The 251,639-nt window shown below is 46.1% G+C and overlaps 1 protein-coding gene across 3 annotated transcripts; it reads right to left on the bottom strand.

The window, feature by feature from the left end:
• Positions 1-8,154: 8,154 nt before the first annotated feature.
• MARCH7 (membrane associated ring-CH-type finger 7) lies at positions 8,155-144,346 on the bottom strand. 3 transcript variants are annotated; one of them, XM_029605576.1, is made up of 7 exons: positions 144,078-144,346; positions 114,913-115,087; positions 101,069-101,224; positions 83,571-83,751; positions 66,082-66,249; positions 16,818-17,892; positions 8,155-8,353 (listed from the first exon to the last, which is right to left on the bottom strand). In XM_029605576.1, exons 2-7 carry the CDS (start codon positions 115,075-115,077, stop codon positions 8,170-8,172), a joined length of 1,929 nt encoding a protein of 642 aa, XP_029461436.1. In that variant the 5' UTR covers positions 115,078-115,087; positions 144,078-144,346; the 3' UTR covers positions 8,155-8,169. The 3 variants fall into 3 exon arrangements, with proteins under 3 accessions (XP_029461436.1, XP_029461438.1, XP_029461437.1); XM_029605578.1 differs by having other exon boundaries at positions 83,577-83,751; positions 144,078-144,336; XM_029605577.1 differs by lacking the exon at positions 144,078-144,346 and adding an exon at positions 119,059-119,173.
• Between the last annotated feature and the right edge of the window lie 107,293 nt (positions 144,347-251,639).

The following is a 251,639-nucleotide window of genomic DNA, read 5'->3' as shown; positions in this document are numbered from 1 at the left end:
CGCTTGTACAAGCTGCAAACTGCAATGGAGGACATTAAATCAGCAGTAGAAGGGCATGCTAAGAGGTTGTACACTGCTAAGGATATCATTTCCGATCTGGGGGACCGCTTAGCGACTTCCAAATGCCACGTGGCAGACCTCCTCGCCAAAATGGAGAAGCAAGAGAATAGAGGCTGCCGGAATAACCTAAAAATAGTTGGCCTCCCTGAAGAGGTGAAGGACAGTGAGCTGAAAGACCTGGTAGAGCAATGGCTCCCACAGCAGGTGGGCCTAATCTTAACTGGCAAACAGCTTCAATGTGAGCGGGTGCACCGCTTGGGCCCAGGGTGGCCGAGGCCTGTAATAGCTCGAATTCTCAATTGGGACCACAAGACAATTGTTGCGGGCATACAGTCAAAAAAGGGAGGTGGACTACAAAGGCCACCGGCTTCTACTGTTCAACAATTTCTTGGACAGCACCACAGCGGAAAATAATGGCCCCAGCGTGCACGGCACTCCATAAGAGGGGCATCCGGTTTGCCCTACTATACCCGGCGAAGCTATGGGACCAGCACGAAAATAAGACTTCTTCGCCTTTAGAGGAGGTGGATGGATTCCTGGCAGCTCTTCCTTGGCTGGAAGAGGAGTAAAGAAAAGAAAATTATTCCTTACCTGCTAATTTTCGTTCCTGTAGTACCATGGATCAGTCTAGACAGTGGGTTATATCCCCCGACCAGCAGATGGAGTCAGAGTTTGAGAGCGTCAGCATATAGAGTAGTGCACCCTCTTCTGGAGCTCAGTATTACGCATAGCAAAGCACAAAAGCAAAAAACACAACATTTTGGATCCAGAACCATTCCCAAAGAGGAACAGAGAAAGATATAAGTAAACAAACGGTCAACGGGACCAGCAACAGTCAACTTGTGAGGAGCTGTGAACAGTAACAATAATCAGAGACAAACAGAATGAAAGATACCTGGAAGAATCGGAGCAGGACCTAATGAAACCCCTAGTGGCGGGCGTCTGGACTGATCCATGGTACTACAGGAACGAAAATTAGCAGGTAAGGAATAATTTTCTTTTCCCTGTACGTACCTGGATCAGTCCAGACAGTGGGATGTACCCAAGCTCCCTAAACCGGATGGGGTCCTGAGAGACCTGATCGGAGAACCTGATCGCCAAAAGAACCCGTGCACTGAGGCCAGGTGTAGTCTGTACTTGTCTGGAAAAAGTGTGCAACGACTTCCATGTCGCCGCACAGCAAGATTTCCTGGGAGGAAACAGAGCGAGATTCCGCCCAGGACGCCGCTTGGGATCGCGTGGAATGAGCCGTAACGCTGCGAGGCGGCACCCGCCCCGCCGCAATGTAAGCGGATGAGATGGCGTCCTTTATCCAGCGAGCAACAGTCGTCTTGGATGCCTGAGAACCTCTCCTCGGTCCTGACCAGAGGACAAACAAATGATCGGATACCCAGAAGTCATTGGTAACCTCCAGGTAGCGGAGCAGTACACGCTTGACGTCCAGTAGCCGGAGAGACCGGGGTTCCTCTGGAGCAAACGCTGGAAGCTCCACCGTTTGATTAACTGGAAGGCCGAGACCACCTTTGGTAGGAAGGATGGCACCGTACGAAAGGAAACCCCGGAGTCGGAGAAACGCAGATAAGGGTCCCAGCAGGACAAGGCTTGAAGTTCTGAAATCCGGCGAGCAGAGAGATGGCTACCAGGAAACAGTCTTGAGGGTCAGGTCCTTGAGGGAGGACCCCCTCAGGGGTTCAAAAGGAGGGCCCGACAGCGTTCGCAGCACCAAGATTTGAGGCTCCAAGAAGGAAAAGAATCCCTGACCGGTGGCCGCAGGGTTTTGGCACCCTTTAGAAAACGTTCGATATCCGGCTGAAGGGGTAGAGAGCAGTCCTTCTGTACCAAGACATTCAAGGCCGCCACCTAAACCCGGAGCGAATTATAGACGAGACCCTTATCCAGACCATCCTGTAGGAAATGAAGGATCAGCGGGACAGTCGCCTCCATGGTTTGGACTCCGCGGTTGGAACACCATGCTTCGAAGACCTTCCAACTCGAACGTAAGTGACTGAGGTCGAAGGCTTGCGGGAACGAAGCATCGTTGAGATCACTGTCTCCGGGTAGCCTCTGTGGTGGAGACGGCGCCGTTCAAAAGCCAGGCCGCAAGACAGAAGAGTTCTGCCTGCTCGAAAAATACCGGACCCTGGCGCAGAAGATGAGGAAGATGGGACAGGCGAAGTGGGCCGTCCACAGTCATCTGAAGTAGATCTGCGAACCATGGCCGACGGGGCCATTCCGGGGCGATGAGAATTACAGTCCCTCGATGATGTTCTAACCTGCGGAGAACCTTGCCGACCAGAGGCCAAGGAGGAAACACATAGAGCAGTTGATCCGACGGCCACGGAAGGGCGAGGGCATCCACCCCCTCCGCGCCGCGCTCTCTTCTGCGGCTGAAGCAGCGTGGAGCCTTGGCATTGAGAAAGGTCGTCAGATCGAGGCGTGGAGTCCCCCAACGACGGATGATGAGATGCATTGCCTCGGAGAGAGCCCACTCGCCGGGGTCTAGCTGTTGATGACTCAGGAAGTCTGCCTGAACGTTGTCCACCCCGGCGATGTGAGAGGCCGCTATCCGGACGAGATTGCTCTCCGCCCACTCCATCAGGGGAGTAGACTCGAGGGAGACATGCTTGCTTCTTGTCCCCCCTTGCCGATTGATGTAGGCCACGGTGGTGGCGTTGTCCGAGAGGATCCTCACCTCCCTGTGTCGCACCAGGGGAAGAAAACGCTGGAGAGCGAAACGCACGGCTCTAGTTTCTAGGCGATTGATCGGCCACTTTGCCTCCTCTGGCGTCCAAGTCCCTTGCGTGGCGCTTCTTTCGCAGACGGCGCCCCATCCCGCGAGACTGGCATCGGTGGTCACCACCACCCAATTGGGAACCTCGAGCGAGACTCCCTGAGCCAGATGCAAGGGGACAAGCCACCAATCCAGGCTTTTCCTGGCTAATGGTGGGAGCGGCAGGATCACCTGATACTCCTGGGAGACTGGTTTCCAGCGGGATAGTAGGGACGCCTGCAGGGGACGCAGGTGTGCAAACGCCCAGGGTACCATGTCGATGGTGGAGGCCATTACTCCCAGGAGCTGCAGATAATTCCAGGCGGTTGGTTCTTCCAGAGCCGAAAACCGAGACACGTGCTCTCTCAGGGCTTGCGCCTTGTCCTGGCGCAGGAACACCATCCCCCGCCGGGTATCGAAGCTCGCCCCTAAGAAATCCAGGTGTTGCGAGGGCACAAGGGAACTCTTTGGAAGGTTCACCACCCAGCCCAGAGAGCGTAGGAATTGTACTACTCTGGCCACTGAGGTCTGACCATGTGAGAAGGACTTCGCTCGAATCAGCCAGTCGTCTAGGTACGGATGTACTAGGATACCCTCCTTGCGGAGGGCCGCCGCCACCACTACCATGATCTTTGTGAAGGTCCGAGGTGCGGTCGCCAAACCGAAGGGAAGCGCCTTGAGGCTTCTGGAACTGGCATGGAAGTATGTTTATATTTTCCTGATGCCTTTTTTGTTGAAGTAATTCTTCCTTGTAGAGGTGCTCTAGTTGGAGCTAGAGTGTATTGAGGCATCGATTGGGAAGTAGCTGGAATCGATGAAGTAAGGAATGTAAACATGGAGATGGGAACCATTGATGAAATGGGTCTAGAAGCCATTGTGGTCATAGAGGTTTGTGAGATTATCGATGTCATCGATGGCTCTGGCATCGGGAATGGTACTGTCATCGCAGAGGTAGAGTATGGCATCGAGGAAGTCACTGCGTATATCGGCGATGATGAGGTCGCCGGTATCGGCTGAGTAGCCTGCATCGCTGTTGAAAACCTCGGCAGGTCTGCCGGCATCGACAGGGCTGTTTCCATAGGCACCGTAGCCGGTATCAGCATCGACCCGACGGTCAGCATCGACCCGACGGTCGCATCAGCGATGACGCCGGTATTTTCTCCTTCAGGGCATCGGTGACTATCTGCTTAATCAATGTTGTTAAGTCTGTAACTGATTGTCGATGGCATCGATTCCTGTCCAGATGTTACGGAGGTCGATGAAGTTTGTTTTTTTGGTACCGGTTCCTCCGGCGGAGGTAATGGAGGAATTGAACGGTGTCGTCGGTGCTTATGTTTTGGACGAGTATCTGATACCGACATTGTCGATGACGCGGAGGGTGTTGGAGAGGAGGCATCCTCGGAACCCTCCGGAATCCTTTTCTTTAGTAAGATCTTTTTTGTTATGCCAACCGGGAGGATTTTGTGGAAGTCGGCGATGGCGTTGTCTGAATTTGAAAAATTTGAGCCATCTTCTCGTGACGAAGTTTCCTACCTTTCACCGTCATTTCTTGGCATTGAGTGCAAGCCGCGATGTCATGGTCTCCACCAAGACAGCGAACGCACTCGACATGCGGGTCCGTTATTGACATAGTCCGGTTGCAGGCCGGGCACTTTTTGAAGCCCGAAGTCTTTTCAGTCGACATCCGTCGATGAATACGGTGTTTCTCTTGGCGAAAAACGTATGGTTTTTGTCACCAGCCGGTGACAAATCAAGTGAGACCCGTAAAGGGCAAATATTGTTATAAAACTTTTGTAGTTGTGAGGTAACTCACAGGGCTCCTATGAACCGCGATGCAGTCAGCAGCACGGAAAAAAGAAGACTGAAGTGAGACCCCTGTGGCAGAGAATATCATGGCATGCTCAGTAGCCTCAGGCAGCCAGTTAAAAGCTTCTAGAAACTTGCCAGAAGTTTTTCCCGCTTAAGGGCTCCGTGAATGACGTCACCCATGTGAGGACTAGCATCCTGCTTGTCCTGGGATAAACCCTACTATATAAATTCTTCCAAGTCCACATTTCGAGTAAATACTCATAAACCTGTGTCAAATATTTAAATATAAGATTAAAGCAGTTTTCCGTGAACATCTATCTATAGAATAATCAACTACCTCCAAAGAGTGATGTCAAATTGCTTTCTGCAGATGATAAAAGTATCTGTAGTCAAGAACTATGCTCAAAACTACACTTCACCTAATCTGGAACTCCTGTGCAAACTCCACTCCCAACACAAACATTGTAATGGCAATTATTGAGCACCATATATAATTATATTGTACCAGAGCTTCCTGCACAGGAACTGAAATGCTGAAAGAGGTGCAGTAAAATATTAAATTAATATTCTAGAATTCTACCTAATACATAAGAACATAAGAAATTGCCATGCTGGGTCAGACCAAGAGTCCATCAAGCCCAGCATCCTGTTTCCAACAGAGGCCAACCAGGCCACAAGAAACCTGGCAATTACCCAAACACTAAGAAGATCCAATGCTACTGACATAATTAATAGCAGTGGCTATTCCTAAGTAACTTGATTAATAGCCGTTAATGGACTTCTCCTCCAGGAACTTATCCAAAACTTTTTTGAACCCAGCTACACTGACTGCACTAACCACATCCTCTGGCAACAAATTCCAGAGCTTTATTGTGCGTTGAGTGAAAAAGAATTTTCGCTGATTAGTCTTATATGTGCTACTTGCTAACTTCATGGAATGCCCCCTAGTCCTTCTATTATTCGAAAGTGTAAATAACAGAGTCACATCTACTCGTTCAAGACCTCTCATGATTTTAAAGACCTCTATCATATCTCCCCTCAGCCATCTCTTCTCCAAGCTGAACAGCCCTAACCTCTTCAGCCTTTCCTCATAGGGGAGCTGTTCAATCCCCCTTATAAAGTGTGATAATATGAAATCAGAGCCAGTAAGAATCAATCTAATTCAGAGTATATCACTAATATAAGAAAATGCCATGCTGGGTCAGACCAAGGGTCCATCAAGCCCAGCATCCTGTTTCCAACAGTGGCCAATCCAGGTCATAAGAACCAGGCAAATACCCAAAAACTAAGTCTATTCCATGTTACCATTGCTAATGGCAGTGGCTATTCTCTAAGTGAACTTAATAGCAGGTAATGAATTTCTCCTCCAAGAACTTATCCAATCCTTTTTTAAGCACAGCTATACTAAGTGCACTAACCACATCCTCTGGCAACAAATTCCAGATTTTAATTGTATGTTGAGTAAAAAAGAACTTTCTCCGATTAGTTTTAAATGTGCCCCATGTTAACTTCATTGAGTGCCCCCTAGTCTTTCTACTATCCGAAAGAGTAAATAACCGATTCACATCTACACATTCTAGACCTCTCATGATTTTAAACACCACTATCTTATCCCCCCCCCCCCCCCCCCCCCCCCCGAGCCGTATCTTCTCTAAGCTGAACAGCCCCTAACCTCTTTAGTCTTTCCTCATAGGGGAGCTGTTCCATTCCCTTTATCATTTTGGTAGCCCTTCTCTGTACCTTCTCTATCGCAATTATATCTTTTTTGGAGATGCGGCGACCAGAATTGTACACAGTATTCAAGGTGCGGTCTCACCATGGAGCGATACAGAGGCATTTATGACATTTTCCGTTTTATTCACCATTCTCTTTCTAATAATCCCCAACATTGTTTGCTTTTTTTGACTGCCGCAGCACACTGAACCGATTGATTTTCAATGTGTTATCCACTATGACGCCTAGATCTCTTTCTTGGGTTGTAGCACCTAATATGGAACCCAACATTGTTGTAATTATAGCATGGGTTATTTTTCCCTATATGCACACCTTGCACTTATCCACATTAAATTTCATCTGCCATTTGGATGCCCAATTTTCCAGTCTCACAAGGTCTTCCTGCAATTTATCACAATCTGCTTGTGATTTTAACTACTCTGAACACTTTTTGTGTCATCTGCCAAATTTGATTATCTCACCCGTATTTCTTTCCAGATCATTTATAAATATATTGAAAAGTAAGGGTCCCAATACAGATCCCTGAGGCACTCCACTGTCCACTCCCTTCCAGTGAGAAAATTGTCCATTTAATCCTACTCTCCGTTTCCTGTCCTTTTAGCCAGTTGCAATCCACAAAAGGACATCGCCACCTATCCCATGACTTTTTACTTTTCCTAGAAGCTTCTCATGAGGAACTTTGTCAAACGCCTTCTGAAAATCCAAGTATACTACATCTAACAGTTCACCTTTATCCACATGTTTATTAACGCCTTCAAAAAAGTGAAGCAGATTGTGAGGCAAGACTTGCCCTGGGTAAAGCCATGCTGACTTTGTTCCATTAAACCATGTCTTTCTATATGTTCTGTGATTTTGATGTTTAGAACACTTTCCACTATTTTTCCTGGCACTGAAGTCAGGGCTATCTGGTCTGTAGTTTTCCCGGATCGCCCCTGGAGCCCTTTTTAAATATTGGGGTTACATTGCTATCCTCCAGACTTCAGATACAATGGATGATTTTAATGATAGTTACAAATTTTACTAATAGGTCTGAAATTTCATTTTTTAGTTCCTTCAGAACTCTGGGGTGTATACCATCCAGTCCAGGTGATTTACTACTCTTTAGTTTGTCAATCAGGCCTACCACATCTTCTAGGATCACAGTGATTTGATTCAGTCCATCTGAATCATTACCCATGAAAACCTTCTCCAATTACGGGTACCTCCCCAACATCCTCTTCAGTAAACACCAAAGCAAAGAAATCATTTAATCTTTCCGCGATGGCCTTATCTTCTCTAAGTGCCCCTTTAACCCCTCAGTCATCTAACGGTCCCAACTGACTCCCTCACAGGCTTTCTGCTTCGGATATATTTAAAAACGTTTTTACTGTGAGTTTTTGCCTCTATAGCCAACTTCTTTTCAAATTCTCTCTTAGCCTGTCTTATCAATGTCTTACATTTAACTTGCCAATGTTTATGCTTTATCCTATTTTTCTTCTGTTGGTTCCTTCTTCCAATTTTTTGAATGAAGATCTTTTGGCTAAAATAGCTTCTTTCACCTCCCCTTTTAACCATGCCGGTAATCGTTTTGCCTTCTTTCCACCTTTCTCAATGTGTGGAATACATCTAGACTGTGCTTCTAGTGGTGCTTTTCTGAACATGGCAAGCACAAGGAATACAAGGAAATAATTTAAAGAAAAAAAAAAAAAAGGCAGATAATGCACTGAATGTTATTTGCTATTTTCACAGTACAATAGTAAAGTTCTCTTAAATATATATAAAATTGCCTGACATTCAGATTAAAACATATAAAACTATTAGTAAACCCTACCAGAGTTAATTTTAGCCTGCAGCCATTTCTTCATACACTCCTGGTGAACATACTGCAGACTTCCAGTACACCTGCATGGTTCTATCAAGGGATTAGTTGGTGATGCGACTCCCATCTGGCAAATTCTACATAAGTCACCCTCCTCCTCTTCAGAATCCTCTAAAAGGAGGCTGTAAGAAAGATGAAAGAAGAGCTGACAACTGCACCAATGAAAAATATAACATTGAGTTAATTTAAGCCTTGAAAGCTTTTTTTTTTTTTTTTTTTTTAAAGCTTGAATTTAGCTATAATTTTGATTATGGGATTTATTGGCGAAATTACTTACCTGATAATTTTGTTTTCCTTAGTGGAGACAGATGGACTCAGGACCAATGGATATAGTACTCTTCTGCTAGCAGATGGGAGACTGAGTCAGATTTCAAAGCTGACGTCACTCTAGATATACCCCTGCAGTAACCTTAGTTACTCAGTCTTCTCTTCAAAATCCATTGTGGATATATCTTTGCTTAAATAACTTGATTAACTTGATTAAAACTTGAACTGGTTTAACGATTTTAAAACTGGAGACTGCCAGTGCACTCAACCAATTAACACCAACACAGGACAAACTGTTGGTGTCTTGAACTAGGGGTAGCCGTGGGCGGGATGCTGAGTCCATCTGTCTACATTAAGGAAAATGAAATTACCAGGTAATTTCTCCATTTCCTAGCATGTAGCCAGATGGACTCAGGACCAATAGAATGTACAAAAGCTACTCCCGGACAGGGCGGGAGGCTGCCCATGGCCCACTTAGTACTGCCCTTGCGAAGGCTGCATCTTCTCAGGCTTGAACATCCAGGCGGTAGAACCTGGAGAAGGTGTGTATGGAGGACCATGTTGCCACCCAACAGATCTCAGCAGGCGACAGTAGCTTGATTTCTGCCCAAGAAACTGCCTGAGCCCTCGTAGAATGAGCCTTAACCTTTAGTGGTAAAGGTTTCCCTGCCTCTATGCAGGCTGCCTTGATTACTTCCTTGATCCAGCAGGCTATGGTTGCCCATGAGGCCGCTTCTCCTTGTTTCTTCCCGCTGTGAAAGACTAATAAGCGGTCTGTTTTGCACACCGGTTCCGATCTTTCCAGGTACCGTACTAGGAGTCTGCCAACATTTAGATGGCGAAGGTGGCGAGTCTTCCGAGTCCTTATGTTCATCCGGAGATTGTCGAGTGATGGTTTGGTTCAAGTGAAACTGGGAAACCACTTTCGGTAGAAAGGAGGGGACGGTGCACAGCTGTATGGTTCCAGGAGTGAACCTAAGGAACGGTTCCCGACAGGATAGTACCCTGTAGTTTGGAGATGCGACGAGCTAAACATATTGCCACCAAGAATACAGTCTTCAATGTTACAAGGCGTAGTGACAGACTGCAAGTTGGTCTGAAGGAATCCTCAGGTAGGAAGTCTAATACTAGATTGAGATTCCATAGAGGATCAGACCACTTCAGGGGTGGTCGGAGTTTACATCTTTCAGGAAGCAGGTCAAACCCAGATGGGTTGATAGCCAGATGCCGTCCACTTCGGCCCTGAAGCAGGACAGTGCAGCTACTTGGACCTTGAGGGAGTTGAGTGACAACCCCCTTCTTACCATCCTGTAGGAATTCCAGGATCATGGGAATCTTGGCTGTCCGGAGTATCCTGCGGTCCCCGCACTAGGCTTCGAATACTCTCCAGATCCGTATGTAAGACAGGGATGTGGAGAACTTGGGCGCCCGGAGTAGGGTGTCAATCACGGCCTTTGAGTAACCGCGCTTCTTCAGGTGAGTCTTCAAGGGCCAGACTGCAAGAGAGTCGAGCTGGATCTTCATGGAGAATTGGGTCCTGTCGGAGAAGGCAGGCCACAGAGGGTTCCCTGCAAGGAGTTTTTGCATGTCTGCATACCATGGTCGTCTTGGCCAATCCAGGGCCACTAGCAGAACTAATCCCCTGTGATGTTCTATCTTGTGAATGACCTTGCCTAGTAGTGGCCATGGGGGGGAAGGCATACAATAAGTCTTCCTCTGGCCAAGTCTGGACGAGAGCGTCGATCCCTTGGGAGTGTAGCTCTCGCCTGCGGCTGAAGAACCTAGGAACTTGGGCACTGAGACAGGTGACCAGTAGGTCCATGGCTGGGAGGCCCCAGCGATTTACTATCAGGTGGGAGGCTGTGGTCGACAGAGTCCATTCCCCTGAGTCCAGGCTCTCTCTGCTGAGGAAGTCTGCTGAGATGTTGTCTTTCCCTGTGATATGGGAGGCAGAGATTCCTTGTAGGTTTATCTCCACCCATGCCATGAGGGGATCTATCTCCAGAGACACCTGCTGGCTCCTGGTTCCTCCCTGGCAGTTTATGTAAGCGACAGTTGTTGCGTTGTTCGACATTACTCAAATCGCTTTGCCTTGGAGTCTGTGGCTGAATTGCAGGCACGCTAGTCTGACTGTTCGAGCTTCCAGGCTGTTTGTGTTCCATTTCACCTCTTCCTTGTTCCATTGTCCCTGGGCCGTCAGTTCCCGACAGTGGGCTCCCCCACCCTCTTAGGCTCACGTCCGTGGTGAGCAAGGTCCAGTTGGGTGGGGATAGGCTTACTCCTCTGCTAGGTGGTCTTCCTGTAGCCACCACTGGAGCTGAAAACGTACCTGCTTGTCTGTCATGCACTTTTGGATTACTCTTCTCAACATGGGTATCAGTGGGTCCTGCATCCAGGGAATCAAAAATGTGTCCTGGGCTACATGAAACAAAACCATGGTAGTTTTGTGTTTGTCTTCGCTGCGAAGAGATCTATGTAGGGTGCTCCCCATTCTCTGAACAGACTGTTCACTGCTTCTGGATTTAATGCCCACTCGTAGGGATGGAATATTCTGCTGAGCTTGTCTGCTTCTGTGTTCTTTATTCCTAGAAAATGTTGCTTGCAACTGGATGGAGTGGCTCAGTGCCCATTCCAGTGTTAGTACTGCCTCCTTGCAAAGAGTCCACGAACCGGACCCTCCTTTGTTTATGTAAAACATGGCCACTTGGTTGTCTGTGTAAACCATCACTCTCTTCCCAGTGAAGATATCTACAAAAGTGCAGACTGTATTCCTTTTAGCCCTCAGTTTCTAGCAGGTTTATTGTAAGTGTTTTTTCCTTCGGTGACCAGATTCCTTGAGTTTTGTAATGCAATACATGTGCACCCCAGTCGTGAGTGGATGGTTTCTGTTGTCAGTGATTTGATAATCCAGGGATAGGAACGGCACTCCCATTTGCAAGATTTGGCGGGGGGGTGGGGGGAGCCATCCATAATATATAGGGCTTGGTAGTGTGTCCTTCAGTGCTCGCACATGCTCCCCAGCCCGCTGATAGATGGCACAGGCGGCTCAAACACGCCGTACAGCGGCCATGTCACAACACCAGCTACAAGAGGTACTCCTGAGGGAATTCAGCACTACTGCGGAATGCAGATTTTGCGCAGAATTCCTCCCTCACCTCACCAATTTCCACCCTCGCCGGAAGACTATTCAAAACCAGAAGGACAGCGGGCATCGCGGGACAGGCAGAAAATGGCAGAGGAGACCCTGGCATGCTGTGAATGGCGCGGGTCCCGCGGCATGCCTGTGAAAGAGAATGTGTGTCGGGGAGGAGAGGGTGGGAGAGAGAGCATAGGGAGAGGATGCCGGTGAGAGAATGTGTGTGAGAGTGGGGGTGATAGAGAGCATGGTTGGTAAGAGGGGGTGGGGAGGGTGTGACAGAGCATGGGAGGTAAGAGGGTGGGTGGGGGGATGCTTGAGTGTGGGTTTCAGAGAGAGGGAGCCTATATGAGGGGAGGGGGATGCTGGTGAGAGAATGTGTGTGAGAGGAGAGGGGGGTTTGGGAGAGAGCATATGTGCCAATAAAAAGGCTCGCTGCCTGGGCGTAGAACAGGTACAGTTGCTAGTCAATCTATATCAGAGGCCATAGAGAGTCATAAGAATTTGACGAGACACTGGATGGTTGTGTTGTGACTACTTGGATTTTAGCCCCCCACTGTAGTCGACACATGGAGACGGGTGTATGGTACTACAAATAGGGCTGCTGCCATATGTCCCAGCATTGTGAGAATTTGGTGCGTGATGCATTCAAGTGAGCCTTTAATGCAGAGGCCAGTTCAAGTCTGTATTTGTCCTCTTGGAAGGAAGGCTCTGCAGAGTTTGGTGTTTATGAATGCTCCAATGAACTGGAAAGTTTGGGTGGGAACTTTGTTAGACTTCTTGAAGTTAATTATGAATCCCAACGTGTCTAAGCAGAATATGGTCTGCTGTAGGTGTGAAAGCAATATTTTTGGTTTTGAAGAGACTAGGAGAGTCATCCAAGTAGGGAAAAATCTTGATGCCTTTCCTTCGGCTATGGGCCACAGCCACCACTATGCATTTTGTGAACACTCTGGGAGTTGAGGATAGGCCAAATGGAAGTACCTTGTATTGATAACTTGTTCATTTGAAAGCAGAGGTACCACCACGAGGCCGGATGTATTGGAATGTGGGCATAGGCATCCCTGAGATCCAAAAGAGCACATCCAGTCATCGGGTTGCAGGAATGGCAAAATGGTTTTGGAGACATGTCATCTTGAATTTCTCTTTCTGAATAAACTTGTTTAAAGCCTGAAGATCTAAAACAGGTCTGAGGCCCCCACCTTTTCTGGGAATGAGGAAGAATTAGGAGTAAAGCCACTGATTGTGTTGCCTGGGAGTCAGCATTTGTATTGCATTCTGGTCTAGCAGCATCTGCACTTCCTCAAAGCAGATGTAAGTTTTTGCAATCTCCTTGTGGATCAACCAGTTCGGGTAGGCAGGGAGCTATACCGAAATTCAGTTGATACCCATTGCTTACAATACTGAGAAACCAACGTTCTGATGTTATGGATGACCATTCATGGAAGGATGAGGATATCCTTCCTCCCACTTTCGGTGTTGGCTCTGGCTTTGCTTTGTTCAAAACGTTTGTTGAGGCTTCTGGCTTGGGCCCTGTGCGTGTTTTTGCTGGAGAGACACTGGCGATTTCTTGTTTGCGGTTGCTGAGGCTGCTGCCTCTAGGTCTGGTAAGATAGTGTATGAAGGGGAAAAAAACAGTCTGTATTGTCAACATTGGTAGAACAGTCATTTGTAGGGATACCGTTTAGAGGGGAATTAATTTGGAAAGTGAGCGATGATACTGCTATACTCATGCAACCTGTCCCCCCCTTGCAAGGTAGGTCAGCCAGCTTTTCATGGACATCATCCCTTATTGCACTCGCTCTGAGCCAGGCGATTCTATGGGCTGCTATGGAAGCTGCTGACATTCTTGCAGAAGTCTCAAAGCCTTCATAGACCATTCTAAGTAAGGACATAATCAAATCAAGCATGGAGGAAGGCTTATCAGCCATAGAAGAACTGTCTTGTTTTAGTCCTTGTACACACACATATAAATACTGAGTTATATAAAATTGGTGATGTTTGATTCCAGAATTCAGCATCGCATTTTGAAACATTTTCTTGCCAAAATAGTCCAGGTACTTGCTTATCCCTACCTGGTGGAGTGTTAGAGTATAGCCTTGTTTTCTTCACTTTTTTCATTGCCGATTCGATGACAGAAGCATGTGGCAGTTGCACTGCTCCATAGTGTGCAGACTTGCACTCTAAATTTGAGATCTGCTTCCGTGGAAACGGTGATGTCCAGGATTTGTGTAGGACATCCTCCAGCATCACATGGGGAGGGAACACCATAGGCTCTGATGGAAAATTGAAAAACTTTAATATTCCATATATTTCTGCCCTCAGATTTCGTATCTTCTTTGTTTCTATCTTTAGGAAGGATACTCTTCTCTATGAACTTGACTATTTTAAGTCCTCCGGCAGTGAAGATGGTTCAGGTGGACCCTCCGATGGATCTGACGGGATCCCTGAAGATGATCCAAGAGATGTTAGTGGAGAGGCAGGGATATCTACTTCTCTCTCCGAATCCGGACTAGGTTCATGCCCCGTGGTTTCTTCTGCATCTTCATCTTCCGGGGTGAAGAGGGTAGAGACCTTGGAGAGTTGTCTTCAGACTCTGATAAACCTTGGTGTTGAGAGGGGTCTGGCACTGATGCAAAAAAAAAAAAGTTTACAATGTCCAATACCTGAAACATTGCTTGCAAGGCTGCCTTCTTCCCCTTGGTTCAGGAAGTATGGCACTGTGCTTTCTGTGGCAGGCTAGAGTCAAGACTGAGTCTTCCTTGGAAGCGCTGCCAGGAGGATAGAATCCAAGTCCCTTTGTGAGGTGGTTTGGGAGGGAGGTTCTTGGCAAGATTTGTTTTTCATTAAGTGTTCTTGTAACTGAAGTAGTCTTTCATTTATACACTTGCGAAAGGCCGGAGTATATACTGCTTGATGAGTGTGAAGATTTTTTTTTAGTTTGACTACTTCCACACCAGAACCAGCTTCCAGCTCTTCCGCAGTAAATACTATTTGTGGTCTTGACGCCATCACGATTGAGTACCCCTTTGGGCTGATTTACATCCCTAGATTTGTCATGCTTCGTTGGCATCAAGGATATCCTTTTCTGCTTCTCTGTGGCTGTCTTATGATGACTGTCTTCCAATTCCACCCATTTTAATGCCTCGTGCATCGGGTCGAGGTTTCACGCATCAGCCTAGTCGACACTTTGTGTCGCCCATAGCCCGAGTCAATGCCCCATGCGGACAGGTCTATGTTCTGTGAATCGAGCGAGTCGATGGTTCATGCATCAGGCAAATCAATGCTTCATTCCAGTTGACACTTCATGCATCAGACGACTCAGTGATCCATGCGTATTACTTCAGTCAGCGCAATGTTAACATTTTTTAGACTGATACTGGTACTAATTTCCTCAACTTAGTAGGGTGTACTGGGGGTTTTTCTACTGAGCTCTTTAGGTCTCTGGGAGGATCTTCTACCAATTTTTGTTTGCAGTTCCAGAGAAGGGGGATCTCTTACCTGGAACCATTTTGTCTTCTTAATTGGTAAGGACTGGGTCAAGCAGTGGGTTGGAGTGTAAGAACCGGATGGGTCACCTCAGCTTCTCTATTTTTTCTGCCCTTTGCTCTGGGCCCATGGAGACATCCTGCCACAGTCGCAGCAGGAGGCCTGATCATGATCTGGACCAAGGCATATGTTGCAATAATTATGTCAGTCTGATGACAATTTTGCCACATTGGCAGAATTTGAATTCTGGTGCCTTCGGTGATATTTTAGCACTTAAAAGTGCTTTTTTTGGGGTACTCAAAAGCATTTGAGTAGATAAAGACAAAAGAATAAGGCACAAGAGAAAGTGGAGTGTAACTGTGAGCTGTGCGGGAGAAACAAAAACTGACGCGATGAAAGATTCACAAGCGCACACAGTTCTGTATACTTTGAGACAATTCCATGTCAGGCCACCTAGAGGTCGTCCCAGACAGCATGGCTAATTCAGCCTACTAATCTATGGGAAAACAGACGCTCAATTTTAAAAGAGTCCATTTTCCTAACCTGTACACAGCCACAGGTTAGGAAAATGGACATTAGTTAAGCATCCCTTTTCCTAACCTGACCGCTGGCACAAAATTTATTTTTTTTTAACCTAACTTCATTTTTCAGTTCTATTGATTTAATATCGCCTAACTTCATTTTTCAGTTCCATTGATTTAATATCGTGGCGATATTAAATCAATGGAACTGAAAAATGAAGTTAGGTTAAAAAAAAATTTTGTGCCAGTGGTCAGGTTAGGAAAAGGGATGCTTAACTAATGTCCATTTTCCTAACCTGTGGCTGTGTACAGGTTAGGAAAATGGACTCTTAAAATTGAGCGTATTGAGTATTTTCTGCTTTTCTGTCAACTTTAGGGGCTTCTCAGAACTTAATGCTTGCTCTGGGGCAGGCCTTAATTTCTGAGAGTAAAAATGTGCACATCTGGCGCACAATTTTTTTGGCATTGGGAGGTAATAGCTAATTAGCCTTGTCAACATGAATTTATATTTGATGAGTGCTATTAGCTTCGCGGAGGGTTGACGTGCATTTTGGATGTGCTAATCCCCTTACTGAATTAAGAGTTTGTAGACATGCGTTGAAAATGCCCACCCAACCATGAGTTAACCAGTGTGCTCAGCTGAGCACACTGTTTTGCATCGGCCAGAATGAACTCTGAATTTAACAGAATAGGCATATGCTCAGCTAGTACAGCAATACTTGTCAAGTATATTTGAGAAAAGTTATATGAATGATATTCTGCTGACCCAAGTGTAGAGTAGGGAAAATGGTGGGTCCTATATTTTGATTTAACTTTTATTTGTATTTTATTTCTCTTATTTCTTTGTATTGGTTTATTTTTAAGGTTGTTTTATCATATATATTAATATTTGAAATTGCTTTGGGTGATTTTTTCTAACATACATAAATATTATTGAATAAATAAGGAACTAGTTATGCAATTACAGAATAAGTCTCTTGTCAGTTAACTAAGTAGATATTAGCAATAAAGATAATCCAAAAACGTCATACAAGTTTAGCAATGTGTTCCCAGAAACTGAACTTTAATTTACAATATCATATTGTAACTTTCAGTACCCTTGTTAGTAATGCTGTTGCAGAGAATTTACAAAGCTAGAAAAATCCAAACACTTTTATACTTAACAAAATTTACCTCTCTTGTATCTTCTTGAGCTTTTCAGGATCTCTTGAAGATTTTTTAACCTTGTCAGTCTCTTGTTCATCAGCTAAAGTTCTTAGTGAAGGAACAATATCTACTGTTATCATGACATTGTCTGATACAGAGCTCCCATTTCTGTGGGGCATTGCAAATCGGAAAAGTGAGCTTGGGATAATCCCTGAATTTCTTCTACTGTGAAATGAATCAGATATGGCAGTAGCAGCATTGTTTATAGATGCTGAAGGCATTGGTGATGTACTAGTAGCACTTGTACTGGAACTTCTCTGTTGTGCTTCTTCTGCAGGAGATTCTCTTCTAGATTCACTTCGAAACTGCTGAGGCGATCTAGAAGATGTATCAGAGGTAGAAGACTGTCTTGCAGACTCATCTCTTCCTTCTCGCCTCCTTCTAGAAAACAATGGTGTACACCTGTTTCTAAAAGATGACGACAACCAGGAACTTGTGGTCCTATATCCATCTTGTCTGAATCTTTCAGCATCTGAATCAGTGGTCAAAGTTTGGGAAACACTTGATAGACCTCCCCTTCGCCGTCTAAGAAATCCAAATCCCTGAGAAGGTTCTGAAGATCTATTGTTCATAATATCAGCAGTTGATGTGGATGACTGAACTCTTGGGACAGAGTATGAATCTCCACATTCCAATGGTCTTGCATTTAAAGAATCTTGGCTGGATCTCCGTGAAAAAAAAGTTGAAGACATACTAGAAGCTAAGCGAGATAATATTTGCCGCCTTGTACTCCTTCCTTCCGTGTCAGGAGATGGCTCATTTCCTGATCTTTGTTGAGGAGAAGGTGCCGAGTTTATCGGAAATGCCTCTCCTCTGTGCGCAATATGAGTAAATTCTGATGGCGTGCTTCTTTGGGAAGAATCCATCTCTCTAGTTGTGGACAAAGATCTTGAAGAGCTTCTTTGAGAGTCTCTGGTAAACAATGAGTGATGTTCAGAAGGCAACTGGCGGTTGATAGAAGTGTTTAGCCTCAAACTGCTCAATGAGTTCTCTTTTGGTCTTGCTCCCTGTGCATATGAGGTGGCAACTCTGTCTTGAAGATCTGTCATTGTGAATTTGGAGACAAGAGGGAAAGAAAGAAAGACCAACTGTTAGTTTAGAAAAATTCAAAACATTTAAATAATTTTTCATAATGTACTATGGAACATTAGTAGCCAATATGCCCATGTACTGATAAAGATACTTACTGTGGAATTTCTCCTACATATAAAATTCTGGCTTAGAGAATCTAAGTTAATACAATATTTTCTCTAGAACAATCACACACAAAAGATCAAAAATGTTTTCCACCTTTAAATTCCATTGTATTGTACTTAAGTACAAGAATTTAATCAAAGTAAGGGGTGGGGAGAGAGTAGAACAATGATCAAGTTTTATTTAAAAGCTAATCCTTTGGCTTAGCCGAAACACTGCATGCTATCTTAACAGATTCAGATCTCTGGAAGAGCCTGACTACATTATCAAGGTAATGAGCTTGGGCTTCACATAGGAGAAAATGTAACCACTAGTTGCAAAGGAGTAGTGAATATTATTCAGTCTGAAGGACCTTCTCTGCCAGTCCTCAGAGGGAAAGCAAGTTTCCCTTACCTGTAAACAGGATTCTCTATATCCAGCACAATGAGTCAGTCATAATGTGCGAGTGTTATCAGCAGACGCTATCAGCTCTAATGGCTTACTAAGCAGGCATAGGAGTTTCCACATGCAAAACACTGCCTCATGAGCCTAAGTCTTTTCCAAACCGTAGGCTTTAGCAAGGTAGTGGACTCCTCAGATAATAGGACTAAAGAGGATTAAGGGAACTCCATGAAGATAGCAAGAAGCTCATTTAAAACAAAATCGAAGAAAATTCTTTTTCACTCAGCACATAGTTAAGATCTGGAATTCACTGCCAGAGGATGTGATCACAGCAGTTAGTGTAACTGGGTTCAAAAAAGGTTTAGTAAGTTCCTAGAGGAAAGATCCATAAATTGCTATTAATTAATAAGCTACTATTGCTTAATGTTTGGGTACATGCCAGGTACTTGTGACTTGGACTGGCCACTCTTGGTAGTCCTGAGGGAATTCTGCACTACTGCAGAGTGCAAAATCCCCCAATCCCCACCCCCCGCAGAATTGCTATTTTCTTCACAGAAGTTGGCAATTTTGCGCAGAAAATGGCAGAGGAGATCCTAGCATGCCGTGAACGGAGCTCGCCAAGATGAAGGTCCCTGGTGCGCCACAGGATGCACACCACTTGCGGCGAAAATGAAGGCCCCCAGTGAGAGTGAATGAGTGTGTGTGTGTGCGTGTGAAAAAGGGACTGTGTGAAGGGGTGCATGAGAGAGACATAGGTAGCCTGTGTGAGGATGTATGCATGAGAGAGAAAGGGAATGTGTGGGTGTGTATGCAAGAGGAGAGGGACCCTGTATGAAGTGATATGTGCACGAGAAAGTGAGGGAGTCTGTATGAGGGTGTGTGTATGTGCACTAGAGAAAGGGAGCATGTGTGAGAGAGGGAGGGACAGAGGGAGCCTGTGTGAGGGGCAGTACGGAGAATGAGGAGAAACTGGGACTGGCGATAGAGTGGAAGGGGTTGAGCGTAGAGGTGGAGGGGAGAGAGATACGGAGTTGGGGCCTGAGAGGGCAAAGTGGCCAGGGGAGTAGGGAGAGTGAGTGGAAGACACTAACAGTGAATTTCTAGGGAAATTCTGCTCAAAATATTAAATTCTGCATCTAAGTAATAACTTTTCTGTATTAATTTAAAATGTAATTACTTAAAGACTGTCATGTAAATTGTGTTATTTTGACCAATATAAAGTTTGCAGAATTTTAAGTTTTTGTGCACAGAATTCCCCCAGGAGTATGTTGGCAACAGGATACTGGGCTTGATGGACCTTTGGTCTGACCCCATATGACAATTCGTATGTTCTAAGGTGGGTATTAAATATGGCCTGTACCCTCAGTTTCCTATACCAAGTTTTTCAAGATTCTACATACAATCCTTCAGTTGAATAAAAGAGGAAAACATCACCTGGAGAAAGTTAATTTTGAACCTCTCTCGAACCAATTTGTTCTGCTTCTGCAATCCAGGATAGGCCTCAATCCCAGACTCATTGAGGATTAAAAAATGCAAAGAATAGAATGTCTAGCCATATTACTGTGAAGGTACAAGCTTGATCATCTGCTGAAATACAGATGTTACATCCAGCTGCAGTTAAGCAGACTGTGTAATCCCTTCCATTCACTGATCTGAGGAAGGTAAGAGAAGTATAAGTGGTAGCCATATTCCACAATTTTCAGGACCCACCTGTCCTTTGTAAGGTGGACCCCGTCCAGGAAGAACTACTAAATCCTTCCCTGTCCCAGAGGTGAGCGAGCCTCAAAACTAGCCCCAGGCTTAGGTTGTGACTGCTGATGAGCCTTTTGATAACTCTTGTGGCTGCTGCTGGTAGAGAATGCAAGTTGCTTGATGAAGTTGAAAACAGCAGAAAGAATCCTTTGGGAGAACAGGCACTTGTAGAAGAAATATCTGATTTTTAACCACTAGTAAAAAGTGAGTTTGCTGAGAATTCTCTTTGAACCTTAAGACAATTTTTGTCCTAAGTTTTCCAATTGAGACTATGCTCACCTGTCTTACTATGAATGGTCTGCAAATTCCAATTTCTTTATGGGCACCTAATTTTGTTTTTTTTTTTTAGTGTAGACAAATGGATTCATGACCAATGGGTTAAATGCTCCCCTGCTAGCAGATGGAGACTGAATGAGGCTTCAAAGCTGACATCACCCTAGATATACCCCTGCAGTGACCTCAGCCCTTCAGTATTCTCTTCAAAAGCCACTGTGGACATATTATTGAAAAACTTGGATTACAACTTGGTTAAAAACAGACAACCATAACTATATTCAACCAAACACTGAATCCCAGCAAGATTATATATGCCCTGATCTAGGGATTGGGCAGCGGCTTATCTGTAACCTCTTGGAATAGATATTGATTTCATAGGCGATTCCCTGGCACAGTTCTTGAGCAGCCTTGGGCGGGATGCCGAGTCCATCTGTCTACATCAAGGAAAACGAAATTATCAGGTAAGTAATTTCTCCATTTCCTAGCAGGTAGCCACATAGAATCAAGACCAATGAGATGTACAAAAGCTACTCCCAATCGGGCCAGGAGGCTGCCCGCAGTCCAGTTAGGACTGCCCTTGCAAAGGCTACATCCTTTTTGGGCTTGAACATCCAGGCGGTAGAACCTGGAGAAGGTATCTAAGAAGACTGCCTGAGCCCTAGTGGAAATGAGCTTTAACCTGAAAGGGTACTCGCTTTCCTGCCTCTACATAGGCTCCCATGACCACCACCTTGATCCAGCGAGCTATGGGAACCCACGAAACTGGTTCACCCTGTCTCCTTCCACAACAAGCGGGCTGTCTTGCAGACCGGTTCTGAAACTTCCAGATACCGTATCAAAAGCCTACTGATGTTTAAATGGCGGAGGCGGCAGCGGCATTCTTCTGTGTCTTTGTGCCTATCTAGGGATGGCAATGAGATGGACTGATTCAGATGAAACTTCAAGACAACCTTGGGCAAGGAGGATGGAACGGTATGAAGTTGTAATGCTCCTGGGGTCACTGGAGGAACAGTTCCCGAGAATGCCTGTAGTTCAGAGATGCAACAAGCCAAGCATATTGCTAACAGGAACAGTTTTCAGGGTTAACAAGTGCAAGGAAAGACTGTGCTGCAGCCAAAAGGAGGGCCCTGCCAAAAACTCCTATACTAGATTAAGATTCCACAAGGGAACCGGCCACCGTAGGGGTGGCTGGAGGTGCTTTACTCCTTTCAGAAAATGGGCCATGTCCGCATGTGCCGACAGGTGGGTTCCATTCACCTTGCCCCTGAAACATGAGAGCTGCTACCTGGACCTTCAAAGAGTTAAGGGTCATCCCTATATTCAAGCTATCCTGTAAAAATTCCAGAACCAGTGAGATTTTGACCGTCCGAGGGGCAACATCCCACTGGGCTTTACACCAAACCTCAAATTCTCTCCAGACCCACTTATATGCTAAGGATATAGAGAACTTCCACATACGGAGCAAGGTGGTAATTACTGTCACCGAATATCCATGCTTCATCAGGCGAGCCCTCTCAAGGGTCACACCTTAAGACAGAATAGAGTCGGATCCTCGTGAAGGACTGGTCCATTCTGAAACAGGTCCTTGTGCGGTGGAAGGCACAGGGGGATCTCCACTAGGAGTCTCTGATGTCTGCATACCACGGACGCCTGGGCCAATCTGGAGCTATTAGTAGGACTAATCCCCTGACACACTCGATCCTGTGAATGACCCTGCCCAGCAGGGGCCATAAGAGAAAGCATATAGTAAGTCCTCTTCTGGTCACGTCTGAACGAAGGTGTTTATAGAAACATAGAAATGACGGCAGAAGAAGACCAAACGGCCCATCCAGTCTGCCCAGCAAGCTTCACATTTTTTTCTCATACTTATCTGTTTCTCTTAGCTCTTTGGTTCTATTTCCCTTCCACCCCCACCACTAATGTAGAGAGCAGTGATGGAGCTGCAACCAAGTGAAATATCAAGCTTGATTAGTTATGGGTAGTAGTTTATCCCTATTGATCTCTTCTGCGACAAAAATCAGGGAACCTTTGCATTGAGAAATGCAGCCAGCAGGTCGATGGATGCGAGGCCCAAGCGATCTACCACCAGCTGAAAGGCTTTGGCCAAAAATGCATATTCCCCTGGATCCGGACTCTCCCTGCTTAGAATGTCTGCTCTGATGTTGTCTTTTCCTGAGATGTGGGAGGCCAAGATCATTTGTAGATGTAATTTTGATCATTCCATAGGGAGATCTATCTTCTGTCAAACTTGCTGGCTCTTGGTCCGTCCCCCCCCTGTTGTTGCACTGTCCGACATTACACGGATCACCTGACACTGGAGTATGTGGCTGAACTGTAGATATGCCAATCTGACTGCTCAGGTTCCCAGGCGGTTTAATGTTTCAGAGCACCTCTTCCTTGGTCCAACGTCCTGGGCCATCAGTTCCTGACAGTGGGCTCCCCAGCCCTGGAGGCTCGCGTCTGTCGTGAGAACCAGACAGTTTGGCAGGGTCAGGGTTACATGCACTGTGCGTACTGATGCTCTATGGTGGGCAAAGGAAGATGCACAAAAAATGCACGCAACATGGCACCATCGTGGCCTACCACGTGGTGTGATCCTAAAGTGGAGCCTAGCCCTCCAAGGACTGCTCAAACCTGCTTGGAAGCCCACTTCCCTTAATCCCAATGGGATCGGGACAACATTGGTATGGCATACTGAGCAGGGAGACCAGAGGAAGTCTTACCGAATCCTGTCCAATGTCTCTGATAGGGAGGAAATTTTCTTTTTTTTTTTAAACCTAGCTGGTAAGCCATGAGCCCAGGTAAGTACAGAGACTGTCCCTGGCTGCGGGGGGAGAGGGCTTTAGCCATCACCGCCGCACTTCCTGCACCCACTGCCTTTCAGCTGCTTCAGCAGCAGAGCCATGCCGGGAACAGGCTACCAGACCAAGGCACACCTCTGAGAATCACTGAAATCACCTCAGGAATTCTCAACTGGGGGAGGGACCTTTAGGTATCACCGCAGGAGAGCAGGGATCAATCTTTCTCCTATTTAAAACTACAATTTCTTCTTCTAAAAGGATACAGCAATCCCCATAGTGAAAGCACATCTACATTGCTAGGAGACAGAGATACTGATGGGCTGATGTCTAGGGTGACATCAGCTTTGAAACCTGACACTCCATCTGCTAGCAGGGGAGCATAACACCCATTGGTCCTGAGTCCATCTGTCTACACGCTAGGAAATCTAGATATTTTAGTAGACTGCTTTCTTTTCAGCCACACATCAGAAATGTAGTTAAGGGCTGTTTCTTTAAATTGTGTTTTACATAATATTAAGCCCTCTCTTAGTAATTTTAAAACTGTGGTGCAATCTCAGGTAATTTCTCCAAATTGATTACTGTCATTTGCTATACTTGGGTCGTCTGCAATTATCACTTCGAATTCTCCAACTTCCACAACACTGTTGCCAGACTTAGCACTGGATCCCCTCTATGGGAGAATATTACTCCTATTATATTTAAGCTCCTCTGTTTGCCTATTATATGGAGGGTAAAGTTCAAAATTGTTACACTTGTCTTTAAGGCCTTAAATGGATTAGCACCTGTGTTTTTAAAAAAAAAAAAAAAGTACCAACCATGATGCACTCTTTGAAACCTATTAGATGTTCTAATAGGGCCAAACTCTCTGAAATGGCCTGCCTGATGACTTGACGGGTAAAACTTCACTCAAAAAGAAAAAAAAAAAGCAATTTAAGACTTTTGTATTTTCCCAGGCTTTGCTGATAACAATTCATCTCAAGTACTGCAACAACTGATACTTACAATTGCTTAGAATGGGCCTACTTGCAGGATAGTCTTATTTCTAGCAGATAGTAATATCATGCAGTTTATATTGTCACGTACTGCTGTTTATGAACATTTGTAGAGGAAGTACATCATTTAAATTAAATACTCTAGGCAATGTTTGCAGCATGTCTCAAATGGCTTTATGTTGTGTTTGATGCTTGCAGCACATTTTATTTTGTTTTGAACTGTTTTATGTTGTTACATAAAGTTGTAAGCTAGATTTTCTCTTATTTTATGAATGTAAATTGTGATCTGCTTAGAGATTTTGATATTCATTTAAAAAATGTGTATTCTGCATAAACTGTCATCGGGCTGTAGCAGGTTGACTCCTACTGCTGAAGACTGTAGGATGGATTGATGCTATTTAATCAGAGCAGTCTCCAGCACAGGTTGCATCTGCCATATGGTCATGCACACCTTCAGCTCACAACTAGGCAAGGATCTGTACTCCTATGGAAGCTGCCAGAATTCTGGCCATGTCGTCAAATGCTTCACATTCAGAGTTGATAAAAGGTTTTTCATGCTCCGCATCATCCACCAACAGATGCTCATGGTCTGATTTTGTCAAAGTTCTGACTTTTGCACTCATTTAAGTACTGCACCATGTACAACTGGTGAGCTGCAATCTGAGTGCTAAGCATGGATGCCTGGAAAAACTTTTTGAATGCATCCAACACTTGAATCCTTCCTAGGTGATAAGTTGGTGATAGCAATGGTTACATGGAATAGACTTAGTTTTTGGGTACTTGCCAGGTTCTTATGGCCTGGATTGGCCACTGTTGGAAACAGGATGCTGGGCTTGATGGACCCTTGGTCTGACCCAGTATGGCATTTTCTTATGTTCTTAAGCATACTAACACACTGCTGATCAGTTTAACTCCACCATGGAATGGTGATGGGAGTTAGCAGCTAGACTACCTCAAAACTAGACATAGGCCTGGACCTTATAGGTCAAACTTTAGGTCACCAGAAGACATAATGTAAGTGTGACAGACATGGACATTTGCAGGTCCTTGAGAAGTTTATGCAACAGAATGGCCATGGAGACCGCTGGAGGATGAAGAAAATGAAGCCCAAATACATCTGCTTTCAGGTCTTGATCACATCTGACAATCAGGCCTATACAGTACAGTGCGCTCCGATGGAGCGCAATGTTAGCCTGCTCTTGGACGCGCATTTTCCCTTACCCCTTATTCAGTAAGGGGAGGAAAACGCTCATCCAACCCGCGGCACCTAATAGGGCCCTCAACATGCAAATGCATGTTGAGGGCCCTATTAGGTATGTGCGCGGGATACAGAAAGTAAAATGTGCAGCCAAGCCGCACATTTTACTTTCAGAAATTAGCACCGACCCAAAGTTCCACTCTAATTTCTTCCGGCACCAGGAAAGTGCACAGAAAAGCAGTAAAAACTGCTTTTCTGTGCACCCTCCGACTTAATATCATGGCGATATTAAGTCGGAGGTCCCGAAGAGTAAAAAAAGTTAAATTTTTTTTTTTTTTTTTTTTTAATTCGACCCGTGGCTGTTAGGCCGAAAACCAGACGCTCAATTTTGCCGGCATCCAGTTTCCGAGCCCGTGGCTGTCAGCGGGCTCGAGAACAAACACCGGCAAAATTGAGCGTCGGCTGACAAACCCGCTGACAGCCGCCGCTCCTGTCAAAAAGGAGGCGCTAGGGACGCGCTAGTGCCCCTAGCGCCTCCTTTTGCCCGTTTTTACCGCCAGGCCTAATTTAAATACTGAATCACGCGCACCAGCGAAGCAGGCGTTCATCCGCTCTCCCGTGGACTTTACTGTATCGGCCTGATAGGTAACACTGAGAAGTTACTACTTACCTGATAATTTCCTTTTCAATAAGACAGTCAGATGAATCCAGAAAAAGTGGGATGTACCCAAGCTACTCCCGAATAGGGCAGGAGACTGCCCTTGGTCCAGTCAAAACTGCATGCGCAAAGGTCACTTTCTCCTGGGCCTGTACATCCAGACGATAATACCTGGAAAAGGTGTGTAAGGAGGACCACATTGCAACTCGGCAAATGTCGACGGGAGTCAACAATCTAACTTCTGCCCATGACACTGCCTAAGCCCAAGTGGACTGAGCCCTAACCTGGCTAAGTAACTGCTTCCCAGCATCCACATATGTTGACTACCTCTTTAATCCAGCAAGCTAAAGTAGCCCGCAAAGCTGGCGCTCCCTGTATAGCACTGTTGTGAAAGACAAACAGGCGATCTGACTTCTGCAAAGGTTCAGTAACCTCTAAATACCTGAGAAAAAGTCTCTTGACATCCAAGGGCCGCAACAGACTATACTCCTCTACATCTGTCTGTCCAGAGATTGTAGGGAGATGGACTGATTCAAGTGAAACTCAGTGACCACCTTCAGTAAGAAGGAAGGAGCAGTACACCACTGTACCGCCCCTGGAGTAATGGCTCCCAGGACAGTTCAGAATCCATAAAGGCAGAACAAAATTGCCACAAGAAACAGCAACCGCAAGGACAGAGTATGCATCAGTCTATATTTAGGGCCTGCCAAAAAATGCAAAACTAAATTAAGATTCCATAGGGGCACTGCAAAGGACGAAGATGTTTCACTCCTTTCAAAAAACGGGCCACATGATGAGCCAACAAGGATCCACCATTTACCTGATCCCTGAAACAGGCGAGAGCCGCTACTTGTACTTTTAAGGAACTGAGAGCCAAGACTTTATTCAAGCCATCCTGCAAAAATTCCAAAATGAGCAGAATCTTGATCAAGGAAGGAAGAGTACCTCGATCCTCACACCAGGCCTCAAACACTCTCCAAACCCACACATAGGCCAAGGAAGTGGAGAACTTTCTAGCTCTTAGCAAGGTGGAAATCACTGCAACAGAGAATCCATGTTTCAGCAAGCAAGCCCTTTCAAGTACCATACCATAAGACAAAATAGAGTTGGATCTTCGTGAAAAACAGGTCCCTGTGCACGGGAAGTCAAAGAGGAGATTCCACTAGGAGCCTCTGTGGATCTGCATACTACAGTCTCCTGGGCCAATCTGGAGTGACCAAAAGAACCATCCCTTTGAGGCATTCAATCCTTCGATTCAATCTGCCCAACATGGGCCATGGAGGTAAGGCATACAGCAACTTGTCTTCCGGCCAATCCTGCAGTAGGCATCGATCCCCAATTACTTCTAATCTCTTCTGCAGCTGAAGAATCATGGAACTTTCACATTGCGCAAAGTCACCAACAAGTTAGGAATTAATCCCAAATCAGCTAACACTGCCTACTCTCCTGGGTCCAGACTCTCCCTGCTAAGAAAGTCTGCTCTTACATTATCTTTACCGGCAATGTGCAAGGCTAGGATCATCTGGAGATGCACCTCTGCCCATTCCATAAGTTGATCTATTGCCTGTGACACTTGTTGGCTCTTGGTACCTTCTTGCCAGTTGATGTAAGCCACAGTTATTGCATTGTGCAACATTATTCGGACCAATCAACCCTGCAGCCAGTCGCTGAACTATAAACATGCCAATTGGACCGCCCTGGCTTCCAGCCGATTGAAGTTCCAGAGAGACTTCTGCACTCCAGCACCCTTGTGCTGTCACAGCTCCTGTCAGTGAGCTCCCCAACCCAGGAGACTCGCATCCATCAGTACTAGCCAGTCTGGTGGGGAGAGGGAAATTCCCTTCCATAGATGATCTGTCTGCAGCTACCACTGCAGTTGGGAGGATACCTCCATCGGTAGGTGGAGCCAAATCGAATACTCCTGGACTGCGGATTCCACAGACACAGCAGGGAGCGCTGAAGAGGATGTATATGCGCTCTTACCCATAGTACTACTTCCAGGGTCACCACCATTAAGCCAAGTACCTGCAGGTAAGACCAAACGGTTCGGTGCAGAGTGTTTAACAGAGTTGAACTAGTAACTGACGAATTCAAGCTTCTGGCAGAACACCTTGCCCTACTTCGTGTCGAACCAAACCCCAGGCATTCTAGCAACTGAGTAGGCTGAAGACTGCTCTTGTCAAGGTTCACTACCCAGCTGAGCTCCTGCAACAGAAAAGTTACCTTGAGTCACCAGTTGGCTCTCTTCCAGCGACTTGGCGCGAATCAGCCAGTCATCCAAATACGGGTGTACTAGGATTCCATCCTCTCTCAACTCTGCCACAACCACCATTACCTTGGAAAAGGTTCAGGAAGCTGTGGCCAGACCAAAGAATAGCGCCCGAAACAAACTGGCATCCCAGAACTGCAAACCACAGGAAGTGTTTATATTCCAGTCTGATGAGAATGTGGAGATACGCCTCTGACAGATCCAGAGAGATCAGAAATTCACCCGACTGTACAGCCATTATCACTGAGCGCAAGGTCTATGCAAAAATGCTTCACTTGCAGATGACTGTTGACATCTTTGAGGTCCAGGATGGGACGAGAAGAACCCTCCTTCTTTGGCACAATGAAATAAATTTAATATCATCCTGTATTTTCTTGAGATGTGGGCACTGGGACTTCAGCCTTCAGACTGAGGAGCCTTGTCAATGTACCCTCCACTGCCCACTTTTCTGCGGGGAGTGACAGGGAAACTCCTCGAACATGTCCCGAGGAACACTGCAAAACTATTGCATATCCTTCTCATATCACCTCCAGGACCCACTGATCCGATGTGATTTCGACCCACCTCCAATAAGAGAGAAGCGTCCCCCATCTCCTGTTCCCAGGGGTAGGTCACCAAAACTTCATTGGGAGGCTCGGGAGGTTCCACTACCAGAGCCTGTGCCTCTTCTGTTGTCAGGGATGAAAGGACTGAGACTAACCAATTGGTCGAGGCCTCTGAAAGGACGCTCCTTTGTAAGGCTAAAAACACTTGGATCCTCTAGCACATCCACTAATGTTAAGAGTCACACCCTCTTATCTTCTGGCAAACAAGGAACTAGAGATTTGCCCCACTTGCAGGCCAGCAAAAGAGAACCATGAAAGGGCAACTTGATGACATTATCTTTGGAGGTCGTATCAGCCGACCAATTTCTCAACCATAATTGATGCCTGACTGCTATCAAAGCCATCCATGTGGCTGAAATGCAGAAAAAAAATCACAGCTTGCATCTGCCAAGGCGGCAGCAGCTGGTTCCTTAAGTGCTCTAGAATTTACCCCAGAGTCATTGACCTCCTGGGAGAGAAGCAAACAAGAGTGAACCACCAAGGAACAACAAGAAGCAATTTGCAAGGTCATTGTCACAGCTTCAAATGCTTAAGGATCATCTCAATCTTTCTATCATGAGCATCCTTCAAGGCTACTCCTTTCACGGGAATAGTGGCCCACTTGGAGACTGCGCACACAAGTATCTACATTCGGAAAACATAAGCACTCTCTTACCACTGGATCCAGAGGTTACATGCATTCAAAACCAGACCCCCCCCCTTTGAAATTAGCCTCTGGGGCGCCCCACTCAAGATCAATCAATTCTTGAATGGCCTCTATCACTGGGAAAAAACAAAAGGCTTTAACACAAGGAAACCAAAATGGGATTTCTCTTTAGCTTAGACACTGATTCTGCCCCAGAGACTCCAAGCATTGTCAAGGTCTGGGAAATCAGAGCTGGCAGTTCATCTCTATGAAAGAACCATAACATAGTTCTACACAGTTCTAACCCGGGGCAATTTCTCCATCCCCAAGAAAGGCAGGGTCGGTGTCATCCGTGCCATCCAGATTTCTATCTGGAGGTTCAACTGCTGTTAAAGGAGTGCTCTGGTGCTTAATAGAAGGTCCAGGCAAGGTTCCTACCTGCACCTATGCCCAAGGAGTGTTGGACAGAGCCAAGAACTGCACTTGAAGAAAGGATTGCAACCCCCAGGCTTGGTGAAATTAGCAGAGAAGTCTTCTTGTGCCTCCAAACAGTGCTGGCACAAATCAGGAGGCACTCCTGGCTGAGATGCCTGAATATGACAAAGCAGTGTAAAGAGAAAGACACTTAGGCTTCTTAGGTAAAGGCGCCATTATGGCCAAAAGTGCACTGAGCAGTGGCTGGAAGCCTGCATCTAGCCGTTTTATTTTTGTTTTATGCGCTCAACTAGATGCGCAAAAATTATGTCTCTAACACTTAAGCGCGCACACCTAGGCGCTTAAAAAACGAAGCACACAAATACCACTTGAGCGCAGAGGGAACTGTGCTTAATGTGGACACAGACCACAAAGGCCTTGCTGTGCGCCCAAAAACGGAGTGCACAACTGGATGCACAGCTAGACGCACACACCCGACAACCCTTTAAAGGGCAGCCTTAGTAAATGCATAAAAAGCCATTACAACCTACCACAAGGAACGTGGCCTAGCCTAAGGAGGCTACTCAACCTGCCAGGCTGCCCACGTCCCTTGACCTCCCACAGAGTGGGACGAACAATGGACCGGCATGCCAAGCACAGAGACTGGGGGGACGAGAAAACCCCTGTATAATTAAAAAAAAACAAAACAAAAAAAAATAAGGTGTTTTTTTTTTTTTAACTTACAGGAGCTCAGCCTTGCCTGGCTGAGTACAGAGTCTGTCTCCAGCTGCGGGGGGGGGAGAAGGAGGAAAGAGGGTCTGTGCCGCGTCACCGCCACACTCTGCTTCCTGCACCCACTGCCTTTCAACTGCTCAAGCAGCTAATAGCCAACGGACCAAGGCACTCATCTGAGGAACCATGGAATCACCTCAGGAATTCTCAACTGTGGGAGTGACCATTTGGTATCACAGAGGGGAGCGGGGCAAATTTATCTCCTGAATTCTTTTATTTAAAATAAAGCAATCCCAACTGGGGAGATGTATATCCATCTGCTGGAGACTGAGAATACTGGCAGGCTGATGTCACTGCAGGGGTATATGTACTGTGACGTCAGCTTGCTCGTCTCCATCTGCTGGTAGAAGTGTATAACCCACTTGTTCTAATTCATCTGATTGGATGCTAAGAAACTTAGTTTATTCAAAAAACCCAAGTAGCACAGATCCTCCCAGAGGAGGAGAGTTATGCTGCAAATTCCACCCCCCTCCTCCCCCATATTTAAATATTAAATACAACACAAATATGAAACCACAAGAACAGATGCTAGACTGAAAACATCTGAAAGCATTTACAGATACTAAACAGAAATAACCTATCATATCAGATATAAACCCAAGCCTCTCCCCCTCCCCTTCTATACCATAGACAAAGTTAGTAAAGTTAACTAGTAGGGTCATTAGGATCCTTGTTAAGTGGTGACATCTTTGAAAAGATCAATTTATAATAACCACAGACAGAACCCACCTTATAAAGCAAACAAGCCCTAACCCTCAGGATTCTGGATATTATCCACCCACCAACAAAACTGCTCCCATATCTTTTGGAATCCCTGAAGACGTTTATTTTTTATGGCAGTTACCTTCCCCAAAATGTACATTCTATGTAGTTGCACCTTATTAATGGTAGAAATTTTCAGAACACCAGAATCCCTTCATTTATAGGCCACCTCACATTCTGTGGCCAACACCAGCTAAACAAACATGTCAAATCACAGTCACCCCCACAGGATTTAAACCACAACCCCACCCCTCTTCTTCCCCCCACCCATCCTTAAATTCATCCACCTCCTCATTAAGAAATGACCAACGTCCTGAAACGACAACCTCCCACAATCCCAACCCCCACGTAAACCCTGCAATCATCAAGTTTGTGTGCTCACATTATTCATGCTATATACATAAATTGAACAGCAAAAGCATAATAGAAGATAAGAAAAGATACATCCCCTCAAACTGGTAGAAGTAGCCAAACATTGCCCCATTCAAACCAAAATGCAATGTAGTACATAACAGACTTCCCCAAAAGCTAGAACCCAGAACCCAGTCACATTGATATGTCTGAGGTTCTCACACTGGTATCCTCTCTCAAAAGAGATGGAAAAAAAGTTATTCCCAGATTGCCATTTCAATCTCCTTCCACCTGCTGCTAGATGGGGTCCCCATCAGACGCTCATGCCAGAACTCTCGACCCCTACCAGCCAACTCAGTGGTCTCATCCTGTTGCTTGTAAGATCCAACAACCTCCAATACTGAACTCACTCTTTACGTAACTCCTATGATGAAGCTCAAGCCAAATAGAAGTGACCATCGATATTTGATACTCCGCTGCCCCAAAAGAGAGATTACCTCGAACTCCCTCCGCTTATGGATTGTGATTAGGGAAAGGTCCTGGAAGATCTCCACCTTATGGCCTCTCCACATGATTAAGCCCATCTTCGAGTCACTATCATCACTTTCTCCTTGATTGGAAAATCATGGAAACAGGCAATAATATCCCTGGGTAGATTTCCTCGAGGGGCTCCTAGGGATCTATGGGCTCAATCTAATTTCACCCAAGAGATCAGCATCAGAAGAATCCTGGCCCAAAATGACAGTACATTATACTATTAATCACATGGAAACAGTCACCATATTCCACACCCTCCTGGACCCCTCAAAATCGCAGATTGGCTCTCCTGGAATGGATTCTCTACATCTTCCAGATGAATATTTAGTTCGGAGTGGAAGAAAGCCAACTTGTCATGTCACCTGACATTTAAGCTAGTCAGCTGAGTGATCCATGTCTCAGACTCCTCCACCCGATGACCCAACTCAGTGATATCAGCTTTCAGGTCGGCAACAGTACTCACAATTTATTGTTTCATTGTCAACATGTCCCCTCGGCTCCGTAAACTACTGCTAAACTCAGATCAGGAGGAAGCCCCACCTTCTACCTTCTTATGTGGACTGGCAGTCTTGCTCATCTCAGTGTAGACTGTAGTCGCATTAAGAGGCAGACCATCTGCACCTGCAGCCACTGCTCTCACATATGAGAACCATTTAAAACCCAGCTTTTTCTTCTAGGAAGCCATCCTTCTTATTCCAGAGCAATCACCACCCAATATACACCTTTGATTCACTTGGTAGATCACTTAATGGAGATGTGGACGGATTAGGCCGGGAACCCATTAATCAGGCTGCCATTGCTAGCGGGGACATCACTTCCTCATGCTGCAGCAAATTTGACAGGGAACCTGAAGGAACCCCCATGGAATCTTCTTCCTCTCTCAACCACTGAGGAACATTAAGACAATCCCCAACACAGATGAGTGTGACAAAGGAGGGGGGACCTCAGTTGGTCTAAGGCAGAGACGTCTGGCAGAAACTCCATATAAACTAACTCCTTCCTCCACTTGTGATTCATGAGGAGCTTCTTTGAAGGAGGTGAATCTACCACCTCAGGACGAGGACTTGTTCCCAACATCAGTAGACCTTGGAGAAGCATACACTTCTAGGGCAATGCCACCGTGGAAAAAAAAATTCCTCATCTTGGAAAGGAGAGGTTCCATCCTCCCTCTCCAGTCTAGAAGGCAAAGAAATTCTTCACCAACTCTGACAGCTGGGCCTCCACTGACTGAGGAACATTCTGCAATGGAATTGAAGGAGAGAGAAACATCCTCTTCTGAAACCCAAATTAACTCAGACAATGAACTCTATGGCACAGTTGTCATATCTTTTGCAGAAGCAGCTAGTTCCAAGATGTTGTGCAATGGTTGCATCAATGCTTCCTGAAGAATGGAACTGTTTCCCTCAGTGCCAATAATACTTGTGACACAGCCCAAGCAGCAGGACTCTGCTCTGCTCTGTGTTTACGCACTGAAGTGCTCTGCTCTTTTAAAATTCAAGGTGCTATGGCCTGACACATCAAGAGAGTCAACTACACCTTAGAATGCATGCTCTATGCCACAGACATGAATGGCACCCTAGTTAGCATCTGGCCAAGGTAAAAATCTATGGCTCGGCACCATGTGAGTCTTTTGCATCATTAAGGATGAGGTACCTGCACACTAAAGTTATTTCCCATCAAAGCACTGATGAAGAGCCTGCTCTGGCAAAGCTTTATGAAAAACTTTCTCTTTGCAACTGACAGATGCCCAGTTGGGGGAGGAAGGGAAGGATGGAGAGATACTTCGCATCACAGGCACTTTTCTTGGTGCCTCCACCAGTACCACAGGATTCCATGGCACACATGCCAGATCCAAAAGGGAGTATTCCCAAAGTTTGTGGTAACAATCTCTCCTTGCCTTCTAGCACAGAGTCCAGCACTACTTTGCGCCTGGATATGAAGTGGTTCTGCTGATCAGCTTCGCACTGAGGCTTTGGGCTCTTACTTGCCAACACCTCCCGCAGAGCCTTCATTTTCCAAATGCAGTACTGCTACACCCTCAGGGACACCAAACCACAACTTTAGTAGTTCAAGAAGTCATGATCCAGGCCTCAGTGATCCAAAGCCTCAGTGCGAAGCTGATCAGCAGAACCACTTCATATCCAGGCGCAAAGTAGTGCTGGACTCTGTGCTAGAAGCAAATTGAATCCTGGCCATTTGCAAAAAACAAAAAAAAATGACTGCAGTCTTTACCAAATATTGGAGAAATTATTTACCTGATAATTTCGTTTTCCTTAGTGTAGACAGATGGACTCAGGACCAATGGGTATTGTGCTCTTCTGCTAGCAGATGGGAGACGGAGTCAGATTTCAAAGCTGACGTCACTCTAGATACACCCCTGCAGTAACCTCAGCTCTTCAGTATTCTCTTCGAAAAGCCATTATGGATATATCTTTGCTTAAGTACTGTGCTGTGAGTACTGTTGCCGACCTGAAAGCTGATATCACCGAGTGGAGGAGTCAGACATGGATTAAAACTTGAACTGGTTTAAACTAAATTTCCAAACTGGAGACCGCCAGTGCACTCAACCAATTAACGCCGACACCGGACAAATTGTGGGTGTCTTGAACTAGGGGGTAGGCCGCGGCTTACCCGTATTTGCTTAGTCTCTAGGTTTGTCATCAGAGGTTCTCCTTTGCCGGGGCAGCCATGGGCAGGATGCTGAGTCCATCTGTCTACACTAAGGAAAATGAAATTATCAGGTAAGTAATTTCTCCATTTCCTAGTGTGTAGCCAGATGGACTCAGGACCAAGAGGTTGTACAAAAGCTACTCCCGGACAGGACGGGAGGCTGCCCATGACCCACTTAATACTGCCCTTGCGAAGGCTGCGTCTTCCAGGGCCTGAACATCCAGGCAGTAGAACCTGCAGGTGTGTATGGAGGACAACGTCGCTGCCCAACAGATCTCGGCGGGCGACAGCAGCTTTGTTTCTGCCCAAGAGACTGCCTGGGCCCTCGTAGAATGAGCTTTAACCTGTAGAGGGTAAGGGCTTTCCTGCCTCTATATAGGCTGCCTTGATTACTACTTTGATCCAGCGGGCTATGGTTGCCAGTGAGGCTGCTTCTCCTTGTTTCTTCCCGCTGTGAAGAACGAACAAGTGATCCGTTTTGTGAACCGGTTCCGATCTTTCCAAGCATCACACCAGACATTCAGGTGGCGAAGAAGGCGTGAGTCTACGAGTCCTAATGTTCACCTGGAGCTGGTAGCGAGATAGTTTCGTTCAAGTGAAACTCTGAAACCACTTTCGGAAGGAAGGAGGGGACAGTGCGCAGTTGTATGTTTCCAGGTGTGAACCTAAGGAACAGTTCCCGACAGGATAGAGCCTGTAGTTCAGAGATGCAACGAGCTGAACATATTGCCACCAGGAATGCAGTCTTCAATGTTAAGAGACGTAGTGACAGGCTGCGTGTTGGTCTGAAGGAAGCCCCAGCTAGGAAGTCTAATACAAGATTGAGATTCCATAGAGGCACCGGCCACTTTAGGGGTGGTCAGAGTTGTTTGACCCCTTTCAGGAAGCGGGACACGTCCGGATGGGTTGATAGCCAGATACCGCCCACTTCGGCTATTTGGACCTTGAGGGAGTTGAGTGACAACCCCTTCTTCATACCGTCCTATAGGAACTCCAGAATCATGGGAATCTTGGCTGTCCGCGGGACAATCCTGCGGTCCTAACACCAGGCTTCAAATACTCTCCAGATCCATATGTATGACAGGGATGTGGAGAACTTGCGCGCACTCTGAGCAGGGTGTCAATCACGGCCTTTGAGTAACCACGCTTCAAGCAAGTCCTCTCAAGGTCCAGACCGTAAGAGGGAATCGAGAGATCTTTGTGGAGAATTGGGCCCTGCCAGAGAAGGTCCCTGTGTGGAGGTAGGCACAGAGGGTTCCCCGCAAGAAGTCTTTGCATGTCTGCGTACCATGGTCATCTTGGCCAATCCGGGGCTACCAGTAGAACTAGTCCCCTGTGATGTTCTACTTGCGGATGACCCTGCCCAGTAGTGGCCATTGAGGGGAAGGCGTACAGTAAGTCTTCCTCTGGCCAAGTCTGGACGAGAGAGAGAGTCTATTCCTTGGGATTGTGGCTCTTGTCTGCGGCTGAAGAACCTGGGGACCTGGGCACCGAGCCAGGTGGCCAGTAGGTCCATGGCTGGGAGGCCCCAGCGATTTACTATCAGTTGGAAAGCTGTGGTAGACAGCGTCCATTCCCACAGGTTCAGGCTCTCTCTGCTGAGGAAGAGCAGAGACGTTGTCTCTTCCTATGATGTGGGAGGCAGAGATCCCTTGTAGGTTTATCTCTGCCCATGCCATGAGAGGGTCTATCTCCAGAGACACCTGCTGGCTCTTGGTTCCTCCCTGGCGGTTGATGTAAGCAACCGGTCAGACATTACTCGAATTGCTTTGCCTCAGAGTCTGTGGCTGAATTGAAGGCATGCTAGTCCTACTGCTCAAACTTCTAGGTGGTTCTTTTTCCATTCCGCCTCTTCCTTGTTCCATTGTCCCTGGGCCGTCAGCTCCCGAAAGTGGGCTCCCCACCCTCGCAGGCTCGCATCCGTGGTGAGCAAGATCCAGTTTGGCTTACTCCTCTGCTTAGGTGGTCTTCCTGTAGCCACCACTGGAGCTGAGAACGTACCTCTGCTGGTAGCTGGAGGTGAATTGAGTAGTCCTGGGACAGTGGGTTCCTTCGTGACAGTAAGGAGCGCTGGAGCGGTCGCATATGGGCCCTTGCCCAAGGGAAGACTTCCAGGGTTGATGCCATAAGGCCGAGGACTTTAAGATAGTCCCATACCTTGGCGCGTGCATTGGTCATCAATCGTCGTAATTGTTCCATCAGTTTCTTTCTCCTCGAGGGAGGGAGGAAGACTGTTCTGTTTGATGTCGAAATGGGCCCCCAGGTACTCTAGCGATTGAGAGGGCTGCAGACTGCTCTTGCTCGTGTTTACGACCCAACCGACTCTGCTGGTCACCTGCCTGCTCTCTTCTGAAGACTTTGCTCTGATTAGCCAATCATCCAGGTAAGGGTGTACCAAGATACATTCCTTCCTCAGTGTTGCCCCCAAGACCACCATGATTTTGGTGAAGGCTCTGGGGGTGGTTGCTAGGCCGAAGGGTAGTGCTCGGAACTGGTAATGGTGACCCAGTATCGCACAGCACAGGAAGCGCTGGTGATCCTGATGGACTGAGATGTGAAGGTAGGCTTCGGAAAGGTCCAGGGAGGTTAGAAACTCTCCCAGTTGTACTGCCATTATTACAGAATGAAGAGTTTCCATGTGGAAGTGTAGAACCCGCAGATGACTTGACGTTTTTGGGATCCAAAATGGGCCGGAAAGATCCTTCCTTCTTGGAAACTATAAAATAGATGGAATAGCACCCCGTATTTTGTTGGGGCGTGGGAACTGGAGTTATTGCCTTCAGACTGAATAGTCTTGTTAGAGTGGTTTCTACTGCCAGTCTCTGGGAATGGGAGTGGCAGGGTGACATCATAAATTTGTCTCGAGGGATGCTGTGGAACTCTAGAGTTACCTTCTCGAATGATGTTTAGAACTCATTTCTCCGATGTTATCTCGACCCATCTTTGGTAGAAGAGGGCAAGTTGACCCCTATATCCTCTTCCTGTGGATGGGTTGGCCCATTCTCATTGTGGAGCATGGCTGGAGCCTGCCCCCAGGTCTGTTCCCCTCTTGGTCTGTCTGTTCTGAAAGGGCTGGGACCTTCCGGAGGGACAAGGTGCCTGGAACTGCGAGTTCCTGTAGGGTCTAAAGCACTGCGATCCTCTGCCCTTGGGTCTTATGGGGGAGGGACACAGATTTTACTCCTATCTTCCAGTAGCCGAGGCACTGGGGATTCGCCCCATTATGCTAACTTCTCCAATTCGCTCCCGAGCAAGAGAAAGATCCTTTAAAGGGCATTCTTGTGAGATTTGATTTGGATGTCGTGTCTGCAGACCAATTCCATAGCTTTAGCTGTCTTCTGGCTGCCACTACCAAATCAATGCCCCTGGCTGAGGTGCACACCAGGTCTGAGCTTGCGTCCATGAGGAAGGCTGCTGCAGGTTCCATCGCCTCACCGGTATACATTTCGGAGTTATTTGCCTCTCTCAAGAGAAGCAAGCAAAAAAGTGTGCCACCATTGCGCAGCAGGAAGCAATCTGCAGTGTCATTGCTGTTGCTTCGAAGGCCTGCTTAAGGATGGTTTCCAATTGTCTGTCCTGAGTGATCTTCAATGCAGCCCCTCCCTCAATGGCAATCATTGTTCGCTTTGAGACGGCACAGACCATAGCGTCCACTTTCGGGAAACGCAGGCGTTACTTGGTTGCTGGTTCTAGAAGGTATAGGGCTTCCAAGGCCCAACCTCCTTTAAAGCTGGCCTCCGGGGCATCCCATTCCAGGTCTATGAGTTCCCTCGATGGCTTCCATCATTTGGAAGTAGCATGAGGCTTTATGAAGGGAAAGAAGGGCTGGTAATTAGTCCTTGTGGAAGAAGCGAAGCATGGTTCAGTATGGTTCCATTCCTGGAGGTATTTCTCCTTCTTCCAGGGAGTCACTCATCTGAGGTGTCTGGGTCCCTGTTAGGGAAGTTCTTAGTTAGGCGAGGCATGTCTTGAGGTATCCAAGCCAGGCCGGATCTTGTGCTTCCAGCAGGGGTTGAACCTGGGGCGCAGCTGGGGCTGATTGCGCCTGAACGAAGGCTTGCAGCCCTTGGAAGAATTCCAACCAGGAGAAGGACCCTGGGTCCATGTTAACCCCAGGGGGAGTCGGAGTAAGGGCTCCCAAGGTGCCCTCCTGTTGCATAGGTCTGGGGAGCTATTGTCAGTAGTTCCGGAACCATCACCCGACTAAGGGGCCAGGCTTTGGTTCCCCCTGGACTTCTTCGCAATGTTGACACAGATAGGACTCCAATTCAGGCTGTGCGGCTCTTATGTGGCAGGCTGTGCAAAGAGAGTGCCTTCTGGCCTTCTTGAGCGCCGGTGCCATTGTCTGTGTTTGCACGCACGCAGTTGTAAACGCGGCTGTGCGTGTAGATATGTGTGCGGGGTGCGCTCAGTTGTGTGTGCAGCTATGTGCGCGCCTAACAGACACGCGCAAATTAGGCACATCGGCCGTCCGGCCTGCCCCGCATGTACCACGAGTCGAGAAGGGAAGATGGCGGCGCTCCCGAGACCAAACAAGGCTGCTCAACCCAATCGGTGCTCCCTTCTAACCTCATCAGGGACGGATTTGGGATGGCAATCCGAGCTCTGGAGACCTGAATTTAAAGATTTTTTCTTACCTGTCTCGGTGCTTACCAATCATGTGTCGGACGGTCTCAGACTGCAAGGGGAGAGGGAATTACCTTCACCGCCATGCTCGTTTCTGCACCCGCTGCCTTTCAGCCACACTGGGGGGCTAAGTCCACGCCGGGAACCAGCTACCAGACCAAGGCACACCTCTGAGGGATATCAGAGTTCAACCTCAGGAATTCTCGACAGGGGGAGGAACCCTTAGGTATCACCGCCAAAGAGCAGGGCTTGATCTTCCTTAAGGTAAATTTTGTTTCTTCTTTGCTGTAAATTTTAACCATATTCTAGTGTGTGGGATAGTGTCCACATCTGCTAGGAGACAGAGATACTGAAGAGCTGAGGTTACTGCAGGGGTATATCTAGAGTGATGTCAGCTTTGAAATCTGACTCAGTCTCCCATCTGCTAGCAGAAGAGCACAATACCCATTGGTCCTGAGTCCATCTGGCTATAGGCTAGGAAATTTTTTTTAAACTGTAAAGTTCAGTTGATGGACTATTGAGGCAGTGGCAAAAAAAAAAAAAATAGATGCAATGAGGTCAAAAAAAGGCGGCCAGATTATGATACATCCATGTGGTAGCCCAGCTGAAACTGAGGGGTTCCTGAAGCAGCATGTTCATATGGGAACTCCTGCACATGCTCAATAAGACATTTAATGAGCTCTAAGAGCTGGGTCCAATGTCAGCACCACCCACATGTTCACTCCAGGAGAGAGGGGGTGCCAGCATGGCCATTTGGCTAGGGCCTACAATGTTCAAGGGGCCTACTTTTGTTGGGCAAAATTTTTTTAAAAGCTGTGGATAAAGGAGGAGATGGAGTGGGAGAGATTTAAAAAAAAAAAGCAACTTTGCTTACCGTAAATCGTGTTTCCGTAGATAGCAGGATGAATTAGCCACTCTGTCTGGGAGTGTCTCGCGAGTGGTCAGTAGGCAGAGTTTTCTCAGTTGGTACAGAGTTTTGAACTCTGTATGGCTGCGCGGTGAGCTTCCTGTGCGATTGCCTTGTTACCTCAGTCTCTTGTAGCCAAGCAATATGTATGTGGGAAAATGTTTTTTTGGTAGAATCTGTATACTGTCTAGGGAGGTGGGAAGGGATCGCATGGCTAATTCATCCTGCTATCTACGGAAACACCGTTTACGGTAAGCAAACTTGCTTTTTCCCCGTCGATAGCAGGGCTGAATTAGCCATCTGGGAGTCCCAAGCTCCCGGGTTGTGTCCATATAGTAAGTTTTTATCAGTTGAGGACACTACCCTTTAATAAAAAGGTAGACAGTCTTATTCTGTATTTAGGGTTGACAGAACTGCCGAACCCAAAGCTGCATCGGAAGATGCTTGCTGTTCGATACAGTAGTGAAATGTGAAAGTATGAAGAGAAGACCAAGTTGCCGTTTTGCAGATGTCCAGTAGCGGAACTCTTCTTAAATGCATAACAGATGCTGTTGTTATGCGTATCGGATGCGCTTTTGGTTTGTTGCTCAAAACAATAGAACGTTTATTGTAGCAGAATTCAATGCATTGGGATAGCCAACTAGCAATGATTCTTTTGGAGACAGGCTGGTTTGGATTATTAGGGTTAAAGGAGCGGAACCATTGAGATGTCTTCCTTAAGATTGAGTCCTTTGTTTGTAATAAGCTAACGCTCTTTTACAGTCTAAAGAGTGCAGAAGCTTGTCTCATGATGAGGTTTAGGTTTGAAGACTGGCAATGTAATTGACTGGTTTATGTGGAAAGCTGATACTACTTTAGGAAGGAAAGTAGGATGAGGCTGAAGAGTGACCATATCATGGTAAAATTCTAAATAAGGAGAATAGTGAACCAAGGCTTGTAGTTCACTTACTCTCCGTGCTGATGTGACAGTCACTAGAAATACCTTCTTCCATGTGAGGTATTTAATGTGGCATGAATCTAATGGCTTGAAAGGAGGCAGCATTAGCTGTTCAAGGACTATATAGAGATTTCATTGTATAGGTGGCTTTGACACAGGTGACCGTAGACATAGCATGCCCTGCATGAATCTGGAGATCAATGGATGGTTGGAAATGGGAAGTCCATTAGGAGAGTGGTGGAAAGCTGCAACAGCGCTAACATGCACACGAACAGAAGCCAACACTAGACCAGCAAGGTAGAATGTATGGAGATACTCTAGAAGTTGCGTGGCTGTTGATGAGAACGGATCTAGTTGTCGCGGTTTGCACCATTCCGTGTAATGATGCCACTTTCCTGCATAGTTATGTCTGGTTGAAGGTTTCCTGGATGCAATGAGAATGTCTTCAAGTTGAGATGGCAGACCCAGGTGGCTTAATAAATACCTTTCAACCTCCAAGCTGTCAGGTGGAGGGAACGATGCATTGGATGAAGGAGGGACCCCCCTTCCTGAGTTAACAGACGTGGATGTTAACAGTGGAATTGGTGGGTGAATGGAGAGCCACCTTGGCCATGCTGGAGCTATGAGGATCATATCTGCTGAGTCTCTGATGCATTTCTGAATTGTCCTTAATATTAACGGAATAGGAGGGTAAACATAGAGCAAGCCCTCCGTCCATGGGATGAGAAAGGCATCTGGAGCATGATGAAGTTTGCTCGGGTAAATGGAGCAAAATGCTTGTGTTTGACAGTTGCTCTCTGTGGCAAAGAGATCTATTATCGGGTTGCCCCAGCACTGAAAAATCCTTGTTGCTAGTTCTGGATTCAAAGTCCATTCATGTGGATGAAATATTCTGCTGAGGCGATCTGCCGTGACGTTGTCTAAACCCAGAAGGTAAGTGGCTTGCATTGAAACTTTGTTTGCTATTGCTCACGTCAGTATTCGAAGTGTTTCCCTCCTTCCTTGTTTATGTAGAACATGGCGACTTGGTTGACTGTGTATACCATGAGATGCTTGCCCCGAACTTGAGGGGAGAAGGTTTGAAGCGCTTTCCAGATGGCTCGAAGTTCCAGGAGGTTGATTTGTTGTGTGCTCTCCTGAGGAGACCAGAGACCTTGAGTCTTTAGATTGCTCAGATGAGTTCTCCAGCCCCTCCTGGATGCATCCGTTGTGAGCGTAAGTTGATGGGAAGCTAACCAGAAAGGTGCTCCCGAGGTCAGGTTGTTGGCGTTTTTTCCACCATTGAATGTCAATGCACATGAGTCATGTTGTATCCTGGTTGAGAGGGGTTGAAAATATTGAGACCATTGATTCTTTAGTCCCCATTGTAGGCGGCGCATGTGTAGTCTGGTGTAGGGAACTACGTGGATAGCTGCCATGTGACCCAGTAACTGGAGGACTTGACGTGCCGAAGTATATGATTGGTTGCATAGACATCGAGCTAGTGAGGATAGCGTTTGAATCCTGTCCTGCGGAAGATACACTCTCTGTTGTGTTGTATCGATGAGCGCTCCAATGAACTGTAGTGTTTAGGTCGATTGCAGGTTGGACTTCTCGTAATTTATTATGAAGCCCCAATGTCTGAAGGCAATTGTTTGGAACGTGTGATTCCGTAGAGTAGCCTGATCCGAGGCTACTAAAAGCCAGTCGTCCAGATAGGGAAATATCTGGATCGACAGTTGTCTGAGGTGAGCCACCACCACTGCTAAACATTTTGTGAACACTCTTGGGGCATAAGACAGGCCAAAGGGTAGAACCGTGTATTGATAGTGGCTGTTCTGAGCTTGAAAGCAAAGGTATTGCCAGAAACAAGGGTGCATGGGTATATGGGAGTACACATCCTTCAAGTCTATGGAACATAGCCAGTCGTTGGGCTGTAGGAGGGAAAGAATAGTCTTTAGAGACGTCATCTTGACTTTTTCTCTTTATGAATGTGTTTGTTGAGATTCCATAGGTCTAAGATGGGTTGAAGACCTCCAGACTTTTTTGGGATGAGGAAATAATGGGAGTAGAATCCCTGATTTTCCTGTGATTGGAATTCTTTGAATGGATTTTTGGCTTTGCAGATTTTGTAACTGTTCCTGAAGGTACAGTGAGTGGGTTGATGTATTCTGGGGGAAGGGACTATGAGAGAGGCATGGGAGTGTTACAAAATTTATCTGGTAGCCTTTCCTTATGTTCAGCACCCAAGAATCTGAGGTAATTGCCTCCCAATTGGCATAAAATAGCCGGAGACGACCTCCTATGTATGGTGGTGAAGGTGGCTCGGGATAGCTCAAAAAGATGATCTGTTTTTGAAGGGCTGCTGGCTTTTGTGGTCATTGCTGACGAGGTCGTCCACGGGATTGATGAGTCTGATATTGGTATCTCTGGTGGGAATAATTTTGCGTTTGATAGGTATTGTATGTTTTAAAGGGTGCCCTTGAGTAGGATTTCTTCCTGAATGAAGGGTAAAATTTCCTGGACGAGGTATGGGGGTCTGTAGGAGAAGTGAGCGACAGTACCACGATACTCTGTTCTTTAAGAAGGGTAACTGTTTCCGCAAACTTCTCACCAAAAAGATTGTCTCCTAGACATGGTATGTCTGCTAACTTATCATGGATATCCTCTTATAGCGCTTGCTCTCAAGCATGCCATTCGTCTTGCTGCTATAGCCGAAGATCTTGCGGAAGACTCAAACGACTCATACACAGACCGAAGTAGATGACGAAGTCCTTCTTCCATGTCTGTAAGTGGCTGTGGAAGAGTATTATCAGAGGCTAAACATATGGGACATAATCTCTGAAGACATTCAAATAAATACTGGATTACGTAAAACTGATGGTGTTGAATTTTTGTTGCTAGCATGTACGAATAGTATACTTTACGGCCGAAGTCATCCATGGACTTATGGTCCTTCCCCGGTGGTGAATTGGCATGAAGATTTGACCTTTTTGCCTTTGATAGTGCAGATTCCACTACTATTGAGTTGTGTGCTAATTGTGTGAAATCGAAAATTGTTGAATTATGCATACGGTACTTGAAGTCTGTTTTCCTTGATGTAGCTGTGGTGGTAAAAGGTTTCTCCCACATTTTACGAAGGACTGTATCCAGTACTGTATGTGGTGGTAGAGCTGTTGGCTCTGGAGGCATTTCGAATATTTTCAGTATTCCAAGAACCTCCGTCCTAGGATCAGGAATCTTTCCCATCTCGATATTTAAAAGACGGCCTACTTTCTCGATGAACTTTGCATAGGAGAAGTCTTTGGGAGGGGAATAAGGTTCCGGGAGATCTTCTGGAGGGTCAGATGGAAAACCTGTAGATGAACCAGGGGACGATGGCCATGGCAAGTCTGGACAGTCCAGTCGATCAGCAAATTGGAGATGGTGCTGACTGCTGAGAGGGAAGGAGTGGAACATAAGAACATAAGAAATTGCCATGCTGGGACAGACCAAGGGTCCATCAAGCCCAGCATCCTGTTTCCAACAGAGGCCAAAAACCAGGCCACAAGAACCTGGCAATTACCCAAACACTAAGAACAACCCATGCTACTGATGCAATTAATAGCAGTGGCTATTCCCTAAGTATAATTGATTAATAGCCATTAATGGACTTCTCCTCCAAGAACTTATCCAAACCTTTTTTGAACCCAGCTACACTAACTGCACTAACTACCTTCTCTGGCAACAAATTCCAGAGCTTTATTGTGCATTGAGTGAAAAAGAACTTTCTCCGATTAGTCTTAAATGTGCTACTTGCTAACTTCATGGAATGCCCCCTAGTCCTTCTATTATTCGAAAGTGTAAATAACCGAGTCACATCTACTCATTCAAGACCTCTCACGATCTTAAAGACCTCTATCATATCCCCCCTCAGCCGTCTCTTCTCCAAACTGAACATCCCTAACCTCTTCAGCCTTTCCTCATAGGGGAGCTGTTCCATCCCCTTTATCATTTTGGTTGCCCTTCTCTGTACCTTCTCCATCACAACTATATCTTTGAGATGCGGCGACCAGAATTGTACACAGTATTCAAGGTGCGGTCTCACCATGGAGCGATACAGAGGCATTATGACATTTTCCGTTCTATTAACCATTCCCTTCCTAATAATTCCTAACATTCTATTTGCTTTTTTGACTGCTGCAGCACACTGAGCCGACGATTTTAAAGTATTATCCACTATGATGCCTAGATCTTTTTCCTGGGTGGTAGCTCCTAATATGGAACCTAACATCATGTAACTACAGCAAGGGTTATTTTTCCCTATATGCAACACCTTGCACTTGTCCACATTAAATTTCATCTGCCAATTTGGATGCCCAATCTTCCAGTCTTGCAAGGTCCTCCTGTAATGTATCACAGTCTGCCTGTGATTTAACTACTTTGAATAATTTTGTATCATCCGCAAATTTGATAACCTCACTCGTCGTATTCCTTTCCAGATCATTTATATATATATTGAAAAGCACCGGTCCCAATACAGATCCCTGAGGTACTCCACTGTTTACCCTTTTCCACTGAGAATATTGACCATTTAATCCTACTCTGTTTCCTGTCTTTTTTTTTTTTTTTTATTTTTATTTTTATTGAATTTTAAACAATGATTACATTTATTATAATGTCTCCAGAAAAATACAGAGATTAGAAAAGAAAGAAAAATAAACCATTTACTTCTGGTACTAATACATTCAAGAAAAACAAACACTTTTCTCCTCTGCTTATCATAGGTAAAAAGGGGGAGATCCAAGATGTTAAGAAGCAGATATACAAGTAATAAACAATTTAACAAAAGACTGCATTGCATAAGATAACCCATTACTATCTTTCATATAACCTAAACTCCCCTGGAGACAAACTTAGGAGTGTGTGTCCAGATAATCCCGAAGATGTACAGGATCTGTAAAAACATATTTAACATTTTGAAACAGAAGTATACATTTGCACGGAAACCGTAAACTAAACTTTGCTCCTCTAGTTACCACCTCATTCCTCATGAGAAGAAATTTTTTCCTTTTCTCTTGGGTAGATTTTATAATGTCAGGAAAGACTCGCACTTGCTGTCCATGAAATTGTTGATCTAAGTTTCGAAAGAAAAGTCTCAATATAGAATCTCTTTCTGAGATATAAGTAAACGTCACAAGTAAAGTTGCTCTAGATGTTATAGGAGTCTCAGTAGATTTTTCCAGTAATTCTGTTAGGTTTAATGACGATATTTCCTCATTTGCTTGTATTTCCTTCTCTTTTTGATTCTTAGATAAAGGTATATAAAAAGCTTTTGATATGGTTGGAATATCCTTTTCTTGTAACTTTAAGATCTTCAAGAAATAATTTTTAAGCATTTCTTTAGGTGGAATAATACGAGACTTGGGGAAGTTCAAAAACCTCAGGTTGGATCTCCTCATTGTATTTTCAATCACTTCCATTTTGTTTAACTGCATGTTTTCTGACTTAATTTGATTACCTTGAATTTCCTTAATCTTCTTTATTTCTTGTTCCATTCCTGATATAGAAGTTTCCATGTAACTTGTCTTATCCTCAATACATTGTACTCTATTAGCCTGATCTTTTAACATTATAGAAATGGACTTTATAGATCTATCCATACCCAAAAGTAACTTCCACACCTCCTGCAAAGTTAATTTTTCTGGCGCAATCATTGTCATCTCTGTAATATCTGGCATTAACACTCCTACCTCCAGGAGATTTCCTCTAGCCGCTTCTGTTTTCCTTCCCTTCTGATCCCCGGCTCCTCGGCCCTTGGAGCCCTGCTCTGGGCTCTCCGAGTCGGTCAGTGTATCACTACCAACTCTCAGGGTCGGCGGGACCTCTGGGGAGGCTGGAACAGCTGGACTTCCAAAATTCTCCTCCGTTCTCTTGGGAGGTCCTGTCGGCGGACTAGGGGTCCTAGGTGCTCCGGGGCTGAGGGATATCTCTTCGGCCATCGCGGTCGGCGTCTGCTTCTCGTCGCACTCGCCAGCGGCCCCTCCCTCCGGTCTCTCAGTAACAGGCCTCGCAAATACCTCCTCGATCCGCGGCTGTCGTTCTTTAGATGTCGGTGTTGAGGTAAGCTCTCGAACTCGGGCCTTTCTTTTAGTGTGTGGCATCATATAAAAAGGAAATATATTTTAAGGATATGAAAAAGACAGAAAGGCTCGAAGTAAATTTCTACCGCGGAGCGGAGAGTTTCTGCGTGTGCTTATGCCAGCGCCATCTTGGATCTGTTTCCTGTCTTTTAACCAGTTTGTAATCCACGAAAGGACATCGCCTCCTATCCCATGACTTTTTAGTTTTCGTAGAAGCCTCTCATGAGGGACTTTGTCAAACGCCTTCTGAAAATCCAAATACACTATATCTACCGGTTTCACCTTTATCCACATGTTTATTAACCCCTTCAAAAAAATGAATCAGATTTGTTAGGCAAGACTTCCCTTGGGTAAATCCCTGTTGACTGTGTCCCATTAAATCATGTCTTTCTATGTGCTCTACAATTCTGTTCTTGAGAATAGTTTCCACTATTTTTCCCGGCACTGAAGTCAGGCTCACTGGTCTATAATTACCCGGATCGCCCCTGGAGCCTTTTTTAAATATTGGGGTTACATTGGCCACCCTCCAGTCTTCAGGTACAATGGATGATTTTAATGATAGGTTACAAATTTTAACTAATAGATCAGAAATTTCATTTTTTAGTTCCTTCAGAACCCTAGGATGCATACCATCCGGTCCAGGTGATTTGCTACTCTTCAGTTTGTCAATCTGGCCTACTACAGGTTCACAGTGATTTCGTTCAATTCGTCTGAGTCATCAACCCTGAAAACCATCTCCGGAACTGGAATCTCCCCAACATCCTCAATAGTAAACACGGAGGTAAAGAATTCATTTAGTCTTTCTGCAATGGCCTTATCTTCCCTAAGAGCCCCTTTAACCCCTCTGTCATCTAATGGTCCAACCAACTCCCTCACAGGTTTCTTGCTTTGGATATATTTTAAAAAGTTTTTTATTATGAGGAGTTTTTGCCTCTATGGCCAACTTCATTTCAAATTCTCTCTTCGCCTGTCTTATCAATGTTTTACACTTACCTTGACAATGCTTATGTTTTATCCTATTTTCTTCAGATGGATCCTTCTTCCAATTTTTGAAGGATTGTTTTTGGCTAAAATAGCCTCTTTCACCTCACCTTTTAACCATGACTGTAATCATTTTGCCTTCCTTCCACCTTTCTTAATGCGTGGAATACATATGGACTGCGCCTCTAGGATTGTATTTTTAAACAATGTCCAAGCCTGTTGAACACTTAACCTTTGCAGCTGCACCTTTCAGTTTTTTTCTAACTATTTTCCTCATTTTATCAAAGTTTCTTCCCTTTTTAAAATTTAGTGTTAGAGCTGCAGATTTACTTATTGTCCCCCTTCCAGTTATTAGTTTAAATTTGATCATGTTATGATCACTGTTGCCAAGTGGCCCCACCACCATTACTTCTTTCACCAAATCTTGCGTTCCACTAAGAATTAAATCTAAACTAGCTCCCTCTCTTGTAGGTTCCTGAACCAATTGCTCCATGAAGCAGTCATTTATTACATCCAGGAACTTTGTCTCTAGCAAGTCCTGATGTTACATTTACCCAGTCAATATTGGGGTAATTGAAGAGTTGGCAAAGGCTGAGAAGGCACAAGTGAAGGCCGAGGATGTACAGTGTTGAGATCTTGAAGAAAAGTATTTAATGCCTGCAAAATCTGTAACATCGCTTTAGATGCGAGAGGTTGCGCAGATCCTGGAAAAGGACCTGGTCCTGGAGGCATTGCTGCTATGAGCGAGTCTTGAGGAGGGGATTGTGGTCTACTAAGGGAAGACCCATGAGAATCAGAATCTTCGCTAGAGGTGTCGGAGTCATGGACAGAGACTAGTTCCAGATGCTGGTTAGAATCTGTGTCACTAGGTTTTGAAGATGTTAAATGTTTCGTTTTTTGTGACTTTTTAAGACATTCCTGGCTTAGCAGTATAGGCTGTGTCAAGGCTGGTGTCTTGTGCTTCGGAATTCGAGGTTGACTCGATAGCTTCGCACGTTTTAAGTCATGATGCTCTGCTGCGTCGCATGGCATAGACGCTGTACGCTTAGATGCGCCTTGCCGATGTGATGTGCACGGAGCCGCGCACCGATACATCGTGTGCCGAGTTATGCGCCGGGATAAGCGCTGATGCGCAGTCCAGCTTCAGCAGATTTGATTTTTCATGACCAGATTTCTTCGGTGTCAATGAGCGGGATCGAGCGAGTTCAGTAAACTGAAACCCACGTGGCTCATGAGGGGATTTCTGTGAAAGGAGATTTATTTAAAAAAAAAAATTTTTATATACCTCACAATGGGTAGGGATCTATCCGTCTAGGTGGTTCACAAAATAAAACATACATAAATCAATCACACACAAATAAAACATACAGCAACTTAATACATTACAGAGTAAGCTTATTATTTGTTGATAGCAAAGTAGTGCATTATGCAAAGATCTTAGATTATGCTGTATGCGCGTGTGAAGAGATAGGTTTTTAGAAGTTTTTTTAAAATCAGCACGGGTTGATGTTAATCGGATATGGTCTGAAAGAGTGTTCCACAGAGTCGGTCCAGCTACTGAAAAGGCTCGTTTTCATGTCAAGGATAAACTAACAGATCTTATTGAGGGAATTTCCAGCATACATTTGTCGAGAGAAAGCAAATGTTGCTTACCTGTAACAGGTGTTCTCACAGGACAGCAGGATGTTAGTCCTCACATATGGGTGACATCATCAGGATGGAGCCCAATCATGGAAAACATGTCAAAGTTTCCAGAACTTTGACTGGCCCCTACTGGGCATGCCCAGCATGGCACCAACCCTGCAGCCAGCAGGGGTCCCCCTTCAGTCTTATTTGAAAGCTACAGGAGGTGCCGAAAAAATAAAACAAAACGTTACGAACCCAACACCACGGGGCGGCGAGCGGGTTTCATGAGGACTAACATCCTGCTGTCCTGTGAGACCACCTGTTACAGGTAAGCAACATTTGCTTTCTCACAGGACAAGCAGGATGGTAATCCTCACATATTGGTGAGCACCGAGCTGAGGATGTCTGAACATGCACCAAACGTACCCAACGGCGTGCAACAGGCACAACTGGGGTGGAATTTGGTAGAGGGCATCTTGAACCCCACCGGGCAGGCGGAAGGGTGTTGGTACGTCACGTTGGAAATAGGTTACGCAGGACAGACTGGCTGAAGATGGAATCTTGTCTTCCGGCTTTGTCCAAGCAATAGTGGGCTGCGAAGTTATGGAGAGAACTCCAGGTGGCAGCCCTGCAAATATCAGGAAGCAGCACCGATCGTAGGTGTGCTACTTAAGTCGCCATGGCCCTCACAGAGTGTGCTTTAACACTGTCTTGAAAAGGAATGCCTGCTTGCTGGTAGCAAGAAGATATGCAGTCCACCAACCAGGAGGAGAGAGTCTGCTTACCCACAGGTTGCCCTAGTTTGTTGGGATGGAAAGAGACGAATAATTGAGTGCTCTTCCTGTGGGCAGCTGTACTGTCTAGATAGAAAGCTAGAGCTAGTTTACAGTCAAAGGTATGCAGTGCCTGTTCCCCTGGATTGGAATGGGGCCTGGGAAAAAAGGTAGGTAGTATGATTGATTGATTAATGTGAAAGTCCGAAACTACCTTAGGCAAAAACTTAGGGTGAGTGCGGAGTACCGCCCGGTCCTGCAGGAGTTTAGTGTAAGGCGGATAGGTAACTACAGCCTGTAACTCACTAACCCTGCGAGCTGAAGTGATAGCTAAAAGGAAAATCACTTTCAATTTGAGATATTTTAGGTCACAGGAGTGAAGAGGCTCGAATGGAGGTTTCATGAGCTGACCAAGAACAAGGTTAAGGTCCCAAGAAGGGGCCAGAGGACGTAAAGGTGGCTTGATATGGAGCAAGCCCTTTAAAAATCATGTTACGAGGGGTTGTACTGATATAGGGACATCCCCAACACCTTTATGGAAGGCGGCTACCGCACTGACATGCATTCTGATGGAAGAGGTTTTTAGACCTGACTGACAAATGCCTCATAGTCCAAAAACCTTGGGATTGGACAGGAAAAGATCAAGGGACTGCGAAGTGCACAATGTGTACCTTTTCCATTTATAGGAATAAGATTTTCTTGTGGAAGGCTTCAGGAAGCAATCAGGACACGAGAAACCGAATCTGAAAGGTTAAGTGGTTGAAGGATTAACCTTTCAACATCCATGCCGTCAGGGACAAGGCCTGAAGATTGGGATGGCGTAGGCATCCGTCGTTCTGAGTGATCAGATGCGGGTCCGTTACCAAGGGAATGTGCCTGCAGATGGAGAGATCCTGGAGTATGGGAAACCACACTTGGCATGGCCAGTGAGGTGCTATCAGGATCATGGTTCCCTTGTCCTGACGTAGCTTCACAAGAGTCTTCGAAAGAAGAGAAAGCGGAGGGAATGCATAGAGCAGACCGGTTGCCCACGAGAGGGAGACTGCGTCTCTGGGCTGAGAGCGCACGCTCCAAATGAGGGAGCAGTAATTGTCCACCTTGTAGTTGAGGGGACGCAAAGAGGTCTGTCTGGGGGTATCCCCATTGGCGAAAGATTGAGGTCGCTGTCGAGGGGTTGAGAGACCACTCGTGTGGCTGGAAGATGCGACTCAGTTTGTCTGCCAAGACATTGTCCATTCCCGGCAAATAGGTGGCCCTGAGGTACATTGAGTAGGAGAGCGCGTCCGCCCAAATCTGCACAGCTTCCTGACACAGAAGGAAGGAGCCTGTGCCTCCCTGCTTGTTGATGTACCACATGGCCACCTGGTTGTCCGTCTGAATCAGGATGACGTAATTTGACAGGCATTCCTGAAAAGCCGAGAGCATATCGCATTGCTCGAAGTTCTAGGAAGTTTATTTGATATTTGGCTTCCCCTGGAGACCAAGACCCTTGTGTCTGTAGATTGTCCACATGGGCTCCCCACCCGAAGTTGGAAGCGTCAGTGGTGAGAATGAGTTGAGGATCTGGCACTTGAAAGGGCAGTCCCTGGAGGAGATTGTTGTGATCTTTCCACCAGGCGAGAGACAGACTGAGTAAGTCGGTGATGTGGACAATGGTCAACAGAGGCTGAACAACTTGATTCCATTGTGACCTCAGAGTCCAATGCATGAGTCTCATGGCCAGGCAGGCCATTGGTGTGACATGGACGGAGGACGCCATGTGTCCTAAAAGGATGAGAAATTGGCGAGCTGTTGCTGTATGATGAGACTGCAACTGGTGAGCGAGAGACATGAGGGTTAGTGCTAGTTGTTGAGGTAGAAAGGCTTTTGCCTGCAAGGTGTCCAAGTCTGCCCCAATGAACGACAAGGTTTGAGATGGGACTAAATAGGATTTTTTGTAATTGACGAGAAATCCTAGAGAGATTAGAGTGTGTAGGGTCAAATCGAGGGACGACCGAGCGGCTTGCTGGGTTGGAGCCCTGATTAATCAGTCGTCCAGATAGGGGTAGACATGAACACCTTCTTTCCTGAGAAAGGCTGCGACAACTACGAGACATTTGGTAAAGACTCGTGGTGCCAATGCTAGGCCGAATGGAAGCACTCTGTATTGATATGCTTTGGGCCTTCTAAAAACCTGAGGTACTTGCGATGAGCTGGAGGTATCGCAATGTGGGTGTATGCGTCCTGGAGGTCCAGAGAGCAGAACTAGTCTCCTCTTTGTAGAAGAAGTAGAAGCGAGCCCAAGGTCACCATCTTGAACTTTTCCCGCTGGAGGTACTTGTTGAAGGCACGAAGGTCCAGAATTAGACGAAGGGCCCCGGATTTTTGGGGATCAAGTAGTATTGAGAATAGAACCCTAGGCCTTGCTGCGAGAGAGGGACGGGTTCTATTGCTCTCAACTGGAGAAGAAGGGAAACCTCCTGCTCCAGAAGAACAGAATGGTCGGATACTCTCCATGCTTGCAGAGGTGGTGAGTCCGGTGGAAGAGCAAGAAAGTTTAGGTAGTAACACTGAGCAATGACTGCTAGCACCCACTGGTCGGTTGTGATTGCCACATGCCGTGAAAGTGGCACAATCAATCGACCTCCCACTGGTATGCTTGGCAGAGGGATCAGGCTGCTGCTCTCCAAGTGAAAGTCAAAAACATGAAGCAGGCCCCGGCTGGGGAGCTGCTTGCGGCTTTTGCTTCCGGGCCTGGTGAGGCTGAGGTTTTTGGGAAGGCCTCGTAGTTCGGGACCTTGCTGGTGGAGGATAGTACTTCCTTGGATGGAAGATTGACTTCAGAGAGTCCTTCCTAAAGGGCTGTCTTGAGGGGAAGTCGGAAGGTATCGATGAGAGCTGTTTAAGGGTCTCATGATGGTCCTTTAATTCAGCAACTATTTCCTGGATCTGTTGACCGAACAGATTGTCTCCTACACATGGCAGGTCAGACAGCCTGTCTTGTACTTCTGGCCGAAAGTCAGAAGATTTGAGTCAGGCCCATCATCTTGCTGAAATGGCAGCTGCAGACACTCTAGTAGAGGTGTCGAAAATATCATAAGCTGTTCTTATCTCATGCTTTCCTGCCTCAAACCCCTTGTTGACAAGGATTTAAAGCTGTTCTTGGAACTGATCAGGCAGGGTTTCAGAGAAGTCCTGTATCTGCTTGAAAATGACCCTATTGTATTGGGTCATATACAGCTGGTAAGCAGCAATTCTGGAGATGAGCATGGCCCCTTGGAACACTCGTCGACCAATATTGTCTAGGAACTTGTGTTCCGTAACAGGAGGGGTAGAGGAGTGAGGCTTCGTCCTTTTTGCTTTCTTTTGAGCCGATTCTACCACAACTGAGTGGTGGTCGAGCTGAGATTTTTGAAAGCCGAGGGCTGACTGTACTAAATAGGTAGTGTTTTTCTATGGACTGGGGCAATGGATCCAAGGTTTTCCCAGTTCTTTTTGAGGAGGTCAAGAAGAACTCGATGAATGGGAATAGAAGTGATCACTTTAGGGGCATCCAGGAATTGGAGAAGCTACATCATCTGGTGCCTATCATCCTGCTCTGTCTGAAGCTGAAAAGGGACCAACTCAGACATTTCCTTCACAAAATTGATGAAAGAAAGAAAGGTCCTCTGGAGGAGAACGCTTTCTACTTTCAGTAGGAGAGGGAGGTGAAGGTAAGTCATCGGTGTCTGTGGAAGTATCATCACCCCAGGTGTCATAAGGATCAGCAGACTGACCTGTAGGACGAGAAGAGGGTTGGATACCTGAAGGCCCCGGCTGAGGCTCCGAGGAAAATCGAAGGAATCGCCGGGGGCACCGTGGAAGGCATCGATGGCGCCGATGTGCGTATCGCCCCCGATGAATGAATCGGTGGCGAGGGACGAATTGGCATCGATGGCTGAGGCAATACTCCCGAAGGAGGAATGCGGAACGGTGTTTCTCCTCCCGATGAAGCTGTCAACGGGGTGCACACCGGAGACCCGGGAATCACCGGTGGAAGGGCGGTCATGAGCGCCTCCATCCGGGATAGCAGCAGTGCTGCAATCTGGTCGTGACCGGTTCCACTCTAGGTGCCGGTGTCCATGCCGGAGGAACCTGGAGCTGTTGAGTCGCCTTGTCGATGGCCTCCTGGACCAGCCAGTCCAGTTCTTCCCGGAGACCTGGAGCAAGCAGCCCCAGCTCCGTGACAGAAGAGGGAGGCGGAGGCACAGTCGGAAGGACCACCTTTACAGGCGGAATCGCAACTCCCAAACCCCGATCGGGTGAGGGTGACCTCGATGTCCCGGTTGCAGGAATGGTCGGTGCCCTTCCTGGACGGGGCTTCTTCGATGGTGGCGAGGTCGATTATTTCGTTCCCTCGGTCTGAGACATACGATGCCGATGTTTCTCCCTACGATCCCCTCGATCTTGAGGGGGATTAACGGGAGTCGATGGCCGTGAAGACGTCGATGGCGGACGGTCACCGGACGGAGGTAGATGCTGGTGCAACTTCAACGGTGCCAGTTCAGATGACGTCAACGCGATGGATGGCGTCGGGGTGTGAGCACGGAAGAGGAGTCCCATCTTCTCCATTCTGGCTTTGCGACCTTTTGATGTCATGAGGGCACATTTGGTGCAAGTCAGGACATCATGCTCACGGCCTAAATACATTACACAGACTCCATGAGGGTCTGTGATAGACATGGTACGAGTACAGTCTGGGCACCGATGAAACCCCGTCGCCATGGCCATAGGGAAAAAAAAAAAAATCGAGCCGCAGTACGGTTGACAGCCAGTAGGCCGCGAGGGCCAAACTAGACGGTAATCGACGAAAACTGTCAAAAAACTTACCTGAGTACCGCAGCCTGAGAAAAGTTAGAAGGGGGACCCCTGTGGGGCAAATTAAGTTTAACTCCATGAGGAAAATTCCTGTCAGGAATCTCTTCAGAGCTCCTAAATCACGAGGCTACTGCTGCAAGGAAAAAAAAAAGACTGAAGGGGGACCCCTGCTGGCTGCAGGGTTGTTGCCATGCTGGGCATGCCCAGTAGGAGCCAGTCAAAGTTCTAGAAACTTTGACAGAAGTTTTCCGTGATTGGGCTCCTTCCTGATGATGTCACCCATATGTGAGGACTACCATCCTGCTTGTCCTGTGAGAACAAAGCTGTCCATTTGGTTATGTATTATGGACAGTATTTTGTAAGTTATGCGAGAAGATATAGGTAGCCAATGTAGATATTGTAATGTAGGTGTAATGTGATCTCTACAGGATATATTACATAGCATTCGAGCAGTTGCATTTTGTACCAATTGTAAAGGTTGTATTGTCGTTTGAGGTAATCCAAGATATAGTGAATTGCAATAATCCAAGGCTGATAAGATTAGTGATTGAGTAATTATTCGGAAGTCGTAATGGCTTAAGTTTGTTTTGTTTTTTTTTTTAACATGTATATTTTGAAAAAAGATTTTTTTTTACTAATTCAGATATATTGTCAGTCATTGCAAGCCTGGAATCAATGATTACTCCCAAATTTTTTGCATGAGGTTTCATTGTGATGATTTGATTGTCGAAAGTAAAGGTTGATGGCGGTTGATGAATTGAGTCCGGAACAGTTGAAAGGTAGAGTAAAGGTAGAGTTTTATGTGTGTTTAATTTCAACCTGTTGTGAGATAACCATGTTTTTATTGTAGATAAGGATAGATGTAAGATTAAAAGTTTTAGTCCAAGAGTCAGTGAAGGGAACAGTGAACTGTACATCATCGGCGTATATTTTAAAGTTTAGATTTAGACCAGCGAGAAGATGGCATAATGGTAGTAGGTGCATGTTGAATAAAAGGGCGGATAAAGCAGAGCCTTTAGGTACACCTGTCTTAATGGAATAACAATCTGAGTGAGAATTGCCCATCGTAATTCTTTGCTGTCGATTTGTTATGAAGGAAGAGAACCACTGTAAGACTAAACCTGAAATGCCAATCTGTGATAAGTTGGAGAGTAATGAAGCAATTCGTTAAGACCGAAGAATCGTGAGTTTTCTTTTTGGGAATAGGTAAAATAGATGTTTGTTTTAGCGAGTCAGGAAAAAGTCCTTGGGATAAGGAGGCATTCACTATATTTGAAATGATAGGAGCAACATGGACCTTTGTGTCTCTAAGTAGAAAACCAGTGCAAGGATTGAAAGGACCGTTTGAGGGTTTTGATTTTGATAATATATTAATAATAGTTTTGTCATTGATTGGGAAGAATTCGGAAAAGGAGCAAGCCAATTGAGAAGATGGAAGAGTGGTCGAAGACATGGCAGCTGACATTCAATGCCAAGAAGTGCAAAGTCATGCATATGGGGAATGGAAATCCGAATGAACTGTATTCGATGGGGGGAGAAAGGCTGATGTGCACGGAGCAGGAGAGAGACCTTGGGGTGATGGTGTCTAATGATCTGAAGTCGGCGAAACAATGTGACAAGGCGATAGCTAAAGCCAGAAGAATGCTGGGCTGCATAGAGAGAGGAATATCGAGTAAGAAAAGGGAAGTGATTATCCCCTTGTACAGGTCCTTGGTGAGACCTCACCTGGAGTATTGTGTTCAGTTCTGGAGACCGTATCTCCGAAGAGACAGAGACAAGATGGAGGCGGTCCAGAGAAGGGTGACCAAAAAGGTGGAAGGTCTTCATCAAATGACTTATGAGGAGAGATTGAAGAATCTAAATATGTACACCCTGGAGGAAAGGAGGAGCAGAGGTGATATGATACAGACTTTCAGATACTTGAAAGGTTTTAATGATCCAAAGACAACGACAAACCTTTTCCATAGGAAAAAAATCAGCAGAACCAGGGGTCACGATTTGAAGCTCCAGGGAGGAAGATTCAGAACCAATGTCAGGAAGTATTTCTTCACGGAGAGGGTGGTGGATGCCTGGAATGCCCTTCCAGAGGAAGTGGTGAAGACCAGAACTGTGAAGGACTTCAAAGGGGCGTGGGGATAAACACTGTGGATCCATAAAATCAAGAGGCCGTCAATAAAGAGTGGGTGGCTAGCCAGAATGACGGCTACTGCCTGGAGACAATACCCTTATTCAATAAACATACACATGGTTACTGTGACTCCAACATCGCTCTAAGCTACAACAGCAAGAGGAAATGTGGAAAAAAGGATTTGCACTCACAAAGTGGGGAGTAGCTGGCTTGTTACGGCGGTTACTACCCCAAACCAAATAAGCCTGATACTTCACTTTCAATGCATATCCAGCATAGCTCTCTGCTTCAACGGCAGGGGAGAAGAAAAACTGATACTTCACGCATATCCAGCATAGCTCTCTGCTTCAACGGCAGGGGAGAAGAAAAACTGATACTTCACGCATATCCAGCATAGCTCTCTGCTTCAACGGCAGGGGAGAAGAAAAAAGGATTCACACTCACAAAGCGGGGAGTAGCTGGCTTGTTACGGCGGTTACTACCCCAAACCAAATAAGCCTGAATCTTCACTTTCAATGCATATCCTGCTTCAACGGCAGGGGAGAAGAAAAACTGATACTTCACGCATATCCAGCATAGCTCTCTGCTTCAACGGCAGGGGAGAAGAAAAACTGATACTACAAGCATATCCAGCATAGCTCCCTGCTTCAACAGCAGGGGAGAAGAAAAACAACCAATAAGGGCTGAACAACACAGTCTGGGTAAAACAAATAAGCATGGGTGTAGCTTGCTTATTGCGGCGGTTACTTCCCCTACTACCCATAACTAATCAAGCTTGATATTTCACTTGGTTGCAGCTCCATCACTGCTCTCTACATTAATGGTGGGGGTGGAAGGGAAATAGAACCAAAGAGCTAAGAGAAACAGATAAGTACGAGAAAAAAATGTGAAGCTTGCTGGGCAGACTGGATGGGCCGTTTGGTCTTCTTCTGCCGTCATTTCTATGTTTCTATGTAGGTAAAGAATCAAATTCTTGGAAATATCTTCTGTTTTTTTCCTGAAGAATGTAGCAATTTTATTGCAGAAGTTATCAGATATGGTACAGGAGGGCATATTATGAATTGTAGTAAGTTTTTACAATTGAAAATAATATTCTAGGATTACCATGTGCGCTTTTTATTTTTGTGTTGTAGAAATCTTTTTTGGTCTTTATTATTTCTTTCTTGTATTTTTGTAATTAGGTATAGTATTCCTGTTTACATACTGGAAGTGGAGTTGCGGTGTCAACTCCCTTCACTGGCCTTGATGGATTGACAGACCTGGCCAAGGTACCCTCTAGCGATGCAGACCTTTTAGACGGAGTCTTCTTCGGTCTCTTAGATGGTCCCGGCGAAGACTGTGTTGGCGATACCTTTAGACGCGCAATTTTTTCTGCGCGCTTCCTTTGGGCTCTGGGAGACATACGAGCACAGTCCCGGCATGAGACTTGGTCATGTTCCAGTCCCAGGCAAATATAGCAGTAATTATGTCCATCTGTAATGGACATAATTTTACCCCATTGGCAGTACCTAAACCCGGATGGTTTAGGAGCCATCACTGCCTAAAGGATTGAAGAAAAAACACAAATTTGAGAAAAAATCTCTTGAGAGGCTAGGAGAAAAACCCCATGTGCAGACTGCTCGCAGAAAAAAAAAAAAGACTGAGTAACAAAGCAATCGCGCGGGAAGCTCACCGCGCAGCCGTACAGAGTTCAAAACTCTGTACTAACTGAGAAAACTCAGCCTACTGACCGGTCACAAGACGCTCCCAGACAGCATGGCTAATTCAGGCCTGCTATCGACGGGAAGTTGAAGAGCACCACAATTTTGTCACACAGTTTATACACTACTACAAGAAATAGTTACAAAACCAAACAAAAACATAAAATCTTATTTTGACTATGAAAACAATGTAAAAACAAGTTTAGAATTGGATAAAACACAAGTCAATATTTCTGCCTCCGTTATTAATTCAACTAGAATGTGATAGTTATGGCACCTTAATAAACAGGGTTCCCCCAAACTTGAACACTGATGTCTATAATCAGTCTTTATGGGGTAAACAATTCTTGTGTTGGAAATTTGGAACTTAAGTGTGGAACAGCTGTAACATTTTTAAACTGCTTTATGGCAACATTAAACACATTAATAACTAGGCTAAAATGCTATTCTAAAAAGTCATTATTGGGAGTGTATCTATGCACGCACTTTCAGGTTGACTTCCATATTTTCATTGCCATCTCAATCTGAATGTATAATATCAGCCCAAACATTCAAGGGTATGCAAACTTTTGAACAGCCTCTACAGATGGTACAAAACGCCGCTGCCAGAATCCTAACACCAATAAAAGAGAACATATTTCCCCCATTCTGAGCAACCTCCACTGGCTACCCATCAAACAGAGAATCCTTTTTAAAACCCTCACCATTATTCATAAATCAATACACATCGCCGCACCTATATCACTCCAAACTCAACTTCGTCCACACCTATCCTCCAGATCCATCAGAAGCGCCTACAGAGGCACATTGTTCGCCCCTCCAGCATCATTACTAAGAAAAAGAGCACTCTCAACTGCAGGACCACACCATTGGAACGCTCTCCCCCCAGACCTACGCCTCGAACCCAGTCTACCAGAGTTAAAAAAAAAGTTAAAAACCTGGCTCTTCAGGCAAGCGTTCCAAACTCCAGAATTTAACTAAGCACCTTATCCTGACTGAACTTGGGAATATTCTGTACTACAGTTAATATACAATTTTATCCAAAATTAAATTTCAATTTAATTTTATGTTCAATTTAAGTTTATCATGCTAATTGGCTTAATTTTTAATTTAATTATGAAAATATTTAAGTATTTATCGTTATTGTTCAATGTTCAATGTTCTTTGTGAAAAAAACCCCGGTCTGACCTCCCAGACCAGGGCAATCTTTTCGTTTCATGTAAACCGGACTGATTTGTATTGTATACAGGAATTCCGGTATATAAAAATTAAAAATAAATAAATAAACAGGACCATTTTATTATTATTTACCTTATTGCTATGGTTTAATGATTACACTATTATGCATCACAGAATAGCGCAATCTTTAACACATTAAAAACAAGTGTTTTGTTTGATCACTCATGTTTTCTTAATGTTTCACATCTTTCAAATTCTGCCAGGGGTATGTAAACTTACGCGTACAAATGTATACTATTGTACAGCTTTTTTTTACTGTTTTGTCTCTCAGAAACTTCCCAAGTTTCCTCATCCAAAGCAGCTAACGTTCCTCCCAATCAGTCTCCAAAACAAAGATCTTAATGTTTGAAGTCATTTATTGTAAAGATAATTTCTTATTACTTACAAGTGTTGCTTTCAAACGTCTATGCCTCTGGCAGAGATCCTTGTAGCTGGGGAAGGGAGGTGAAGTTTCTTGGGACGCAGGGTAAGAGAACGAGGGGTTGAAGCTGATTAGTCTTTATAATTAAAGCGGTAGGAGGAACTTAAAAAGCTGTTCGTGTAACAGAGGTTACAGGCACGTGAGTCTTCTACTGGCCTAGCTGAGACTGACCCACGGTCTTGGAAAGTGTTTACAGGAGAAAATCTCCTCAGGCTGAGGTAAGGGGCGAGATCGAATAGCAGCGAGCCCAGGACCCAAGTGACACAGGAGGGAACATGAAGGGCAGTCCCTTCAGCCAATAAGGCACCTGAAAGGACCCAGGTTAGGTTAAGAAGGCATACAGATCCTTTCCCAATGGGAGGAACAGAAGGGAGGGGGCTTCTGTTAAAGGCAAACTCCCTTTAAAGGCAGGGCTCTCAGACTTTTGTACTGGGTTACAGAAAGTGTCACAAGTACTAGGAAGGAGGGGCTGTGGTAAACACAGGTGGGCTGCACTTTATACAGACACAAACATGTACCCTTTACTGGGGACAGAACAACTGTATATATCCTTACTTGGGAAGTAAGCCCAAATAACATGGTCTTGGGGTGGGGTTGGGGTCAGATAGAGGACCCAAGGTGCTATTCCTTCAAAAAGTCAGTATCCAAACAATCAGATGGGACTCTGGTGCAAACATCACACCATAACCTTACAAATGTCCTCAATAGAGGGCGATCTTAGATGGGCCACCAACATTGTCTCATGCCCAGAGCCATAGCAATGAAGTAAACTGTTTCAATACTGCAATCCAAAGCCTTTTGAAAGCAGGTTTAAAAAAAAAAAAAAAAAAAAAAAAAAAAAAGTGTGTTTTGGTCTGCTGCAGACACAAAACAGCTCTTTTGCAATCTAACCATGCAGGGCTTAATCACCTTCATGAACATATGTGGTTTGGGGCAAAGTATTTAAAGAGGTCTAGCCATACCGCCCTAGATCTACCCTCAACCTCTAAATTAGGAAAGCAATAGCCTAAATTATTCCAGTTAGAAAAACTGGGAAGGTTACATCTTTTTTGAAAGAGAAAGGGAGGGGTATGAAATGAGCTGTGGTCTGGGGTGACATTGACCCTGAAGTCATATATTCAATCTTACAAGATTGACTCCTTAAAAATGAGGATTAAGAACTGTTTCCGTCTTAAGCTGTTTAGCTTCAGCTTTGTGCAGATGCAGAGTTTTGATGCAGACATCAATTTTAGCAGTGAACCACTTGATGGCAGGATTGCTTGAGATGTGACAGATGGTTCTGAGGTTCTTGGCACCAACAACTTGCTTGGGGTACTGATACAGCCTCACAAGTTTCTTCTATCCAGTTTCCTCTCTAAGATTAAAAAGAGAACTGTAAAGATATCTCAATAAAAAAAAGAACAGGTCCTCCTGGATGGCTGTTTTTAAACTCGAAGACTACTGCAGCAGTCTGAATTGACAAGGATGGCATCACCTCCAGACAGTCACTTGGGAAGGGGCACAGCAAGTGTCAAAATCTCCCTGCTCTCCTACCTAGAACACAACTGGAGAATAGTAACGAGGCTTCAGCCAACTTGAGAACAAGCTTTATCCTAAGGAATCCTTATGTGCCAAATGAGAATTATGAGGGTTCCCTACTGCTGGTGTGTTTCCATCTTGGTGTGCCATCAATTCTGACAGATTGCTGGTGGTTGATGCAGCTCCCAGGTCTTTTGGAACAAATGCCTTCAGAGCTGGTGAGAGAGTACCAGTGTTTCTGTACAGATAATTTCAAGTCATCAGAGCTTGACAACTTTAGGTGACATCTTTTATATTTAAAATTTTTTTATTAAAGATTAACAAAAGAAAATTACAATCCATGTCTGGTCGCTTTGTCTGAGCTCAAGTAAACCAGTTAAACCCCCCACCCTACCACCCCTGCAATGAGTAGTAGTAGTGTTATCTCTTGCAAGCAACCAGCCCCAGTCTAATAAGCATTCAAAACCAGACTCCTAGTTCATGAAGGCAAAGAGTCAATATAAGGCAGCCAGATGTCCAACATTTTCTTCTTGCCTTTGGGAGAACTTTTTTCTAACCATCAGCTCCATCAGTAGTAACTGATGAATAGCATTCCTCCAGAATAAAATGACTCAATCCGATTCTTCCCTCCAGTGATACAGAATAGTAGTTCTGGCTATTAAAAAGACTTGAGACCCACAAATTTTGTAGAGCAGCATGACCTACTCAAGTTCATAAATCCAAATGTTGCCACTGGGGCTGAAAAAACAGGCACACCAAGAGAACATTTTCAATATAATGACAGACTTGTTTCCAATATTTCTGAATATTCACACAACGCCAGAAAGAGTGACCAAATGTACCAACCTCTACCTTATATTTCAAACATAAATCAGTTAAGCCAGCTAGGTATGCTTATCTTTGCAAAATGAATGCTCTGAATAAAACTATATTGAGTTTCTCTCATCTGCATATTCTGTGTAATTCTGGGAATGTTTCCAAAACTTGAAATAAGAATGAAGGGAGCCACGCACGTGTAATTCCTGACTCCCTTTAGACCACAAGCCCTCTAGCAAGAACACATTGATCTTAGCCCGCAAAGTCTTATGAAAAGAAGATAAAGTATTTATCCTGGGTCCTCCAGATCAATCCAGTCAAGCATTAATTCCCATCCCATGTCCACCAGCAATTTTTTTAATAACCAAACATGATGAATCTGCAGATAAACTATCTATACCCCCGTCTCCCAATTTCTGCTAAGTCAATTAGCAGCAACATTTTCCCTTGATCACCTAAAACCTGAGAAATAGACAATCCTCTCTGCTCCCAGAGTTTCAATTGGGAAGTAATCCGATGCCAAAAGCTACAAGAAAAGGAGATTAAAACATGATTCCTCAAATAAGTCGATAGTTGAGAAAGTAAAAACATGTAATATAAAGCAGAGGTGGAGAGGATGTACAATAGCAATTTAATATTGGTTACCACAATAAAAGATGTACCCATGAACCAGTTCCCCATCTGTTTTAAATTGGCACAACATTGTATAACCTTAAATCCAGTAAGCCCATCTCGCCCTGCTTCCCCAAGCCTGTCAATTGCAATAAAGGCGCTAGTGGTTTACTTCCCCTCCACAAAAAGCAGTGCAGTTTTCTAGGTCTAAAGATGATACCAGCCATTTCTCCAAAATCATCCCAAGGTTCAAATCTTAAATTTCCTCTGGAATGCCCACCAGTCTAAGACTGTTCCTTCAGAAATGATTGTCCAAGTCATCAGTTTTATCAAGCAAAGATTGGTTGCTTTTTCAGAGATCCCTGAGATCTGTTTCCAACTGTGCCACTTTGTCCTCCAAGTCAGAGACTTTTTGCTCAGCTTCCTGAATGTACTAGCCAAAGGTAGTAAGTTTGTCAAACCCCTCAATCTGGAGGGAAAGTATATTAAGACGGCCATATAATGCAGCCGTTAAGAGCGGATGCTATTGCCGAAGGAGAGCTCACTGGCTCCAGGCCTGCAATTTGAGTAGTCATCCTCCCCCACCGGTGACATCATGGAGGATGGCTCCCTGCACAATGGACAAGGAGCGATTATCAGCGTATATGCCGGTGAAATTGCTCATTGCATCTCACACAGTAAGCATGCATGACAGACAAGGATTTTCACAAAATCACCAGGGAAAAAGTGAGCAAAGCATGAATTTAATGCAGAATTGACAGGAGGGCCCCTGGAGAGCACAGCTAACACATCCATCCTCCTTCCCTGCATCACGTGACCTCTAGGTAACATCTTTGAGCAGATGCAACCACCAAGGACATTGTAGTCTAACTTCCATCAGTGTGCACAAAACTCATTGACATCTTGAAATTGCTGAGGGAGACCATAATTTGAAGCCATGGTAACAAAACAAAGGCGATAATTTCTCCTTCAAAAATGTGTCTGCGGCTGCACTATGGAGGAAAATTCAGGGCAAAGTAGACACACACACAAACCTGTTAAAGATTTTACAGGATAAGAATAGGAAAAATGTGACTGATGAGACCTCTTTGCCTCAATATAAAAAAATTAAAAAAAAAAAAAAAAAAGAAGTTGAGGGACAATGCAGTCAATCTACCATAGACAAAAAAGAGACTAAGAGTGCTGCAAGGTAGTATAGCTTTATAAGATTTCCATGCATGTTCAGAACTTTTTTCCCAGGTTACTCAGGAAGATGCTCTGCATTAGTGACATCAGATGTCATTTCCATGTGTCACAAGTCATCCTGTTTTTCCTCATAGAAGGGATCTTACTCATTACATAAGTCACAGGGGCATGAGCAATGAGTACAAAACATACTAGGTTTGGTGCCAACCCATATCACTGTTATATAATTTAGTGGAACTCGCTCCTTCCAATTTTATTTTTTTGATCACCTTTGTGTAAAGGTTTAGCAGCAAACCAACTGGTACACAATTGTGAAGCAGGTATTAGTCCTACTTAACTGTTACAAAAGTTCGTTTACATTATAGCCTGAGCCTGGCATAACCAAATCCACTAGTATCAGAATACTATAGTAATATGATTTTACTTAAAATGCTCATGCCACCATGGTTTTAGAGCCAAGAAGGAGCATGTCAGTATATGGTTTAAATTTTAATTTTTTGCATCATACATCTGAAGGAATACAAAAAAGTGTGCAATTATATACATACATGTTGAAGATGTTAAGTCACCATTTCTTTGACTATAATCCACAAAACTCTTTACAGATGAATCTGCTGTCTTCTCTGGATCTCTCGGGTCCCTCATTAGTTCAGATCCAGATGAAGCAAGTAGCACTGATGAAGACCTGGGACCATGGCCATATCTCCATGGTGAATCTAGGAAGTGGAAATGATGAATTAAAAAATACTTCCAAAAAAGTGCAACTACATAATTAGAATCTAGGGTGAAAATCTCAGGGCACAGGTTTTTGTTTATATAAAATGTTTGAAAATATTAGCTGTAAGATGACTCACATGTGTCATCACAATGCTAACTGTCAAGCCAAGAACATGAAGTGACAAGTACTTTGATTGGTTTGTAAAAGTACCACATGACCTCATCAGCTTAATCATAGTTTAGTAAGCCCTGGAGTCAACACCTGAAAAGATGTTTATTTATTTATTTAATTTATTTAACTTTTAATATACCGACATTCATAGGGCATATCATGCCGGTTTACAAAAAACTGAAGCAGGTAGAAAATACAATGAACAAGAGTGGGGGAGAAGGGGAGCAGGCAAGAAAAAGGTGAGAGGTGGGCAGGGGAAGAGCAGCAAGAAAGAATAGGGCAGAAGGAGAGAGAGGAACAAACAACTTGATAAATATAATAAAAGGAACATAATTGTAACTGTTTTAAAATTATAAATTTGTTATATGTTACAAAATAAATCATTTTGTTTGTTAAGTTGTAGCATATTTTGTTAATTATACAAATTAAATTTTAAGAACGACCACCCAGCACAAGGAAGCAAGTTTGACAGTTGTCAATGTTGTAACCTAGTACTTGAAGAGTAAACATTTATTTATCCAACATAGTTAACATTTGAACTCAGATTCTAGCTTCTGCAATACCTTCTAGTGAGGGGGCTCTATCAGAGGAAAAGATTTTGGGGGGAGAATTGGAAACAAGGCGGTCAAATGCTTACTGGTATCCTCAAGCCAGAATGTAAAAGTCATTCTTAATATTGCTGGAGTGGAAAGAGAAGGCAAAGCTGATATACTCCACATGGGGACAAATGGCCTGGCTACAAACTACTTCAGTGTAGTATAGGAGGAATTCAAGTTGAAGGGGGACCACGGGGGTTGGGGGAGGCAGCAGGCAAGCACAATAGTTTTACTGGAGGCATTACATGTTTATGGTAAAGGGGGAGGAGAGATGTTATACCAAGATCTTCAAAATACTACTGAAAAGCTAATATAAAAAGACAAAAGTTTGGGATATCTTAGAGGCTAGAACTTTACCTAACAAGAGAGAAAAAAAAAAGCTTTATGGTAGAACAGCCTATATCTGTTTGAAAGGGGAAACAAAAAAAAAAAAAAAACAGAATGCCCTAGCTGAACAATTTGATCATAGTTGAGAGGAAATTAAATTTAGATGGAGGGGAGGTAATAGATGAAAGTTGATTGAAGCAGGCTATCATCCCCAAAACAAAGAATGCTTGGAGGAAAAAAAAAAACCAAAAAACAAAAAGGTGTACTTAAAACTGTCTATAAGACAGAGAAGGTAGGCAGGTATGAGGCTATACAGAGAGAAGACATAGTAAGGAAAAATATCTGTAAAGCTACGGAACAAATACTCAGTCTAGAAAAAAAAAATCAGTGCAAGCTCTCATGACGAAAGCTCTAAATACAATTGCTGTCAAAGGTATGGTTCAACATGTTGAATAACCAAGATACAGTCAATTCTAGACAACTGTGTTCATAGAGGGCAGGATTGGGCAGACATACGGGAAGCATTCTATGTAAAAGTAACATTAAACCCAAGAAATAGAGTTGCTTACCTGTAACAGGTGTTCTCACAGGACAGCAGGATGTTAGTCCTCACGTATGGGTGACATCAGGATGGAGCCCAATCACAGAATACTTTTGTCAAAGTTTCTAGAACTTTGACTGGCACCTACTGGGCATGCCTAGCATGGCACTAACCTTGCATCCAGCAGGGGTCTCCCTTCAGTCCCATGTTTAGTAAAAAGAGCGTACGAAAAATAAAATAAATCGCAAGCGTACCCAACTCCGCGGGGTGGCGGGTGAGTTTCGTGACTAACATCCTGTCCTGTGAGAACAACTGTTACAGGAAAGCAACTCTGCTTTCTCACAGGACAAGCAGGATGGTGGTCCTCACATATGGGTGAACAACAAGCTGAGGATGCCCGCACATGTACCAAAAACACCCAAAGATGTGCAACAGGCACAACAACAGGGGTAGTTCTTTGGATAACGGGCAGCCTGAAAATTCCAGCGGGCTGTAGGACGTAAGTTGAGTATTAAGCTGAGAACAGATTGCGCAAAACAGACTGGTCAATGATTGAATCTTGTGTGCCAGCTTTGTCCAGCTTGTTGGTAGCAGAAGGAAATACAGTCCGCCATCCAGGAGAACAGGGTCTGCTTTCCCACCGGGTTTCCCAGCTTAAAGTCTATCAAAGGAGACAAAGAGCTGGGTGAACTTCCTATGGGCTGCAGTGCATTCCAAATAAAAGCCCAGCGCACGTTTACAGTCCAAGGAATGGAGAGCCCGCTCAACAGGAAGTGAGTGGGGTTTTGGAAAGAAAGTAGGCAGAACTATGGATTGATTTAAATGAAACTCAGATACTACTTTCGGTAGACATTTAGGATGAGTTCGGAAGACCACCCGATCATGAAGAAATTTTGTATAAGGGGGGGTTACGTAATCAGCGCCTGCAGCACACTGATCTGGCGAGCAGACGTCAATGCAAGAAGGAAAAGGACCTTCCAAGTGAGATGCCGTAACTCGCAGGAATGCAGAGGCTCAAAGAGATTTCATGAGTTGTGCTAATACCACACTAAGGTCCCAAACTGGGGCCGGAGGACGGAGCTGGAGGTGAAGCAAGCTACTAAGGGTTGTGTTGAATTAGAGACATCTCCTGTACCCTTATGGAAGGCGAAAACCGCACTGACATGTACCCTAATGGAGGAAGATTGTAGACCTGACTCAGAGATGCCAGAGGTAGTCCAAAACTTTCGTTGTGGGGCAGGTAAAAGGATCCAACTCCTTTGAAGTGCATCATAAGGAAATCTTGTCCATTTAGAATAAGATCTTCTAGTAGAGGCTTTCGTGAAGCTGCCAGGACCTGAGATAGAGACTGAGAGATTGAGCAGCCGCAGAATTAACCTTTCAACATCCAGGCTGCAGTGACAAGGCCTGAAGGTTGGTATGGCATAATTGTCCGTTCCTCTGCGATTTCGGGGACGGATCCGTGCCTAGGCGAACCTGTGGATGCACTGAGAGGCCCCGAAAGATGGGAAACCATGCCTGTCGTGACCAGTAGGGGGCGATTAGAATCATTAGGCCCTTGTCTGTGCGTAGCTTCACAAGAGTCTTGCTGATGAGAGGAAGTGGTGGGTATGCAGAGAGGAGGCCCTTCGCCCAGGACAGGGCGAACACATCCAGAGGTGGAACTTGGCGACTGCAATGTAGGGAGCAGAAGTTGTCCACCTTGCGATTGTGAAGAGACGCTAAGAGGTCGATGCTTGGATAGCCCAACTTCCAAAACATCCAGTCCGCCACCACAGGGTTGAGGGACCACTCGTGGAGCTGAAATTAGACTGAGATTGTCCGCTAGAACATCATCCACACCCGCCAGGAAGGTTGCTCTCAGGAGCATGGCCTGAGAGAGCAAAAGCCCAAATTTGTGCTACTTCCTGTTATAGGAGGTAGGACCCGGTTCCTCCCTGCTTGTTGACTTACCACATCACTACCTGGTTGTCCGTTTGGATTAGGATTGTTTTGTTGGACAAGCAATCCCAAAACGCCCAGACAGCATATCTGATTGCTCGGAGCTCCAGAAAATTTATTTGATGCTGTGACTCCTCTGCCGACCAGGTTCCCCGAGTCTGCAATTGGCTGACATGTGCTCCCCACCCTAGAGTGGACGCATCAGTTAAGATCATCTGAGGTTCTGGAGCTTGAAATGGTAGCCCTTGGAGCAGGTGGGATTCTTGGATCCACCACGCTGGTTAGAGGCAAAGCTGCCTGGTGATATGGACAATGTTGGACATTGAATGATGTGCCTGTGACCACTGCGATTTTTAATGTCCACTGCGTTATTCTCATGGCCAGACGAGCCATTGGGGTAACATGGACCGAGGATACCATATGTCCCAGCAAGACGAGTACATGACGAGCTGTCGTGGTTCGGCGAGACTGTATAGCACGCGCCAGTAACACCAGCGTATGAGCTCGGTCTCTGGGAAGAAACGCCTTTGCCTGGATCGAGTCTAGATTCGCTCCAATAAAGGAGAGTATTTGAGCTGAATTAGGTGAGATTTCTGATAACTGATTAGAAATCCCAAGGACAGTAGTAGCTGCACTGTAAGACAGAGGGCGTGAAGAACCCGTTCCAGTGACCAAGCACTCAGTAACCAGTCGTCTAGATAAGAAGACTAGGCCCTCATGTCTATCAAGTATGCGGCTACTACTGCCAGGCATTTCATGAAGACACGAGGGGCTGAAGCAAGGCCGAATGGAAGTACTCTGTACTGGAAATGCTGGTTTCCGACAAGGAATCGGAGGTACTGTCTGTGAGATGGGGTAATTGCAATGTGCATGTACGTGTCTTATGTCCAGAGAGCAAAGCCAATCCCCCTGTTGGAGAAGTATTAAGGAGCCCAAGGTTACCATCCGAAACGTCTCTTTCCGAAGATGTTTGTTTAGAGCCCGAAGGTCTAATATTGGGCGAATGCCTCCCATCTTTTTTGGAATTAAGAAGTATCGGGAGTAGAAGCCGTGTCCTCTCTGGGAAAGAGGAACCGGTTCTATGGCATTTGCTTGCAGGAGGGAAGTTATTTCCTCTTGCAGATTAGAATGGTCGGAGGAGGTCCATCCCGGCCGAGGTGGAGTGTCCGACGGGATGGAGAGGAAGTTTAGGTGGTAACCTTGAGCTATGACCGACTGGACCCACCGGTCTGTGGTGATCTTTAACCACATGGTAGTGAAGTGGCAGAGCCGGCTGCCGACAAGCAGATATGGCAGAGGGGGATGACATTCACTCCCGAGCTGGAAGTCAAAATCCCACAGCAGGACTAGGCTGGGCAGGAGGTTGTGCCTTCTGAGTCTGTGGCTATCTTGGTGGAGGTTTCTGGAACAGACGGGATGGATGAGCCCGTGCTGGTGGGGGAATATCATCTCCGGGCTATGTACACTGGTCGTTTCGTCTCTCATCGGAATGGCCATTTGGAGGAAGTTGAAAACTCAGCATGAGCAGCCGAGAGCTGACAGTGTTTCATTGTGATCCTTCAGCTGGGCCACCATCTCCTGGATCTTTTCTCCAAAGATTATCCCCTGTGCAGGAGAAATCAGCCAAACGATCTTGCACCTCCAGGCAGAGACCCAAGGACTTCAGCCAAGCCCAAAGTCTAGCGCTGATGCCAGCCACTGACAATTGGGATGCCGTATCAAATACATCATACGCCGATCTGACCTCATGTTTCCTGGCGTTGAAGCCTTTCTTAATGATAGAGTTCAGCTGATCTTGAAGCTGCTCCGGGAGGGACTCAAAGTCCTGTAATTGTTTGAAGAGATTCCGATTGTATTGGGTCATATTTATTTATTTAAAGTCTTTTCTATACCGCCGCTAAGTTATTTATTTATTTTGAACTTTTCTATACAGACCTTCATGTGGCAAGATACATATATTGGTTTACAGTGGAACACAATATTGCAACAAGCATTACATAGAACCAGGGTTACATGGAACTGGGAAAACAGTGGATTATACTGTCACAATGGTTTACATGTAGGCACATAAGTCTGGAGTAAGCATACTATAGTACATTCTAACAGGTGCCATTAAGTTTGTTACATTAAATCATAAAAATATGTATAAATGTTTAATGATGTAGGATCTGGCCAGGTGTACCAAGAAGGTACTTTTATAGGTCAAAAAAAAAATCACATTTACTGTGTTATATTACATTCATTGTGTACTCAATGCACATTTGAGAACAGTGCTGTGTGCCGGTGCTCTTCTGTTTATTCCAGTGTATTTTCTATTCTCTGGTCTCTTTATAAAAGGCTTGTTTAAAAAGCCATGTCTTTAGAGATCAGATTACAGAGAGACCCCAAAACATTCAAGAGAAGTCTAAAGGCATTATGTTCCAGAGTGTGGGTCCTGCTAAAGACAATGACCTCTCTCTTACCTGGGTTAGTCTCACTGTCTTGACTGAGGGAATGGTTAAGAGATTTGTTTGCTGAACGAAGGTTCCTGTGTGGTACATGTACCCGTAGGGCAGTGTTTAGCCAGTTCGCTTTTTCATCATGTATTAGTTTATGTATGGTGCATAGTGCTTTGTATTTTATTCTTTGTTCTATGGGTAGCCAATGAAGTTCATCCAGAGTTTATTATATGGTGTCTCCTTTTTCCAGTTAGTATTCTCTATACTGTTTTGTAGAATTTGAAGTGGTCTTATTGTTGTATTTGGGAGTCCTAGAAAAAGTGCATTACAGTAAATTGGTACTGGCGAAAACTAGTGCCTGAAGCACTGTTCTGAAATCTGCAGGAGTTAGTAACTGTATAAGTTTTCTGAGAATCATGAGTTTAGCATAGCCTTCTTTTACTTTTAGCGATATGTGTTTTAGATTAATTTCGGGGTCTATTATTATGCCAAGGTTCCTTACTTTTTCCGCTAGTTCTATTTTCTGGTTGTTTTTGAGTATTACTGGGGTTTGAATGATTTCGATATTTTTTCTAAGTGTAGATATAATTGATATGACGCAATACGTGAAATGAGCATAGCTCCGAACACTCTATGCCCTAAAGCGTCGAGTAACTTCTGCTCCTTCCCAGGAGGTGCTGAAGAATGAGGCTTTGGACGCTTGGCCCTCTTCTGGGCGGACTCCACCACCATTGTGTCTTTTGGAAGCCAGGGGATGGCTGCACCAGATAGATCGCATCAATTTTGCGATTCACAGGAGGAACCGTCCCAGGATGCTCCCAGTTTCGTTACATCAAATCTAGCAGAATTTCATGGACGGGGACAGACATTTCCTTTGGAGGATCCAGGAACTGAAGTACCTCCAGCATTTTATGCCTGGAGTCCTCCTCCGTCTGCAGTGTAAAGGGAATAGTCTCCGCCATCTCCTTAATGAAGCTAATAAAGGAGAGGTCTTCCGGCGGAGACTTGTGCCTTTCCTCCGGAGGTGACGGCTCTGATGGGACATTGGCTGAGTCTTGGGAATCAGATGTATCATATGGCTGATCCCCCACATCCATCGGTGGGTCGTAGTGGAAAAAACGGACCCCCTCTGGCTGGAGAAAGTCTTGGCACCGAAGGTATTGGTGCCGGCATCGATGGTCCCGGCCTTGGCACATAAATCCAGATCCGGCACTAGTGCCGGGCAAAGTGGCATCGATGACTTTGCCGGTCTCCTCGGTGCGGGCACTCCCGAAGGCCCCGGAACGGGCTCCGGCCTCGACAAGTCCTCTTCATCCGACAAGAGTGGAATGGGTGTCGATGGAGCCATGGGGCTCTGATTTCCTCTGTGCTCCCGGCAGGGCACAGATAAGCACATCAAGCTTATCGAGGAGAGGGAGTAGCATCGGTGGCATCCGGCACGGGCACTGGTGGTCTTGGGAGGCTTTAGACAGCCTGGACCACTGCCTCTTGCACCATCCGGTGTAATTCCTCTTGGAACCTGAGGTGGTGAGCCCCAGGTCTGGAGTGGGAGGCATAGCGGGTAATGCCGGAGGGTCCACCGGTCCCGGTGGAGTCTCGGCGGCTGCACCCACTGAAGGCGAGAGACACCTTGGTGCATCCGACTTCAAGGATGGATTTATGCTCCTCAGCTCGGGTTTTCTCTGGTGGCTTGAGACTCTGCGATGACTCCACCGGTGTCCCCGAAGTCAAAGGGACTTGCCTCAGATGCTTGTGCCGGTGCTTTTCACAGTGCTCAGCCTTTGACTCCTGCATCAATGACGGGGACGCTGAAGACAGAGACACTGATCAGGACTCCTTGGTATCGGAGCGATGACGTTGCTTCGCCGGGGACGGAGTCGATGGTGTCTGAAGATGGGTGCTGAAATAAGAGCGCCATTTTTTCCCCAAACGTGCCCAACGGCCCTTTGAAGTCATTTGGGCACAATTGCTACATGTCTCCACATCGTGCGACGGGCCGAGACATAATACACAGACCAAATGAGGGTCTGTGATTGACACTGTCCCTGTTGAAAACCCATTGCCATCGTGGCCGGTGAAAAATTTAGGCCAGCCGCAGTCTGTGCTGATAAGGACTACGCTGGTCCCCCGCCGGGAACAGACCGAAAAACAGGGCACACTTACCGTACAAACGCGGCAATCGAGGGCAGAGAAGGGAGACCCCCAGGGGATATAAACTTTTGCAAGTTTTTAAAAAAATTTCCTGAGAAGAAAATTCCTGTCAGGAACTTGTGAAGAGCTCCAAAAATCCGTGTGGCTAAAGCTTTGTGGAAAGAAAAAAAAAAGAGACTAAGGGAGACCCCTGCTGGATGCTGGGCATGCCCAGTAGGTGCCAAAGTTCTAGAAACTTTGACAAAAGTATTCTGTGATTGGGCTCCATCCTGATGTTGTCACCCATATGTGAGGACTACCATCCTGCTTGTCCTGTGAGAAACATAAGAACTAGGAAAAATCTTTAGTATTGACTTACAAGTAACAAATGTAGTAATAATACGCGAACTTGCAAATAGTAGTAAATATTTAGAGGGCACCAAATCAACCATTAGTCTTCATTACATCCTATGCTTGTATTGTGTGGGGGTTTCTTTTTTTTTTTTAAATAAAATCAGTGCCTACTTATGAACAGCAGTTCTTTATGGCCCAGAATCAAAAATATGAAGGATGGTATACTTAGCTGGCATAAGTAGGAGTAGAAGTATATGTCCAAACATGCCGTGAAACCAAAAGACAATGCTGGACAGAAAGCTCAGACTGTTTCAGCATGAACAATAAACTAACTGAAATGCAGGGGACATGGAAATAGTGGCAGCAGAGCAGCAGCACTCTGGGTAATTTTAGAAAGTGAGGATTATACTTTTCACCAATGTAAACAGATTCACTCTTCTGCCTGAGGCTGGATGTCAGTGCAACAAAGAAGCATCCATAAGAGTGAAATGAAAGAGGAGGTATTGCTAATGAAGAAACTACTTAACTGATAATTTTGTTTTCCTTAGCGTAGACAGATGGATTCAGGACCAATGGGTATAGTGTACTCCTGATAGCAGTTAGAAACGGATCAGATTTCAATCTGACGTCAGTCCCTAGTACATATACCCCTACAGGAAGTACAGCTCTTCAGTATTCTCCTCAAAAAGCATTGTGGGTATATGTATGACTGAATAATTTGAATAACTTGATTAACTTTATAACTTGGATAACTTAATTTGAACTGATTGAATTGGTTATAGCTGGAGACCACCAGTGCCCTCAATCGAGAAACGTCGACACTTGATAGGATGGGTGTCCTAGATGAAGGAAAGCATGGCTTACCCATGAATCACTCGCTCCCGGGGATGTCCCCCGAGAATTCCATGAGTAACGGCAACCGTGGGTGGGATGCTGAGTCCATCTGTCTACACTAAGGAAAACGAAATTATCAGGCAAGTAATTTCTCCATTTCCTAGCGTGTAGCAGATGTACTCAGGACCAATGGGATATATAAAAGCTACTCCCGAACCGGGTGGGAGGCTGCCCGTGACCCACTTAGTACTGCCCTTGCAAATGCTGTGTCCTCCTGAGCCTGAACATCCAGGCGGTAAAACCTGGAGGTGGTGTGGATGGAGGACCATGTCGCCGCCCTACAGATCTTGGCGGGTGACAGCATCTTGGTTTTCGCCCAGGACTCTGCCTGGGCTCTAGTAGAATGGGCCTTGACTTGTAAAGGCGGTGGCTTGTCTGCTTCTACGTAGGCCGCCTTGATGACTTCTTTGATCCAGCGGGCTATGGTTGCTCGCGAGGCTGCTTCCTCTTGCTTCTTCCCGCTGTGAAGGACAAATAGATGATCCGTCTTTCGTATGGATTCTGACCTTTCCAGGTATCGGACTAGGAGCCTGCCGACGTTGAGATGGTGTAGACTTCAAGCCTCTTCCGAATTCTTATGCTCATCTGGTGATGGTAGCAAGATGGTTTGGTTGAGATGGAAGTGAGAAACCACTTTGGGGAAGAAGGACAGAACTGTGCGTAACTGGATGGTTCCCGGGGTGAGTCTGAGGAACAGCTTTCGGCAGGACAGTGCTTGTAGATCGGATATACGACGGGCCGAACAGACTGCCAACAGGTAGGCTGTCTTCAGTGTTAATAGTCGGAGAGACAGGCCGGAGAGGTCTGAAGGAGGTTCCTGCTAGGAAATCTAGGACCAGGTTGAGGTTCCAAAGAGGCACCGGCCACTTCAGGGGTGGTCGAATCTGCTTGAATCCTTTCAGAAAGCAGGAGACATCCGGGTGAGAGGCTATGCTGCCGCTCTCGCTCTAGGTTCCGTAGCATGACAATGCGGCCACCTGTACCTTGATGGAGTTGAGAATCCCTTCTGCAGGAATTCCAAAACCACAGGAATTTTGACAGAGCGTGGTATGATGTTGCGGTCCTCGCACCAGGCTTCGAATATTCTCCAAATCCTTATGTTAGGGATGTGGAGAACTTGCGTGCTCGGAGTAGGGTGTCAATTACTGCCCCCGAGTATTCGCTCTTCCTCAGGCGAGTCCTCTCAATGGCCAGACCGTAAGAGAGAATCTAGCTGGATCCTCGTGGAGGATCAGTCCCTGTTGGAGCAGGTCTCTGTGTGGAGGTAGCGGCAGGGAGCTCCCTGTCAGTCTTTGCATGTCTGCGTACCACAGTCTTCTTGGCCCGTCCGGGGCCACTAGAAGTACTGGTCCCCTGTGGTGTTCTCTCTTGTGGATGATCGTGCCCAATAGGGGCCACGGCGGGAAGGTGTATAACAGTCTCCTGTGGCCAGGTCTGTACCAGGGTATAGATTCCCTGGGACTGGGGTTCCCGTCTGCGGCTGAAGAAACCGAGTACTTGGGCATTGGACCGGTTTGCCAGGAGGTCCATGGTGGTGTTCCCCAACGGTTTACTATCAATTGGAATGCTGTGGTTGACCATCTCCATTCTCCTGGATCTAGACTGTCTCCGCTGAGGTAGTCCGCAGCGACTGTCTTTCCTGGCAATGTGGACGGCTGAGATCTCTTGAAGATTCACTTCTGCCCATGACATTAGGAAGTCTATTTCCAAAGACACCTTTTGGCTTCTGGTTCCTCCCTGACAGTTGATGTAGGCCACTGTTGTGGCATTGTCCGACATTACTCTGACCACTTTGTCTTGGAGTCTGAACGAACTTTAGGCAGGCAAGTCTGACTGCCCCGGCTTCTAGGCTATTGATGTTCCATCACCCTTGGGCGGTTAGCTCCTGGCTGGCATCCGTGGTGAGTAGGATCCAGGTTGGTGAAGACAGTCTTGTTCCCTGGCTCAGATGGGCTTCTTGTAGCCACCATCTTGGTGAACGTCCAGGGTACAGTGGCTAACCCAAAAGGTAGTGCCCAGAACTGGTAGTGACAGTCCAGGATAGAGAAGTGTAGAAAACGCTGATGCTCTTGATGGATTGGAATGTGTAGGTAGGCTTCCGACAGATCCAGGGATGTAAGGAACTCTCCCGGTTGTATCGCCCTTATTACCAAGTGTAGTGTTTCCATGCGGAAGCGAGGAATCTTCAGGTGACTGTTGACCACCTTGAGGTCCAGGATGGGTCTGAACATTCCTTCTTTCTTGGGGACGATAAAATAGATGGATTAATGTCCAGTATTTATTTGTTGTGGAGGCACCCGCGTTATAGCCTCTAAGGCTAGCAATCTGGTCAGTGTAGCTTCCACTGCCATCCTCTTGGAAGGTTTGTGGCAGGGATATTTCACAAACTTGTCCGGCGGGAGGGTGGTGGAAATCCAGGTAATATCCCTCTCGAATGATGGCTAGGACCCACTTGTTCTGTTTATTTAACATTTTTTATATACCGAGGTTCTAGAGACAGAATCACTAAGCACTTCGGTTTACAGAGAACAATTGAAATGACTGAAAGTGAGTCTTACAGAGAACAAGGAAATGAATAACTGGGATGTTACTCAATTTAAAAACTCATTAAGATATAGAAACCTTAAATAACAGAATCATCAATAAAAATGGTAGTCAAACATCTAACAGTTGATTAAAATGATTAGAGTAATATGTGATTAAATCTGAGGTTATTTGGTCGTGAAAAACATAAAACTGAGACAGGGAGGATTGGAAGGATTAAATCCAATTAATCGTAGGCTAGAGTGAAGAGCCAAGTCTTGAGCCTTTTTTTTGAATGTAATTGGGCATTGTTCAAGTCTAAGGTCTGAAGGAAGAGAGTTCCAATGATTCGGGCCAACTGTGGAGAAGGCTCTTTTATTTGAAAATGATTTAATTGGAGGTGTTTTTAGAGAGCCTTGTTGAGCAGCTCTCAAAGGACGGGAAGATGAATGTAGTTGTAAAGGGATCCGGAGGTCAAGAGGGGAGTTTTTGTAGATGGATTTGTGGATGATTGAACAAGTTTTGTAGAAAATTCTATATTTTATAGGGAGCCAGTGAAGATTCTTTAAAACTGGAGTGATGTGGTCCCTTTTTTTTGAATTAGTAAGAATCCTAGCTGTGGCATTCTGTAGCATTTGAAGAGGTCTAAGGGATGTCGCTGGGAGACCAATTAAAAGGGCATTACAATAGTCAATCTTTGAAAAAATGATTGCTTGCAGAACTGATCTAAAATCATGGGGGTGAAGTAGAGGTCTGAGTCGTTTTAATACTTGAAGTTTGAAGAAACAGACCTTCACTGTGTTGCTGATGAAGCTTTTGAAATTGAGTTGGTTATCTATGATAACTCCTAAGTTTCTGACTATGGGAGAAAAAGAAGGTGATGGAATTGGTTGAGAGTTGGAGAGATTGTAGTTGCCATCTTGGGTGATAAGGAGGAATTCAGTTTTGTTGGTGTTGAGAATTAAGCAGAGGTCAGCAAGAAGATTGGAGATGGAAGTAAAACATGAGTTCCAAAAATGAAGAGTTTCTTGCAGTGATTTGGTAATTGGAATGAGTATTTGGACATCGTCCGCATATAGGTAGTGGGTTAGATTCAGATTAGATAATTGACAAAGAGGGAGTAAATAAATGTTAAATAAAGTCAGAGATAAGGAGGATCCTTGAGGGACTCCTAGAGTGGAGCAGATGGGTTGTGATTCATTATTGTTAATTTTGACTTTATAAAACCTGTCTTGGAGGAAGGATTTAAACCAACTGAGAACGGTGTCTTTGATTCCAATCTCAGTTAGTCTGTTAAGGAGGATCTCATGGTTAACAGTGTCAAATGCCGCTGATAAATCAAGGAGGATAAGGAGGCAAGGTTGTTTTTTCTCACGGTTGAAAAGGATGTTATCAGCTAGAGAAATTAGTAAGGATTCTGTGCTACGGTTTTTGCGGAAGCCAAATTGTGAAGTAGCGAGAATGTTGTTCTCATTTAGGAAATCTGAGAGTTGATGGTTTACTATTCTTTCGAGGATTTTGGCAATAAAAGGGAGATTTGCTATTGGACGGAAGTTTGCTAAATTTTCAGGAGATAGATTAGGTGTTTTTTAAAAGAGGTTTCAGAATAGCGCCGGCGTTGCGCACCGAAGGAGCGCGACAAAGGGGCCTGCCCCTTTGTTTCGCCCCTTCGTACAGCCCCAAGTAAAGCCCAAAACTTTTTACTTTTTACTCTCAACCCATCTTTGGTAGAATAGGGTAAGTCTGCCCCCTATGGCTTCTTCCTTTGGATGAGTCGGCTGATTTTCATTTGTGAGGTGCAGCTAGGGCGGGAGCCCGAGCTGGCTCCCCTTTTGTTGTGCTTGTTCCGAAAGGACTGGCTCCGGCCTGCGGGGCGGGCCACTTGATTGAAGCGCTGTGATCCTCTGCCCCTGGAGGTTCGGGAGAAGGATCGCTGTTCTCTTATTCCTGTCCTCCGGTAACCGCAACAGTGGGGACTTGCCCCATTTGTTGGCTAGTTTCTCTAGTTCGCTTCCGAACAGGAGTGTTCCTTTGAAAGGCATCCTTGTGAGTCTCGTTTTGGAGGATGCATCGGCCAACCAGTTTTGGAGCCAGATTTCTCTTCTGGCTGCCACGGCAGATGACACTCCCTCTAGCTGCTGTGCGTACCAGATCAGAAGAGGTGTCCGTGAGGAATGATACAGCTGGTTCCAGGACCTCCCCAGGAGTGTTTTTCCTGGTCTGTGCTAAGCAGGCGCACGTCACCACGGCACAGCAGGCTGCGATCTGTAAAGACGTAGCGGAGACAAAGGACTATTTGAGAATAGATTCCAGGCGTCTGTCTTGAGCATCCTTGAGTGCTGCTCCTCCCTCCACCAGGATAGCAGTGCGCTTCGAGACCGCACAGACCATGGCATCCACTTTCGGACATGCCAGGAGATCTTTGGCGGCTGGGTCCAGAGGGTACATGGCTGCCAGAGCCCAGCACCCTTTGAATGTCATTTCTGGTGCATCCCATGCCAGGTCAATTAGTTGCTGGACGGCGTGTAATAGTGGGAAATGGCGGGAGGTCTGACGGAGTCCCTCTAATAGTGGGTCCGTCTTAGGTTCCCCCGAGGGACTTGTGTCCGGGATAGCAAGCTCTTTTAAGCTGTGTGTGACCAGGTCTGGAAGTTCGTCCTTGGTGAAGAAGCGTCGCATGGTTCGGTGGGGCTCTGTCCCCTGGTGGGGATGAGGATTCAGAACCCCCTCCAGGGGTTCTGAATCCTCATCTGAGTTGTCAGTGTCCTCGAAGGTGGGGCTTCTGGGTGGTGGGATCACTTCCCTGGGCATAGAGGGTCCCGGCATGTTGAGGTCCTCTGGTGGCGCCTGTGGCCGTATTATAGGAGGCCCCGTATGCATGTGGACGAAGGTATGCAGACCTTTGAAGAATTCCACCCAGATGCTGGGTCTAGACTAAGAGGCGCAGTGTCCATAGGGAGCCCAGTTTGAGGGGGAGGTCCCGCTGTGCAATGCTAGGTCCGGCGTACTGCTCGAGAGGCTGGAGCGGGCCATGAGTTGGATCCCCTAGGGCCTCTTCACACTGTATACACAGGGCCGTGGCCTCCTCATGCTGTGCAGCTCTAATGTGGCATGCTGGGCAAAGGCCCTGAGCTTTGAGTTTATTTTCCAGTGGTGCCATGGCTTGTGCATGTAAATACAGTTGTGCGCTCCGGTGTGCGGAGTTGTGCGCACAGGTCGAAGTTATGCCCCCGGCACAGTAAGCGCGTGGCTATGCACATCGCTTATGCGCCCGGTTCTTGTGCACGCAATGTTGTACGCACAAGGTATGTGTGTGCACGGCTCGCCTCTGTGCGCAAGAATCGAAATGGCGGACAGAGCAAAATGGTGACTGTGACCACCTCTGAGAGTCTCCACATGGGAGGATCCTCGGATCTGACCGGGGTCTAGCCCTGCTAGGGCAGATCAACCCGGTGGCACTGGTCACAGCTGGTGACCTGTGCGGCTCCTCGAGCTTCAGAGATGGAGACTTTAAAATAGATTTCTACCTTACCTAGTCTCTGCGCTTCCCGGTATTGTTCCAGGCGGTCTCCAGCTGCGGGGGGGAGAGGGAAAATACCTTCACCACCGCGCTCGAGGTTGCATCTGCTGCCTCTCAGCCTCACCCAATGTCGGGGGTTAGGTCCCCGCCAAGGGTCAGCCGCCGGACCAAGGTTTTACCTCCGAGGGATCGCAGAAATCACATCGGGAAATCTCAACTGGGGGAGGGACCAGATGAGTGTCACCACAGGAGAGTGGGGCTCATCTGGAGAGGTAAGATTTCTTATTTTGGTTTTCTTTGGTAAAATTACTCTAACGCTGTGCGAGCGTGCGTAGAGTCCCTAACTGCTATGGAGACGGAAAATACTGGAGAGCTGCACTTCCTGCAGGGGTATATGTACTAGGGGCTGACGTCAGATTGAAATCTGATCCGTCTCCAACTGCTATCAGGAGTACACTATACCCATTGGTCCTGAGTCCGTCTGCTACACGCTAGGAAATGAGAGATTTTAATCTGCCGGACACTGGTTTGCAGAAAATGTAGATATCTTGAAATCTCTAGAAGAGGCTCTCCTGAGGTAAAATGACAACAGAACTCACAAGGGAGTAGGCATTATCTGACCAGTACTTTCAAATGGGCAATAGTTTAAGGTCAGAGGTGATAGTCACCTGAGCTTCAGTGATCAGACACTGCGGTTTAATATAAGAGCAAAAAGACACAAAGGTCAGGGTCTTGGACTTCAAGAATACCAGTTTTAAGATTGGTTTCCCTTCCCCCTCCAATCTCTTTATGAAGTAGAACAATGGATTATACTAGAAAAAGGGCCATAAAAGTATATGAAGCCAGGCAAAGATCTAAACACATATACCCTGAAAGAAAGGGGAGATATATGAGAGATTTAAATACTTTCAAGGAATAAAGACACACAGGAGGTAGGCTTCTCAATGAAAAGGAGGTTCTAGAACAAAAGGTCATGGGATGAGGGTAAAAGGGGGTTAAATTCAGGACGTATTTCTTTACAGAAATGGTGTCGACACTTGGAACAGACTCCCAGTGGATATAGTGGAAACATATGCTATCAAAATTCAAGATGACATGGGACAAAAGAGAAAGGAACTATAAGTCAGAGTACATGAGTATGGGCTATCTGCTGTTATTATTCTATGGAAAATTGAGGTAATCAGGGAAGGCAGCCAGGACAGTACAAGCACATAAAAATAGCTAAGGGTACAACAGCAAGGCAACAAGACTTTTCCCCAGAAGTCAATGAAAAGAATAAGAAATGAGATGGGATTGTACATCTGAAGTGAAAAGGAAAAATGGTCAGAAGACCAGGAAAAGCAGAAATAGTGAACAAAACTTGTTCAGTTACCATAGAAGGGTTTGGAAAAAAGTACCACTTACACAGGGATCATTCCATTTACATGGTAGTTCAGTACAATTGCACTTTGGAAACTGCAGAGGGCATCTTTCATAACAAAATGTGGAAACTGGAACAAGACTGCGAACTGCAGGTCAGTTTACTTTTTTTTTTTAATCACTATTAAATTTACCCACACTATTGAGATCAGACTATCTTCAGTTCAGTGTATTGCAAACCAGGATTATGTCAAACCAAATTGCAACAATTTCTTAGGTGACTAAAAAATTAGAACTCCCCCCCCCCCGTGTGTGCAATTAGATGTACTTTTTTTTTTTTTTTTTAAAGAAGGTCTAGCTATAATGAAATTTCAGACTGGCTCCCATCTGATCATATTCACGCCACAGTGACATTATGTAATCCTCACTCATCAGGTTCTCCTCGTTATCGCAAACATTCAGATCATTCCATAACATGTACATACATGCTCAAGATGCAGGTATAATCTTCATTTGCAACATTACCTGTACCTGAAACTGCATTCTGGCTGCTGCTTACACCAGATGTAGAGGTGAACCCAGAATATGAGAGTTTTGGTCTCTTAGAATCCCAGTCCTGTTGCTGATTAAGCAGGCTTGAGTATGCTCCCTGAGTTCTCTCAGATCCATCATACCAAGCAGGCTGGATAGGCATAGATGTTGCAGACTAGATGAAAAGAAAATATTGTTCTTCATAAACCAAATACTTATCCTAATTTATATTTGGATAATAAATTACTGCAAACGGGAAAAAAAAAACAAAACTGATAAACCATTTTAATATATTTCCCTAGTTTATAGTATTGCTAGTAAAATGTCCCCTGACAACCTTCCCAAATGTTTGACATCTTGGTTGCAGTGAGAAGTTAACACTTCAAATGTGGAAAATCACACAAACCAGAGATTTTCAGCATTAACACAAAAAGCATTGCAAACTGCTTAGACATTCTTTAACTCTGCTGTTTGCATTCTGACCACACTTCAGAGCTCAGTTATTTCAAGAAGTCACAATATTTAGTGGTAAAGGCTTGCCAATTTACAATGCCAGCAAAAAAGGCCTTCATTTTAATACTATTTGTGTCTGAAGCAATCCATATGTTCAGATTCAACTCAGACTCCTCAATTAAATACTATACTAGCCTGGTGGCTCTGAAGCATAGAGATGTGCGCATTGTTAACACCTATTAGTTTGGGCTTCTTTTTGAGGCCCCTGCAGGAAATTTCGTTTTTCCCTGCAGTTTGGGCGTTTTTTTCCCATGGGTCCCAATTTTTGTGTTAACGCGCGCTAACTCCCATTAACGCGCACTAGCGAACTATGAATTTTTCTGAAATTTTGGAAAAATTCAGTTTGTTTTTTGGTGCCCATGAACCATGATGAATTGTCTAATAAATGAAAAACGAATGCACATCTCTACTGAAGCAGTACTGAGCACTGCCATGTGGAGGACCTTGATTAGAATCCTTGGCTAGGCTGTCCATTACCAACATTAACCAGGGATACTATGAAGGCAGAATTCACATCCCCTGGTGGGAGATTGGGGGGGGGGGGGGGTGTGTGTGTGGAGAAAATTGCCCCAAGAGAGGAAAGGTGTCCCAGTCATCAATTAAATACTATACTACCCTATACTAGAAGAACCTAGACCCAAACGATCTGAACTACCGTCCAATCTCCAACCTACCCTACTTGCAAAACTGACAGAGAAAGCGGCTCTGAAACAGATCAATGATCACCTCGAAACATCCTGCATCCCGCACAACACTGTTTTAGGAAAAACCACTCCACGGAAACCCTGCTACTCAACCTATCAAATAATATAATAAGAGGTTTCGATAATAAAATAAACCATTTACTAATCCTTCTGGACCTCTCGGTCGCATTAGACACAGTAGACCACAAAAGCCTAATATCAAGACTAGCAAACATCGGGCTCTCAGGCAAAACACTAGACTGGTTCACATCCTTCCTCAAAAACAGACATTTCAAAGTCAGCATCAACACAACTCATCTGAAGCCATCCCTCTTGAAACAGGAGTGCCACAAGGATCCGCACTATCAGCCATACTCTTTAATATATACCTACTCCCACTCTTGCCAACTCATCTCTGGTCTAGGCGTAACATTCTATATGTACGCTGATGACATACAACTCCTCACACAGATAACCTCCACCATCGAAGATGCAATGATTTTAGCAGCCTCTCACCTTGAATCAATCAGAAACATGTTAAACCACCTAAAGCTGTGCCTCAACATGAACAAAACAGAATGCATTCTGATAGAAAGAAAAGACGCAAGATCAAAAACCAACCACTCCATACAAATAGACAACATCCGTATCCAATTAAGAGACAACGTAAAAGACCTAGGTATATGGGTGGACAATGAACTCAACTACAAAAAACACATCACAACAAAACCAAAGAAGGCTTTCACAAGCTTCAAATATTTAAATACCTAAAACAGATACTTCACTACCAAGACTTCAGAACCGTACTACAATCACTCATTCTCACTAGCCTCGACTATTGCAACTCTCTTTTGATAGGACTCCCAAAGACGACCTTAAAACCACTACAATTGCTACAGAACGCTGCAGCTAGAGTCCTAACCAGCAAAAAAAGGTCAGACCACATCACCCCGGTTCTCAGTCTACACTGGCTACAGATTGAAAAAAGAATTGAATTAAAAATCCTGACAATCCCATACAATGTAATATACAAGGCAGATAACACCGCCCTCAACAACATCATAAGATACACAGATCACAGTGCACGAAAAGAACCGCAAGTAAAATACAACTAGTAATACCATCACCTTCCATTAGCTAAGCTATCAAACACAAGAAACAGAGCTATTTCAATTGCAGGACCAAAATTATGGAACTCACTCTCTGATTACCTGAGCTCACAAAACATCAAAACATTCAAAAAAGAGCTCAAAACATGGATCTACACTCAAGCTTTCAAAGATGGTATCAGCTAACCAAATATCACATAGATAGCTCATAACCACCTTCGGTTATGATAGAACAATACCAAGACTATGTTTGAAATCAGTCGATAGATCACCAACAAGAATGTTACTATATTTTCTCGTAAGCTTTCTAAAACTAGTTCCCATATTCACATCTTGCTATCATTATACGACTTGAACACAGTTTCCCAAGATTTTATCAGTTAAAACCATAATGTTTTAAATTACAGATATTTAAGTTAAGCTGTTAAAACGTTATCCAATCTGTTCTCTGTTATACCATGTTCCGTTTCCTAGTTACAACAATTTAATACATTATGGTATCTGTAAACCGGAGTGAAGGCAGCTAGCTAAATTTCAGTATAAAAAAAGCAAGTAAATAAAGATTAATGGTGAAACTAGTAGGCAAGTTAAGGTTCCAAGATTGCACAGCTCTGCAAAAAACACAAGTATGTGGCTCCTATCTGATTGTTGCTGCAAATGACTAAGTTAAGGGAGTTAGGAAGGGGGATATAAAATAGGGGGAAAAGGATTATATAGTTGCAAATGAAGGCTTTTTGAACAGAAGCTCAGAGGCTAATGAATTGAACTGAAGTGCAAATAGAGCCGGAGGAAGCTTGCAGTCACACACTAGAGTTAAGGTGTGTATACTGAATTGCATGGTATTCTTTATATGCACCTTGGAGTGATTTACTATAAGAAACACTTTACTATCATTTTACAATGTTTGGACTGAAGTTGCACCAACTTGCTGGTATTTGAAGGTGGAATACTACTTTTGGTAACCAAAGTGATACTTATGGAGTTAGAGCCTCAGAAACAATCAGGGCCAGTGCAGGATATTTTATTTATTTAAAGCTTTTCTATACCGGCATTCATGATACAATCATATCATGCCGGTTTACAGGTACCGGGGTGTAATAACCTTAAGCAAACAACAAGTGGAAAGGAACAAAAAAGTTACAATAAAACAGGGTTGCTGGAACTGGGGGAGGAATGAAACAAGAGTAGGAGTAACTTACAGTAATTTTATAGTAAAAACCTATTTACATAGTGCTGAAAAGTCTCTTAATAGTTTTCTTAATAGTTGTTGTTAGGAGAGTCCAGTTAGAATCGGGAAAGGCTTTGTTTAATTAGCCAAGTCTTAAGCCTTTTTCTAAAAGTTGGTAAACATGGTTCTAGTCTGAGATCAGGGGGTAAGGTACTCCATAGATATGGTCCCGCTGTGGAAAAGGCCCGATCTCTGAAAGCAAGATGGTGAGTGGATTTAGATGGGGGAACCAGCAAGGAACCTCTGTAGGTTTGGATAGGTTTGGATGAAGTGTGGTCTGAGGGGGATTTGGAGGTCAAGAGGGGCTTGGGAGTGGATGGTTTTATGGATGATGGTGATGGACTTGTGTAGAATTCTGAAGTGTATTGGTAGCCAGTGTAAATTTCTGAGAATAGGGGAGATGTGGTCTCTTCTTCTGGAGTTTGTCAGGATTCTGGCTGCTGCATTCTGTAGCATCTGAAGAGGTTTGATGGATGAGGAAGGGAGACCTAGCAAGATAGAATTGCAATAATCTATATCTTGGAGAATATTACGGCTTGGAGGACTGTTCTGAAGTCTTTAAAGTGGAGGAGAGGTTTGATTCTTTTTAGAACCTGCAGCTTATAGAAGCAGTTCTTGGTTGTGTTAATGAATGTTTTTAAATTCAGGCGGTTGTCTTATCACTCCTAGGTCTCTTGCTTGGGTAACAATGGTGTTAGCTGGTGCACTTTGTGGGGTTACTACTGTTTTCCGGGGGAGATGAGAAGGAGTTCAGTCTTAGCGAGTTTAATATCAAGTTTAAGTTTGCGCAGAAGTCGGTTGATCTCTTGGAGGCAGTTTTCCCAGTGTTTAAGTGTTTTAGTGATAGATTCTTTGAGGGGGATCAAGATTTGTAAGTCGTCAGCGTATAGGAAATGTTTTAGTTGAAAGTTAGTTAAGAGCTGGCATAGAGAAGGAGGTAAATGTTGAAGAGAGATTGAGGAGAGGGGAAGAGCCTTGAACTCCTAGTGAGGAACTGAAGCGAGGGGATTCTTTATTGATTTTGACTTTGTAACCTCTGTTTCAGAGGAATGTTTTGAACCAAGAGAGGCCGTGCCTGTTATTCCAATGTCCAATAGAACAGTTGAGGAGGATGGAGTGATTAACAGTGTCAAAGACCGCCAACAGGTTCAGGTGAATTAGTAAAAAAGATTGTCCTTTGTCCAAGCCCATGAGTGAGGTGGTCTGTTAGTGAAAGGAGTAGGGATTCAGTACTTAATGCCTTGCTGAACCGTATTGGGTGGGGTACAGTTATATTGTGATCTTCGAGGTAATCAGAGAGTTGTGAATTGACTAATTTTTCCATAATCTTGGCTACAAATGGAAGGTTGGAAATAGGGCGAAAGTTGTTTGGATTGTTAGGATCCAAATCCTGTTTCTTTAGGAGGGGTTTGAGAGAAGCAAGTTTTAGGGCGTCTGGGAAAATTCTCTGTGTTTAAAGAACAGTTTATGATATCCGCCAGTGGTTTGGCGATGTTTCAGGTATTAGCAGGAGAAGTTTTGATGGGATTTGATCGAAGGGATGGGAGGAAGGTTTCATCTTCTTTAGTAGAGATTGAATCTCTAGGGCAGTGGTAGGTCGAACAATTCCAGAGATTCTTTTATTTAGGAGGTGGTAGGAACTAATAGGAGAGATGGGGGTAGGGGGCAAGAAGGTTAAGAGATTTGGAGATTTTGCTTTGGAAGAACATAGCCAGTTCATCAGCTTTGGATTGTGCTTGGTCGAGAGGAATAGTGTAAGTTTGGATACGTAGGAGAAAAGGGCTTTTGCGTCGTAGACGAGGTCATGAATCTTGTGTGCGTAGAAATCCCTTTTCGACCAGAGTTCCTGTAGTGATGGAGGGTGGATTTGTACACGGATAGTGTGCTGGGGCAAGGTGTTTTGCACCATTTGTTTTCTTTCTGAGGTTTTGTTTGAGTTTTCGAAGGTCATTGGTGAACCAAGGTTGTCTCTTTGGGGCTTTTGGGTTGAGTTTTATTGTTGACAGAGGACAATTTATTTGCTATTTTCTCTGTGATATTGCTCCATGATGATAGGGCTGAGTTGGGATCTGAAAGGTTTGTGTGTGGAAGTTCATTAGCCAAGTGGTTGCTGAGGTCATCAGTGGAGCAAACTTTTCTGTAGAGAAACGAAGATTGCAGGGGGTGTGTGTTATAGGTTTCTGTTATTGAGAAGGTAGCGGAGATTACTGAGTGGTCCAACCAAGAGACCGGTGTGCATACAGGGGGGGGATGAGTGCGTGATGCCTGAGTTTATGAAAATGAGGTCCAGGATGTGGCCAGCTTTATGGCGGGCTTATTGATGATCTGCTGGAAGCCCATGGCTGTAAGTGTGGAGAGCAAGGCCTCACAGTTGGTTGAGAGTGTGGTGTTGTCGACATGGAGGTTGAAGTCTCCTAGGATCAAGGCAGGGGAGTCCAGATTCATGTGTTTTGCAATTATTTCTACGATGGGGGAGGCATCTGCGTCGAGAATTCCTGGTGGAGCGTAAACTAAGAGGATTTGGAGTGGGTCAGTTTTGAAGAGGCCAACTTCTAATTTTGAGTCAGATTTTACTGGGAGTTGGGAGAACTCTTTTTTGGCTGCTAAAAGGATGTCCCCGCCCCTTTTCTTTAGTCGGGAGGAGGGAAAAGAAGTCGTAGAGCTGCGTGGGGAGTTGGTTTATTAGTGCTATATCTGTTGGTTTAAGCCATGTTTCTGTTATGGCGCATATGTCTGGTTTTGCATCTAGGAGATAGTCATTGAGGATCAGAGATTTCTTTGCGATGGATTGTGCATGGAATAGTGTCAGGGAGAATAGTGAGAGACCTAGGAGTTGAATAAGGGGTGAAATCATGATTGGAATGAGGGTTTTAGTGGTGTGTGGTCGATATTGCATTGTTGCTTTTCCTGTGTTGAGGAGACTGTGCTGAAGGATGGGGATTGGGAATCCAGGTAGCATTATAATCTAGTAGTGCAGGAAAGGATGGGTTGATTGCTGGATGAGTGCTTGAGGAAGCTAGGTGAATGGTGGAAGAGGCTGGATGAGTGCTGGGAGAGGCTTGAGGAAGCTGGATGAATGCTGGAAGAGGGTCACGAGTGGCAGTGCTGGGAGAGGCTGCCTTCCAAGGGGGGGCCTCTGACCTGAGTTCTGGGGCTCACAAAGGGGTGCACTAAGGGGCAGACCCCTTAGGTCACGCTCCTTCAGGCGTGCGGCGCCGTTGAAGGGAGCTCAAATTTAAAGGGCTGAATGGGCCAGCCTCCCAGGCGTCCGCAGCTCCTGCCCCTTGATTGAGGGCTAGGGAGCTCAGGGAGGTTCATGGGCGGCCTTGCATGTCGGCGCGTTCTTCTGTTAATTTTCTTTTGTTTTAGTTTCTTACTTTTGGAGGACGACGACCCCTCCCCTCACGGTCTCCCGGCGTCTCTCTCTTTTGTTCAATTCACTTTCTCTGTCCCGGCGTCTCTCTCTCCCAGTCACTTCCAGTGGGAGCCGCTCCCTCCGGTGGGTCCAGGGTGGTACAGGTTCGGGACCGGAGCAGGACGGGAGTCGCAGGAGGTAGGCCTCTGATTCGGGGGGGGGGGGGGGGGAGGCGGTCGGTCAGGTCAGCGCGCTAAAAGGATATTAGGCGTCCTAGGCAAACCTTACAACCATTCATACTACCCTCCCCCTCCTTATTAAAATTTAGGCATTTAACACAGATTTTACATGAAAAAGGACAAAGTACAAATATACCTTACAACAAGTATATTATATTCATAGGCACTGCTATATGCCATCTAGAAAATCCTGCTAAAATGCAAAAGAGATGCTTGGAATCCATATGCAATATATTTACTTGCAATGCTAGTTCCACCCTATTTCCCCGCCCCCCCCAATACCAGCAAAACTTCTGCCGCCGCTACTTTAAATAGTTACATTGTTCTTGTTCTAAGCTCTTATCCCCACCCCAGTTGTACCTCTCCCTGTTCAATGTACTTTTGTTGCAAGTTATATGTAAACATATGTTCCCACGAATATAGTTATATAAAAAAGTTAAATAAAAAATAAATAAATATGGTATTAGACATCGTAACACTTGATGGATATTTTCCTGGTTCTCAGAAAGCCAAGAGTACTCCGAGTTACAATATAGCAAACCTCCCATACCAAAACAGCACTAACTGCCAGCACTTATCAGCAAAAACCCTGATCTACAATGCAAATATACCAGGCCCTAACATACCAATATACCTCCTATTAGGAAGAGAGAACAAGCCAAGCGGCTACAGCTTCTTACACAGGAACTGTCTACCAGCAGAAAACCAAATTCAGTCACATATGCAGAATACGAACATGAAATACAGAATAGAGAGGTCCTAAAATATAAAGTGTGGACAAAATCTGAACTAGAAATCAAAAGCCAGACTCCATATGCATCACAACAATGGAAAAACAAAATACTACCATTCTTCAAAATATCAAATAAAATCAAGAAATAAGAATCAATAATAGTAAAACCATAATAAAAACTATTCAAAACAGCTGGCAAATAGAATATCATCCAATAATTAAAAACTCAAATTTAAAAAATGTTCCAAACTCCAGCAAAACACAAACACCCAATGATTAAAAAAAAATAATTCACCCGATCTCCATACCTGGAAACTGATATCCAGATGCCTTGAGATTGTCAAATCAGCTGGTGGGGAGGGGGGGTTGTTGTGCATAAACTCTCACATACACAGGCTCCCTCCCTCTCACAGGCACCCCACTCCCTCACACATGCAGTCTTCCTCCTCACATACAAACATTCTCACTCTGGGCTTCTTCCCATTTTATTCTGTGGCAGGCAGGATGGGCTCCGTTCACTGCACTCCATGCCCTCTTCTCTTGGACCTCTCTCACCTTCAGTCGTAGGCAAGATAAGCTCCACCCATGGCTCTCCCAGTCCACCCTCCCTTTGTCTTGGTCTATGCTCTTCATCTTTAGCAGCGGGCAGGTTGGGGTTCCACCTGCAGCCTTTCCAGGACCCCTAGTCTTCTTCAGCTGTAGATGGGATAGGCTCCATCCACAGGCCCACTGGAGTTCTCTCCTTTTTGTCTTCAATCACCGACCAGGGGTTCACACTGGGAATTTTGCCACTCTTAAGGTTTGGTGCTCTAGGCCAGGGGTGGGCAACTCCAGTCCTAGAGGCCACAAATCAGTCAGGTTTCCAGATATCCTTAATGAATATACAAGAGAGATTAGCATGCACTCTACCTCAGTTGTATGCAAATCTATTTCATTCATATTTATTAGGGATATCCTGAAAACCCAACTGGTTTGGAGCCCTTGAAGACAGGAATTGTCTACTCCTGCTCTAGGCAACCACCTAGATCACCTAATGGAAGCACCAGCCCTAAATGCAATACTTGGAATATCTAAAACAGAGGATACAACAGTAGTTTCATGAACTTGGAAAATGAACAATGACAACGACCTAGGCCTAATAATTCAATCAAGGTCTCCTCAGGGGGGAAACAATCGACAAATATGACGATCTGGGGAACAAAGCTCTAGATCATCTATTCACAGACCTTGTGAATGAATTAATCTACTCAAGAGAAATCAAAGAATCAACTTAACTATAAAGAGGTTGACTGTGCTTCTCTTCATGACATCAAATTAAACTGAATTTCCCTGTACAGCTGAAAGAAAGAGCTCTGACTATGATGGATTTCCCCATGTAACTGCAAGAAAGCAGAGTTGCTTACCTGTAACAAGTGTTCTCCCAGGACATCGGGATCCTAGTCCTCACATATGGGAGACATCAGATGGAGCACTGTCACGGAACACTTTGTCAAAGTTTCTAGAACTTTGACTGGTACACTGAGCATGCCCAGCATGCCACTAACCCTGCAGCCACCAGGGGTCCCCCTTCAGTCTCGTTTGCAGCAAAAGTACGAGCGAAAAATAAAAAATAATAAAACGTAAGCGAACCCAACGCCGCAAGGTGACACGCAGGTTTCGTGAGAAATAACATCCTGCTGTCCTGGGAGAACCCCTGTTACAGGAAAGCAACTCTGCTTTCTCCCAGGACAAGCAGGATGTTAGTCCTCACATATGGGTGAATAGCAAGCTACAGGCTGAGTCATATGTATGAGGCCAAGCAGCACCGAACATGTGCAACAGGCACAACAACTGGGGTACTGTTGGCAAGGATGAGGCAGCCTGAGTTCACAGCGGGTCAAGTTAGGACGAGTTGGGTTCCTACACTGGCAATACATTTCTTAGGACAGACTGGCCAAAGACTGAATCCTGTCGCCCAGCCTTGTCTAGGCAGTAGTGAGCTGCGAAGGTGTGGAGAGAGCTCCATGTCGCAGCTCTGCAGATGTCAGCAATCAGTACCGAATGGTAGTGTGCTACTGACGTTGCCATTGCTCTAAGTGTGCCTTCACTCGTCCCTGCAGTGCAAGGCCTGCTTGCTGGTAACAGAATGCGTTGCAGTCTGCCAACCTGTTTGACAGTGTTTGCTTGCCCACCACATTCCCAAGTTTGTTCTTATCAAAAGAGACAAAAGGTTGGGTGGACTTCCTGTGGGTCTAAGTAAAGCGCAAGAGCATGCTTACAGTCCAAGTTGTGGAGAGCTCGCTCACTTGGGCAAGCGTGAGGTCTTGGAAAGAAAGTGGGCAAGACTATGGACTGATTTAAATGGAAATCAGTTACCACCTTAGGAAGGAATTTAGGGTGAGTGCGGAGAACCACCCGGTCATGGAGGAACCTTGTTGTAGGGTGAATAGGTCACAAGGGCCTGTAACTGCGAGCAGACGTGATGGCTACTAGGAAAAGAACTTTCCATGTAAGGTATCTGAGTTAGCAGGAATGCAAGGGCTCAAAAGGAGTGTGCATGAGCTGTGCAAGTACCACATTAAGGTCCCATGCCACTTAAGCTGTATTAAGCCTCTCATGAAGTGACTCACCAGGAGTTGAGCCATTATCGGGGCATCTCCTATTCCTTGATGGTAAGCAGAGATGGCACTAAGGTGCACTCGTATAGAGGATGTCTAGAGACCAGATTCCAAGAGGTGCCAGCGATAGTCTGTTAAATTATGTGGGGCAAAAAAGGGATCCAAGCCCTTCTGTGTGCACCACAAGGTAAATCTCTCATTTAGAGCGGTAGGATTTCCACGTGGAAGGCTTGCATGAAGCTACTAGGACTTGAGATACTACAACTACTCAACCTTTCAAGTGACGTATCAGCATTTCAACATCCAGACCGTCAGAGAGAAGGCCTGGAGATTCGGGTAGAGTAACGTGCCGTGATTCTGTGTTATGAGGTTGGGCGACGTGCCCAGGCGAATGGGGTCTTGGACAGAAAGGTCACGAAGTATGGGAAACCAAATTTGGCGCAGCCAATACGGGGCTATGAGAATCATTAAGCCCTGGTCCTGTTGTAGCTTCACAAGAGAGTCTTGCTTATTAGCAAAAATCGGAGGATTCACATAAAGTAGGCCTTTGTTCCAGGGACGGGCAAAGGCATCTCTGGCTGATGCATGCTGGTCCCTGTGCAGGGAGCAGAAGCTTTCCACTTTGTGGTTCGGACTGGATGCAAAGAGGTTGATAGTCTGATGACCCCCACCAGTGGAAGATTCTGCTCGCAACAGAGGGATCCAGAGACCATTCGTGGGACTGGCAACATCGGCTGAGGCGGTCCATCAGTGCATTCTGTGTGCCCGCTAGATAAGTGGCTTGCAGAAGAATGGAATGCGACAGGGCCCAGGCCCAAATCTGCGCCGCCTCCTGGCAAAGCAGATAAGAGCCATGCCCCCCTGTTTGTTCAGGTACATTGCAACTTGGTTGTCTGTTTGAATCAGGACAACTTTGTTGGAGAGGCAATCCTGAAATGCATAAAGGGCGTACCACATCGCTCGAAGCTCCAAAAAGTTGATTTGATGGGTCGCTTTGGCTGTTGTCCAAGTCCCTTGAGTTTGAAGGCCTTGGACGTGGGCTCCCCAACCTAGGTTGGAGGCGTCCGTAGTTAAGGTCACTTAAGGAGCCAGTTGCTGGAAAGTAAGACCCACTTGCCTGGTGGACACACAAAGCCAACTTACAAGGGGCAAACAAAGCTGGCTGGTTATGTGTACCAGGGACAACAGCAGCTGAGTAGCTTGTCGCCACTGGGATTTCAGAGTCCATTGGGTCACTCATGGCCAGGCGTGCCATGGACTGTTGATGCCATGTGGCCGAGCAACCTGAGTAGCTGACCAACTGAGGCTCTTTGACAGCGAATAAAGCTGGCAAGGTTGGACAGCATACTCACATGGTCTTTGGGTAAGAATGCTCTGGACAATGTTGTGTCTAGGTCTGCTCCTATAAAAGGAGAGAGGATGAGACTGTGTCAACTGGGATTTTGGGTAATTTATTAGAAATCCTAATGAGTTTAGAAGCCTTATGATGAGACCGAGAGTCCAGGGTTCCTTGTTTTGTTTGGCTTTTTATGAGTCAGTCGTCCAGGTATGGAAAAAATGTGTCTGCCTCTGCTGTGTAACTGTGCAGCCATGACTGCCAGGCACTTTGTAAAGACTCTGGGCGCAGAGGCTAGGCCGAATGGTAGTACTCTGTATTGATAGTGACTGCAGCCCACCACAAATCGCAGATATTTGCGATGAAGCGGAGATATCACTATATAAGTGTATGTGTCTTGCAGGTCCAGAGAGCAGAGCCAATCCCCTTGAAGTAGAGGAAGCATGGTGCCCAGTGATACCATCCTGAACTGTTCCTTGCGAAGAAATGTATTCAAGGCACGGAGCTCCAGAATAGGCCGGAGGCCGCCGGTCTTTTTTGGAATTAGGAAATATCTGGAGTAGAACCCTTTTCCCTGCTGATTCGGTAGAACCAGTTCCTCGGCTCTGACAGAAGGATTGAGAGCTCTGACTCGAGTTTCCATGTGTGGTTGTCTCAGCTCCAGGATGGAATGGGTGGGAAGGCCTTATGTTCTTATGGGTGTTTTTGAAGAATTTAAACGGTAACTATGGGTTACGATAGACAGTACCCACTGGTCCGTGGTGATTGGATGCAAATGGCACAGGCAGCCCCCCACTGGAATATGGCTGCTGCTCTCTTGTGGGGGGGGGAAAAAAAAAAAGTCAAAATCCAGACATAGGGCCAAGCTTGTGGAGCTAGCTGTAGTCTAGATGTTCTAGTTTGGGGCGCCCGAGCCGGTCGTGCACGGGACGCAGGAGGGTAATATCTGCGTGGCCTGTAGAATTATTTCTTGGGTTCCCTATGTGTGGCCCTACGGGCTACAGAGGGAACATCTGGGAAGACAGTTGACAACTGGCGCAGGGTCTTATGACTGTCCTGGATCTTATCCCCAGTACAGGGTACATCTGCCAGTTTGTCCTGCACTTCCTGGCATAGATCTGAGGCTTCAAGTCAGGACCAGCATCTAGCACTAATGCCTGCTGCCGAGACTCTGGATGCTGTTTCAAAAGAATCGTAGGCAGCTCTGACTTCAGGTTTACTTGCTTCCATTCCTTTTTGTAAGATTAAGGACAAGGCTTCTTGTTGTTGATGTGGTAATGTCCCTGCAATCTCCTGGACCTGTTTCCAGAGATTTCCATTATATTGGGTCATGTATAGTTGATATGCTGCAATTCACGATGTCAACATGGACCCTTGGAAAATTCTTCGTCCCAACGCATCCAATGCTTTCTGTTCCTTACCAGGAGGAGCAGAGGAATGTGGATGTGATCATTTAGCCTTTTTCTGAGCGGATTCCACAACTACAGAGTGGTGGGGCAGTTGGCTTTTCTGAAAACCTGGGGCTTCTTGAACCAGATAGGTAGCATCTGTCTTTTTATTGACTGGGGGTACCGTACCTGGATGTTCCCACAGGCGATGCCATGAGGTCCAAAAGAACTTCATATACCGGTATTGCCATTATTTCTTTAGGAGCATCTACAAATTGTAAGACCTCCAACATTTCATGGCGAGCATCTTCCTCTGTGACCAGTGTAAAAGGTATAGTCTCAGACATCTCTGACAAAACTGGCAAAGGAGAGGTCTTCTGGAGGAGATCTTCGCCTTTCCTCCAGCGGTGAAGGATCTGAGAGCAAGTCCTCGGATGTCCGTGATGAATCATCTGAGGATGCATCGTTCCATGGATTATAAAGGACTTTCTCCTTCTCCCAGTGGAGGAACTATGCCAAAGCCGAGAGGTCGGGAAGGCATCGATGGAATCTGGGCAGATGAGGTGCGCTTGGGTACCGGTAACCCCGATGGCCCAGGTATTTGCTCCGGCATGGACGGTTCCCATGGAGGGACGTGACGGATAACCAATCCTTCCTCCTCAGAGAAACCCGGTACTGGAATCAGGACCTGCGGAGGCATCGATGGATGACGATACCAGCGTGTCCGGTGACAGAGGAGTGGATAAGACACTGATGAGCGTATCGAGGTGCTCGAGGAGCGGTGCCATTAAGGAAGCCAGTTCCAGGGCCAGCACCGACTGGAAGCCTCGTAAGGCTTTCAGCACTGCCTATTGGACCTATTGTCTCCTGGGAAGCCGGCATGGGTGGCATGATGATCGGAGTAGGAGGTAGGCTAGGCGTCACCGGAGCCTCCGTGGGGGCCCGTGGAGGCTTGGTGCCCAGCACCGGTGGGGAACACCTAGGGTTCCCATGTCCAGAGGAGTAAGGGGGCTCCTCTGCCCGGGCCCTCTTCGCAGGCAGCTCAATGGAAGTCGATGCCGCTGCGCTATCTGTGCTGGCACCAGTCGGGGATGCCCTTCCGTACCAGTGTTAATGTTTCCCTCTGTGCTTGGTCCAGTCTTTCCCCGGCACAGAGGACGATGACACCGAAGTCCTCGATGGAGTCTGTAACGGACGGTCACCCTGTCCACGGTGCTCCTGGCGAATAGTCCGAGGTAGACAGCGTTTTAACTGGCTTCGATGGAGCACTATGTTTTGAAGCAAACTGCTGCTCCATTTTGCCCAGGCGAGCGCAACAGCCTTTGGGGGTCATTGGTGCACAACTAGGGCATTGACGAACATCATGCGAGGGGCCTAAGCACAAAACACAGACTTCATGCGGGTCTGTTATGGATATGGTCCTCCGACACTTGAGGCATTTCCTAAACCCGGTCGCCATGTTAAATTTGGCGGGCACGCTGTATGCGAGTCTGGCACCGAAGCGGTAAGCCGCCGGAAACCGACCGCAAGTACCAGAAAAAACACCAAGCGGAGGAGGAACGGAGCACGATGGGGGACCCGATGAGGGATTTTTTAAGAATATAAACTTCAAATAGTTCCTTGAGGAAATTGTGAGAAATTTCTCAGAGCTCCTAAACTGCTGCGCAGGAAAAAAAAAAAAACGAGATTGAAGGGGGACCCCTGGTGGCTGCAGGGTTAGTGGCATGCTGGGCATGCTCAGTGTGCCAGTCAAAGTCCTAGAAACTTTGACAAGAATGATCCGTTACAGGGCTCCATCTGATGTCACCCATATATGAGGACTACCATCCTGCTTGTCCTGGGAGAAAGATATGTGCGCTATTAGATTTATATGTCGCTAGTAGTAAAAGGATAACATTTTGTGATTATGCAGTTGTCAAAATGACTAAAATCTCAGTAAATAAGCAAACCCCTCAACATAAAATGTACCATTTATTTCACATCTGCACCCCAGTAGAATAATTTAACCATTTCCCAACCCTCTCCTGGAGGCACACTTACATAGGCTGACTTTCAGGATACCCATAATAAATATGCATGAGATATTTGTATACAATGGAGATCCAGTGTATGCAAATCTCTCAGGCATATTATTTTGGCTATCCTGAAAGTCAGCCTATGTAAGGGTGCCTCCAGGAGAGGATTGGGAAATGGTTAAATCTCTTCTTTGTGCAATAGACTGTTGGAGATCTCAGTAAACTGAAATCTAAATGTTTGCTACAGCAATACCACCTTAATCTCACCAGGCTGAAGCTTGCCAAGCCATACCAGTATAATGCAGTCCACCAAATCAACTGAAAAGAGTTTACTTTCAAGTCAGTCAAGTTATCTGGAATCAAAATAAAATGCTGGATGGCTCTTACTAAATCCAACTAAGATAAATCACAAGAGTTCTCTTATCTCTCCACTATGGGCACAATGGAAAATGCAGGACAATAAGCTTCAGCAACCACTGAGCTACGCAAAGTCAAAACACTAGAGAGTCCTATACTGGATTCCATCAAGTGTAGCATCCTCAATATAAAGACCTGGCTACTATCAGAATATGAACTTTCTTCCTTGCAAGAGCTATCCTTTAGAAAGTTTTAAACACCCCAACTTTGTTTCTCTTCCCCCTCCCCTTCAAATTGCCAACATAGCCCTTATGAATTTCACACAATCCATCAGACTGCATTACAGCTTGGTATTACTTACTCTAGTGACTATAGCACTTGGCTTGTTGTCTGTACCAATCACGTGGCCCCCAACTGTGATGTCTTAGCAGAAGAACATGCACTTCTAGTCTGCATAGACAAGTCTCTGATTGTAGTATATTTGTAAAGATATTATTTAGATATTTAAAGATTGAACGTAACTAGTATCACTGTGCATCCAAAAGGAAGCATTTATCAGAATATATGCCTTTTTGGGATTCAAAAGCATAAATACACTCTTGATTCAAGGGTGTGGTAATATTCTGAATGCTATCATGAGAAGATTGTAATTCACAGCTCTGAGATGGCTATTAAATCACTCAGCAATTCTGGTACAATTAAGTACTGGAATAAATCTTTGCCTCCACCTGTGGAGAAACAGAAGCCTCTTTTCACTTTCTACCTATTTTTAATTCTTGATTGGCAAAGGCACAAATACACGGAGTTCCCAAAAAAAGAATTCCTTAACCTTCTTAAAACACTGACAAACCAGTCAACGATGCTCATCAGGGATCAATGGTTTTCAAACAGCCTGGGCAACCTCCAAACCTATTCAAACATACAAGGTACATTTTAACTGAATAAGGAGGAGCCTGGAAGCTTCTCTCGCAAGCTTCTTAGAAGGATCAGTATCCTGTCAACACTAGCAAGGATGAGAAAAAAGTATCTTGAGACAGATCCTTTTCTGAGAATTCTTCCCAGCATTAAAGGGGAGAAACAAAGTACACTCCACCATCTACAAAGATTCTCCTTTGTGTATAGCTTGTTACAGAAACTCTAGTCTTCACGCTAAAGACAAACACTAATAACTACATGTAGTGTTTTTGCAAGCATCAATACTAGCTTGTATGTCAAACTTCAGAACCTGCCTGAGCCTTAAATCATCCCATCACAAACACAGAAGGCAAATTACTCTCACTTATCCAGAGAAATAACTTAGCAATGTGATGCCTCAAACTGAATTGATACTTAGCAATACATGTTAAGTATGCAGTGGGATAGCTTAAAATGGCAGATTAATAAGCCTGCCTACTTGCCTGGTTCCGTGTCTTAAGACTAAGAACCAAGTGAAGCTGAAATGGCACTTGAATGCAAACCCAAACTCACATGTAGAAGCAGTGAGTGGTCAAAATTAGCTGCTCTCTGGACAAGGTATTTCCCATCTGCCTTTATGCTAAGTCAAAGGAGAGCAAGCACCACAAGATCTGCTTCGCTGTGTAGTATAGCTTCTGCGCTATACTGATTCTTGGAAAACATCCAGGTTTTGCTGAAAGCTAAAGAACAAACCTAAAAATAAATTAAACTGACAGTCGAATAGTCACTAACAAAATTTTAGCCATATAAAATTCCAATTCATTTATAACTGCCTAATTTTAACTCTCAATCAATACATTCTGGCAAGTGCAAAAGGAAACTGGCTGATGTCTCAGAGTACTGATCTAAATATTTCTGGTAGAGTTTTAAATATTAACATAACTATGTTAACTATTTTTGGCAAAATCTTCCTTGCAAGATATTTCTAGAAAGGAGGATAAACACCACACAGGCAAAACAGAAAATTACAGAAACATATTCCTACCAATCTGCTTCTGTTTCCCAAACTTCCTGACCATGGACGGTCAAAATTCCCTGAGTAGTGAGGTGAAGAGGGAGATATAAGCTTCCAGGAAGACTCATTGGCATCTCTTTCTTCAAATAGGTAGCTTCTACCAGAAGTATTAGAGGCACTAGAATCCTGAAAAAAGGACAAAACATCTGTCAAATAGGGTTAAACTGTCTAACAAAATATGCAGGATAAACTGATATGCATGGCAGATTACTAGGTTTCTTGAATTTGGAATGAATAAAAAAATCGTATGCTAAGAAGATATGGAACATTTTCATTTACATTAGCAAATTAAGAGCCAGATTCATTAAGTGTTTTCTCCCATTGTGTGTCTATGGGGAAAACCCTTAGTGAATCAGATACAAATTTTATAAACTCTGCACTGTCTGCTTATATAAAACAATTGCAGAAATAAGAAATAGGAGTGATGTAGCCACCTAGTGGCTAAAGCAGTGGATTGAGAGCCAGGGTTCAAACCTTGCTTTTCCCATTGCCACTTCTTGAGAACTTAGGCAAATCACATCACCTTCTGCTGCCTTAGGTAATAAATTAGATTGTAAGCACTCTGGGACAAGGAAACATCTGCTTCAAAGGGGCATGGTACAAACACTGTAGATCCCTAAAGGCTTGAGAATAACTTGCTGGTGGGCAGTTATTACCCTTAACCAATAAGCCAATACTATTGATACAATTCCAATACTGCTTTTCTGCTTCAAAAGCAAGGGGAAACGGGGAAAGTGGAATTTGGATTTAGACAGCAACCAACGGCCCCGACTTTTACAGTCTGAGAAACTGATGCACAGATAAGGGGAAAAACACAGGACTGCTTCTATGGCCAAGTCCATAAGCAAAGCACGTCAAGCAGCACTGTCAATTTAAAAAAAAAAAGTGTTGCTATCAGTACATTTTTATGGTTATAAGGCTTTGGTGATAACTACACACAGCAGCAGTTGCTACCCTTAAGAGAAACATGGGGTAACCTGCATGGCACAGTAGATTGACCATTTTGGTTCTATTCTGCTGTCATTTCTATGTTACTATGTTTGCCCTACCAATAAGAACATAAGATATGCCATACTGAGTCAGAGCAAGGGTCCATCAGGCCCAGCATCCTGTTTCCAACAGTGGCCAACCCAAGTCCAAGTCACAAGAACCTGGCAAGTAACCAAACATTAGATCAATCACAAGCTACTATTGCTTATTAATTACCATAATAGCAGTTTATAGATTTTTCCTCTAGAAACTTAGCCAACTGTAACAGGTTAAAAAAAGGCAAATCAAGCCTAAATATAAAAGAGTAGATTTTAATAGCTGTGCACACTTCCCGGCACACTCACATGAATGCGCTGATTTTATAGGATGTGTGCGCCGGCGCACACACTATAAATTCGATGGGTCGTGCGCACATGCGCGCCAGATTTTGTAATCTATGCACGGCGTGCGCAAGGGGAGAAGATTTTGTGCGATGACGATTTTGGCCTTCCCCGGTTCCCTCCCAGTCTGCTCCAAATAAGGAGCAGACTGGGAAGTAACTTCCCTATCCCCGAGCTGAACTTGCGCAAACAATGGCGCTGACCCAGCCCACCCCATGCCCAGAACACGACCTTTATCCCGCCTCTTCCAAAAGGCCTGGCACGTGAGCTCATACCGGCCTTTACGCATGTGGCTGGGCATTTTGGAAGATTCGCCCGGCACATGTAAGACCCGGCCACATGCGTAAAGGCCGGAATTTACGTGCATCGGGCCTTTAAAATCTGCCTGACACTATGCACCTAATCAGTTTGGCCAATTTTGTAAGTATGTTATGAATCTAGGCCAAAACCTCATTTCCAATATTTGGTGGGAGGGATGATTTTTTTTTTTTTTTTACTCACAGCCAGTTTCATACCAAATATTATAAAAAGATAGTGTGAACATCTGATACCTGGTTTCCTTTTTTCCTACAGAAATACTATCCAATGGCAAAGCAGTTTTAAAACTGCTTGGATGTTATCACAATAAGCTCTGACTCTCCTGAGAATAGAACTGAACTATTTCCCCTTAGAAAGCTAAATTTCGAGGGGGGGGGGGGCAAGATGGCAGCGTGAGTCAGGTCCGTTTAGAAGTGCTCTTCCTTTTGTTCTGTTTTTCTTAAAGATGCCTCCTAAAAGAAAAGGGAAGGTTCGTGTCTACCCCCCCCCCCCGGACACTTTTCTCCACAGGGCAGCACTTAATCTTATACACCTAGAACAGCAATGGTTGAGAGGTTACATGGCCCCCCACTGCGATTCTCGACTAGGGAGTATCGGAATTGCTAGGGGATGTTACCTTGAGTCCCCCAGATCTTTGTCCTCTCGTCCACGGCGCAGAATGGCGACATAGTCGTTGCAACCGCGGGAGATGAGGGCCAGAGTGGAGGGCTGCCTCTTGTCTTCGCTCCCTCTTTGCTCACCGGAGGCCTCTGGATTTTGCTGGTTTTGTCCCATGTCTATACAGACAGAGTTTGGGAGACTGTGGGGGAGCCGCAGCAGTGCCGGTGAGAGCAGTTCCAGAAGCAGAGACTCTTCTCCTCTTGGATATGTGGGTAAGCTTTATTATCTTCCACCCAATCCAGCAGTAGTTATGCTAGAGGCGTTGTGGGACCTAGTAGTGGGATTTGGTTGTTCCCTGAGAGTCCATCATATTTAATTGGAAAATCTTACTACCAAGGTAGAATCACTTGAAGCTAAAGTTGATGGTCAAATTAATGTGTTTAAATCTCAACTAGAGACTATGGAGTCTTCTGTTTCTAAGACTCAAGCTTGTAATACGAAAATTAGAGATCTTGGCAATGTCTCTCGCAGGATAGAACACTGAGAACTATACAAGGCATTTAAATCTACACTTCTTGAATTTTCCTAAGGTGGTGAGGGAAGAAAGACCCCCTACCATACCTTGAAAAATTATTTCCTGGATATACTTAAATATGAAGCTGAGAAAACTCCTTGTATTAGTAAAATGTTTTTCTTGCCAGTTTCAGCTAAGGAGAGATCTCTTCAAGAAAACTGTCCTGAGATGATAGAAAATTTTACTCAATTCGTAGAAGATTCTACGGCTGAGATTTATTAACATGCTACTCTTTTAGTCTCATTTGTTTCTTTTTTTTTTAATTTATAGTTTATTAGGTTTTTTTCAACAATTTAACATTGTAAAAAATTCAAGAAAATATTTGTTTGAGAAACTATCAACATTTGACAATTATACAATTGCCTATTTAACCATAATCAAACAATAGTATTTAGTCCACATCATGGGAGGCTTCACCTAAAGAAATATTATAGTTAAACTGTAATCTCACCCTACAGAATATAGGAGAATATACATTTTATGCAGTTACATTTCTCAACCTAATTCTTTATCCGCTAAGAAGGACTCTAAGTGAGATGGATCTTGAAAAATAAACTTATTTTTCTGATGGACAACAGTGCATTTACACGGGAATTTTAAATAGAAGGTCGCCCCTAGTGCCAACACTCTAGGTTTTAAAGTCAGAAATTGTTTTCGCCTTAATTGTGTTGCTCTGGCAACATCAGGGAATATTTGAACCCTTTGTCGACAAAAATTTATATCTTTATTTGCAAAAAATGTTTGTAGTACTTGATTCTTATCTCTCTCTCTACAAAAGGTTATCAACAAAGTTGACCTCTGAGGTATATCAGAGGGAGGCTTCTAAAAAAGAAGTTAAATTAGGGGAATGTTGAACAAGATCCATCTCTTCTTGACCCCCTTGTATCTTTAATCTAGATTTTGGAATATAATATATCTTTGAAATAGATGTCTCATCAACTGATGTAAGATAACACCTCAAATACTTTTTTTTAGTAATTCCATAGCAGAGATCAATCTGGTTTCAGGAAAATTTAATAATCTTAAATATCTAATACGATTCTCATTTTCCAAATTTTCCATGGATTACTAATCCATCCTTTATAAAGGAATTATTTACCTCCTTAATTGTTTCCATCTGAGTAGACAAAGTTTTTCCTTGCTCTTCTAATTGTAACAAACGACTATTATGTCTCTCCATTACATTTTTAAATTCAGATACAGTTAATCTATTTTGCTCAATTGAATTTGACAATTTTCTGAAGATCATCAATAGCCTTCCATACATCTCTTAAGGTTATATTCTGTGGTACTATGAGCTCGGTGACCATTTCTTGTGGTCCCATGCCCAACTGCACCTCAGTATTTCCTATAGAATTAGCAACATGACTCACTTCACTATTTACTTTATCTAGTTCATTTAATCGAAGAGAGTTATTCAGAGATGCAGGATTAGGGTCTTCCATATTAGATTGAGACAGCTGCGGTGGCCCTTGAGCTTCTGGGGATCCAGAGGAAAAAGATACATCATAAGAACATAAGAAAATGCCATACTGGGTCAGACCAAGGGTCCATCAAGCCCAGCATCCTGTTTCCAACAGTGGCCAATCCAGGCCATAAGAACCTGGCAAGTACCCAAAAACTAAGTCTATCCCATGTACCATTGCTAATGTCAGTGGCTATTCTCTAAGTGAACTTAATAGCAGGTAATGGACTTCTCCAATCCTTTTTTAAACACAGCTATACTAACTGCACTGACCACATCCTCTGGTAACAAATTCCAGAGTTTAATTGTGCGTTGAGTAAAAAAAGAACTTTCTCCGATTAGTTTTAAATGTGCCCCATGCTAACTTCATGGAGTGCCCCCTAGTCTTTCTACTATCCGAAAGAGTAAATAACTGATTCACATCTACCCGTTCTAGACCTCTCATGATTTTAAACACCTCTATCATATCCCCCCTCAGTAGTCTCTTCTCCAAGCTGAAAAGTCCTAACCTCTTTAGTCTTTCCTCATAGGGGAGCTGTTCCATTCCCCTTATCATTTTGGTAGCCCTTCTCTGTACCTTCTCCATCTCAATTATATCTTTTTTGAGATGCGGCGACCAGAATTGTACACAGTATTCAAGGTGCGGTCTCACCATGGAGCGATACAGAGGCATGATGACATTTTCAGTTTTATTTACCATTCCCTTTCTAATAATTCCCAACATTCTGTTTGCTTTTTTGACTGCCACAGCACACTGAACCGACGATTTCAATGTGTTGTCCACTATGACACCTAGATCTCTTTCTTGGGTTGTAGCACTAGGTCTTTGTAGAAATAGGTCTTTGAATAGAATAGCTTACCCCTCTGGCAACGTGAGAGTCCATAGGTCCGCTCACAGGCAAACCTGGAGAAGAAGAAGTCCAGACCTTCACTTTCCTCTTTCTACCCATATAGCTACAGGTAAAATTTTTCAGAAGGGGTGCGCCAACGGCTGCGCCCCGTAGCAGGCTTGGATTTAAAGGGAAAAAGTCCATCCCCCCCCTGATGACCTCACAGGGAGCGGAACTAGCAAGAAGGTCTGTTTTGCTGCAGCGACTCTGGCCCCAAAGGAACAGGAGCCCCGAACACAATCCTGGCCGAAACGCCTCTCCAACAAGAGGTCTCTCCTCGAAATGCCTCCGAGTCTCATTTGTTTCTGAACATGAATTAAGTGAGGTTATGAAAAGATACTTTAAGAATATTGCAGCCCTTTTTCATAGTCAGGAAGTCCATATTTATCTGGACTTTGCTTGTGTTACACAGGAAAGGAGTTGTGATTTTCTTGCACTAATGCTGCAGATAGTCTCTCTGGAGTTCTCCTTTGTATTAAGATACCCATGTAAATGTATCATACATTCTCAGTGTGAATGTTTTTCTTTTTTCTTCCTGAACAATTTAAATACCTTATTAATTCCAGGAGTATAACTATTGTGTCTCCTGGTAATACCTAGGTTGGAAGATCCATAAGGAATGTGTTGCTATGTCCACATTAAGCCTGTTTCTCTTACGGTATTTACCTTATAACTCCTTTATATCTGCCCCCCACTGTAAGGTATAACATTTTTCCAAAAAGGTAATATCAGGAATGGATTTCCTTTTTGATTATTTCCTTTTTTCTGGATATGTCATTTTTGTTTTCTGTAAGTAAGGATTGTCCTGCTTGTATTTGTTGAAAATTAATTAAAAAAAAGAAAACTAAATTTCAGTAAGTGTAGGGGGCATCAGAAACATGTGAAAAAGTGCATGCCCAAGAAGGGGGGGGGGGTGTTTGGGTACTACATGTGACAAATTTGAATGAAATTAGGATGTGTGAGTGGGGGACCTAGGAGGATTTTATGAGACCTGTTTTTCTACAGAAAACTAGGCTAAAAACTACTCACCGACATTCTGGGACAGATGCTTTCAGCCTGACAGGCAATCAATTAACACACAGGCCAGCATAACTATTACAGGAGATTGCTTCTCACATTTGCCAATTTCCACACATAGGTTTCTATATGTAATCATAAGTTTATAATATTCATTTTGTTGCTTTATGGGCCAAGAGGACTAGCAAGGCAACATACTTAAAACCGTGGAAAGTCTACTTTACACTACCCCAACAGAAAAACAGTTCCCTGTTGAATAGCAAAACAAGCAGCACAGATCTGATTTGGGAGATACTTTGTTCTAGCCTGCCAAAATGATATCAACAATAGTACATAATATAAGTTGCAGCCCTGCATTCTGATTACAACAGTGGCCAATGCAGCTTATAAGTATCTGGCAAGTAACCAAACATTAAATAGATCCCATGCTACTAATGGCAATAATAAAACTATTTCCTAAGTCAGCTTGATTAACAGTTTATGGCTTTTTCCTCCAGGAACTTATCCAAACCTTTTTTAAACCCAGCTACATTAACTGCCCTAACCATATCCTCCAGCAACAAATTCCAGAGCTTAATTGTGCACAAGTGAAAACATTTTTCTGATTTGTTTTAAATGTGTTATTTGCTAATTTTATGGAGTGCCCCCTAGTCCTATTATCTGAAAGAATAAATGGTTTCACATTTACCCATTCTAGTATTCATGATTTTATTGACCTCTATCATATCCCCCCCCCCCCCCCCCCCCCCCCCCCCCGCCATCTCTTCCCCAAACTGAATAGCTCTAACCTCTTAAGCCTTTCCTGTCCACCCTTTTTAGTACTTTCTCCAATGCAACTATCTCTGAGATATGGCAACCAGAATTACACACAGGTTTCAAGGTGCAGAGTCACCATGGAGAGATAGAAGCATTATGATATTCTCCGTTTTATTCACCATACCCTTCCTAATTCCTGGGGGGGTTTGTTTGTTTTTTTACTGCTGCAGCACATTGAGTCAACAAATCTATTATCCACTATGATGCCTAGATCTTTTTCCTGGGTGGTAACTCCTAATAAATATGAAGCCTATCATCATAACTACAGCATGAGTTACTTTTCCTTATATGCATCTCCTTACACTTGTCCACATCAATCATCTAACATTTGGATACCCTATCTTCCAGTCTCACAAGGTCCTCCTTCAATTTATCACAATCTGCATGTGATTTAACTAGTCTGAATAATTGTGTCATCCGCAAATTTGATCTCACTTTTTGTATCCCTTTCCAGATCATTGATAACTATATTGAAAATCACTGGTCCAAGTACAGATCCCTGAAGCACTCTGTTTACCTTTTTCCTTTGAGAAAACTGACCATTTAATCCTACTCTTTTTCCTGTTTTTTTAAACAGTTTCCAGTCCATGAAAGGACATCACCTCCATTCTCATGACTTTTTAATTTTCGAAGCCACTCATGAGGGCTTTGTCAAATGTCTTTGGAAAAACCAAATGCACTATATCTACCAGTTCACCTTTATCCACATTTAACCTCTTCAAAAAAAGTGTAGCAGATTTGTGAGGCAAGACTTCCCTTGAGTAAATCTATGCTGGCTGTGTCCCATTACACCATGTCCTTCTGTATGTTCTATGATTTTGTTCTTTATAAAAGTTTCCATGATTTTTCCTGGCAATAAAGTCACCTGTCTATAGTTTGCCAGATCACCCTGAAGCCCTTTTTTTTTTTTTTTTTTTTTAAAGACCAGGATTACATTGGCCACCCTCCAGTCTTCAGGTACAATGGACAATTTTAATAGGTTACAAATGTTTACTAATAGACCTGACATTTCATTTTTGAGTTCTTTCAGAACCCTAAGGTGTATACAATCCAGTCCAGGTGATTTCCTTCTCTTCAGTTTGTCAATCTGGCCTACTACATTTTCCAGCTTCACTGTGATTTGGTTCAGTTCATCCAAATCATCACCCTTGTAAACAGTCTCTGGAACTGGTAGCTCCCAAACATCCTCAGTGTAAACAGAAGCAAAAAGTTCATTTATTCTGAGTTGCCCTATCTTCCCCAAGAGCCCCTTTAACCTGTCAATCCAATGGTCCAAAAAAGACTCCCTCACAGGCTTCCTGCTTTGGATATATTTTAAAAAGTTAATGAGTTTTTGCCTATATGGCCAACTTCATTTCAAATTCTCTCTTAGCCTGTCTTATCAATGCTTATGCTTTTTCCTATTTTCTTCAGATGGCTCCTTCTTCCAATTTTTGAAGGAAGATCTTTTAACTAAAATAATCCCTTTCACCTTCTTTTAACCATGCTAGTAAATCATTTGGCCTTCCTTCCCCCTTTGGGGAATAAAAGAAGGGGATAGCCGAAAGTCCTTCAGAAAGTCTTTATTGGTTGCCCGACTCTAGGCCTGAGTTTCGCCCAACAGAGGGCTGCTTCAGGGGCTGAATGAAATCTAAATCTGTGTATTCATACGTGTGCTCAATCCATTGGACTCCACCAAAGACTTAAATCACATAGATGCCATCATTGGGCATACAGGTGTCGCTGTTCGTTGGATTGCGTAGGTATTGTATATTCATCCAACAGTAGGAAAATTCTCAATTGTAATTAAAGCAGCTTCAAAGTATAAAATACGTCTGAAGTCTACAGAAGACTAGCAATCTAGATTGCTAGTTGCAATCTAGATTGCTAGTCTTCTGTAGACTTCAGACGTATTTTATACTTTGAAGCTGCTTTAATTACAATTGAGAATTTTCCTACTGTTGGATGAATATACAATACCTACGCAATCCAATGAACAGCGACACCTGTATGCCCAATGATGGCATCTATGTGATTTAAGTCTTTGGTGGAGTCCAATGGATTGAGCACACCTATGAATACACCGATTTAGATTTCATTTAGCCCCTGAAGCAGCCCTCTGTTGGGCGAAACTCAGGCCTAGAGTCGGGCAACCAATAAAGACTTTCTGTAGGACTTTCGGCTATCCCCTTCTTTTATTCCTCACGGCTTTGTTAGACCGTCTTCCTCTTTGCTTTTTGGGCCCTTCCTTCCCCCTTTAACACATGGAATACATCTGGACTGTGCTTCTAATATCTTTAAACAATGTCCACACCTGTTTACTCAACCTTTTCAACTGCATCTTTCAGTTTTTTCTTCTTTTTTCCTCATTTTATCAAAGTTCCCCTTTTGAAAGTTTAGTATTAGAGCTGAAGATTTACATATTGTCCCCCTACCAGTCAGTTCAGATTTGATGTTATGATCATTTTTGCCAAGCAGCCCCACCACAGTTACCCCTTTCCAAATCTTGCTAGTTCATTCTCTCCCCCATATTAAAGATCGATATTACCAGATTTCCCAGTCTACAAATAGTCAACATCTACTAGAGAAATGAAGCTTGACCGACGTGCCGCAAATGCGCAGTAGGAGAGCAACTCTACCGCACATGCGCGGGCAGCACGTCGGTCAGAGCTTGCCAGTAACCAAAATGGCGCGGCGAGGAGCACAAGCAGTAACGGTGGCTGCGGCGGGAAGCAGTAACGGCGGCGGCAAGCACGAGGGAGGGAGCTCCCCCAGAGATCTTCCGTCTGCGCCATCCGAAAGGGTTGTGAATGAGGGGAGGGAGGAGAGAGAGTGACTGAGTGTGGGGGGGAGGGAGGAGAGAGGAGGGGAGAGGGAGACTAGAGGGTGAGGAAGAATGAGGGATAAGTAAATGGACTGAAAAAGAATGTTAATGTAGCCCGTTGTTACGGGCTTAACTGCTAGTTGTATAATACAAGAACAAAAATGAGGAAGGGAGTGTTCTGTATATTTTCTCTTTAAATATATGTATTTGCTGGGAGAGAAAGGAAACTAGTTTCTGGGTTATCAATACTTGATCTTTCAGCTGGTGTCTTGACATGTTTTAACCTTGTTTTTATAAGTTGGAGATCCCTATATTTGTTCTTTTCCATATTTAAATGTCTTTGCTATCCATAACACCAAGTTAAAATATGCCTTAGAACATGAGGCGCATATATATATAATTTTTTTTTTATTTTTTTTTTAAGTATTTTTTCAACTTGTGAGCAAAAGCACTACACCAGAAATTCAATCAGTCATTCTGTCCAAGAACAGCTTGAACACTCAGAAGAATGGGTGGTCATCTACAATTATGCTACTGAAAATATCAATAACCTGATGAGGTTCAGGCTATTTTCAATATGGTAGTATTAGAAAGTGCTAGAAAATTCGTGCATATACATAATTTACACTTAATCCCGTGCATTTGTTTTTATATTTAGCATATTCAGTCTGAGCCCACCTACACTCCATTTGCTTTTATTTTTAACTCATGTATCTGTATATAAAAGATTTCCATTATTTTCCTATATTAAAACAAATCTGCTCAGCTACAAAAATGTAAATGGTCTCAAGGAAACTACAAATTTGCAATGAAAGGAAAGCCTTATACAGGAAGAGCCTGGTATCTAAAAATGGGATACAGATGCTGAAACTTTAATGAATTTGCCATTCTGACTAGCATCTTTAATAAAATTTCCTTTTCCCTTCAGGATCAACACATTGTGCAGATTTTTACAACAGTGATGTTTTTATTCTAAGACAGGTTCTTTTTGCATGGACTTCAAACACTGAAACATACCTTCATTAAAGAAACCCATTCTCATAGCTAGGTGAAAAGCAAGTTTGCTTACTGTAAACTGTTTTTCCGTAGATAGCAGGATGAATTAGCCATGCAGTCATGGGAAATGTCAATCAGGCCAGGGAGGCGGAGCTTCAAAGTAGGTTTCAGATGTTTGACTGAGGCTGCGCGCGAGTTCCCGCGCAGGAAACCAGAATCTCCCCAGTCTGTAAGAAAGCAAGCTTAAGGATACAGAGTGGTGTCGATTGCCCAGGGGGATGGGTGGGTCAGCATGGCTAATTCATCCTATCTACAGAAACACCATTTACGGTAAGCAAACACCATTTTCGGTAAGCAAACAGCAGGGCTGAATTAGCCATGCTGTAATGGGAGTCTTAAGCTCCCGATCACGCTGTAGTCTGCAGTTGTATTAGTCCTGTGATCCCGCCCAGGTGGAAGTCGACTATGTTTAGTGAACCTAGAATGGCTCATCTCAACTTAGCATCTTCAGCCCCGTGTTGGTCCAGGCAGTAGTGGGCCGTGAATGTATGAAGGGATGACCATATAGCCGCTTTGCAGATGTCCAATGGTTGGACATGTCTGAGGTTTGCTACCAAAGCGGCCACTGCTCTCACTTGGTGAGCCTTGGGCAGAGCAGAGAGGTTTACATTCAGCTTCTGGTGGCAAAACTGGATACATTGAGCAATCCAGCTGGAAATAGTACCTTTTGCCACTGGTAATCCAGGGCATCTGGATTGAAAGACGAACAACTGTGAGGCTCTTGACAGTGAAGCAGTCCATTGCTTGTAATAGGCCAATGCTCTTTTGCAGTCTAACGTGTGCAAGAGCCTCTCTCGGTCATTATGATGTGGTTTTGGACAGAAAGTGAGTAGTTCTATTGTTTGATTCAGGTGAAATTGAGAGACCATCTTCGGTAAGAAGGATGGATGCGTCCTAAGAATTTATTTATTTATTTAAAATTTTTATATACCGGCATTCATGATACAATCACATCATGCCGGTTTACATAGAACAGGGGTGTACAAAGAACAAATGACCTTGTGATGGTAGAATTGAAGGTAAGGGCTATAGTGAACTAAAGCCTGCAACTCTGACTCTGCGAGCTGATGTGACTGCTACCAAGAAGATGACCTTCCACATCAGGTATTTAAGGTGAGCAGAGTTCATGGGCTCGAATGGAAACAGTTGTTTCAAGACCATGTTCAGATCCCACGCCACTGGAGGTTTGGAGACAGGAGGCCTTAATTGTGTGAGACCCCTGATGAAACGAGATATGTCGGATGCACAGATATTGGCTGACCTTGATGTGGTCTGTGGAAAGCCACAATGGCACTGAGATAGACCCTAACCGACAACGTGGCTAGGCCTGCCACGTTTAAGTTGTGAAGGTAGTTTAATAAGAGTTCAGGGGGACAGAGATCTAGGGTAGGAACTCCCCATGTCACAAAAATTCTTTGCGTCACTCGTGGATGAAGCGACCATTTGTGGAGATGAAATATTCAACTCAACTTGACCACTTGCCTGTAGTTGAATTGAATGACGGGCTGCCCATTCTAGAATGATGATCACTTCCCTGCACAGGTTCCAAGAACCGGACCCTCCTTGTTTGTTTATATAGAACATGGCCACCTGATTGTCCGTGTAAACCATGACTAGTCGACCCCGCAGGTGAGAGACAAATGTCTGTAATGTGTACCGTATCACTCTGAGTTCCAGCAGATCGATTTGGAAATGTTGTTTGGTCAAGGACCTCAGGCCTTGTGTCTAGGTGGTCGAGGTGTGCACCCCATCTTTTGTGGGAGGAGTCTGTGGTAAGTACCGCATTGTGTGGGAAGAGGTTGAACGGGGCACCTTTGTTAAGTGTGATCTTGTTCAGCCATCAGTATATGTCCTTCAACATCTCTTGGGTTAAGGATAACTTCCATGTCAATGGCTGAGAATGTTGACACTATTGCCACTTTAGTCCCCACTGTAGACGGCGCATGTGCAGTCTGGTATTTAGTACAGTATGAATAGCTGCAGCCATGTGGCCTGAGCTCAAGTAACTACGAGGCAAAAGCTCTGTGGAAAGAGACTGAAGAGGAACCCCAGCATGGACGCATGGTACAGGGCATGCTCCATGTACCTAGTCAAAGTTCTAGAAACTTTGACATAAGCTTTTCATGCTGGGCTCCATCAGATGTAGTCACCCATATGTGAGGGGTGCCATCCTGCTTGTCCTAGAACAGCGTTTGATTCCCAAACTTGGCTTCTGGCCAAGGTTGCCGCAAAAACAGGATTTACAGCTAACAGTATGTAGGCAGCCCAGCCATTACACAACATCTAATGGACTTATGGTTCAGGCAGATTTTAACAGATGCAAATTCGCCTCCATACTACTTCTCTTAGCTTTCAAAGTTAAGTTCCGAATAAGGACATAATTCAGCCTAGAGCTTATTTATATATATTCAGACAATATTGGCTAATACAGTACTGATCTGATGAAGAAAGCATAACTTAAAAGCTAGCCACAAATATATTAAATCAGTCCAAGTAAAAATAAAATCTTTGTACTCAAAAGTTTTGTTCTTTATAAGTAGGTTAGCATGACAAATACACACTGTTTAAAACTGCAGATTTTTCTGGGCAACCAACTGCCACATATATAAAACCACAGCAATGAATGTTACATACACACAAACCAAAAAGTACCTGGTCTAATTTTTGCCCATTCCTAGAATTAGGAGGCGAGTGAAGTCAAAAGGAAAACGTTTAAGTTTTCTTTACGGGATCTTTTTGGAAAAGGTAGCGTAACTTTAAAAAGAATTCTTATAAATCAGCAAGTAGTACCTTTAACATAGTATAAGGCTGATTGGGGGGGGGGGGGGCGGAATATATGCATCTAAAAGAGAATCATTAAACAAACAAAAAATAAAAGACATACATGTACATGAAAATGTATTACCTGATAATCAGATTCCAGCCTTTCTGAATTCTCTCTCATGCAATATGCATCACTTGAGGTAGGTTCTCTGTCGCTTCCTAAGTGTAGTCTTCTAGTACTTAGAGGTGACGTGTTTGAAGGCTGAACAGATATCCTACGGGGTATCCTTGAAGGCTTTGACTGCATTCTTAATTTTCTGTGTACAAAACCAAAATTAAAAATCAACTGAAATGGGAGGAGCAAGTCTATTAGTGTACAGCCAACATATCCATTCAACTCATGGTTTTAGATTTCATAGCTCACCATGTGATAACCTATTACTACATCATTCATATGAGGAAATATATCTTGTATACAACAGAAGCTAGTCAGGTATTAAACACCATTGTGATTTATGCAGGCACTGAATTACAGTTTAATGAAGTTACCCGGTACTGATAGGGGGATCATCAACAATGACGAGCACGTGAAAAGATTGCAAACATAAAAATTGTTTTAGCTTGATTTTAAGACATCTGAAAATCCAAGAATAACTCCAGCAGGAGACTGCAGCCATTACTGTAGCTGTCCATGAAAATAGATACTGTTCTGATCTACAGCATATCAGAAATCAAATTCAATGATTTTAGAGTCAAAATATACTATTATGACGTTCTGGGGAGTGAACAATGGAGAAATTAGTACTTACCTTATAATTTCCTTTCCTCTAATGAAGGCATGCCAATCCCCACAAGTGGCTTGTGCATCACTACCAGCAGATGGAGACTGAGTAAAAGCTGACGTCAAACATATAGCTCTGCCCCAATGTCAGCCCACCAGTTCTCTCTGGAAAAATCAAACTGGTTATAATTGAACATCACTATTAATAGTCAACCACTCGTGTTTCCAACCAATAGGGAACATTGAGCTCAGTCAAAAGAATTAACATTCACTAGACTGAGAGACCGGTTAAGACACTTACCAATCTTCCAATGAATAGCATGAACAGCACACTGCAACATCTGCACCTAAAGGGCAAACCAAAGGCAAAAAAAAACACCCAGCAACAGACAGTGGGTCAGGGATTGGCCTACCTTCATTAGAGGAAAGAAAATCAAATAAGTAGTACTTTCTCCTTCCTCTGCACCCAAGCAGGCCAATTCCCACAGATGGGATGTACCAAAGCCACGCCCGAACAAGGTGGGAAGCTGCCAGTGGTCCAGTTACCACTGCACACATGAAGGCTGCACCCTTTGGAGGCTGAATGTCCAAGTGGTAATGCTTGGGAAGGTATGCAAAGACGACCACATCACTTGCTCAGGAAATCTCGACCTGAGACAATCAAGGCTCCACCCATATCATCGCCTCAGCTTTAATGGAATGCACTCAGTTGCTTAGGGAAAGGAATCTCAGCAACCACAAATGCAGCTGTGATGATATTTTTCCAAGATGCCTGTGTTGCCAGTTCACCTCCACCATGGATCAGAAACAGCCGATCATACTTCCTGAAAGATTTAGAAAACATCAAGTATTTCATCAGATACTGCTTGACATCCAAGGCAAGAGATGATACTCACGCACAGCACTATCCCTGTCCAGCATATGCAGGGCAAAGAAGTGATCCAATTGAAACTCCCAAAATCACTATCGGCAAAAGAAAGGTCACACACTGAAAGAGTCCACAAGAAGATCATGCAGCTCAGAAATCAGATGCACTGAACAGATTGAAGGCAGTTTTGTTTTCTCGTGGCAAAGTAATTAACTGCAAGGAAAGACCACACAGTAGAAGAAAGGTGGGAACTGTTCAAGAACCGGAACACTTCTGAATGAGAAAACAATGGGCCGCCATTGACTCGCCCCCTATAACAAGTGAGCATTACTACCTGAACCTTCGCGTGGTAAGGGCCAAGCCTTTAAGCAAACCTAGCAGAAATTCCAAAATTAAAGGAATTTCCCCTTGAGATGCTGAGAATTTCTCCTCACACCAGGCCTCTCAACTGACTGTAACAAAGGCCAGAGACATAGAAAAAGAAAAAAAAAAAACCTTTCTGGCCCGGCGCAAAGTTGAAATCACTGCAAAAGGATAACCATACTTCAACACCCAAGCCCTTTCAAGAGCCAAACCAAACAACACAAACAATCTGGATAGTTTAAAAAAAAAAAATGCTCACCAGCAGCCTCTGTAGAACGGCCTATATTGGCCTTCAGAGACCATGGCGGGAAGGCATGTTCCTGTCCCACGGTCACATCTGAACGAGAGCCTCTATATCTTGCGCTCTCAGACTTCTATCATGACACCTCTGCATTGGCGAAGGATGCCCACAAAACTAGAAACAGACTACCCCAGTGCGCTACCACAAGCTGAAATGTTTCTGGTTCCTCCTCGATGATTGTCTAGGCCACTGTCAATGCACTGTCTGATACTACCATGATTGCACGAGCTTCCAGCCACCAACATGTCAGTGAAACTGTACTTGCTTCCAACTCCTGACCGTGAGCCCCACAAACTCAAAAGGCTCACATCTGTCATGAGAACCAACCGGGCCGATGCCTCCAGGGAAATCCCCTTCCTGAAATGATCTGCTTGTAGCCACCAGTATAACCGAACTTGCACTGCAGGGTCAAATTAAATTACACTATGTACTCCTGCAATTGTCATCAGGAAAGCAACAACACTTAGAGAATAGCCACTAACATTAGCAACGGTAACATGGAATAGACTTAGTTTTTGGGTACTTGCCAGGTTCTTATGGCCTGGATTGGCCACTGTTGGAAACAGGATGCTGGGCTTGATGGACCCTTGGTCTGACCCAGTATGGCATTTTCTTATGTTCTTATGTGCCGATGGGGCTGCAGGAGCACTCTTGCAGAGGGGACAATGTCCAAAGAGGCCGCCATCGACCCCTAGACCTGCAGATACAACCACACTGACTAACAGTTCTCCCCAGGGCCTGAACCAGAGCCATTAACTTCTGAATGCAATTGTTCAGCAGAAATACTCTGCCTAGCTCTACGGTGAATAGTATGCTGAAACACTCCAGCATTTGAGACTGCTATTAACTTGTTCAGATAAGATTGTACCAGGTTGCCTTTTTTGCGCAGAGATGCCACTATCATCACCATGACCTTGGAGAAGGTCCCGGGAACAATCGCCAACCCGCAGGGCAAAGCCTGAACATGACAACTGCCCAGAACAGCAAGGCTCAGGAAACGCTGATGTTCCTGGCAAATGTGTAAATATCCTGTCAGATCTAAGATGTGAGAAACTCCCTTTTTGGACTGCCAATATTATGGAACACAGAGTTTCCATCCAGAAAGGTGTCAAACGCCAAAGAATATTAATTTCCGAAAAACCCAGGATGAGTCGAAAAAACCCTCCCTTCTTGGGAATGACAAAAAAAGGAAATGGCGGCCTACAAAACCAACAGCCTCCTGAAGATAGTCTCCACCACCCTCTTCTGCAGAGAGTTGGACAGAGACCACAAAGGGCATCCAGAGGAATCCCAGAGCATAAGCTATTATCACCTCTAGAACCCACTAGTCCATCATAACCTGGACCCACCTCTGTAGGTGAGTCCCCGCACCTTTACTGTGAAGATGAAGGAGCCCTGGTTCTGGAGCCTGCATCCTTATGAGACTTTCTAGGCCAAAAGGACTGAGACTTTCTGAAGGGGCAAAACTGATGAGAGGCTCCCCCATAAGTGTGCAAATAAAAGAGATCCCTGAAAGAATAAACTTATAAAATTGGACTTGCAAACCATATCTGCCAACCAATTTCGTAGCCGCATCTAGTCACAATCACGGAAGCCATCCCTCTAGCAGCCATCCACATCAAGTCACAGCCCACATCTGCTAAGAATGTGGCTCCTGTTTCTATACCAATCTGCCATCAGACCCCCACCCCCTTGCTTCTCTTAAGAGTGATGCAAACCAGTCCGAGCTACCAGGAAGTAACAAGATGCAATTTGCAAATGCATCATTATGGCCTCAAAGGCCTGCGTAAGGCCTTTGAGGCTCAATCCACTTATCTTGAGAATCATTTACAACTGACCCTCCTTACCCCAGAAGGTGGTTTGCTTGGTAAAAGCGCCTACTAAAAAGATAACCACTTTTGAGAAACACCAAGATTCCCTCGACTTCAATCCAAGGGGTACAATCCCACCCAAGCACACCCTTCTTTGAAGTTACCTTCAGGGGGCACTCCATTCAAGGTCAACAGATTTGAATTGTATCCAAGAGGGGAAGAAACATGACATCTTGCGTAGGATGACTAATATGGTGTCCCCTCTGGCACACCTGAAGAGTCACCCCCAGCATCTTCAGAGTCTGAAACAAGACTTGGCAACATCTCTCTGAAAAAAAAAAAAAAAAAAAATCAAAGCAGAGTCCTATGTGGCTCTAAACTGGCGGAATTTCCCCCTCTTCCTAAGGGGAGAAAACCAAATCCCCCAGAGTCATCCAATGTATCCTCATCCACATCCTCCTGAATATCACCAAGGACCGCCTCACCATGGCACTTACACGCAGAGGCTGAAAAGTGGGAACCCCGAGTATACAAACCCAACATAGAAGAGATCCATGGCTCCATTGGGCAACCTTGCAGAAAGGTCTTCAGACCCTAGCAAAAAACTTCACACAGGAAACGAAGAATGGATCCACATCAGGGCCCTCAGGCCCAAACCTAACACTGTCCAATTGACCCACATCTTAAGGATGTCTCTGACACGGGAAATAAAGTAGAAGAGAATACATTCTTTATATAGCCTTCTGCCCTACCCCCCTTTCCATAAGAAAATCTCATCCAAACAGTGCTGATACAGGTTTAGAGAAAGTGATGGCTCTATTGCCCTTATATGGCAAGCTGGACAGATAGCTAGACTCCGGACCTCTATGTCCTTGGCACTATAGCTGTCCAGCACTGTGTGCTAGACAGCCATACTAACCGTGTCCAGAAGTACACATTTTTTTTTAGACCACAAGAAATCCCCAGAAAGGAAATGCATGTCCACTATCTGCTGGAGATGGAGAATACTGGCAGGGTTATATGTCCGTGATGTCATCATTTACATCATCTTCATCTGCTGGTAAGGTGCACAACCCATTTGTGGGGACTGGCCTGCTTGAGTGCAGAGGAAGCTAAATTTCTGTCTTAATCGGAAAAGTTGTGCAATATGACTAACCCAGTCAACTCAGCAACCTCCTGAGGAAGTACCGGAGTTATGGCCTCGAGGTTCAGTAGCCTGGCCAGTGTAACTTCCACTGCCGCCTTTTTGGTGGGGTCGTGGCAGGGGGACTCCACAAACTTGTCCGGGGGGTGCGTATGAACTTCAGGTAGTACCCTTCCCGGATGATGGCTAGGACCCACTTGTCTGAAGATATCTCGACCCATCTTTGGTAGAATAGGACCAGTCTGCCCCCTATGGCTTCCCTTGGATGGATCGGCTGATTCTCATTGTGGAGCACGGCCGGGCCCTGAGCCCGAGCTGTTTCCCCTCTTGTTGTGCTTGTTCCGAAAGGACTGGTTCCTGACCGGAGGGCGGGGCGCCTGGTAGCTGCTCCTGTATGGGTTGAAGCACTGCGAGCTTCTGCCCCTGGAGGCCCTGGAAGGCTGCCGCTGGGCTCTCCTTGACTTGTCTTCCGGAAGGCGTGGTACTGGGGATTCGCCCCATTTGCCTGCCATCTTTTCTAAATCGCTGCCGAACAGAAGGGTTCCTTTGAAGGGCATCCTTGTGAGTCGGGTTTTGGAAGATGGGTCGGCCAACCAGCTTCTGAGCCAGAGCTGTCTCCTTGCCGCCACCACCGATGATACTCCTCTAGCCACTGTGCATACGAGGTCTGAGGATGCGTCCATTAGAAAGGATAGCGCTGGGTCCAGGATATCTCCCGGGGTGCCGTTCCTGGCCTGGGATAAGCAGGCACGTGTCACCACGGTGCAGCAGGTCGCAATCTGAAGAGACATAGCGGCCACGTCGAATGACTGTTTAAGCATGGCTTCTAGCCACCGGCCATGCATGTCCTTGAGTGCTGCTCCTCCCTCTACCGGAATGGTGGTGCGCTTGGAGACTGCGCAGACCATGGCATCCACTCTAGGGCAAGCGAGCATGTCTTTGGTTGCTGGATCCAGGGGTTACAGGCTGGCCAAGACCCGCCCCCCTTTAAAGGCGGACTCTGGGGTGTTCCATTCCATGTCAATTAGCTGTTGAGCAGCTCGCAAGAGCGGGAAATGACGGGAGGTCTGTCGAAGGCCTTCCAGAAATGGGTTCTCCTCGGGATCCCCCTGGGTTTCTGAATCCGGAATCGCCAGTTCCGTCAGGCATTGGGAGACCAGATCCGGGAGCTCCTCCCTTGTGAAGAACCATCTCATGGTTCGGTGGGGTTCTATCCCCAGGGGGAGTTCTTCTTCTAGGGGTTCAACCTCTTCTTCTGAGATGTCCGTAGCCCCGAAGGTGGGACTACTTGGTGGTAACAGCCTATGCCTAGGTCTTGAGGGGCCTGGAGCATAGGGGTCCTCCTGCGACGTATGTGGTTGGTCCGCCCGGGAATCCGTTTGCATTCGGACAAAGGCGTGAATCCCCTTGAAGAGTTCCACCCAAGAAATAGACGGGGTCCACATTGAGTGGCGTTGCTTCCCTGGGAGCCTCCGGTTGAGAGGGAGTCCCGCTGGGGGTTGCTAGCTCCAGGGAGCCCCCTGAAGAGCTAGTCCCCAGCCCTGGGCGAGACTGAGAGCCTGTGGTGGATCTCCCAGGGCCTCCTCGCATTGGGCGCATAAGGCATCGGCTTCCTGGCTCTGGGCGGCCCTGAGGTGGCATGCTGAGCAGAGGCCTAGGGATTTTACTTCCGTTATTGGAGGTGTCGAGGTTGCCTGCGCGTACATGTTTCGCCGCGTATCTGTGCGCTTAGCCGGGGTTTGTGCGCGTATCTGAGCGCTTAACCCAGGATGTGCGCGCGGGTAGTCAAGTGCGCGTAGTCCGTGCGACCGGGACTTGCGCTCGCCACTTATGCGTCCAAGGGTTCTTGTGCGTATAACTTACGTGTAGAAGTAGGTTTGTGCGCACAGGTAAATTTTGTGCGCTCGGCCGGGCAGCGATGTGAACGGCAAGAATGAGGCCAAGATGGCGACGGCGACCATGCGGGCAAGATGGCGACTACCTCGGAGGGTCTCCACGTGGGAAGGCCCTTGGAAATGCCGGGGTCTGGCCCTGCTAGGGCGAATCAACCCGGTGGCGCTGGCTTCGGCAGATGGCCTGCGCTCGTCCTCAATCCTCGGAGACCGGCACAAGTAAAGATTTCTACCTTACCTTCGGTGCTTCCCGGTCTCGACCTGGGCAGTCTCCGGCTGCGGGGGGGGGGGGTGCGGGCAACTACCTTCATCGCCGCTTTTGAGGGTGCATCCGCTGCCTCTAAGCCGCGCCCAAACTCGTCTCGCTCGGGGGCTAAGTCCTCGCCGCAAACGGCTCCGGACCGAGGCTGCCTCTATGCCGTGCCCTTCTCACTCGGGGGCTAGGTCCCTGCCGCGATTCGGCCACTGGACTGAGGCTCTTACCTCCGAGGGACCACGGAAATCACCTCGGGAAACAACTGGGGGAGGGACCCGAGGGTGTCACCGCAGGACTGCGGGGCTAGTCTTCAGGTAGGAATTTTCTTTAAAATTTAGTAGAATGCTCAGCGAGCGTGAGATAGCTCCTAACTGCTTTGGAGACGGAAAATACTGAGGATCTGCACTTCCTGCAGGGGTATATGTACTAGGGGCTGACGTCCGATTGAAATTTGATCCGTCTCCAACTGCTAGCACGAGTACATTATACCCATTGGCTCTGAGTCTATCTGCTACACGCTAGGAAATTAAAAAATTTTTATGGAAGTGCAAAAGTGTTAGTAATTTAAAGAACCTTATATGGGGTTTCCAGATGTTGCTATGTATATCGTAACCTGTTCAGCTATGAATCCAATTTGACAGGCTAACAGAAAAAGTTAAGTTTATTCCACTGGAAGTAGAAAAGCAAGTTTGCTTACCGTAAAAGGTGTTTCCGTAGATAGCAGAATGAATTAGCCATGCTGTCTGGGAGCGTCTCGCGACTGGTCAGTAGGAGGAGTTCTCTTAGTACAGAGTTTTGAACTCTGTACGGCTGCGCGGTGAGCTTCCCGCGCGATTGCCTTGTTACTTCAGTCTCTTGTAGCCAAGCGAGATGTACGTGGAAACATTTTGGTAGACTCTGTAGACTGTATAGGGAGGTGGGAAGGGATCCCATGGCTAATTCATCCTATCTACGGAAACACCGTTTACGGTAAGCAAACTTGCCTTTTCCCGTCGATAGCAGGGCTGAATTAGCCATGTTGTCTGGGAGTCCCAAGCTCCTGGGTTGTCCCCATATAATAAGTTTTTTAAGTTGAGGACACTATCCTTCAATAAAGGTAGACAGTATGTAGGGTTGACAAAACTGCCGAACCCAGAGCTGCATCAGAAGATGCTTGCTGTCAGATACAGTAGTGAGATGTGAAGATATGAAGAGAAGACCAGGTTGCCACTTTGCAGGTGTCAGCAGTGGAACCCTTTTTAAATGTGCAACAGATGCTGCTGTTGCGCGTATTTGCTGTGCTTTCGGTTTGTTGCTCAAAAACAGAGAACGCTTATTGTAGCAAAATTCAATGCATTGGGATAACCAACTAGCAATGATTCTTTTGGAGACAGGTTGGTTTGGATTATTAGGGTTAAAGGATAGAAACAATTAGAGATGGTCTTCCTTGAGACTGAGTTCTGTTTGTAGTAAGCTAACACTCTTACAGTCTAAAGAGTGCAGAAGCTTGTCTTGGTAATTATGATGAGGTTTAGGTTGAAAGATTGGCAATGTAATTGACTGGTTTATGTGGAAAGCCGATACTACCTTAGGAAGAAAGGTAGGATGAGGCCGAAGAGTGACCTTATGATAAAATTCTAAATAAGGAGAATAGTGAACCAAGGCTTGTAGCTCACTTACTCTCCCGTGCTGATGTGACCGCCACTAGAAATACCATTTTCCAGGTTAGGTATTTTATGTGGCATGAATCTAATGGCTCGAAAGGAGGCAGCATTAGTTGTTCAAGGACTATATTGAGATCCCATGGTATAGGTGGTTTTGACACCGGTGGCCTTAGACGTAGCATACCCCTCATGAATCTGGAGATCAACAGATGGTTGGAAATGGGAAGTCTGTTATGAGAGTGGTGGAAAGCTGCAACGGCGCTAACATGCACATGAACTGAAGCCAGCACTAAACTAGCATGGTAGAGTGTATGAAGATACTCCAGGAGTTGCATGGCTGTTGATGAGAAAGGGTCTAGCCTTCGTGTTGTGCACCATTCTGTGTAATGATGCCACTTTCCTGCATAGTTACCGTATTTTCCGGCGTATAAGACGACCCCCCCCCTTTTTTATACATATTTTTAAGAAAAAAAATATTTACATTCAAACAGGAGCAACCCTATCTATGAAAAGGCAACACTACAAATACCGTATATCAGGCCCTAAAAACCAATACACCTCTTATTAGGAAAACAGAACTAGCAAGCAGCTATAGATCCCCACACAGAAATAATTGTAAAACTATACTAATAAGCAGAATAAATGTTTCAAAACAGCTATGAACAGAACATCCAACAATTAAAAACTCATAAAAACTATTAAACATTCTCCAAACACCAATAAAATATTTCAAAAAAGCAGACACATCACATAATATTAAATAATTAAAATGGCAGTCAATCAAGAAAAATAAACTTAAAAAGCCACCTTTACTTACCCCCTTCCAGCAGCTCCGTAGCACACATCAGAAGCAGCAGTAGTGGCTAAGCTCTATACTCATGGTCCTCTTCCTTAGGGCCCATGTCTCTCTCACACACACACACCATACCAGTCATGCCCCCATGACCAGTTTCTGTCTCTTACACACCAATCATCTCCCAAACAGTCTGACACACACACACCAGACACCTTCCTGAACAGTTTGTCTCATGTCATACACACACACAGGCTTCCCACTCCCGTGTTCTGCTTACCGTACATATACGGGCTTCTCACTCTCATAATCACTTTCTCTGTCTCACACACACCAGTCTCTCTCTCATTTCCATGCTCGCTCTCCACGTGCACAGGCTTCTCATTCCCTGAATCACATTCTCTCTCTCACATTCACACACACCAGTCTCTTTCTCTCACACACACCGTCACCTTATCAACCAGTCTCTCTCTCATGCACACACAGGCCTCCCACCCCATGCTCTCTCTCACATAATCAGGCTTCTTACTCCCATGCTTTCTCACATACCCAGATTTCTCACTTCCATGCTTTTTCTCTCTCTCACACTCACATACACATCAGTCATCTCTCTGAGCAGTCACTTTCATTGTCTCTCACATATACACACACACGAGCTCTCTGACCAGTTTCTCTCACTCACACACATGCTCTCAATCAAATGCATTCTCTCACTTACACACAGGCTGGCTGGCTGCTTCTCTCTCTCACTCACTCACTTCCTCTCCCCTCCCCCGCCCCCCAAGAACAAATAGTAGCTGCGGCAGCCGCCTCCTCCAGCCCCCGCAGGCCAAGAAAGAAGAATCCCATCGGCCGCGGGAGGCTCATGCTGCTGTCTCATTTCCCTATTATCAGCTGCTTCGATTGCTCGGGGGCCGATGCTGCTGTCGCCGCTGCGATTTTTTCATGCGGCACGGCTTTCTCCTTCCCGCGCACCGCACTGTGTATCCTTTCCTGTTCCGGGTCGGGGGGCGGGAAGAAGAAAAGGCCAGCCGCGGACGCCACAGCTTTTTTTTTTTTTTTTTTTTATTTTTGCACCGCTGCCGTTCCCGCTGGGCTTGAACTTGCCGATAGCCCGGCGGCAACGGCAGCAGGAAAGGAAGAGCAGCGGGAGAAACCAGGAGCACGCGACAGGGGGCGGGAGGAAGAAAAGGGCAGCCGCGGACGCCACAGCTTCCCTATAAGACGATACCCGGCGTATAAGACGACCCTCGACTTTTAAGAAGATTTTCAGGGGTTAAAAAGTCGTCTTATACGCCGGAAAATACGGTACATCTAATTGAAGGTTTCCTAGAAGCAATAAAAATGTCTTCAAGTGGAGCTGGCAGACCCAGATTGTTTAATAATTGCCTTTCAACCTCCAAGCTGTCAGGTGGAGGGATTGGTATATTGGATGAAGGAGGGACCCCACAGATGTGGGTGGTTCTCCAGTGGAATTGGTGGGCGAATGGATAGTTGCATGAGATATGGATACCAGGGCTGTCTTGGCCATGCCGGAGCTATGAGGATCATATCCGCTATGTCTTGGATGCATTTTTGAATCATTCAATATTAACGGGATAGGAGGGTAAGCGTAGAGCAAGCCCTCCATCCATGGGATGAGAAAGGCATCTGGAGCAAAAAGAAGTGAGCTCGGGTACATGGAGCAAAATACTTGTGTTTGATGGTTGTTCTCTGTGGCAAAGAGATCTATCATCAGGTTGCCCCAGCGTTGAAAGATTCTGGTTGCAACATCCCGATTTAAAGTCCATTCGTGTGGATGAAAAATCCTGCTGAGGCGATCCGCCGTGACCTTGTCTAAGCCTGGAATGTAAGTGGCTTGCATCGAAACTTCGTTTGCTATTGTCCACGACAGTATTCGAAGTGTTTCTCAACAAAGGATCCATGAACCTGACCCTCCTTCCTTGTTTATGTAGAACATGGCAACTTTGTTGTCTGTGTATACCATGAGATGTTTGCCCCGAACCTGAGGGAAGAAGGCCCTTTAGCCACACTTCGCCATATATGCAGCTATGAACCATCTACTAAGTATTAAAAAAAAACCATTTAATTTTACTTTGTTTATTGTCTTCCTCTGTCCTATCTTTCCGGCTACCTTAGCACCCAAGTTTACACCACCCTATTGACTAACTTTGCTTCTTGTTTATTGGTTTGTTAAAGTTATAACCCTATGTTCTCTGTAAACAGATGTGATATGGTAATAATCAAGAATGTCGGTATAGAAAAGAGTTAAATAAAATAAAGGTTTGAAGTGCCTTCCAAATGGCTCGAAGTGCCAGAAAGTTGATCTGGCGTGTGCTCTCCTGCACAGACCAGAGACCTTGAGTCTTCAGTTCGCTCAGATGAACTCCCCAGCCCCTTCTGGATGCATCAGTCGTGAGGGTGAGGTAACCGGAAGGGTGCTCCCATGGTCAAGTTGTTGGTGTTCTTCCACCATCGAATATCAGTGCACATTTGGGTGGTAAGTTGTATCTTGGTTGAGAGGGGCTGAAAGAATTGAGACCATTGATTCTTTAGTCCCCATTGTAGGCGGCGCATATGTAGTCTCGTGTAGGGAACCACATGGATAGCTGCCACCATATGACCCAGTAGCTGGAGGATTTGACGTGCCAAGGTATGTGATCGGTTGCACAGACGTCAAGCTAGTGAGGATAGAGTTTGAATTCAGTCCTGTGGGAGGTATGCTCTGTTGTGTTGTATCGATGAGCACTCCAATGAACTGTAGCGTTTGGGTCGGTTGGACTTTTCGTAATTGATTATGAAGTCCAATGTCTGAGGACAGTTGATTGTTTGGAACATTTGAGTTCGAAGAGTAGGCCGATCCGAGGCTACTAAAAGCCAGTCGTCCAGATAGGGAAAAATCTGGATCGACAGTTGTCTGAGGTGAGCCACCACCACCGCTAAACATTTTGTTAACACTCTTGGGGCTGAGGACAGGCCAAAAGGGTAGAACCTTATATTGATAGTGATTGCTCTGAGCTTGAAAGCAAAGGTATTGCCAGGAAGAAGGGTGCATGGGAATATGGGAGTATGCATTCTTCAAGTCTATGGAACATAGCCAGTCGTTGGGTTGTAAGAGAAAGAATAGTCTTGAGAGATGTCATCTTGAATTTTTCTTTCTGAATGTTTTTTGAGATTCCTTAAGTCTAAGATTGGTCGAAGACCTCCGGACTTTTTTGGAATGAGAAAATAAATAGGAGTAGAACCCCTGATTTTCCTGTGCCTTTGTAATTCTTTGAATGGATTTCTGGCTTTGTAGATTTTGTAACTGTTCTTGAAGGTACAGCGAGTGGGTTGATGGAGATCCAGGAGTGTTACAAAATGTATTTGATAGCCCTCCCTTATGATGTTCAGCATCCAAACATCCGACGTAATCGCTTCCCAATTGGTATAAAAAAGGTGAAGGCGACCTCCTATGTAAGGTGGTAGAGATGGCTCGGGATAGCTCAAAAAGATGAAGTGTTTTTGAGGAGGTGCTGGTGTTTGCTTTTGTGGCCTTTGTTGACGAGGTCGTCCACGGGACTGATGAGCCTGAGGTTGGTATCTTTGGTGGGAATAATTCTGTGATCGATAGTTATTGTATGGTTTGAAGGGTACCCTTGAGTAGGGCTTCTTCCTGACCGAAGGGTAAAACTTCCTGGACAAGGTATGGGGGTCAGTTGGAGATGTGAGTGATAGCACAGCAGTACTCTGTTCTTTAAGAAGAGTAAAGGTTTCCCCAAATTTTTCACAAAAAAAAAGATGGTCACCCAGGCACGGTATGTCCACTAACTTATCATGAACGTCCTCTCTAATTGCACTTGCTCTCAACCACGCCATCCATCTTGCCGCTATAGCCGTAGCCAAGGACCTTGCGGAAGACTCAAAGGACTCAGACAGACCGAAGTAGATGGCGAAGACATTCTTCCATGTCAGTAAAAGGTTGTGGTAGAGTATTTTCAGAGGTTAAACATGAGGGACGTAACCTCTGAAGACATTCAAATAAATACTGGATTACGTAAAACTGATGATGTTGAATTTTTGTTGCTAACATGGAAGAACGGTATACCTTACGGCCAAAGTCGTCCATAGACTTATGGTCTTTCCCTGGTGGTGAATTTTAATGTAGTTTTGACCTTTTTGCCTTTGATAGAGCAGATTCCACTGCTACTGAATTGTGTGGCAGCTGTATGGAATCATAAATTGTGGAATTACGCATACAGTACTTTAAGTCAGTTTTCCTTGATGAGGCTGCGACAGTAAAGGGTTTGTTCCACATTTTACAAAGCACTTATCTAGAACTGTATGTGGTGGTAGAGCTGTTGGTTCTGGAGGCATTTCAAATATTTTCAGTATTCCTAACACCTCTGACCTAGGATCATGGATCTTTCCCGTCTCGATATTTAAAAGAGAGCCCACTTTCTCGATGAACTTTGCATAGGGCAAGTCTTCGGGAGGGGAATAAGGTTCCAAAAGACCTTCTGGAGGATCAGATGGGAACCCTGGAGATGAACCAGGCAACGACGTCCAAGGTGAGTCTGGAGTATCTAATCGATCTGGAAATGGAGATGGTGCCAACAGCTGAGTTGGCGAAGGTTGAGAAGGCGCAAGCGGAGGCAGAGGATGTGCCATGTTTAGATCTTGGAAAAAAGTATTCAATGCCTGCGAAATTTGCAACATCACCTTAGATGCGATAGGTTGTGAAGGTCCTGGAAATTGATCTGTTCCTGAAGGCATTGCTGATATGAGCTCGTCTTGAGGCAGGCCTGAGTTATGGAGAAGCTGAGGGGATTGTGGTCTACTAAAAGAAGATCCATCATAATCCTCGCTAGATTTGGCAGTGTCATGGATGGAGACTAGTTCCACCTGTTGGTCAGAATCTGTTTCACAAGGTTTTGAAGATGTTACATGCTTAGTTTTTTGTGATTTTTTAAGATGTTCCTGACTTAGTAGCGAAGACTGCGTCAAGAGTGGTGTCAAGTGCGGACTTAAGAGGTTGAATCAATAGTTTTGCATGTTTTGAGTCATATTGCGTCGTGTGGTATCGGCACTGTGCGCTTAGATGCACCTTTGTGCGTCGATCCCTGAGCTGATGCTTTGCGCGCGTCATTGCGCGCACCATTGTGCACCGATGTGATGTGCGCGTAACTGTGCACCGAGGCCTCAGGCGCCGATAAGTTATGCGCCGATGCACCGTTCTGCTTCGGCCGATTTGATTTTTTGTTTCCCGACTTTTTTGGTGTCGAGGAGTGAGAGCGAATGGGTTTAGTAAACTGAAACCCGAGCGGCTCGAGGGGATTTTTGTGAAAGAGGAGTTGCAGCCTCATCTCCCTTCACTGGCTCTGATGGTATAACCGACCTGGCCAAGTTACCATCTAGCGAAGCAGGCCTTTTAGACTGCGTCTTCTTCAGTCTCTTCAACGGTCCCAGCGAAGACTGTATGGAGGATATCTTTAACCACGCCATTTTTTTCTGCGCGCTTCCTCTGGGCTCGGGGGGACATGCGACCACAATCCCAGCATGAGACTTTGTCATGTTCCGGTCCCAAGCATATGTAGCAGTAATTATGTCCATCTGTAATGGACAATTTTACCGCATTGGCAGTGCTTAAATCCAGATGGCTTAGGAGCCATCACTGCCTAAAGGATTGAAGAAAAAACAAAATTTGAGAAAAAAATCTCTGAGTCGAGGAGAAAAAAAACCCTGCATGCAGATTGCTTGTGGAAAAAAAAAAAAAGAGACTGAGGTAACCAGGCAATCGCGCGGGAAGCTCACCATTGCAGCCGTACACAGTTCAAAACTCTGTTCTAACTGAGAAAACTCTGCCTACTGACCAGTCGTGAGACGCTCCCAGACAGCATGGCTAATTCAGCCCTTCTATCGATGGGAAAAAACACAGATAATGTTGCCATATTCTCTGAAGGGCATTCTTCATATTACTGCATAAACCAGGGGGGATTAAGTTGAATACTATTAAATATAGCCACAGAATCAGTGGCTAAAAACAACCTAACCCACCTACTAGTCTTGCAGCCTTCCTTCTTTCCTCCAATTCCCATCCCACTTAAGTATAGAGCTCCCTCTCTCCTCCAGCCTTCTTTCCTATCAGGCCCACACCGGAACCCAAAAAAAAAAAAACCACCACTTCTTACTGCTCAGCTACTCTTTGGAAGCTCCATGTAATGCCTCTGGTTTCTCCTCTGAAATAAGAGTTTCCCAGGAACCTAACTCCACCATGGTGTTACTTCCTGTTGGCAGCAGCTATTCCATGCTGCTAAGACTCAGTTTCACTGCCTCCCTATTGTTCTTTAGCTGAGGTAAGATGGGAATACCCATTTTGTAGTCAGACGCCTGCTCCAGCCTCCAGGTTCTCACCAGCAATGTAAAACTCACTTAAGGTAAGTAGGCCAGAGTGTTTTTCAAACCCTAGTTAAGAACAGTCACATTCTTTATGGAGCTTCACTGTTGTTCATCTCCTCCCATCTAATATAGAGCATGTTACATTTCTAGATACCTAATAATAAAGCAGTGTTAGAAAATCCAAGGTGCCAAGATACCTGGTATCTAAATACCATTCCCTGAATTTTAATAGACGATGCATCAGCAAAGCCTTAGCTGTAGTGGCTGCTGACAGCAGAGCTAAGATGAAGTTGCCTGGGGACCTGCTGCTGATAAGGATATATTACTGAGCCACAAAGTAGACTGCCTAGAAGCAAGGGAAGGACAGACGAAACAACCCGAAAGGAGAAGAATAAAAGGAGCCAAAAAAGTAAATTTGCTTACCATAAACTGTTTTCCATAGATAGCAGGATGAATTAGCCATGCTTTCTGGGAGCACCCCCTGGCGGCTCTCGGTGGGAACATCTTCTAGCAGCAAATTTTTAAATTGCTGCATCACACCTGTGCAGTGCCGATTCCAAAGCATAATAGAAAGATAAAGGATTAGCAAGAAGGAAGAAGAAAGGAGTTAGAGTGCCCAGGGAGGTGGGTGGGGGACACATGGCTAATTCATCCTGCTATCTACAGAAAATACCGTTTACGGTAAGCAAATTTACTTTTTTCCGCAGATAAGCAAGGCTGAATTAGCTATGCTTTCTGGGAGTCCCCAACTGAAAGCTTCACAGGCAAGTAGGTATGTGTAGAGGGAGCAGAGTTAATGAAATTAGATCCTGGTGACCATCTGCTTGATTTACTGCATGAATATCACATGAGCTGTTCACCCAATTTTTTTTTTAATTTTTTTGCCGAGAAGCCTGTGTCACCGTGGACATCTCTATGAGTCAGTGCCTTGAGTTAAAACTGCATGGTCCATTAGGGCATCTGATTTAGTTTGTTGCTACAGGCAGTAGTGGGAAGTGAAAGTGTGTAAGGAAGACCATGTTGCTGCTTTGCAAATATCTTTGAGAGGAACTTGTTTCAAGTGGGCAATGGACGTCGCCACCGCCTACAACCAATTGGTTGTTTGTTATAACAAACTTTATGCATTGGGTCAACCAAGTAGACAGTGTACGTTTGGATACTGGTAGTCCGGTGGCATTCAGATTGTAAGAAAAAGATTTGTGACAGTCTGCCAAGGAAGTTGGTTCTCTGCTTGTAGTAAGCTAAAGCCCTCTTACAATCCAGCATATGCAACAGTAACTCAGGCATGTGGTTTTGGGAAGAAAATTGGTCGAGTGATTGTTTGGTTGAGGTGGAAGGCAGAGACTACCTTGGGGACAAAGGAAGGACAAGTTCGCAAGGAGACTCATGATAAAATTGGAGGAAAGGAGGGTAATGTTCTAGTGCCTGAAGTTCTCCAACTCATCTGGCTGTTATGATCACAATGAGGAAAATACCTTCCAGGTTAAAAATTAATTCCATTTTCCCTAATGGTTCGAAAGCTAGAAACAAGTGTTGCTAGGACAATATTGAGGTCCCATGAGACAGCAGGATGTGTTAAGAGGAGGTCTCAGACGTAAGGCACATCTCATAAAACGTGATATCAGAGGATGGTAGAAATGGAGTCATCCTTGCACGGGGAATGGTATGCTGAGATGGCACTCAAGTGTAACCTGATTGAGGAAACTGCAAGGCCAGAGGTAGTCAGTGAAGGTATGTCAGTAGTTGTTCAGGGAAAGAACAGAATGGGTCCAGGAATTCTGTTATGCACCAATGATAGTACCATGCCCATTTGCATAATTTTTCTCAAGGAAGGTTGTCTCGCAGCAATTAAAATCTCCTGTATGAACTGAGTGATGGTGAGGTGACTTAGTGCCTCCCTTTCAAATCTCCACGCTGTCAGGTGGAGGGAGTTCTGCATGGGATGCAATTTTCCTTGTTATGATAGAAGGCCCAGTTTGTTGTGGAGGGGAATGGGCAGTTGTAGGGAAGAGACTGATCAGGTAGGCGTACCATGGTTGACAGGGCCACGCTAGGGCAATGAGAATGAGGTCGGAGTTGTCCAAGATGCATTTCTGTAGCACTCATCCAATCAGTGGGATTGGAGGGAATGCCTAAAGAAGGCCGTTTGACCATTGCAGAAGGAAGGCGTCCTGGGCTAGTCTGTGACTGCTCCATTGTAGGCAACAGAATTGTGGTACTTTTGCATTGTTTTCTGTGGCAAAGAATTCCATTAGAGGCATGCCCCAGCAGTGGAAGATGCTGGCCATCACCTCGTCGTTGAGTTCCTATTCATGCGGATGGAAGAGTCGACAGCATCTGCTTCAGAGTTCTTCACACCTGAAATAAAGTCGCCTGTAGTTGAATTGAGTGCATTAGCGCCCATTTTAGGAGTAGGACCGATTCCTTGCAAAGGGTCCTGGAACCTGACCCTCCTTTATTTACATAGTACATGGCAACTTGGTTGTCTCTGTAAATCATGATTGATTTGTGTTAAAGAATCTTTGAGAAGGTATAGACTGCATATCGAATCGCATGAAGTTCCAGACTGATTTGCTAATTTCGTTCTGTCTTTGTCCATAAGCCCGGTGTCCTTAGGTTTAAGACACGGGCCCCTCAACCTGTCGTGGAGGCATCTGTAGTCAGATGCTTGGAGAAGAGACAGCTGAGGGGGGATATGATAAGAGATCTTTAAGATCATGAGAGGTCTTGAACGAGTAGATGTGACTTATTTACACTTTCGAATAATAGAAGGACTAGGGGGCATTCCATGAAGTTAGCAAGTAGCACATTTAAGACTAATCGGAGAAAGTTCTTTCACTCAACACACAAAGCTCTGGAATTTGTTGCCAGAGGATGTGGTTAGTGCAGTTAGTGTAGCTGGGTTCAAAAAAGGTTTGGATAAGTTCTTGGAGGAGAAGTCCATTAATGGCTATTAATCAATTATACTTAGGGAATAGCCACTGCTATTAATTGCATCAGTAGCATGGGTTCTTCTTAGTGTTTGGGTAATTGCCAGGTTCTTGTGGCCTGGTTTTGGCCTCTGTTGGAAACAGGATGCTGGGCTTGATGGACCCTTGGTCTGACCCAGCATGGCAATTTCTTATGTTCTTATGAGGAGGATGTCGGAATGGTACACCTGAGTGCAGAGTCATTGGCTGTAGCCAGTGTCGATCATGGAATGGGTTAGGACTATCTTTTGGGACATATGGTGATAGAATTGAGACCACTGGGATTTCAAGCCCCACTGGAGGCATCACATGTGCAGCCGAGTGTGAGGTATCACATAAGCGGACGCTGCCATGTGACCCAATAGCGTCAGTATTTGATGCTCTGTTGGGTGTTGCAGATTGCTTATTGATGTGGCTAAGGATTGAAAAATGAGGATCCTTTGCTCTGGAGGAAGGCTTTGGATAGTTGGGTATTGATCAGAGTTCCTATGAACTGAATTGTTTGTGATGGTTCCAGGTGAGACTTCTCGTAACTGATTAAGAAGCCCAGATTCTCTAGGAAGGAGAGGACTTAGTAGTTGTGTGCGATGCGCCATGTAGAGAGAAAGTTCCAGAGCACTGAGCTCCAACCAATGCATGCCCAACATCGACTTGATGCACGACACAAAGTCCTTGTCGAGCCCGGTACTGACGCAACCACAAAGCGACCCATGTACCATGGTGAGTCAGGTAATAAACCAACATACCAGATGCAAACAAATAAATGATGAACTGCTCTTTCTTAAATATCTCCCGGATAGAAGACCTGATGCTGCAGCATTTTGGTGACTATCACCCCTATACCATTCTTATTGATTAATTTCACAGGAGTCACTTGCTATGCAGCAAAAATGGCAGTCACCGCCGTTACAGAATTGAATCTGTAAACTGAAACAGTTTAATGAATCTTGGGGTAATTTTCCATGAGTCCTGGGGGAAATGTGCTATGGCAGTGCCCCTTTCCTTGGGCCTCCATGCAACACAAATAGCCTATATTTTCCTGAAGAGGTTGATTACCTTCACATATCAACACATCTCTCCCATCCAGGAGGTGTAGCTTCTTGTTCCCCTGAGTATCTCCCTTGTCTCAAAAGGCCAGGATGCTCTCTTTAGAGGCTCAAAGGGTGGCCTCACTAGAGTGTTAAGGACCAAATTAAAGGTCCCACTGCAGGATGAATGGCCTGGACAAAGGACAGACTCACTTAACCCCTTTCAGGTAGCATCAAAATCTGGGTGCATAGAAACTTATTTCTCCTTCAACGTCACCCTATAACAGGAAATAGCAGTAACCTGCTGTTATAAATCTGCTCCCCAGAGGGGTGGAGTTAGCAATCTGTTGTAAATCTCTTCCAGGAGAGGGAAGAGTTAGCCATCTGATGTAAATCTGCTCCCCAGAGGGGTGGAGTTAGCAATCTGTTATCGATCTCCTCCAGGAGAGGGAGGCGTTAACAATCTGTTATCAATCTGCTGCTAGGAGGAGTGATCTGTAATAAATCACCCCGCCAAGGGGAGGAGTTGGCAATCTGTTATAAATCCGCTAGAGAGCTGGCAACCAGTTATGGATCACTCCGCCAAAGGAGAGGAGCTTAACAATTGTAATACTCCGTAGGCAGAGTTAATGATCTGTGGTGAGTTGGCCTCCCACAGAGTGGCAGTCTGGATACATATGCTGGATACATAACCAGTAGTAGATGATACACTCACAATTGTAGATATCTGTAATGGCTTCTATGCAACAAAGTCTTCAGTATATTCAGGAACAGGAGCCGTAGGCGTGTGCTGGTTCCTATATGCAGTCTGGAATGAAAACTCACAATATCTGTGTATGAGATGGCTTCTGGAATAGAAGAGAGTCTTTGGAACATAGGCCCTCGTGCAGCGAGTACCGGTTCCTATCTGTAATAGAACTCAGTGTTCACATCTGCGATCGCTTCCAGGTAGTAAGGAGTCTTCTGAGCATTCAGGGACGTAGGCCCTCGAGGAGCGAGTACCGGATCCAGTTTTAGCAATCTGAAATCAAGAAAAGAGAGCGAGGCCCCCAAGGAGCGGGTACCCCTTGGTAAGTTTGTGAAGGCAGAGCAGTGGAGAAAGAATTCCCCTTGCTAACTTGATTCGTAGTTGCAAGCAAAGACCTTTTAAGTTGGAAGCAGATGACGTCACTACGGGGGGACGCCCCCAAAGTTCGCACCCTTACCGGTACAAACTCTGGAGCGTGCACACACGCGCGCCCTTACATCATCAGGAACATGGCGGATCCGCAGCGTCAGGCCAGTCCGGGGATTCCAGGAAGAACGGCGAGGAGAAGCAGCATCTGTCAGTCAGACCCGAAAGGAGTCGCCACTAAGGTAGAAATGGTGGAGCGAGGGTGAGAACAGGCACAAACGCAACATCTGCTCCTTCAGGGATCCAAGGGCTAGAGCCTCTGCAGGAAATGCAAAACAGATGTTCCTCCTCTCCCCATCTTTTGCTCTTTTACCCCTCCCCTCCTTATTCCCTCTGCACTCAATTCTTCCATATTGCATATGAAAGAACTCCCTGTTCTGCTCTTTATTTCCCACAAAACTCTTTTGCTGTTCCCTTCCCATTAATCCACTTGCCAGCAAGTTCTTCTCACTCCTCCTTAGCTAACTGCCCTCCTCTGTAGGCTTGCTGCACTCATTTCCTTCAACGATTCCCATCTCTCATCAGCATATTAGGCTTCCCTTCATTGGCAGGCTCAGCTCACCTTTCAAATTTGTGATTCCCCCTCCTCCAAACTGATCACTTCCCTGCACTGCAGGCCCTGACAGCAGACACTTTTTTCCCTGGAACTGCTCCTACCTCTCCACTCTCAGCAGCACTTTGGCATTCAGATTCCAAGCAGAGCCAGCCCCACTCATGCTGCAAAGTCCACATAAGACAACACACCTGCATATCCTGAGCTCTAGCAGCTTAGCAAGCAGCATATCCCCAGCTTCAGGGCCACCGCTGCATGTGGTGCTTCCTGTTCTCAATTTGAAAACCCCAGAGATAACTGCTGTTTCATTTGGATATAACAGGGGAATTTTTTTTTTCTGAGGAGAATGTTCACCTCAATTCAAGCCCTGACCACAGTCCCTTTCAATAATGGATCTACCCATTTTTAAGAAACATTTTAAGGCTATGATATCACATGCCACCACAATCTGCTCCCTCTTCTACAATCCTTCCTATAAAATGAAAGTTTGCTTACCATACAGTTGTCTCTGTAGCTAGCAGGATGAGTTAGCCATGATTTGTGGTGGCGCCCTCTGATGGCACTGGATGGAGTTCTACCAGGCATGTGCACAAGTTCCTGCGTGAGCATCTCTGCAGCTCCTCAGTCTATTCCAAAAGCATTTGAGTATATCCTGAGCCTGCTATCCAAGGGGGGAGAGTGGGCATCTCCCCCCTTGGGGGGAGATGCCCACTCTCCTGCCCACTCCTGCTATCTATAGAAAACATCATTTATGGTAAAAAAAAATTGCTTTTCTTCATCGATGAGCAGGGTTGAATTAGCCATGATCTGTGAGGAGTCCCAAGCTAAGGGTTGTAGTGCAGCAATACTTTCAAAACAATCTGGACTCCACCGTGGAGAGCAAACTACTTGGAAGCAGTAAGAGCAAGCACAGCTTGACCTTCAAACTGTCAGCAGATGCAAGGCAATCCAGACAGTAGTGCACAGTGAACGTGTGCACCAAGGACCAAATAGCTGCCTTGCAGATATCCTCTATCGACAATTCCTTTAAATAGGCAATGGAGGATGCAGTAGCTTGAACTTGATTGGCCCATACCAGTCTGGTGAGTTACAGTTCAGCTGAAGTGTAACAGTGTTTAATGCAACTTGTAATCCAGTTGGACAGCATATGTTTTGACACAGGAGTACCTGGTCTATTTGGATCTGGGTTTGTAACAGACAAGTGCTCTTTTACAATCCAGTATGTGTTAACAGTTTTTCCCTCATTTGTGTGAGATTTTGGGAAGGAAGTGGGTAGTGTTACCAACTGGTTTAAATGGAAAGCCGAAACCACTGTTGGTAGGAAATTAGGATGTGGTCGAAGTACAACCTTGTGGTAAAACTGCAAATATGGGGAATGGAAAACCAATGCCTAGAACTCACTCACCTAGCACAGCAGAAGAGACTGCTACTAGAGAGAGTACTTTCCAGGACAAGTACTTCATCCAAGCTGATTCTAGCAGCTCAAATGGGGTTCTCGTTAGAGCAGGGGTCGGGAACCTTTTTGGCTGAGAGAGCCATGAACGCCACATATTTTAAAATGTAATTCCGTGAGAGCCATACTAACTACAACCCCCTACTCTCCTGACGCCCCCAAAACCTGCCAAATTAATTTACTACAACCCCCCATCCTCCTAACCCCCCCCCCCCAAGACCTGCCAAAAGTCCCTGGTGATCCAGCGGGGGTCCAGGAATCGCAGACAAATCTTTAATAAAAAAGTAAAAATCTAACAAAACTCCCCACCCTCCTGACGCCCCCCAAGACCTCCAAAATTAATTTACTACAACCCCCCACCCTCCTGACGCCCCCCAAGACCTCCAAAATTAATTTACTACAACCCCCACCCTCCTGACCCCCCAAGACCTGCCAAAAGTCCCTGGTGGTCCAGCGGGGGTCCGGGAGCGATCTCCTGGACTTGGGCTGTCGGCTGCCAGTAGTCAAAATGGCGCCGACGGCCCTTTGCCCTCACTATGTCACTGGGGTCGACCAATGGCGGCGGTAGCCCCTGTGACATTGCCCTTACTATGTATGGTATGCACTAGTGCATGAACTCCGGTATATAAAAGCCTTTAAATAAATAAATAAATAAATTGACTACTGGCAGCCGACAGCCCAAGTCCAGGAGATCGCTCCCGGACTGCTCCTGGACCCCCGCTGGACCACCAGGGACTTTTGGCAGGTCTTGGGGGGCGTCAGGAGGGTGGGGGATTGTTAGATTTTTACTTTTTTATTAAAGATTTGTCTGCGAGCCAGATGCAGCCATCAAAAGAGCCATATCTGGCTCCCGAGCCATAGGTTCCTGACCCCTGCGTTAGAGAGTCAAGAACCACTTTAATATCCCAAGGTACAGGAGGCTTTTTTACCAGTGGCTTAAGGTGTCCAAATGCAACGAGCACGCAATATCCCATTTTATCCCACTTCAGGTCGATTTCTGGACACTCAATATACACATAATAGCGAGGGGCAAAACCAAGTTGGAGCATGTGTATTGTGCATGTACCTTATGTCCCCAGGTTTTTCGTGTTTTTATATCAAGCCCTTACATTATACCTTTATTCTTAAACACCACGTGCAGTAGGTGTTTAAAAATAGAGATAGGAACCATACAGGACTTTTTTTTTTTAATTTCTCCTGAGCCCTTGACTTGCAGACTGATTTAAAAACCAGCTCTGGGGCTAGAGTTAAATATGTCTTGTTAAAAAATGTACATTTGACACCCAGCGATTTTCTGCAGAGGGTAATAACTAATGGCCTCATCTAGATAGATTTTTCATGGATGAATGCTATCAGGTATGCGTTTGTTTGGGCACACTAATCCCCTTATTGCATCGGGTGCTAGTCTAATGCATCCAAAAGCACATAAACCTGTGCACTAGGCCAAGCACACTATTGAATCTCCCCCCCTGTGTCAAAAAGACTTGCCCAAACATTGTAAAAGCTAACCTTTTTTGAGTGGGGAGGGAAGAAAAAAATATTACCATAATAGCATTATAAGAGAAACAAAATACATAAATTAATCAGTTAAATTGCAAAGAAGGGCATTCCAAGAGATTTTGACTTAGAGCCAATGTGAATATTATAATTTAAGTTACACTTTATGACTTATCAGCCGCCTTCGACACAGTGAACCACTCAATTCTCGTGGATTGGCTAGCTGACATAGGCATCAAGGGTACCGCTCTTAGTTGGTTCAAATCATTCCTTAACAACAGGTTCTACAAGGTCAAAATCAAAGAATCCCACCAGGTTAGCTCCACCTTAGGAGTCCCTCAAGGTTCCTCTCTCTCCCCCCAACCCTCTTCAACATTTACCTTCTCCCGCTCTGCCAGCTCCTTACAAATCTCAAGTTAACTCACTACATATACGCTGATGAGGTGCAAATACTCATCCCGATTATGGATTCTCTCCCTAAAACCCTCTGCTTCTGGAATAACTGCCTTCAATCTATCAACCAACTTCTCACAAGCCTCAACTCAGTCCTTAACACCAATAAGACAGAACTCCTCCTCATTTCCCAGGGCGACAACAATCTCACCGTTCAACCAAACTGCTCCCCCCATGTGAGAAACCTTGGAGTCATCATGGATGACCAACTTAACCTAACGAAATTTGTTAACACCACAAAGGATTGTTTTTTCAAATTACAAGTCCTAAAAAGGCTGAGACCCCTCCTACACTTCCAAGATTACTGCACAGTTCTTCAATCCATCATCTTTTCAAAAATAGACTACTGCAACTCGCTTCTTCTCGGTCTCCCAACAAACACCATCAAACCCCTGCAGATGTTGCAGAACGCTACAGCTAGGATTCTGACCAGGACCAACAAAAGAGCACATTACACCTATCCTGCGGAGCCTTCATTGGCTTCCAATCAAATTTAGAATTCAGTACAAAGTCCTAATGACTATACACAAAGCCATGCACAATCTCACTCCGCTTGATCTAAATATCCCTCTCCGTCCCCACAAACCCTCTAGACCGGTTAGATCTGCTTATAGAGACACTCTCTACGCCCCCCCCCCCCCCTGCCAAATCCTCTAAGGAAACGAGCACTTTCCACAGCTGGCCCTCCTCAATGGAATGCTCTCCCGCCAGATCTCCGGCAAGAACGATGCCAGACAACCATCAAAAAAAAAAAAAAAAAGACTCAAAATGTTTTATCAAGCTTTTCCTTAATTCAGATGATCCATCCATCTCTCCCTCTAACAATGGGACTAGTTTTTTAGTTAGCTTTTCGTTCTCTGAACAAGGCATGTAGATGTAGTGTATTTGGATTTTCAGAAGGCGTTTGACAAAGTCCCTCATGAGAGACTTCTACGAAAACTAAGAAGTCATGGGATAGGAGGCGATGGACTTTTGTGGATTACAAACTGGTTAAAAGACAGGAAACAGAGTAGGATTAAATGGTCAATTTTCTCAGTAGAAAAGGGTAAACCGTGGAGTGCCTCAGGGATCTGTACTTGGACCGGTGCTTTTCAATCTATTAGATAAATGAGGCTTGACCGACATGCCGCAAATGCGCAGTAGAGAGCAGCTCTACTGTGCATGTGCGGGCGAACACGTCGATCAGAGCAGAGCGTCAGCTCTTTGAAAACATGGTGGCGGCAAGGAGCGGTGGCGAGCGCAAGAGAGGGAGGGACCTCCCCCGGAGATCTTCCGTTTGTGCCATTCGAAGGGGTTGTGAATGAGCTGAGAGAGAGGGAGTGACCGAGGGGGGGGGGGGGAAGGAAATGGACCGAAAAAAATTTTTTTTTAATGTAGCCCGTTGTTACAGGCTTAACGGCTAGTATATATATAAGTGATCTGGAAAGGAATAAGAGTAAGGTTATCAAATTTGCGAATGATACAAAATTATTCAGAGTAGTTAAATCACAAGCAGACTGTGATACATTACAGAAGGACCTTGTAAGACTGGAAGATTGGGCATCCAAATGGCAGATGAAATTTAATGTGGACAAGTGCAAGGTGTTGCATATAGGGAAAAATAATCCTTGCTGTAGTTACACGATGTTAGGTTCCATATTAGGAGCTACTACCCAGGAAAAAGATCTAGGCATCATAGTGGACAATACTTTAAAATCGTCGGCTCAGTGTGCTGCAGCAGTCAAAAAAGCAAATAGAATGTTAGGAATTATTAGGAAGGGAATGGTGAATAAAACGGAAGATATCATAATGCCTCTATATCGCTCCATGGTGAGACCGCACCTTGAATACTGATTACAATTCTGGTCGTCGCATCTCAAAAAAGATATAGTTGCGATGGAGAAGGTACAGAGAAGGGCAACCAAAATGATAAAGGGGATGGAACAGCTCCCCTATGAGGAAAGGCTGAAGAGGTTAGGGCTGTTCAGCTTGGAGGAAGAGACGGCTGAGGGGGGATATGATAGAGGTCTTTAAGATCATGAGAGGTCTTGAACGAGTAGATGTGACTCGGTTATTTACACTTTCGAATACTAGAAGGACTAGGGGGCATTCCATGAAGTTAGCAAGTAGCATATTTAAGACTAATCTGAGAAAATTCTTTTTCACTCAACGCACAATAAAGCTCTAGAATTTGTTGCCAGAGGATGTGGTTAGTGCAGTTAGTGTAGCTGGGTTCAAAAAAGGTTTGGATAAGTTCTTGGAGGAGAAGTCTATTAATGGCTATTAATCAATTATACCTAGGGAATAGCCACTGCTATTAATTGCATTAGTAGCATGGGTTCTTCTTAGTGTTTGGGTAATTGCCAGGTTCTTGTGGCCTGGTTTTGGCCTCTGTTGGAAACAGGATGCTGGGCTTGATGGACCCTTGGTCTGACCCAGCATGGCAATTTCTTATGTTCTTATAACTTTGCAGGCAGGTTATGCATCTTTCTACCACCCATGTTAGTAAATTTGTCTTCATCCTTTGGCTTGTCGTCTCCACCTTTAATCCATCCCCCGGGTAATTTACCCATTGGTCCATTCTCACCCAGTTTCATAAGTTTTTTCCTTCTAGACATTTTCTAGCAAAGTTAGTTTTGATCCCCTGTTATGTATCCTGGAAATGTGATACTGTGCGTTTTTAGTTTCTTGCTCTCATGAAGAGCTTAGTATTTATTTGTAACTTTGATCCCAGTTACCTGTATCCCTTGTTTGATATAATGCATTCGTTTGCTTTTATCATTTCATTGTAAACCGATGTGATATGTAATTTTGCACATGAATGTCTGTATATAAAAGTTCCAAATAAATAATCACACTCAGTTTACTCAATCATGGACAGATTGAAAACACTGAACTGCAAGTCAGAAGAACATGTGAAAAAAAAAGGCTGAATTTCTTGTCAGCTACCAGCTGTTGAGTAAACCTTGTCCAGAGTGGCAACACTGCCCCTTGTTTTTAAAATTTTCATCTCTTAAACGTTACCTAAAGTTAAAGTATCAAAATTGTGATACCCAACAAGCCACCTATCCCATTCCACTACCACTTACATTCAATAGTTAAGAACCCAAGTTCCAGTGTATTTGTCTTTCTATGTTCATACTACACACAGACTATACAATCCAGAACACTACAACATAGAAGTTAAACCGTACAATGAACAGCAGCAGCACTGGTCCTATTGTAGAAACATAGAATATGATTAAGACCATCTAGTATGCCCTATTCACATTTAATCTAGAGTATATTTACTTATTTTGGCAAGCTTCCTCTTACTAACCAACTTCTTACAAGCTAGCTCACTAAAGTATAAACAAAATATTTCAATCATCTTTGTTTACATATATCCCCTTTTCTTTCACTATAAAAAAAAAAAAGGATAAAACAAAGGACATTTTGAAAATTAATTTATGGGCACGCACAAGATGTTCACTAAAGGCTTGCTATACTAAGTATTTTTCCGAGAGAAAAGCCCCATAGAACGCCTGGACCCAAACGTGAACGTTGGGCATTCTATTATGGCCAAGGACAGCAATTCTTCGGGTCGGTTTCAGGGCAGCTGGGGCAAAACAGTGTCTAGCCCGTCTAGTCAAAGCCCTAAGCACTCAAACTGACGCTGGAAAGGGGACGCGCATGAACTCACATGCTCTAAAATCAACTACCCCTTTTACCCCCGACAGAGCTACCCATCCATACACACAAGTCCAGGAAACTCAGCTCTTTGCGGAAGAAACACACCCAGAATCGAATCTCGCCCGCGGCCTGTCTAGCTTCTCCATACCAGCCAGGAATTCCCTCTTAAAAAGAAGAATACGGTCTAGCAACTGAACCTAGGGAACATGTTACTCGGCGTCATGTATCTACGGACTACTCAGGGGGAGCGGAGTGAGGAAGTAAAAAAAAAAAAAACCCAATAAAACCTCACTACTCACCTCCACAAACACAGCTCCTACAGTCACTACACCGTCAATAATGGCGTCTAAGTTTTATTACGAAGGCGAGCAGAGTGTCCATCACGTGATCTCTCGCGAGCTCCTGACGTTCCATCTCGAGCCAAAGTATCGGCTGTTTAAGCCACATTGCTAAGAAGGCGGAAGTGCAGCTATTGGAGGGTCAGGGCAGGAAACTGCAACTCGTAGTCATGTTTTACTGCCTGTAGTGCTGCGCTCTCTGGCTGGACTCAGGTCTGCGAAAGAGGCGCTGATTTGTGTGAATCTTTTGCGTTTTTTCATTACATATCCAGATCTAGGGGTGCCAGATTTTCCAAAGACCAGGTCTTGTCTGCATTGTCAAATACATTCCTTATTATCACACAAGTGACTCGGGGGTCATTTAGAACTTCCAGGCTGATGCAATGTCGGTTTGCGTAAAACGGGCGCAACACATGCCCAGTCACGTCTCCTGGGTGCATGATGCATTATTTAAATGAGGTGTCACACTAAAAAGGAAGTGGTAGGGAAAATTGTGCATCCCTAGCACCTCCTTGGCATCGTGTGCACAGCAGAGGTGGCTGTCAGTAAGGGCTGGGAAAACAGACATTCAATACGAGTGTCTGTTTTTCACCTGCACGTGGCCTGGACCATCTTGTGCGTCTATGTTGGGCACCCAGAATTTTTTTTTCCAAGATTTTTTTTTTTACTTCAATCTGCTTTCTGTGGTTATTCCTATTTAGTATGGTAACAATACTAAGCAGAGGAATCACAGAAACAGGAATTTTTCTTTTTCCAGAGAGCCCTTGACTGTGGCATATACTTTACACCTGCCCCAGGCTGGTATAAAATTTGTTGCATTGCAATGTGCACATTGGCAGTGAATGAAATTTTTTGAATTGCGAGGACATCTCTCCCATCCTCAGGAACCTACACTGGTTACCAGTTAATTTCAGAATTCTATACAAATCAATCACCGTAATTCATAAAACTATCCATCATCATCTTCAACTCGACCTGGAAATCCCATTCAAACTCCACTCCTCTAACAGACCAACTAGAGATACTCTCAAAGGCACCCTGAAATTTCCCCCTACTAAAGCTTCACGCCTCTCGATGACCAAAGACAGAGCTTTTTCGATAGCTGGCCCATCTATCTGAATAGCATCCCTTCAAGTCTCAGAGTGGAGCCTTGCCTGTTAACTTTTAGAAAAAGACTTAAAACCTGGCTCTTTCACCAAGCCTTCACCGACCCACCAGACAATCACTAGTTGTCCTTCACGCTTACCCGTTATGATGATTATACTCATGAATGGACTCTGACTCTCCCAGGTTAAAGCACCATTAAGCTTTAACCCGTACGCCCTATGGCATCACTTCATATTTATTTCCTGCCTTATCTGCTTTCCAGCTTGTTGCAAGCTTCCAAGTTCTCTTCCCTGTTGATTGTAACTTTGACTCATTCCTACTTACTGTTTATCTTTCGTTTACTTGAATAGTTACCCCAGTTTTTTATTCTTGTTAATTGTAAACCGATCCGATATGGTTATTTACTATGAAGGTCGGTATATAAAACTGTTAAATAAATAAATAAATAAATTAGCTAATAGCTTCATCTACATGGAATTTACATGTGATGAGTTCTATTAGCTACATTCTCAATTGGACATGCATTTTGTACATGTTAATCCCCGTATTGTATTGGAGGTTATAGACGAGCGTCCAAAATGTGCATCCAATTGTGTGTTAAGCTGTGCGCTGGCCACAGAGCACGGTATTGCATTGGCCTGTTCTTTAATTAGAATTAAGTAAAGTGCATTGCAAGTAGACGCACACTGCTACTGTTGCGGTCTCCACCGCTTCCCCCTTGCTAGCTGTGTTCAGGGCTCACCTCCGAGGCCGGGAACGCCGCCTCCGCGGCTCTGCTGAGCATGCTGGGCGTCCGCCATTGCTGGGCCGTCTCGCTGCCGCCCCGTGCGTGCACGGGGACACGCGTTATGGACGTACGCTCACCGGAAACCTGACCCCGCCTGAGCTAGTTCAGCCACGCCCCAAGCCCGATATAACCGGCTTCCCGCAGTCCTCTCATTGCCTTGCAACGAGGGTCGCTACCGTGAGTAGTTCTTAGTTGCACTTCCGTTGTCCTGCCTCAGCTACCGACCTCTGCTCGTTCCTGACTCTGCTTCTGCCTGCCACCAGCCACCGACCTCTGCTCGTTCCTGACTCTGCTTCTGCCTGCCGCCAGCCACCAACCTCTGCTCGTTCCTGACTCTGCTTCTGCCTGCCGCCAGCCACCGACCTCTGCTCGTTCCAGACCTGACCCCTGTCTGCCGCTGCTGCCACACTCGTGGACATTGCCTCCTGCAGGCCTGGGCTGGAATCACTACCAGGCTCTGGCCTACTCGCTGCTGGCTCCCAGCTTGCACCCTGCAAGCCCCAGTCAAGACATTACTGACTGATCCTGCTTCCGCTTGCCCTGTGCTCCCTGGCCTATTGACTCTTGCTACTGGACTCTGTGCTCACCCTTGCCCGGGCCTTCCTAGAGAGACTATCACTGTGCAGAAGTCCCAAGGGACTGGGACCCTACGGGCTCCTCCTGGGGGGTCCTGGTTCCCGGGTGAAGAGCTTAGCTGCACTCCCAAGTCCCGAGCTTCTGGGACCCTACGGGCTCCTCCTGGGGGGTTCCCAGGTGAAGACCCCTGCATGTCTCCTAAGTCCCAAGGCTCCAGGACCCTACGGGCTCCTCCTGGGGGGTTCCTGGTTCCCGGGCAAAGACCTGTGCTCGTGGCTTCACCTCCCGAGCTACTCTACCCAGGGTGGTTCGGCTCAAGGGTCCACTCTCGAACCGCGGCTCCCAGGTCACAACAGCTACCTATCCTTGTGGCCAGATAAGATGAATTATTATTTAAAGTTAGCCATAATATAGATTGCATTCTTGCTGATATTCATTCTTCTGCATTTCTGTGTTGCATGGTTTGAAATCTCTGTATTTTTCTAAGCTATAGATATTTATCTCCTTTATCTCCGACTATCTTAACTCCCAAGTTAAATCCCCCTTGTTATATGTAACTTTCACCTCTTGTTAAATGGTTGTTTAAGTTATACCCCTTGTTACATGTAAACCGATCTGATAAGAATTTTTTTCATGAAGGTCGGTATAGAAAAATGTTAAATAAATAAAAATAAATATTGCTAATCTGTATTAAGTAATTGTCAGGCTGATGCAATACCATGCACTCAGACTAGTGCACAGGTTAACCCGTGTTGGACATACATTTTGGATGCACATCCATAACTCCTGAGGCAATAAGGGGATCAATGCGTCCAAAATGCATATCCAAACCAGGGCGTAGCTAATAGTGCTCAACACATGTAAATGCCATATTGATGAGGCTATTAGCTATTACCCCCAATGTAAAAAATAACTGTGTGCCTGATGTGCACATTTTAACCCTCAAAAATTAATGCCAACCCCAGAGCTGGCATTAAGTTTTGAGGAGCCCAAAAGTTGAACAGAAAAGCAATATTAAGTCGGAGAAACCACAGAAAGCAGCAACATGAAAAAAAATGTTAAATGTCTTGACAGCAGTCAGGTTAGGAAAACAGACGCTCAGTTTTCCGAGCATCCGTTTTCCTAACCCGTGCACAGCCACCTCTCCTGGGCGCCCAATGCCGAGGAGGCACTAGGGACGCACAATTTCTCCTAGGGTCTCCTTTTTAACACAGTGGCTCATTTGCCTACTACATCGCACGCCCAGGAGAGGTGGATGGGTGTGCATTAGGAAAGTGGGCGCTCAATCATGAGCACCCGTTTTTCCTCTATGGTTATTGCATCAGCCTGTGGGTTTGTTAATTTTAAAAAAAGTTCCTCTGGGTCTTGTGACTCATAGTGCATTGCAGGGGGTCATTAAGAATTCTTTAGTCAGAATTAAGTAAAGTGAATTGCAGATAGACACACACTGCTATCTGTCCTTGTGACCAGATAAGTTGAATTTTTATTTATTTATAGATATTACTAGTCTATATTAAGTAACTGTTTGTTAATTTTGAAAAAGACTGTGTATGGAGCAGTGAAAGGTTATATTGTAAGGATGGTCTACATTTGTCCTTGGCCAGGAATGCTAAACAAGAAATTCATAGCATACATTATCAAGCATTTAAACTAAAGGACAGAGGTGGCAGGAGGTAGCCATAGGGATGTGAATCGTTTTTTGACGATTTAAAATACCGTCCGATATATTTTAAATCGTCAAAAATCGTTAGAGGCGATATACACTAGGAATTCCCCCGATTTATTGTCAAAAATCGTAAATCGGGGGAAGGGGGAGGGGAAGGGGGAGGGCAGGAAAACCGGCACACTAAAACAAACCTAAAACGCACCCCGACCCTTTAAAATAAATCCCCCACCCTCCCGAACCCCCCCCCCCAAATGTCTTAAATTACCTTGGGTCCAGTGGGGGGGTCCCGCTGTGATCTTCCACTCTCGGGCCACGGGTGCGTTAATAGAAATGGTGCCGGCGCTACCTTTGCCCTGTCATATGACAGGGCAAAGGTAGCGCCGGCGCCATTTTGGATCCTGTCCCCCGACGTCACGAGCACAGGAGATCGCTCCCGGACCCCCGCTGGACCGCCAGGGACTTTTGGCCAGCTTGGGGGGGCCTCCTGACCCCCACAAGACTTGCCAAAAGTCCAGCGGGGGTCCGGAAGCGACCTCCTGCACTCGAATCGTATTTGCCGTATTGCAAAATGGCGCCGACCATACGGCCATACGGCCAGCGCCAATTTGCAATACGGCAATATGGCCATACGGCCGGCCGTATTGCCATATTGCCATATTGCCGTATTGCAAAATGGTGCTGGCCGTATGGCCTTATGGTCGGCGCCATTTTGCAATACGGCAAATACGATTCGAGTGCAGGAGGTCACTTCTGGACCCCCGCTGGACTTTTGGCAAGTCTTGTGGGGGTCAGGAGGCCCCCCCAAGCTGGCCAAAAGTCCCTGGTGGTCCAGCGGGGGTCCGGGAGCGATCTCCTGCGCTCGTGACGTCGGGGGACAGGAACCAAAATGGCACCGGCGCTACCTTTCTATTAACGCACCCGTGGCCCGAGAGTGGAAGATCACAGCGGGACCCCCCCCCACTGGACCACAGGTAATTTAAGACATTGGGGGGGGGTTCGGGAGGGTGGGGGATTTATTTTAAAGGGTCGGGGTGGGTTTTAGGGTTGTTTTAGTGTGCCGGTTTTCCCGCCCTCCCCCGATTTACGATTTACACGATTTTAAAAAAAACAAAACCGCGACGATCCGATTCCCTCCCCCCCCAGCCAAAATCGATCGTTAAGACGATCGATCACACAATTCACATCTCTAGTAGCCAATGAAATTGCCATATCACCCCTAAGCAATATAGGAATTGGGAGGAGAAAAATACAAAATCAATCAGTTCAAAATATCAGAAAAGGTGACTAGAAAGAGCAGCAAAACAAGGGAGAAAAGTTGGGAAGCTATGACTGCAAATGCTCTTAGTCTGGGCAATAAAAGTCCAGACCTGCAGGCCTTAATTGTGGAAGCAATCTTGGACATTGTTGCTGTTACAGAGTCCTGGTTCACTGAGTCTCATGATTGGGATATAGCCATTCCTGGTTAAAACTTGATAAGGAAGGACAGAGAGGACAGAAAATGGGGAGGAGTAGCCCTTTCTATCAAAAAACAATATCCAGGGAACTGAAATGCAAGGGATGTGGAGTAGAGAAGAAGCATTATGGACTATCCTAAAAAAGAGGCTGGTGCTTCCATTTGCATCAGTGTGGTCTATTAGACTTCCAACTCAAATAGAAGTGGACAGAGACATCCAAAAGGTGGGAAAGATGTTACGCGTGCCACCCGCAGCAACCCGTCTTCAGACGGACTCCAGCTGCTGGTTCCTATTTGCTGGCGGCGGGGGGCCGCCAGCTTCGACCTCGGGTTCCCTCCGGTGCCTCCAGCCCTGCCACGTTGCCCAGTGTTGTCGACCAGGATGTCCCTGCTCAGCGGCGGATTCCCAATGAAGACCGGCCCGGGGATTCGGCGCCCAGGCCGGCCCAGGAGATACCACGTGGTCTGCTGAGCGCGGCTCTGTCATGGCCATGCTCGGCAGACCACGTGACTAGTGCGACCGGCCCACCGGGGGATGCCCGATCCCCCGATAGGCCAATCTGCCCCTGTCCCTGCTTGTCGGGCCTCTCTGCGTGGCCCGCGGAGAGTCGCTGCCACCAGCACCACGCCCCTTCCTAGGCGCGCGCGCATCAGTGATTCTTTTAAAGGGCCCGCGGCGGGAACCTGGCCGCAGACCCAGATGCTGATGTCAGACTCTTCAGCGTATATAAGCTCAGGCCTTGCTCCATAGCGTTGCCTTTGCAACAGGTCTCCGAGTACTCTGAGTACTCGTTGCTATCCTTTGGATTGTCTCATCATGTGTTCCTGTCTTCCTGTGGTTCCCAGTTCCTGTTCTCCTAGTTCCTGTTCGTCTATGTGTTGGATTGACTCTCCGAACTTGACCTTCGCTACGCCTGACTACCCTTCAGCTTCTCTCCAGCCCTGGACCTTCGCTACGCCTGACTACCCTTCAGCTTCTCTCCAGCCCCGGACCTCCGCTACGCCTGACTATTTATTTATTTATTTTATTTAAATTCTTTTTAATATACCGATGCTCAAGACCATGTCTTATCGTACCGGTTTACATAAAACCAGGGGACAACCATAAATAATAAAAGTGAAAGTTACAATGAACGGGGAGAGAGACTACCCTTCATCTTCTCTCCAGCCCTGGACCTCTGCATTGCCTGACCACGCCTGCCTTCTCCGCGCCCTGACCACTACCTTGCCTGACCACGTTTGCCTGCTCCATATCGTGACTATTGCCTGGACTGACTATACCTGCCTTCTTCGCGCCCTGACCCTTGTTTTGTATGACTATGCCACAGACTCTCCTTAGTCCAGAGTTCTTTGTTGTTTGCCACAACTACCATTCACAGCCGGCTCAGAATCCAGCCTGTCAGTGATGTCTCTCCTTGCCTATCCTCTGGACATGGACTTTCAAGGCTCAGGCCATCCTTTGCTCGAGTGCCCTCAGTTCTTGTTACGTCCGTCGGTCTCAGACAGCTTCGACCCTTGTGCCTCACTTTTTCTCTGCTCTCCCTGCTAGTCTTGGGAAGATGGCTACCGCTGCGTCTGCAAGCCGCGTTCTCCGGCATCCCCGCAACGGCTATGGCAAAGCCTCACGCCATGTTTCTCCTAAGGGCCTCCTAGTGTGCACGCGCGCACGCCACCCATGTCTTTAACCATGTCATGGTGGGAACCTCAGGGGTGTCCCCCTCGAGTGACGTCACGCCATCCGAGTATTTAGCCTACGCTTGTTTGCTAGCTCCTTGAGTTAGCAAGAATTGGACTCATCCGGACTAAGTTACTCTGCCGTTTCCGTGCTGCCACTAGAAGCTCTCTCTGCCCTTCAGGGTATTCTCTAACCTGGGTACCCGCTCCTCGGGGGCCCTTTGCTTTCCCAGTCGGGCGTTCCAGCTCACTACTGCCACCTCTGGTGGTTCCATATACTGTCTAATAAAAGAACTAGTGTGTGTCTGTCTCCATACTCTGAGCCTTACTGGTGATCCCTCTCGGGATCTTCCCCCGGGGGCGTGGTCATCTGCCACCGGCCCAAGGATCCACCCACAACTACCTCAAACACCAATAATGACCATCTCTCTCTCTCTGGCACCTCCCGCTCCACGGGTAGTATTCTATCTCTTTAATAAAGACTCTATTCATTCTGTGCCTTCCTTAGCTGAGACCTAGCCTCCCAACAGTGAGGCTCATGGGACTCCTCCCCGTGGGTGGTACCACCTCTCACTTCGGCCCAGGGTTCAAACAACATCTGATACCTCAGAATCCTAACACACGAAACCCATGAATCCTAACAGATTGCCAAGTCCATGGACCCGGCAGAGGTCTCAACTATACAGGCCATTCCTGTCCTAGCGCAAAGAATCAGTGAGCAACAAAAGTTCCTGGAAACACTGGCAGCAGACATTGATAACTTGAGCACTCATTTAGACACCACCATGACTGCCACCACGACGTCTACCAAGCTCAATTCTTCCACCTCTATGCTGGTTCCTCGGCCTACAGTACCCTTGCCGGCACCTCCATGGTTTTCAGGGAACTCTCTTATGTGCAGGGGTTTCCTGAATCAATGTAATATGCACTTCTGCCTGCAACTGGCTTATTTCCCAGATGTGAACACCAAGACAACCTACATCCTTTCCCTTCTGGATGGTAAGGCCTTGACCTGGGCGTCACCTCTCTGGGAGCGTGCTGACCCGGTTCTTCGAGACCTGTCTGGGTTCCTTGCCTTATTTCGCTCCATCTTTGATGACCCTGGCTGAAGAGCCATTTCCGGCTCCTCACTTCTCCATCTCCAAGGCACTCGGCCATTAAGTGACTACATCATTGAATTCAGGACCCTTTCATGGCATCCCTGTATGACCACACAGGTCGCACACCCAAAAGCCCTGATCCATTGATCACAACTTCCTCCCCCAAAGTATCCTAATCCAGCCCCAGCCAACCCAGCAAACGGAAAATCCGACTTGGGGATCAAACGGGGATCTTTCTCTTGGTAGTGCCATGAGCCAGGAGGCTCGCCCTGAGCTTGATACTTTTACACAGTTATCTGTTCCAATTTTAACATCAGTATCAAAAACTGTTCCAAACACAGTTGTATCCTAATTAAACTTCAGACCTACTCTCATAGCATCTAATTTTCTTGCTAACTACACTCCTTTAATTTCCTCATTCTATTTTCAGCCTTACTCCTTCCTGTCTTGCGACTTGCACTTCACCGTCTCAAGTGTCTGCTGCACAGCTTGTTTACTGCATTACACCCAAGAGGCTTCAGCCAATCTCCAGAACGGGTCTGTACAATCATCTAATTAATGCCCTGTTTCAAGTTACTCAGGAATAGAAACATCTCCTAATCACTCAAGTCAGTTATACATTCTTACACATCACAAACACTATAATTTATAATTTAAAGATGAACTCATGCTTCTTCACTAGGATACTACTTTTATTTTTTCAGCTCCTGCTCACCAGGGTGAGGCTTTAAATTTAATCAGCACTGTGTTATCCATGAATTATGTCTGCCAGCCTCATTGTCATAAATAGTTAGAGGAGGGTACATGAGCTTGTAATATTCTTAACCCAAAGCCAATATTCCTGTTGATTTAAAGAAGATCATATGATGAGAAACAGAAAGAACTATTGCTTCTTAGCCTGCCCATGATGGCATTTTTTTGAATTTGTAACCACTGTCTTGCTTGGGAGCTCCTCACCTATATTAATTCCAATAATTATAATAATCTTTTTAGAAACAAAGTAATCAGATTATAAAACTTGTGTCATTTTAAAAATCAAACAACATGTAGCCCCTCTTTGGTCTGGATTATGAATTACCCCTATGCTTGGGGTGGGGTGTACCACATGAGAAATTATATTTACTAATATGATTTATCTTCTAGTTTGTAGCCTGAGTGGGGGATGAGACAGGGTCCCTGTCACCCTGATTCCACAATTCTGTGCCCTTCCCAAACAACCTCTCACTTGCAGCACCACAGACTAGATAAAATCATCACACCAGAATAAAGCAGCAATTAACCTTTTTACTAGTATTATGTAAGTAGACAGCAAATCCAACCAAAACATTAAATAGAAAATCAAGCAATGCAAAAATAACACTGGGTACGGCCAATTAGCCAGGGCAACCAATATACACATATGGATAGTAAAAATAAAAAATAAGGAACGCTAATAGAAAAAGATTTTTGGGGGGGAGCCGTGACGTACACAGCATTCAAAAACTATCTTTACCCCTGAATACTCAAACAGGAGCGGGAAACAGATCCACGCCAATGTCACCAATAACTGGAAGATATCAGATTCGCTTGATGTCCTATTCCCCCCACCCCATTCTCCTTTTTCGCCATTTCCCTATCACAAATGACATGAATCTTTTGTTTGGAACAATAAAAGGCCGCAGTTTATTAACCATACCCGAGCCCCCCAAACAATGCATACAATACATAACCCCATTTTCATATCTCAATAATGCCCCCCACCTCTTCCAGTGGTAGAGCTTAATTGATACAATCCTCTGAGCATCGGCCCCCCTCTTGCTCAGTGTCAATCTCGTGTAGCAGCCCTCCCGCACCACACGAGATTCCCCCCTTTCAACCAACTTTTAACCATTACATAAATTCAAAACCTTATGGGCTCGGGTTTACCGCCACAGGAACAATGATTAACCCTTATCATTGTTCCCCCCCCCCCCCCCCCACTGCGGCCTCCATATTCCTTATCATTTGTTCCAAACCCTCCTGGATGTCATTATTAAAAAGATCCATGCCAATATCAGATAAATGCACACCATCCGCCCGGAAGAAACCTGGAATTACCTCCCATGCCCATTCATGTTTCACCCAAAACCCCCCTTGCTGCACAACCCACTTCCCAATTTGTTTGTTCATCTTCTTCACACTCTTATGCCATAGTGGCATTCCCAGAAATTTGATCCGCAAAATAATATCAGGCCACCCCAATGTCGTTTCCGGCATAACGTTGAACAGCGTACTGAAGTCCTTCTTGATGTTTGTAATCAAGTCCTTGCAAGTCCCATGTCCAAGATCATTGCCTCCCAGATGTATTAACAACACTTTCGGCATCCGCATCTCCATCACACAGGTTTGTAAGAAAGGAAGCAGACCATCCCATCGCATTCCTCGATGACTGAGCCATCTGACCTTCCAATTTCGATTTTCCAATTCCAAATGCGTTCCATAAGTTCTATTTTCAGCTCTATGTTGAGCCCAATGAATAAAGGAATGACCCACAACCCAGGCCCATTCCTGCTCCCCAGAACGCTGTCTCCGCTCTGCAAGAAACACATCAAAGTTACTACATGCCTTCATCTCAAAAAAAATTTTTTTTTTTTCATATTTTTTTTTTTTTTTTTTTGTGGTAAACCCCACTTATTGATCCTTCCGAACATATCGCAAAAACGCAATGTACTTCCAACGCCCTATAGCTTGTATGGCACCACTCGTGAGCCCTCACTCGGCCGCTGAAGTCGCCGCCCCAATCCTAAACGAATGTGAAGTATACCGCTGTTCATCCCCTCCGACCAACCGCAACACTTTTTCCAAAACTTGTACAAACTGGTAAACCGTAACAGGCGAACCATCCTGGTGTAACAACAATAAACCGCCCGTCCTAGGCCGAACTGCCACAAAGCGCTGCAAACACCGGACAGGGCACACCAGATCATCCGCTGCCGGAATTAACGTTATCACGTGCCCTTTTTCTAACTGGTCCACCTTAGACCGGTGGATGCAAATAGTCACAGACTCGTGACAGATCCACACATTCTCAGCTAACAAGCCAGTTACAACATCGCTCCTCTTAGATGTCGCGACCAACTCATTCACCCTCATAGCTCCAAAAAATGCTAACACAAATGCCGACTGGAATAACAGCACTTCATAACCGGAGACACAAACCGCCGGCAAACTACCAACCAACACTCCCAAATCAGCATAACGAATGGGAAGTCTATCAGGCACCCTTCCCGTTTCCCGTCTCCACCCTCTTAGCACCTGTTGCAAAAGAAAACTCCCACCGGGATTCCCCCATCCCCTCAACCTCCGAAAAAAAAAAAAGAAAAACCCGCCAAAAATGAACGCACTAGAGCCACCGAATAACCCCTGGTTTTTGCCCATAAGACGAATTCCACCAGTCCCATATCCTGTACCTGACCTCCCCTCCACCCCCGTCCTTCCAAAAACTGACTTATCACTCCACATCCACGCAGATACGCCTTCCAAGTAGCAGGCGCCAATGACTTCCGGATCAACGACCATGCTGACAACTGCCCATTCTCCATAGGTGCTCTGGGAACTGCTCCCCTTCTGACCTTGCTCCCGGCGCTAGAGCTCTGAAGTCCTGCCACTTAAACGAGATAGTGCATCCGCTATTACATTCTGTTCACCCGGCACATGTCTCGCTCTGATCGTGACATTCAAAGTTAAACATTGGAAAACTAACTCCCGCAATAATTCCGATACTCCGGGACATTTGGCAGACAGTCTGTTAATAACCTGAACGACACCCAAGTTATCACACCAGAACAAAAACTTTCCTGTTAGCTAACCTCTTTCCCCAGATACAAAGCGCCACTACAATAGGGAATAACTCCAGAAAAATTCAATATCCGCTTTCGCTAATAGCGCCCCCTGTCTTGCCGACTGCACTAAGCTCACTGCTTCGTCGAACGAGGCGTATCGCACCGAACAAAATTCCCTTGGTATCTGCTCATTCACCGAGGAGCCTCTAGGGTGAGACAAATTTAAGATAAACCGAAACTTACCCTCCTCCTTCTTCGGTATAACCACTACTGGAGATAAATACATATCAACGTATGTCAGCGACTCAAACGGCCCCGCCACCCTCCCTAACCTTATTTCCGCCCCTATTTTATCCCGCACGATCGCCCATATGTTCTGGCGGATCTAGCGTTCCTACCCCTCCCCCCTTGCATCGAACCCACGAATGGGATCACAAAACCTAACTTAAACCTGTCCCTTAAAAATTGCCCCACTACAGCCTTCGAATACTTGTCCAACCATGCACTCATTGCCGGCAACGAGACCGGCGAAATAGCCAACTCATTTAAACCATCAAACTTTTCCGCCTTTTCCTGTCTGTCCACTACTCTGTCCGCATTTGAGGGCCGAATGAGCTCCTCCGCAGGTAGCACACGCGTGTCTGAACTTGCAATCTGGGAATAAACATGCTGCCTTATTAAATCTCCAGCACACGTCATTCCCTCCCGCCGTAGGCCTGACCCCTTGCAATCCTTTCCCAGCTACCCCCCCCCCCCCCCGTCCGAAAGGGCTGCCCTGCCTCACTACTACCTCGAAACCCCTTAACATCACCAACCCCGCTATTCCCCCCACTGACATCCCTCTGCACCCGCACACCTTTATATGTCATTTGTGTTAACCACAAATTGATATCCTGCGATCCCCACGACATAACCCTATTCCCCGCCATCTTATCCCGGAATTTCTCATCATAGTTGAGCCACGCCCAACCTTCGTAATCCCGGAAAACACCTAGTATGCTATCAGCATACGCCAATAAAGCCCCATACTGTGACGAATCATAGTGGCCCACTACGCTCGCTAACCTCAAGAATCCTCTCACCCAATTAACTATATTCTTCACCACTTTAACTCCGCCTAACTTGTTCTGTTTCTTCTTATCCTTCTTTCTACTCTCCTTCACACCTCTCCTCCCTTCCAATAACCTAAAGATATTCACATACCGTCTCCTGCGAATCCGTCTCCTCAATTTCCTAGGAACTCCCTCCCACAGCTCTGCCAATGTTGTACACGCGGACTGCCCTGCCCCGTGTAAAGGCCCTTCAGCCAAAACAGCAGGATACTTCAGACCAGATTCCGAAGACCCGTCTGATGAGTCTGAATCGCTATCCGACGAACTGCTCGAAACCTTCACTTTTTTCTTCTTTGTTTTCCCTTTGTTCGACTTTTTCCTTTTGCATGTCTCACCTGCACTTTGTGCCGCCTCCCACACTCGCGTAACCTTTGTATCCCGACCTCCTGTTTCCGATCCTGCACTTCGTCCCCCGCCATCGTCCTCAAAGTCCCGCTCCCTCCACGCCTCCTGCCGAGATGTACCAGGCTGTGCATCGTCCTCTGCCTCTGAAAGACAAAAAACCTCCCTACCTCTCTCTGAACTGGCCCTTATCCCACCCCACCCGAGCACTTCCCTATTTCCCCTAGTACCAATGTTGACCTGAAAAGACTGGCCCGCTTTACCCCTGCGCAGCGCTAAGCCCACCGGACCACTGCTAGGGACCTGCGCCCTGAGCCCTTCCCTGTCCTGTTCCCAATCCATCCACCCCCCGAAATCCTGTCCTACCCCCATTCCACTATCGCTCTGCAGCCTTGCCCCCTGCCTCCCATAGAGCACATCTTCTCCCCTGCTATCATCCTGCTGCCCTCCCCATCCACTCCTGCTCCTCCAGCCCGCCTTACCCGTCTTATCAGCCCTACTATAGCCCCCCTTACTAGCCTGGGCCCTAGGCAACCTGTGGAACAAACCCCTTTCTCTATTCCAGCCCTCTCCACCCTGTCACCTGCTCCTCCCTGCCTCCTCTGACTGCTACCGCTAACCCCGAGGACCGGAGATGGCCACCTCCTGCCCGCTGTCCCGCCCCGTCCCCCTCCCACGCCTCCCCGGACTCTCCCCTGACCCCTGCCTGCAGTAGGATAATTAGCTGCGAAGCGCCGCGAGCCGGCAGCAGCACGGGCAGTCAGGAGCCCCGCCCCCCTGGCGCGCGCGGACGGCGACCGAACAGGGAAGGCATCAACGCCCTCCCCCGACTCCTCGAAACGCCGACCCAGGGGAAGGGAAGGCACCTCAGTGTCCCACAGCCCAAAAGAAGAGGCGGAGGCATCGAGAGACACCTCCGCCACGTCATCAACCCCGTCGGCCCCGGGGGGCGGGGCCGAAGGCACGTCAGCAGAGATGTCATCAGGCTCGGGGCCGCTCTCGCCGGAATCGGCGACCGCAGCCTCGAGCCCGCCCGTCGGGATGCGAGCGCGCCGCCCTGAAACCGCAGGGGGAGGAGGGACAAGAGCGGGAAGAGGCTCCCGGGGGGGGAGGGGGCGCGCGCAGCCCGGGAGGACTCAGCCGAGGCAGCAGGCAGGCCGGCAAGGGAGGGGACTCCCGGAGGCCACACGGAGGGCCGACAGCGAACAGAAGCCCGCTTGGGCATGGTCCCCGACAGGAGACGGGGGGGGGGGGGGTGCAAGCCCCGGAACTATCGGTAAATAAAATGGGAAACCAACAATATAACAGTATGACTCAGAATATATTTCTATTGTTGATTTTTTTTTTTTTTTTAATGTAATTTAATTTTTTTTTTTAAATCATACAGGGAAAAATCCCTGAACTAAGAACTAGTCATGCACCCTGGAACACTAGAGAGTATCCCAAGAGGAAGTATGCTATAAGGTACTAACAAGAATAAGTATTTATTAATTTCAACGTATGTACCTACTATAATCTGCCTCAACGTTGCCTCCTGCAAGGAAAGCCTCTGCTCGCTGCCTCAGCCGTTCCTCACAGACTGAGGCGCGAAGCCGTTTACCCCTTATATCCTCCCCCCTCCCCCAATCCCTATCTCTGCATTCAAATCTTCCTCTTCTATTGGCTAACTTCCCCCTCCTCCCTTATGTCCTTTCGTTGACCTTTTCCTTTCCTCATTTAACCCTTACTGCTCACTTTACTTCCATTACTAGCGTGGAGCCAGACAAGCTAACTCCACTTCATTTTCTATAGGGTGCACTCTGTCCCAAACACAAAATTGTGTGGGGAAAAACCCAATCAAGAAGGTGAAGAAGTCCCTCTTGATGGTGGAGCTGGCTAGATGATAAAACAAACAGATGAGCAATGCAGTGCGTGAAAAGTCTCTCTCTCCTGGGGAGCTTCCCCATAAGGTATACTTCATACTAAACAGAAAGCTGGCCTGGTTTCAGTCTCTTACAGAAAGACCACAATCCATCAATTTCTCTTTTCCTGCCCTATCTCGTGTGGTTGTGGCAAGAGCTTATGCGTGACTTCAGCTGAAAAGCTGAAGCAGTTAAGATGAGGTACTGAATATGTGACAAAAAGCAAGAAAATACATCTTCTCCCTCCTGTTGTGTTTGGCGGTCTTACCTCCATCCACAAGCCACTGTTGTAAATTTCCACTGCTGCCAAGGACTTCCTGGGCAGCCGTGCAGCAAGCTGATGCATTCAAACAGGTCTGATGTGCTGTGCGGCAGGACACCGCTGGCTTTCCCCTTGGCCATTCCTAGCTGCGAAAACGGCCAATGTCACCAAACTTAAAGGACCCGCGGGTGGAAATTCTACATGGCACCCATGGATGATCTCATAAGCCCTGGCCTATAAAAGGCCCAACTTCAATCCTCCTTCAGCCTTCTCCTCAGTGTCTCCCCACAGTCCTTATAGTGTTGTGCCGGAGGTGGACCCTTGGGCCAAGGTGGGGTTGACGCAACCCGTAGGTAGGGACCTACAGGTCCCCACCGTCAGCAGGCAGAGTGGGCTGATGAACAGAGGCCAGCTGGAGCTTCACCAATACCAGCCCTTGTTCCCCGCGGGTTGAGCCTTTGAGTGCCGGGGCCGGCTGGACTTAGGTGGGCCTCTGTATGTGGTCGATGAGGAGATCGAGATCAGCCCAGAGACAGCAGGAGGGAGATGGTACAGTCTTACACTGGACAAGGTAGTGTCCTGGAGACTCGGGTGCCAAAGGAACGAAGGCAGAAGGGGGTGCCTGAGCAAGAGCAGGCCAAAGCCTGAATAGACCAAGTCCAGGAAGTAGGCTGAAGAGGAGTCGAGGAACAGGCTTGAGTCAGGGCTGGCGGCAATCTGGAAGCAGTGGCAAGCAAGGCTGAGGTCTGATCACGGAGATAGTCAAGCATAGTGAAACGATGCTGAGGTCTGGGTCTGGAGAGAGGCAACGACATAGTCAAGCAATGCAGAGGTCTGGGCCTGGAGAGAGGCAATGACGTAGTCAAGCAATGCAGAGGTTTGGGTCTGGAGAGAGGCAATGACGTAGTCAGGCAATGCAGAGTTCTGGGTCTGGAGAGAGGCAATGGTGTAGTCAGGCAATGCAGAGGTCTGGAGAGAGGCAACAACGTAGTCAGGCAATGCAGAGGTCTGGATCTGGAGAGAGTCAACGGCATGGTCAGGCAAAGCAGAAATCCGGGCTTGAAGAGAGTCAATGGTGTGGTCAGGTGAAGCAGAGCTCTGGGCTTAGAGAGAGTCAGCGGTGTGGTCAGCCAAAGCAGAGTCAAAGTTCGTGTAGGCAATCCGAGGAAAGGTGAAGAACAGGAACATAGCAACAAGGAGTCAGGAACCAGGATCAGTGAGGAACAGGAACACGGGAGAGAGACGAATCTCTCAGGAGGCAACGAGTACTCGACCAGCGAGGAGACCTGTTGCAAAGGCAAAGCTAGGGAGCGGAGCCTTGGTTTAAGTACTGGTGCTCCACTGACATCATACTTCGGGGCCACGACTCAATTCCCGCTGCCGGACCTACTTAAGCATTGGTGATGTGCACGTGCCTAGGGAGAGGCACAGCATCGAGTAGCAGCGTCTCTCCGCGGACCACGCAGAGAGGCCCGACGTGGAGCAATGGAAGTGCTAGCTGGATTGAGAACGCCAGGGACTGTAGCTGAGCTGGAGGCACCAGGGGAGGCCCGAGGACGGAGCTGGCAGCCTACTGCTGCCAGGGACAAGGAAACAGGTGCTGGAGTTACTGCAAAGAGGTGAGGGGGCCGTGCCATGAGTCTGCCGTGGACAGCACGTGTAACATATAGTGTGAGTTGCCTCAGCATTCCCTTCCTTCATTTTCAAGTCCTTGCATTCTGTCTTCAGTTCTAGTCATCCTTGTCTTTGTCTTCAGTTCCTGTGGTCCTTGTCTTCTTCTTCGGTTCTTCTACTTGTTCTTTACCTTCTTGTGCTGCTCCTCCCCTTCCTGCTCTGTCTATCCATTCCTCCTGCCCTATAGATGGATACCCAGTATTGACCTCGGCCTAACTCCTGAACATTCTTGCTTGCCTCCTGCCACAACCGCTACCTGACTCCTGGACTCTCCTGTTTGCTGCCTGCCTCTGAACACTGCCTACCTTCAGACATGCTTCTCCTGCTCCAACCCAACTTCATCAACAGATGTCTCCAGCAGAAGCCCCCACCTAAGATCTGCCGGCCCCGGCACCCAAAGGCTGTACCTGAGGGGAACATGGGCTGGTAAAAGCAAAGCTCTAGTCTACCTGCCAATGGTAGGGACCTGCAGGGCTCCTCCCTGCAGGTTGCGCCAACCCCGCTTCAGCCTAAGGATCCATGCCTACAATACCTCCTCTGCTAAGATTCTCTCTCTGCAAAGTTTAGATTACTTAATTCAGTCTCTTAGGAGGGTGATTCAGCCATTTGCTCCTGGGCCTGCATATCTCTGGAAAGGAAGTTTCTCAGCTTCTGGCTCCTCTGTCCCTTGAGATTTTACATGTAGCTCAGCTATGAAACAAGAGTAGCTATCTGTCTCTGTATTTCCTCAGAGCACATACTTCTGTCTCTCCCTCTTGGTAATTAGTTCTTCAAGAGAAGAACTGATTGCAGAGCTGCCAGATGCATTTCTCTCTTCCTGGCTTCTGGCTCCAACTCCTTGCTATCCTTGCCCCCACACACAGCCAGAGCCAGCCAATTTGTGCCTTTTCTTCCTTAAATGGTCTCCCAGCATTCCTTTGGCTTCCTCCTCTGTTGGGTATGTAGTGCTGTTCTCTGGGAAGGCTAAATACTACAGCCCTTTTCCCAACTTGTTAACACTGTGAGTGCTGGATGCTGGTTCTTGCAAAACATTTGTTATTCACAGAAGAGCACACAAGAGTTTTGATGTATTTTTATATTTCTTCACCTTGGCTGCAGTGGCTTGCAGTCTCTGCAGGGTTGAAAAATCCTTTCTGACAGGTCCAAAACACATCACTCAGATTCAGTCGTAGCTCGGTCCACATTGTAAGGTTCCAACACATGATAAGCTTGTGGGGACAAGAACTTGGTTTATAGTAGCTTGCTACAAACAGAAACTCAAAAACCCTAATAAATAGTGTATAATCAGAATATATTCCACAACAACACCAAAAATGAAAAGAAACCACAAAACATATGTTTATGAAACCATCATAAGAAAATAAGCCCAATGATATTCACTTAGTAGCAGTTAGCCAGTGTTTTGAATAATACATTACCACTTAAATGACTTGTGACTGTATCTTTTAATCATAGGTCTCAAAAACACTGTAAATTTTTCAAACATTTTTGTAAATGTTTGCATATAAAAATATCTTTGTATTGATTGAAAGAAAAATCACTTATCTTCTCAAGTATTGCATCAAAAGTCCATGAAAAGAGCCATGTACAAACTCCCACGTCCATGCCAACTCATGTTTTGTTTTAACTTCTTCTTCAGGGATGACTTGTTCAGGCAATCATAAGGCTCAAAGAATCAACTGCAATACACCATAGGGCGTTACCAGATAGCAATGTTGAAATACAAACAACTTGACAAAAAACACAGCACTTACAAAGCTCTTTTAATAGCTATTTCCATAGCAGTTAAGCTTCCTAGCTTACTTGTGATTGTTATGCATTAATCTTTGAACCCGCCATCTTTATTTTTAAACCAAATCTTCATTTGTCGAATACTGAATAAACCAATGATAGCATGGCATTTGAGGTACTAGCCAATCAAAAATGAGACAGCCACTGCTTCAAAGTATTTGATAGGTGAGAATGTGCTTGAAGCTTTTCTCTGAAAAAAAATAAAAAAATCAAAAGTCCATTCATTGAAAAAAATCATTCTTTGAAAACAAAAAAGAAAAGAAAAATGAAAACAAGATCATGTTTCTGCAACATCTTAGATTAATGACGCCCATTCCATGTTATCATTCATTCCATTGGATCAACGGAGGCCTCTCTTTAAAATTTAAGATCGAGGCTAGATCACTCCCTCTATATGATGATAAAACCATATCTATGATAGTCTAATGAAGATCTGTAAATACATAACAAGCAAGACAGTATAGGACTTTGTGCATCCATTTTTTGAGCATTTAACCGGCTCCGATGTTCACTTAATCTCACCTTCACTGGTCTGCTAGTTCTGCCCACATAAAGTTTTGGACATGTACATTGAATTGTATATATATATAACATTTTCAGAGCTACAATTTGTCAACATTTTGTGCTTATAGATCTTATGAGTAATAGGATGTTCCCATGAATCACCTTGTAATGTTGCTAGATACATATTACAATTGCTACAACAAAAATGACCTCACTGAGATTGAAAAAAATTGGCTGTTTGTATATCATTCAATCATGCTCTCACTACCTAATTTTTTATGTTCGGTCCTTGTTTGTATGAAATTAAAGGTTCCTCCACAAAAATGGAGTGAAATTTGAGGACATGGTCGCAAGTCCCTGAAAAATGTTAAACATGAGTATATTAGTGTGAAAGAGTGTATAGAAGGCAGGCTCAGAACACTTTAAGGGACTGATCCAGATATCTGGGTATCCAGATAACTTAAGAATACCCCAGCAGGGAATCCTACTTCTGGGGCATTTCCCTTAGAAGGGGGATAACTAGCCAGGAGGCAATAGAGTGCCCTGGAAGAGAGATAGACACTCAGGACTAAGACTACCTACATCATATTTTGCTGTGAGTTTTCTTTGACAGACTGTGAAGGTAAATAGGCCTGTTTTGCTTGTTTTTCCTTTGTGTATATAATAAAAGTTTTGCTGGAGGACTCTGTCCTCCAGCAAATTCCCAAGCCACAGGCTACTCCCCAGACACCACAATTAGGTAGATTGACTGTAAAATAATAATTTTTATACCTGCACATTCTATTAATGTTCAGTACAATGAGATCTATAATCAGTAATCCGGTGAGCAGCAAAGTTATCTGGGTAAAGTTATCTGGATAACTTTAGTCAAATATGTAGTATAACAAGTCTCCCGCTAAATATAATTGGCTAAAGCTATCTGGGTAGGCTTACCTGGATAACTTTAAAACTACAAATGAAGGGGAGTGTAGAGGAAATTTGTGATTGTACACTGAGTGTGGACTTGCTCTCCACTTTCTTTTTTAACTTTAAAACTAACCAACTATATGCTAAATATAGCAGATTAAGTAAAAAAAACCAAAACTAGTATGCAGAGCAGGTGCCAATCTCCTCCTCCTTTCCCCCGAATCCCCCTATCTTGAAAAACAAAAGTGTTGGCCAAATCCCCAACCCCTGAATTGCCAAAAGTGGTCCTCTGGCTGAATACTAAGCTCTATTAAGATGACAGCTCCTGGCACATTAGTATTAATGTATTCACTTTGGGGAGATCACGTGATGCAGTGAAGGGATCAGACATGTCTTCTCTTCTCGGCTTCCCCCTCGCTGCTCATCTGACCCCATCTCATTGAGGACTTGTAACGCTTTTTATTTCTCATCTATTACTCGGGCACATACCAGGGTGGTTATCGACTATAGGAATGACTTCCCACCTGCAAAAAAATAAAGAAAAGGACCAGGAGAGAGGAAATCTAGCTGACCCCCCTGCCAATGATGGCCCCTGAAGCGGCGCCAACGACCGCGTTAGCCGACATAAAATCCACGATGCAGGAAATTTTACGACCGGAGCTTCTTGTTATATCAGCCAAGCTTACAGAATTATCAACATCTTTGGCAGCTTATGATTCGCGATTTGCCACTGTGGAGCAGCACATATCAGACCTGCAAGATGGACACCAGTCCATGTTATTGGATATCTCAGACATCAAGGCTTCTCTGGCTAAGCATTCTGAGCGGCTTGAAAACCTGGAAAATAGGTTTCGTCGCTCAAACTTACCCTTCATGGGTCTCCCTGAGACATTAGAGGAGAGCAAGTTGGCAGGCTTCCTCGAAGAGTGGCTGCCTAAATCATTGGGCCTTACCTTCACCTCTGGCCCGCTCCGTATTGAACGTGCCCATCGGCTGGGGCAGCCACGAAAGTCTGATGATCGACCCTGTGTGGTCATAGCTAAAGTGCTTAATTTCTCTCATAAAGATGCCATTATGGCCGCGGCCCGTGCCGGTAAATCACTCAGCTATGACAACCACAAGGTCTTGATCTTTCAAGACTTCTCTACGGCTGTGGTGCAACAGCACAGGAAAATGGTGCCGCTCTGCTCAAAGCTCTACGCCCTGGGTGAAAAAGCAGTCCTGCTCTACCCGGCTCGCATTCGTATAGCTACTGCTAAGGGCCCGTGCTGGTTCACTGATGCAGAGTCAGCACAGGAATACATCGCTGAAAGAGAGCGCGGTCACGCATCACCTCCGGCGTCGCTCTGAGTGAGTTAGCAGGCCCTGGTACTTTGTGTTATGGACGCCCAGATGCCGCCTAGAGAAGACACCGGGTTGCAGGTTAGCATTTTTTTTTTTTTTTCTCAGCTTCCCTGCTGGCGAGGGTTTTTTTTCTCGCTCTCTAATGTTTTCTTCTCTGAGTGCAGCCTGGTTCGCCTGCGTTTATTGACGGACCTCGACAGCTCTGAGCGTTCAACAGTCCTGTTGGTGTTTTTCTCGGCCTGACTACACTGCGCCCAGTACTTACCAGTTTGTTTCACGGATCGCATTCTCCTTGTTTGCCTTCCTGCATTATCTGAATGGGTGCGCGTGAGAACGTTTTTTTTTCTTCTCTCATTCTTTGTTCAGTGGCATCATCGTTGGAAGTCCTGTGACACTTATTAGTGCGATTCCGTGATCACCTATTTCATTTCCAGCCCTGCCGAGGGTCCCTCAGCCAGTTCCGGTTATGGGAACTCATTATGCTGGGTCGAATCTGGGCTTCAGTGAGCCTCGTGTTCTGTTCCTGCCAACAGTTACCCGGGACTCTAGCGGTTGACAATCACCTGAACTTTCCATGTACTTCTCCGGTTACTGTGGACATTTTAGTAGTAAACCCTTTTCATCTACAAGTCTTATTTTTGTTCCTCTATGCTTGAAGCTACAATTGCAGTTTCCTCTGGACTCCATTATTGTTCATTTACATAGCGGGTTGGGGTGGGGGGACCAGTTTGCTCAGTGGTGATCTCCGAGAGACCTGGTGGACTCTGTTAGGTTTGGTTTCTCGTAATGGTCACTGGGGGGTTTAAGGAGGACTGGGGGCAAATGGTGGGATGGGTGGAGGGAGGTTGTGGAAATATCTCCTATGGCTTATCCTTGGGTTACTGTGATTTGTATTGGTCATTCCATCAGTATACCTTACTCTATGCTATTGCGACTCTGGAGTGGGGGCCTTGGCTGGGAGGGTCCCTGCTTGACACTTGGTTCTCAATTATTATTGTTTTGCTTAAACTTGATTCTCTAGGGCAGAGCTTTCCAAACTTTTCATGTTGGTGACACACTTTTTAGACAAACATAATTTCGTGACACAGTAATTCAGTCTACTAGCAAACCAGAGGTTAAAGGTTAAACGAACAAAATGTATTTCGACAATTTATGTATGTTTCCTTAAATATATACATAAAATGTTTCACGATACAACCTATCTTGTGAAAACCTTTCATTTATATTAAATATATATAATATTCCAAGATTAATGTTATTGTTATAATTTATGAGTAACAATAATAAAACAAAGTTATTGTGTTATTCAATTTACCTCTTTAATGAGATATATGAGCTTGATGGGATGAACACAGCTTTTGAATATTTGGTGTTAATAAAAAAGTCCAAAGGGTCTTCTGCGTAATTTTAAAAAGCTGGCTAGTTTAACACTATAAAATTATTTGATAGCCTCATTCAACTAATTCTATATGGCTATGAGAGTGAAATCTGGAATTTATAGGAAGGGACAGAATGTCAATATAAATCCTGCACCTCCAGTTCTGTAACTCTGGGCATCCACTGAAATTCCCCCAAACAATGGAGCTTGGATGTTTCCCTTACAGCTCATCATACTAAAAGATATTTTCAAATTCTGGTGTCACCTCACAGTAACAGCAGCACAAACACCTTCCACTGACAGGCACATTGTGAACTAACACAAAACCCCGCAAAAAAGACACTCAAAATCTATACTGCAATCCCATTGTAACATAACAGTAATAACACCAAGGACTCAAACAACAATAACCCTACCTGTGAATAAGCAAGGGTAAATATTACACTGGATCCTAGAATACCAATACACCACCTACTGAGGAAACAAAACAAACCCGATTACTATAGATCCCTATGCTAGCAGAATCTCTCATCATGGTCACACACACAGAGCAGAGACAGACCCTCACCAAATACAGAATACAAAATAAAGGAGCACAAATTAGACAAAAACTGAAATGGAAACCCCCAAGAAGCCAGACTCTGTGTATTAACAATGGAAAAACAGAAGCACCATTCTTCATAAAACAAATAAAATCAAGAAACATAAAGCATCAGTTATAATAGTAAAACCATACTAATAAAAGAATATTTTAAAACTACTGATAAATAGAATTTCTATTAATTAAAATCATATACATTTTTTACAATTTCTCAAACACCAATAAAATATTTCAAAACAGCACATATATCAAATAACATCCAATAATTAAAACTAATAAGGATTTTAAAAAGCCCTGCTGTCCATATGTGGGAGCTCTTCATTTCCAGTCACCTTGATATTGTCAAGGATTAGGAGGTTATCCTCTCTCTCTCACACATACTCATATGTCCATTCTCTCTCACACACACACTGTCACATACATACATATTCAAGCTCTTATACCCACCATAACCTCTCGCTCTCACAGACATTGACACACTCTCAGGCTCTAAGACACTCTCTCCCCCCCCCCCCCCCCCCACACACACACACAAACTCTTACTCCCCTGGATTTTCTCATACACACTCATGCTCTCACTCTCTCTGGCTCCCTCACATACACACAAACACACACACCCAGGCAAGCTCCCAGTCATTCTCACACCACTCCCTCCCCATCCCCCAGGCATGCACACATTCATTCTCACACACACAGACCCCAGGCAGGCACCAATTCATTCTCACACACACACATACACCACACACAGGCAGGCACCTATTCACACACATACAAACCCCAGGAAGACACCCATTCATTCTCATACACAGACACACCATCCGGCAGACACCCATGCATTCACACACATACAGCTCCAGGCAGACTCCCATTCATACACATGCACACACTAAAGGCAGACTCCCCTCTCTTTCTTTTGCCAGTAACCTTGGAGCCTCTCTCATTCCTCTGCTGCCACTGTCACTGATGCCACATGGCTATTGGGGAGGCGCTGATTGCTGCTACTGGCACTGAAGCCCATTCTGCTGCCTCCTCTGTGCAGGCCCCGTGGGTTTCCACTTCCTCCATGCTGATCTTGTACATTGTGAGATCTGCATAGAGAAAGTGCTACTCTTGCACATTACCAAAGATTACATGTGCCAATCAGTAAAAAGTAATTTATTTTTTTTTACCTTTGCTGTCTGATCTTAGTTTTCTAATTGGTTGGCCACAGGCTTTTTTGTTCCACCTTCCCTTTCTTATTTTTTTGCCAATTCCTTTCATATTGTCTTTTTTTATATTTCTTTTCTCTCCATCTATCTTCTTCCCTCAAACACACAGTCAGATTCTCATTCTCACATGCTTTCTCTCTCTCTCTCTCACACACACACACACACACACACACACACAGGCTCTCACTCTCACATGCTCTCTCTCATACAATCATTCATACACAGTCTCTCTCTTGCACATGTTGTCTGACTCTCACACACCCAGGCTCTCTCTCACTCCCACATGCTGTCTTGCTCAAGCACAGGCTCTCACTGTCACATGCTCTCTCTCATACAATCATTCATACACACAGGCTCTCACTGTCACATGCTGTCTCTCTCACACACACACAGGCTCTCACAAGCTGTCTCTGCAAACATTCAGGTCCTCACTCCCACACATAGTCTCTCAACTCACTCTCACACACAGACACACAATCTCTCAACTCATCTCATATACACACACACACAAAATCTCTCAACTCATCTCATACACACACTCTTCGGGCCCTCAGCCTCTCTCTTACCTTTGGGACTCCTCTTCATGGATCGCTGCAGGATGGGCTCTGCAGCAGCCCTGATCTTCACGGGCCGATCTGCGGCGGCGGCGGTCCTGATCTTCTAGGGCCAATCCACGGTGGGGGCCCTGCTACCGGGCCTCCTCCTCTTCTCAGCCCGTTGCAACAACACTGCTCCTCTTCTGCATGCGGCTGATGCTCCTCCTCCTTCCTGCTTGTGCGGCTCCGACAACATTTTTCTTCCAGGGCCGCGTGGGCAGGAAGGAGGAGGAGCACCTGCACGTTTAGACGTGACCTTTTTCTTCAGGCCGTGGTGACGTGAGCTCTACCACGGCCCTGCCGATCTTCCTGCTGTGTGTCTCCGGCACAGCACAGCGATGCTTAACTACTCAGCCGCCAGTGGGATGAGGTCCACCGGCGGCCGCATTGGCTCCCTCTGACCTCTCCTCGGTATACCACTTGTTCCGCCCCATCACGTACACCAGGCTTGCGCGACACACTGGCACACTGCAGGCGACACACTAAAGTGTCATGACACACACTTTGGAAAGCTCTGCTCTAGGGGATGGCTAGTTGCAGATTCTATCTTTTCTCCTGGAATGTGTGCGGTATTAATTCACCTATAAAGAGGAAAAAAATTCTGTCAGTCTTAAAAAAAACAATCTGCCACTGTGGCTTATTTACAAGAAACACACCTCAATGATCTTGAACATCAAAAGTTGCGTAGGACCTGGGTGGGTGAGATTTATTACGGCTTTGCTACTACATGATCTGCAGGCGTTCCTATATTGGTCCATAAAAGTCTTCCACTCCAGAGCAAAAAAGAAATTAAAGACCCTTTAGGAAGATATATTATTTTGATTGCGGAACCATTTCAGACCCCGGTTGTGTTCTCCCAACAACCCTTGGCTTGAGTTTTTCCAATCTATAAACAGCAAGCTGGTTCCCTATATGGACTATGCGCTCCTTCTTGGGGGTGACTTTAATAGCCTCCGAGATTCTCAGTTGGATAGGACAAGTGCCTCTGTTTCTATGAAGGAGGGGTCGTCAGGGAGGGGCATTCGTTTTTTAGAGAGCTCCTTACATTTGCTGGACCCCTGGCGCACACTGAATCCTACTGCTAGGGATTTCACTCACATTTCCCACACTCATACCACTCAGTCTCGGATAGATTACTTCTTAATCAGCACCAGCATTTTTCCTAAGGTTAATGTGGCGGGTATTGATGATGTGGTGATATCTGACCATGCCCCAATTTGGCTTGATCTTGACTGGATTTCGCAATTCTCTTCTTGTCGGTCCTGGCGCTATCCCTATTTTTTGACTGATGACCCCCAATTGCAGGACTACTTAAAAGAAAAATGGGATGCATACACATACACTAATCAAGCTCACATTGAGGATCCTATCTTGTTTGGCATACTGCCAAGGCAGTACTTAGAGGGGAGATTATCTCCTATGTAGCCTGCCGACAGTCAATGTTAAATAAGAAAATAATCATCTTGGGTGCCCAGTTGACGCGAGCTAGGGGAGCGCTTTCTCGGGCCAACACGCCCGCGAACCGGACCCATTATTTTGCCACTCAGAGTGCTCGCAACACATTATTACATCTACATGCCAAAAAAAGTATTTTTTATTACAAATTTTGCCTATTTCAATATGGTAACAAACTGGGCAGAATGCTGGCAAATCTTCTTCGCTCCAATCAGGCACCTCGCCAAATTGTGGCCTTATGCTCTTGTGGGGGTGGGGTAGCTCGGGACACCCCCACTATTCTTTCCATATTCCGTGACTATAATGAGAACCTTTATTCGGCAACTAGTACGGCTACATCGAAACGTGATCTTTTTTGTCGCCAGTACCCGCTGCCGACTTTAACCAAAAAACAAATTACTTTTTTGAATGCTCCAATCTCCGAGGACGAGATGTTGGGGAGGTACCCATACTGGAGAAGGTTTTCATGGGTAATGATTCAGATGGACTGAACCAAATCACGGTGAACTTAGAAGATGTGGTAGACGGAGGAGAGTGTGAAGGAGAAGGAGGAGGTGCTCACCCTCCTTTGCTTTTGTTTCCGGACTCCGAGTAAAGAACTGGCAGTGGGCGAGGCTGAGTCGCCGGCGGGTGACGTCAGCTGTGCGCGTCCCGACTGACTATTTAAACTGTGGTTGGGCTCTGCTTCGACGGGGAGAGTGTGAAGGAGAAGGAGGAGGTGCTCACCCTCCTTTGCTTTTGTTTCCGGACTCTGAGTAAAGAACTGGCAGTGTGCGAGGCTGAGTCGCCGGCGGGTGACGTCAGCTGTGCGCGTCCCGACTGACTATTTAAACTGCGGTTGGGCTCTGCTTCGACGAGGAGAGTGTGAAGGAGAAGGAGGAGGTGCTCACCCTCCTTTGCTTTTGTTTCCGGACTCCGAGTAAAGAACTGGCAGTGGGCGAGGCTGAGTCGCCGGCGGGTGACGTCAGCTGTGCGCATCCCGACTGACTATTTAAACTGCGGTTGGGCGGCGCCCCGCCGCTGCCGGCGCAACGCCTAAGCCGGGCGCGCGGCTTTGGCCGGCGAAGGCCGGAGGCCGGTTGGATTTATTTTATTTGTTATCCGGATGGGAAAGAAACGGAAGGCGAAATTTACCACCTCCTCTCCAGTGCAGCAACATCGCACAGGCCCGATGGACCAGCACATTATAAGACGGCTGGAAACGCCACAAGGGGACAGTGTAGGAGGTTTGTCTGTATCCTCCTCTAGCCCCGGTGAAACATCTTTGTCCTTATTGCAGCCATCAGCAGCAGAAACATCTCAAGCACTGGTAGGAAAAGTTCAGGGAAGCACAATAGTGCTTCAAGGAACTGAAAATGTTATTACTTCTACTTTAAATATACAACAATCTATCCTACCAGTTAATTTAGTGCCTGACCATGACCCGATGGTAATTCCTGAAAATGTTACTCTTGTGGATTTGGGTAGGATGATTTGTAACTTAGATAATAATGTTGCTAAAATGAATGAATCTTTGTTGTTAGCTATTAGTTCTAATAGAACCCAATTAGAAGATCAAGGGAAGAAATTAGAAAAACATCAGGAAGAAATATCAGTGATGACTAATAAGATACAATTGATGCAGTCTTCAGAAAATGTTTTTATTCGGGATAGCATCACTATGCATAAGGAAATAGAGCACATAGAGAATTTACAAAGATCGAAAAATTTAAGAATAATAAATTTTCCAATTACTAGACTACTTTCACCTTGGGAAATGTTCAAAAAATTTCTAAAAGAGTTTCTAATGTACTCCGAGGAAGATTTCCCTAGTATCTCGAAGATTTATTACTTAATTAAAAATCCACTTAAAGGAACAGAGGGGCAAAAAGATAATGTTGATGCCCCAGATACTTTGGATGTATCAACTTTTCTTGAAGAGTCATTAGATGTTATAAATAATAGAGCTACTCTATTTATTTCATTTGTAGCTGAACAAGACAAGGAGAAATTGTTTAAAAAATTTTTGGATATAAAGATATCATGTTTTGTGGACAAAAAGTGCAGATATTTCCGGATGTGGCTAGAGCCACTCAGGCAAGAAGAAAATACTTCTTGTCCTTAAAAGAGCGGGTAATTGCTATTGGTGCTACCTTTTTTCTTAAATTTCCGTGTTTATGTTTAATTAATTATAGGGGTAAAAAAATTGGTTTTGTAGACCCAACACACTTGGAAACTTTTCTTTCTGATAAGAGTCAGGCACCGGCTGAGGCTTTAAAGGTCAATGGTGTGTAAAAAATGAATATATTCTCCTTCTCCTTAAGGTATGAAATGTTTTTCTTTATTTTTCCTTGAAGTGTCTCCCCCTATTATGGAATATGTTACAACTGGAAATGGTGTTAATAGTATATATTTTATATGATTTTGCTTTTGTTGTAAAACATATTTTCTTGTTCATGATGTTAATCATTGATTGAAAATTAATAAACATTTAAATTAAAAAAAAAAAAAAAAAAGAAGATGTGGTAGACCTGATTGACAAACTTAAGAGTAGTAAATCACCTGGACCGGATGGTATACATCCCAGAGTTCTGAAGGAACTAAAAAATGAAATTTCAGACCTATTAGTAAAAATGTGTAACCTGTCATTAAAATCATCCTTTGTACCTGAAGACTGGAGGATAGCTAATGTAACCCCCATATTTAAAAAGGGCTCCAGGGGTGATCCGGGAAACTACAGACCTGTTAACCTGACTTCAGTGCCAGGAAAAATAGTGGAAAGTATTCTAAACATCAAAATCACAGAACATATAGAAAGACATGGTTTAATGGAACAAAGTCAGCATGGCTTTACCCAAGGCAAGTCTTGCCTCACAAATCTAATTCAGAGTCATTATGGCAGTAGAGGAACGTCCGAAAACACATCCCACCAAGAATGAGAGGTGTCTTTTATCAATTGTTGTTGTAAATGTAGTAGGCGTTCCTTGGCAAAGTCCGCTCGAAGCAGGGCACCAGTTACAGCAATGTCCACATGTCTCAGGGTCTGTTTCAACGAATCTGAGGTATTCAATACCTTTTGCAGTTTAGTCATATCCAACAATGGTGTCTTAAAGAATGATAAGTCCAACTTTACCCCCAATTGCGCATCAGCGATGTCCATTGGTGGTAAATTCTTTGGGGGCTCAACTATGATCATGTTCCCTATCCCCATCATCAAAAATCTCTACAATAACCTAAAAAAACATTCTGACTCTACACTCCCCCAACTTAAGCGTCTGATACCAATTATGGCATCCCCTTTCACTCAATTCCTTGGGCTCTCCTTATTCTCACTAACACTCTTTAATGCCCAATCAATGTAAAAAAAAACACACTTAATCAATGACTATCTCCTGTCCTTACTGTAATTTGTGTATGCCTCCTGTGCCTAGTGTGTACATGTTCTCTTACCTATCGAGTGCATAAAATAGCACGTCAAAGTAAATATACCACTACAGTGGCTTCATATGCAGTGGTGCCTGCATTGGAGAATGATTGATCAAGGGTGGAATGTAGGATAAACATGTTCTTGTTAAACAGGTTGTGCAACTCAGCTTTCTGGCTCCCTGTCAGGAATATGGCAGTCTGATCAACCGCCTACATGCCAGGGACAAGATGAGTCCGACTGGGTAGTAGCAACTGTTGATACATAACATGGGGGGATAGTGATCAATCATTTCTCTCTCGCATGCACACTTGTTTACGGCATGGTATAAAAGAGCAGGACTTTCCAGTGTCCGGTGGGAGTAGGATATATTGCCTCTATAGACGTATAGAGTGCTGGACACTGAAAACCCCCTTCCCGCCTTTGCTGACCTGACGACTCCTCGATACAAGGCTGATGACACGAAGGGTGCTGGATGGCATATGCAATCATGTGGTATGTAAATAACTTTCTGTAAATAACATATATTACCATGATGTCACATTAATAAATGATGTCATAGATATTGTGTCAGAGTACCTTACTCTCTCATTCCCAACAGTGCCTACCGTCGGAGGGCAAGGCTTGAAGTTTTGCAAGTCGAGTACAAGACTTCGCCCTGGAAGCTCACGCCAGGAGAAGCCTCTCGGAACCCAGCCGCTAGGACTTAGGAGACTCCCTCAGGACTGAAGATTGGTCTGGATGCAGGCGCCTCCTGCAGGTCGTTGATTCCAGACAGCTAGCACCTCCAGCAGGTCGAGTCAGTCCAGGAGTCGAAGCCGAAGAGTAGTCGAAAGCCGTTCCGAGGGTCGAAGCCAGGAGAAGGGTCCGCAGCCAGTCCAGAAGCAAGCCAGGAGAAGGATCCACAGCCAGTCCGGAAGTAAGCCAGGAGAAGGGTCCGCAGCCAGTCCAAGGTCAAGCCAAACGAAGAACGACAGCCGGTCCAGGGGTCAGAAGCCAAGAATCAGTCCAACAAGGAAGGAGAACAGAAGCGGGACGAAGGCCAGGAACGGAGACCAGGAACACCAGCGCAGAATCCGGAACCAGAAGCCACAATACCAAGGCAAGGTCTGAGAAGCAGACCTTGCCTTAAATACTTAAAATGAGGGAGGAGTCTCAGAAGGGAGCCACGACCATTTCCTGTCATGGCCCCTTTAAATCTTATCTTCAGCTGCGCGTGCGGCTCTAAGGCAGCCAGGAAGGGGGAGGAGTCAGCTCAGTCCCACTGGGCTCCGCAGCTGGCCTGGGCAGCGGCCAAGGCCGCGGGAAGAACGCTAGAGGAGGCTTCCTGCTCCTGCAGGAGCCTCCGGGCCCACCTGATGCTGCGGGTGAGTACCTGGTCCCGACCGCGGACTGCCACAGCCGGCGGCCATAACATATAGTCCAATAAAAATACAGGACTAGTGCACATTTAGTGGCACCCATGCCACATATATATAATACAATACACTTGTGCACCTGTTTCATATCCCTCTGTCTCTCAGTGCAGTTTCAACAGGGGCTGCAAGGAGGTGCTGTCCTATTAGCAAATGCTATTTGGTTTACTATACATATATTTTATAAATAGCACATGCTAAAATATTTTAACATGAAGTACATGAATTACAAAACAAATAGGGCATACTCAAACAAATGGGGCTGAAACTGACACTGCTGCAGGAGCTGGCAAGGAAGATGGGCAGCAATATATAAGTAAACACATCCACTTCTGGTTGCATATGTGCAGGACCCGGAATGGAGGAGATAAGAAAGAATGCACCAAGTTGCTTTGAGCCAGATCAGCAACAAGGGACATACCTCATTGGCCTTTGGCATGATGGCAAAGCATAAACGGATTTGGGCACCCGCCTTCCAAAAGAACACAAATGGGGCAGGATGGGTAGAAAAGGAGAATGAAAGGATGCTTTGAAGGGAGGAGAGGGAAGGTGGAAGAATGTGGCTGTTAGTGGCTCAAATATCCACGATATTTGCCGTTGACTTTAATGAGTTGCAGGTAGTCCTTACATAAGATTGGAATGCGTCAGATTTCCAATGCACAATTTTCTGAATTACATCAGGGAAAGTCCCACTTGCACAGCATTTGTTGCAAGTTCTATTTACAAAGTGTGTGTCCTGAACCTTTACAGATCTAACCTAATGCTGCCAATGCACACCAATATTGAAAGTATGCTATTGGAAACAAATTGGAATGCATCAAGAATTGTGTGCTTCCTTGTGGCCTTACCTCTAAGTATGCCCTGGCATTTTCTATGGGCATATGACAATGTATGCCACTTCCCTATTTTTCTGGCCCAACCTGGATCTATGAATATTCAGCCATATTCCATCCTCTTGGACTTGTACATTTTTTAAGAATAATCTGATAAAATTGTTTCTGCTCTTGCATGATGAAACCAATTCACTTATTCATAGTGCTCCAAAGAACGCAAGCACATATGCCAGCCTGAAAAGTATTGCTTCAAATAGCTACTCATTAACATGTACAATGGTTCTTATATATCATGAGTTACTGGGTACCAGTCTTCCATAGATGTCCTGGTTATCCAGTCCCATTAGCTGTTAGACCAGAAATGTCTTTCAAGGATTGCTTCAACTGTGAATTGTTTGCAAAAAAATGATAAACTGACCCAGTGAGAGGCTAACACTCCCCTAGTAACGCTTTCTGCCTTCACTTCATACTGGAACCATAGTTCCCTTTAAGCTGAGCACATGAGCTGTTACGATTCCTCCCGTAGCTGTGCCACGGGAGGCCTCTCACCTTCTCTGGAGGCCGCTCCGAAGCCGGGGCCTCGCCTGAGTAATTGTCCGGATCTTGCTCCACAGCCTGGGAGGCCTTCGGTGTCAGCAGGGCCTACCCGAGGTCTACTCCACTGCAGCCTAGATGCTCTGGTGTGGGCCACGCCCTTCTCCTAAGGGGCGGGCCCACGGCTCCTCTCCACCTCTTGTAGGGCCAGAGAGGTGTGGCCCATCTGGACTCCTCCCAGTCAGTTGCCTGCTCCTGGGGTATAAAAGCTCTTCTCCAGCATTCATGCCTTGCCTTGCATTGGAGTTACTCATCTCTGGAGGTCCCCTCTTCCAGTGCTCCGTCAGGCCTTCGTTCTTTTTTCCTGCTTGGTGTCCAGTGTCTTGCACGTTCCTGATGTTTCTTGATGTTGGTTCCTCTTGTTCCTGTCCCAGTCCTTGTTCCTGACTGCCGGTGTGCAGTACCTCGCTTCTGACTGCCGGTGTACAGTACCTCGTCCCCTTCCTGCGCTGGTTCCGCTCCCGCGGATGTAGGAAAGGGTGGTCCGTGACCAGACCAGTGGTACTGGCTGTGTAGGGCGCCCTGGACCGTGCTAATGTCTGAACCTTCCAAGTTCCTGAGTCTACGTCTACAGTCTATGGTTCCCGATTCTTCGTCTTCTGTTCCTGAATCTCCATCTGCCCACTCCCTGAGTCTGGCTCTGCTGCCTTTTGCCATCCCAACAGCAGGTCTGAAAGGGCTGGGAACGGTCGGAGTTCTGTTCATTACCAACATTCCATAGTTGGCTCCAGAAGCATGCAGGTCCAGCTGGGGGTCGGGCCGTCTTTCGCCACCCACGCTGTCACACGCTACACCTACCCTTGGCATGGTCCTGGTCCACCTGGAATTGTGCCAGGGGCCCAAGGGCACACTCCCTCTAAGGGGGACTGCTCTCCCAGCGCTCCCCATAACAGAATGCAAGGCCTTCTGAAGGCTGTCCGAAACATAACACAAATCCCGTATTTGAAAACAAGTCAAGGTCAGGACTCAAAACTGGAGGGGCCTGCCATTCAAATATGCTATTGTAGTCTCAGAGGAACATTTGCCACATGCTTATTGTTGCGCTCAGGGGTGGACCCTTGTCCTGTGGCAGTGGAGATCCGCCTCCTGGTAGGGACCAGGAGGCAACTGCCCCCAGGGGGCGGAGCACGGAAGTAGACAGAGGCTAGGAAGAGCTTCACCACTGGAAGCCCAAGGTCCCCCCGGGAGAAGCCTGAAGGGACCCGGGCCTCTTGGACTTAGGTGGGCCTCGCAGAGTCTCCTGGGAGAGTGGAAGTCCGGCATGCTCACAGACAGAAGGGGAATCGGTCAGGTTCGAGACTGGAGGTCAGGTGGAACAAGGAGGATCAGAATAGCGAAGGTGATAATAAGGCTAGGAACAGAGCCAGAATCTAGAGACGAGGTTAAGCAGGCAGAGGTCAAAGTCCAGGAGTCAGTCTGAAGAATGGTCAACAAAGCAGAGGTCAGGTACCGGAGGTCAGACGAAGTCACAGGCAAGCTGAGGTCAAGAGGCAGGCAGGCGAGTCAAGTAGCAGGCGGACATCAGAAGGCAGGCAGCAGGCAGGCAAGTCAAGGAACAGACTGGAGTCAGAAGGCAGGTCATGGAACAGACTGGAGTCAGGAGGCAGGTGGCAGGCAGATGGGTTAAGTAGCAAGCCGTGGTCAGTACCAGAGTCAGTCTGGAGGTACTACCTGGGAGACAAACAGACAAACAGGAACAGAAGGACACTGGAACTGGGAAGCAGGAACAAGGCAGGAACAGAACTGGAACAGAAGGATCCTGGAACGAGACCTGGAACAAGATGTTGCGATACCGGGTCGGCCCCGGGATCGGCACCCACCCGGTCGCAGCTCCGATGCCGGGCCGCGTTCCCCGGGCCTCCGGGGACCTCTGCCACCGCAGCCCCAACGTCGGCCTACCTCACCCGGGCCTGCAGGTCCCGCTGCCATCGCGTTTCCGCCTCGCCGGAGCAGCCGGCGTCCCTCAGCGGCTGGCCCCGCCCCCTAAGCGCGCGCGCGCTCGGGAGCTATGAATTTAAAGGGGCCAGCGCGGGAAACTACAGGACTGCCTCCTGATGATGTCAGACGCTCTAGCCCTACTTAAGTCCTGCAGCTAGGCTCCTTCCCTGCCTTGCAACGAGGTTCCCTCAGTTCTCTGAGCATCCAGTTGCTGCGTTCCTGTATCGTCTTGGTCTCTTCTGGCTTCTGACCCCGGACTGGCTTACGGTGATCTTCTGGCTTCTGACCCGGACTGGCTTACGGTGATTCTCTGGCTTCCGACCTCGGACTGGCTTACGGTGATCCCTTGGTTCCTGACTCTGGACTGGCGAACGACGACCCTCCGGTACTCGATCTTGGACTCCGTCTGACTCGGCCCCCGCGGGCTCTCCTAAGTCCCAGCGGCCGGGTCCCTACGGGCTCCTCCTGGGGGGACTCCGGCTTCCAGGGTGAATCTCCTAAGTCCCAGCGGCTGAACTCCTACGAGCTCCTCTCGGGGGAGGGTCGGCTTCCAGGGCGAAGATCCTCTCACCTCTACGCCAGTTCCACAGTCTCCCTCTTCCTCGCCAAAGCCCTTGGTCGCATAGGGCCTTCTTGGTTCTTCCTTCGGCCATCCACGACTCCGTCCTTGCCGCCTCCCGATCGGGACCTCTGCTGCCACCTCGCTCAGCGGTTCATCCTTTGGTTCCGATCGGCCCAAGGGTCCACGAAGCTAACACAAGACAGGAGCAAGTACAAGCGCGGAGGCAATCTAGCATAAGCCGACCCGATTGCCAAGGCAAGGAAGGGCAGGCAGGGATTTCCTTATAACAGAGAATCAATCAGGGCGCACCGTGGAGCTAAGACCCGCCCTTGGCCCTTCAAGAGGCTGGGCGGTCCGCGCACGCACGCGTAGGGGCATGGACAACAGCACCGAAGACGCCGAGCTCCGGCGTGAGGCCTGGTGCGCAGTGGAAGGCCCGGCGACTGCCATTGCGGGACGCCGGGGCCTGGAAGTGCTAGCAGCTGCTGCTAGGGAGGCCGACCCGGGACCTGCTGAGGAACCATGAAGGTGAGCAGGCCCGTGTGCAGGATGGGCGCGGATGGGGCGCATAACACTTATGTTCTCTCATATTGGTTTAGTAATGCATATGTAATAGTGTCACTTGCACACACCAACTCTTGCAAGAGCAAATCTGCATAAAAAATCCCATCTCGTAGGGACTACTTGGCAAGTGAAATTGAGACCACTGATTGGTGACTCAATATTTGTCAATGTTATTTTTTTGATGTGTCAAGGCATTCTGGATAGATTTGTGTAATTTTGTCAGTTTGGCCTCGGGTAAGTGACATGCCATATTCTCTGAATCTAATTCTATGCCTAGAAAAGTTAGAATCATGGATGGGCCTTCAGTCTTATCTTGAGCTAAGAGGTTGCCTTGGCTAGCTGCAACTGGAATCCCTGCAACATCTGAGCACATAAATAAAATGCATTTGGCTAAGTAGAAAGCTTTATTTCTGTGAGCTGAGCGCTCTTTTAATAATTTTCTCCCATTTTGTACCGTTGGGGGAAAGATTTATGGATCAGGGCCATAATATGTAAATAGGGATCAATAAAATCTTGTTTTTATTATTATCAGTCCGACCTTTAATAACATTTACTATTTCATATATGGAAACTTGTTTACTTTCTTTTAGTGTTGAACATTTTAGATAATGAAGCACATGGATACAAACCAGCGCATGCAATCAGATAATCCAGGCATGTAAAAAGCATTTTTATATCCACATACAAATTTTACTTCTCAGAAATTTCCAGTGGGTAATATAAGGATTGATTCACCTCTGATGGGTTTGGCCTCCAGGAGGCAAACAGCGGCCAAATTCCTGAATATTTATTTAGACTTGATTACTGCTTCACAGACCTACTCTTGAAGTGGATACAATATTTATTTAATTGATTTATGTTCTGCCTTTCAGGCACTTCAGATAAACATAAAATGTCCTGTCTCAAAGAGAATAGTTGGTCGTTATTCGGTATGCTATGAAACACTCCAAAATATATTCTCAAGAGCCCGAATAAAGATATTTGGAACAACAGAAAGCACAACCCATCTATACTCTCCATTATTAGGCTATTCTCCTCTCCCATCGCCAAAGGGTTATTCACCCACCTAGATATATGGCTTTTATTTGCCTCCCTAGTACCTTTACTCCAAATCCTGCTCAGAGCAGGAGTTAATCCAGCTGGTCTCCCTTTTATTTGGGTAACTCCTTTATTTTTTCCTATGGGCTGAAAAATGTCATTTTTCTTTCTTTCCCATGGAATATCATGAGAATGGGGTTGTGCCATACTATTTCCTCTAACTTTATCCCAGTAGTGGGGTACCTGGCCCATGGCTGCTTTCTAGCTGGCTGCTCTTATCCCCAGGAATCAACTGATCGTGGTGAGATCTCCCACCCATCATTCGCATCATTGGCAGGCTGCATCACTGGAGAGGGGGCGCCGCTCCAGCCACTCCATCAGAAAGTGGGCCCAGCCCAGCCCCTGCATCTGTTCTGCCTAATGTGATCAAAAAAGGTTCCCCTCCCTTGCTCTAGACCATTCTACTAGAATGGAATCAGAAAAAGTCTTAAGAAAAAGATTTGCAAAAAAAAAAAAGTTCCGTTTGGTCCTGTTTCTAGCTGTTTTTAAAAAGATATTACTGTGATGGCTGCAGCACATTGCAGTATTCTATGCTGAAAAAAATGCTTTGCAGGCAAGTCCAGTGGTGGCACTGTGCACTGCCATGCAGAGGAGCCCTGGCTTGATTCCTGGTTTAGCTGGGGAGTGCTGCAGATGGAATACTCACAACTCGTGGCAGGGAAAGAGTTATGGTCATCAATAAGGGCAACACCTGGTGGTCGTGTTTAATGCCCATGATACAGGGATCTGAAAGGAGCCCTGGTGCATGGCTTCTGGCCTCAGGACTTTGGCTTTAATGACCAGATTAGAAAAAAAGCAGGAGGGCTAGTAAAATAGAGAAACAAATCACAGGTAGCCAGGATTCTAGTACGGTTTCCAATTAAGCTGATAGAAAAAAAAAAAAAGAAAGGAGGACATAGCAGTCCAAACCTCACTCCCAAGCAACAATACTTACAACATTAGGGCTTCCAGCTCAATCAGAATCAGGGCTGGAATCTAGCACCATGAACCCCTCTATCTGCAATCCCTTCTTTTTACATCTTCTCCCAGCTTACTTCAGTCCAATCTTTCAGTGACAGTCCTTAGCCAGGGAATATGCAACAGGGCTTCCTGCCGAGACTTGCAATCAAGGGACCTAAATCCAGCCTAGTCATTGCATGCTGTGAACACAGTTTCTTGCTGTATCCCAGCCCCAGCTAATCCAGGATGCAGAAGGCCCAATCCTGGAAATGAACCACATGGTTGAGTAGGCACCAGAAAGCATAGTTTTACCTGGATTTCAAACCAACTATAGAGTTAGATGGCTTCCACAACTGGGTCATAGTCCCTGTGTTGTTCTAGAACAGAATACGTGTAAGAAGAATTAATCACTTGTGTAAACTGAAGGCAAAAAACCTCATTATCAAATCTCACAGGACCATGCGCTTCTACAGCGTTTAGCAATATTGTACCAAATATCCATGCTATATTTAAGAAAATATGTGCAAGCATTTATTTTTTTTAGTTACCAAACCTCAAAAAATACCCTTAACCTCAAAAAATACCCTGAAAAAAATTATTTGGATTATAAATCCAGAATGTTAGCAAACATTTATTCCTAGAAAAATGTTCCAGCATCTGCTTAATGCCTTTTTAGAAGAGTCTCCTGGAAAATAAGATATTGTTATGATTTGTGGGTATGTGGGCCCTTGGCCCGAGGTGCAAGTTGTTACTACCAGTGGGGAGGAACCCCACAGGCCCGCACCATCAGGAGGCGAGGTCAGAGACAGCGGGGAGCTCTGGGTGAGGCAATGAAGAGGTCCCAAGGAGCCAGGAGGCTACCCCCGCGGAGAGTCAGGCAATACCTGGGCAGGGATCCCGAAGGGAGAGAAGTCAGACAGACTGCAGAGCAGGAGGCGCGAGGCTGGCCAAGCAGGAGGTACTCCAGAGAGGCAACCCTGAGGGGCAGAGCTGCACAGCATAGAGGATGATGATGTAATGCCGTAGGCCAACCCACAGGACAGGGAAGCCTGAGCCGAGCCTCTTGTGATGATGTAGCACAGCCCCAAGGAGCGCGGAAGTGTTGGCAGTCTCAATGTAGTACATAGACGTGACCCCGAGGAGTGGGGAAGCGCAGTCACAGAGAAGCCGGAGAACGCTACCCCGAGGAGCGGGGAAGCTCCGGCAGTTACTTGAGAAATACGTAGGCACAGTCCCGAGGAGTGGGAGGCGCGGACAGTCTTGTTCAGGCTGCGGGCACAACCCTGAGGAGTGGGGGATCCCCACTGTAGAACTCACAGATAGCAGAGGTGTTCCAGAGGTAGTCCCGGTAGTTCAGGTTAGGACCCAAGAGACGCAGAGCCAGCCCGAGGAGCAGAGTAGGCGAAGAGAGCGAGTCCCCAGTGCGTACACTGGCCCCCGAGGAGCGGGTACCAGATAGGGTCCAAGTCCACAGGCACAACAGCGTAGTCACAGGAACACATAAGCAGTAGTCAAAGATAAGAACATAAGAAATTGCCATGCTGGCTCAGACCAAATGTCTATCAAGCCCAGCATCCTGTTTCCAACAGAGGCCAAACCAGGCCACAAGAACCTGGCAATTATCCAAACACTAAGAAGATCCCATGCTACTGATGCAATTAATAGCAGTGGCTATTCCCTAAGTAAACTTGATTAATAGCCGTTAATAGACTTCTCCTCCAAAAACTAATCCAAACCTTTTTTGAACCCAGCTACACTAACTGCACTAACCACATCCTCTGGCAACAAATTCCAGAGCTTTATTGTGCATTGAGTGAAAAAGAATTTTCTCCGATTAGTCTTAAATGTGCTACTTGCTAACTTCATGGAATGCCCCCTAGTCCTTCTATTATTCGAAAGTGTAAATAACCGAGTCACATCTACTCATTCAACACCTCTCATGATCTTAAAGACCTCTATCATATCCCCACTCAGCCATCTCTTCTCCAAGCTGAACAGCCCTAACCTCTTCAGCCTTTCCTCATAGGGGAGCTGTTCCATCCCCTTTATCATTTTGGTTACCCTTCTCTGTACCTTCTCCATCACAATATCTTTTTTGAGATGCGGCAACCAGAATTGTACACAGTATTCAAGGTATGGCCTTACCATGGAGCGATATAGAGGCATTATGACATTTTCCGTTTTATTAACCATTCCCTTCCTAATAATTCCTAACATTCTGTTTGCTTTTTTGACTGCTGCAGCACACTGAGCCGACGATTTTAAAGTATTATTCACTATGATGCCTAGATCTTTTTCCTAGGTGGTAGCTCCTAATATGGAACCTAACATCGTGTAACTACAGCAAGGGTTATTTTTCCCTATATGCAACACCTTGCACTTGTCCATATTAAATTTCATCTGCCATTTGGATGCCCAATCTTCCAGTCTTGCAAGGCCCTCCTGTAATGTATCACAGTCTGCTTGTGATTTAGCTACTCTGAATAATTTTGTATCATCCGCAAATTTGATAAGGTCACTCTTCGTATTCCTTTCCAGATCATTTATATATATATTGAAAAGCACTGGTCCAAGTACAGATCCCTGAGGCACTCCACTGTTTACCCTTTTCCACTGAGAAAATTGACCATTTAGTCCTACTCTCTGTTTCCTGTCTTTTAACCAGTTTGTAATTCACGAAAGGACATTGCCTCCTATCCCATGACTTTTTAGTTTTCGTTGAAGCTCTCATGAGGGACTTTGTCAAATGCTTTCTGAAAATCCAAATACACTACATCTACCGGTTCACCTTTACCAACATGTTTATTAACCCCTTCAAAAAAATGAAGCAGATTTGTGAGGCAAGACTTCCCTTGGGTAAATCCGTGTTGACTGTGTTCCATTAAATCATGTCTTTCTATATGCTCTACGATTTTGATCTTGAGAATAGTTTCCACTATTTTTCCCGGCACTGAAGTTAGGCTCACTGGTCTATAGTTACCCGGATTGCCCCTGGAGCCTTTTTTAAATATTGGGGTTACATTGGCCACCCTCGAGTCTTCAGGTACAATGGATGATTTTAATGATAGGTTACAAATTGTAACTAATAGATCATAAATTTCATTTTTTAGTTTCTTTAGTACCCTAGGATGCATACCATCTGGTCCAGGTGATTTGCTACTCTTAATTTGTCAATCTGGCCTACTACATATTCCAGGTTCACAGTGATTTTGTTCAGTTCGTCTGACTCATCACCCCTGAAAACCATTTCCGGAACTGGTATCTCCCCAACATCCTCATTAGTAAACACGGAAGCAAAGAATTCATTTAGTCTTTCTGCAATGGCCTTATCTTCCCTAAGAGCCCCTTTAACCCCTCGGTCATCTAATGGTCTAACCGACTCCCTCACAGGTTGTACGGAAATTGTTGCCAAGTCGACTAGCTGAGGGTGAAGGTGGAGTTTAAATACATTGGTCTGATGACGTCATTAAACAGGGACACCCCCGAGGTTCCCGCCGAGGAGGCTTCAAAGGAGGGCCCAGTGGTGCGCGCGCCCGCCTAGGAAGGCCCAAAGTTGACAAGGGTGGTGGCGGCGTCAAGGCTGCCATGAGGAGTCCCAGGGAACGCGATGGTGGAGGCTGGCCCGAGCCATGAGCAGCCCAGGGGAAGGCAGGAGAGCGGTACAGGAAGTAGGTACACACGGTCGCAGCCGTCTGCAACCGACGGGCATAACAGATATTTCTATTACTAATTTCTTATGCTAATTCTCAGTAAAGGAGGACCACAATGTCAGCAGTGAAGCTTTTTTGTCAAGAACTGTAGAAAGCATGTTCATTTCCATAAGCTACCAAGACTTCACTAATCAATCATAAAAAAGTAGGTGGCACTCTCCCTTTCAATGGTTTTTCACCTGCTTTAGACGTTTTTCAAAGAGGTTAATAAGGTTACTTCAATTACTAACAAATGGAAGTTGTCCAAGTAGTAATAATCTGAAACTATTTGGGATATATTTATGTAAAATATACATGGCATTGTATCTTCTACTCTTTTAATCCATAAAATAACAGAAAATAGATATATGTTTTCTGGTAATGGGTGATTGGCAATGTGAAATCTACAATTGCTCATATTCTATTATGAATCACAGATTTGCATTAACCTTTTAAATAATAAAAACCTTTTCTTAAAATATTCTACTAAACCTTTACTATCCAGTTTACATTTATGATTATCATTGTCATAGCCCAGTGTTTTCAATGGACAGTGAACAGATTTGTGCAGCTTCCTGATAGGCAAGGTTAAACATTGATATTTCTGTTCACTGGATGTTTTTCATACTTGGTATGATTTTAAAAAACTCTGGTTCTCAATTTTCCATTAATTTCCCATGTGAAAACAGGATTCAGGCTGATAGAAAGTAATTGTTATTTCTGTGACAAACAGTGAAGTCAAGCTGTCATGTAAAAGCCATCATATTCCCCAAGTAGAACATCTCATTCACTTTAACCAATAACACATCTATTTCAAATGTTGTACTGCTGGGAATGCAATGGACCCAGACATTCATGAGCATGTTTATGGACATGCCTGCATCTACACCATGACTCACAGTCTTGTCACAACAGCGCACAAAAAGCTTCTGGCTTTCTCATGGCATGCAGAAATCTTAAGGTTTTTATTGTCAATGGGAATAGTGAATAATTTGTACTGGCAATAAACTTACAGATTATTTGGCAAGCCTGATTTTAGCATTGGTAGAAACAAAAGAGGGGAGTGTCTTAGCCATAGCCTTCCACAGCTCACCTTACCCAAAATTAAATGGCTTGTTTTCTGCCCCTTCCTCCTAAAAAAAAAAATATAAATAAATAATCAAGTATTAACGCTTGAGGGCAATTTTAAGTAGCCTGCCTAGGTGCAAGGTTCATGGTTCCTTTTGTAAGTAGTTTCTCCATGAAAATCAGCTACAAGAAATGTGGATTTAAAAAAAAAAGAGTACCTGTATACTTTCCATTTGCTATTTGTGTGGATGAACTACACACTGGAAAATACATGCTTCGGTTTGAAAATCTATTAGGACGATGCGATATCATCATGAAAAAAACATGTTTCCAAACTGGGCGCACATTTTTTGAACACATGCACATCCACCTCTCCTGGGCGCTTGACGCAATAGGCAAATGAGCTTCCATGCTAAAAGGATGTGCAATGGATAATTTGTGCAGACCTAGCGCTTTGCATTGGGCACCCAGGAGCAGTGGCTGTGCGCCCACAACAGCCTGGCCAGAGCTCCCTCCCCACCCCCGGCAGTGCTGTTTCTGATTGGTCCTTTTCACTGATAGTGAATGGACCAATCGTCAGTAAGTGAAGGAGTGAATAATTAAGTGCCCGACACTTCTTATTAATTTATTCACTCCTTCACTTATTGCTGACAGGGGTGCCAATTGGGCCAGACCTTGGGGATGCTTTCTGTGGTTCCCCCTATGAGGATACTTAGTATGGTGATGATACTGATAGGAGGAATCACAGATAGCAGGATTTTTTTTTTTTTCGGTGAGCCCTTGACTTGCTTAAGCATAAATGACTATTGAAGTGCCAAAAATTGTTGTATTCTTAGAAAAAGTTATGTTAGTTGTTACGGTTTCACCTGCTGCACAGCCTCCCCTCCACCAGGAGTTCTCAGCGAGCACTGCTCCCAGTTCTGCAGCTTACGTCCCCACTGGTCACCTGATGCCTCAGCCCCAACCCTACTTAACCCTGCCTGTACAGTCCCTCAGTGCCTCTTCATTGAGTCACCTTGGCTCTCTGACCTGGCCAGCCTTGCCTTGTTATTCTGCCTTGTCTTGTAGCCTACCCAGGCCTTCTACCTTGTCTGGTTATTCTGCCTTGCTTTGTGGCCTAAACAAGCCTTCTGCCTTGTCTGGTTATTCTGCCTTGCCTAATAGCTTACCCAGGCCTCATGTCTTACCTGGCTCGGTTTACTCTCTTGGCCTCTTACCTTGCTCTGTGGCCTCTCTTAGCTCTTGTCTTGCTTTGGGCCCTTACAGGCCTTCTGTGGACTCCCAGGCCTACCTGCCATGATCAGTGTCCTCTTGGGCTTTCCCACCTTACCTTACGGCCTTCAGGCCTGCTAGGTTCTCCTAGCCAGCCTTGTGCTCTATTGGGTTTTCCTGCTGATTTTTGCCTGTTCTGTCTAGTCCAGACCTTGCTCAGTCCTGTCCCTGTCCAGTCTTTGTTCTGTCTTGCAGGGCCCAGTCCAGTCCCTTGTCTGTTTCCCAGGCCTTGCCCTTGTCCTCCAGCCTCCAGCCTGTACTCAAACCCAGCTTCCAGTCAGTTCCTGGTTCCAGCTTCCAGCCTGTGCCTGCCCTCAGTTTCCAGCTTGTGGCTGACCCTAGCTCCCAGCCTGTACACAGTTCCCATACCACACCGGCACCATGATGTTTTCAAGAAGGCAAGTTCTAATGGCCCCCAGAACTCAAGGGCTCAACCTATAGGGGAGGGGGATGGTTAAGCAGAAGACCAGCTCCAGTCTGGCCTTGCGGTCCTGCCCTGCTTCTGTGGAGGTGCTCCCTGAATCCAGCTCATTGTCCCGTGACATTAGGCTGTTTTGGTTGCTGAATATTACTGTGCTCAGAGAGAAAGTAAAGTGAGGCTGTCTTGTTCAGAAGGGACAGTTCACGAGCAAGCAGTAAAGATGCAAATGTGATAGATAATTGCTTTTAACATATTACTTTGAAACACTAAGGTAGATGTATGTGCCTTCTTACTGGGCCCCTTTGCCTAGTTCCTGCAGACCAGAGATAAGAAAATGCTTTGAACTCTAATAGAACAGAAAGACTGCTTTTACCAGAAAATGAGGAACTACATTTTGCTTTTGTAAAGACTTGAGGCCCTAGGCCCCTCTGTGCTTCCAGATTGGGGGTGTGGGCTGACTGGACTGCACTTGTGCCAGTATACCTTATAAAAGACAAGATGGAAGACAGAACAGATAAACAAGACAATGAACAGATCTGGCTCCAGCGCTGAGCCCTCATCTTCCAGGAGAGACAGTGCCCTACTCTCAGAGGGCCTACTGGAGTTGCCTTACTTGCTTGAAGGGGGCCAAGTGGAAAATCAGAACTTATCTGATTGCTTGCAATCACATGAAGACATATCCTTGAAAATTATCCTTCTCTCTCTCTCTTTCTTTTTGGGCCATTCTAATAAGCAGTCCTATATAATTAATACACATCAGAATATTGCTTTTGCTTATATTGCATTTATTATAATCATTGCTTTTTATTATAATCATTACTTTTACCATAATTTATACATACACACACACACATATATATATAATTGTGTGTGTGCCTTATTTCCACTGAGCAACAAGGGTAAAGATATAAAATATATTATTAAAAACTGTAAATAGCTTTAATTATATATTGTTCTTACTTATGTGTGTGTGTGGTATGCTATTTCTTTTGTGTAGGGTTTGGGGGGCAGGGCAGAGTGAAGTAGGTATTTGTAGTCTCTGTTCCCCCTCTTCGCTACAATTACTAATGATGCTACTGCTACTGCTGCTTCTTCGTTGTAGAGCAGTACCCCTTTGCTCTTGAAATTTAGATGGTCTCAGTGGCTCCCTTTTTTCCTCCTACTAAAGAGGGAGCAAATGGTAACTAGACTCCAGACATCCTTTTGTTACAGTTGGACACTGCTGGCGAGATAGTGGACCCTTGGGCCGGCCTACCTAGGGTGACAGGGTAGGCCGGGGGGCGGAGCCACAAGCAGGAGGTGTTCACCCGGGAACCAGGAACCCCCCGGGAGGAGTCTGTAGGGCACTGGGACCTCGGAATAGAGGCAGAAAGTCCAGGGGCTGAGATAGGCTTAGACCGGGACCAGAGCAAACAGGAAGGATAGGAAGTTCAAGGTACCCGGGAAGCAGGGGACCGGCTGTACAGGGCCGAGGGCCGGCTGAAGGCAGGGCAGCGGGCGGCAGCGGAGTCTGTAGCAAACCGGAGGCTGAAGCAGGCTGTAGGCTGAAGCGGAGTCGGTAGCAAACCGGAGGCTGAAGCAGGCTGTAGGCTGAAGCGGAGTCGGTAGCAAACCAGAGGCTGAAGCAGGCTGTAGGCTGAAGCGGAGTCGGTAGCAAACCGGAGGCTGAAGCAGGCTATAGGCTGAAGCGGAGTCGGTAGCAGGCCGGGGTCAGAGGCTGGCTGCAGCCTGAAGCGGAGTCAGGGCAAACCGGGGTCAGAGGCAGGCGGCAGACAGAAGCGGAGTCAGAGGCAAACCGGGGTCAGAGGCAGGCAGCAGGCTGAAGCGGAAGTCAGGAGCAAACCGGAGTCAGAGGCAGGCAGCAGGCTGAAGCGGAGTCGGAAGCAAACCGGAGTCAGAGGCAGGCAGCAGGCTGAAGCGGAGTCGGAAGCAAACCGGAGTCAGAAGCAGGAAACGTGGAGATCACCAGGAACGCAACTAAGAACAACTATGGAGTTGTGAACCTCGTTGCAAGGCGATGAGAGAGAGTTTGAGCGCCGGTTATATCGGGGCTTGGGCGTGACATCAGCAGCACAGGCGAGGCCAGGCTTCCGGGAGTTGAGCGCTCAAGACAGGTGTCCTCGCGCGAGACTGACGAGAAGCAGGCACGTAATGGCGGCCGCCACGTGGAGTGAGAGAAGCCCCCGGGGTCCAGAGCGGGCGGAATGCGGTGATTCCTGAAGCAGAGGTAGGCGGGTTTGAACCCTAAGTGGAGGGAAGCGGTAGAGACCGCAACACCTTTCATGACTAGTCATGATCCTCTGTTGCCACAGTAATGTTGCGATCCCGGTCGAGGCTCCCGCAACCGGGTCCTTACCTGCTCCACTAGCCCCGACGGTCTGCCATTCCCCCCCTCCCCGCCCCCAACGTGATTCTAGGCCAGCACAGGCCTCTCACTACTGCGGCGTCTCCACAAGGGAGACACCATTGAGTTCCCGGACTTGGCCCCGCCACTGCATACACACGCGCGAAGAGGCAGCTTTTAAAGCTGCAGGCATGGGAAACCTCGGCCAGCCCCCAGAGTGACGTCAGACGCCAGCAGAGTATATATACCCAGGCCCTGTACCAGGAAACTGCCTTGCACCAAGGTTCACTCCTATGTGAGTATCTAGTTGCTGTTCCGTTACTGCTCCAGCCTTGATCCTGCTTCAGTTCCTGCTCCAGCCTTGATCCAGCCTCCGCTCCTGCTCCAGCTTTGGCTCCTGATCCAGCCTCCGCTCCTGACCAGCTTCTGTTCCAGTTCCAGCCTTGCCTTGCCCTCTGACTGTCTTCCTGGTTCCTGACTCTGGTTCGTCTATTGGTTTCCCTTGTCTGCTGCCAGCCCTGAACTTGGACCGTCCTTCACGCTGCTGATACTTCATTCCGGGAGACCTCTCCTGTCCCAGCGGTCCAGGTCCTCACGGGCTCCTCCCAGGGGAACCTCAGGCTTCCAGGGCGAAGCTCCTGTTTGGTCTCCCGGCTCCGTGCCACCTCCCGGCAATTCCATCTCTGCGAAGTCTCCTTCACGTTCCGCCATCACTCTGCACGGCCGGCCCAAGGGTCCACTACCCCAGTCATCGCAATGACAGAGAGGAGCACTCGGGAGGAGGTGTGGCGCTTTATGTCCGGGATGGCATAGAGTCCAACAGGATAAACATCCTGCATGAGACTAAATACAAAATTGAATCTTTATGGGTAGAAATCCCTTGTGTGTCAGGGAAGACTACAGTGATAGGGGTATACTACCGTCCACCTGGTCAAGATGGTGAGATGGACAGTGAAATGCTAAGAGAAATTAGGGAAGCTAACCAAATTGGTAGTGCAGTAATAATGTGAGACTTCAATTACCCCAATATAGACTGGGTAAATGTATCATCGGGTCACGCTAGAGAGATAACATTCCTGGATGGAATAAATGATAGCTTTATGGAGCAATTGGTTCAGGAACCGACGAGAGAGGGAGCAATTTTAGATCTAATTCTCAGTGGAGCACAGGACTTGGTGAGAGAGGTAACGGTGGTGGGGCCGCTTGGCAATAGTGATCATAATATGATCAAATTTGATTTAATGACTGGAAAAGGAACAGTGTGCAAATCCAAGGCTCTCGTGCTAAACTTTCAAAAGGGAAACTTTGATAAAATGAGAAAAATTGTTAGAAAAAAACTGAAAGGAGCAGCTACAAAAGTAAAAAATGTCCAAGAGGCGTGGTCATTGTTAAAAAATACCATTCTAGAAGCACAGTCCAGATGTATTCCACACATTAAGAAAGGTGGAAAGAAGGCAAAACGATTACCGGCATGGTTAAAAGGGGAGGTGAAAGAAGCTATTTTAGCCAAAAGATCTTCATTCAAAAATTGGAAGAAGGATCCAACAGAAGAAAATAAGATAAAGCATATACATTGGCAAGTTAAATGTAAGACATTGATAAGACAGGCTAAGAGAGAATTTGAAAAGAAGTTGACTGTAGAGGCAAAAACTCAGAGTAAAAACTTTTTTAAATATATCCGAAGCAGAAAGCCTGTGAGGGAGTCAGTTGGACCGTTAGATGATCGAGGGGTTAAAGGGGCACGTAGAGAAGATAAGGCCATCGCGGAAAGATTAAATGATTTCTTTGCTTTGGTGTTTACTGAAGAGGATGTTGGGGAGGTACCCGTAATGGAGAAGGTTTTCATGGGTAATGATTCAGATGGACTGAATCAAATCACGGTGAACCTAGAAGATGTGGTAGGCCTGATTGACAAACTGAAGAGTAGTAAATCACCGGAACGGATGGTATACACCCCAGAGTTCTGAAGGAACTAAAAAATGAAATTTCAGACCTATTAGTAGAAATTTGTAACTTATCATTAAACCCCAATATTTAAAAAGGGCTCCAGGGGCGATCCGGGAAACTACAGACCGGTTAGCCTGACTTTAGTGCCAGGAAAAATAGTGGAAATTGTTCTAAATATCAAAATCTCAGAACATATAGAAAGACATGGTTTAATGGAACAAAGTCAGCATGGCTTTACTCAGGGCAAGTCTTGCCTCACAAATCTGCTTCACTTTTTTGAAGGAGTTAATAAACATGTGGATAAAGGTGAACCGGTAGATATAGTATACTTGGATTTTCAGAAGGCGTTTGACAAAGTTCCTCATGAAAGGCTTCTAGGAAAATTAAAAAGTCATGGGATAGGTGGCGATGTCCTTTCGTGGATTGCAAACTGGCTAAAAGACAGGAAACAGAGAGTAGGATTAAATGGGCAATTTTCTCAGTGGAAGGGAGTGGACAGTGGAGTGCCTCAGGGATCTGTATTGGGAACCTTACTGTTCAATATATTTATAAATGATCTGGAAAGAAATACGACGAGTGAGATAATCAAATTTGCAGATGACACAAAATTGTTCAAAGTAGTTAAATCACAAGCAGATTGTGATAAATTGCAGGAAGACCTCGTGAGACTGGAAAATTGGGCATCCAAATTTAATGTGGATAAGTGCAAGGTGATGCATATAGGGAAAAATAACCCATGCTATAATTACACAATGTTGGGTTCCATATTAGGTGCTACAACCCAAGAAAGAGATCTAGGTGTCATAGTGGATAACAGATTGAAATCGTCGGTACAGTGTGCTGCGGCAGTCAAAAAAGCAAACAGAATGTTGGGAATTATTAGAAAAGGAATGGTGAATAAAACGGAAAATATAATGCCTCTGTATCGCTCCATGGTGAGACCACACCTTGAATACTGTGTACAATTCTGGTCGCCGCATCTCAAAAAAGATATAGTTGCAATGGAGAAGGTACAGAGAAGGGCTACCAAAATGATAAGGGGAATGGAACAACTCCCCTATGAGGAAAGACTAAAGAGGTTAGGACTTTTCAGCTTGGAGAAGAGACGACTGAGGGGGGATATGATAGAGGTGTTTAAAATCATGAGAGGTCTAGAACGGGTAGATGTGAATCGGTTATTTACTCTTTCGGATAGTAGAAAGACTAGGGGGCACTCCATGAAGTTAGCATGGGGCACATTTAAAACTAATCGGAGAAAGTTCTTTTTTACTCAACGCACAATTAAACTCTGGAATTTGTTGCCAGAGAATGTGGTTAGTGCAGTTAGTATAGCTGTGTTTAAAAAAGGATTGGATAAGTTCTTGGAGGAGAAGTCCATTACCTGCTATTAAGTTCACTTAGAGAATAGCCACTGCCATTAGCAATGGTTACATGGAATAGACTTAGTTTTTGGGTACTTGCTAGGTTCTTATGGCCTGGATTGGCCATTGTTGGAAACAGGATGCTGGGCTTGATGGACCCTTGGTCTGACCCAGTATGGCATTTTCTATCTCCTTCTTTGTACTAGAGAAGGCCATGCACCCTGTAGTACTAGGGCTACCGTGGCTGCAGCAGTATATGCCTCAATTCAATTGGGCTACTCTGGAGCTTTCACATTGGGGTCCAGATTGCCATGGTAAATGTCTGATGAAAGTCTCTCCAATACCCTGCATGGCAACTACTCCGTTGATGCCTGGGTTACCGCCTCAGTATGCATCTTTTCAAGATATATTTTCCTAAGAAGCCACGGACATATTACCTCCACACAGATCCTACGACTGCGCCATCAATTTGAAGCACAACACTGAACCACCGAAAGGAAGGGTTTACCCTCTCTCCATGTAGAAAATAACGCTATGTCCGAGTACATACAGGAGAACCTTCAGAAAGGCTTCATAAGGCCCTCCAAATCTCCTGCCAGTGCAGGCTTCTTCTTTGTGGGGAAGAAGGATGGAACATTGCGTCCATGCATTGACTAAAGAGGTCTAAACGAGATCACTGTAAAAGACCGCTATCCCTTACCACTCATCTCGGAGCTATTTGATAGACTACAGGGAGCCAAGATATTCTCCAGACTTGATCAAAAGGGAGCCTATAACCTAGTTCGCATCTGCTCTGGTGATGAATGGAAGACAGCCTTCAATACCCGGGATGGGCACTTTGTGTTGCGATCCCCCCTGCTGCTGTGCTACAGGAGGTCTCTTACCTTCCTCCAGAGGCCGCTCTGAAGCCAGGGCCTCGCCTGTGTTCCATCCGGGACTTGCTCCAGGGCCTGAGAGGCCTAGCTGTGCCTGTGGCTTGCATGCCTCAGCGTTTGGACTTCCTGTTTGGCGACGCCCTTCTCCTAGGGGCTGGCCCGCAGCTCTCCACCTGACTTATAGGACCAGCGGCGGGCGGTCCTGGCAAGCTCCTCCCAGGGAGTTGCCTTCTACCTCCAGTACTTAAGGACTGTCTGTTCACTTGCACCGGGCCTTCGATCAGGCCTTACAGTTGGCTGTAACCGTGCTGATCCAGGTCTTCCATGGTTCCTTGTCCAGTGTCTCTGCCTTGATGTCTGCTTCCTGATGTCTGGCCTTCGATCAGGCCTTACAGTTGGCTGTAACCGTGCTGATCCAGGTCTTCCATGGTTCCTTGTCCAGTGTCTCTGCCTTGATGTCTGTTTCCTGATGTCTGGCCTTCGATCAGGCCTTACAGTTGGCTGTAACCGTGCTGATCCAGGTCTTCCATGGTTCCTTGTCCAGTGTCTTTGCCTGTTGTCTGCTCCTGTTCCTGCCAGCCGAAAGGGCTTCGGATGTGAGTATCCCAGCATCGGAGTTCCTTTTCGCCTGGGTCTTCCCCGCGCCCTCCTTCTCAGCGTGGTCCGCGACCAGCCTTCCTAGGCTGTGTAGGGCGCGTCTGGGACAGGGTGGTCCGCGACTCAGTCCCACGGGTGGGCTGAGTAGGGCGCCCTGATGGACAGTGCAATGTTCCCGTCCAGCCCTGTCTACAGTGTCTGCTTCAGCCCTTGCCCGGATGTCTTCCTCTGCCAGCCGAGGGGGCTTCGGATGTGAGTATCCCAGCATCGGAGTTCCCGCTCGCCTGGACCTTTCCTGTGTCTTGCTTCAGCCCTTGTCCTGATGTCTCCGTCTCGCCTCAGCCTGCTTCTGCCCCGTCTGATGTCTTCTGCTAAGGACTCTGTCTGCCCTCGCCTCTGTCCGGCCTGCTGCCCATTGCCGTTCCCTGCGGCAGGTCCGAAAGGGCCGGGAACAGTCGGAGGACCGTTCATTAGTCAACTTCCCCGTGTTGGCTACCATGGGCATGCAGGTCCGGCTGAGGGTCGGACTCCCTGCTTCTGTTCCTGCCTGCCTGGCTCACCATGCCTGCTCGGCTCACCTCCCACGGTGTGGCTTGGGGCTCCTCCTTGAGTCCTGCCGTGGCCCAAGGGCTCACCACCACCCGCTTACGACGACCGCGCCCGCGCGCGCTCGTAACACTTTGAATACCTGGTGATGCCCTTCGGCCTGTGCAGCGCTCCGGCTGTCTTCCAAAACATGATGAACAACATTCTGCATGATCTACTCTACAAATGTGCTGTTGTGTACTTAGATGACATCTTGATATTTTCCCAGGACTTGAACACTCATCTGGAAGATGTCAAAAGAGTGCTGCAAAGACTCCGCGAGAACCGTCTATACGCCAAGTTGTCTAAATGCGAGTTCCACAAGGAATCAGTGCCTTTCTTAGGGTACATTGTTTCAATTTCTGAAGCTGGAGAGCATTCAGAAGCTGGAGAGCATTCAGAAATGGACACAACCCACAGGACTAAAGGCTCTTAGATGATTTCTGGGATTTACCAAATACTACAGAATATTCATCAAGAACTACTCCTCACTAACTGTTCCGCTAACAGCAATGACTAAGAAAGGTGCCAACATCGCCAATTGGTCTATAGAGGCTGTAACAGCATTTCAGAAACTGAAAGACACCTTCTCGAGCAAGCCATGCCTCCGACAGCCGGATCAGACTCGGCCCTTCATCAGAGAGGTCAATGGCTCAGATGTAGGCGTAGGGGCCGTGCTAAGCCAGTCCAGTGACTCTAAAACCTTACATCCATGTTCTTTTTTCTCCCGACACTTCTCGTCAGCAGAGAAGAACTACGGCATAGGGGATAAAGATGGAATTCAAGGAGTGGCACCCTTGGCTTGAAGGTGCACAACATCAGATCACTGTTTTCACGGATCACAAAAATCTGGAGTACCTCCGTCACGCTCAGCGCCTAAACCATAGGCAGGCAAGATGGTCCCTGTTCTTCAACAGATTTGACTTTGTGCTGAAATACCGCCCTGCAGATAGGGCATCTGCTCTGCTGTTCTTATCTCACTCATTTCTCTCTGAGCACGTACCTGATGAACCCCAACATATCATCGACCTGAAAAGAGTTATCTTGTCAGCTACTCACCCAGTACCTGCGGGTAAGACCGTTGACCCAAGAATCTATGGAAAAAGCTGTTAGCATGGGCTCATGATTCGAAATTGGCTGGAGACCCTGGTCAACGCAGAACTCTGGCTAAACTACAGAAGTACTACTGGTGGCCCACCATGAATGAAGACACGTTTTCCTACGTTGCTTCTTGTTCCAATTGTGCCAGACAGAAACTGCCACCCGGACGTCCTTGGGGCCTACTCCAACCCTTGCCAGTGCCAGACGAGCCCTGGACTCACATTGCTACAGACTTTGTGGTAGACTTACCACTCTCGGGAGGTAACAATACCATCTGGGTTACAGTGGACCGTTTCTCGAAGATGACTCACTTCGTGGCTCTCCCTGGCTTGCCCTTAGCCATAGAGCTTGCAAGGCTTTTCATCACTCACATCTTTCGCCTACACGGCATGCCAAAGCACATCATCTCTGACAGAGGAGCTCAATTTACAGCTAAGTTCTGGAAAGCTTTGTGCAAGAAGTTTGATATCTCTCGCGACTTCACCTCTGCATACCATCCTCAGTCAAACAGGCAAACGGAGAGAATGAATAGGACACTCAAGCAGTTCATTCGTGCCTACGTGGGTACACGTCAAAATGACTGGGCTGAACTGTTGCCCTGGGCTGAATTCGCCATCAACTCTCATCCAGCAACATCAACTGGATCAACACCATTTGAAGTGGTCTACGGACGACTACCATTACCACTTCCACTTTCAGTGTCATCCCTGGCAGCTCAATCTACTGCCAAAGATATCCAACAACTATGCACTAAAACTAAAGAGATGCTCCATAGAGCAGGACAAAGAGCAAAAAAAGGCTATGATGCTCACCACTGCAAGGCTCCAGAATTCCAGCCTGGTGACAAAATCTGGCTGTCTACAAAACATCTAAGACTCAAGCTACCATCAGCTCGTTTTGCTCCATGCTTCGTTGGACCCTTTCCCATTCTCCGACAACTAGGTACTCTCACGTACAGTCTGAAACTTCCACCAGCGATGAAAATTCATAATGCGTTCCATGTCTCACTACTGAAACCGCTAGTCCTTAGCGAGTTCTCAACCAAGACACCTGAACCTACACCTATTGATGCAGAAGAAGACATTGAATACAAGGTAGATGTTCCCCTATGAGGAAAGACTAAAGAGGTTAGGACTTTTCAGCTTGGAGAAGAGACGACTGAGGGGGGATATGATAGAGGTGTTTAAAATGATAGAGGTGTTTAAAATCATGAGAGGTCTAGAACGGGTAGATGTGAATCGGTTATTTACTCTTTCGGATAGTAGAAAGACTAGGGGACACTCCATGAAGTTAGCATGGGGCACATTTAAAACTAATCGGAGAAAGTTCTTTTTTACTCAACGCACAATTAAACTCTGGAATTTGTTGCCAGAGAATGTGGTTCGTGCAGTTAGTATAGCTGTGTTTAAAAAAGGATTGGATAAGTTCTTGGAGGAGAAGTCCATTACCTGCTATTAAGTTCACTTAGAGAATAGCCACTGCCATTAGCAATGGTTACATGGAATAGACTTGGTTTTTGGGTACTTGCCAGGTTCTTGTGACCTGGATTGGCCACTGTTGGAAACAGGATGCTGGGCTTGATGGACCCTTGGTCTGACCCAGTATGGCATTTTCTTATGTTCTTATGTTCAGAGTATGGGAATACTTCCTGTCATGGGAGGGTTACGGACCTGAAGAAAACTCTTGGGAACCTTTGGCTAATATCATGGATAAAGAGATGCTTCAGCAATACCACAGAACGCATCCTCAGAAACCAAGACCAGGTAGGAGGTCTGGAGGGGGCCCTTTGAAGGAGGGTACTGTTGCGTCCGTCGGTCTCAGACGGCTTCGACCTTTGGGCCTCACCTTTTTCTCTGCTCTCCCCGCTAGCCTTGGGAAGATGGCTACCGCCACGTCTGCAAGCTGCGTTCTCCGGCGTCCCCGGAAAGGCTATGGCAAAGCCTCACGCCATGTTTCTCCTAAGGGCCTCCTAGGGTGCATGCACGCACGCCACCCACGTCTTTATCCACATCATGGCGGGAACCTCGGGGGAGTCCCCCTCGAGTGACGTCATGCCATCCGGGTATTTAGCCTACATGTTGCGTCCGGTCTTCGACGGCTTCGCCCCGCTTGTTGCACCCCTATCTCGGCTCCTCCCGCTTACCTGGGCAAGATGGCTACCGCAGCATCGTCAAGCCAACTTCTCTGGCGTCCCCGGAATGGCTATGGTGCAGCCGTACGCCATTGCTCCTCCCAGGTATCTGCTAGTGTGCGTGCGCACAACCCACATCTAAGTACGCCCAGTGGCGTGAACCTCGAGGGCATTCCCTCATCTGACGTCACACCAATCCGGGTATATCTACTTCTCAAGATTGCTAGCTCATTGAGTTGGCAAAGGTTTGAATAGACTCGAACTGTTCCTGTCTGCGCTTCCCTGCTGCCTGCAGGAAGCTTTCCTTCTGCCCTTCGGGGTTTACTACTAACTTGGGTACCTGCTCCTCGGGGGCCCTCTGTTCTACTTTTAGGTGCCATTCAGGGACAGGTATTCGCTCTTCGAGGGCCTGCTCTCCCTGCCTCAGTGCCTGTACCTACGACAACTATCTGTTGGAATCGCATCCATAACAGCTAACACTGAGTGAGTACTCTAATATCTCATCTGTCTCATCCACAGTAACTCCTTGCTGCGGAACCTCCTGACGTCACCTAGAAGAAAAGGGTTCCCTCTGCCAAGGTCCCTGAGACTACATCTCACCACTGCCACCTGGTGGCTTATCTTCAAGCTGTATAATAAAAGAGTTCAATTCCAGTGGCTGTGGCTCCTCACGGGGCTCCTCCCCGTGGACGTGGTCATCTCCACAGCACCCAAGGATCCACTAAAACACACGTAATAACATCAGATTGCCAACTCCATGGTTCCGGCTCAGCTCACGGCACTGCAGGCCATTCCAGGCCTGGCCCAGTGGATCGCCGAACAGCAGACTGTGCTGGAAGGACTGACCACTGCATTTAATTTGTTACTCAAACAGATGAACTCCCCTTCCACCTCAGGTGAAGAGGCTAAACCGTCAGAGGTGACGGTCAAGATGACTGTACCTCTAGCAGCTCCTACCCACTTCTCGGGAGAAGTATGGAGATGCAAAGACTTTATTAGCCAGTGCTGCATGCACTTTACGTTACAACCTGGACATTTCCCCACAGCTTATGCGAAGACTACGTATATCCTATCATACCTAGATGGACGAGCTCTGTCCTGGGCATCTTCGCTGTGGGAACGCAAGGACCCGATCCTTCGCAACATTGAAGGATTCCTTGAACTGTTTAAATCAGTTTTTGATGACCCTGCCCGATATTCTCTTGAAGGATCTTCCTTGGTCCACCTAAAGCAAGGGAACAAGACCCTAGCTGACTTCGCTACTGAATTCAAGACACTGGCATCTGAATTATCCTGGGACCCAAGATGCCTGAAGACGATGTTCTTCAAAGGACTGAACACTCACCTGAAGGATGAACTCTCAGCCAGAGAGATGCCTGAAACCTTGGCTGAACTGGTGAAACTGGCAACTAGAATTGATCGCCAGCTTCGAGATAAAGTTCAAGAAACCAAGATTACCAGGAGACCCTTTCTTAGTGAAGTCCGAGTCAAGACTGCATCCAGGGATGCCCCTATGATTCCAACAGCCGGCGAAGAGGAACCGATGCAACTAGGCCGCAGCTACCTGACGTCAAAAGAGAGAAGAACGCAGAAGAAATTAGGGCTGCGTATGTACTGTGGACAAGCTGGCCATTCTGTCCAAAATTGCCCTATATGTCTGGGAAACGAACAGACCTAAGTCCTGCGGGAGGACTCTTCTTAGGTCTCACCACTTCTTCTCCTCCGCTCTCTCTTCCTGTATCTCTCATCTGCGGTCCTCTACAGTACCAGACTCTTGCCTTAGTGGACTCAGGGGCAGGAGGCAACTTCATTCTTCAACGACTAGTGGAACATCTACGGATCCCCACTTCCACCTTGTTGCCTCCTCTACTTCTTTCATCCATCCATGGAGAACCCTTGCCGGGAGAAGTAACACTACGTAGTGAACCAGTGTGTCTACGTACTGGTGCTCTCCATACGGAGACCATCTCCTTCTTTATTTTAGAGAAGGCTATGCACCCCATAGTACTGGGATTACCGTGGCCACAAAAGCATATGCCCCAATTCAATTGGGTCACTCTGGAACTATCAAGTTGGGGTCCAGACTTCCATAGGCGATGCCTGACTGAGGTTAAGCCATTATCTTGTATGCCTACCACCCCAGTAATGCCGGGCTTGCCGCCTCAGTACGCATCTTTTCATGATGTCTTTTCAAAAGAAGCTGCAGATATACTTCCATCTCATAAACCTTATGACTGCGCCATTCGTCTGAAGCCGAATACGGAGCCACCCAAGGGCAGAGTGTACCCCTTGTCTGTGGCAGAGAACAAAGCCATGTCTGAATACATTCAGGAGAATCTCAACAAGGGCTTCATTAGACCATCCAAATCTCCTGCGGGCGCAGGCTTCTTCTTTGTGAGCAAAAAGGGACGGCACACTGCATCCTTGCATAGATTACGGAGGCCTTAATGAAATAACTATTAAGGACAGTTATCCTCTGCCTCTGATTTCAGAACTTTTTGATAGACTACAAGGAGCCCAGATCTTTTCAAAACTGGATCTGAAAGGAGCATACAACCTGCTTCACATTAAAGCTGGCAATGAGTGGAGATGGCCTTCAACACTCAAGACGGCCACTTCGAGTACTTATGCCATTCGGCCTATGCAATGCTCCGGCCGTCTTTCAAAACTTAATGAACGACATCTTCCGAGACCTCCTCTATAAATGTGTTGTTATCTACTTAGATGACATCTTAATCTTCTCACAAGACATCACCACTCACCAAGAAGATGTCAAGAAAGTACTACAGAGGCTTCGTGAGAACCATCTCTATGCCAAGCTATCTAAATGTGGATTTCATAAGGAATCAGTGCCTTTCCTAGGCTACAATGTCTCCAAAGAAGGTTTTCAAATGGACCCACAGAAGCTGGAGAGTATCAATAAATGGGCACAACCCACCGGGTTAAAGGCTCTCAGACACTTCTTAGGTTTCACCAACTATTACAGGACATTCATCAAGAATTACTCCTCACTCACAGTACCGCTGAACGCTATGAAAAGAAAAGGTGCCAACGCAGCTAATTGGTCTCCCAAAGTGATTGCTGCATTCCAAAAGCTGAAGGATGCCTTTTCAACCAAGCCATGTCTTTGACATCCAGACCCCTCAAAACCTTTCATCGTAGAGGTCGACGCCTCCGACATTGGCGCAGGGGCAGTACTAAGCCAGGCTGGCGATTCTAAGATCCTGCATTCATGCTCATTTTTCTCCCATCGCTTTTCTCCTGCTGAGAGAAATTATGGAGTTGGAGACAAGGAACTTCTGGCTATAAAGATGGCATTCGAAGAATGGCACCCTTGGCTCGAAGGAGTGCAACATCAAGTAACGGTCTTCACAGACCATAAGAACTTGGAGTATCTCCACCACGCACAGCGCCTGAACCATAGACAAGCAAGATGGTTGCTGTTTTTCAACAGATTTAACTTCGTGCTCAAGTATTGTCCAGGAGACAAGAATATCAGAACTGATGCTCTTTCATACTCCTTCCTCTCTGAGGACGTACCCGAAGAGCCGCAACACATCATTGACCCCGAGAAGGTCATATTGGCAGCTACCCATTTGGTGCCTGCAGGAAAGATGATCGTACCCAAGAACCTCAGGAAAAAGCTATTGGCTTGGGCCCACGACTCCAAGCTCTCAGGACACCCTGGGCAACGAAGGACGTTGTCTAAACTGCAAACCTTTTATTGGTGGCCCACCATGAAAGAGGACATGTTCGCCTATGTCACATCCTGCGCTAAACAGAAGACGCCGCCAGGACGTCCATGGGGTCTCCTCCAACCCTTGCCGGTCCCTGAAGAACCGTGGACACATATTGTCACTGACTTTACCATCTTCTGGAGGGAACAGCACCATTTGGGTAACTGTTGACAGGTTCTCGAAGATGGCACATTTTGTGGCTCTCCCAGGCTTACCCACTGCCATGGAGCTTGCCCGATTGTTCATCACGCACATCTTCTGCCTGCATGGCTTGCCTAAGCATATAGTCTCCGATCGTGGAGTTCATGTCACAGTTAACTTCTGGAAGGCATTATGCAAGAAATTCGATATAGCCCTCGACTTCACATCAGCATATCATCCTCAGTCCAACTGCCAAACAGAAAGGATGAACAGGACACTCAAACAGTTCATTCATGCCTACGTGAACACCCGACAGAATGATTGGAGCGAACTGTTGCCATGGGCAGAATTTGCCATAAACTCTCATTCAGCAACATCCACTGGATCAACACCATTCAAAGTGGTCTACGGACGACCACCACTGCCACTTCCGTTATCAGATTCGTCCCCAGCAGCTCAAATGACTGCTACAGATATCCATCAACTCTGGACTCAGACTAAAGAGATGCTTATGAAAACAGGAATACGAGCCAAGAAAGGATACGATGCTCATCAACGCAAGGCTCCAGACTTCAAGCCTGGTGACAAGGTCTGGCTTTCAACAAAACATTTAAGACTCAAACTTTCTTCAGCTCGATTCGCTTCTCGCTTCGTTGGACCATTTCCCATTCTCCGACGACTGGGCAACCTCACCTACAGTCTGAAGCTACCAGCTACTCTAAAGATCCTCAATGCATTTCACGCCTCATTATTGAAACCAGTGATACTCAGTGAATTTTCCAACAAGATACTTGACTCTACTCCAGTAGATGCAGAAGAAAACATCGAATACAAAGTTGACGCAGTTCTCGATGTAAGAAAACGAGGCAGAGTATGGGAATACCTCCTGTCATGGGATGCTTATGGCCCAGAAGACAACTCTTGGACTCCAATGTCCTATATCTTGGATAAGAAGATGCTACAGGATTTCCATCTACATCCGCAAAAACCTAGACCTGGTAGGTCATTGCGTGGACGCCTTTTGAAGGGGGGTACTGTTGCGTCCGTCGGTCTTCGACGGCTTTGCCCCACTTGTTGCACCCCTATCTTGGCTCCTCCCGCTTACCTGGGCAAGATGGCTACTGCAGCGTCATCAAGCCGACTTCTCTGGCGTCCCCGGAATGGCTATGGTGCAGCCGTACGCCATTGCTCCTCCCAGGTACCTGCTAGAGTGCATGCGCGCGCAACCCACGTCTAAGTACACCCAGTGGCACGAACCTTGAGGGCGTTCCCTCATCTGACATCACGCCAATCCGGGTATATCTACGTCTCAAGATTGCTAGCTCATTGAGTTGGCAAAGGCTCGAATAGACTCGAACTGTTCCTGTCTGTGCTACTCTGCCACTTTCCTTCTGCCCTTCGGGGTTTACTACTAACTTGGTACCTGCTCCTCGGGGGCCCTCTGTTCTACTTTTAGGTGCCATTCAGGGAACAGGTACTCGCTCCTCGAGGGCCTGCTCTCCCTACCTCAGTGCCTGTACCTATGACAACTATCTGGTGGAATCGTATCCATAACAGCTAACACCGAGTGAGTACTCTAATATCTCATCTGTCTCATCCACAGTAACTCCTTGCTGTGGAACCTCTTGACATCACCTAGGAGAGAAGGGCTCCCTTTGCCGAGGTCCCTGAGACTACATCTCACCACTGCCACTTGGTGGCTATCTTCAAGCTGTATAATAAAAGAGTTCAATTCCGGTGTTTTGTGTATAGAGTCTAGCCCAGTGCTGTGGTTCCTCATGGGGCTCCTCCCCATGGGCGTGGTCATCTCCACAGCACCCAAGGATCCACTAAAACACACGTAATAACAGCACTACACTCGTTTGCTAGTTCATTGAGTTAGCAAGGATCGTGATACGGATCGTAAGGATTGGACTTGTCCGGTCTAAGCTACTCTGCCACTTCTGTGCTGCCGCTGGAAGCTTTCTCTGCCCTTCGGGGTATTCTCTAACCTGGGTACCCGCTCCTCGGGGGCCCTGTGCTTTCTTTCAGGTGCCTTACTGGGATCAGGTACTCACTCCTCGAGGGCCTGCTCTCCCTGCCTCGGTGCCTGTAACCATCTACTTCTGCCTGGTGGAATCGTCAACCTTACAGCTACCATCTAGTGAGTAATCTAATTCTCAGTCTGTCTCATCTATAGCTCTAAATGAAAAAATTGACTAGCTATTTATAATGATAAGTGGTATGAACAATTCTTAAAAAACCAATCTTTATTATACTTTGGTCAAAGTTTAACAATTTTTGACAATTTTTTTATATAGAGACAGAAACCTCAGAACTGGTAAACCTTGTTATTTTTTACAATGGTTTTTTAAGACCAGTGAGTTCAATCATAGGTTTCTAATTGTCTCCTTTTATATTTTTCTTTAAAAAGATTTTTGACTTGTAGCACTTGTGTGTATGTCATTTAGCATCATTTTCTAAATATTCAACAAGACTTAACATAGATTAGAAACCTATGATTGAACTCACTGGTCTTAAAAAACCATTGTAAAAAATAACAAGGTTTACCAGTTCTGAGGTTTCTGTCTCTATATAAAAAAATTGTCAAAAATTGTTAAACTTTGACCAAAGTATAATAAAGATTGGTTTTTTAAGAATTGTTCATACCACTTATCATTATAAATAGCTAGTCAATTTTTTCATTTGGATATACATTAGAGACTAGCCGGTCCCAATTTCTTCATCTATAGCTCTGCCGTGCTGGGAACCTACACCTGGATCTCCCTCTACCATCTCGATGAAACAGGTTCCCTCTGCCGAGGGTCCCTGGACTGCTACCTCTGGATCACCTCACTACTGCCACCTCTGGTGGTATACATCAGCTGTACAATGAAAGACAAAACTCTGTGTTTGTGCGTCCTGAATATAGCCCAGTTCTGTGGCTCCCCACGGGGCTCCTCCCAGTGGGCGTGGTTATCTCTCACAGTACCCAAGAATTCACTCAAACACCTCAAATCCATAACAAGGTGGAACTTGGGTAAGGCATTGCTCATGACAGCGAGAGTTCCATTTGGCAATCTGTAATATGGCCCAATCGATGTGGAGCTGGTGTAGCATGAACCATGTTGCCTAAAGCGATCAATGACTGCATTGACTGCATTAGGCAACAGAAAGACTAATTTTCTCTTCATGCAGAATACCTATTTTCATGGTGAGTGGGATAGTGGATCTCATACATGTCCAGGCAAAGGTTCTCTCCATATGGAGGAGATTGAGAGCAGAGTATCCAAGGTAGTGATGGACCAAGTCTTCATGGATGAAACTGCCACCAGTGCTGGTATCCAGGAAGGCAAAAATATCATGAAGAATGTCCCAATGAGCGAGACATACTGGTACTAGGAGTTGTGAAGAGGTGTAGGGATGTTCTAGGGTGTTCTCTCTCACCAGACCTAGGTCCTGCAGTTTTCTGGCTTAAATCGGGCAGCAACTTTCAAAGTGCCCAGATGCAGCACAATATAGGCATAGATTAAGATTACGGCACCTCTGCTTCTCCTCCGCAGACAGCTTGACCTGCATGGTCTCTACTTGTGCCGGTCCTGGCTCAGGAGGTGAGTTGAAGGCCGCTGGTTGCTGGAAAGTCAGGGCAAGGAGGATGGGGCAACAAGTCAAACCTCTCTCCTAGGCCCTTTCTTGGAACTTCAGGTCCAGATGTATGGCTAGACTAATTAAGCTCGCCAATATATCAGGCAGATCCCTGATAGCTAGCTCATCTTTAATGCGCTCCAAGAGCCTTTGCCTGAAGATTGCAATCAGGCTATCACTGCCCCAATGGAGTTCGGAAGCTAGGGTGTGGAAGTGCACTATGTACTCCCCCTTAGACCAAGAACCTTGTCTGATCTGCAGGAATCTGGATGCTTTGGAAGCCGTGCGACCAGGCTTATCAACAATTTGCCAGAACTCTTTCAGGAAGTGATTCAACTTTCCTAAAAATGGAGGCAGCCTGTGGAACCCTTAATTAGTTAGAGCCTGCTGAGTTTATCAGAGAGTGCCGTGGGGATTTACTGCCATTGGCCCTTTAAAAGAGGAGGTTGCATGTACATGGGTGCCTTAGGAGAAGCCAGGACGGCAGAATGGTGTCGTGTTGGGCCGCACTTGGCAGCGTCCATGCCACGCTGAGGTCGGAGCCTGCTGGTGGCGTCTGGGTGAGTACAGCAGCTCGCTGGGCCATTCTGCAAGCCGTGAATCCTAACACACTTCCTGACTCGAAGTCAAGGTGTCTAAATGGATTTACTTGCTTCATTCAATGTTCTTAAGGAAACCCCCTCTAAAAAGTCATCCACCTGCTCTAGTGAAAAATCTATTTCAGAAGTGTACAATGACCTGTGGAATCTGGTAAAGGCATTACAAATAGTTTGATTTTCTGAGATTAACCACAAAGATTCTGTCTTTAGACATTTCACTATATGATCTATTACCTTCTTTTTTAACCTGTAAGCTACTTACCTGTCTGTTTTATTCCCTTTTGCATAGTATCTTTGTCTTTCTCATCAAACCGTAAACCACTCTCCTATTTAAATGATGTCGCAATTGTTCATGGACATGGGTTAGATTGTTCCTAACTTCTAATTGCATCCCTGAAGTTTTACATGAACTACAAAGGGAAATACATTTACCTCTAATCACCACCTTCATAGTATCCCAGATAATATTGTTGTGCTTGGCGGTCCATGAGGGAGACCCATGAACTGCTGCACTTATCCCTTGGGTCACGCCTCTGTGGCAGTCCCTAAACCTGCCAGGCCACTGCTCTCTCTGCGATGGAAAGCTGCACCATAATGCAGCAGAGTGCCACTGCCTGCACCCGCTCCTCCTAGGGTGTGTGCGCGCACCCAATCTTCTCACTTTTAAAGGGCCAGCAGTGGAAAGAGCTGGAAGGCACCCCTTGATGACATCAATCTTCAGGCCTATAAAAGGCCTCTACAGACACCCCTCCAATGCCTTGGCTAAAGGTCTTGCTACAGCCTTATACAGTCGACTCAGTAATTCCAAGTTCCTGGTCTTCTGCGTATCTTCAGTGCCTGGTCTTCAATTGGTCTTCAGTTCACCCTCTGGTCTTGTTGTCTTTGTCTCATCCACTTTGTGGTCAGTCTCCAGTTCTTCAGTGCGACTTGCCTTCTGTGTGCTCCTCTTCTTCCTGTCCTACCTATCTGTCCTGCCTTCCCTTAGAGGGATACCTGGTATTGACCTTGGCCTGCTTCCTGGATTTCTCTTGATTACTGCCTGCCACTGACCATTGCCTGATTACCGGATCTTCCTTGAATACCACCTGCCATTGACCTCTGCCTGTTTCTGGACATTCTTGATTGCCGCCTACCCTGACCCAAGCTTTCCTCAGACTACTCCCATTCACCACGACCTCACCTACAGATCTCCAGTCCATCGGCAAAGGCCCCCTCCTAAGACCTGCTGGCCCCAGCACCCAAGGATTCAACCTAAGGGGAAAGTGGGCTGGTATAAGTGAAGCTTCAGTTGGGTTTCTGCATCACCCTACTCTGCCAGCCAATGATGGGGGCCTGCAGGGCACTTCCCTGCAGGTTGCACCAACTCCACCTCAGTCCAAGGGTCCATGCCTGCAACAAATATATGTTTCACCATTCCTGGGGTTTCATTAATTGTGAAAAATTCCTGCAGGTCTTGCTCAATAGCAACTGTATGCAGAGGATTCTTAAGCAAGGTGGAATCTAAGGCCCACCCTCCCTGTCCGACAGAGATGAACTCATAAAACAATCAATCATAAAATGTGCATGGGCAGACCAATGATTTCTCTAATTTCTGCTCTACATGCCCAGAAATCCAAATAGAACTCCCCCAAAAAAACATATCAATGTGGGAATAGAAATTATTAACAGCAGAATAAAAAGTGTAATCTCTCTCAGCTGGATGGACATTCCTCCAGGTGTCAAGAACCCCACAGCCATATATACGCCTTTTGAAAATGTTACCTCACCCCTTAAGGAATTATACACCCTCCCAGTTTTATCAAGGTCCAAATCTATGGTGAGATTAAAGTCCCCTCCAATTTGCAAACTCCCCTTCAAAAAGCTTGTGATTTCTGTGATTAGCCCTCCCAAAAAGTCATTTTGTCCCACATTAGGGACATATAAGGATACAAAGGTCAATGCTTGATTATCAATTTTATCTTTAATAAGCACAAATCTCCCTTCAGGGTCTCTCTTAATTCTATCCAGTGAGAATTGAATTCTTTTTTAAATCAAAATTATGACTCTCTTTTCTTTTTTGTATAAGAATATGGCCTATTTTGAAGGAGCAGAGGCAGATCCAAATACATTGTACAATTTGACTGGTTTCAAATTTACCTTTCTTGGGGACATTGATAGAAAAAGTGATGATACACCAGTTGTTTTGGGGTTTTTTTAAGAGAATCATCTTGGCTGCATAAACTCCAGTTTGGGTTTCATGTCCACTGTAGTACAGAGAACATGTGATCTCTCTTAGATGATTTGTACAAGGGGTGTTGGGTTGTGATAGGATCTGAGGATGAATATGGTCCTGCTTGTCCTGGCAGTCACCTTCAGCACAGTCAACTATATAATATTGACTGACCAACTGCCAGCAACCGGGGTCAATGGGACTGTTCTTAAGTGTTTGATTCTTTTGTAGGGAAGATGGCAGCAAATGGCTTTGGGAAGGTTTCATCCTTATTTACAAAAATTAGTTTATTGTATTCTACAAGGCTCTGTCCTGACCCATACTTATTTATTCTTTCCATGTCACCATTACATGCAGATATTTAGGGTGGGACTGCAGCATCATTGCTATCCAGACCACTTACAGATTTATTTTTATTGTTTATTTATAGACCTATTGCCCGATAGCAAATAATGGCTTAGAAGAGATGGACAAGACCAATAAGGATCAAAAGGATGTCCCTCAATGGCTGCAGGTGAATAAACTGAAGCTGAATGTCAACAAATTAGAGGTTCTAGGGGTAGAGAACAGGGAACCTCATCCTGTCTTTAAGGTATTGATTGGCGATTTTGAAATTCCTTTACAAAGTTCATTTCAGAATGTGTGTAAAATTAGACTCTGGATTCCCTTTTCACACAAGATGGCATGCTTTGTCAGTTGCCTTATCACAAAACTTGTTTTTTTTTGTTACTTATATGATACTTATATCTAGATTAACTTATTGTAATTCTGTGTACATGGATTTGCCTCAGAAAGAGCTTTACAAGATGCTGCAGATCCAAAATACAACTGCCAGAATCTTAGGTGATTTGAAACATAATGATCATATGTCCTATCCTTAAAAATGTACATTGGCTACCTATGGAAGCCTGAAGTAAATTTAAGATTCTGAAGAACTAAAGGGGGAAGGTCCAGTTTACCTTTGGGAAAAACTAGCCTTCCGTTCACCCATATGGCATTTGCATTTTTCACAGGACAATCTATTATATCCCTTCTTTAAATATTGCTTGGTTGGAGAAAACAAGAGGATGTGCATTTTCTGTCAGCCCCCCTGGCTACGAAATAGCTTTCTTTTGAAAATTAGACTTTTGAATGACTTCCTGGTTAAAGCCTGGCTATTTTGGCAATACGATCCAGAAAAATAGATAGGTTTAATTCAGATTGAATATGAGGGAGAAATATTCCATATAGGTCTGGTCTTGAGTGGGAGAGTAAAGTAAATACATTGGTTCTTTTAAGTAGGATTATCACCTGTTTTGGGAATGTGGAAGTGGGTCTGGATGTTTTGTTTGTGGATATTTTTATTTTGTTAGTTATCTAATCTGAATATATATGGTTGCATGACACTGTAAGATGTGAAACATGTATTTTTTTATATTTTTGATTCTGTATTTATTTTTCATTGTTGTATTCATAGCATATTTTGATTATGTTTTATTAATCGCAGCAGGCTTTTATGTGATGGTGTTTGCCAAATATAAATACATTAAATGAAATACCAGAGGACAGGTACAACATCGCTGTAGCTGAGCCTCTTGCGCTTCTGCTCCAGTAATGGTCGGTCAGGTTTCCTTGAAGGATTCTTCTCTTACTAAATCAATCCTAAACCCTTGATCCTTTTAATAAACTTACTGTAAACCCTGTGGTCCAGATTTTCGTATCTACGCCCGATTTTATAACATGCACGTGCAGCCACACGCATGTTATAAAATCCAGGGTGGGCGCACGCAAGGGGGTGCACACTTGTGCACCTTGCGCGCGCCAAGCCCTAGGGGAGCCCCGATGGTTTTCCCCGTTCCCTCCGAGGCCGCTACCTAAATCCCCCCCCTACATTTATTTTTTTTTATTTACGCCTGCCCACAGGCAGGCGTAGGTTGTGCGCGCCAGCCGAGTGCCAGCACGCTGTGCCGGAGGCCTTGGTCCCGCCCTCGCCCCGCTCCTGGACCGCCCACTCCCCACCCCTTTTTTCAAGCCCCGGGACATATGTGCGTCCCAGGGCTTGTGCGCGTTGCCGGGCCTATGCAAAATAGGCTCGGGGCGCGCAGGAGGGGTTTAAAAGGGTTACGCACGTATATTACGCACGTAACCCTTTTAAAATCCGTCCCTCTGGGAATAGGAAAATACCTACAGTATCTGAATGTAATCCGCTTTCAGGTGCCAAAAGATGGAATATAAATAAATAGGTTAAAAATAAATAAAATTATGCTCTAATTAGAACCCATATAAAAAGGCATTTATGTGTTAACATTTGATAAATAATTTTTAAAAAGGCATTTAAAGGTCTAATTTCTCTTCTTTAAATCAAAAAAGTGATCCAAACCCCATCTTCCTTTCTCTTTTATTCCCCCACCCTTCAGATTTTTCTCATTCTCCCTATTCCTCTTGCTTTTTCCATTCCTCCTTTCTTATTCTCTCCCTCGTAGTTCTCTTGTACTCTTCTCCAAAAGCACCAGTTTTAGTAGTCGCAGTACAGAGGACAAAGATTGCACAGACTGAATTACTCTTTCACCCACAGAGGTGATTTCTCCAGAGCAGAATTGAGGACATCAGCAGGCAAAGTTGATCCTAGGGTTATGCAAGGCCCAGGATAATTCAGCTGTTGTGGTCCCACCCCTGAAATAAGAATTAAGAGCAGGTGAGGGGGGTCTCCCAAGATAAAATTGAAAAGTGCATGGTATGCCGGGGGAGGGAGAGAAGACTATAGCTCCTGGGCTGGCGCTGGTTTCTCTGTCGCATGGGCTACAGCTGCTGTTGGCCTGCTGACACTCCCAACTGATGTCAATATCAGAGGCAGGGCTACTGCAGCAGCGGGGACCCTAAAAGCACAGGGTACAGGACAGTAGTTCTGATTCACGCCTCACCCCCCCCCCCCACCCCCCAAATAATGATGGCCCTATTAGCAGGACAGTGTGGGGGTGCAATGCTCCAGTGCTGTCAACCTGATACCTTTTACAAGTACTAAATTAACCTGAAAGAATGATAATTTTTAACAAAAAGCCATTTTCTCTGTGAACTGATTTCTTTCCCTGCTGCACTCCAATTCCCTGCTGAGTCTATCAGAGAGCTGCAGAGAGACATAGCTCTTGGAGAGGCTCAGAGACATGTTGGAGCACTGCTATAGAATTAGCAGGAGCTGGCTTAGCACTCAGCAAGTGCACAGACACAAAAGAAATAAAGATTTTCTAAAACGTTGGACAAAATAGAGTTGTGCATTCTAAAAAGGCCGGGATATTTCAACTTAGTCAGTTGGTTAGCTGGTGAGTGAAATTGAAATAGTTCTTTAAGATGTTTCTCAGTTCACAAAATTAAAATTGATTGTGAAGATTCCAGGCATAAGACCACTAGAGGGGGTGTGAAACAATGCAGTCTTTGTTTGATCTTATTTTCTCAAGCTCTTCTGCAACCCAAATTGTACAGCCTAGAAAGAAAGAAAACATGATGTCAATAACAAAAATAAGTAGAAACAATTATTCTTTTGTTTTCTTGGAGATAACTGAGTCTCCAAGAGTTGGGGAGGGGGGGGGGGGGGGGTTGGAATGACCCAATGTTCAGGTAGATTAATTAGAAAATGTGTAATAGTACCAGGGGTGAGGGATTTCCTTTCACATCTCGTCAGCCTACAATCTACCATAGGAAATCTCTGCTACAATATCTATGGTGAGCTTAAGTAAAAGAGCAAATACATTTATGATATTATTTTAACATTCTTATAGTTGCATCATTATGTAAGGGAAACCTTTACTTGGAAAGTACTGAAGACCTCTCAGACTCAGGGGCCAATGCAATACAGTGCGCTCAGCCAAGCACACTGTTAACCCGCAGTCAGATGTGGGTAGAATAGGCGCTAATCAATCCCCTAATCCAATAAGGGGATTAGCACATATTCAACACGGAGTGAATCTAATAGCGCTCATCACATGCAAATGCATGTGAATGAGGCTATTAGGCATTCACTCCCGATGCAAAAAAAAAAAATAGACAGTCGGGTTCAGGAAACAGACGCTCGACTGACAAGCGTTTACTCCCTGAACCCCTGGCGTAGGTTTTCGTGACTTGGCGTCGGTATTCCTTGCTGGCGGACGGCCAAGTCACGATAACCGATCGGATTCTCTAGCACCTCTTTGCTAACGCAATCCCCTAATTTAAATATTGCTTGGCGCTTCCTTGGGGGTGCCTGGGGCATGTTAAGAAAACGGGCGCTGCTTTCTACGCGAATTTATTGCATCGGTCCCTCAGATGGGTAAATAGGAGGCAAAGTTTAGGCAAACTTCTCCAGCACAACTATTTAATTTGATAATCAGTTTCTGCCAAGGAGCTGTATTAGTACATTTTTATATTTGTATGTTCTTATATTGAATATTTTATAATTTTTTAATTAACTTTATTATTGTATATTTTTAGTATGTGTTTTTCTACAATGCCTTGAGCCTTGCATATATTTTCAGCAAATGGCCATAATGCAGCCCTAGCCAGAAGCTTCAAAATATTCGCTTGCCTATATCTTGACCCTGTTGTGTCCTTTTGTTGTCTGAGTCTGAGATTTTTTGGTTTTTCCTCTATTTTAATATCTGCTTCCCAACTGAGCCCCACCATTTAAGTGACAGTCCTGGACTGAGGGCTACAAACTGTGCCTCCCTGTGAAATCTGGCTAGCCAGTCACTAGGTGTAATTGTTGCATGATGACTGGGATTCCTTCCCCACTCACCCACCCCGATCTGTGAAAGTTGCCTCCTCGCCATTCTCAGCTTGCCTGAGGAGCAGAATTCAGCCGCCTTCTATATCATAGTGCACAGTATGTGCCACTGACCCACCATGTTGGCCCTTTTTGTTATCTTACTATATTTTGTTTCCTGTTTATGGAATGAAAGATATGGTCGCAGGACATTTTAAAATATTTTAAAACTTTTCCTTAAACAGATTTTTTTGGTAAGATTTTCTCTTTAACAGTATTGTTCCTTCATTTCAATAGTTTGGCCCGACAGCTGCGGGCCGAATTCAAAAAAAATTTTTTTTTAAACTTTTTTTACTCTTCGGGAGGGGATGGAGTGTGACACGACTGGGAAGAGAGAAGAGAAGGAGGCATGAGGATAGTAGTTTGAGGAGGGGGCAGAGGGAGTAGGAAGATGAGGGTGGGAGTGCCAGGGGAAGGAGGAGTAGGAGAAGGAGTAAGGACAGGGGGAGAAGTAGAGAGAGGCAGTTTTTACTGCTTTTCTGTGCCCCATTTTGGCTAGGAGGTGACTCTTATACCATATCATTTTCCTTATATCAACCTCATAAGGACTCTATAATAAAATCCCTGTACTCCCAAACCACCACCTGGAACTAAAGGGCTCCTACGGCACTGACTTCCCAGGCCTTAGTCTGGACCCCAGCCTTAGGCCTAGATTCATCAAAATGCTTCCTTTATCGTGTGAATAACACACCAGATAACAAAATGGGCGTGTCTATTCTAATTGCTGACCTGCCGCATCGCACAGCTAAACAACTCACATGGTGGTGGGTCATCGCAGTGCGTCATCGCACAGCACATTATTTTTCACCTGTATTAATGCTGACTTCCTGCAACTGCTTCTTTGAGGGTGTGTCGGGTGTTGGAGTGAGAGGAGAGATTAGTGTTGGTAGAGGAGTTTTGGAGTAGTTCTTTGTAATTGCTAAGTGAGTTGTTTTGTTTTCTGTAGTCATCTGTTTCCCTTGACATTTGTCTTTTGTGATATTTGTTGGAGTGAAAGTTTGTAAGTCCAGTTTGTCTTTTTGTGTGGAGTGGTTGAGGAGGAACGGAGGGTGAGAAGAGGAGTGGAGGAGGAGTGTGTGTGTGTGTGCGCGTGTGTGGTGAGGAGGGTTTGTGCTGAGAGGATGGAGTATGTCACGACTGGGAAGAGAGGAGAGAAGGAGGCGTGAGGATAGTAGTTTGAGGAGGGGGCAGAGGGAGTGGGAAGATGAGGGTGGGAGTGCCAGGGGAAGGAGATGTAGGAGAAGGAGTAGGGACAGGGGGAGAAGTAGAGAGAGGGAGGAGGGAAGGGATAGGAGGGTGCGGGTGGGGGAAGGGGTTAGGCAGGAAAAAATGGTGGGAGGAGTAGGGCAGCATAGGGATAAAGAGAGAAGGCAGAGGAGAAAGGAGTTGGTAGGCCATGGTGAGGTGGGGGGAGGAAGGGAGGGGAGAGCAGAGTGGGATGGAGAGTGAGGGAAGGGAGGACACCTCTCCAGGAGAGGAAGTGGCAGCCCCTTCGGACAGCCAGGTGGCACTACAGCAGCATCAGAGGGCCATAAAGTTTAGTGTGGCAGAGAATGAGCTTCTCATCGTTGGTGTCCTGCAGCATTACGCCATGTTGTTTGGGAACCACGCAGCAAAGACCTCTAAGGAAGCCAAGGGCCAAATATGGCGAAACTGCCCAAGCCATCAGCTGCCACAGCAGAGTACAAAGAAGCAGGGAGCAGGTCGCCCATCAGTACTGAGATGTGAAAGCCCAGATCAAGGTGAAGATAGCTTTGAGATCCAGGTATCAATGGTAGACTGGAGTAGGGGCCCACTGTCCAATAGTAGTGACTGAGATGGAGCAGCAACTCATAGAAAGGCTGAGACCAGACCGTTTTTGAGGGCATGGATGAGCGGCTAGACACCACATGAGCTACGACCGGTAAGTTCACCTCGCCCATAAATGGACATATAGCAACTGGTGTACACATAATTTGGCATAAAATGCTCACTTTGCTAATAAGCAAAGTGCACCTCTGATGCCAAATTAATAAACCATACTTGCTGGCTTATGTACTTATGTCTTCTTTTTTGTTTCTTCTCTGTTTCCAAAGCTCTCGAGCAGCAAGCTGCCAGTCCCAGCCAGAAGCGCTCAGTACCAAGCTGGGAAGCCCCAGGGACCAGCTACCCAATACCAATGCTACAAAAACCCATACAGATAGACACTGAGACACAATGGGAGGAAGATGATGATGAGGAGCAGCAGCAGCAGGCAGAGCAATCACAATCAATGTTCTTGCTGCAGCAGCTAGGCTCAAGAACCCCATTTCATGTGGACCTCGATCTGGAGACATTAATGGAGGCAGGCAATGTGAACTGGCAACCTTCAGGCGAGCATTTAGCAGGAACCAGCACCCCACACCGGCCTGTGGATTCACCATCACCAGGCCACATGGTGGGCACAAAGCTATCTATCCCTAGGTTGCACCCTCAGACACCACCAGCTCCAGCACCACCACCATCACAGACACTGCCAGCAGCACCCACACTGCCACCATGACTAGAACCAGCACCGGCACCTGCAGCAGGCATGTCTGAAGGTGAAGTCAGGCACTTGCGGAGAGAGATATGGGTCCTACACAGATCAATAGACTGGCAGAACAGGGTCCTGCAGAAAACTAAGGCTGCCAGCACCCAAAATGCAAATACTACACTTACTACTCTTGATCTTAGCCAAAGGCCAAGAAGCGATACTATTGTTGCAGCAATCAGCAACCTCACCAATGTGCTGACGCAAATCCTGCAGCACATGCCGGAGCAGCTCTCCGAGTCCTCAACTACATCCCTTGCATCGGAACCCCACAACAGTCCTGGAGATTCAAGATGCAGCAGGGCTAGGCCCCTCAGAAATATGCCCCCTTCAAGTAGGAAGCCATGGTGTGGCAAGAGGCCTTGAAATAATGGATAAAATGGCCAGTAAGGGCTAAGAAGGCAATTTTTCAAAGAAGACTGGGACGGCCTCTTCACAGAGTTGCTGTGCCATGTAGATGAAAGAATCTGGCTCAGCATATCCTCACTACAGAGTTGCTGTGCCATCACGCACAATGGATGGTGTTCTGTGAAGCATTTTCAAGCAGCACACTTACTAAGAAGTGGTCCTTGAGCCTCTGGGCCTATTATGGTCTACTTTAAGTAGCCTACAATCACTTTGCAATTGCTGTCTTCTGCTCCATACTGTGGGGTGTCATCTCTTCTCATCTCCTGCAAGTGCTGGCTCCATGCTGCTGGGTTTCCCCTCCTGGGCATCCTGCCTCCATGCTGCGGGGTATCTCCTCCTGGGTCTCCTGCCTCCATGCTGCTGGGTCTTGTGCTGCTCCTGCTGTAGTGATGCAGCACTCTGCGGTCCTACTCCTGCTGCCTAAATGCTGAACTTTGCTGCCGTGGCCCTTAGGCTGCCCTATTTGAGTGCACTCTTTTGAAATGGACTGTCTGGGGCCTTTACATTTACATACATAGTAGTGCTGCTTGTAGCTGTTACTTTACAGCACAACTATAGCTTTTGGGGTGCCACTTCCTCTTTCTTTATTCTTAGTTGTAATCATGATTGTGCATTAAGGATAAGATGCAATGCCTGTATATTTAATGATGCCATTTCAATCTATTAATGTACAAGTGTACACTAAATATGTTGTTCATGAAATGTAAATAATTTTTTGCTATATGCTATCTTGTCTTGGCAGAATGTGATTACCTAAGACATTGCCTTAATTTCAAACAGTGCACTACATGTGTTTGCTAATAAACGGCTCGATACAGTATCGTTCAGTTGAAGATTTCCCGTCTGTAACGTGCTCGGAGCGCACAATTCGGACGCGTAAGGCGATTCAGTGATACAGTCTCCAGTTTCACGCATCCTTAGCGCTTTTTAAAACAGACACATAACCCTTTCCGCACGCAGCATGTATATGCTATGTAAATGAACGAATTAGCTGTATAATGAAGGAATTAGCTATTCCCCTCCGATACTGTGACGCGCGCTCAGATTATCTCCTTTGTAACCCGCTATTTTGCCGCATCCTTAACCTGTTAGTTTACTGCCACCCTCTACTTGGTGTTAGTGTGGTGTTCGAAAATTAAAAAGGGAATAAAGTGTAAAAAATGGTGTAAAAAAAGTGTAAAAACATTGCTTACCTGCCCTGGCCCCGTCCGGTCTCCGGTGCAGCCCCAGTCCTGTCCCCTCCTCCCGAAGCAAAAAAAAAAAAAAAACCCCGAAAAAGTAGCACGGCTCGGGCCTGCTACGGTAATCCCTTCTCCCTTCTCCTCTCCTCCCAATTTCGGCGCTCAAGGCGGCCGGGTGGGCGTGCATTCATCCAGGCAGAGGGAGCCGGCGGCGAAAGCGGCCTCCAGCTCCCTCTGCCTGGATGAATGCACGGCCCCTGCCGGCCGCGAATGAATGCCCGTGCGATTTCAGCGCTCAAGGCAGTCACATGACGTGACGTCACGCCTTGAGCGCCGAAATCGCACGGGCATTCATTCGCGGCTGGCGGGGGCCGGGCATTCATCCAGGCAGAGGGAACCGGAGGCCGCTTTCGCCGCCGGCTCCCTCTGCCTGGATGAATGCACGGCCCCCGCCGGCAGTAAATGAATGCCCGAGCGATTTCGGCGCTCATGCCTTGAGCGCCGAAATCGCACGGGCATTCATTCACTGCCGGCGGGGGGCATTCATTCACTGCCCCCGCCGGCAGTGAATGAATGCCCGTGCGATTTCGGCGCTCAAGGCAGTCACATGACGTGACGTCACGCCTTGAGCGCCGAAATCGCACGGGCATTCATTCGCGGCTGGCGGGGGCCGGGCATTCATCCAGGCAGAGGGAGCCGGAGGCCGCTTTCGCCGCCGGCTCCCTCTGCCTGGATGAATGCACGGCCCCCGCCGGCAGTGAATGAATGCCCGTGCGATTTCGGCGCTCATGCCTTGAGCGCCAAAATCGCACGGGCATTCATTCACTGCCGGCGGGGGCCGTGCATTCATCCAGGCAGAGGGAGCCGGAGGCCGCTTTCGCCGCCGGCTCCCTCTGCCTGGATGAATGCACGCCCACCCGGCCGCCTTGAGCAGTTTTGTTTTTTTTTTTTTTGCTTCGGGAGGAGGAGACAGGACTGGGGCTGCACCGGAGACCGGACGGGGCCAGGGCAAGTGAGCGGGGGCTGGGGGATAGTTTGCCGAGCATCGGGGAACATAACTGTCCACTTCCTGGTACCTGTCATTTCAAATGTCATTTGAAATGACATTTGAAATGACAGATACCAGCGCGGCCGTGAAGCGTTAGGCCCGCGAACCCAGGATACTGTATAGGTGCTCTATACAGTAAAATGGGTTGCGCGGGCCTAACGCTTGCCTAAGGCTTCGCAGCCGCGGCATGCATTTGCATGCAATTAGAAGAGAGTATCGGGCGCTGAGTGAAGAGAACTGTGCGTGCGGGGAGGAAGGGTGCGCCTGGCAATGCCGCACTCTTTCTACCGCGGTCTTACAGTATCGAGCCGAAAGTGCTCACTGTTTGGAAATATAAAATTTCTGGTGGTGTCCTTTCATTGTGTGCTTTTTGTGTTTATGGTACCAAAGGTAAAAGGTTTGCTCTCTACATGACCTTGCATTCTCCAATGCCCTACCTCATTCCTATTCTGAAGTTAGTGAGCATGCAAGATCATATGGACTATGGCATTACAATGAAAGAAGCTCCTTACTGTGGACCTTCACTATTGATTCTTGTTGCCTTCTTCACATACCGTACTGCTTGCTAACTCCTGCTTACATGTGCCTGTCTGTGACCTGCCCTGTATCTTCATGGTCAACACATGAAGGTGTGCATGTACAGCCTGGGTAGTATAAAGGGGGAACTTGGAGTCTTCATGACCCAACAGTTTATTTTCTGTCCCCTTACTTCTGTCAGGAGTGCAAGGGTATGCGACCACATATGTTTGTAGCTTACATTGTAAACAAAATATGAGGTGTACTTATTGAGTCTTGGTACACACTCTCAGTTGCTGCCTCACAAGTAGGGATGATGAGTGGGTGAGTACCATCTGCTGTGCAATGTCCATGACCAACCACCATAGGCCCTAGAAGGATGCTGCTGGTGATGGGGATCAGGCTGCCTTCCACAATCTGGCTCCCATCCCTGTACTGGCCTGGCTTGGAGGTCTATATAATACATGAAGGTAAGGCTGACCTTACATGTAGCATGCAGATCCCAAGGGCAGGCCACTACAGGCATGGCAGGCAGTCTGCGGAAGTCTGCCTGGTCCGCAGCAACAGCAGTATTCCTCTTCGTCCTGTGCTGTATACCTGTGCAGATTCTATAGCACAACCTACTCACTTACTCCTCCTCCCTACTTGTCACACAGCAGCTGACACTGTGTTGCAAGAGTCACCAAGTACACAGTGTAGTGGAACAGAATGTTTGATTACTGTGCAAGTGAAGCTCCTACAGTGTTTAAGAAATGGTAGTCCCTCTGTAGGCAGATATAGGGGCACCACATCCAGCTTTGCACAGAAAAGATATTGTTGTTCATATGGGAGACAGATGGTAGGCTTACCACTCCTACATCAACACAGCACAGAGGGAGTGATAACAAAAAGGAGGGGGCGGGGGGGGGGGGGGGGGGGCTAGTACAGCAACCTCTATGTGAACTATGCATGATATCAGATACAGAGAGGTGCTAACGAACAACAGTGCCACAAAAATGGGACTCTGTAACAGGATGTTCCCAACGCCTGTGTGACATGGAAAGGCAAGCATCAGCTACCACCACCCCCAAACCCATGCTCCTGGTTTTTCTGTACATGCAGCCTGTAAAGCTGCATGATGGTAAGCACTCATCTGAATCCTCACTATAGGTATACTATTACATACTTATACAGTGCCTGTTCCAAGCATCACAGCAGTCCCACATTCACTGGGCAGTTTCTTAAGAAGCACTACCTCTCTCCATGACTTTCAAAGGGTGTGTGCCAGGCTTAGTTGTGGGTAGCCAGCACGACCCATAAAAAATGCATTATTCAGCCTTCTCCAATTAGTTGCTGGTAAAACCTTGGTGTGTGGGGGAGGGGGGTTAATCCACACTGAGAAAAACAGCCAAATGTTCAGTATAACATTCAAATTGTACTGCATACTGGATGTGTGACCATGGCCACCTGCACACCTCTGCCCCTCAGTGAACACTACATATAAACTGAGTGTACTTGGTGAAAATGAGCAGTTAAAGATGGAAGATCATTCCTACCGCTGTCCATATGCTGCCCTGTCAGAGGCACACCTTCATCAGAGGGCAACCATTCCATCAAAGCTGTGCAAAAGGTGTGTGCTAAATTTAGGGACACACACAGCCTGCTAAGGAGTATTGGAATGCAGGTCCAAGGGAGCGACCGCCGAAAGCAATACCACCCTCACACACTGAGTGAGCAAGCCACACATAGCACGTCAGTCACTGAGTCTCACACTCACTTATGTTAGTGTTATGTTTGAACTTGGTTTGTGGGCCCTTGGGTCGTGGAGAGAGCTGACTCCACCCCCAGGGAGGAGCCATACGGGGACTCTCCTCGACAGGCGGGGTCTCAGCAGTGATGGACACAGGAGTCAGGGAATATTTATTATACAGCAAAGAGAAACCCGAGGAGCGAGTTTGTAAATTCAGTCCTGGAGTAGGAAGACCTGGATGGATTCTCCGGTAGTGGTCCGCAGAGCGGGGTAGGCCGGAGATAGATGTTGGCAACTGGTCTGCCTGGTCCACAAGACAGCCTGGATCCGGTAGTGGTCCGCAGAGCGGGGTAACCTGAGGATCCACACAGGAAGATGGAAGTAGTAGTGTACAGCACGTCTTGTACTCACTCCGAGATGTTGCAGTAGAGAATACGTAGTAGCAGCCGTGGAGACCCGAAGCAGGCACAGAGAAGGATCGTCCAAGAACAGCAAGAGGAACTCAGCTGGAGATGGTGAGGCAGGCAAATAAGGCTCTCCGAGGAGCGGATAGCCCTGAGTGCAGCAAGACCCCCGAGAAGCAGGTACCTCAGTCACTCAGTCCGGAACGCAGGAACAGCGAGGCGAAGCATCTCAGAGGGAGGAATTGAGCAAGATGGAATCCTTGCTAATTCGTAGGTAGGAAAGTCCGGTAGGCTTAAATACACGTAGGCAGTGACATCATGCAGAAGGGATGCCCCTGAGGTTCCCGCCATGACTTGCATAAGAAGGAGGCAGGTGGACATGCACGTGCCCTAGGTCACACCAGATTCAAGATGGCGACTGGGATCGCCCACGCCGTCCTGGGAACACCAGGGAGGTCGGCGTGCAGAGGCAGAGGCGGCCATCTTAGCCAGAATCGGAGATACTGGGCAAACTGAGGTGAGCAGCAAAGGTCGCAGCCATCTGTGACCGATGGGCGCAACAGTACCCCCCTTCTTAGGGCCCTTCCCAGGGGGTTTCGGTTTCCTTGGGCAAGTTAGATGGAAATGATGTAACATGTCTTTGTCCAGGATGTTGAAAGCAGGTTCCCAGCTGTTTTCTTCAGGGCCGTATTCTTCCCATGAAATTAGGTATTCCCAATGCTTTCCTCTCTTACGTACGTCCAAGATGTCATCCACTTTGTATGCAATGTCCTCTTCAGCATCCAGAGGCTGTGGATCTGGAGTCTTACGAGAGAGGATGAGAGGCTTCAGCAGTGAAAAGTGGAAAGCATTGTGTATTTTCATAGACGATGGTAACTTCAGGCTGTAGGTCAAGGGACCTAGGCAGCGAAGGACAGAGAAGGGTCCAATGTAGTGTGGAGCAAATCTGACTGAAGGCAGCTTGAGGCGGAGGTACTTGGTACTGAGCCAGACCTTGTCTCCTGGCTCAAACTGAGGTGCTGATCTGTGATGAGCATCATATTGCTTTTTGGCCTGTTGTCCTGCTTTGTGCAGAAGGTCCTTAGTTTGAGTCCAGAGTTGGAGAATCTCTTCAGCTGTAGCCTGAGCTGCTGGTGATGTACCTGTCAAAGGTATTGGAAGTAGTGGCAATGGTTGGTGACCATATACAATGTGGAATGGAGTGGATACAGTGGCAGAAGCAGGATGAGAGTTCAAGGCGAACTCAGCCCAGGATAAAAGTTCTGCCCAGTCGCTCTGCCTAGGTTGACATAGGTGCGAATGAACTGTTTGAGAGTCCGATTCATTCTCTCTGTTTGCCCATTTGATTGTGGGTGATATGCTGATGTCAGGTCTAATGCAATGTCAAATTTACGACACAAAGGCCTCCAGAACTTGGTGGTGAATTGAACACCTCTTTCAGAAACGATGTGCTTCGGCATCCTGTGCAGGTGGAATATATGCCGTATGAACAGTTTGGCAAGTTCCTGGGCAGATGGTAGTCTAGGTAAAGCCACAAAGTGTGCCATTTTTGAGAAGCGGTCCACTGTGACCCATATAGAATTGTTCCCGCTTGAAGGTGGAAAATCAATGATGAAATCGGTCGCGATGTGTGTCCATGGTTTGTCTGGAACTGGTAATGGCTGTAGGAGACCCCAAGGGCGACCAGCAGGAAGCTTTTGTCTGGTGCAAGTAGCGTGGGATTCAACATATTCTTGGACGTCCTTTTTCATAGATGGCCACCAATAAAAACGTTGGAGGGTGGCAAGCGTATGGGCCTGTCCTGGATGACCGGCTAACCGGGAGTCATGAGCCCAGTTCAGAAGTTTCTTCTGAAGATTTTGAGGAACCACTGTTTTACCCGCTGGAACAGAATGGGTAGCAGCCAGAACTATCTTCTCTGGGTTGATGATGTGACGGGGTGCATCAGGGACATCTTCAGTTGTAAAGGTGCGTGAGAGGGCGTCTGCCCGGACATTTCTTTCAGCAGGACGGTATTTGAGCAGGAAATCAAATCAGTTGAAGAATAATGACCATTTAGCTTGGTGATGGTTGAGTCTCTGTGCATGACATAAATATTCCAGGTTCTTGTGATCAGTGAACACTGTTGTCTGGTATTGAGCACCTTCTAGTCAGGGACACCATTCCTTGAATGCAAGCTCGATAGCAAGCAACTCTGTCGCCAATGCCATAATTTCTCTCAGCTGGCAAAAAGCGTCTTGAGAAAAATGGGCAGGAGTGAAGAGTATGCATATCACTGTGCTGACTGACCACGGCCCCTATACCGACATCAGAGGCATCAACCTCGACGATGAATGGTAGATGAGGGTCAGGATGACATAAACAAGGTTTCATGAGGAATGCCTCCTTGAGAGCTTGAAAGGCAGAGACGGCTTCCAGAGACCACTGTGATGGGTTGGCTCCTTTTTTAGTCATGGCTGTAAGTGGTGCTGTTAAGGTCGAGTAATTCTTGATGAATGTGCGATAATAATTAGTGAAACCCAGGAAGTGGCAGAGAGCTTGAATACCGGTAGGCTGAGGCCAGTCTTGTATGCTTTTTGTCTTCTGGGGATCCATTTGGAAGCCTTTGTTGGACACAATGTATCCTAGGAAGGGAACAGACTCCTGGTGGAATGCACACTTCTTGAGCTTGGCATATAGACGATTATCCCGCAGCCTTTGCTAGATTTTGATGACATCGGCTTGATGGCTTTGGACATCACTGGAAAAGATGAGGATGTCGTCCAAGTATACGACCACACACTGGTATAGCAAGTCTCGCAGGATGTCGTTCATCATATTTTGAAAAATGGCCGGGGCATTGCACAGGCCAAATGGCATTACTAAATACTCGAAGTGGCCATCGCAAATATTAAAGGCCGTTTTCCACTCGTCCCCTTGACGAATGCGGACAAGGTTGTAAGCGCCCTTTAAATCTAACTTCGTGAAGATCTTAGTGCCTTGAACCGATCAAACAACTCTGAAATTAATGGTAAAGGATATCGATCCTTGATGGAGATTTAGTTCAGACTTCTATAGTCAATGCAAGGGGGAAGGGATCCATCCTTCTTGCCGACAAAAAAGAATCCGGCTCCTGCCAGCGACTTAGATGGTCTAATGAATCTTTTCTGTAGATTTTCTTGAATGTAGGCTGACATGGCCTCTGTCTCTGATAATGAGAGTGGATAAAAACTCTTCCTCTGGGTGGCCCTGTGTCCGGTTTCAGGTTAATTGCACAGTCAAATGATCTGTGTGGTGGAAGCACATCAGCTGCTTGTTTAGAAAATACATCTTGGAATGAGGCATACTGCGGCAGTAGACCAGGGAAAACAGTAGTAGTGGCCAAGCATGGCAATGGGGTTACCTTTTTCAAGCATCTGTCATGGCAGGACAGACCCCATTGTGATAATTCCATTGAAGACCAGTTGAACTGGGGAGAATGGTCTTGCAGCCATGGGATGCCCAGCACTATGGGATGGATAGCTTTCTAGAGGATCAGAAACATGATGGTCTCGGTATGCAGGGACCCAGTGCGTAGGCAAATGGATTGTGTGGTGAGCGAGACGTCTCCTGGCAACGGCTCGACATGTATGGATGAGAGAAGCAGTGGTGTGGGTACTGGTTCAGTAGGAATTCGTAAATGTTCTACCAATCTTTTCAGAATAAAATTCCCACCTGCACCGGAATCGACTAGTGCTTGTGTGGTGAATTCGAGAGGCCCAGAGATGATAGAGACCGGGAGAGTCAGTGGAGGAGATGGTGCAGTCAGACCTAGAAAGAGTCCTCAGGTGGATCCTAGGTCTGCATGTTTCCCGGACAGATGGGACAGGTCTGGACTGCATGGCCAGTCTTCACGCAATTCATGCAGAGGCCCATCTTCTTGCAAAAGCACCTCTCTTTGGCGGTTAAGTGGTTACGGCTTAATTGCATGGGTTCGTCTTCTTCTTCTTCAGGATTGGGTAATGCCTGGACCGGAGCTGAAGGCAAGGAGTGAGGGCGATTACCTCCAGAGGAGTGTCTCTTGGGAGGTTTTACCTCAACAGATCGCTGTCGAATATGGCGGTCAATCCTTCCAGTGAGGTCAATAGGAGAACTTAGAGTGTCAGGCAACTCACGAGCAGCAAGTTCATCTTTTATGCAGGAGTTGAGGCCTTCTAAGAAGATGGCTCGTAAACAACCCAAATCCCAAAGGAGTTCAGAAGACAGAGTTTTAAATTTGATTACGTAGTCTGGTAGTGGCTTAGTCCCTTGTTGGAGGTGTAGGAGTGCTGAACCAGCTATAGACTGGCCTGCGGGGTCATCAAATACAGATTTGAAGAGTCAGAAAGCCAGGCAAGTCATTCAGGACTGGATCATTGCGTTCCCATAATGGTGAAGCCCAAGCCAGGGCTTTCCCATCCAACAAGGACAAGATATACGTCGTCGTGGTAATTGCAGTAGGGAAGTACTGCGGTTGTAAGAAGTGCATAAAGCACTGATTTAGAAAGCCCCTACACGACAGGGAGTCTCCCGAGAAACGAGTAGGAGCAAGCAAAGGAACTGTAGTATGCCCGGTAACCACCGGGGGTGATGCATTCTGGTCAGGAATAGGAGAAGCATTCAGTCTGGTGTTCAGCTGATTAAAGGCAGTAGTCAATGACTCCAAAGTTCTCTGTTGCTCTGAAATCCGTTGGGCCAGGCCAGGGATAGCCTGTAAGGCTGACAGCTGAGCCGGGTCCATGGAGTTAGCAATCTGTTATGTTTGAACTTGGTTTGTGGACCCTTGGGTCGTGGAGAGAGCTGACTCCACCCACATGAAGGAGCCCTGTGGGGACTCTCCAGGACAGGCGGGGTCTCAGCAGTGATGGACACAGGAGTCAGGGAATATTTATTATACAGCAAAAAGAAACCCGAGGAGCGGGTTTGTAAACTCAGTCCTGGAGTAGGAAGACCTGGGATGGATTCTCCGGTAGTGATCCGCAGAGCGGGTTAACCCAGGGAATACTTGCTTCTGGCAGGCCTTGTGCAAGGTAGTTCCGGTAGTGGGTCACAGTGTGGGGTAACCAGAGGATCCACACAGCAAGATGGAAGCAGTAGTGTACAGCAGGTCTTGTACTCACTCCGGGATGTTGCAGTAGAGAATATTGTAGTAGCAGCCGTGGAGACCCGAAGCAGGAACAGAGAAGGATTGTCCGAGAACAGCGAGCGGAACTCACTTAGCTGGAGATGGTGAGGCAGACAGATAAGGCTCTCCGAGGAGCAGATAGCCCTGAGTACAGCAAGGCCCCCCGAGGAGTGGGTACCTGAGTCACTCAGTCTGGAATGCAGGAACAGCGAGGCGAAGCGTCTCAGAGGAAGGAATTGAGCAAGATGGAATCCTTGCTAATTCGTAGGTAGGAAAGTCTGGTAGGCTTAAATACACGTAGGCAGAGACATCATGCGGAGGGGACGCCCCCGAGGTTCCCACCATGACGTGCATAAGGAGGCAGGCGCACGTGTGCGTGCCTTAGGTCACACCAGATTCAAGATGGCGACCGGGATCACCCATGCCATCCCGGGAACGCCAGGGAGGTTGGCATGCAGAGGCAGAGGCGGCCATCTTAGCCAGAATCAGAGCTACTGGGCAAATTGAGGTGAGCAGCAAAGGTTGCAGCTATCTGCGATCGACGGGCACAACAGTGAGCATTAGGGACTACATGCTACAGTTCCTGCACATACACGTGCAAGGCCTATGTTCCAGTGATGTTTGCCATTAAACAAAAAAGTTGTGTGTGCCAGCTTGCTGTAACAGCTAATGAGTCTGTGTGAATCCTTCCTCCATAGATAACACTTTTGTGACAGGCATATATCACCCCTACTTAGTGCAAGATTTTGACTTGGACCCGTGAAGGGCTTAGGTGGCACAAAATGCAAATTTGTCAAGATGGCAACACCTAAAGGCCATCATCAATCATGGAAACCACAAGACATGTGTGGGAGCAGTAGGCCTATACAATGCACACAGTGTGGCAGTTACTATGGAGGCAACCTGCCCGCTCATAACCTGTTCAGCTGACCACCCTAAGTCAACATAGAATGCAATACACAGAGGACTATATGGACTGTATAGGACCAAAGCAGGCCACCTCACAAATAACAGTAGAAGTGTGTAACACCACTGACTGCAGAGCTTACAGCATAGCAGCTGTTCAGCAGACCACAGTTGTGGTCACACGCATGTGCATCAGCAACACCATGCAACCATGAAAGCATGGAAATGTGTGCACTGATGTTGGTTACGGTACTATATGCAAAGTGTTTTGGACAGGAGTGCTGAGCCAAGATGCTTTAAAGGGCCTCTGACATCACACCTGCAGTGTTACAGGTAGTAGGTGTAGGTTAACTGTGAAGATTGTGCATATGTTGAGGGTACAAACATGTGTGTACTGCTGCACCACATATCTTTGTGACGCATTATGCACTATGACCTTCCAGCAACCTGCCATCTCCAGATGACAGTGAGCCTACGTGTGACACGGCAGTTTAAGGCATGTAAACCTTTGGCCTGTATGACATGAACGTTTTATGAAGATAGATGTGGCTGCAGTAAGAATGGTGTAAACTATACTGTCACGGTGACATGTCAGAGATCAGAGGAAATTACAAGTGAAGGCTGGACAGTAGCAGATTCACAATCCTGCCTTCACTTACCTCCAAGTGTATCCTTCCGTAGGTTTCCCAAGAACAGGACACCACCTAAATGACATCACGACAGGCAAGACCCTCACTTTTTGCACATCAATTGTGATACATTTCCTAATTTGCTGTAGTAGGGTGCATGCATGTAGAGGTGCATGCATTGAGAAAGCAGAATGCTACCTTTGAAGGAGCTGTGCACATAGTAAAAAAATGCACCAGGGAGCACAGTCCCTTTCAGCCAGGCTGTAATAGAAGGTGTGATCCCAAAACAGTGTGATGTGTGCAATATTATGGCCATCTGTCCTGAATGTGAAGTATGTACATGCTGCCATTTCATTACATCTCCCTAAATGTAATGGAAGCAATACCAAGACTCTCTATACTTGCAGGCATGGCAGTTACATGATCGTTACATGTACATATGCTGCAAAGTCATATGCCATTATAAATCCTAGTGTAACCTCACTTTTTACATGATCAGGCACTGATGTGACGTTGTTCTGGGAATGCCCTTGTGATTGTAAGCATATACATTACAGAGGTATTAATTCACCCTGCACACAATAAGCATTTCCAAATGAGGATCTAATATTTGCTATCACCCAGTACAACATTTAAGTGTGCCCTTCTTACTTAGCCATGCACGTTGCACCTTCAGTGTTATTTAAGATTTACACCATTTGTATAGCTGTAACTCTCCAGGGTCCAGGACCAGCACACTTATGCTGCTATGTCATCCACATGTGAATGGGACAATGAGGTCCGTTGCTGAGGGCTCACAGGACACACCATGCTATGTAGACCACCGTGTAATACCACACGTGCCTTGTTTACTGTCACTATCAGGCAGAACACATGATGGCGGCCACATGTCTATCATATAATGTTTACTGTGAAAACTTTATTTCAAGTACACTGTAATAGTGCATTGCCAACACAAATCCTGAGCAGCCATATGTGTTTTATGCTACACGGTGATCTACACAGCCAAGAAGTAAGAGAAAGAAAAGGGATAGTGAGTACAGCAGCAGCTAACAGGCTTCAGGCGGACCTCCCGTGGAAGGGGAATTGGTATGTGAGGCCTATCAGGCAAAGTGGCAAAGTGTGTTTGTATAAGGTTTTGCCGAATCTGGCTGCCACTCAGCATGGTCTCCTGGACTTCTGCAAGGAGACACGGGGGATCCTGTGGGAGATCAGTACGTAGGTCCATTGGTAGTCCATGGGATACAGCCACATTAAGGAAAACGCAACACAATCTTTGCAACTTTGGGTGGGGCATATATTAAAGCTCCACCCATCTTGTCCAAACAGCAAAAGCAACTTTTCAGAAGGCTGAAGGTGCGTTCTATGATACTGCAAGTAGCACATAAGGCCTCGTTTCTGCCAGTGTGTTTGGAATGTTTATGGGTGCAAGAAGCCAGGGCCTGCAACCGTGGGTCTCCTGAGGCAATGACAGAAGAAAGGCATGAATGATAGCATTCTCACTTCCTGATGTGAGTAGCTAACCACAGCATCCAATAAGACTGTATAAGGTTGTCTGTACCTTTGCTGAGCCTTTAAACTTGATTAGCGTTGCCTAACAGCATTTAACATTGCTGTTGTCCGCTATATGTGCAGGCAAGCTGTTGCCAAAAGGAGCTCATCTGTTCATGAGTACAGCATATGATGTGGCTATTGGAAGTATTGCATGACAGGCCCTTACAACCCAGCAAAGGCTACTGGTGTATAGCTGCCTGCCAAACTTGAACACATACTTAAGAGGTGACACACCTGTGGTACCAGCAAATGCCGTACCTCATGCTGTACAAGCGAATGTCCATGGCAGCTGTGTAGTCTGTCCTGCATAGAAACCCATTAGTGAGCCCACACACAGGGAATATGGCAGGCCAGCAACATGCACTACAGACTGCTCTTGGTACAGGTGTGTGAGGCTGTAAAGAAACTAAATGTGACTATCTTCCTGGCGCCTCAGTAACAGCTCACATGTGATGGTGCTGTGCTGGCAGTGTGGTCAGTGCACAGTTCTGATTCACTTGATACATTGTAACAGTTCCCAAGGGAGGATAGGGATTGGGAGGATAGGGACAGGTCCTGTGCGTTGTTTGCCTGAGCTACTTTGGCAGGCGACGGAAATATAGTTGGAAAAAGGCATGCCCTTGGCCAATGACCTGCATACACGACTGCAAAAGCAGTTGTGATGCCACCGATCGTGTCCTCCACCACAGCCCCACCCCCAAATTGGGTGCCATTAGCCACATACTCATAGGCAGAGATAGAATTGAGTAAAAAAAAGTGTGTGTCTTACCTACGAGCCAAGCGTCACCGAACAGGCCGGCCTCAAATTTGTTAAAGAGGCCCGACTGCCTAAGTATAAAGGAATCCTGCGCAGCTCCCGGGTACCTGGCCATCATGTCCAGGATGCACATTCCAGCATCGCAGAGTACTTGTTGCGGAGGTGGACCCTTAGCCCGAGGTGGAGTTGATGCTGCCTGTGGCAAAGCCCCCACGGGTCCCCATCGTCAGGAGGCGGAGCAGAACGGGAAGCGGAAGGTCCACCACAAAATCTGTGGACAAGTGAGTCCAGGGTTCTTCAGGGGCAGGTAGAGGCTGCAGCAGGCCCCATGGTTGGCCCACTGGAGGCTTTTGTTGGGCACATGTAAGACAAGAATCTATGTACACATGTGTATCAGAGGACATGGTGGGCCACCAATAGTAGCGCTGTAAGAGGGACAAAGTCTGAGTGTGTCCAGGATGGCCAGCTACTCTAGAATTGTGTGCCTACTGTAGCACTTTTTCATGAAGCCTGCGGGGCACCACCTGCAGATATGGTCACAGTGGCGGACAAAGAGATACAGGTAGGATTAATTATGTGGTGAGGCTTTTCTTGGGAGTCTTCAGGTTCGAAGGAACAAGACAGGGGATCAGCCTGGAGATTCTTCTTGGCAGGATGGTATCGAAGGTCGAAGTCAAATAGAGTGAAGAATAACGCCCAGCGGGCCTGGCGAGCATTTAATCGCTGAGCGTGCCGGAGATGCTCAAGGTTCTTGTGGTCTGTGAAAATTGTAAACCGATGTTGAGCACCCTCCAGCCAAGGGCGCCATTCCTAGAGAGTAAGTTTAATTGCAAGGAGTTCTCAATCCCCGATGCTATAATTTCACTCCGTGGGGGAGAACTTGTAGGAATAGAAGGAGCAAGGATGCAGAACCCCTTTTGGGGAATGCTGACTCAGCATCACCCCAGCTCCAATGGCGGAGGCATCAACTTCAACAATGAAGGGGCGGTTCAGGTCCGGGTGACACAGGCAGGGCCCTAACAAGAAGGCGTCTTTCAGGGTTTGGAAGGCGGCAATCGCCTCTGGAGTCCAATTCTTTGTATCGCTACCCTTATGAGTAAGGGCCGTGAGAGGTGCGGCAAGCAGAGAATAATTGGCTATGAAGTGGCGGTAGTAGTTGGTAAAACCAAGGAACCACTGGAGTGCTCGAAGGCCCGTAGGTCAGGGCCAGTTTTGGATGCTTCGTAGCTTATTGGGATCTATGGAGAAGCCATTTCGGGAAATGATGTAGCCCAGGAAGGGTAGGCTCTGCTTCTCAAACAAGCCCTTATCTAGCTTGGCAAATAGGTGATTCTCCCACAGGCACTACAGCACTGTGCAGACATCCAAACGATGGGTGGCAAGATCCTTAGAAAAAATAAGGATATCGTCTAGGTAGGCGACGACCTTCACATAGAGGAGGTCATGAAAGATTTCATTGATCATGCGTTGGAACACTGCAGGGGTGTTGCAAAGGCCAAATGGCATCACAAGTTATTTGTAATGTCCATCCCTGGTATTAAATGCTGTCTTCCAGACATCTTCGGGATGGATACGAACCAGGTTGTAGGCTCCTCACAAGTCCAGCTTGGTAAAGATGGTCGATCCTTGGAGGCGATCGAACAACTCATTAAGGGCAGAGTGTACTTATCCTTGCAAGTGATGGCATTCAAGCCATGATAGTCTATGCATGGTCGTAATGACCCATCCTTCTTGGTGACAAAGAAGAATCCTGCACCAGCAGGCGATGTGGAGGGATGGATAAAGCCTTTAGCCAAGTTTTCACGGATATAGTCCGACATAGCTCGGGTCTCTGGTTCAGACAAAGGATAGGTTCTAACCCTAGGGGGTGTGGTACCCAGCAATAGATCAATGGGGCAGTCAAACCTACGGTGTGGTGGAAGGATTTCAGCCTTCTGTTTTGAGAACACATCCCCAAAGTCAGTATATGGCGCAGGGAGGCCTGAGACAGTAACCACTAGCAGGATCACTGAAGGCGGTTCTACTCTCCTGAGGCACGTGCGATGACATGCAGAACTCCATTTGGCGAGTTGTAGGGTCTCCCAATCAAAGTGGGGTGAGTGGCACTGAAGCCATGGTAACCCTAACACCACTGGATGGATGGATTAATCCAGAATGAAAAATTCTATCTCCTCCTCATGCAGAGTTCCAGTGAGGAGGTGGACAGGAACGGTGACTTGAGATGCACATTCTTCCTGGAGGCAATAAGTAGTGATTTCTCGAATGGATGGGTAGAAATGCCTAGGAGTTGGACCAAACCCTTCACAAGGAAGTTGCCACCGTCTCCTGAATCAACCAAAGCAAGGTGGGGAAGGAACAAGAGAGTTCCAGGTCAAGGTAACTGGTAACATTAGCAGGGAGGCTGGAGTAGTAGCGCCCAACTTCAGGACCCCTACTGAACTTAGGACAGAGAGGTTCCCGGACGGATGGACAAGATGACAGGCGGTGTCCTGCAGCTCCACAGTATAAGCACAGACTTGAATGCCTCCGGCTAAGGCGCTCCTCAGGGGTGAGGAATCCATGTCCCAACTGCATGGGTTCTTCCAAATTAATAGACGGTTGGACTCTGCTAGATGTGGGGCTCGCCATATGTGGAGAGCAAGAACATTCGGCAGTGGGGCACCAGTGTACTCGAACTTTCCGGTGGTGATCCTGGAGGCGATGGTCTATGCGACCCACAAGGTCGATGAGGTGCTTGAAAGAGGAGGGTAGTTCGCGGGCTGCAAGTTCATCTTTGAGTTGAGGCGACAGGCCATCTAGGTAAATAGCTCGGAGACAATCCTCCTGCCAGCCCAACTCCGTAGCGAGAGTCCTGAATTCTATGGTATATTCATTGAGTGCTCAGTGACCTTGCTGCAACTGTAGAAGATTCAAACGAGCCATAGCCTGCCTCCCTGGATCATCAAAGGTCCGATGAAAGGTAGTCACAAAGCGTGATAATTCCTGGAGAAGAGAGAGTCTGCACGCTCCCATAAGGGAGATGCCCATGCTAACGCCTTGCCCTCTAGGCGTGAGAGGATGAAGGTTACCTTTGTGAGGTCATCCTGGAAGACGGAGAGCTGCAGAGCAAACTGCATGTAGCACTGATTGATGAAGCCTCTGCAGAGCTTTGGTTTCCATTGAAACGGGGCAGAGCAGGCAGGGTGATCAGAGTTCTGGTTAGGGTAGCTGGTGCCTGAGAGCTGAGTGATGTGGTCGTAGAAGCCATGGAACCTGCATGAGAGTCCAAACGGGCAGTGAGGCATTCAATGGAGGTAGCCAACGCCTCCAAGAACCGCCGCTGTTCCTGGACTTTAAGGCCAGGCCCGGAATGGTCTGGAGGGCAGATGGCTCCACCGAGTCCATAGCCTTGGCAATCTGTTGCGGAGGTGATGCTACCTGTGGGGAAGCCCCCACGTGTCCCCACCGTCAGGAGGCGGAGCAGAATGGGAAGCGGAGGCCAACTGGAGCTTTGCTAATACCAGCCCTCGTTCCCTGCAGGTTGAGCCCTTGGGTACCAGGGCCGGCTGACCTTAGGCGGGCCTCCGCATGGTTGATCCCGTGGCAGGTGCTCAAGGCAAGGAGCCAGGAAGCAACGGAGACACAGGGTCCAATGAAGCTGGGTTAAAACAGGGCCTGGATCCAGAAGCCCGGACAGGCTGAAGCAGGCTAGGAGTCAGGAATGCATTAAATCCAGGCTTGTAAGTAGGCAAAAAGCCTAAGAAAGGTCAAGTCCAAGTAGTCAGCTGCAGGTAAAGTCAGGTTCTGTTGCGCCCCTGCCTGTGGCCGCTCCGCGGACAGGGCCTTACCTACTTGTGTGGCCCAGTCTGCCACTGAACCAAGCTGCCTCCCCTCTTTGCGACCTACTGCCGCTGGATGTCTCTCCTCTCCTGCGTGGCTGGGGCCGGGCCGTGCCACCACCACCTCTAAGATAATTCCCCCCACCGGGGAATTCCTCTCTCTTCGCAGCTGAACACTGCCACTGGAGCTCCTCCGCTTCGGGGGAATCCCTTTGCTCCTCTTCGCAGCAGGGAGCCGCCAACACTGTCTCCTCTTCCTCGGGGCCGGTCCAGCCCCAGCGCTGCTCCTCTTCAGCAGCAGGAGCCGCCTCCGGCCTTCTCTCTCGTCTCCAATGCTGCTGCAGGCCTTCGCTCCGCCCCCTGTGCTCCAGGGCTCCCTCTAGGGGCTGGCCGCGTGGCTCTTCTCTTCTTTTAAAGGGACAGCACAGGAAGTTCATCTTCAGCCCTCCCAGATGACGTCTTCAGGGCTCTTCCTGCTCCTGCCCTATAAAAAAGGGCACTGCTCCATTCCTTCAGTGCCTTCGGATGGAGTAACATCCTCCAGAGAGTCCATCTTCGGAGTTCCATCATCTCCAGCTTCCATCCTCAGAGTTCCACTGTGATTATCTTCAAGCTCCTGTCCAGAAGACTTCGTCTTCAAGTCTTCTCTCTTTGTGATGTCTTCTTGGTGATGTCTTCATCCAACGTCCAGGTCTTCCCTGTCGTCACCCTTCCTCATGGTATGTTCCAGTCTCAGGCTTTCCTTCCTCAAGCCTCGGGATCCCTCGTCTATTCTTAGATGTCCCTGACGCTCCGATGTCTCTATGTCCTGACGTCCAAAATCCACCTATTCTGAGTCCCAGATGTCCTGGTGTCCCGATGTCCTCCATCCAGATGTTCGTCCGTCTTCTTCTATCAAAGACTTCCAGATCCTATCCTAAGCAGAGGCCCATTCCTGCTGTTGTCCATCTCTTCAGATGTCCAGGTTTCCTGATGTCAAGATGTCTTCTCTGAGGTACTGCCCTCTGCGTACCTCTCTCTTCACTACACCTCTTTATCCTGGAGAACACGTCAGCAGATCTTGGCGTCCCCCAATCAGTCTACGCTTGATAGATTGGAATCCCTCCGTTAGACTTTGTCGAGTGCTGCCCGACTCCTCTCCGTCTGGTGCTCCTCTCGTTCCTAGCGTGGTCCGCGACCAGCCTCCGGGTTGTCTAGGGTGTGCAGTAGACAAGGTGGTCCGTGACCAGTCCTTGGGCTGTGTAGGGCGCCTTGAGAGATAGCACTCCCTAACTTCAAGAGCCTCGTCTCTTCTTCGTACCGAAGAGTGTTCCTCTTCACTCTCTCCAAGAGCACACCTCTTCTTCATCCATGTCCAGGAGTCCTCATCTAGTCCAAGTTCCAGGAATCCTCCTTCTTCTATGAACTCTGACTCTTCGCTCTTTGGACCAGGAGTCCCCTGTTCCAGTTCCATTCTTCATGAGTTCAAACTGTGTCCAAGCTCGCATTTGCTTTCCTATCCTCTGGATATCTTGGGGCTCCTCTCTGAGTTATCTCATGGACCAGGGGCTCACACTCACACAGGAGCAAGCGATCACGCCTCTACGCCCCTTCCCAGGGCTCTCCCGCACACATTCACCATGGAATACATAGCCACAAGGCGTGTCCGCAACAGGTTCAAGCTGGAGTCAGGGCAGGCAGCTAGAGACAAGGTCAGGTGCAAGCAAGGGTCAAAGCCAGAGAATCCATCCAAAGGGTAAGTGAGGGTCAGGAACAGGAAACTGGAACCAAAGCACAAGGACTGTAATAGGAACGCAAGACTGGAATAGATCAGGTACAGGAACACGAACGAGCTGCAAGTAAGCACACGACTGGAAGCATGGAGACCTGTTGCCAAGGCAAAGTGGATGGCAGAGCCTGCTTTAAGTAGCAAAGCCCAGAGACGTCATCATCCGGGGCCGCAAGAAGGTTTCCCGCCATGGCCCCTTTAAAGTCAGGGAAGGCAGGCAGACAGACTGGAACTACGTGATGGCGGCATCTCCCCTCGACGCACGTGGGGAGATCCGACTGGGACCGGAGGAGGCCGCAGAGCTGCCGGAGGAACCTGGGAGCGTAGCAGGAGCGTGAGCGTATAGGCGACTGCCTACCACTGCCAAAGAGGAAGGACCAGGTCCGGGACCCGGGCGTGAATAGAGCTGGTTATGGGCCTGCCGCAGCCCAGACATGCAACACCACTTGTTGATGGAGTGAAAGAGCTTTCTGTTGCAGTACATCTCCTCCCTCTGACGGGGTGGAACGATAGCTCCAACAACATTGGGAAAGTTTGCGAAGGCATAGAAACCTCTCTTCAAGTCCATCAGGTTCTGCCTGGCGCAAGGAAATTTAATGTATCGATTATTGCAGTCAGTGACTGCTTCGATGACCTTGTCCAGACAGCGTGAGAATGTGGTTTGGGACATTCCTGTTAGGAATCCTGCTATGCTGATGGGAGGAGCAAGCAGATAGTAGTTAGTGATGACTCCTAAGGAAGGAGGAGTTAGCAATCTGTTGGGAACTAGCTCCTGGAGAGGGAGGAGTTAGCAATCTGTTATGGTTTGGCTCCCATGGTAGGAGGAGTTAGCAAACTGTTACCAGCGGAGTGCTTGTAGAGGGCACTCAGCTTGTAGAAGAATGTAGATAGGTGGATCCTTGGGCCGATGGCAGATGACTGCGCCCCCAGGAGGATATCCTGAGAAGGACCACCGGCTAGGCTTGGTTATGGAGACAGACACAGTTAGTTCTTTTATTAGACAAGTTAGTAGAACAACCAGAGGTGGCAGTAGTGAGCTGATATGCCCGGCAGGGCTGAAGTCCCTCAGGAACTGGAACAACGATCCCAGGGTTGCTAAGCTGCAGCAAAACTATAGATAGTGAGTAGACAGGGTATGCTGTGTTCATAGCCAGAACTGAATGACAAAAAACTCACTTAAGGTCTTGAGGAAGCTCAGTAGCTGGAAAGGGTTAGGCCCTCGAGGAGCGAGTACCTGGTTCCAGGGAAAGCTCTGAGAGAGCGATGGTAACTCACAAATGTCTGTATCTGCAATAGCTTCCAGGCAGTAGAGAATCTTCAGAGTGTTCAGGAACATGGGCCCTCGAGGAGCGAGTACTGGTTTCTATCTGCAATCTGAAATAAAGAAAAGAGAGCGAGGCCCCCGCGGAGCGATCACCCCTGGTAAGTCCGAGCAGGCAGAGTAGCTTGGACGAATCCTTGCTAACTTGATTAGTTAGCGAATACTGAGACCTTTTATATTGAAAGCGGATGACATCATCCCAGGGGGACGCCCCTGAGGTTCGTGCCCTTGCTGGTACAACAATCGGCGTGCGCGCGCGCCCTACATCATCAAGCAATATGGCGGATCTGCAGCATCGTGCCGGTCTGGGGACGCCGGAGGGAGAAGGCAAGAAGACGCCGTGGCAGCAAACCGTCCATCAGACCTGGAGGGAGTCGCCACAGAGGTAAAGAGGGCAGAGTGAGGGTGTCGAGCAGCGACGGTCGCAACAATTCCCCCCCATGACCCCTACTGTGTTTTGGAAGGAGCTGCTTGCCGTGAAATTGAGGGCGGCCAAGCGTTTGGTGAGGCTAGGGATGACGCGGGACAGCGCAGGACCTTGTGATGACCGGATCCAGATCCCCTCAGATGTCTTCATATAATTCCAGAACTGCCCAGAGCTGAGGCAATACCTGCTAACCACAAAGTCCTTGTTGTGCTGGAGGTGGATCATTGGGCCTAGGTGGACTTGACGCAACCCGTAGGTAGGGACCCCAAGGGTCCCCACCGTTGGCAGGTGGAGTGGGCTGATGAACAGAGGCCAACTGGAGCTTCACCAATACCAGCCCTCATTCCCCACAGGTTAAGCCTTTGGGTGCCGGGGCCGGCTGGACTTAGGTGGGCCTCTGTATGTCGTTGAGGAGATCGTGATCAGTCCAGAGAAAGAAGAAGGAAGATAGTACACTGGACGAGGTAGTATCCTGGAGACTCGGGCGCCAAAGGAACGTAGGCAGAGAGGGGGCGTCCGAGCAAGAGCAGGCCAAAGCCTGAATAGACCAAGTCCAGGTAGTAGGCTGAAGAGGCGTCAAAGAACAGGCTTGAGTCAAGGCTGGCAGCAATCTGGAAGCAGTGGCAAGCAAGGCCAAGGTCTGAACATGGAGATGGTCAAGCGGAAGTCAGGCGATGCAGAGGTCTGGGTCTGGAGGGAGGCCACGGCGTAGTCAGGCGATGCAGAGGTCTGGGCTTGGAGAGAGGCGATGGCGTGGTCAGGCAAAGCAAAGAAAGTCCATGTAGGCAATCTGAGGAAAGGTGGAGAGCAGGAACATAGAGGCAAGGAGTCAGGAACAGCGAGGAACAGGAACACAGGAGTGAGACGAAACAAGTACTCGACCAGCGAGGAGACCTGTTACAAAGGCAAAGCTAGGGAGCGGAGCCTGAGCTTAAGTACCAGTGTTCCGCTAACATCATCATCATCCGGGGCCGCGGCTTGGTTCCCACCACGGGCCCTACTTAAGCAATGGTAATGCGTGCTTGTGCCTAGGTAGGGGCGTCTCTCCGTGGGCTATGTGGAGAGGCCTGACGTGAAACAATGGAAGTGGTGGCTGGACCGGGAACGCCAGGTACTGTAGCTGAGCCGGAGGCACCAGGGGAGGCCAGAGGATGGAGCTGGCGGCTTATCGCCACCAGAGACAAGGAACCAGGAGCTGGAGCTACTGCAGAGAGGTGAGAGGGCCGTGCCTTGGGTCTGCCGCGGACGGCATGTGTAACAGTCCTCAGGCATGCCCAGTAAGGATGTTCGTGGAGGAAAGATACGCTCCCTATATCTCATGTGCCGTGACCGCCCCCGTGCCGGCCACTGGGCAGGGGCCCGAGGCCATGGCAGCGGAGTCTCTGCCTGCGCTGCTGGTACTTCCCTCGGACGTCTTGGAAGTGGCCTTGGCTGCTGTTTAGGTTGTTGTTCTTCCACGTGTTATCGTCTGTAGCAAGCTTGGCAAGGCATGAAGTATGCATGTACAAGTACACTTGACACTCACAAAATGCTTTTAGGAGGTTGACCTGGTAAAAACAGTTGTTTTATTGGTCCAGAAACGCTTGGTAGGTGTGTTGGTATTATTTGGAGTTTTTAAATCGCGATACGCGCCGTGATAATACCATGGTCTGTGATACCGCCTGTGATAAACACTTTTCAGACCGTACTAACAAGAAAAAAGGTGTAGCTATTACCTGCGTAATTGACCCGCGATAATGTGCGATACCTATCGCACGCTGCACTACCACCCTCTACTTTACGTTTATCCCGCCCCAACTCCTCCCACTTGAATATACATTTTTACATTTGCATATGCAATTTGCGATACCGCAATAGCCTATCGCAATTTGATGAATGACTACTGACTGGCTTCAGTAGCCAAATTTGGAGACATCATTGATTAAACATCCAATCTGCTGTCTAGAACAGACTCTACAGAAATTCCTTCAGAGGTTATATTTTCAAACTCCACATGTATTATAGAAACATAGAAATGACGGCAGAAGAAGACCAAATGGCCCATCCAGTCTGCCCAGCAAGCTTCACACATTTTTTTCTCTCATACTTATCTGTTTCTCTTAGCTCTTGGTTCTATTTCCCTTCCACCCCCACCTTTAATGTAGAGAGCAGTGATGGAGCTGCATCCAAGTGAAATATCTAGCTTGATTAGTTAGGGGTAGTAGCCGCCGCAATAAGCAAGCTACACCCATGCTTATTTGTTTTACGCAGACTATGTTATACAGCCCTTATTGGTTGTTTTTCTTCTCCCATGCTGTTGAAGCAGAGAGCCATGCTGGATATGCATCGAAAGTGAAGTATCAGGCACATTTGGTTTGGGGTAGTAACCGCCGTAATAAGCCAGCTACTCCCCGCTTTGTGAGTGCGAACCCTCTTTTCTTCTCCCCTGCCGTTGAAGCAGAGAGCTCTGCTGGATGGGTGAAGTATCAGTTTTTCTTCTCCCCTGCCGTTGAAGCAGAGAACTATGCTGTATATGCATTGAAAGTGAAGTATCAGGCTTATTTGATTTGGGGTAGTAACCGCCGTAACAAGCCAGCTACTCCCCTCTTTGTGAGTGTGAATCCTTTTTACCACATTTCCTCTTGCTGTTGAAGCTTAGAGCGATATTGGAGTCACAGTAAGCATGTGTATGTTTATTTAATAAGGGTATTGTCTCCAGGCAGTAGCCATCTTTCTGACGAGTCACCCACTCTTCATTGGCGGCCTCTTGACTTTATGGATCCCCAGTGTTTATCCCACGCCCCTTTGAAGTCCTTCACAGTTCTGGTCTTCACCACATCCTCCAGAAGGGCATTCCAGGCATCCACCACCCTCTCCGTGAAGAAATACTTCCTGACATTGGTTCTGAATCTTCCTCCCTGGAGCTTCAAATCGTGACCCCTGGTTCTGCTGATTTTTTTCCTACGGAAAAGATTTGTCGTTGTCTTTGGATCATTAACACCTTTCAAGTATCTGAAAGTCTGTATCATATCACCTCTGCTCCTCCTTTCCTCCAGGGTGTACATATATAGATTCTTCAATCTCTCCTCGTACGTCATCCGATGAAGATCCTCCACCTTCCTGGTCGCCCTTCTCTGTACCGCCTCCATCTTGTCTTTGTCCTTTTGAAGATACGGTCTCCAGAACTGAACACAGTACTCCAGGTGAGGCCTCACCAAGGACCTGTATAAGGGAATAATCACTTCCCTTTTCTTACTCGATATTCCTCTCTCTATGCAGCCCAGCATTCTTCTGGCTTTAGCTATCGCCTTGTCACATTGTTTCGCAGACTTCAGATCATTAGACACAATTTGAATCTTGAGGGCAACAAATAATTCTTCAGTAAACAATTAATAGCCATACTCAGATTCCACAAAAGAAAAACACAAAATCAAAAAAAATCCTTGCAGCTTCTTAGATTGGTTAGGTTACAGCAGGACAGCACTTGAGATCTTTATCTAGCATTGCTCCCAGAAACAACTTGCTAACTAACAGGTCGATACAGTAAAGTGTGCTCCGTCGGAGTGCACTGTCAGCCTGCTCTGGACGCGTGTTTTCCCTTACCCCTTATTCAGTAAGGGGAGGAAAACACGCGGCCCACCCGCGGCACCTAATAGCGCCCTCAACATGCAAATGCATGTTGATGGCCCTATTAGGTATGCGCGCGCGATTCAGTAAGTAAAATGTGCAGCCAAGCCGCACATTTTACTCTAAGAAATTAGCGCCGACCCAAAGGTCGGCGCTAATTTCTTCCGGCGCCAGGAAAGTGCACAGAAAAGCAGTAAAAACTGCTTTTCTGTGCACCCTCCGACTTAATATCATGGCGATATTAAGTCGGAGGTCCCCAAAAGTAAAAAAAAGTAAAAAAAAAAAAATTTGAATTCGCGGCTGTCAGGCCGAAAACCGGACGCTCAATTTTGCCGGCGTCCGGTTTCCGAGCCCGTGGCTGTCAGCGGGCTCGAGAACCGACGCCGGCAAAATTGAGCGTCGGCTGTCAAACCCGCTGACAGCCGCCGCTCCTGACAAAAAGGAGGCGCTAGGGACGCGCTAGTGTCCCTAGCGCCTCCTTTTCCCCGATTTTCCCGCGTCACCTCATTTAAATACTGAATCGCCCGCACCGGCGAGGGGCCGGTGCGCGCGCCGGGAGAGCGGGCGTTCGTCCGCTCTCCCGCAGTCTTACAGTATCGACCTGTAATTGAGGAGAAATGTTCCTTTTGTGCACTTGAAAGACTTAGCTGGCTAAACAAGTAAATTCACAGGGGTGCAGTCAAATGTCTTCCTTCAGTTTCTTCCTAGTTAATATTTCAGAGTTTATTTGCATTGTAGTACTAACTCTTTGTGGGAGTTTTGTACTGCTAAGAACTACAAATTCAACCCAAGGGGGTAGTCCCACTAATTTCCTTTTTCATCTCTCTCCCCTGTGAGTTTTCCTTAACACCTCTGCAAAACGTTTCCTTTCTCTTTACTTAAATTCAGCAGTTTAGAATTTCCTTTTCTACAATAAGCTTCGAAAACAAAAGCACTTATCTTAATAACTGAGACCAATAAACACTACTTCAGGTTCGTCCTCACCATCTGCCTCGATGGCTGTCTGCCCAGCTGTTTTCCCAGGCTGTGTTTCTGGGCTGCCTTTTCCCAGCAGTGATCTCCCCTTTTACTGCTCCAGGAGTCTCTTATACACTTGAATGGAGTCTTCCTTGAGGTGCTAATGACGCCAACCAGTCCCTGAGTCATGTGTGCTTGGCTGTCTGCCCCAAGAGACTAGGCAGGGAATACTCTGGGTAATGTAGTTCCCTACTCAACTACTTTCACTTTCCCTTACTTATAACCAATCTTGCACTGATCCTATGGTTTTTTAAACAGGGCTTCCTGTGCAGGGGCTAAGACACAAACTGGTATATCACCACAGAAAGTAAGAGGGTTTCGGTATTGAGGCCTCTTCGAAAGCCAAATTGATATGGATATAAACCCTGATGTTCTTATAAAAAGTCATCCAACTGGCTCAATACTGCTATCTTGATAGTTTTGGACAGAAAAGGAAGTGAAGAAAATGGGTGATAATTACTGGGGTCTAACACATCCAGCCCTGGCTTTTTGAGGAGGGGATGGACTGAGGCACACTTCAAAGAACTTGATAATGAGAGATTTATAATGAAAGCTACACATGGACAGATCTCATCTTTTAAGGCCTTTAGAATTGTGGCATCACAGCCGTTCAGTGGACATGATGAGTTCATGTCCAAGATAATATGTGAAATCTCAACCTGAGATCCAAAGTGTCTCATTTAATCTTAACATTAGTCAAGGAGTCTAGTGAGCAACATTGATTAAGAGAAACAATAGCATAACTCTTTGCAATTTTTGGAGAAAAATAAGACATAAAAGTGTCACAGGGAATTGAAACAGACTTAGGAATGGTAGTTAACCATTTAACAAGGTGAAATAAGTCTTTGGCATTATTGTCTGCTGCAGTAAATGCCTGGCATAAGTTTTTTTAGCATCATCACATTGATCTCTGTAAATTTTTAGCTACAGTGGATAATGTTGAAGGGCCTCAGGTTTTTTAAACCGATGCCAGCAAAAACTATTTATTTATTTATTTCTGTATACTGACATTCGATCGAGATATCACATCGGTTCACATAAATAAGACATTGGTTGCTTATTTTACATTGTAACTCATAAGAATTTAGGAAGGTTAACTTACATGATAACTTCAAGATGATAACATTTAACAAGTGATTTGAAGATAAATAGACATAAAAATAAAATGAAACAGATTTAACTACTTACAGTGACTTTTTACATGGGGAACAAATAGGGTAGATGAGGGGGACTGGGTAGATGGGGTGACAGGGAAAATAGGGGTGTCTTGCGAGGAGGTAAGAGTATGACATTAGGGTGGGGTGCATTTACAATACGGTATGGAATTACGGGGGGAAAGGAGGCAAGGGATGAGAGCAGGGATGGGTTGATATGCTTGTGCCAAAGGAGGAAGAGGTAGATTACAGGTTACAGGAGGAAGAGGTAGATTACGGCTTATATTAGTGGCAGCCATCTTTATTCCCTCCCTAGGCCTAAGTAATTTTAAATAGGTAAAATAAGAAATAGAAGACATGCCATACTGGGTCTGGCCAAAGGTCCATCAAGCCCAGCATTCTGTCTCAAACAGTAGCCAATCCAGGCCACAAGTACCCAGCAACATCCCAAAGAATAGATCCTGTCCTTCTTGCTTATAACCAGGGATAAGCAGTGGCTTTCCCATGTTTACATAACTAATAATGGTTTATGGATTTTTCCTCCAGGAACATGTCTAAACCCTTTTTAAGCCCAACTACACTAATTGCTTTCACCACGTCCTCTGGCAACAAATTCCAGAGTTTAATTGTACACCATGTGAGGAAATTCTCTCTCCAAATTGTTTTAAATGTGTTATATGCTGATCCTTGGCTCAGTGCATATAGAAGAACCAGGTTTAATTCCCAGGCCCAGCCTCTGCCACCTGGGCTGGTGGGGATGCCACAGAGGTTTATTTGCAGCCCCTGGGGATAAGGAGATTCAGCTATCACACAAAGGCAATACTCAGTGGCCAGACTAATGGTTCATGCCCTCTGAACTTCAGAGGTGGACATTGATCGAAGGCTGTCACTGCAATGACTGGGCTAAGTTGGGAAGATGATTAAAATAGGGGGAAAAAAACAGGTAGCTATGAACTAAGGCTCATGGCACTTATGATTCTGCCCGCGGAGTTTTTCCCGCGAGCAGGCCTCTTACCTCCTGTGCTGCTTGTTACCATCGTGGCACGGAGCCGCCGACGTTCTTCACGGCAGGAGCCGCAGTCAGCTTGTCTTCTTCACCGCGGCAGGAGCCGCGGACTTCGGGGTACCTCTCCAGCACGGCGGGCCCTGCCGCCATGTTCCAAGGCGGCTGGGGCTGCCGCCTCTCCATTTTTGTGGCCCGGAGGCCGCAGTCCCTGGTCTCTCCCGGCGGCCGGAGCCGCCTTCGATCTCTCCTGCAGCGGCAGGAGCCGCTGCCGATGATGGGGCTTTCTCTGAAGCCCAGCTCTGCTCTCCAGCGATGCAGCGGCAAGCATGGCCGCTGTCCTCGGTGCTGGACTTCCTGTTCCTGTCTTCCTAAGGCGCGGGCCGCACCTCTTCCCAAGATTTAAAGGGCCCGTGGCCGGATATGCCCCGGGCCCCAACTCATAATGACTTCCTGACTCAGCCCTATAAGAGGCTTCACCTTCAGTCCTGCTTTGCCTTGCATTGGAGTTTCCTGTCTCTGGAAGTCTCATCTTCCAGCGCTCCATCAGGTCTTCGTTGGAACTCCATGTCCTGTCTCGCCTGAGTCTTCGTTGTTTCCTGTGGCTTCCTGGTGTTCCATGTCTTCCTGTTCCGAGGTTCCTAGTCCAGGACTCCTGATGTTCCAGACTTCCTGATGTTCTGAGGTTCCGTTCCTCTTTCGCTTGTTTCGAGTCCTCTTAACCCTCCAGCTCCTTTGGTTCTCCAGATGACACCTTGTTGAGGTAAATCCATCTCGTCGGTTCCTGTTTTCGTCATTGGAGTTTTGTCTCAGCTGGATTCCCTTCCTGCGCTTGTCCCGCTCTCTGCGTGGTCCATGACCAGCCTCTTCAGGTTGTGTAGGGCGAGCAGTGGGACAGGGTGGTCCGTGACCAGCCCATTGGGTCCGCTCGTGTCAGTGGGCTGTGTAGGGCGCCCTGAGAGACAGTGCCAATGTTCGAACCTTCCAAGCTTCTCATCTCGTCCAGAGTCTTCCAAGTTCCTCGCCTCATCCAGAGTCTTCTCGTCCATGTCTTGAGTCTTCTGTGTCATAAGGCCTCCATCTGCCCTCATCCTCAGTCTGGCCTGCTGCTTCTTGCCGATATCCAGTGGCAGGTCTGAAAGGGCTGGGAATGGTTGGAGGACTGTTCACTAACCAACATAGTGTTGTTGGCTTCCAGAAGCATGCAGGTCTGGCAGAGGGTCAGATTTTGTCTTCACCCATGCTGGGACACATCTCGCCAACCCTAGGCGCTGTCTTGGAGTCTTCTGGGATCGTGCTGAGGCCCAAGGGCACACAATCCCCTCAAGTTGGGATCGCTCTCCTAGCGGTCCCAAACATAACAGTATGCAAAGCCTCCTAAGGCCTCCCTAATACAACAGCACCATAGCCCAACAGAGGCAGTTCCAACTCAGCTACAAGCCCAAAAGAATAAGATGAAACTGCCAGACAAAAAACAGACAAAATGAAGATTATAAATAAAAGCTTAAAACTATTTTAAAGCTATTTTCTTATTATAAAAACAAAAAATAAATTTAAACATATATCTATTGTAATAGAGTCAGAAATCCCTGCCAATATTGTTCAACCACATTCATTTCAAACGCTAGTAAATTAATGAAGTTTCACTTTGTTTTCCTCATTCTTTTTTTTTCTCTTCTCACTTGAGAGGAAAAAGTAGTTGGATTGACCCATTGCCTGATGCATTATATCACTTTTACAAGTATGCCTGTCTTTTAACAACTTTCTTGAAAACTGTTGTAATAAATGCAGTACTACTGTACTGTATAATTTATACATCCCCTTTTAATCCAATGTGTATAAAAAACAAGGCCACATGTCAAATTACTGGAAGATAAAGCATGTCTCCTGGATAATTATAGGGTTATAATAGTCTCTTTAGTTCATAAAGAAATTGTTTTATAATAAACAAATTTTTTCATCTTTCTTACCAATATAATTTTGATTCACGTAACAGCTACCAAACAATCCAACTTTATTCCACATCTGTTTATTAGCATGGCCAGTTTTCTTTACAGACAAGTACAAATTTGTTGCTGATCATAGTGATTAGCATTATTTTCCTTTTGCCTGCTGGGATTCAAACAATTAAATAGTAGCTGGATTTTAAATCTGTCATAGGATTTCTACTTGTTCATCTTCAAGATCATCGGTCTTTCTCGGCTAAGGCCATAATGCAAAAGATCATTGTAGAGTATTGCTGAACAAGTAATATTTGCTTTGAGTTTAAATAATGTGCTATCCAGAGAGAAAAATACTCCATGTCTCTCTTTGAGATAACTGGATTGTAGATTATTACTTATCTATGGAGTTTAAGATGCCATACAAGATCGAGTTGTATTGCAAAGAAAAAGTAATACTGTCTGACACTGGGTTACCAATTTTGCAAGCAAAATGAAATATACTGTGTTCCCAAGGCTAGTACTGCACATATAATATTCTATAATATCTACAATATCACTTTCAAGTTTACAAAAGGACTAGTGTAATCCTTCATGAAAAGAATACTTAACATATAGAAATGAATTCCGGTGCTTGGAGATAACCACTTTTTTATTTTTATAAAGTATTTCAAACCTTTAATTATTTTTTTTTTAACTTAGCATTTTCCTCCTGCTCCTTTGGGCTTCCAACTCAGAGATAGGGTTGGCATCTGGCACAATGAGCCTACATTTATAACCTGGGCCTTTCCCCCTATTTTATATCCCCTCCCCCAATTTTTTTTTTTTAGCCCAGTCATTGCAGCAACAAGCCTCAGCTGGAGGCCTATGCACCAGGGCTCAAGAGATAGCTCTGCAATCATGAGCACTATATCCAGCCAATAGGTGTTGTCGATGCATAATAACCATGACTTCCTCCCCATCAGAGGCTATGAACGCTACCCCACAGCATTCCCTGGTGACTTAGGGAGTGGGGAAGAGACCCCAGAACCCCCTGCATGGCCATACACAGCATTGTGCCATACTCAGGTATGGTGGACAAATATAGCCAGAAATAAAGAGAGGCATCTTAAGAATCTAAAGTTTATGTTCTAACTTGCAAAACAATAATAGAACAAAAACCAATTTGTTAAAAAAGGATGAATGTATATTTCCCTAATACACTTTCCCAATTCCATCCATCACAACCACAAAGTGGTTCATTTCAGCAGGGCCAATAAGTGTAGTGTGTGTTATATGCACTTGTTAGTATTTAAATGCTCATGTGGGACAACCTTGTGCAAATCAACTAAGAAAATGCTTTTCAGACTATTCATATTTATTAGAATTTGTCTAACGGCTGTTACCCAAGCTATAGTTTTTCATGTATTGCTTTTCAGACATGGCAATATTAATCACTTCTGGGAAGTAACTCATGAACATTTCTTTCCATAGAACACTGCATGTCAGCTTCAAAAATTAAAAGGGAAGAATATATTTTATCCATTTACCTTGCTCTACCTTATGGGCTGGATTTTCAAAAGGTTGCACGCATAAATCCGGAGTTAGTAGCGCACGCACATGTACACCCGCTCGCAACCTTTTAAAATCTACCCCTGTTTACTAGATCTTATCTGTTTTTATTTAGTTTTATGTGTTTTGATTTTATATGGTAATTTTGTTTGGTAGGAGTAATTTGTGGCAGATTTTATACATAAGGAATCTAATTTAAAACAAGAGTCAATAAGTTGGATAACTAGGTAGATATAGGTAGATTAATTATAGTGTGTTGAGGGTCATTGCTAAACACATATAAAATAAATCCATAGACTAAAAGTTCTTTAGGTTAGCTTTACATCCCTGCTCCCTTTAAAAATTTTAAATCAATAACAAATCGACAAAATTATGATGCAGAAGTACTCCAGCAATGAGAGGGAGGCTTTCCAGGTTTTTGCACTGCGTGCCATTTTCTCCCAGCTGGTGAGAGGTCAGACATGTGCGTTAAGTGCAAAGAGCTCCAAGCCCTCAGAAAATGAGTCCGATCTCTGGAGGCTAGGGTGGCAGACCTGGAGGAGCTAAGGGAGACAGAGAAGAATATAGAGGAAACCTTCAGGGACGTAGTAGAGAAGTCCCACCTCCAATAGGGTGGTCCCTATGCTGCTTTGGAGGAGAAAGGTCACCTGGAAGGAGGGCATCAGCTTGATGAGGCAGGAAGCAATCCAGTAGCTAGGACCTGCCCTCAAGATGATGTAGTATATTCTTACACCAAGGATAGGTCTCCAGGGCACATGCCCAGGAGGGAAGGGTTAGGACAGCCATTATAGTTGGTGATTCAATTATTAGGAAGGCTGATAGCTGGGTGGCTATTGAATGTGAGGATTGCTTGGTAACTTGCCTGCTTGGTGCAAAGGTAGTGGACCTCAAGCATCACATAGATAGGATTTGAGATAGTGCTGGAGAGGAGCCGACTGTATTGGTATATGTGGGTACCAATGACATAGGAAAGTGCAGGCAGGAGGTTCTGGAAGCCAAATTTAGGATTTTAAGTAGAAAATTGAAATCCAGATCTTCTAGGATAGCATTCTCATACATTGTCCTCGTTCCATGTGCAGGACCCCAGAGGCAGGCAGAGTTCCAAAGTCTCAATGTGTGGATGAGACAATGGTGCAAGGAAGAGGGTTTTAGATTTGTTAGGAACTGGGTTTCAATTTGGGAAAGGAGGGGCCTTTTCTGAAAGGATGGGCTCCATCTTAACCAGTGTGGAACCAGGCTGCTGGCACTAACCTTTAAAAAAGGGGAAAGTCGATAGTCGCTCAGAAGTGTATGGTTCATAATGATGTATCCTAGAAGCATACTAAGAGAACACGGAAAATAGGGCATCTCAGTAGAGAGGCTGCAATAAATGCCAAAGGGGACCAGGTGCCTTTAAGTAAAGTGCAGAAATATTCCAAACTACCCTGTCATTTGATGAGCAGATTGTTAATACAAACAAGAAATATACTTTGAAACGTCTATATACAAATGCTAGAAGTCTAAAAAATAAGATGGGAGACTTAGAGTGTATAGCACCGGATGAAGAGGTAGATATAATTGGCATCTCAGAGACCTGATGGAAGGAGGATGTTCAATGGAATACTGATATACCGCGTTCTGGAGCATTTGGAGTGGTTTGATTGAGGTGGCTGGGAGGCCTAGAGCGAGCCCCTTGGCAACAGTGATCACATTATCAAATTTGACTTAACTGGAGGGAGCGCAAAAAAGAAATTTACTATGACAGCATTAAACTTTCTGTTGCGCCAGTCGGTCGCAGATGGCTGCGATCTTTGCTGCTCACCTCTTTTTGCCCTGCAGCTCCAAGTCTAGGGAGGATAGCCACCTCGACTTCTGCACGCTGCCCACCATGGCATTCCCAGGACGGCGCTGGCGCTCCCGGCAGCCATCTTACTTCTGGGGTGACCTAGGGCGCACGCGCCTGCCCCCGTCTTAACCTCGTCGTGGCGGGAACCTCTGAGGCATCCCCACCGCATGACGTCACTGCCTACGTATATATAATTTCATCGGGCCAGCATACCATCGAATTAGCAAGGATTC

Source organism: Rhinatrema bivittatum, chromosome 6 (assembly GCF_901001135.1).
Source record: "Rhinatrema bivittatum chromosome 6, aRhiBiv1.1, whole genome shotgun sequence".
NCBI classification, from domain to species: domain Eukaryota; kingdom Metazoa; phylum Chordata; class Amphibia; order Gymnophiona; family Rhinatrematidae; genus Rhinatrema; species Rhinatrema bivittatum.
The sequence above is the reverse complement of the archived record's forward strand: the minus strand, read 5'-3'. Positions and strand labels throughout refer to the sequence as shown.

Excerpts from the sequence above, each read along its gene's own strand:
- MARCH7 (XM_029605576.1), bottom strand. The coding sequence starts at position 115,077 with ATGCAGTCAAAGCCTTCAAGGATACCCCGTAGGATATCTGTTCAGCCT. Across the intron at positions 101,225-114,912 it reads GGCTGGAATCTGATTATCAG|GATTCTAGTGCCTCTAATAC; the intron begins GTAATACATTTT and ends TCCTTTTTTCAG. Across the intron at positions 8,354-16,817 it reads CTCAAGAAGATACAAGAGAG|CCTCCTTTTAGAGGATTCTG; the intron begins GTAAATTTTGTT and ends TCTTTCTTACAG.